The sequence below is a fragment of the Molossus molossus genome, unplaced genomic scaffold, assembly GCF_014108415.1.
Source record: "Molossus molossus isolate mMolMol1 unplaced genomic scaffold, mMolMol1.p scaffold_m16_p_17, whole genome shotgun sequence".
In the NCBI taxonomy this organism is placed as follows: Eukaryota; Metazoa; Chordata; class Mammalia; order Chiroptera; family Molossidae; genus Molossus; species Molossus molossus.
The window spans coordinates 51,252,680-51,496,956 of NW_023425352.1; the positions used below are offsets into that span (position 1 = coordinate 51,252,680).

The window sequence follows — 244,277 nt, forward strand, 5'->3', positions numbered from 1 at the left end:
GTGCACTACACACTTAATTGCTCGCAGAGCAAGCAGGAAAGTGAAAAATATTTCATGAACATCTGTTGTTTGTGAATGACTGGGCTTGGGTCAAGAAAGATTAACCACATAGAATACCAGCCTTATAGTGCTTCCCAAGAAAACACCTCATGCATTCAAAAGATTAGCAAAGGAACTGCAGTGCACTCTTTTAGAAAAAGAATGCCTAGTTTGAGTATTGATTCTTTTAAATTTACAAATGTGAAAGAATGTGGTATGGCCCATGGATGTCATGTGCTCTCACTAACTACAATGCAGAGTTGATTTCACGATAGTGGAATTCAAAAATTGGGATTTTATCTAACTTTGAAGCAATATAAGAAAAATTTAAATGGTTCCAATTGAGTTCAATTGAATCATTAATACATATAACCAGTTTAAGGCGATATAAGTGTGAGCTAAAGGTAATCTGAACACATTCTGCTTGGAAAATAGAAATATGTATATGTGAGGGTTAATCTACAGAGTTTATTTTTTAAAAAATGAGGGCCTCTGAGGGGCGAACATTTGCTTCTTTGGGTTATATACTATAACATCCTGAACATAATTTTCATTACAAATGACCATATGGTTTACTACAGCAAACAAATCTATCACTGCAACACTCTGTAGTAGTATATTCGGTCCCGTAAGCAAACTCTAAGATGGATAATGTAGTGCCGGAATCATTTCCTAGACAGAGGACCACTAGCAACAACCCTTAATAGCCCAGGGTCCCCAGTGGCACATTTCAAGCCGGATTCCCAGAGCCTGCATTTCAGCAGCCACCATGGAAATAAAGAAATACTTCCAGTCGCGCGGGAAGCCCTGCTGTTCACAACTGGCTGGTTCTGAGCCAATGGCTTCTCGTCTCCATGAGCAGCAGCTGTCGTAGCCACTCCGCAGGGACATCGCTTCGAAAGTTCCTAGAGATCTTAATTGTGACCGTCCCTCTGGCTCTAAGCAAGGTTATTCTTGCTCACTTGTCATATTCTTTGAGAACACAATTTTACGATCCTCGGCACAGAACCCAGTGGAGCATACCCTCATCCAGTGAAAGGGACCACCAGAGAGAGAGGCCGGAGGGTGAACCAGAAAGAGAGCTGGGCCTCCTGACAAAACTGGACTCAAAGGGCAGGCTGCTGTGACCTTGGACAGATAATTTCATCAGTAAATGGGCGATGACACCATCTGTCAGTCATAGATCTATGATTATACCTTAAGATTCTAGATAGGTCTATTTAATATGCCTTTTTAAAGAGTATCTTTTTATGAAAATAAATGTGTAAATAAAGAGATTGGCCATTTTTATTTCTCCACACAAAACCAATTCCAGAAATTCTTATAGTGAAATATTTGGGAGTCTATTCTAGCCTATGATATGATATAGTATGTATACACACGCATACATACATACAATGAGGGTAAATGAGACAGACTGGGGCAGTCAGGTGGAATGGGAAGAACCTTAGAATCGTATCACAAAGCCCCAGTTCTCATGCCTGCCAGGCCACTAACTGGTCGTGTGACTTGGGGCCTGTAAGACAAGGCTAGAAGACAAGTCTCTCTGAGGCTGTGAAGTAAGTGTGCCTCTGGCCAGAGGTATTCTCAGGGAAGGCTGGACAAGGAAGGGAGGAAGGTGCCCCAGGTAAATGTCAGTGATTTGTTGTGATGGGCTGTTTTCCATCTTTTCTCATTCAAAATGCTGATTTCAGTGCACATCTTTAGTTTTAAAAATGTGATTAGCTGTCCCGTTGTGCAGTAGGGGAAATGAAAATGCTGTCTGTATAAAGGGAAAAGTGATTCTGTTGCTGAGCACAGCTGAGGGAGGCCTGCTCCAGCAGGTGGGGAGGGGCCCGTCTTTCTGCTCCGGCGTCTCCCCACCAAACCATCTCCCGTGTGAGCAGAGTTGTCAGGGAAATCTCCCAAAAAAACACAGCTCTCAGACTGTCCACTCCCCTATCCATGAGAAGCTCCAAGATCTCACTGCTTACCAAAGTCAGTACCAAGCCCTCCCCCTCATTTCAAGGCTCCCTCATTAGGTCCTCAGCCTAACTGCTAGGATGTTTTGTGGGAGGTTGAGTGGAGTGGCATGTGGGCATCCTCAAGGATCTGTCGAGAGGTAAAGGGAGGATCCTCTTATCTTCAGAGCTGGGATCATGAACTGTCAGCCTGAGAGACAAAATGTATCTCAGTACCAGCCATATCCCTGAGCTTTGACTTATGCCGGGTGAGGATTTGCCCAGATCTGGAGATGGGACCTTTCACTTTGCTCCATCAGCAGGGGATTCTGCATGGATACCTTCATCAACACCTTGCCTTTGAGCCTCTGAGTCCATTCACTGCCTGAGACCTCAGCAGTACAGGAGCCGCCGTACAATCTGCCTCCTTTGGGATTCGAATATTAAGACTCCTCCGGGGTCCCCTGGAGAAGACAAATAAGACCTCTGTCCACAAAGAGAAATGCGGTAAAAAAAAAAAAAAAGTACGTGTTTGGAAGGACATAGAAAAACTTAACTCTGGCTACTGTTCACCTGCGGGACACAGGAAAGAACACTTTCCAGAGGTTCTCAACCTGTGGGTCACGACCCCTTTGGGGGTTGAATGACCCTTTCACAGGGGTCGCCTAAGACATAACAGTAGCAAAATTACAGTTCTGAAGTAGCAACAGAAATAATTTTATGGTTGGGGGTCACCACAATATGAGGAACTGTATTAAAGGGTCACTGCATTAGGAAGGTTGAGAACCACTGAAGTTTAGACATCTGTTTTGTACCTTTTGATTTGTGTCTCATGCTCGAGTATTACCTATATTTTAAATGTTTGAAAAATAAAAATAAATTAAAAGTAAATAAAATAAAATGGGGGTGGGGGCTGGTTAAACTAGTTTTAAGAATGTTTTGGAAAATCAAAAGGTAAGAATCAGTGTTAACTTAAGAAGGGTGTTCAGTGATTACTCCCCATTCTTGTTAACTATTTTTCATTGTTAATTGCCGTGTTCTGAGTTATCAGGTAGATTGCAAGTTTCCTGAGAGAAAACATGCCTCTCTGTACCTGCCATGTGACCTAGTCTGGCTTCTTGATGAGAGTCCATATTAAGAAATATTAGATTCTGCCCTGGCCGGTTTGGCTCAGCGGTTAGAGTGTCGGCCTGCAGACCAAAGAGTCGCAGGTTCGATTCCGGTCAAGGGCACGTACCTCAATTGCAGTTCATCCCCGGCCCTGGTCAGATTGTGCAAGAGGTAACCAGTCGATGTGTCTCTCTCACATCGATGTTCCTCTCTCCCTCCCTCCCACTCTATCTGAGCATAAATGGAAACGTGTCCTTGGGTGAGGATTTAAAAAATAAATAAATATTAGATTCCATTCCAAGATAAATATTAAAAAATAAATACACATTCACTCGAGTGTCTCCTCTGTGCGTAGGGGGATTGGAAGAGGAAGGTGTCCCTTCTCTCCCATTTGTTTCCTCCAGTCTGTTCTTTTTTCTTTTAATATTAACGGTAAGATCTAACTTTTAATAAGGTCATCAATGGTGCCTAGAGATCAAGTGGCCAGGGCCATTAACAGTGATTTGTCCTCTTGTCCCCCAAAAGTGAATTAGGGCTTGTCAGTCCCCACCCATCAGAGCACTGAGCCATCACATGGCCAAAGTTCTCTGAATGCTTGTATTTGGATATTTTTTCCAGAAGAAACATCTCTCTTGTGCAGCAATCTTAATAAATGAAAATGGGCTTTATTTCTTGGCTTTGAGATAATGAAAAATTAATTATCCTACTTTACAAGTAATAGTTTCCACTCACAGCACTCCCTTAGAAGTAAATATATCATAAATAGTTACTATTATACAATGGCTGGTGGACTGGGCAGCCTGTCATCCATAAATCGTTTTTCAACAGACATGGTATTTCTTCTGGGGAACAAACAGATTTGTTTTAGATCAGAGAGTCAACTGACAGATGGCCTTTGTAAAAACACACCATTTGTATAAATAAATTATAGTTTTACTATGCTATTCTGCTTTTGTAGATTTGGAAAATCAATGCCCCCATTCTCTGGAATTGATCTAAATTGTAAAGAGCAATTTTGTTTAGGTGTGAGGCTACATTGCACAGATCCCCCCACACAGATGCGAAGGTCCAAAGTCTGGATGCGAGCTGCCACTTCCCATCAGAACTGCCGCAAAGAACTCTGCCTAGAGGCGGATCTCCCAGAGAGCTCCGCACGGAGCAGAACAAGACACCAACTGGCACACTCCCCTTCGCTCCGGGTTCTGCTTCCATTAAATTTAATGACACCATGTGCCTTATTTTCCAACCACAACTTTGTATAATTGGGGCTGACAATATATTTCTCTTAAAAACCTGAAATATTTCATTTTCCTTTACAAAATAGTTCATCGGTAAACACTAAACATTTGGTAGATTCCTTTAAAATCCAAATCAGCCTTCACTCTGAGCCTACTACAGTCTGAGTCACTACCCATCTTATAACGTACACACATGCAACACACACATCAAATATTTATTTATTCATATACAGATGTATATACAGAAATATGCATCTATATACACACATTCCCACTCATTTAAATCTCCTGTTCTAGAACCAAAGAGACATATTTTGTTGTTGTTTTTAAGAACCAGGACTAGTAAAGTGTTTCTCTCATTAGAGAGGAAGATGTTTATTTTAGCCAGAGATACTAAGAATGGGCTTTGTCGGCATAATGATTGCCTGTGTGTCATTTCTTTAAGAACATATTCCTTTCCACAAATGATTAAGATCCTAAAGCCACCAGTTCTGATCAAGGAAATAAATGTTTACCATTAATCATGTTTACTATTTAAAATATAAAAGCAGAAGCCCTGGCCAGTGTGGCTCAGTTGGTTGGAACATCATCGCACACACTGAAGGGTTGCAGATTTGATTCCTGGTCAGGGAACATACCCAGGTTTTGGGTTTGATCCTGTGCTGAGGTGTGTTTGGGAGGCAGCCCATTGATATTTCTCACTTTCTCTCCCTTCCTCTTTCTCTAAAATCAATAAAAAAATATATCCTCAGGTCCGGCCAGTGTGGCTCAGTGGTTGAGCATCGACCCATGAGCTGGGGAGTCGCAGGTTCGGTTCCCAGTCAGGGCACATAACCCAGGTTGCGGCCGGGTCCCCAGTGGGGGACATGCATATACATGGGGGGGGAGGTGGCCAGTCGATATTCTCTCTCATCGATATTGCTATCTCTCTCTCCCTTCCTCTCTCTCTAAGAAAAAAAAAAAGGCGTATCCTCGGGTTAGAATTTATATATATGTATATATGTATATAAAACAACAGGAAAGATTTTGCATATTTCTAGCTAATAAAACATTTTAGAGTCAGATTGCTTAGCATTTTCCAGGCTATCAGGTACATTTAGAAACTGTATTTATTTTTTAGAATGAAGGGGTACCATTTAGCTTGGTGCTTTGTCTGCATTCATAACCTCGGCCCTCAACTTACTATTTAGAGTTATACCAGTTGCAGCCTTGATTGAATTAATACTGCATCTAGAATTGCCTAACTTACATTCAAAGGAAAGCTTAAACCAATGATTTCCATCTGCTTTTATAATACTCCCAGGGAATCTCAGGTTACTTCAAAGAAGATCAGAAATCTTGAATAAAATTAATCTGGATATATAAATCTTATACAAATATGTCAGATATAAATACATACCTATATGACACATTCCTTCTGGAAGAGGCAAGTGCTGGGAAATTAATAGGGTAATTGCATACCAAGATTTCAAAAGGGTAAAATAATCACAAATTATAATCGGTGTCATAAACTAGATTAGAACTAATGATGGAAAATAAAAACCCACTCAGTTCACACAACATCATAAATTTGGATCATGAGAAAGTAAAAAGGTTTGTGATGAATCTAGTTACATGGTTGATTTTTTTTTTTTTCATATCTAAATCATGCTACATGCCTGTCTCTAAGTAGAGAAGCAGTTCATCCTGCATCCCAATAAAATGTTTACTAGACATCCTTGTCACTAATGGAGTCAATACACAATCAATACATTTATTCATAGTATTATGCACACACATAGGTCAGAGGTTAAGAAATATTTTCAGTGCAATGGTAATCAACCAACCCTCCAGTAATTGGGCTTTTCACGGACTCTTTGAGGATCTGTATTAAGAATGGTCCAAGGCACTTTCAATAATGTGACTAGTCACAAAATTCCTTTGTTTAAACAGAATAACCACATCCGTGCCACCAGACTAAGGCAGGGATTAAGAGCCTGTTTCTACATCTGCAAAAGGAAAAAAACAGTGCCCATTCCACAGAGTTGTTGTGAAGATTAAATGAGTTAGTAAGGGGATAGCTCAGTGCCCAGAGTGAATATGAGTAAGTATTTAATATGTGTAAATTCTTGTTATCACTATTATTCACCTTGTCAGAGGTTCCCTGAGCTGGAAGCCACTGCAGAACTCAAGATTACTGATGAATTTTAGTCATGTTAACTATTTTCAATGTACTTTAATTACACAATATTATCTGTGTTAAATGTTCGATATTAAATACAGTGATACCTCGGTTCTCGAACATAATTCGTTCCAGGAGGACGGTCGAGAACCAAATTGTTCGAGAACCGAAGCAATGAAACCCAATAGGAAATAATGGAAACTGGATTAATTCGTTCCAAGCCCCAGAAAATGCCTATTTACTGGCCTAATTTGTATATAATATGTAGAAAAACATAAGTCTCAACAAGAAATAAAAGTGTACAGTATGTCTAAGGGTTAAATTCAGTAAGGGCTCTCACAAGCGTGACTCTCTCTCTGCACTCACACTGATGACGCGAGCAAGGCGCGCTGGGCCGAATGAACGCCATTCGGCTCAACTCGGCTCATCTCGGAAGTTCGAGTTCCAAATATTTGTTCGGATTCCAAGACAAAAGTTTCTCGAATCTCCTGGTCGAATACCGATTTGGTCGAAATCCGAGGCGTTCGAGAACCGAGGTATCACTGTAGCTATAATTCAACTATATCTGCATGTTAGGGTACATATTTGTCCCCCGTACATACTGAGAAGTAAGAGTTGGTGGAAATTACATTAAGCTAGGTGTATGGAAGTGCACTGGAGTCTCTGCCACTAATTACCACGTGGCCTTGGGTGAGTCACTTCACCCACCTGAATACCAGATTTCTTGCTATTGCATAAAGCGTTTGAACTCTATGATCTCCTCTAAGAACAAGAGTATCATGAAGCTGACTTTCCCCTTGATTCTCTGAGTTGCGACCATATCATCTATTTGAAGAAATCAGCCTGTGGGGAATGGGAGAATCCTGACAAGTTTCTTAGACCCAGTTTTTTTCAGAATAGCTCATAACAAAATGTTAGGATGAAATGACATACATAATATGCACATAAACATGACCACACAGCCCTGGCCAGTTTGCTCAGCAGTTAGAGCATTGGCCCACGAACCAGAGTCCTGGGTTCGGTTTCCGCTAATGGCATGTAGCTCAGTTTGTCCCTGGCCCTGGTTGGGGTTGTGTGGTTGGAGGCCATTTAATGTGTCTCTCTCACATTGATGTTTCTCTTTCTCTCTTCCTCCCTTTCTCCCTTCTGCTCTACCTGAAGATAAATGGGGGGGGGGGGGGGGTCCCGGGTGAGGATAAAAAAAAAAAAATGACCTTACCTATCATTTTTATTGGGAAGTTATAGGAAGAGTGTGAATCTAATATATATTGATAAATTTTTAAACTTATCTCAGATTGGATCACAGGGTAGGAATATTTTTTAGTCATTCCCAGAAGTCTCCAGAACCATTTTGAACGTTGGCCTGGAGGCTAATGCTGATCAAGAATGGACACCAGAAATCGCTGTAAGAAGGGAGACAGGCACTTCCTAAAGGAAGAGGAAATTGAAACCATTATGAGATGCCCCAGGGAATCCTTTGAAACCCTTTAAATACATGTCTTGGGCTAAGAGGACTTTATCTTGACTAGATTTCTGACCTGGAGAGTACCTTCAAAGACAAAGAACAACGAGGTCATATGGAGGGAGGGCAAAAAAGAGTAGAAAGAAGAGTGAAGGAAGCCTCAATAAACTGAGACCACTGAGTCCAGCAGAGTTTGAGAAACCATATGAGATTTAAACAGACAGAGGTTTATTTATACCTTTATGATACATTCATGATCTTTTGGGAAGTCGAATGACTTCTCAAACACTTGTTTAAAATGCACATAGTCTAAAGTGCTATCTGCTAAAGCATGTGTTTAAAATGCACATGGTCTGAAGTGCTATCTAAACACATCAACGGCCCTGATTAACCAGTATAAATCCAGAAGGCAGTGGGCATTTGGGTTTTCCACTCAAGCAATTGGAGGCTCTCAGTCACCCCAAGATTCCCCATTGCCTAAACATTTATAAGTTTACAGGGGCAAATATACACAACGAGAGAAGCTTTGAAACACATACATTTGGCCAATCCTTGGAAAATTGTGGGTTTCTCTTGTGGAAGTATCAAAATTTTGCCTCTCCATCCTTTGAGTCATCAGGAAGAAATCAGAGGAAACATGGAGAGCCCATAGCAAGTTAGCATTTCCCACTGAAATTAAACAAATTCCTTTGACTCACCCTTCCAGCCATAGCGCCCTGGCCAACATCTCTGGTTACAAAGAACAGTGCTGGCTTCCAGTAGGAACAGACCAACTGCTAATCCCATTATCGCACCTGATATTGTCCACCACACTGCCATAAAAATATTTTTTCTAGAAACTAATAAAAATCGGTCCTTAAGACAACAGTCTTGTGTTACTCTTAGTAAGAGCTGAGATGTTACAAATTAACATACTGTAAAGCAACTGAATTAAAAATTATGTCCATGCACAGTCTTAACCACCAAAACATACATCTGCTCCTCCAAATATTACGCAACGCTGGATTCTAAATCGGTCTTATTTTATAAAAAGCCCACAGGCATGGATATAAATTCTCAGTGCTCGTGGCTGTGGCCACCCTATGCTATCTTCTCCGTGGAGGTGACAAACGATAATGTATCTATTATTATTTAAGGACACGAGACCATTTTTAGCTTTCACCGAAGGCTTTCCCCAGAACTGCCCGATGATCGCATTCTTCCACCAAAGGTGGATCCTGCGGACTGTGGATCGCGACCATCGCGCCTCTGTCCCCGGCTCTGGGGAAAGCCTGATCCTAGCAAGTGGCCCGAGAGCATCCAGCAGATCCGCCAGCGACGCGGAGGCCGCGCGGTTTCATCATTAATGCTCCTGAAGGACAATAGCTCATCAAGCCCCACCGAAAGCCCTGGACCCGTCTCGGAGCCTGGGCTGGTGGGGGATGAGGCTGAGCAACTCCTCCTAGAGGTGGTTATGTGGAGAAGGAGCAATCCCTTCTCCCTCCTCCTCCTCCCCCCGCTACTATCCGCGGCCCGGAGAACTGCTGCTTGCCGCCATTGACACGCACAGATAGAACCTAAAGAAAGGCAAAGAGTCCTGCCTGGCACCGGCGCCGCGCGGGCCGAAGCTGCGCGCGGGGAGCGGCGCGCAGAGGGCACCGGGCGCCCGGAGCCGGCGGCGCAGCACCAGGTGAGCCCGCCACGGCGATGGCATTATTGTTCGGGGGTCTTCGGGGTCTGGGAACAAAACCGGCCGCGGGAACAGCGCAGGGGCCGGAGAGAACCCCCTGCCTCGCCCCGCCGCCCGGCCCCTGCGGGTGCCCCCGGGATAGTCGACCCTCCCCGCGAAAAGAAAAAAGAAAAATTAATAAATCAAGCTGCCCAACTTGCTCCTCGGAAGGAAGGGGCGACTAAAGAAGCGGTGAAATTCCTGCGGCCGGTGAGGAGCCGGGGGCGTCTCGGGCGAAGAGGGAGGGAGGAGAAGGGATGCGGGGTCCAGCGGTGGGCCCCGGGCCAGGCTGGACGCGGAGGGAGCAGAGGGCTCCTGGGGATGCAGAGTTTGGGGCGCAGAAGGAGGAGGAGGGAGGCGCCCAGCCGCCGACGGGACCGGTACGGAGGCAGCGGGCTGCGCAGGGGCCGAGGGAGCCCGGCAGGGCCGCTCGGGGGCCTCCGAGGGTGCCGGGCTGGGCGCCGCTGCTCCGGGCTGACAATGAAAGGGGCGCGGGGGCGCCGAGCGGAGGGAAGGGCCGGGGCCCGGGGCGAGGACGCGGGGAGCCGCGAGCCCGGGCCGGCGCGGAGGAGGGCTCGGGGCCGGGCACTCCCCTCCGGTTCCCTTTCCGGGGCGCCCGGTGCCGACGCGCGACGCGCTTTCCCCGGGAAATGGCGGCCCCTGCGCGGCTCGCTTGGGCAGCCCCGGGTCCCGGCTTTGCGCGGGAAAAAAATAACAAAAATAAGGAGACGGGGGTTAAAAGTAAAGTGGCTGCGACGCGAGAAAGGGCTGCGCCGGGCGCCAGTCGCGATGCGAATCGCGTGCGGGGCGCGGCGGGCGGGGCGGCCCTGCCTCCCCGGGCTCCCAGCCCGCTCTCCAGGAGCACCCTAGTTCCAGCCGCGCCCGCCTCCTGAATCGCGCCCGCGGGTGTCTTTCCCCGCCTCTCCTCGTGGGGGCGCCCTCCGCTCCTGCCCTCTTTGTTCCACACAACAATGGCCAAAAGGGCATTGAGCCCCCACAGCCAAATGCGCCTCCCCCAGCAGTTTCCAGTCGCTGACACGGCCCCCACGGGCTTGACTGGGGCCCGCGCACTGCCGGGCTTATTGGGAACAGCTAATAAAAGGGCGGCAGGAAATGGGCTGAGAAACCAGAGCGCGGGTCCACGTGTGTTCGGGGCTGCAGCGGGGCCAGGCAGTTCTGGTGTCCACGGCCCTGGCAAACCGAGGTATCTACCAGCCCAGGGGAGTTCAAAACGGGCCCCAGGCCTACCCCCAGAGCTCAGGAGCCCATCCCCTTAGGGCAGTCAACCCACCAAAGCAACCGGTTCCTCGCTTTTCTCATTTGTGTTTGTGTGGAAATGCAGTGGGCCCTCGCTGGGCTGCACAGTTGGTGAGATTAAAGAAACATTCTTAAGAGCGGAAATGTGTCTTCGTCTATGTTGTCTCTTATCTAGAACCAGTTCCTTTGTAAAACACAAACTAAACTACTCAATTCTCAATTTGTTCATGTTTAACTGAAAGTTACCTCTTACCCCTCTGGAAAACTCTTGCTATTTTCAAACAGTATTCAGAGAGCATGATGTGCAACCACGCTCATTGATTTTTAGAAATGCTTTAGCCCAAGATTACTAAATAAATAAATAAATAAATAAATAAATAAATAAATAAATAAATAAGCTGCCTGGAGGAAAATTATATTGAACCCTGTAATTCACACCTTTAAAAATCTCTCTCTAAACTTCCTTTCAAAATATGCCCAATTCTCCACTCCAGTTTTTCCTACCTTGTCACAGTTCCTCCTCACCTGGATCCATTTATTGCCATTCTTTAGACATTATTAATAGTTTCCTCTACTTCAAAACTCTACAAAAGAATTTATTTTTTGGGATCCAGAATGTTTCAAAGATTCTGACCTTACTGCCTCATCGTTCTATCTTCTGTCGAGTTCCCAGGAATTCTAAGGCGCCTTCAGTCTGCTCTGGCCCAGTGGGTGGGACACCCTGCTAGCTATTGTCTGAGACAGCCAGGTCTGTTTTCACAGCCTCCTGCCAGCAGAGCAGGAGGGAATCCTGTCTTAGGCAGCTTTCAATGAAGGATGTCTGTAACTTGTTCAGGGGGAGGGATGTGCAAAAATCCAACCAACTTTCTTAAGAATGTTTTTCATTTTTAAGAAATAACCTCAAAGTTCGATGCAGTCTTGGTAAACACTTTTTGCAAAGTGATTGCACAGAGATGAGCAAGGAACTTGTGGTTTGAGATCCTTAAACAAGTATTTATTGAACACCAATTATTAAACACCTCTGAATGAGGGAAAATATGCAAATATACGGTTGTCGTGGGTCTGCTCTCAGAGGGTTTTCAACCCTGAACCTGGGAGATAAAATATATATGCAGGTAAAACAAGGTAAAAAGTTATTAATATTGGCAAGCTAGTGAGAAAACGGGTACTTTTATATACTGCCGACAGTTGCGTTCATTGATACAGCTAATTTGAAGGGCAGTTTGGCACTATGAAAATTAATAATGTGCACATTCCGTGACCCAGCAATTTCATTTCTTGGTATGTACCCTAGAGAAGCAGGCACACGTGTGCACAGATTATGTAATTCCCTTTCATTGCAGCATTTTGGTAATTCTGAAGTTGAAAACATCTAATGGTCATCAATAGGGAATGGCTGGGTAAACCGGTACATTTATGTTCTGGAAAATTAGGCAGCAGTTAAAAAGAATGAAGTCAGTCTATCTATATCGAGACAGAAAGATCACCAAGACATGGAGAATTAATGAAAAAACACATTGCTGAACTATATACACTGTATGGTACCATTTTAAAAGCAAAGTAAAACTGCATTTCTGTAGTAAAAATGGACAAGGGAGTGTACAGAGCACCCACTAAGAATCAAGAATCAGAGGCGTTTAGTCCTATCATGATTCACATCCATCCATAACCATGGTTATAATATCTGAAATTTGAGTTAATTTATAAGTTGAGGGGATAACAAAATACAGTTAACAATTTAAGAGTGACTGACAATGTGTAATAAAAGTCACAGGTCAAATGCTCCAACAGTTTTTAAAGGGAGGAGGAGAATTCCGGGCTGCAGGGGAGAGCTTGCACCCTTCCCAGAGAGTGCAGTGGGGTTTGGAGGGAGAAGGGGAAAGGGTAGGTGAAAGGAAGCCTGATGCAGACTCCGAGCTCTGGCTTGTTCCTCTTTCTTCAACCGGTTTATGTAAATTCCCTTGCAAGGCCGATTTCTGATCTGCCAAGGTTCAGACTGAGGCGTGAACTAAATGAGCAGTTCACAATTTCTCTCATTGCTATGATTCTCTGAATGTCTTAAATTAGATTGAGAAGAGGAAAAATGAGCCAGCAGAGGATATGAATTCTAACAATGGTGTTGGAAGGAGGTGATTTTTAAAAAGGGAAGTAGTGAAAATTTGAGGGTGGGAATTTTTTTCTCCTACATGCACACTGAGATGTATATTGGAAATCAAGCTGGAGAGAAAGATCAGTGTTGAGAAGATTGATTCATTTTTCTTTAAAAAAAAATTCAGAAGGAACCTGAAACTGCTTTTGAAACAAATATTTAAGGCTGGTTTCATTTATTCACTCACTCTCTTAAGGAATATTTACTGAATGTTGATTGTATACATAACGCTATGCAGGTGCCGTGGGGGAGTGGAGCCTGCAACAGAGTATAGGAAAAACAGCCCAGACCTGAGGTGCTGGTTCTAGATCCGATCTCACATAGACTGTGTGGCCATTGACAAGTCCTTTAATGACCAGCGCCCCTCCTGTGCCACACGGGCTAAAATTTGGAGGGGGAACTAAACTGACTGATCCCTCAAATTCCTTTCAATATTAGATTATGGTTTTGTGAACTCCTAGCATTCTAACATCTCGATGATTGTGAATTCCCAGGCGATGGAATTTGAGGAATATAGGATTAGATGAGGAAGGGCCCAAAAGTGCTCAGCCTTGGGAAAAACAGAAAGATTTGCTGTCATGAAGGTTCTCAGTAGATTATGTGTCTCTTAGTTATCCCAGGGTTAAAATTTCATTGGTACCCCTTTACCCCACTACCTAATATCGATGGTGTAGAAAGGTGTTGCTGAGTTTTAAGTTTCATGTTATACACACACTGTCAAGCACTGTAGTATCACAGTACAGTTGACCTTTATTTGAACTGCGGGGGTCCACTTATTTGTGGATTTTTTTCAATAAATATGGTCAACGTATTTTCTCTTCTTTTGACATAAGAACGTCCAAATCTGTAGAGAATTTTTTTTCACGTTTATTTGAGCCAGAGGACACGCCTGGAAGCAAGATATCAACTGACTAAATCGCATTCCTTACGATTTTCTTAATAACATTTTCTTTTCTCTAGCTCACTCTATTGTAAGAATATAGTATTACTACATATAGCATACAAAACGTGTTAATTGACTGTTCTTGTTATCAGTAAGGCTTCTGGTCAACAGTAGGCTATTAGTATTTATGCTTTGGGGGAGCAGACATTATAGATGATTTTCTATTGTGCTAGGAGGTCAGCATCCTAACCCTGGAGTTCAAGGGTCAACTGTAGTGGCTTTTGAACCAGAGGGACAATGTTAGCATTCCATAAAAATAATCCTCTAAAACTTTCTTTTGTGGATATAGTCATAATAACCAATGTTTATTAAATGCCTGCTACCTGCCAGGTACTGTTCCAAGCACTTATATGTATTCACCTATTTAATTCTTATTAAATGTATTAATTAAGATACTTATTAAATAATACCTAGTCTATAGGTATATACTATTATACCCATTTTACAGAAAAGAGAATAAGGACATGCCCAAGGTCACCCACCATACAACCGGGGGCTGGGGGGGTAGAGTTAGGACTCCAGCCCAGACAGCCTTACTTCTCAGCCCTGTATCCTTCCTTCCATGTGGTGAGAACAAGAAGCTGCCAACATTCCAGTGACTCTCAGATTCGGTTCATTTTAATATTATGCAAACTTTCCTTTAAAATTCCTTATTTGCATCAGTTTTACCTGACTACGTCAAATGAAAGATAAAGAGCATCAGATTGAGCCACACAGTGCTGTACTTTAAACCATCTTGTCACAAAGTATTAAATAAGATAAATTTGGTGGTTTCTCTGAAGCCTTTAATGTTCATTTATCCATCTCACCATCCATCATACTTTGCCCGATTTATTTGACTGACATTGCCAATTTGGACTTGGAATAGAGTAAGTAATTCAAGTCAGAATTCTCACGCTTTGACAGAAGTGTATGTGCCACATGGGTAGAGCCACCAGGCTCAGCACAGGGACGTTTACTTCAGCTGATTTTGTGATGTCAGAAGAATTAGCTACAGCGACCATATTGTTTAACCCAAAATCACAACACACAGTCTGACCAAAGATTTGGGGGTTGTTTCTGGATGAGAGGCAGTCCTGGTGGTATAGTTTAGGTACATAAATCTGGAGTGTTTCCATGGCTACAGGACAAAAATATACCAAAATAAAATCAAACGTACCCTGGAAAACTCAGGCCCTGTGTTTACTGGCCTGGCATTGCAGATGGTATATACACAGAATTATGTAACTGGGGTTTTGTGCTGCCTTCGCTGTTCAGTAAAACCACTAAAATTAAACAGTGGTGGTAGACAACAAAAAGGTGAATTGCAGCAGCTTATAAAATACACAACATAGCCCTGACCGGTTTGGCTCAGCGGTTGGAGCATCGGCCTGCGGACCAGAGAGTCCAGGGTTCGGTTCCCGCTAAGGGCACATAAAAAAAAAAAAAAATACACAACATAAACTGTTAGATCAGATGATAACTCACTGGGTTCCCCACCAGAGTGCTAAACTTCCAAATTGATCAGTCTTCCAGAAATTCATTGAACTCTCGTGGTGCCCCCTTGCTACTAAAGTGGATTTTCACCCCAGCTGTTTTGTAGCAAACAATGTAGATTCTTGCCTCGGGATGGAGAAGGGCAATCCTATAAACAAAACAAAGCAGAGTTTTCAAGCCCAGATTTTCTTTTCTGTGGTTTTCGTGGGTGATGAAGTAGTGACTTCAGAGGAAAGCCCACCTGGATGTGACTTAATTCTATCTGGGTGTTCCATCTCTATGAATGTATGTAACAGATGGGGGGTCAGAGCAGTGACATTTTGAGCATCTTCATAGAAAAGTCATCTTTCAGTTTGGAAAGGACTTCAGAGTTCAGCTGGTGAGGTGGTTCTCAGGTGGGGCTCCACCGAGCTTGGGGTTCCTCAGGGGCCCGAGGCAGGAAAGGTGGGATAAAGCCACAGAGGTTCCCAGGCACCTCCTGACTTCAGCCACCACAGCCCCCCTTCCTTCCATCTGGTTTATATATTAGAGCTCCTGAAAGGTGTGGTTTGAACAAAATAGAAGTTCTGAAAAACCTGCTGATTTGCTGGTCAATGCAGACTGGACCCGTTCCCCCACAACACACACCCTGTGGTCCACAGCACCTCCCATTCTACCACCATGATGCCCCCTAGTCGTCTGGCCAGTTCCACCCACAGATGAAATGACATGGTATGGCTAGTGGCTGCTTGGTGCAGCTGATAACTGTGCCAGGGCCCAGGGGCTATGGGGGACCCACACAGCCATGACCAGGGAGCAACACTGCCTGTCACTAGCATAAAACCAGTGCAGCTGAAGACACCGTCCCCCAGCCACTTGTCTCCACAGTGCAGCCGCTGCCCGAGGACTGAGGAAGGACAACGGGAGGGAGGCGCAGGCAGCGGGAGGGCTGGAGAAAGGGGCAGCTGCCTCTCTTGGAGCATAGTATGTTCCGGCTCTGAGAGCCCACAGCTGGGCCCGTGTGCGCAGTTGCCTGCAGTCCTAGGTGTCTCTGCTTATAACAATAAACCTCACTACAACTTTGAAACTTAGATTTTGAGGACACAGGAGAGCTTGCTCACTGTTCTATTTGCCAGTTCCCAAAAAGCAAAAGGACAGAGACCAGCCCTGGCCGGTTTGGTTCAGCGGTTAGAGCTTCAGCCTGCGGTCCAGAGAGACCCGGTTCAGTTCCCACTAAGGGCATGTATCTCGGTTGCAGTTTGGGTTGTGCGGGTGGCAGCCACTCGATGTGTCCCTTTCACATCGATGTTTCTCTCTCTCTCTCTCTCTCTTTCTCCCACTCTATCTGAACAAAAAATGTCCTCTGGTGAGGATTAAAAAAAAAAAGACAGAGACCAGGCTGGACCTAGTGAAGGGTTTTGTTGTTATTTTATTTTCCGTGAATAAATAGATTTAGGAAGGCCAACCAGTTCTTCAGGGATGCATTACTATTACTCAGATTCAAGGAGAACTCAAGTTATTTTCACTTCATTTATATTCATTTCTCATCCTGCTAGTACCACAAGTGGCCAAATACATTATAGAATACTATAAGGCTAATAAAAGGGAAGCACAATATATATCAACAACTTGTACTTTGCTCTTTCAAAATAAGAACAACTTGAGCTCGGGTTCAACGAAGAAAAAACGTGTGAAGTCACCGCGAGCTGCAGTAGCACAGAGCCCGAGCCTACCCCAGAGCGCATGCTCCCAGTGCTCTGCCCTCCAGACTGCCCGTCCCCGCGCCCAGGTCGCCACATTCTCGGCCTCTGTACTAGAAAGAATGTGCTGGCAGTTGAGCTTCCTGCTAGATTATTCCAGGACATGACTAGAAATACTTTTTAAAAAGGGAATGATTTGTAATCCAATGGTATAATTTAAATAAATTGGGTTAATGGTTGGTTTTAACGTTCATGGATGGTTAATTTGGTTAATTTGATCCGCGTGTCATTTTGATGAAATTGCATTTGATAGAGCTCTTTACATTATAAATTGTTAATGTGCTTTAACAGATATGACGATAAAATTATTGACTATTCTCATTCACTTAAAGGTGGCCTTGGAAGAAAATGGTTGGGAAAGTATTACTTGTGCAATAATGATTTGCCCTTGGAGTTCATAAATGGAAGTGTAATAGAGCAAGTGATTTAGCTAGTATTACTGAAAATGGTTTTTACAGCTACAAAATAATACCAACAAACTATCATTTTAATACAGCACTTAGGGTAACACACCAAAATATATTAGAATTCTATTCGTTTTAAGGCTAAGAGATTTTTTCATGCCCTTTAAAAATATAGTTCTACATATAGTTAATATATTTATATTGAATTCCCTTATGTCCTACCTAGTTTTATTTCATATCATTTTATTCTCCCCAAGGATAATTTTCAACTGACAGAGTAAAGATGCTTCATTGCAGTGTCTACTTCATTTTTTCATAAATATTTACAATATAAAATATTCTGAAGCACAATGCTATACAGATTAGGGAAATGTCATGGGCACTAACAATGAATAAATTGAATAAATTTCAACAATTTTAGAACAGTACACGAATCCATTAGGGGATGACACTGCACATTTCGTGTTCATATACATTGCAGAAAGCAGTCAAGTTCTCTTTAAATTCATTACATTATTAAAAAGCTATAAGACCTGTTATTTCTAGATTGAAGATAATGTATATATGAATGCCTTTTGATTTGTCTACTTCTAAGAGAATGATCTCAAAGAGAGCTTTAAAATAAGCTGTCTTGTGCCCTGGCTGGTTTGGCTCAGCAATTAGAGCGACCACCCTCGGACTGAAGGGTGGTAGGTTCGATCCTGGTCAAGGGCATGTACCTGTCGATCCTTGGCCCTGGTTGGGGTCGTTGGGGTCATGCTGGAGGCAACCAATTGATGTCTCTCTCTCTCTTCCCTACCCTCCCTCCCTTCCACTCTATCTAAAAATCAATGGAAATATCCTCAAGTGAGGATTTTTTTTTAATTAAATAAATAAAATAAGCTGTCTTGTAATTTCAGATCCTTTGTCAAGGTGGACCATCAGCCCAGCTAAACCTCACCTGTGACTCGCTGGCCTATAGGCATGGCTCCCAGTCTCAATGACTGACTGCTCTGTTTTTTTAAAGCCGCTTTGCAGAAGCTTGACAGCAGAAAAATGATCATTTAAATCAAGATTGCTGGCGGCTTCTAACGAACCATCTTGCTGATTGGCCAGAGTTTGTCAAGTTTCTCATCAGTTAACATAGAATAAAAATTTCAAGAAGTTGTTTGAGGCGGAAAAAAAAATGGGTTACTCTTTATCAGCTCTTTGTGCTTGAAAAAGAATTTATTGAAATCAAAATAAAATATTGGTCTAAAGAAACCAGACTCTTTTGTCTTTCCATGCTGTTTCCCACCAACAGCAATCCATTCAGTCATGGCAAATGCTTAAAATTTTTTCTTACTTTTCTCTCCTCCCTTCCGGGATTACAGTATAATGTTAAATATTGTTTACAGGAATACCATACGCTATAATAATATAAATACAGAGACACTAAATTTGATTCTATTATATTAATGAGTCTTATACAATCTCTTAATACAAAATTTTATATCCCTCAATTATCTCGAGACGAATTAGTTTTCAGTGACTCACCTGGTAATGCAAGTGATCTAAATTTTTTAATATGACATTATTACTCAATTTTAAAACAGTTGAGCTTTTTCTCTTTGCCAGTATACTCATTTATAGGCTAATTCCAAAATGATGTTTGTTAAGATGTTGAATTAAGATGACACTTTTCGTTTAAAGTTCAAAGTGATGGACTGAACACATGTGCTTTCTATCTCTATAGCCCCTCACCCCCAATGGTAAAGAGGCACGAAGAAAATAAGTACTTGAAAAGGGGGGCAGGGGCTGGGGCTGGTGCTGGTCTTCAGCAGATGGGAGATTTCAGCAAACGTCTGGAAGACGGTGCACAGAGCCATGTGGACACTATCACAGGGAAGCCACAACTAAGAATGCAAGCAAGAGGGAGCGGCACTGAGGTGGACAGGGTGGAAAATGGGGAGTCACTGAAGGTCTGTCTCCAGAACAGCTAAGTGAATTGGCCTCTCGCCCTCCCCTACTCCTAGTAGAGACCCTGACAATCTGCCATAGCTGGCATTTATCCCCCAAACTAACAATCTGAGGCTCCTCTCTAAAGAAATCAGACAACAGTAGGGGGTAGGTCTACAATTTTTAGGATGGATATGGCTCCACAAAGTAAAGCTCCCCCATTCTGGCCTTCGAGGGCTCTTGGTTCCTAATGGGATGATGTGTGCTCATTGGCATACCCTACACATGCCTGTCCCAGACAGGACCCATGTCTACCACACAATAGCTGAGGAAGGCTTTCTATCGTCCTATAATAACCTTGTCTTTCATTCTTAAATATGTGTGCATGACCAAAGATCATGTTGTCTAAGGAAAGCCAACATGGAAGAGAGGAGAAGAAATACGTAGGACAACTGACAAGATAAAACAATTTAGAGAACAGAAGACAACATAAACATGGCTAGTTTCAGAGAATGGAAGATATGGTGCATTCGTAAAAGAACAGGATGCTATGAAATGGAACAAAGAACAAGAAGGGGTTCTTAGAAATTAATAGTATGATTGCCAACATTAGATATTTAAAGGACTGAAAAGACAGCAGGAAAAGCGTGACTTTGAGGAACGATCCAGAAGCTTCAGCACCTGGTTTACAGGCATGCCAGTGAGACGCGTAAAGGGAGAGGAGAGAGAAATAAAGATGAGGAAAGTAATCAAATACAAGCACAGAATGTTCCGGAGTTATGAAAGAAGTGAATCTTCAGATTGAACAGGCTTATCGCCAAGTGCTGAGCAGGATGAAAGGGGTGGGGAGGACCCACACCTACACACATCCAGGTGAAGTGATAAACGTAAAGAGAAAATCAAAGCTTGAGGGGTGGGGCCACCAAACTTCTCTGTAATGCAGGATGCTAAAATAGTGGCTTAATCATGTTGAAGCAATATGATATTGATGCTAAAAAATTGTATACCCCACCAAATTACAATCCAAAAATCATTCAATAGAGTCAACTGTCAACATTTTTCACATTTCTGTGCTTTCTTTTGGGGGTCTCACTGTTTCAGAAGCCCCCCTAGTGCAGTGCTGAAGTGCTGTCTAGTGGTCCTGAGCACAAGAAGACTGTGTTGTGGCTTCTGGAGAAAATACGCGTTAGATAAGGTTTGTTCAGGCCTAAATTATAGTGCTGTTTGCCGTGAGTTCAGTGTTAATGGGTGAACGATACATATTAAGTAAGGTGTCTTTAAATGGGAACACACAAAAACAAGCTTATGTATTGATCCATTGGTGAGAAAGTTGTGACCAGAGGCTCACAGCAACCTAACCCTGTTTCCCCTGAGAGCTGTAGTTCGCTGTTCACTGATCCAGTGCTTCTGGCTAATTTGTAAACAGAACTAGAGTAGTTCCCATTCATCCACAGGAGATACATTGTAAGGCCCAGCGGGTGCCTGAAACCACAGACAGTCCTGAACCCTGTAAATACAGTAAGTCCACGTAGCATTGTCCATAGGTTCTTGGAAACTGCAACTTGAAGGGCAATGACAAATAATGAGACCAGTTTCACCACAGGCTACTTGATAAAACAAGAGTTAAGTAAGTTTGTTTGTTAAGTTTGTTACAGCATGTTTCTGGTCACAAAAACACCACCAAACTTATAAAAATCCAAAGCTCTTCTAATAATTGAACACTGAAACAAATGTGAGCTCCGCAGACATTTAAGAAAATTAATGAAAAAAGGAAGGTGGTTTTCCAACCCAAGTGTTCCAGTTCAGGGCGCATGTGGCACCCGTCCCTGCAGCTCAGGGGCACAGGCAGGCACCTCCCATCACAGGGCACTCACACACCCCCCACTGGGGCGACTCAGACATGCACATCTTTGGAATGTGGGAAGAACCCAGAGTCCCCCGAGAAAATCCACGCAGAATGGGGAGAACGTGCACACTCCACACAGACAGTGGCCTGGGGCAGGGAGTTGATTGTTTTCTCATCAGTGTTAACATTGAAACGATGTTGAATGAAACGACATTGTTCGGGGACCTGCTGTGTTCGTCCACACGAGTACCTTTGCTGAAGGCTCCGTGTAAGCTCAGTGCTTTCTGATGGAACACATTGCTGTCACTCGGGACGTGTTTTCTGTCCACGTCTTCCACCCACAAACAATGCCTTTTCCATCCTAACTAAGCACTTACCACACACTGTGGGCACAGCTTTGCAGCTCGAGGCAGAGCAGCAAAACTGGCCCAGATTTCTTTTTCCTTCGCAGTGTCACCAACAGAAGATCCCTTCTTACCATAGATCTTCGCATCTCAGCATATGACTTTATTTTTCTATTCTTAAGTGGGAAATTTTCACCTTTTCATTTAAAAAAAGCACTTTAGCCCTATCCAGTGGCTCAGCTGAGCACCAACAAGTCACCAGTTGATTCCCAGTCAGGGCGCAGGCTCCATCCCAGTAGAGGGTGTGTAGGAAGTAGCCAATGGATGTTTTTCTTTTTTTTTTTAATTCTCACCTGAGGATATTTTTTTTACATTTATCTTCAGACAGAGTTGGGGGAGGAACATTGATGTGAGAGAGAAACATCCATGTGAGAGAGACACATTGATTGGTTGCTACCTGCACAACCCCAACCAGGGCCGGGGACAAACTGCAACTGAGGTACGTGCCCTTGGCTGGAATCGAACCCAGGACTCTTTGGTCCGCAGGCAGATGCTCTAACTGCTGAGCCAAACCGGACAGGGCTGGATGTTTTTCTATATCTTCCTCTTCTTTTCTCTCTCTCTAAAATCAATAAAACATATTTAAAATAATAATAATAGCCCAGTCTACGTGTTTCAGTAGTTGAGCATCGACCCATGCACCAAGAGGTCGCTGGTTCGATTCCTGGTCAGGGCACATACCTAAGTTGTGAGCCCGATCCCCAGTGAGGGGCATGCAGGAGGCGTCCAATTGATGTTTCTATCTCTCTCTCCCTCTCACTTTCTCTCTCTCTAAAATCAATAAACATTTATTTTTAAAAATAATAACAAATGCTCCATAAATATTTTTATTGAATCTCTGATGTCATAGATTGCAAGATGCACACTGATGTCTAGAGATAGTTAAATGTAAAAAAAAAAAAAAAAACAGCATTGTAAAATCAATGAAATATAGTAGATTGCACAGTTCGGCATGAGTTTATTGCCCATGTCCGAGTCAGTGCTGCAGTTGAGTATTTACCCTTGTGATGTCTGTAAAGTCAAGCTCATCGGTGTCTTTATGGGCTTAAAATCAGATCATAGAAATAAATCTAAAATAACAGAGTTCAAATATGCCTTCTTGCCCAGCACACACAAAACCAGTCTTGTCCTCCCGATCGCTGTGCTCATGGAGGTGAAGGGAAGGATCAGTCAGCACTGTCATGTCCTCTGTCTTCCTAAATGTTGAGTTTTATTTCCCTTTCCCCTACTGTTAACATGCTTAAAATTCTCCCATCCACTTTGCAAGTAATTACGAGACTTTTTACCTTGGTATTCTTGGTCTCTCAGATATGAAAGGACAGCTGTATTGCAGATGTAGGTGTGTTTTTCTGGTCTTGTCCCCAATTCCTCTTAAGGACCCCAAAGAAGCCTGGATAATGAAGCCACCCAAGCATGGCCACGTGGCCTCCAGGGGGTGCCCACAAAGTGCTTGTAGTATTCTTTTAAATATATATATATATATATATATATATATATATATATCCGAAAGTATTATAGATGTCCTTTTTTAAATTTTATTTTATTTTATTTTTTTCTTTGTTGATTTTTAGAGAGAGGAAGGGAGAGGGAGAGAGATAGAAACATCGATGAGAGAGAACATTGATTGGCCACCTCCTACACGCCCCCACTGGGGATCTGGCCCACAACCTGGGCAAATGCCTTGACTGGGAATCAAACTGGCAACCTCTTGGAGCCTGGGTCAACACTCAACCATTGAGCCACACCAGCTGGGCCAGATGTCCCCCCTTTTTTCCCCATTGACACCCTCCTCCCCACTCCCAACAGCCCCCCTTGCCTTCACCGCACTGTTTGTGTCGATTGGTTGTGCATATAAATTCTTTGGTTTATCTCTTCCCGCCCCCTACCCTCTTCCCTCTGAGGTTTGTCAATCTGTTCTCTACTTCCTCGTCTCTGGATCTGTTTTGTTCATCAGCTTATTTTGTTCATTATTTTCCACAAATAAGTAGGATCATGTGGTATTTGTCTTTCTCTGACTGGCTAATTCCACTTAGCATAATACTCTCCAGGTCCCTCCATGTCATCTCAAAGGGTAAGAGATCTTTCTTTCTTACGGCTGCATAGTATTCATTGTGTAAATGTACCACAGCTTTTTATCCACTCATCTACTGATGGACACTTGGGTTGTTTCCAGATCTTAGCAGTTATAAATAGTGCTGCTATGAACATAGGGATACATATATTCTTTCTGATTGGTGTTTCAGGCTTCTTAGGATATATTCCTAGGAGTGGGATCACTAGGTCAAATGGCAGTTTCATTTTTAATTATCTGAGGAAGCACCAAATTGTTTTCCATAGTGGCTGCACCAGTCTGCATTCCCACCAGCAGTGTACTAGAGTCCCCTTTTCTCTACACTCTCGCCAACACTTGTTTGATGATTTGTTGATGGCGGCCATTCTGACAGGTGTGAGGTGATACCTCATAGTCATTTTAATCTGCATTTCTCTGATGATTAGTGACGTTGAGCATTTTTTCATATGTCAAAGACCCTATTTTCCAAACATGTAAACAAACATAATGAACTAGAGTCCTTAAGCCTTGCTTAATTAGAGTAAAATTTGTTTTAGAGCAGAAGGTAAATAAATGTAGACATTTAAATATTAATGTTTGGATGGAAGTGTTTGATGGAAAGAAATTTCACATTGCAATAGTTCTTTTCTCTTTAGATGGGTGGCCCTTCACAGATTTTAATTCACAGGAAGCAGAAAAAAACCATTCAAGTTTTTTGTTTGTTTTTTTTATTCCTCACCCAAGGATATCTTTCTGTTTATCATTAGACAGAGTAGGAGGGAGGGAGGGAGAGAGAGACAGAGAGAAACATCGATGTAACAGAGACATATCGACTGGTTGCTTCCCAAACGACCTGACCAGGGCTGGGGATGAACTGCCACCAAGGTATGTGCCCTTGACCAGAATCGAACCCACAACTCATTGGTCCACAGGCCGACACTCTAACCAAAGAGCAAAACCAGCCAGGGCCTCATTCAAGTTTTCATCACCTGACTTCCCAAGAATGGATAGAGTCAGGGGAAAGGGCGGCCTAGAAAAGGAGGAAGTCAGAGGTTATAATTTCTTGCAACTCCAGGCAGAGTCCAGCTCAGGCTGAGGGGCTGGGAGGCTGGGGTGGTCTTTATTTATTTATTTACTTTTTTAATCCGGAGGACATTTATCCATTTTTTGTTCAGATAGAGCAGGAGGGAGAGAGAGGAAGAGAGAGAAACATCGATGTGAAAGGGACACATCAAGTGGCTGCCACCCACACGACCCAACCAGGGCCGCGGACAAACTGAAACCAAGGTACGTGCCCTTAGTGGGAACCGAACCCGGGTCTCTCTGGACTGCAGGCCGATGTTCTAACCCGGTGAGCCAAACCGGCCAGGGCTGGGTGGTCTTTAGAAATCAGGGTCTTCTCTTAAGGAATTCCAGGCGAGAAGACACAGCACTTCCTTCCATCTGTGGGTTCCCACGAGCCTCCTCCCTGCTTCCGTGATGTGGTCCAGTTCTTACAACGCACAGGGACCTCCCCTTTGGGGCCCAGGAGTTAAGTGCCTGGCTGCTTAAATTCAGCACAGTATCTGAAAAGATGGGCTCCCCAGGTACAAATAACGCTCCAGCACTATTAAACTACATACAACACCCTGGCCCGTGTGGCTCATTGTCTCTCACGCACCAAAAGGTCACCTGTTTGATTCCTGCTTAGGACACATGCCCAAATTCGGGCTTGATCCCCAGTAGGGGGTGTGCAGGAAGCAGACAATCGATGTCTCTCTTTCTCCCTAAACCAATACAGAAAAATACATATTAAAAGCATACAACAGTCAGTGTCACACTTGCACGTCAAATGGAGCTGCATCGTCAGCTCTGCCTTAAGGCCCTAACAGAGGGAGGTCTGGAAGCCAAGGAAAGCAAGTCTTAAAGTCTTGTTATAAATGCTGTGTGTGGGGTAAGCCCTACATTTTATTATATTCAGCTGATACGTTTGTCTATTTGATCTAACCCTGGGTTTCTTTACTTGACTGTGTGTGTCCATGTCATACCAATCCCCTGAAGCCACCTGTCTGTCTGCTGCTGCTAATCCTGATTTCCAATTCTTAGGGAAATCGGTGACTTCTCTTGGCTGACATTGAGAAAGTTCCTAGGTAGCTTTATCCTGCACACCTACTTATTCTCTGGCTATTTTTGTTTGAGAAAAATGAAGGAGGGGGTAAGGGGTCCTGCCCTTGTGGCCTTTGTCCTCTGTGCATGGTTCTCTCTGTTGGTAGGAGAGATGTGACCATCCAGCAAGCATCTACCCACAGGGCATGTCCACCCTGGGATGAGCTTTTTAGGTGGTTTCCTTGGCAACCAGACCTACTAATCTTTTCCCTCCCTCCACATACCAGTAACGAAAAAAAAAAAACACAAAATTAGCTTAGTGGAGCACCAATACTAATACCTTTTCATGAATATGCACAGGCTCTTTATGCTCTAGAACTCATTTCTTTGTGCTCTAGAACTCATTTCCAGAACATTTGAAAGTTGAAAAAAATAGGAATGTTTTAGACCAGGAGACCTTCAGGATCTATTAGTCACTGTCCTGTTTTACAGAGGAGGCCCACACCAGTGACACCCAGAGTTCACATAGCCAGCTATGTAGAAGGGGGACCACGCCCTGGGGTCCCTGTGCCTGGCCCTGGGCTCTTCCCACTATACCAGGAGCCACCTCCATCTGGCACTCTGCCACTGCCTAGCAAATGCGCCATGTCACTCTCTGAGGACAAGGACCACTTCACACTGCTTTGTGTCCCCTGTCCCCTGGGACAGTGATGACCAACAACAGGTTCTCAGAACATTTACTGATGCCTGACCTGGGTTTCCTTACTGTAAATCGATGGCTATCATCCTCACAGGCAGTTGCTTGCTTTCTCTGCCACGGGATGTCTGTAAGTGTGTGTGTGAGCGTTAGCAGCCCTGGACAGCAGAAGCTGGGAAAATGTAGAAGTTTTAAAAATGGTGATATTGTTTCATCCCTGCCCCTTACTGTGCAAGAGATACTATTCTAAAGCTATTTGCTCATCTTTGTTTGTACTTAACTTTGATGAATACCTATATTTTTTTTTTATCCTCAGCTGAGGACATGTTTCCATTTTTTTGTTCAGATAGAGTGGGAGGGAGAGAGAGAGAGAGAGAGAGAAAGAAAAAGAAACATCAACATGAAAGGGACACATCGAGTGGCTGCCACCCGCACGAACCATCCAGGGCCGGGGACAAACTGCAACCGAGGTACATGCCCTTAGCGGGAACTGAACCCGGGTCTCTCGGGACCGCAGGCTGACGCCCTAACCGCTGAGCCAAACTGGTCAGGGCAATACCTACATTTTTTAGTGGCAAAATGACACATGAAATGGGAGCATAGTAAATACATATAAGCATTTAAAAGTAATGTATGTGAGGTATGTAATAAAATGCCACAAACTGACATCCTTCACCTCGGGATTAGGAGGGTGCTGAGAATGGGGTTGGCTGCTGATTCCATAGTTGTATATGACACTCCTCAGTCATAATGGCATAATCAGATACTTCAGGAAACTGAACTCTATGTTCATGCTTCCATCCAGATCAAATACATTCTGGTTTGGTATCTTTCAGGTTAGCGATGCGTTCCTTCAGCACTTACTCCCACCATGATTTTAGCCACTTTCTCGGCCTTTCCATTGCCATTTTGGCTGTTGGCAAGCTGATCCTGCCACAATGTGAAATGGCTGCCTCGGCAGGTAGAACCAGTTTCAGCTTATTTTGGACTTTCGTTTTCCATCCCCAAATGAAAAGGCCACGGAGAATGACGGTGCCTTTGGGTCAGAGAGCTTCGATGCATTAACACATTTCCTAGAAGTTCTCTGGTTCCTTCTCTTTGGTCCTGCTTGCTTGTCCTTTGTAATTTGCTTTTATTTGCTCTGAATTCTATTCCATTTTTTGGTCACGGTACTCCCTCACCCAATTAGTTAAGCAACAATTCTCTGAATTAGCTTTAGCCTTACAGAGACTTTTTCAGAAGCATAGAATTATTTTATCTTCACACAAAAGATAGTTCCCTGAAAAATATGTCTCTCGGTGCATTGTGCTGAAGTCACCCCTTTACGCTCACTTTGAAGTTTCTCCCCCAAATCAACCTGGATTCCCCAATCCAAGGAGCAGAAGCCTGCGCTGCATTCTAATTTTTCATTGGCTGTGTTTGTTTATTGTGCATTAGCATATTCAACAAAACTGCCTCTTCTGGCATGTTTCCATTTTTAAGAATTATTGGAAATTTAGAAAAGTGTTTCCGTCTGAGAAATGAGAAATCAGCCGTGAGCTGTAGGTCAAAGCTAATAATAAAGTCCTGTCATAAAACAGGCAGAAACATCAGAGAAAAGAGGAATCGTTAGTTTTCTTGTTGCTACTGCAACAAATTACTCCCAAATTTAGTGGCTTAAACAAGACATTGTGCCCTGGCCAGTTTGGCTCAGCGGTTGGAGCGTCGGCCTGCGGTCCAGAGAGACCCGGGTTCGGTGTCCGCTAAGGGCATGTACCTCGGTTGCAGTTTGTCCCCGGCCCTGGTTAGTGGTGCGGGTGGCAGCCACTCGATGTGTCCCTTTCATGTCGATGTTTCTCTCTCTCTCTCCCTCTCTCTTCCTCCCACTCTATCTGAACAAAAAATGGAAAAATGTCCTTGGGTGAGGATAAAAAAGAAACAAGACATTGTTCTCTCCCAGTCTGGAGGTCAGAAGTCCAGAATCAATTCCACTAGGCTAAAATGAAGGTGTCGGCAGGGCTGGTTCTTTCTGGAAGCTCAGAGGAGAGAATTTATTTCCTTTATTCATATCGCTGCTCACTGATCTCCTGCCTCCCTCTTGTAAGGACCTTTGCAATTACATCAGACCTGCCCAGATAATCCAGGATAATCTCCCCATCACAGCCCCGAACTTAATCACATCTGCAAAGTCCCTTTTGCCATATAAGGTTATACATTCACAAATGATTCTGGGGGTGATGAAGTAGACATATTTGGAAGCCATTATTCAGCTGACTAAAAGACCATGACTTCTCTCTCTAGTGACAGTTTCTTCGGCCTCTGGTATTGAGGTTGGGGTGGGGAGAGGTTTGTGGGTGGGCCTGCCTATGGCCTGCAAAGACCCCAAGCTCAGCTTCCTGCCTGCAGCCCCCTACGGTGGCAGGCAGGCCTCAGCCCCCTCCCGGGACTGTCAGGCATGTCATGTAGTGCTCTAGAGTCACATCGCTGTTCCCAAGATGTGTGCCAGCTGCCCTTCCTCACCCTGTTCTCTTTCCTCTGCAGCACTGTGCTAGTGCCGGGAGGCCACTGTGTCAGCAAGCTGAGAGGGAAACTGAGGCAAGATGTCAGGCCGGAGCGGGAAGAAGAAAATGTCCAAGCTGTCCCGTTCAGCCAGGGCGGGTGTCATCTTCCCCGTGGGGAGGCTGATGCGTTACCTGAAGAAAGGGACATTCAAGTACCGGATCAGCGTGGGTGCTCCGGTGTACATGGCGGCCGTCATCGAGTACCTGGCAGGTAGGACCCCGCGGGCACCCTCCGCTCGGCCCCTCTCGGCCTGGACCGGTGCGTCTCAAGGCTCCTGTGGGTGGTGACTGGCTTTCAGCTTGCCTGCTACGCTGCAGTAGGTTTCTGCAGAATTTAGGGGAGAGGAGAGGGCCTGAGAAGGACAGATGATCAACACGGGAGGAAGAGAACCCACAATAAATTGGCTTTTCCAGACCAGCCCTGAGAAAGGTGTGTCTTGCTTTAGGCAAATGCTATGTGTAAAAATCTAGGTTCCCAAAGAAGAGAAACTACAGGAAGGATGGGGGCGGGGGTGCTATTCTTTTTGTAAAAGGGGGTCTTTATTTTTATTTATTTATTTTTTGTGTGTGTGGTACGTGCCCCTAGCGGGAACCGAATCCGGGACTCTCTGGTCCGCAGGCCGACACTCAGCTGCTGAGCCACACTGGCCAGGGCAAGGGGGTCTTCATTTTACGTAAAATCCTCATTCAATGTCGGTTCTCCTGGTGTATGAAACTAGGACTCAGTGTCCGTCAGTAACATTGACCGGAGCATCAGCAGCACCTTCAGCTGGTTTCGTGAAGCCAATAATGTTCTCCTTTTGCTTCTTTACAGAGGTGGTACATAGGAAATAGTTCCCCATATTGGTTGTTAAATTATCTTTTTACTAAGAGATGAGAGTTTTGCTGTGTGTTCTTTATATAGTTGAGTAGCTTTCTATTTTATTTTTGTTATTGTACTCTTCTGATATAGTTAAACAGAAACCATACTTCACAATTTCAAGGATGCTTTAAAAATATATACAGCCCTGGCTGGTTTGGCTCAGCGGTTGGAGCGTCGTCCAGCGGTCCAGAGAGTCCTGGGTTCGGTTCCCACTAGGGGCACATACCAAAAAAAAAAATTAAAAAATAAAAATATGTACATATAGCCCTGGCCGGTTTGGCTCAGCGGTTGGAGCATCACCCTGCAGACCAGAGAGTCCTGAGTTCGGTTCCCACTAGGGGCACATACCAAAAAAAAAAAAGATTACTTGAAATATATATATATATATATATATATACATATATAAAATATAAATGTAAAAATCTATATAAATAAGTGTGATTTGTTCAGTGAAGGAGTCCTTTTAGGCATTAGAAACAATAGCTCTGATTCTGCCCATGGTTAACAAATTCCCCAAACCCCAGGGTCAAATCCCTTGGGAGTCTACCAGGGAAAAATTGAACCCCCCTAAACTGTCCACCCGGAAGCTGAGCTCCTTGCAGCCACAGATGAAAACCCCCGTCGGGCAGGGCTGGACCCAGTTTCTGTCCCAGGTCCCTTTTCCCTCCTGCTTCTCCTTCAAGAGCAGTCTCTTGCTTTTTCAAGGTCCGGTCCTGTTCTGCCCTCCTGGTCCCCTGCCGCTCACCCAGCTCCTTTACTGATGAAAGGTTTGCTCTGATCCACCCTTGGAAACCTTCTCTCCCTGGGCCCTCCGTCGGGCGACAGACCTTGGCGCCGTGAGCCTGTCCTTCCCTGAGCTGAGTTTTTCAGAAGGATCCTTTAGGAGGGTGGGGAGAGGGGCTGGAAGGCTCTGACAGTCATTGAATCAAGTGTGATAGAGCAGTGCTTCTCCAAGTGGGATCCCCCCGGGACAAGGTGGGGCCTGAGACTCTGCATTTATAACAGGCTCCCAGGCAGTGCTGCTGCTGCTGGTTCAAGGACCACCTCAGAGGAGCAAGATGGTGAGCCAGCCTTAGCAGCAGGCCTGAAGGCTTGGGGAATGTTCGTTTAAAAGGCAAGTTCCTGGCGACCCCTCCCCCAGTGGTCTGATTCACTGGGTCTGGGGTAGAACCCAGAAATCGAATGGGAAAGTCTTCTGGCTCCAAGATGGAGAGGAGGGACTTTGAGAAAGATGAATGAAAACAAGCTGTTAGGCCCTGACTGGTTTGGCTCAACAGACAGTGTGTCAGCCCATGGACCAAAGGGTCTGGGATTCAGTTCCCAGTCAGGGGCACATACCTGGGTTTACAGGTTTGATCCCCAGCCCAGGTCAGGGTCGTGTGGGAGGCAACCAATCGATGTGTCTCTCTCACATCAATGTTTCTCTCTCTCTCTCTCTTTCTCTCTTCCTCCCTCCCTCCCTTAAAAAATCTACTTTATCTAAAAATTAATGGAAAAATATCCTTGAGTAGGGATTAACAAGAACAACAAAAAAACCTGTTAGGCCTGTATCACCCACTGAGCCTGGAAACCACTCGGGTAACCCAGAGACCCACAGCCTCCGAGCAGGGAGCGGAGCCTCCCTGAGGCCTTCAGCCCCAAGCCTGCACTTTCTGCTACACTACACTGCCCCACTGTCACGTTGACACAGTCAGTGTAATTAAATACTTTCCATGTCTCCACTTGACAAAAGTCTACACTTTGTGCATAACAAAACAAAAGTTAGCTTTTGTAATTAAATTTTATTTTATTTTTTGTTCAGGTAGAGTGGGAGGGGGAGAGAAGAACAGAGAGAGAAAGAGAGAAACATCGATGTGAAAGGGACACATCGAGTGGTCGCCACCCGCACAACCAACCAGGGCCGGGGACAAACTGCAACCGAGGTACATGCCCTTAGCGGGAACTGAACCCGGGTCTCTCCGGACCGCAGGTCGATGATCCAACCGCTGAGCCAAACCGGCCAGGGCCAAAAGTTAGCTTTTGAATCACTGGCATCTCTGTTCATCTTTGGTTCAGATAAAAGCTTACATTTTCTTATTTATTCAACAAATATCTGTTAAGCATTTACATGTCAGGGCACACACCAATCCTCAGACTCCTCTCTGGGGATAGAATTGGACCATTCAGAAGATTTTTGGTTTGTTTTGGATCAGTGTCCCCAGCCTCCATAGCAACCCCACCCTTACTAGGAGTGCAGGTCTTTAAAGATTTATGGTATCTCCCAAAGTAGAGCATCCTCCTGTTTCTCAGGTGAGTTCTCATCATCCTCCATCCAGTCAACAGTTATTGAACACCTGCCGTATGCCAGGCGTTCTAGATGCTGAGGGCACAGCACAGACAGGAGCCCCTGCCCTCCGGCAGGGCGCATTCTGGAGGGAGAAGCCAGCAAAGGGGTGGAGGGTGGTCAGACGCTGCTACGTGCTGGGGGGCAGATAAAGCCGAAGGACGGACGGGGTGTTCCAGGAGGGGGTGTAAATAGAGCCTATTCAGGAAGGCCCTGCTGAGGGGTGGCATCGGAAGCAGGCCAGGGAGCGGGCCTGGGGTGTGTGGGGTGTGTGGGGGCAGGCGCCCTAGCCTGAGGGGAGGCAGGTGCTGGGAGTGTTGGGGGAACAGCAGTGGGGCCAGAGGGCTAGAGCTGGGGGGGGGCGGGCTTGGACTGTAAATGAGGCTCAAGAGAGAAGGGGCAGGTGGGGGAATAAGAGCAAGCAATGGGGCTCTGCAGGCCTTTGAGCAGAGGCAGGAGTGATTTGATCGTGGCTGGGGGCGGTGCCGGGAAAGCAGCTGGAAGGCTATTGCAGAGATGCAGTGAGTGGGCAGGGAAGGCACCGAGAAGTGGTCAGAGTACTGATGTATTTTGAAAGCAAAGCCAACGGGATTTGCTAATGGGTTGCACGCGAAATAAGACAGGATGATTGCACACGAAATAAAAGACAGGATGAGCCCTGGCCGGTTTGGCTCAGCGGTTAGAGCGCCGGTCTGCGGTCCAGAGAGACCCGGGTTCGGTTCCCGCTAAGGGCACGTACCTCGGTTGCAATTTGTCCCCGGCCCTGGTTGGTCATGCGGGTGGCAGCCACTCGATGTGTCCCTTTCATGTCGATGTTTCTCTCTCTCTCTCTTCCTCTCTCTCCCTCCCACTCTACCTGAACAAAAAATGGAAAAATGTCCTCGGGTGAGGATAAAAAAAAAAAAAAGACAGGATGAGCACCTGGAAGGATGGCATAGCCATTAATATCCCCCTGGCCAGTCCCAGCATCCAGCACCTTCCTCAGTCAAAGGTCTAGGCCTGTCTTCTCGGTGCCCCTTCCCTTCCTTTTGTGTGTTTTCTCCCCTCCCACCTCCCGCTGGAGTGGAGAGAGCACAGGCTTAGTCAGATGCCAGTTTAAATCTGGTTCATCAGTTTACCAGCTGTTACCTCGCGCTAATTCCTGAGTCTCTGAGCTGCAGGTATGTGAAAATGCCCGGTGCTTAGGATGCACTCAATAAACGGTCATTCTTCTCTCCCTTCTATTAAGAGCTGATGAAATTATTCAGGACAAACTATATGGTGACTAATTTTGTTAAGGTGTTGTCTATTGGAGCTGCATTTGCCTTTTTTTTTTTTTTTTAACCCAAGGACATTTTTTCCATTGATTTTCAGATAGAGTAGAAGGGAGGGAGGGAGAGGGAGAGAGAGAGAAAAACACTGATGCGAGAGAGACACATCAATTGGTTGCCTACTGCACAATCCCAACCAGGCTGGGGATTGAACCTGCAGCCCAGGTACATGCCCTCAACCGGAATCGAACTGGCAACCCTTTGGCCCTCAGGCCGACGCTCTAACTACTGAGCAAAACTGGCTAGGGCTTCATTTGCACTTAAATTAGACAAGAAGTTTTAAGCCAAAGGAGTGAATCACTGTTAGTGGAATTGCAGGCTATTGTTGACTAAGTAAAAGGGGGATTTTGTTAGTTGTTCCTTTTGTTGTTGTTTTGGAGGAGGCATCGATTGATTTTGTTTAGGAAAGGGTGTTCATAGTGTGAAAGCCTCCTGTCACCCTTGAAATGACTTTCAACATTTATGACAAAATATTGACTGAGTTTCTCCAAAGATCAGGCCTTGAAGCTACAAAGGAAAACAGACGTGGCTAGGCTAGCGGGGCGGACGAGCGTTGAACACAGCGCAGTAAGATACATGCATGTTGAGCAGAGAAGTTACAGGAGCTTTGGGAAGGGGGATGGTGCGCAGGGGAGGCTTCCTGGTGTAAAGCAAGCGTTTTAAGACCTAAGCTCTCTTTTTCCTCAAACTGGTTGATTTAAAATCCTGATGCCTGGATCTCACCCCCCAGAGATTGTGGGCATCAGGGTTTTTAGAAGCTCCCCCAAATGATTCTGATGGGCAGCAGAGTGGGGAATTGGTGGGAATTACCAGATTCAGGTTGACCCAGGAAGAGATTGTCAGGTTGGGGGGGAACAAGGGTGAAGACCCGAGTTTAGAGGCAGTTCCATGTGCCTGGAACAAGCTGGGAAATGGCAGGGCCAGGGGTCGGGGGTGGAACAAGATGGGGTGGGGAGCAGGCCCTTGAGGACCATGATAAGAATGTGTACACTTTTGCACACACACACAAGTGCATTAAAGAGAGGACATAGCATTCTACGGGCATCCCTGGGGCTTTAGGTGGACAAAGGTTGACAGGGAGACAGGTAAGATCAGGAAATCAGGGGCTATTTTAGTGTCACTTTTTAAATTTTTTTTTTTAATCCTTACCCAAGGACATTTTTCTATTTTTTGTTTAGATAGAGCGGGAGGGAGGGAGGGGGGAAGAGAGAGAGAGAGAGAGAGAAACATCAACGTGAAAGGGACACATCGAATGGCTGCCACCCACACAATCCAACCAGGGCTGGGGACAAACTGCAACCGACGTACGCGTCCTTAGCAGGAACCGAACCCTGGTCTCTCTGGACCACAGGCCGATGCTCTAACCGTTGAGCCAAACTGGCCAGGGCTTTAGTGTCACCTTGGAGAATGGGCAGCGGCCAGGGTCGGAGGTGCGCAGTGGAGACGGTGAGAGGGCAGAGGCAGCTCTGCTCGGTAACGGATTGGCTAAGCGGGGAGGGGCATCAAGGTCGGCCGAGTCTCTCAAGCCACGCTGGGTGTGTTGAGGTGTAGAGGTGGGACTTGGAGACAGGAGGATGGAGATCTGTGTCGGGAGTCTGGCCAAGAGGAGAAGAAAGGGAAGCGGCTGGTGCGTGGAGAATGTTGCCTGAAGCTGAAGGAGGACACAGGGAGGAGCAGCAGGATGCAGGGTGAGGGGCTCGGGTGGGAGCCGTGGGGTTTGGGTGTCTACAGGATGCCCAGGAAGGCAGAGTGGTGAGGGACGCTGGATTCTGGTTCTGCCCCTTAGGACCGTTAGGCATGTCACTGTACTCGCATGGGGTCACTGTGAGGATCACGTAAGATAATGCATAGAAAGTGCTTAGCACGGCTCCAGGCAACGGTAGCAGCTTAGTCACACAGCTATTGCTGCGACTGAGTGAAGACCTACTAGGCATGTGTGGAACCCAGGAGGGAGCGATAGGCTGGAGCTGTGGATGGGCATCTTGGGCAGACTGCAGTAAAGGCCATGGGAGTGTGTGAGGTCACCCAGAGCACAGTGACAAGACTGGAGAGCCCAGGACCACTCTCAGCAGCACCAGAGTGCCCGAGTTTGTGCACCAGGTAGGGGGAATGGGTATCAAAGAGGCTAAAAGGGCAGCCAGAGGTTAAGGAGAAAGGTGTGAGTCACTGTCCTATAAACCAAGGGAAGGAGAGGGAGTTGCTAACCCTCAGGGCTCACGCCTATGAAACTAGGCAAGGACAACAGATCTAGCCACCTCAAGGTCATGGCAACCTTTTCAAGGACAGTGTGGATCATCAAAGCCAAACTGCATGGGTTGAGGAGTAGGAGGTATGGGAGGGAGACTAGGGAGTGGGGACTCTTCTAGGGAGTTTGGCCTAGAAGAAGGGAAATGAGAGGGGGTGGCAGCTGGTGGGGTGGAGGTGAGAGAGGGTGTGACACAGGAGCCTGGGGTCCTCAGAGTCTACTGCGGTTTTACTAACGGGACCTGACATTTAGCATTTCCTTCCTTTTTTAATGTGGGCAACACTTGGGACTTTTTCACCAATTGAAATCTCTGACATTTTCCTATTATATTCCCATTGTTATAGCTATCGAGAATATCATTTACACTCATCGTTACTTCAGGGGTACAGTAGCTTGTTAGACCTGGCACTAGATCTTATTATGTAATGTGTTAAATAAAGAAGCAAAGAGCCTACTGTATCCCAGATTTTTTAATATTTTGAAAACTATATTTCAGTGTAATCAGTTTCTTTTGACATCCTATGTATTTTACGCATTTAAAACCTTACCCTGTGTTGTCGGGGATGTAGAGAAATTGGACCCCTCGTGCATTGACGGTGGGAATGAAGAATGACACAGTGGCTGTGGAAAACAGTTAGGTGGTTCACCAGAAAGTTAAAGAATGACCATGTGACCCAGCAATTCCACTCCTTGGAATATGCCCCAACAGAATTTAAATCAGAGACCAAAACAGGCGCTTCCACACACATTCCCTACAGCATTAGCACAGTAGCCAAAACACGGGGACACCCGAGTGTGCAGCCCAGCTCCCACCTCCAATGCAGGTGAGGGAGAGTGGACGGAAAGGCAAGCCCCACGTTCTGGGAAAGGGTTTTGAATTCATCAGCAATAGATATAGCGTAAATACGAGACGATTGAGAATGAATACTTTACCATTTTTATGGTGAGAAAATGTCTTGCAAGATATTTTTTTAATTGAGAGGACAAATAGGTCTTAAAACAGGGTTGAATTCCAGGGCACCTCATGAAATCATTGTGTAACATAGAAACCCATTATTTACATATCATTTCCAGACAGTTGGGTCTATCTGTTTAACACCAAGCATTTTTTTATATGATGATTTTTATTTGTGCTTTGAGAAGACCCCGTTGGCAGCCAGGACCACGTGTGTGGTTGGGTAGGTTGTATACACTGCACAAGGACACACATTTAAGGGAGGGAGTACCATTCGCATTGTGTACTGCAAAGAACTGGATGTTTATTGTGAGCATTTCCAGCAGATGGCAGTACAGGGTCTTGTTCTAGTGAAATCAGGGAAGTCAAATGTCTTGAGAAAGGGGCATCTCTGGCCTAGCAGTGGCCTTGTTGGCATGGATCCGGAGGAGGACAAGACAGGGGACAGGGAAACCATTTAGACAGCCACTGCAGTTTCTGGGTTGGAAGAGAAGAGAGCCTTAGCTCAGATAACAGCTACAAGCGTGGAGAAGAGGAGCAAAGGGGTGTGAGATTGATGAGGCTGAGAGGAGGGAAGGAGAGGGAGGAGGCGGGAAGGAGGAGGAGAGAATGACTCCCAGGTCTGTGTGTGGATGGAGCTGCCAGTCCTAAGGCCGATGGGAGGAGCAGGTTTGGGAAGGGGTGATTTGGATTTGGGGTGTTTGATTTACCTGGGGAACACCCAGGTGGGGAGTCCCAGGTGACATCACAGCAGAGCTGGAGGTGCAGATCTGACCACATGGCAGGTAGGTGGAAGCTGGAGCCATGAATGGATGGGCTTCCCCCAAAAGACTGAGCACTGTCGCCTAGTGGGCAAGTGTACAAGCCAGGGGGGCCGGGGAAGGAGACGTCTTGAAGGAGCGGCCACTCCATGCCCTCTGTTCCAGCCCTCCACTTAACATGGTGTTTCCCATCTGCTGGGGCTGGGGTCTCCGGTGTTGGTTCAATTTGCGTAAGAGATGAGGACACAGGCTCTTCCGATATAATGTGCCTGGTAAGCTCTCCAACATCCCTTTGGCTACAGAATTTTTTTTTTCTTCTTTTACTACCAGATACTCAGCTGCATTCCAGATGGTTACTGTTGCTGGAAGTGAGACTTCTAAGAAGTGAGAGGTTTGCTAAGGAAGTCTGTACACTTCATAGAAGTCTCCACCACTTAACGGAATAATGATCTTCCCACAGAATTTCCAGGGAAACAAATGTGTGCTTATAAATCCAGTTTTCCCACTGATTGCCAATAGAAGGGTAATTGGTTTCCTGAGATCGATAAAATCACTCAAGAATGTAGCAACTGGAACATGGGAAAGATGTAGAGTAAATTCGCAGTGATGTAGCACTTTTCATTACGGAAATGCCATATAAATATGTAACTCTAAGGCTTATTTTATAGTTCACATGAATGCATTTGTCAGAACAGCATTTGAAGGTATTAATAGTGATTAATGTTATTTCAAACATTGAGATGGTGACATCTCTGTCCCAAGGAATGGCCAGACGAAACAGAGGAAAGAACTCCTCGGTCTAGATGTTCTGCTGTGTATCATTAAGAAGTGTTCTCTTTGAATAAAAACAGAAACGCTCTACCTCTGCTGTTGCACTAGAGCACATGACCAAGGTCCCCCTTCTAAGTGATTTCGGAAGGGCTGGTCCGGGAGCGGAGCCGCACGCGAGCCTCGCTGACGCCTGCTTCGCGCTGCCCGCTGAACCGCAGCCTTTACCTCCTGTGCTGCCCTTGGTTCCGGCAGACTGTCCACCTGTGACTCTCATGTCTGTGCATCTGTCTGTCCAGCTGAAAACAGCCTGACCTCCAGGGCTCCAAGCATGGAGGGCTTCCCGTTAGCCCTGCTTCTCATGCTGACTGACGGCTGTTAATGAACTTAGGAGGAAGCTTAACTTCTTCCTCTAAATGCAGGTGACAGAGGCAGGGGAGTGATGGTCCAAGATGCTAAATTTAATCTGATTGCTTAGAAGCTTAAAGCTGGGAGGCTCCTTGGCCCCTGCACCCATCTAGAAAAAAGGGTGATGGCGTGCGCCTTCCTCCCAGGCGTGGGGCCCCTGAGATGAGCAAGTGTAGGAAACTCCTTCTGTCACACACAGTGGGAAGCTGCACATTTCAACCTAGAGTCGTACATAAGCCTATTAGGAAAGCTTTATAACTACGTTTCTTTTTGATGGGTACACTTTTTAAGATAAAGAAAGGGTTGGGCAGTAGTCTGAATGCAGCAAATCAGATTTTCCAACATGGCAACAAAGATGCTTCTACTTCTCAAACGATAGTGCCCCCCAATCTTTGGTTCAGAAAACATGACCCCTGTATAAATGCATTGTTGGTAAACACAATATTCATTGCTTAATAACCTGGAAAAGATGTTATGAAATGAATCTGCAGTGATGTAGCACTTTTCATTATGGAAATGCCATATAAATATTTAACGCTAATGCTTATTTTATTCTAATTTTGTGTTAATTACATTTGCTTAGTTAATATGGCATACTTATGCCAAATGTTTATTTTATTGCCATAGATTTTATAAATGATGGCAATTTCATGTGCTATTTTATTTGGAATTAGGTTGATTGTCAAGACATACAGAATCACCTGTTAATTTTAGGGTTTAACATTTATGCCGTGATACCAGCAAAGCCTCAGCACACACACACACACACACGCGCGCGCCTATGAAAACACATCACACAGATTTTGCACACATGCACACATATACTCTTTTTCCCCCCTGTATTAGTGAAACAACTCACTGGCACATTGCCTCTAGCTTTCTTAGGGAAGGAATTTTCCTTTATAGGCTTGTTCCTACTTTTGAAGGCAGATAAGTTTGATTTAGCAGAATATCCTTCTAACATTGAAGAAGAAGGAAAATTAAATAGGAGAAAGAATATAGATGGTATAAAACAATTATATAGATTTTTTTTTTATTTGACTCAGAAATTTGGTAGCATGTGAAGTAGTTTTAGGAAAATTCCTTTCTATCAGTTCTTTCATATTTGCCAAAATGACATAGTTGTTAAACTCAGAGCCATGCTTAGGTTCTGAGGGGTATGTGGAAAACCCTGGCGCCCCAACATACCTGCTTCACACGTCTCATAGGTATCCCCACTAGGAATTCACTTCTCGGGTTAACATTTCCTCATCCCATAGTATAAGTCAGTTCTTCCCATCCATTTTCCTTTAAGACAAGAGGGATCTTGGGCATCAAATGAAGAAGAAGAGATTCTGAATAGAGTCCTAATGGGTACCAAAGACAGACCCTACCTACATCACTGTGCTCTTCAGCGATGGCCCTGCTGTCTGTAGGCTGAAAGAGCTCGAGTCTTCCCTTAGGGTTTTGTTTTGGTCAGGATTAACTTCTGCCAACAGTGGCTTAAACAAGAATTTATTTCTCTCTCATACAAAAGAAGTCTACAGAGCACAGTCCAGGTTGGTAAGGAAGCTCCAGTCATAAGATACCGCAGTTCCTTGTGTCTGGTTACGCTATCATCCACTTCTTTCTCTCAAAGGCGGCTGCTCACATTTCAGCCATCATGCCCTCAGTCCACCAGTAGACAAGGAAGGAGGATCATACAACTCGACTGCTTGCCTTTCATTAGCCAGAACTTAGTCACATGACCACACTTCTCAACAAGGGAGGTTGGGAAAAACTGTCTTCATCCTTCCTAGGATATGGACTCGGCAGGAAAATCAGAGGTCCATACACTAAGGAGGATGGGGAAGAATTAATGACAAGGGACAACTAGAAGACTTTATTATAGGTTCATATATCAGGTCTTGCTAAAATATTTTACAGTAAAACCTCAATATAATGGACTAATTCGGGTGAGGGGGTGTCCATTAAAGCCTAAAGTTCATTATATAATAAAGTAGGTTTTACGAATGCGTATATTAAAAAATTGACAAATTAGTGTACCTGTTTTTACTTATGTAGACACATTTGTGTAATTAAAATTAAGTATATATGAAAAGTTTAGTTTCACAGAAAAGTTTTCTATATGTATTACAGTAATTTTACATTTATACTTAATAGGTCTAGTAAATGGGTGCATTCACTAGTCACCAAGAGTAAACAAATGTACACGTCTGGGACAGGGCTTAGCCAGCGTGGGAATATCAGCCAGCAAAACTGCTGCAGAAAATCACGCCACGAGAGGACAGAACCAGTTACCTCGAGTGATGTGGTGTGATCACGAGCTGTTCATTCAAGAACACTGTTTATGAGCAGTGACCCTTGGATTTAAATATGCAGACCATAGTTGTAGATGTATAATATTTATGTCAGTGAAATTACTAGTGTTTTTTTCAACATGTGGCCTATTCGCTAAAATTTGTTTAAAGTGACAGTGAATTAATAACCATAAATAACCTGTTGATTTAATTATAAGCAAATCTTGGTTAAAAGCATTTTAAAATTAACAGGGTGTTAATTTTCACAGATGACATGGACCAGAAATTTTGTCCATTAAATCAAGGTCTGCAAAATCGAGGGTTTACTGTACTTATTATGACCTGATTCTTTTCAGCTTTCTGGATTTCTTTCCAGGCCCAGACATAAAAATCACAAATGAATAAATGTGTTCAAACTCAAAGACCATTCCCAAAGAAAAGGTTTAGAAAGGTCAGACCCCATTCTGTGATTGCCTATCAACTTCCCTTGTAATTTCAGCGGAAATTCTAGAATTGGCTGGGAATGCGGCGAGGGACAACAAGAAGGCCCGGATAGCCCCAAGACACATCCTGCTGGCAGTTGCCAATGATGAGGAGCTCAATCAGGTACGTCCGCAGCATGGACACATGCCACGAAACGGGTCTACAAACACACTACTGCCTGTGGACGAGGCTGGCTGCCAATCATTCCTGCTACAGTTGCCAGTCACATTTACAAAAAAAATGTAGATCATGTAAGAGAAGAACCAAGTCTGCTAGCCTTGTCATTCAGCTTCAAAGTCAAGTTGCCTCTGGATTAGCTCCTGTTCTGTGTTCTGGGTCTGGCCAGACCTGCTTTTCCTCTTTAAAAGCAGCTCAGTGTGTTGCTGCGGAAGGTACAGGGCACGTACGTTTTTCCCTTCACGGTTTCTTCTCCCAGACTTTGTTGATGATGTATTCTGATGAGGGCAAGAGAGCCCTTCTCCTCATATTAGAACTGACCTTTGATCTGTTAGAACTGACTCCAAAGTGAAGGGAATGTCCCCTGCCCCCCACCCCCAAGGAGGTAAAAGGTTGATGGCACAAGAAATTTTTATTTGTATTTATCTTCTATTCCAATTTTCTCAGACTGTCTGTGGTGAAATGATTCTTATTTCCAATCCATCATGGACTGTTAATTTCCAAATATACAATAAAAAATAATTACTAGAAAAAATATACAAGCTACAAGCCACCATTTTGTTGTTGTTGTTATTAAATCCAATAGATATATAACTCTGTCCATTTACTATAACATTTCTAGACTCTTCCTCGTGATTTCTGTACTTTGTCACAGACATGTGACTATGGCTTGTGCACCGGCCCTGGCCGCAGTGCACACGGAGCAGCGCTGCGTTAGGATGCGCAGGTGTATCCGTGGAGTGGTCCCCCCCATTAGCTAAAGTAAACAGGTATCAGGTGGGAGGTGCCCGCTCAGACAGTGTGTTGATGGACTGCATGATCAAAGGAGTGCGGAGACCACTGGTCTGCTGGGAACGGGGCCTAGCCCCAGCAGTGACCTTTGAACCCCATTTTGTCAAGCTGCACGCCCCATTTGTGAAGCTCTTTATCCTCTGTTATGTCTGGAATTCCAGAGCCCTGGGCAGCATCGCTGGTTTCGACCTCTACACCCTTTCATTTTGCTTTGTTTTGCTTTCTGTGCAAGATCACAGGAGGCCTTGATACCTGCGGAGACGCTCTGCAGGCGAATCAGGGAAAGCCAGTTAGACTGTGTATTTACACAATTTGGGGGGGAAAGCAAAGACCAGATTTAGACCTTGTTTTGACAACAGTTAGAACTGCATAAAATCCAGAGTCAGCAAGCTCTTGGCTGTCTGATGTGTTTCCCTCTTCAGCTGCTAAAAGGAGTGACCATTGCCAGTGGAGGTGTCCTACCCAGAATTCACCCCGAACTGCTGGCCAAAAAGCGAGGGACCAAAGGCAAGTCAGAAACTATCCTCTCCCCTCCCCCAGAGAAGAGAGGAAGGAAGGCCACGTCAGGCAAGAAAGGGGGCAAGAAATCCAAGGCTGCGAAACCACGGACATCCAAAAAGGTGAGCCAGGTTACCTCTGTGAGCCAGGGACTCAGAACAGGAGGAGAGTTGAACGATCAAAAGATGAAGGTGAAGCCACATCTCCAAAGTGCTGGGACCTCTCCACAGCTTGGTGCTAGGAGAAAATGACAAGAATGAGCTCACATCATCAGGTGGGGTCCACTAGGGTTATCCAAACCCAAAGTGTGGGTGGTCTTCATGTTTTCAGATCCCTTCTGTCGCCCCCACGAAGATCTTACGTGAGAGCTGATAGCCTGGACCTCTGCTTTTCATTTCCCCAGTGCTCCATATCGCACACGAAAATATCTCTGCTCTCCCCTGGATAGTCGCCTAAGTCTAGCCAAGGGGATTTCAGGTGTTTCGGAAAACCTGATGTGCTAAGTAGCTATAGCTCAGAGATGCCATTTGCAGTTAATACTTTCATATGCTGCCCAGCACAGTTACCACTATCCACATGTGCTATTTCAATTAGAATTTAACTTAATTAAAACTAAATAAAATTTTAAATTCTTTCCTTAATTACACCAGCTGCGTGCTCAGTCGTACGGAGCAGCACAAACGCAGGACATGTGCATGACCACGGGACCTTCTGTTGGACAGCGCAGCTTTAGAGGCTGTTGGTTTCACTCCACAGACCTCCAGGACACAGAGGTTATATGAGAGCTCACTGCACCGCCACAGTGCCCCAGGGAAATCCCGGGCACAAGGAGGGCTGAGCAATGTTCGAGAACGACCCCCCTTGTTCTGATTATTGTCATCATAAGCGGCAGGCGTTGAAAAGAGTGATAATATACATGTGTCCCGGTTTGAGTGAGGACTGCAGGCGCATGGGACCCTGTAACAAACACACCATATTTGGCAGCACCTTTTCGTCCCCTTATATTGCTGTCCCTGCTTCCCTCCATCGAGAACAGCAGAATGTGACGCCTAACCACCCCCTTTCATATCTGCATTGGTGGTGGCCAGAAGAGCTTTACTGAGTCATTTTGGGCTTCTTCTGAATGATTTCCCATCTGTTCCTCTGATTTCTACCCACAGTCCAAACCAAAAGACAGCGATAAAGAAGGAACTTCAAATTCCACCTCTGAAGATGGGCCAGGGGATGGATTCACCATCTTGTCTTCCAAGAGCCTTGTTCTAGGACAGAAGGTAATCAAAAGAATTATACTGTGCTGTAGTAAAACATGATTGCATTTTTTCAATCCTCACCCGAGGGTATGTTTATTGATTTTTAGAGAGAGAGAAAGCAAGAGAGAAACATCAATCGATTGCTTCCCATACTCTCTCTGACCAGGGATCAAGCCCACAACCTAGGTATAGGCTCTGACCGGGAATCAAACCCGAAACCTTTTGGTGTACAGGATAACACTCCAACCAACTGAGCCACCCGGCCAGGGCCATGATTGCATTTTTATAACCTACTGTTTACAAGCAATGATGCCTCCTCCACCCCTAATCTGACTTTCACCCTGGTCTTGAATTATTCATTTTTAAACTCAAGAACAAACAAGCTCTTCAGTGCTGAGCAGTGTTCATGCTGATGTTGGTCAGCCAAAGATAAAAACGGAGAATCCTTCTGGTCAGTGGATAGGATGGTGTTACTGGTTTGGCTGGAAATGCCCCATGCCCGTTATTCCCATGTTCACCAAAACTCATCTCTAACTTCTCGAACAGGCTTTGGGAAGTCCACCTTACATAGCTCAATGTAATTTATCAAAGACGGAAAATAGAAATATGTTTCCTGAAAACCCCGGGTGTTAGAAATAAATTATTTGCCAATAATTTAATCTGCCTGCCTTTCTCAGCTGCAGGAAGAAACCAACAGGGCTAGACATTTGAACGGTCTCCGCCAGCAAGCAGCCCAGCCAGACATGCAAATAATTCATTCCCACAGCATAAAAGTTTACCACATAGACAATTTATCTATCAAGTCAAATGGGGCTGAAATAAGACCCACAGGGAAACAGTTAATCACAGCTCTGGTAGCTGAATGTTTGCAGGCTTACGGTCGTACGGCGTGAGCCTCTATTGGAGCTGTATAGGAAGAGTGTGAATGTGGCAGGTTCCTAACTCATCACTGATGGGAGCGCGGAAGCAAAGAGGTGGAATTTATGTGCCCACTAGGGGCCGTCCATAGTTACGTGACGATTAGCTTTCTCTCACTTCTCTAGGGGAACGTAAAGTTCTTGCCCACGTGGGGAGACGATGGATAATGCCTCCACTCCACTAAGCTGTGAGCACAGAGGGCAGCATTTCACAAGTGTAGCCCCCAGAATGGGGTCCCCTAAAGGCAAGGGAGCCAGACAGTCGGGTCAGGGTCCTGGAGCCCTTCGTTTCTCTCAAGCAAGGTCATCAGCTTTGCATCCCTGACCCAAAGGCTTGTGCTGCTCTGGGAAGAATGCAGCAAATGGAGGGCAGAGGAGAGAGCAAGCCCGGGCTTCCCTTGCAAGAACTACCCAGAGAATATGTCACCGCACAGCAAGGCCGCCAGGATGGGGAAACGCAGGCACAGGCTGTAGGGAACGAGAAGGGGATTGGTGGCATGCTGCTAACCACAGAGCAAACATCAAATCCACTGAGTCCAAAAGAACCTATTGAAATCAGAACCCCTGGGAAAACGAGACAGTTGCTCCATGCACAGCCCTTTGTGTTGACATTCAGCATTAATAATCGGGAGAATGGCCCGGCCCGTGTGGCTCAGGGGTTGAGCGTCGACCCACGCATCAACAGGTCGCCAGTTCGATTCCCAGTCACCAGCACATGCCCAGGTTGTGGGCCCAATCCCCAGTCAGGGGATGCAGGAGGCGGCCAGTTGATGTTCTCTCTCATCGATGATTCTCTCTCCCTCTCCCTCTCCCTTCCTCTCTCTAAAATCAATAAAAAATAAAAAAATAATAGAATGAACAGATATGATGTAAAATATGAAGATATTAATAGGATTTAATCTTTCCCACCCTCTCCATCTTTTCTTCCTAATGCAGCTGTCCCTGACCCAGAGTGACATCAGCCACATTGGCTCCATGAGAGTGGAGGGCATTGTCCACCCAACCACAGCCGAAATCGACCTCAAGGAAGATATAGGTAAGGTCCTCAGACTTTGGTAGAGGTGCCCCAGCATGGCCCATCTTTAGGATTCGTATCATGAGACACTTATGGGCAAATCACCCCCTAAAAAGGCCCTTTAGTAGTTTGTTAGAATCTAACCCCCGATGGACCGAAGCTAGAGACCCCATGCCAGCGGTGACCACTGATAAACCAGGATTTCAGTTGCAAACTTTTATTCCGACTTTCTGCATATGGTTGGTTTGTTTATTTTTTCTGGCCTAGTAAAAGTATATCCAACAGTAATTAATGACATTGAAGAGAACAACCACAGCGGCTTCCCCTTGTTCTCCGCCACAGGTAAGGCCTTGGAAAAGGCTGGGGGGAAAGAGTTCTTGGAAACCGTGAAGGAGCTCCGCAAATCCCAAGGCCCTTTGGAGGTCGCTGAAGGTAAGTGTGGAGCTGGCCCTATTCCCAGCACAACCCACCACCTCCCTCCCTCCCCAGCATCACATGCTTCTCACATACTCATTTGCAAAGCAAAATAGGCCATAGCTAATCAGAAAGCTGTGTTTTAGTTTGAGCTGCCCCATGTAGATCGAGTCATGTGCTTTGGGGGCTATAAAGTATCTGGAGAGTTCAAGTCAGTTTGGATCAGGTCACCCAAAGTGGTCTGGAGCTACTGGGTAACTTTATTTTAAGTATTCGTCCTCCTCCCTCAGCCCCTGACAACCACCAATCTGCCTGTCCCTATGGATTTGCCTGTTCTGGACATGTCCTGTAAATGGAGTCACACAATGTGTGACCTTTTGTGTCCGACTTCTTTCACATAACAGCTTCTTTGAGGTTCATCATGTTGTAGCACGTATCAGAACTTCGTTCCTTTTTTATGGCTGAATAATATTCCATTTTGTTGATCCATTCCTCACTTGGGTTGTTCTACCTTTAGCTATTGTGAATAGAGCTACTATAAACATTTGTGCACACGTTTTTGTTTGAATGCCTGTTTTTGAGACAATTGGGTACTTTTTTGATGGGCTGGTCCAACTTCAGATCTGTGTCCCCACCCGCACCACCCAGTGACCATGCAGTCAGTGCAGGTGTTGCCCTGATGCTAGGGCTCTAAGATGGTAAATCCCTCTCCTGCCCTCAAGCACTGGCTAGCCTAGGAGGAAAGACAGCCACAGTAGTGGGGCACAGAGAGGTGGGAACAGAACTGCAGAGCTCATCCCCTGCTTGGGCGGGGGCAGTTTCCATGAGGGTACAAGAGCCACATGAGGGCAGGGGCGTCGTGGCCGTAAGGGCGTTGTGTGTGAGAAGGCTCGGGTCATAAGCTAACGGGGAGCAGCAGGTAGAAGGAGACCCTGTATAGACGAGAGGGGCGCCTTTGAAAGTTGAAGCAGGGACTGTCACGATCAGACTAGATTGTTGGAAAGTCAAGAGAGCACGTGAGTCCACACTTCACAGTCTGCACATACCATTTCCCATACATATAGCAATGCTATAATTTTTATTTTATTTTAAAATTAAAATAAAAGAGAGAGCCACACTGAGATGTAAGACAAGGGCATGTGCGGGCAGGGAGGGCAGAGCTGCGTGCGCTGCAGCCGGGGAAGGTCTAAGCTGTGGGTGCTGGGCCCAGGTCTGGAAATATGCACCATCAGGAGGTTGACTCTCACCTGGTAATGAGACTGGAGTCACCTCACCCTTGGAGGGAACCAAAGCCAGACTCAGTGCTGAAAGCAAGGGCTGGTAAAACTCCCGTGGCCTTTCACCCTGACCACCACCCAGGGCTGTGGCTTGTGCGAAATCTGTTTTTTAGGGTAGCCAGTGGGAGCAGGGAGCCCCTCGTCCAGGCCACACTGCCCATGGGCTCAATGTCTGGACCTGCCACACCCCTACACGGTCATGAGACAGAGCCCTGAATCCGCCACGAAAGACTGGATGGATCTGGGCGGGGGAGCGGGGGAGGCACCCAGCAAACTGCCTGTCAGAGTGGGAAGGAGAAGATAGCTGCTCTGCATAGAATGAGAGGCCCCAACACGCTTCCAGAGGTCCGCAGGTGGAAAGTAGGAGGGAGAGAAGCACTATGTGAAAAGGTCATGGCTGAGAAATTTCCAGAATGACACCCATGAGCCCGCAAGTTGAAAATATTGAGTATAGGCAATGAACGATGTGGTGACACTTCAGAAGTTCAAAACTCAAGAGAAACCTGAAAAGCAGCCCAAGAGGAAAGGCACATGGTTTGTAGACAGTCCTGACAGTGGCTTCTCTCAGCAACAAAGGATGCTTGGAGATGGGAACGAAGTGTCTTCAGAGGACTTCTGGTCAAGATGGCAGCGTAGGTAAACGCGGTATCACCTCCACCAACAACCACATCAAAATTACAACTAAACTACAGAACAACCATCATCCAGAACTGCCTGAAATCGAGCTGAGTGGAAGTCCTACAACTACAGAATTAAAGAAGAGGCACGTCAAGACTGATAAGAGGAGCAGAGATGAGGACCGGCTGGTTCCACACCCACGTGTGTCAAATAAAAATCAGGAGGGACACCTTGGCTGTGAAAGTCCTCCCCAAGAAGCAAAGGGTCTTTGTCCTACACCAGGCACCCAGCTCAGGGTTCCAGGGCCAGGAAGAGAAGTCCCCATCACTTCTGGCTGGAAAATCCAGCGGGAACTGAGGCTCAGGGAGGCTGAGGCCGCTGGAGCCCCAGGCAGCTCCTCTTAAGTCCTGCACATGGACTTACTCAGACTTGCTCCCTCCGGGCTCCAGCAAGGGGGTCAGGGTGGGGCGGGTGGCAAGCTTGAAAGACATCAGAGACATACGAGGAAGAACTGAGTAGTTTGGCATTGGGGCAAGAGGTGGAGAGGTAGCTTTCTCCCAGACAGAGGTGCCGGCGGAGGCTACTGTTCCTTTGGTGAGCCCTCCCTCCATGAGGCCGGCTGACACAGCCATATCTGAGACTCCACCAACCTGGTTCACATTGTTTGCCCCGCCCTGGTGATTCCCTGAGGTCCTGCCCCACCCAACTTTCAGGCCCACCCAAGCTGTTTCTAGTGGCTTTACCATAGGATTGGCCTGTCTTGGATCCTGTTTCAGGTTTTCCTAAATTCTCTCAAACAAGCAGCATCTGGCCTCAGCAAGCCCTATATCTCTAGCTAACTGGCCCCAGGCCCGGCACTAGGAGCAGCCAGCCTTGGTTCAAAGCTTGCCTTGCCTGGTCATCTCCAAGTCCAGCAGAAGCAGCAGCCATCATCATACAGCTTTGTAGCTTATTCTGGGTGGCCCCAGGTAGTACACAGGCAGTGGCGACCTTGCCCCAGAGTCAGCACACCCAGTGGAGAGCTTCAGACCACATTGAAGCACTGCCACTCAACCACCTCCACAAGTGACACACTCAAAGAATGGACTCAGTGGGTACCAGAGTCCTGATGAAGTAAGTCTTGCTCTGTGTGGTGGGCCCCTGCACAGCTAATCCTCCAAGGTAGTCAGAGGTTGGTGGATAGTGGGCACAGTCAGCCCTTACAGGCTGATCAGCTTGAGTAAATCCCTCCAATTGATGTGCCAACAGCAATCAAGACTCAATTACAACAGAAGGGTGTACAGTCCACACGAGGGGTGTACCTCGAGGACCCAGCTGAGAGACCAGGAAGGTTGTGCCACTGGACCCTACAGGACACCTACTACAATAGGATACCCTAGGAAGCCTAGGAGACATAGCAACTCTACCTAATACATAGAAACAAACACAGGGAGGCAGCCAAAATGAGGAGACGAAGAAACATGTCCAAATGAAAGAATAGAACAAAACTCCAGGAAAAGAACTAAACAAAATGGAGATAAGCAATCTAACAGATGCAGAGTTCAAAACACTGGTTATAAGGATGCTCAAGGAACTTAATGAGAATTTCAAAGAACTTCATGAGAACTTCAAGGAACTTAGTGAGGACTTCAAGAGCATATAAAAGGACCAGTCAGAAATGAAGGATGCACTAATTGAAATTAAAAAATAATTTACAGAGAATCAATAGTAGAGTAAGTGAAGCCAAGAAGCAAACCATCTATTTGGAATATAAGGAAGCAACACACCCAATCAGAACAGCAAAAAGAAAAAAATGAGGACAGTGTAAAGAGCCTGTGGGACAACTTCAAGCATAGCAACATTCGCATCATGGGGGTGCCAGAAGGAGAAGAAAAAGAGCAAGAAATCGAAAACTTACTGAAAAAATAATGACAGAAAACTACCCTAATTTGGTGAAGGAAACAGACATACAAGTCCAAGAAGCACAGAGAGGTCCAAACAAGATGATCCCAAAGAGGTCCACATCAAGACACATCATCAAAATGCAAAAGGTTAAAGACAAAGAGAGAATCTTAAAAGCAGCAAGAAAAAAGCAATTAGTTACCTACAACGGAGCTCCCATAAGACTGTCAGCTGATTTCTCAAAAGAAACTTTGCAGGCCAGAAGGGAGTGGCAAGAAATATTTAAAGTGATGAAAAGGAAGGACCTACAACCAAGACTACTCTATCCTGCAGAGCTATCATTTAGAATTAGTGACCATATAGAGTTTCCCAGACAAGAAAAAGCTAAAGGAGTTCATTACCACCAAACCAGTTATTTGGAATGTTGACAGGTCTTCCTTAAGAACAAAAATATGAACAATAAAATGGTAATAAATACATACTTGTCAACAGTTGAATCTACAAACAAAATGAGCAAGCAGAACAGAAACAGACTCATAGATACAGAGAACTTTTCTTGGTTGCCAGATTGGTGGGGAGAGGGGTTTGGGGGGATGGGTGAAAAAGGTGAAGGGATTAAGTACAAATTGTTTGTTAGACTGATGAACCTTAAAGAGAAGGGGTGATGAGGGGAGGGAAGAGATAAACCAAGAACTTACATGCATATATGCATAACCAGTGGACACAGACAATAGTGTGGGGAAGGCAGGAAGGGGTCAGGAGCGGGGAGGAGGGGTCAGTGGGGTAAAATGGGGGGACATCTGTAATACATTCAACAATAAAGATAAGTTTAAAAAGAAAAAAGCCCAGCTGGTGTGGCTCAGTGGACTGAGCATTGTCCCATGGACTGAGAGGTCCTGGTTCAATTCCCGGTCAAGGCACATGCCCAAGTTGCAGATTCAATCCCCAGTAGGAGGTGTGCAGCAGGCAGCTGATTGGTGTTTCTCTCTCACATCAATGTTTCAATCTCTCTCTCCCTCTCTCCCTCTCTATAAAATCAGTAAAAAAACATGTTTTTTTAAAAAAGAAGAGAATCCGGCCGGTGTGGCTCAGTGGTTGAGCGTTGACCCATGCACCAAGAGGTCACCAGTTCAATTTTCGGTCAGGGCACATGCCCAGGTTGTGGGCCAAATCCCCAGTGGGGGGCATGCAGGAGGTGGCCAATCAGTGTTCTCTCTCACTGATGTTTCTGTCTCTCTCTCTATCTCTCTTTCTCTCTAAAATCAATAAAGAAAAAAAATTGTTTTTAACACCATCACCTATAAGATATGTCCTGTTGTATATTCCATTAAGAAAGAATAAAGTTCCAAGATGGGGTGTCCAGTAGGAGACCCCACATAAAGCCAGGACACGTTCTGTTTAAGAGCCAGCAAGACAGGAGCCCCCCATGCACAGAGGGCAGCAGGTGTGTGTCTTGACCTTGGCATTGGGTTGACCAAGGGGAGGAAGGCCCCACTCAAGAGTCTGAACCGTAAGCCAGCACTCCCACAGATTTGCAGCCAAATCCAGGGTAGCCCAAAAGCCTGGGCAGGGAAGGGATTGGAACGTGGCCTGGGTTTGGTGGTGTCCCCAGGTGAGAGAAGCGAGTGCTACTTCTCTCTGAGAGAACTCAGCCCAGTCCAGGCTGACAGTGGTTGTAAGGTGCATCCTGGTTTCAGCCAGGAAGCTGGATGGGACGGGCTAGGAGGTGACAGTGGAAATGAAGCAGACAGGCCTGGAATGAGACAATCTGAGGAAACCGGCTAGGGTCCCGGGGACAAAGAGGGAGGGGAAGGGAAGTGGGTTTCCAGAGTGAGTGGTTTCGTTGGGCACATGTGGATGGACCTGGGGCACGTGTCACAAGCCGTGTGAACAGCTGCTCCCTGAGGCTCCTCAGAGATGACCAGAAAGACAGTCACTGGCAGGGGGAGTGTAGAGCCAAGTGCAGTGGCCCTCGAGTGATGGAGGGTCCTACGTCACTAGCACAAGCCCTGTGCCAGACCTGCCGAGTCAGGTCTCGGGCGGTGGCGGGTAGACATGTTTATTTGTTAAAAGTCTGAAAGCCATTGTATTGGTTTCCTATTGCTGCTATAACAAATTACCACACATTCTGTGGCTTCAAACACAGTTATTCTCATGAGTTTGGAGGTCAGAAGCGCAGTGTTTAGAAACTAAAACCAAGGTGCTGGCAGGGCTGGTTTCTCAGAGGAGCTGTGCCTCGCCTCCGGCCCGGGCTGCAGCGGTCCTCGGCTCCTGGACGCATCTCCCCCACCTCTGCTTCATCGTCCCTCATCTCCCGTGACCTCCGACCTCCCTCTTAGGAGGATCATGTCCCCATCTCCAAACCCCCCGACTCACGTCTGCAGCATGCCTTATGCCATGTGAGGGGACATTCCCAGGTCCCAGGGGTTGGGTGTAGACATCTGAGGAGGCCATTCCTCAGCCTCCCACAGCCCCCGGAGGTGATCCTGACACAGACCTGTGATCAGGACCCGTGGTGGACAGGCATCTCATCACGTGGCAGACCACGTGAGGGTCACGTGCTGTCCCATCAGCTGACTGTCCAAAGCAGCTCCGACAAAGCTCCCACCCTGTGAACGTACTGTCCCCATCGAAAGCACCGAACGGTGCCGGTCAACTTCTCTATCGCCTCCTCGTCCCCCACACACCTAACAGGTACATGTGGGGTTCAGCTTCACCCCTGGCTCAAGGTGAAGGCTAGGAGGTAACCTGCAGTGTCTCTCTCCCGTCCCAGCTGCCGTCAGCCAATCCAGTGGCCTTGCAGCCAAATTTGTCATCCACTGTCACATCCCTCAGTGGGGCTCCGACAAGTGTGAAGAGCAGCTGGAAGAGACCATCAAAAACTGCCTGTCGGCGGCAGAGGACAAGAAGCTCAAGTCTGTGGCCTTCCCACCCTTCCCCAGTGGCAGGTAGGCGGTGCTTGTCCAGGTGGGCAGGGGAGGTTCTGGGTCCAGCCTTCCCCGGGGACCAGCGCTCTCCACTTACTCACAGATGACGTGACCAAAGGCTGCCCGAGCATGCCGGCCAGGTGTGGGGCAGGAAACCCAGCCTCCATCCTTCAGAGCCCTCAGAGAGGGGCAGCGCAAGTTCCTTTTTGAGAGTTCAAAGGCCACATTCCCCCAGCTGTCCCTGTCCGGGACCCATGATCAGAAAGCACCAGGCTTTGAAGTCCTGGCTACTCCGAGCGTGGTCCACAGCCCAGCAGCAGTGACCCCCCCTCCCCACCCCCATGTCAGAGGTCAGAATCCTAGACCCACCCAGGCCTGCTGCCTCAGAATCCCTGGGGGATTCCCCTGCTACTCGGCAGGAGGGCCAGGAGGCGAGGCTGTGACATTCACCCCCGAGAAATGAAAGGCTCTCACCTAGGGTTTGCTTTTGGGGGCAGACGTGGTCGTTCTAATTGTCACAGACCCCAACTGTGTGGAGAGCGGCATTCTGGGTAAAGAACGGGGACGTCTGTCCTTCCGTGCCACTGTCCTCTCCCTGCACACTCCTGCTGCCCCGGGGGTACCGGGCCTCGTAGGTATGATACACTCTCTGGAGACATTCTGTTAAAGGAGTTCTGGGACGGCTAAGAGGGAAGTGAGAGGCCCGGCTTCCTGCTGTGATCCTGTCCCAACCTAAGCAAGCGGCGCTGGGTCTCCAAAGGCCAGCCCAGCTCAGAGGCTGCGGGCTGGATTCTCTGCACAGCTGGGACCACTCGCCCTGATGGTCTGGACTGGGGCACTACAGATGAGTCAGAATTCATGCTACACAGACGCACCCTGGACCCGCCCAGTGGGGCTTGGCCCACATGACCATGATGCCACATCCCTGGAGGCTGGTGCTGTGACCCACCTGGCAGGCGGTGCCATCATGGCTTCCCGGCGCCTGGGGCCTTGCCCAGTCATTGCTGAGGACACTCGCACCTCTGTGTGGGTGGACGAGCGGAACCTTACGTGCACGAAAAGGCTTTGTGAAGACAAGCTTCTGAGCACATATTTTTGCCCTTGAATAAACAATCTACCATGTAAACCAGTTTTGAGGGAGCTAATAAAACCTTTATGTGCTTTTTTGAAGGCCAGGTATTTGAAATGCTGAACTGGTAGTGTTTTTAAAGTCAAGTTTGACAAGAGTCAGTCAGGCTACATATTCAAACACAGGGCACCACTCGCTGGCCAGCCTCGTGCCCTTGGCTACCACTGCTGTGCCTGAGTCAGCGTGGCCCCCGACTAGCATCAAAGGGGACCACGCGTGGACCAGCCTGCACATGGTGAGACCTGTGCGGTAGAAACCAGGGCCCAGTGCCAAGATAAGGGCCCACACTGCCCTCACCCCGGCTGAGTTACTCCCTGGGCCCCAGGGACCAAAGTGACACGGGCTCTTCTTTTCCGTTGGCACAGAAACTGCTTCCCCAAACAGACGGCGGCCCAGGTAACCCTCAAAGCCATCTCCGCTCACTTTGACGACTCGAGCGCGTCCTCACTGAAGAACGTCTACTTCCTGCTCTTCGACAGCGAGAGCATCGGCATCTACGTGCAGGAGATGGCCAAGCTCGACACCAAGTAGCCGCCGGCCGCGCCGTCCAGCAGGCGCTGCAGGAGCATCCACGTCACAGGAGCGGGTTTTCTTTTTTGAAAGGAGAGAGGAGGGTGATGCAGGGGAGCGCTGGGCGGCTGAAGGGAGCGGGTGGCAGCGGCTGCAGGAGCAGTCCCGCCCCCGGAAGGAGCCTTCTGCATTTGATATTCCCGTTAAAAAGAGCCTCAGCCCTAAAAACCAGGTCTTCACGAGGGGTTCTTTCCATATGTTTTCTTCCTGTTGTTTTAGAACTTTTTAAAAAAACAGACTTCATTTTAGATTTATAGCATTGACTTTTACACACACACACAAAAAGCAATCCTTTCAAAATTCTTAAGCTTTCTGTTTCCCCTTTTTCAAGGGAGGAGGGCCTCCGAGTGCCCGGGCTTTGCTGGCTGGCTGTGCTCAGTGATGGAGAGGCGAGCGTTAGAAAGGCATCTCCCTGGTGCTTTATCTTCTGGTTTAGTGCCCCTGCCCCACCCCTATACTATCTGTAACTACTCCTCAAAAGGTTTTGCTTCAGGCTTTTTTCTGTTTTTGTTTTGTTTTTTAAAGAAAAAGAAAATGAAAGGAAAAAAAATAAAAGATCCAGTGTCTTTCTTACAACATATTCTTTTATTGCAACATTTTCCTGTTTAGAAAACTGTCCCCATGGGTGTGGACACGTCTAGAATATTATAAATAGCGTAAGGCCCGTCTCTAAGGGCTGAGACTCCCGCCACGGTAGGCGCCGTGTCGGACAGCACAAAAGGGCCTTCGTTTCTCAGGCGTCAGGCTGCTTCCAGAGGGGTGGGGGCTAGTCGGTCTTGGTCCGCGGGAACGCGGCCCTGGGCGAAGCTCTGGGGGGACAGCCACACTTTGGGAGAGAGGCACATGTCTCATTAGGCCCAGGCCACAGCCCAGATGGGCTGTAGTGAGCACCCCAGTGAGGCTGTTGGCCAAGGACTCTGGCCAAGAACCCAGAAGCCACCATCAAAAGTAAGCAGGGTGGGCAGGGGCAGAACCTGTTTATTCAGATGAATTCATCAACCACTTCTGCTGTAGAGTCAACTTATTGGTCCAAAATAGGCTCCTCCAGGTTGGAAGTTCTCTTCCCAATAGAGGAGTCATTTATAATGCAGCTGGCAGGCATTATTGCCACATGGCTGAGTCTCCAGACAAGTGGCATTAGGGTTGGCCAACAAACCAGAAGCACAAAACCACAAAGGGTCCCCAGCATCAGAGTTTTGCCACTTACAAATCTGCCCTTGATGGCAGCCCGGAAGCACACAGGGGTTCATCTACTGAACACCCCCCCCCCCCGGCTGCCTTTCCTTAAACACCTCCAGCGGCTGGCAGGCAAGGTTCCGATCTTGATAGCTTTGTAAAAACCCAGTTAGAACGAACTAACCAAGAGGGAAATTTTTATCTCTTCTTAAATGTAACCTATGATATATGATCAGGGTCTAAAAACGGAAATATAGAAAGTTTCATTAAAATTAAAGAATGTAGGGACTAACGGTTTAAAAACAGGCTCCTATTAACCTGAGTGTTGCAGGACGTGTGGACTTCCCCCCCTCGCAGCGGTGGGAAAGACGGTGCAGATCTCCTTCCTTAGCTGGTCCCACGTGGCAGGCCCTCCATCCTGCCCTTCGGACACTATGCCAGCCATCAGGAGACCCAGCTCTCTCTCCTGTTCTGAGAGCTCTGAATGCCACACCCCATGGGCACATGCACAAACATCCGCCAGGAGCCTGGGGCAGAGAAGGCCGACTTTGCCCTCCCAGGACCAAGTGATGCATTCGGCCAGCACATGGCAAGCAGACCTTTTCAAACCCAGAAAGAATCCTCTAGAGGGGTGTCTTTTTAATTCTCTCTCTCGATTCTCTATAAGTTGTGTTTCCGGTGAGTACATCCCTAGCATCTTACTCCAGAAAGAGTGCCCTTTGGCATTTGTCAGGCAGGTACCACTTGTCAAGCAATCCGTTCACCTGGCGAAGGTGGTACCTCGTCTCCTGCCACCCTCCTCATCAGGGTGGAGACTGCCGCATGGTTTTCCAGCTCGTAGAGATGAACAGGTCCCGGCTCTTGGCCAGCCGAACCATGAACCGCCCCACATAGAAGCCGCTGATCTGGCCCACGCCGTCATTTCGCCCCATGGCCAAGAGGAACGTCAGCGCACCTGTGGAGCAGAGGCACCGACTAGAATCCAGCTCACCCTCTGTGGGCCTGCAATTGCCACATTTATTAATTCCCCACTAGAGAGTGTTTGTCTCCAGCTTTGAAAGTTTGTCCTAGCCCTGGCTGGTGTGGCTCAGTTGACTGGGCACCGTTCCGTGCACCTAAAGGTTGCAGGTTTGATTTCCGGTCAGGATACATGCCCCAGTTGTGGGATCGATCCCCACTAGGGGTGCACAGGAGGTAGCTGATCAATCTTTTGCTCTCACATAGCTCTTTCTCTCTCTCCCTCTCCCTTCCTCTCTCTCTTAAAAAAAACAAAACAATAAAAATATTTTTTTTTAAAAAGGAAGTTTGTGCTAGTCAGTCACCTCAAAGGCTTCCCATGTCTAACCCCAACTCTCCTAAAACTGAAGCACATGGGGCTCCCTTACCGGGCTTGTAGGCCTTGAGAGGCCTCTGCTTCATGGAGTGGATGATGTTGGCCACGGCGACGTTGGCATGGAGGCCCGCGTGATAGGCCATCTTGGGCTCCTTCACGTCGGCACAGTCGCCAATGGCGTAGATGTGACTGCAGCCCTCCACCTGGAGGTACTCGTTCACCCTCAGGGCACCGTTGCTGGCCAGTCGACTCTCTGCCAGGCAAAACCAACAAGAAACCAAGGCCCTACGCTGCCATGTTAAGTGGCCTCCAGGGCGCAGCGAAGAGGAGCAAGCAGCCCTGGGTGGGGGGGTAAGCCTCCCACCTCGTGCATTTCTGCTCGAGCCCCCGCCTTGCACCTTTCTGCCAAGGCAAGGCTACTATTCCAGGGCGGAAACTGGTCCGAGACACAGCAAGTATCATTTTATGTAATGTGCCTAACTCTGCAAATTACCGCGATTAACTCACAGTGCTTAAGTCAAAACTTGGCCACGTCTTGAATTTTCTTTTGAACGTGGACCAGATTTTTAAAATAAATGCAGGGCTTTAATAAATTATGAACTTCTTGTTTTAAGGGACTTAAAAGAGTTTATCTTTGAAATATAACATTAGCACAGTTAGGTGTCAAATTTTGGGATCTCTGTCCATTATAATCCCTCAGATCCACCCCGATGCCTGGCCTGGCCCAGCGTCCTTCCTCTGGGGTTGGGTAAGTCTTTCCTGCAGGGTACATGTAGGAGCTCTGTGTGCAGGAATGGTACTCAGGAATAAATGATGGGGTCCGGGGACACAGCCACCACGGGGCCAGACAAGGAGCCACGGAGTCTCCAGTTCACACATGGAGGCCAGTCAGCTGGACGGTTCAATACTTAGTTTTAAGAACATGAAGCCACGACATTGCCCCCACTCCCCAAATGGTCGCTCCAAGCTCAAGTGGCCAAACGTCTGGGTGGGGGTTTGGAGAGAGCAGTACACCTGTGAATACAGAAAGGCCTGACCCCATAATTCCTTCTGCATCTGTGATCCAAGGAAAGGAACAGAAAACGGATCTCTTTCGGTTCTCTGAAACCTGTTCTCGTCTCTCACCACTAGGGGGCAGGCCCCCAATTTTGGAAAATTCTGGTCACTGGACATCTTGGGCTAAGACATCACTGTCACAGAGGAAGCAAGGACAGCAAGAGTGAACATGAACCTGAATTTAAAGTTGGATGTCCCCATTCAGAAGAGACAGGAGGGGAGAGGTGGGCTGGTGCCGATTCCCGGGGAAAGGCCTGAGGGGCCTTCTTGGACGGCTGGACAGCGAGGAGGTGACCTGGGGAATGGACAATGGCTCCCCTCCTGCTTACCAAATGCACTGTGGTAGGCAGAGCTGTTGATCTTGATACCGTTGCAGACAATGACCAGGTTGGTGGCCACCTCAGTGCCTTTGTCCGTCTGGACACTGATGCGCTCTCGGTACTCGTTGAAAGGCAACTCCGCCAGGTTGCTCACCCGCTCACCTGTCGAGGGATCTCTGTGACCAGGAGGCTGGCAGAAGGTGGACAAGGCTGGGGCCCGAGCCAAGGCTGACCTGGGGAGGTCTGGGGACCCATGAAGACTCCAGGAAAGGCCTGGATGCTGTGGCCCACCTAGGCAATGACTCCACTCCCCCTGCCCTCCCTGCTCCCCTCCGGTCCATCTGCTGCTCCAAGAAGCACAATCTGCACATCGGGCCCAAGGGATATAATGGGAGGGAAGTTCCAAGAAGCAATTGAAGGCTGAGTTTCCCAAGAAGTTCTGGGAAAAGCTGTTGGAGGAAGACCTCCAACATGCCTCCCCGCCTGTCAGCTGCACCGACCTGAGCGGGCAGAACAAGCCCCCCAGACACACTGACAAAGGTGAAACAGAACAGTCAGGAAAGCAGCCTACTCTCCTCACTGCCTAAAAGTAAAAGCGGTCAGTGCTGCAAAGCCAGGTACAAGGAGACCAGGGCCAGGATGGGCTGTCACAGAGCAGATACCTCCCCCTCCCTGAACACAGAGGCTGAGCCCCATGACGTGTGGAGGGCACCACTCTCTAGCATGCTGGGTGGTTCTTTCCCTCTTGCTCTGGACAAAAGCCACACTCCTCACAACCCTCAAAATACAAACCATAAAACCTATTCTCTCCATCACACACATCATAATTCAGGTCAAATCCTTTAGATGATTTTTTTAAATCATTCAACTAATAGGTACCATCTGCACTTTGTCTAAAGCAGTAGCCGGTGTGGCTCAGTGATTGAGCGTTGACCCATGCACCAAGAGGTCACTAGTTCAATTCTCAGTCAGGGCACATGCCCAGGTTGTGGGCCAAATCCCCCGTGGGGGGCATGCAGGAGGTGACCAATCAATGTTCTTTCTCATTGATGTTTCTATCTCTCTCTCCCTCTCCCTTCCTCTCTCTCTAAAAAATCAATAAAGAAAATAAATAAATAAATAAATAATAAAGCAACAGCCAGGGCTGTACTGCCTCCGTGACATGGAAATCCCATCAGTACTAGGGCCTCTGCCCTGCCCAAGGACCGACACAGCCTCCAGCTGGACAACAGGGCTCAAATGGGCTTTGATGCTCAACCCCAGGACTCAGAGAGTACGGCGACCCTCCAGCAGGGGGCAGTGACCACACCTCTGAGTCCGACCTCACTAGGCCAGGGAGGGGCAGGGCGGAGGGGAGCGGGCACGCACTCAGCAGCAGCTGCACGCCTTTCTGGAGCAGGATCTCCTTCGCTTCCTGCCGGACACAAGGCAGGAGCTCCTTGTCAGCCAGGGCCACGTGGGAGTGAATGAGAGTGACCTGGGGACACACAACCAGAGGACAGGGAAGGAGCCATTGAGTCTCCTGCTCACAAGAAGGGACTTAAAAACACATCAGTCTGTCTGCCCCGCCTCCTCCCCTACCCCCAGTCTGCAGATCTGGGAACTGAGGCCCAAGGGAAGCAGGTTGCCCAGCACTGGAACCAGACAGGCAAGCTGGGCCACAGCCCATGTCTCCGAGTCTGGGACTCGTGGGAGGCGCCAGTGCTCCACAGTCCACACGGGGTGCCACATGGGAAATTCTTCTCAAGCCTCCTTGGGCACTTACAGTTACACCGTCTACATATAAGCCACTGACATTCTAACTGTAAATCAACCTGACACTTATATGAACGCTGGTCTGAAACTGGAGCTTCCAGGCATGTCCGCTTGCCGTCTGGGCCAGACAGGGCAGTGGGAGGCAGCCTGGAACGGCGCTCACAGCTTGGACTTCGAAACCAGACCGCCTGGGTTGAAGCCCATCTCAGATACTCACTTGGACCCCTCCTGGCAGCTCCGGAAGGGGAGACCACAGTCCCCTCAGAAATGCAATGATGCCATGAGCACGCGTGTAAAGCGTGTAACACAGCACGGTGGCTCCTGTTACTCGTATCTGTCTACTGATTATAAACATACGGAAGTTGTACGGCGTTACTTCCTACTTCACACTGGTCTTTACCCGATCAATCAAAATTAATGAACTTTACATCAATTACTCATAATAATTTCCAACAATTTGTCAGAGAACAACCATGTAATTAAATTAGCCCAGGTTGATCTCACTTTTCAAACCAACGTGCCTTTCCCTGGGGAGAAGGAACCAGCCCCGGGCTCCACGTGGCTCAGAAGCCGAGATCTGGCACCGGCTGCAATGCTCTTGCCTCCGTGATGACCCGTCACCACTCAGCCTCGCTGAGCCTCCACGGCCTGCCAGGGCGGTTCGTGTCTCTCCAGGTGCCAGGCAGATGCTCTAGGCCTCCATCGTTCAAAAGGGAATAGGGCCACCCTCCCGAGGGCAGAAGGCAGTGCTGGCCAGTCCTTACTGAGGGGCTGCACCACAGGCTCCCCAACGGGACTGTCCAGGGCAAAGGGCTACTGTCTTAAAAACCAAAAAGCCACAGACAAAAAACCACTAAGGGTGCCATTGACAAGCGAGTTGTCAGCCAAAAGAGGCAACCGAGGTCTACATTTGGATCACAAAGCTGGGGCATTGAAGGGGACCCAGGAGTTCTTCTGTAAGGCGTCTCCCTGGGCTTGGTCCTCCTGGGTGAGCCAGAAGGCAGGACCCCTCACTGAACGAGGACACACCCTGGCTCCCCAGAAAAATTCCCAGCAGGAAGGGACGGCAGAGGACCCCTCGGTGCAGAGAGCAGGAGACGGGAAACAGGCTCCCACTGTATGGTGCAGGAGCTCCGCCTCCCAGGCCTTGAGCAATTCCGATTTCCCTGCGAGCACCGAGCCGAGGCGCTTGCCCACCTCCTTGTCGGGGTGTTCTGTTTTAATCTCCGCTGCCATCTCCACTCCCGCGGAGCCTCCGCCCACCACCACGATGGACTGGGAGCGCTGGACCTGGAGCAGAAGCAAATGTAAAAACACCCTCGAATTCACCCTGCCCGTGGGCAGCAAGGGGCAGGGGGAGCGAGGGGTCCTTGCCAAAGGAGTAGAGAACTCTTTCCAAATGTGGGGCCCAAACGTGCTTCCTCAGGGCCTGGCAATTGCTGGGGGTCTCCCTGCATTTCCTCCTTTGATTCTCACAAAAGCCCCAAGAGGCAGGTATCACACTGCCTGCCCCCCTTCTGGTGACCATAGCCCAGGTCTCCTGACCTCCACACGAACGCCTGTTCTCCCCAGCTTCTCCGAAGCTTGAGGAGACCTGGCTAAGTCATGCAGCAGCGCTCACCTGAACGTCCTTCTCTGTGTCCACTCCTCGTGAGCTCCAAGGGGAGAGACTGTCCCCCCATCTCAGCACCGCTGTGGAAGCTGGCTGAGGTCACGGCCCACGCCTGCTCTACCCGTCACAAGGCCCCGTGCAACCAGGGTCCCCGCCAGAGCAGCTGCACCCTGCATTCTCAGCACTGCTGTGGAAGCTGGCTGAGGTCACGGCCCACGCCTGCTCTACCTGTGACAAGGCCCCGTGCAACCAGGGTCCCCGCCAGAGCAGCTGCACCCCCCATCTCAGCACTGCTGTGGAAGCTGGCTGAGGTCATGGCCACGCCTGCTCTACCCGTCACAAGGCCCCGTGCAACCAGGGTCCCCGCCAGAGCAGCTGCACCCCCCATCTCAGCACTGCTGTGGAAGCTGGCTGAGGTCATGGCCACCCCTGCTCTACCCGTCACAAGGCCCCATGCAACCAGGGTCCCCGCCAGAGCAGCTGGGCCCACCCATCGCTGCGTGAGCAGGTCTGGTGCTCATGTCCAGACCTTGAAGACAGAGCCAGAGGTCTCCTCCCAGGAGTCTCTCCAGGTCTCCGTCTTTGCAGCCACTGTCACAGCCCGAACACCTTCTAGGGTCTCCCTGCTGCAGCCCCAACTGTCCCCACAGCTGTTCTGCTCTCCTGGGGGCCGCCCCGTCTGCCCTCACTGCCCTGCCCCCGGTCAGGGGTAGCTCACCTGCTTCACCAAGTCCTCGTAGGCCTGAATGGCTTCCTGCTGGCTGCAGACTTGGTTCAACTTGCCAGGGAAGAACCCAGTGCTGCCCGTGGCCAGGATAAGATGTGAGAAGGGCAGCACCTGCGAGGGGCAAGGCGAAGAAAGGCGAGGACAGGCCTGAGTTCTCCATCCAACCCCAGGCCCGCGGGGCCAGGAGCACCAGGCGGTGCGGCTTTGGGGCATTCTTTTTTTAATCCTCACCAGAGGACATTTCTGCATTTATCCTTCAGACAGAGCAGGAAGGAGAAAGAGTGAAATATCGATGTCAGAGAGACACATCGGGTGGCTGCCACCCACATGACCCCACCCAGGGCCGGGGACAAACTGCAGCTGAGATACGTGCCCTTAGCGGGAACCGAACCCAGGACTCTCTGGTCCGCGGGCCGACGCTCTAACCGCTGAGCCAAACCGGCCAGGGCCCTCGGGGCGTGCTGAGGCAGCCCTCTTCGGAGGGGAGTAAAACCATCACATGATTGGGCCAAGGGGTGGCACTAGAATCCAGGGGTACCTAAGGAAGCAGACTTGACCTCCGTCCAGAGCCACCTGACATGGAAATGAGAGGGGTGAGCTCCCCGCCGTGGGGGAAGGCAAGCAGGCGACAGGAAACCACTTTGGGGGAACAGGACTCCAGCTCCCAGTGTGGAATTAGTTCAGACTGCCCTGGGTGTTTTAGAGGAAACTACCCCCTGCACCCACAGAAGCAGAAAGGAGAGGAGGGAAGGAGGGGAAAGGGAGACCCTGTTTGGAGCCTAAATATAAAAGTTGGAAAACCAGTGCTGCTCTGCCGGGCGGAGGACCAGGAGGTCTGCGCCCGCTCAGCCCGCACTGGCCAGGGAGGCCGAGCTGCCCTCATGGACCCTTCCGGGGCTCTGAAAAGCCTGGCCTGCAACCGCAGAACAAGGAGACTCTCAGCAATCTTTCCAACCGAGAGACCTGGCCCTAAAATTAATTCGAGGAGGATTAATTCCAGGACCCTGGCTTTCAGAGCATGGGCTCTGGGGTAAAACTGTCTGAGCTCAAATGCTGGCCGAGCCTCTCCCCAGCTATGGGGTCCTGGGCAAGCCACTACGCTCACGTGAAGTGAGGCTACACCACCTCCCTCGGCGTCGCGGCGGGCATTCAGCGGGACTGCGCAAGGCTTCCGACAGTGCCCAGCGCACAGCAAAGGCTCAGGAAGTGCCTGCCACCACACTGTGGCTGCTGTCGCCAGGCCTCTGCTCAAGAGGAGGCTGCTACCAGCACCAGGCGGGCTCGGGCCAGAGGCCTCTCCCCACCCTGAGACCTGCCCAGGTCCTCCCAGCAGCGGCCCGGCCCTCGATCACCTCGCCGTCCTCCAGCAGCACCCTCTGATTCTTCAGGTCGATCTCAACCACCAGGCCCTGCCGGAAGCTGTCCTTGAAGCTCTTCGCGTAGGAAATGAATGTCTTTTTGGCAAACCCTGGGGAATGGACACAGAGGAGGGCACAATGTAAAACTGAGCTGCCCACAGGCCAGAATAACAGACCCTTTCCCGAGCTGCATCCTAAAAGCAATGTCCTTGGCCAAACAGCTGGACCAGCGGTGCTTCCGAGGCACCCACCACCCCTCCGGGGCCAGTCTGGGCTTCGGGCCCTCAGGGAAGCTGAAGCCCTTACGTCTGAGGCTGATATGGTAGCTGCTTACGAACAATGATCTTAAGATTCTCCACAATGTGTCTAGTCGTAGAATTTAGGCACCATGCCCTACGTGAGAAAACCACCCTAGACCCACAGCGTCAGGCCACTCCCACCAAGAAAGCCCAGAAAGGAGCCCGTTACCACTCTCCACGGAGGCCCGGAGCGCGGCCACATTGTGGTGGAAGGAATCCTTCATGTCCACCAGTGTGAAGGAGACGTTCAGTGCCTGCAGCTGGCTGGCGGCCGCTATCCCACCGAAGCCCCCACCCACGATCACCACGTGCACACCGCGCACGTCCACGGACACCTGCGACCCCATCGCAAACCAGGCCTGCAGGGATAGAGGGAGAGACCACATCAGAGTTGGGGCTCGAGGAGAGGAGGGCAGGGTGAGCCCGCAGCAAGAAAGGCCCCAAGTGCCAAGACTTGGTCTTTTTCATTTGCGCCATTATCACTAAGATTTTTTTTCCTTTATTGAATTTTAGAGAGAGACAGAAACATCGATGAGAGAACATCAACTGGCCACCTCCTGCCTGCCCCCCCACTGGGAATCAGACCCACAACCTGGGCATGTGCCCTGACCAGGAATCAAACCAGTGACCTCTTGGTGCATGGGTCGACTTTCAACCACTGAGCCACACTGGCCAGGCTATCATTAAGATCTTAATTGTAGGCCTGGCCAGTTTGGCTCAGCAGTTAGAGCGTCAGACCTTGGACCAAAGGGTCTCAGGTTTGATTCAATCATAATTATTTTTGCACACATTAAACTGTTCTGCACTTTTTTCCCCCACTCGATGTACTTGCTCACTCATCAACACAACTTAAATGAGCTCCTGCTCTTTGCCCTGTGCCATGGGTCGAGGTCAGAGACAGACAGACATGGCCCCCGCCCTTGTAAAGGAGGCTCACAGCCCAGAGGCAGGACAGGGTGTGCACATGGACGCTGGCCAGGCAGTAACAGGAAGGGCGGGCAGGCCTGTGGGCAAGTGTAGGCACAGGCCACATCCAAGGGACTGAACAAGTCCTCCAGCCCCACGCTGAGCAAACACTATGACCAGATCCTGCTCACTCACAGGTCACTAGCTTGAGCCCGGGGTCTAAGGAGATCAATGGATAGGTTATGATGATCAACCTGCAAAAGAGGATGCTGTGTGGCCAAGGCAATGACAGTGGGGTGGAGGAGAGGCCTAGAGTGGGCAGCTCATTCCCCTGGGCGTTCCTGGGGCAGCGGATATGTACCTGGACTACTGGGTGACACCCCCAGGAGACACGGAACAAGAAGAAACAGTGCTGGTTAAAGACCGAGAAGGAATGCCGGCGGTGAAGACGAGGGAAGCAGTGCTGATCGTGCAGGCTCCAGGGAGGGGCAGGGGAGCAAGTTCCTGCTTGATGCCAGGGACAGGGGAGCGGCCATCGATGGCAGTGTCTGCGGAGGGTGGCAGGCCAGGACTACAGGCCAAGCGTGCCCAGGCTCACTCACATGGACGGGTGCAGCCAGACCAGTGCCAAACCCTGGTTGAGTTCCTGAGGAGCTGAAATTCAAAAACCCTTGACCCAGAGCTGGACACTGGAGGACATCTGAGGCAGAGGACGGTGTTGGGCTGCTGAGCACAGAGGGAAAGGAGGAGGCTGCAAAGTTTGCCTGGGCTCCCCCAGCCAGCCTGAGAAGCTCCTGCCAGGCTTGCCCTACAAAGAGCCCAGTCACCCGGCAGTCCAGTCTGTCCCTTTGGAGGGCTGAGAGGCTGGCCTGGGGCTGCGGTCAGAGGCCTTGTCCCCACCCAGCTTAACCCCAGAGAAGGATGCCCGTGGTGCAGAGCCTCAGGGCTCTCCTGCGTGGGAGTCTAGCCATCTGAGGAGTAATCTTGATTGCAGCTGAGATCCTGAGAGATGGAAGTGTTGTTGGGAAATGCTGACTAGAGGCGACAGGCAATCAAAACTCCTCCTTGCCTGTGCAGCGATCTAAGGAGAGGGAGAAATAGGCCAGGCTGCCAAAGAAGGACACTAAAGGACGAAGCGAAGCTCACACTGCAAAGAAAGCAGTAAGAGAGGCCCAACAGCTGTGGGCTTCAGGGACTGGAGGTTCACAGTGGGGGGTGGCAGGGGTGGCAAGGAAGGAGCAAGTGGACTCAGCTCAGCCTTGGAGGAGGCGTGGTCCAGCCCACCTGGGGCCCTTGCAGGCAGCTTCACAGCAGCTGGAAGACCACCACTCCTCCGGCCCCCCGTGTGGCCTGGGGCACAGCCTCTCCCCTCTCTGGACCTCCATTTACCCCCTGTAATGGGAGGGGACACCCTAAGATGTCCTTGCACACAGTTTCCAACACATGGTGGCCCCCAAGATAGTCCCCTCATTTATGGGGGCAGTTTATGGTTGGAACTCCAGGCTGTTCTAGTTGGTATTCAAATGCCCACTGCCTAATTTCTCCCCTGGGGGAGGGAGAACCTGGTGAGGGAGGGAACTTTTTTTAAACTTTTTTTTCTCACTGGTTAAATGGTCCCCAACTCACTGGGCCGTGTGCATCTACCCATTTACAGATGAGGAAAAGCCCTCCGCAGGGCTAGGAACAGAACAAGTCCCAACAGGCAGTGCCACCTTCACAGCCCCAGGCCCTCTGAAAGACTGTCCAGAGCCGGCTGAATCTGCCAACTGGGCCAGAAGGAGAATGTCTCCTGGGAGCCAAAATCCAAGAGGGCCCAGAGGCCCAGCCAGAGGTCCGGAGTAAACACCAGGAGCTGAGCAGAGGCTGGGCACGTAGCAGGTGATGAGGCAGGCTATGGGAGGGGTACGTTTCACCTGCCCCCTTCAGCATGGCTCCCTCTGTGCCAACCTGCCTTTGGGTCCAGCAGCCAGCAAGGAGGTCAGGGAAACATTAGAGAGCTCTATTTCCAAGCTAGCTGGGCACAGGACCAAGAGAAGCTACACAGCTTGTTGGGGAGAGAGGGCCCACCATGGGTCAGGTCACCTCGGGCCACCCAGGGAAGGTCAAGGAGGAGCCTTAGAAACGCCTGGGCCAGGCAGTCCAGTGGCAGAAAGGAAGGCTCAAGATGAGTTCAGGGAACAAGGTGGACTGGCCAGGAGGGCAGGTGACAGGGGCCAGCACACACAAGGAGCCTGTCACGCCAGGGCAGTGTTCTGGCCTACACATTCACCAGTTCTAACCCCCAGGCCTGCCCTGGGCCCCTCACAGGGTCCCCTTCCCGGGGAGGAGGGTAGACCCAGTAACCCCAGCACAGGCCTGAGGTGCAGTGAACTGGCCCAGGATCAACTGGTTTCCCCAAAGGGCAAAGCCTGGCCTACCCGACCAGGCACACCCTCAAGGAAGGCAAACTGCTTCTCTGGAGTTCCAGCGGGGGGTCTGGGGCTGCGGGCACACCGGGCCCGTGAGGACTCCGTGCCTGAAGCCTCTCCTGGAATCTGCTCTTCTCTCCTCTGCTGACCTCTGACACTGCCATGTGGGGGGTGGGGGGCGGGCAGCTCTCCAGCCGATCCCTTCCTCCTCAGCAGCCTCCCTTACCCAACACTCTTGCACACGCAGATGCTTCCAGTGCCAATTCTTTTCTTTTCTTTATCTTCACCCGAGAATGTGTTTGCTGATTTGAGAGAAAGAGAGAGAGAGAGAGAAACATCAATGTGAGAGAGAAACATGGATCAGTTGCCTCCCGTATATGCCCTGACTAGGGATCAAATCCACAACCTAGGTATGCGCCCTGAACGGGAATCAAACCCACAACCCAAGTATGTGCCCTGTCTGGGATGAACCTGCAGCCTTTTGATGTACAGGACAATGCTCCAACTAGGCCAGAGGGTCAGGGCCCGGTGCTCATTCTTTTTTATTCTCACTCAAGGACATTTTTTTTTGTTCAGATAGAGTGGGAGGAAGAGCGAGGAAGAGAGAGAAACATCGATGTGAAAGGGACACATGGAGTGGTTGCCACCCGCAGGACCCAACCAGGGCCGGGGACAAATTGCAACTGAGGTACGTGCCCTGAGAGGGAACCAAACCCGGGTCTCTCTGGACCGCAGGCCGACGCTCCAACCGCTGAGCCAAACTGACCAGGGCCCAGTGCTCATTCTTGCTTGGCCCCTGAGGACAGTTGGACTCCCCTCTGCTCAGCCTTGACCCACTTTGCCATATAGCTAAACCCCGACCTTAAGCCATACAGCTGCTCCCCAACCACACACTCCGTAGGTGCTCAAAAAGAACATGCGTCCAGCCAGTGTGGCTCAGTGGATTGAGCATCGTCCCATGGACTGAGAGGTGCTGGTTCAATTCCCGGTCAGGGCACATGCCGGGTTGCAGGCTCGACCCCCACTAGGAGACGTGCAGGAGGCAGCCGATAGATGTTTCTCTCTCACATCAACGTTTCTATCTCTCCCTTCCTTCCTCTCTCTATTAAAAAAAAAAAAAATCAATAAAAAAAGCACACGTGCAACTGGTGATGTTTCATTACTTTTGTTTGGTGTTTTTGTTTAGTGTTTGTTAATCCTAACCTGAGAATATTTTTCCATTGATTTTTACATAGAGAGGAAGGGAGGGAGGGAGGGAGGGAGGGAGAAACATCTTTGTGAGAGAGACACATCGATTGGCTGCCTCCTGCACCACCCTGACTGGGGCCAGGGATCCAACCTGCAGCCCAGGTACGTGCCCTTGACCAGAAATCATACCCTCTGTCCAAGGGCTGATGCTCTAACCACTGAACCAAACTGGCCAGGGCTTGAATTAAAATGTTGTTGCTTTTTTTAATCCTCACCTAAGGATATTTTTTTTCCATTTATCGTCAGAGGGAAGGGGAGAGAGAGAGCAAGAGAAACATCAATGTGAGAGAGTAGCATCCACCGGCTGCCTCCTGCACAACCCCGAGCAGGTCTGGGGACCGAATGGCAACCAAGGTACATGACCTTGATGGGAATCGAACCCACAACTCCGGTTAGGGCTGGCGCTCTAACCGCTAAGCAAAACCAGCCAGGGCTTGAATTAATATGTTTTAATGTAGCTGTAGTGATGGCAAAAGAGCCTCAATCACTGGAAGACTGTAGGACATACTGTTATACACCCATACACTAGAATACTCTGGAGCCATTCATTTTTAGAGTGGGTGACTTTTACATGAAAAGTTTGTCCATGATTTGTCCACACCCATAGAATGTACAAGACCAAAAGCGAATCTTAATGTAAATTATGGTTTTGGGCCCTGGCCGGTTTGGCTCAGCAGTTAGAGCGTCAGCCTGCGGTCCAGGGAGAGCCGGGTTCGGTTCCCACTAAGGGCACGTACCTCAGTTGCAGTTTGTCCCCGACCCTGGTTGGTCATGCGGGTGGCAGTCACTCGATGTGTCCCTTTCACATTGATGTTTCTCTCTCTCTCTCTCCCCCTCCCAATCTATCTGAACAAAAAAATGGAAAAATGTCCTCGGGTGAGGATAAATAAATAATAAAATTAAATTAAAATTAAAAATAAAGAATACAAAAACACATCCATTAGCAGTCACTCCCCATTCCCTCCTTCCTGCATCCCCTGGCAACCACTAATCTTTTTGTCTACAGATTTGCCCATTCCATACCTTTTGTCTGGTTTCTTTCACTTAGCATAATGTTTTTAAGATTCATCCAAGCCCAGCTGGTGTGCCTCAGTGGTTGAGTGTCAACCCATGCACCAAGAGGTCACTGGACCAATTCTCTGTCAGGGCACATGCCCAGGTTATGGGCCAAATCCCCAGTGGGGGGAATGCAGGAGGCAGCCAGTTGATGTTCTCTCTCATCGATGTTTCTATCTCTCTCTCCCTCTCCCTTCCTCTCTCTCTAAAATCAATAAAGGAAAAATAAAAATAAAAGATTCATCCAAGCTGTGGCATATATCAGTATTTCATTTCTTTTTATGACTCGGGAATATTCCATTTATAGAGATACCACATTTTGTTTATTTATCCATCAGTTGACGCACATTTGGGTTGTTTCCACCTTTTGGCTATAATAAATAATGGTATGAACATTCATGCACAAGTTTTTCTGTGGCCATATGTTTTTAATTCCCTTAAGATTATACCTAGGAGTGGAATTGCTGGGACCTATGGTAACCCTGGATTTAACTTCTTAAGGAACTGTCACACCCACCATCTGATTTTGAACTGAACACCAAGCAAGCACAGAGAATCTTAACTAAATCTGCCCAGATTCAGGAAGGTTAGCATATGAGAAGGTCCAAGAAAACAAATCCGAATTGTCCAGCAACTCCTAAGGAAATTTACCTTTGCCCTTCCCCCAACACATACCCACACACGTATACCTACACACATACACACACACACACACATGCACACACGCACACACACACAAATCTGGTTCACACTGGAATTTTCTCAGTAAATCCTGTTTTCTCTACCAAGGGCACCCAGCATGGCCCCAGGGGAACTCTTCTCTAATAATACAAAGAGGTTTTTAGGAATCTACTGAAAAACAAGCAAGTTACATCTGTGCCAAAGTTGTAGAGAGGTCACATCTCAGAAGACAGACAGCGGGAAGCATGTGGGTGCTAATCAATGCAAGGACATAGTCCAGGATTGCTTCACAGGAATTACAAAGAAAACACTTAGCTTCTTGAGTCCTACTAGTTATGCCCGGGGTGGATTTCTACCGCCATGTTTCCAGAGGGGCCATCCAGGTCGAGAGGGTCACTAGGGTGTGACTCCAAGCACCATGAATGTCCCCTATCTATCTGGAGGAGAGAGAAAGACCCTTGGCCTCACTCACTGGATGGGGTGGGGGTGGGGTTGAGAGTAAGCATTCCATGGCCATTTCCCCAGAGAAGACATGCTGAATACAATCCAAAAAAAGACCAATTTCTGAAAGGGACTCAAAGTCTGACAAAGGGGCTGTCCTTTCATGCCCCAGGAGAGGTCAGCACTGGGCAGACAGGCTCATTCCAGTGTCATATACACTCTTTTGTACCAAAACCCTGGCGACCAAACTTGTAGTTCCCATACCACCATGGTCTCTGCTCACCACCTGTGTCTGATCCTGGCTTTCTTATTTCACCACCAGCCAAAGACCAGTCTGGCCCCGGAGCACATCAGCTCTGGTCAGCTCTACCACTTAACTGCTGGGGGTCCTGAACAAGGCCAGGCCCAACTGGGCACAGTCTTCCCCCTAAAATGGAGGTCTCCAGATTTGGGGTTACACACAGTACCGTTCAAGGGCTCCTCTGGGTGCTGGGGTGAGCGTGGGTGGAGTCACGTACATCCAGGGGGCAAAGAGATGCGCGCTGGAGCGGACTGGCCAGGTGTGTACAGTGGGTGGTGTTGGAAGGAAAGCGCCCACCCTCACCCACTAAAAGCAGCTCCTAGTGGACTTCAGGCGCCCTGGGCTCCGCAGCCCCGTCAGGTCGGCGCCCTCTGGCCTTTGTCCCCGCGGAACCTGGGCTTCGTGGGGAAGGAGCTCCTAGCAACCCAGAGCTCTGTGCACTGAGACCCGGGTATTTCCCTCCTAGAGACGACACCAGCGTCCAGCCAGCAGCCATCCTCCGGCCGGTGGGTGGGGAGTGCCTGGGGGAACACTTACCTGGGAAGTCTTAGCAGTAATTTCAGGGGTCGGACTGGGAGGGGCGAGTTTGCCTTTTCCTCGCCGAGGGTTTGTTTTGGGGGAACTGGGGTGTGCAGGCCCCCCTGTCCCAGAGGACCGCCCCCTCCTGCCAAGGCCACAACTTCGGCACACTGACCTCCGACCTCCGACGCGGTCCGCTGCGTTTCCAGGCGGGCGGTCCTTGTTCGGGGAGTCTGGGGCCCTGCGGGTGCGGGGAACCCCGAGAGCACGCCGCCGCGCCGCTCACCAGCGGGACACCTCCCCCGCGCCGCTCTGGCCGGCCACCCGGGTCGCCGCCGGCCGTCCGGAAGACCCTCCCCGCCCCGTGACTCGGCGCCACTCTGGCCACGCCCCGGCCACGCCCCGCGGCACCCGGGGACGACTGGGGCTGGCGCGCCCCACCCGCCGCTGGAGGCTGGGACTGGCCCCAACGGTGGAACAGAAGACCCGCTGTCGCCTGGCCCTGCGCCAGCCCCTCGGACTCCAAAGTTTGGCCTGACTTTCTGCCAGAAGCCACCAGGACTTGAGAGGGGGGCTTTGGGGCACTGGCAGTGCCACCTGCGGCGGGTTACCAGCCTCCTGCCTTTACGCACATAATAATCCGGCAAACCCAGTAGGGCACCTCTGTACGCCTGGCCCTGTGCGAGGAGCTGGGAGCTACATGGAGAACGAAACAGGCCGCGTTTCTGCTTTCCTTCCAACGAGGTGACCGTCTGGGAAAGACAGTGTGTCAGACACGTGCTGCTCACTGAAGAAAAACGGGAGGCACAGGAAGAGTGCCGAGCCTTCCTCCGAGGCCAGGAGCTGGCCCTGGGTCGCGCGAGGCAAGCGCGCTCTGGGTGTGCAGACCCAGAGGCAGTGCAAATTGCTGAGAGCCGGGGCAGTGCGGAGGCCAGCGGCCCTGCTGAAGGCTGTCCTGTCATCCCAAGGGCAATGGGATTTGCCATTGCAGGATTTTAAGCAGAAGAGTGACAGGTCTGGGTTATGTTCTGTGGTGAAAGGATGGGGGAGTAGGAGGGCTGCCTGAAATTGGGGGAACTACTTGGGGTGGGGGCCGGGCTTGGACTAAGTAGATATGTAAAGAAATGGACTAATACAAGCTACAACCTGGCAGTAGGATCAATCTAAGCCATCTTCTATGTAATGCAAATATTAGCACCTGAGAGTTTGGGGAAAAGGTGCGGAGATCATTTCTGTGAACTGTTTTAGTGTGGTGTCTGGCTCACAGCAGCAAGAATTCGCAGCAGCCTGCTTGCACAAGGCTCCACAGTGCCTTACCAGCTTCCTGACTGCCGCCCCAAAGTACCCCCCCCCCTTTAATATGTTTGTATTGATTTTTTTTTTAAGGGTGAGAAAGAAACATCGGTGTGACACAGAAACACTGACTGGCCTCCTCCTGCACACCCCCACTGGGGATGGAGCCCACAACCCAGGCATGTGATCGGGAATTGAAGTGGGACCTCTCAGCCCATGGGAGGACGTTCAATCCACTAAGCCACACTGTCCTGGCCACCCCAATGCTCTTTTGAATACTGCCCTTCACCTTCTTGGTTTTCACAAATGTTTACACTAAAGTGGCCCTTTCTGTACCTCTTGCAAAAGCTGTGGTCAAAGACCTTGTATCCAATACCCCTGGCACAGGGAGTGTTGTGATCAACTCAATCTGGAAGTTGGTTCCCAGAATCATCTTGCCCTGGGAGAAGCCCTGTGAGCACCACAATTTCACTGTTCGCCTGTGAAGCCCAGGCTGCATCTCCCACTTCTCTGGAATCCTTGTCTCTCCTCCTATCCCAGCTGACACTCTGCCCCATGAATGTAGGCTGAAGAACAAAACATAGTGAGAGCTGTGGGAGTTTCCATCTCCTCCTCTTAGCCCCGGGGGACTCAGAAGAGCCATGATGCCAGAGTGTGGGTACAGAGAGCCCATGGCACCCCATCCTAAACCATCTCATAGGGAACCATCAGAGAGCCATGCGTTGGATTTGATGCTTCAAGCACAGCAAACCTTGCATTTGTCCTGGACTTTGCAAACTTTCAAATAGTTTTTATCCCTTTTTTTCCTCCTGAAACCCCTACAGGAAAGTAGGATGGAGATTAAACTGACACCAATAACAACCACCACCCTTGACCAGCCCTTTGGGGCAGAGATCTCATTCAGCTGGATTTTGGGTCTCTAGTATCTGCCACTGACCCAGCACCTGGGTCCCCAGGAGTTCACTAATGTTTGCTCACCATAAAATGCACTGTTCTAAAGTGTACAATTCAGTAATGCAAAGGTTGTGCAACCATCACCAATGTCTAACTCCGACATCACTCCCCATTCTTCCCATTTCTGATGAAACAATCATACCAGCAGTCTAGAAAAATAGTAGCTAATATTGACAACAAACTAAGTGTTTTGGATAATTTCTCAAATTTACTTTTCACATGGGTCCTCTGAGGTAAGTTTTACTAATCTCCATTTCACAGATTAGCAAAGTGAGGCTATAGGCTAAGAACTTTCACAAATTCACACAGCTAGTAAAGCCCCGGAGCTGGGCCTCGACCCTAAATCCAGGAAACTCCTCAGTAGGGCATCATTCCTAAGGGGGCCAGAGGTCACTGAGCAGGCAAAGGAGGGTCTCAACTGTGAGTCAAGCATCAGAAATGTACTGGGCACATGCCCTGGCCCTGTGGGAGACAGAGCTTAAACAGAGTGCTACAGCCTGTCTTGGAGCTTGGGAAGGTCAAGAAAGATGTCTTGGAAGCTCTGGGCCCCGACAGATGAAGATTCTAATAGGCAGGGTGCAAAGGCAGGATTCTCAAACTCACAGCACAAACCTAGAGCCAGGAGAGAGGTGAGGTGTGCAGTGGCCCCAGCCGGGGCTTGGGGCATGACATATCAGAGCTGGTGGCCCATCTCCAAAGACCTACTCTAAACCATGAAAATCAGAGATGTCTCTCATTGGACACTTTGGCAACCAGAGCACACCTTGATCCAAGACAGGAAAGAGGGTCTCGGTGCAACCCGTCTTGTGCCCTTTCCAAGGCAGTTCACCCTACATCATGCCTCTCTTCCCACTCAACAGTGCCCAGAGCTTTGGAACTGAACTTCGGGGCTCTTTGCCTAACAAAGGACTTTTGTCTGAATTTCCAGGGGCCAGAGGTAGTGGAAGGACCAGTTTGGCATAAGAATATGCTGTGGGATCAAACCCCACTGGGAAAGCAGGACAGAAACGATGCTTGCTTATTCCCAATTCATCTCTCAAAAGGGGAACAAGAATCTGATTTATACAAGTTTAGAGTTCCTCCCATAGGTCCTGTTTATTCCAAAACCCCAACCAGACACATTCTAAACCCCCGCACCCCACCCTGCCAAGATCCCTGAGACCCATTGTATGCACTGGAAAATTAAGGCACTGTGTCAGAGCGCCCCTGTGGGTCAGTGACACCTGATGTGTGAAGACCCAGGAGTCCTGACTCTCAGGGACTCTGTCTCCCCATGGGTCTGGCAGAACAGGGAGATGTTCCTTTCCCTTCTCTCTGGTCTTCAGACAGGGACTCTCTGCCGAGGTTTTCTAAGGATGGGCCAGGGCTGCCAGCCGCTAATTCTGACAGAGAGCAGAGAGGAGCCAAGGCCCTGGGGAAGCGGCGGCTGCAGGTGGCCAGTGGCCATCAGGAGACAGGGAACAGACTTGAACCCAGGGCTGGGCCTGCCTTCCAGCTGATGTGTCTGTCAGGACTGGGCCTGTTGTGCTGGGCTCCCCAGATGGGGAATAACAGCTGAGTCTACTGCCAGGGGGCAGAGAGAGGTGGGGGCTGATCACACCCCAAAGGGGCTACCGGCTTGGAGGCTCATGGGGCTGAAGAGAAATTTGACCTAGATTCCAGAGCCAAACACGCGGGTGGTGATGGGGGAGGCTGCCCAGCTGGGGCGTGTGGTGTCAGGATCCTGAGGCTGCCGTCACCCTGGCACGTCCCATGGCGGAAAATGGTCAATGTTCCCTCGAGTGGGTGACGGACTCAGAGCTTGCTCCGCGGAGCCTCCGCCAGGGGCCGCTGCAGCCGCCATACCACCCGCACTGGCTCAGCCGCGTGGTCCAGGTCTCGCAGGCCGCCCACGTCGCCCGTCTGGCTGTACCGCTGCAGGGCCGGCTGGAGCACGGTGATGGGGATGCTGAAGTTCAGGTGCGGGTAGGTGGCCCCTGTGTTATTGTCCCGCGTGTTGCTGGCGACGATCCCTGTAGAGGAGACAGAGAGGAAAGTGTGTGTGCCAGGACACAGGCGGACGGGAAGGGAGGCCCTAGGCCTCCTGGGGGCTTGAAGACCTCTCACAGCGACAGATGCCAGGCTTTCTTTCATGGTCACCAGCTCCCCGAGTCCCAGTCCCGGTCCTGCCTCAACTTTCTCCCTAACACTGTCAGTATCCAACACACTATATGTTTCACTTGTTTTGTTACCTTTCTCTCCAACTGGTGTCAGGACTTGCGTGTTTTGTTCAAGCAGCCTCCCCAGACCCAGAACAGTGCCCCGCTCCGAGGAGGCACTCATAAATACTTGCTGAATGGATGGATAAAATGAAACACACAGACACATTTTGTTTGGCCTGCTTAGTGTGCATATGTGTGTGCATGTGTACGCATGCGTTTTTTCAGTTTTAGACTTGCAGAAGCCTTGCCAAAATAGCAGCGTTCCTGTATATCCTTCATCCAGCCTTTCCTTCTGTTAGTATCTTATGTCACCATAAAACATTGATCATAAGCAACAAATTAACCAATGCTATTAACTGAAGCAAAGAACTCATTTGGATTTCACCAGTGTTTTCATTAATGCTCTTTTTCTGTCCTAGGATGCAATCCAGGATCCCACACAGCATCTGGTTGTCACCTCTCCTCAGTCTCCTCCAATCTGGGCCAGTTCCAGTCTTCCCTTACCTTTCATGGCCTTGACACCTTGAAGAGTACAGGTCAGTTATTTTGTAGAATGTCTCTCAATTTGGGTTTACCTAATGTTTTCTCAGGATAAGATTGAGGCTCCATGTTGCTGAGAATACTGTAGAAGCAACGTGTGCTCAGTGCTTCCTATTAGGAGGTGTACGATGTCAATATGAATGACTTGTGATGTTAACACTTGGCCAAGGGTTATCGCCCAGGTTTCTTACTATTTCCCTGTGTAAAGTACTAAATATTTTAGGGTTAGGCACATAGCCTGTTTCTATTTAAACCATTGCCCACTGACTTTAGCATCCACCAGTGGATCTGTCTGCAGCATTTCCTACTGTGGTGACCCAACAGTGATTTCCTATTTCCCTCATTTCCTCTGCATTTATTCATTGCAAATCTTCTGCAAGAAAGAGTTGTTGCTTGTCTCCATTTAAAAATGTATTTGGTTATGTATTTATAGCAGTGCGGACACATGGATATTCATTTATTTCCTTGGGCTATAATGCAATACTATTGCTATTTGTTGTTGCTCCAGTTGTTCCCATGGGAGTTTCTTCAAGTCGGCTCTTGGTTCTTTCAACATTTGACATGCCCCATTATATGGTTGTTTTGCTAGAATTTCCTTCCCTTCCAGCACCACACGTTGCTCCAGGCGCATCTTAGATTTTCCCTGTCCCAGTCCTCGTATCAACCAGTTTCCAGTTCCTTTTATTAGAGAATGGCTCTTAGAAACCAAGTTCTAGGCTCTCAGTGTGCTCATTGCAACTGGGCTGTCACCGCAGACAGAGCTGGGACACACACATATATATATTAACTCACGCATACATACACATATATATTTATTTCTGTATGCACTTATCTGTATATATATTTTTTTAAGTCACGGTTGCTTGACTTTATTTGTATACTAAGGCTGAAGAAATAAGTAAATCTATTATTGTAGCTAGTAAGAGCAAGTCTCTCACTATGGCAGAAAGCAGTCAGAAATACGAGAAGGGGAGGCACACATGAACCCTGTGTGCTGGACTACAGTTGGGCCGTTGGAGGTAACCTTTTTTAAAAAACCTGAATTAGTTACCAAAATTTTTTAATTGAAAGGTTTAACAGCCATATATTTAAAAGTAAAAATAAAAAATGGTTCACAACTTCTTATGAAAAATTGGAGGTTGTCCAGTATTTGCCCATTCCTTCATAATGTGGCAACGATTGTTGGAGCTGAGTGGTGTTTACCCCAGTTCACCCCTGACCTTCCACTCCATATTGTCCTCACTCACTTATTCACTTCCTTTACCTGCCCAGCCTCTGAAAGCTTTGGAGTCTCTGACCCTTACACTCGTGACCCAACTCCTGAGTCTCACAGATTGAATGAGATTAGGTGATTTACCTAAAGTTGCACTGTGGCTTAGTGGCAGAGAAAGAACCAGAACCCACTTGTATTCTCTCACAGCTCAGCCTTTCTTTCTTTCTTTCTTTCTTTCATTAAATTTTTTTTAAGAGAATTTTTTTTTTTTTTTTTGTGGTACCTGCCCCTAGCGGGAACCAAACCCAGGACTCTCTGGTCCACAGGCCAACGCTCAACCGCTGAGCCAAACTGGCCAGGGTGCATCTATCTCTTTCTACCCTCAGGAGCAGAACAGCCTGAAAACCTTGGCTAACTACTTCCCAGGCAAAATGACGCAATCTTCTCAGACAGGTGGTGAACAACAAGCATTCACGAGATGGGACTGAGGCTCTGGCAAGGGGGAGGCTGGGAGAGGGCCAAGGAGCTGCTTACCCAGGAGGTCTCCTGAACAGGTAGAGAAGAGGGGACCCCCACTGGAGCCGCCATGCACCGCACACGTGGTCTGCAGCATCACTGGTGTGTCATCCACCTGCACCACCGCTGACAGGATGCCCGAGGTCACCGAGGGCCCACAAGCCTGGCCAAAAACACCGAAGCCCACCACACTGACAGCCTCGCCTGCCAGACAGGAAAAGAGGATGAAAATGGAAAGCCTCCTCCTCTGTCTGGCAGAACTACCCTCCCCAATCCCATCTCTGCACTCCCCAGAGTTCCCAACACTGCCCTTGGAGTTTCTGCCTTCAGAGAGCCTCCCCTAGGTTCCTACAGGAAGAGGCTGGGACCTCCACTGAGTTCCCAGCACTGCACCTGCTCGACCACTTCTCATCATTAGGCTGTTCCCGAACCCTCCGTCCCCTGCTAGACTAGGTAGTCACTCTTTGGAGTTCCTAGAACCTAGCTAGGGGCTCAATAAATGCGTGTAGAATTAACATCCATCTCCTCCTGGAACTAAGACGTCTCTTGGTGAAAAAAAAAAATGGTGATGATGACTACATAACCCTCCTTTACCAAGTGTTTGCATGCACAGGGCATGAAGCTGAGCGCTTTACAGGGAACACCTCACCCAGGCCTCACGACACCCAGGAATAGGCATCTGTCCCCATTTACAGATGTGGAAACTGAGGCAGAGAACATTACGTTGCCTGTCCAAGGATACAGGGCTAGCAAGTGGCAAAAGAGATGCCAGCTCAGAGAGCTTGTGCTCTTTGTCATCACATCATACTGCATGCACAAAGTGAGACCTCTGGTGCTTCTGTGGCAGCATCACACAGCCTTTTACTCAAATCGTGGCACGGCAGCCTTGAAAGAGCAACACCTCTCTGACCAGCCTGCAGTGCTATAAGGAGCCTCCAAGGCTCAGCACCTCCATGCTACACTGCCACAGGGTCACAGGAGAGAGGCATGCCTTATCCTTCACTGGGGATTCCACTTGCCTCCCAGCACCTGGGGCATGCTGGGCACAAGAAGGGAAGCCTCCAAGAGCATCCTTGGCCAAAGCACTGTAACCAGAATGATTTCATGCCAGCTTGATGCCACCCTGACTTATTAGTCCAGCAGGAGTGGGAAGGGAGTTGGCCTGGGGGACTGGCTCCCTGATCTGCAGGGTTTGAGTGTCCAACAATGACTTTCCTTCCTAAGGTCCATCCCAGATCAGAGGGCCCCTTTGTCCTTTACCTTCGTGGAAATGCTCTGTGGGCACAGGCATGTGGACACCCTCTAGTTCTTCCTCCAGGCTCACCACTGCTATGTCATATGGAGATGTCTCCTGAGTGGCAAACACCACATGTCCCCAGATCTTGGCACTCCTGGGAGCAAGGGAAACAAAATGACAGGTTAGCTTTCTGACCCTTTAGTGCTGGGAGGAAGTAAGGGGATGAGTGATAGTAAAAGCCATGGACTTGAGAATCAAAAGATCTGGCATCAGCCCTGAAACCTACCAGGCCGGCAACTCTGGCATGTCATGTAACCGTTCTGTGGTATTTCCAAACATGCTTTACCAATTGCAAAGCTTCCTGCACGTCACCATGATCGTAAACACCTGACACCCAGTGAGCACTGTGGGCCAGGCCTAGTGTTAACACTCTATGGACATCATTCATTTAGTCCTCACAGCATCCCTACAAACAAGGCACTATTATTAGCTCCATTTTAGTTGGTGCATTTGAGACCCAGAAAGGCCGAATAACGTTCCCAAGATCACATAAGTGGTAGGAGCCAGAGCAAACATGCTCAATGTTTTCCTTCCCTGCTTCATCTGATATGGATAATCCTGTCAGTTGGTGGGAGAGGTGACATGATTTCAACCCTCTGGGTCCTTTTACATAAATGCTAGCACTTCTGTAGCACTTACTATGTGCCAGGCTCTGTTCCAAGACTATACATGTCAACTCAAAGCAAGGCAGTTTAGACAGATTAAGTGACTGGCCCAAGATCACACAAGGGCTTCCTGCTGCACATTCTATAGGGGTTGTTTCCAGCAGACCTGGTGGTTTTCTTAGGAGCAAGAGTGGGGTGGGTTGGTGTAGCTGGAACCACACAAACAGGGAAATTCTCATCAGTCATGGCTGTCTTGTTGGTCACCAGGGGGTACCTCTATGGCAAAGCTAGGCTGGATAAACCTCAGAGATTCAGCAGAAGGATTTTGAAAGGCCTGGGCTGCCAGGCTGCATTGAGCCAGGTGCAGGAGAACATCTGGCATTAACACCAAGGTGCTATCCTGCTTTGTTTGGGCCTAAGTTAAGTACCTGAAACTACAGAGGAATAGAACATGTACTAGAAAATCTAGCCAGGAAGCCAAGGCCACTGTCCCCACTGCCAGAGCAAGTGGAAGGAGGACGAGAGTGCTTTTCCCTGCACAGAGGGAACAAATGACTGTCTGAAGTCCCAACCTGGCTGGCCACCAGGATCACCCAAAGATTGTTCAAAATCTACCTGTCTGGGCCCCACTCCCACATTCTAATTAGGTGGAACTCCACATCTATAAAGATGGGAAGCTCTGATTCAGATCTACAAGATACATAAGATGAACAGGCCCCACTCATTATTCTGGGAGAACAGCATCTTTGGCCCCTAGGACTTCACTACTCCTATCAAGGGAATAGAGGAGGGCCTAGTGGTGTGCGAGCACAGACAAGTTGCCCCGAATGAAATCAGACTGGGAGAGGAAGGTCAAAGATGCCCAGGCAAAGATGCAGGTGTGCCCCATAGTTCCCAAATCCAGAGTTGCTTGACATCTTGCCCAAGCCCCACTCAGCCCCTGCCAGGAGGCCCAGATTCCCCTACCCAGGAGTCCTGGGTGCCAAGGATGAGAGGAGGGTCCTAAATCATCAACGTGATGCCAAAATGCTTCCATAATCCTGAGGATTAAGACCTGAGCATAAGATCCAGACCTCAGACCTGGTGAGGGGGTAGAGTGAGAGCACCCTTGAGGGTCTTACTTGGGGGTGGTGGGGCGCACCAGGACTTTGGCCATCTCTCGAGGGGCCACATGCCGGCAGGTCACCACAAGGCGGGGCGCCATGACCACTCCAGAGCCCCAGACAGTGCCACACTCTACCAGCACGGCCGCAGCTGCCCACGGGGGCCCAGGGTCTCGGAGGGGCAGGCCCCACGGGGCGCCCACCTCGGGCGGCAGGAGGGCGGCCAGGGAACCGGTACCGGGACACAGGCGGCCAAGTGCGGCTCCGGCAGCACGGAGGAGAGGTGCGGCAGCGCAGAGCAGCGTGAGGCCCACCCACTCGCGGGCTTTCCAGCAGAGGGGCGCCGCCACCAGCGCCACCAGTGTCCCCGCGGGCCGCACCGCGAACACGCCGCCGCCCTCGGTGCCAGGCAGGCAGCGCGCATCGGTGAGCAGTAGTGGGCCCGCCGCGTTGCTGAGCACGCCGCGGCTCAGCGTATTGAGAAAGATGTCCGGGCAGAAAGACCCAAACGGGGAGCCACAGGCCAACAGCGGCGCGCCCTTGGGCACGGCCCCGAGCGGCGCCACGGCCACAGCCGTCCCGCGCTCGTCCGCCTCCTCCTCCGAATCGTGCTTCACACGCAGCAGCGCGAACCAGCCCAGCGCTCTCAGCTGATCCTCCTCCTCGTCCTCCGACACTTCGTCGTCCGGCGCCGCGCTCGCGAAGCGCCACTGCTCGGCCGGCTCTCTCCCGAAGAGGCGCGCGAAGTGGGCCCGGAAGGCCGGGCAGCTCAGCAGCAGCAGCAGCTCGGCAGGGTACGGGGGCTGCAGGGGCCGCCCGCGGTGCCGGGCCGGAGGGCTGGGCTCCAGGCCGGCGCACTGGGGAGTGCACAACCCGGGGCGGCCTCGCTCCGCGCGGCCTGCGGGACTCGCGGCCGTTGGGCTCCACTGCACGTGCAGGCGCAGGTCATCGTCGCAACTGTCGCCAGGCAGGAAGGCCGCGTCGGCTGCGGTCAGCGCCCCGCTGCCGGCCCGCAGAAAGGGGGTGAAGATGCCCCCGTGGCACAGCACCAGGCCCTGGCTGCGGCTCAGGATCACCCCGCTGCAGCTCCACGAGCCCGCCTCGGGCTGCCCGGCCCGAGAGGCACTCACCACGCAACCCGCCTGCTCGGCTACCCTCATGGCGGGCCCCCACTGTCGCCCCATGTCTCCGGGATCGTGCTGCCCAGCTCCCCCGGAGAGCCAGGGAACTAGCGAGAACCCGGACTGGCCACTGAGGACTCCACACAGCGCCACCCTGAGCTGGAAGCGAAAGGCGCAATCTCGGTTCTTCCTGGTCCGGCCCGATTGGCCAAGCCCCCCGGCGCGATTGGTTGGGCCTGGGGTCAAGCTCTGATTGGCTGCTGAGGCTGACCCACCTACTTTCTCCTCCCCTGTTGGTCATGCCACCGGTGAAACATAGAGGGCGCCGCAGTCCGGGAGGATGAGCCCCGGGAGTGACAGGCGTGAGGCTTTACGGGAAGACTGAAGGGAATGACAGTGGGCGGATCCTTCGGAACCTTAGTCTGGTCTCTGTTCGTTTGGCTGCAGGAAACGGAATAGAAATGAGCGCCGATGTGGCAATACTTACCTAGGCCATGACAGCACTCGTCAGCATCTGCCTAGGTCAAGGTGACATTCGACCTCTGACGGGATAATACGGCAAAGAAATCCTTGGCCATTTCAGTATTTTTTAATTTTGTTAAGTAAACCCTACAGCAATCCACTAAGGGGCACGGAGCTCACAAGATTACACCTCGGCTTTTGATGCCAAAACCCAACACTACAAATCCCGTGAAAACTGAATTTGCTACAAATAAAATTGCCCTTATAGTATGGACTATGAACAGTGATTGAAGTCTAAGTTTTTAATTATACAAGTTTATATTTTGCAGTATGCACATTTCACATAATAACCCCCCAAGTTTTGTCTAGGTTGGGGCCAAACGCTTTTTGTGCAAAGCGTGAGAGTGTAGTTCAGTTTTTGCAGGCCAGACATTGTCTCAAATACTCAACTCTGCAGTGGTAGCATGCAAAAGCCAACGCAATAGGGTGGCTGTGTTCCAACAAAACTTTATGGACACTAAAATTTAAATTTCATATAATTTTCATGTCACAAAATAACCTTTTTCCCCCCTCATAGACCATAAACAGGCAGCACGCCAGATTTAGCCCAGGAGCTGTAGTTTGCCATCCTTGATCTAGGCAAACATAAAATACCCCTACTTTTCCAAAGAAGTGTCCTTGAGGATATAAGAGTATGAATATGTTTTGGGGGATTTCAGGATATACCCAAAGCAGTCACCACAAGCTAGACATTTCACTAAAATACACATTTTTAATCTATATCACTAAATACACTTTTTTTTTCATCTCTTTTTTTTTTTTATTCCTCACCCAAGGATACTTTTCCATTTATTATTAGATAGAATGGGAGGGAGGGAGAGACAGAGAAACATCAATGTGATAGAGCCACATCAACTGGTTGCCTCCGGGAGGACCTGACCAGGGCCAGGGACAAACCACAGCCAAAGTACTATGTGCCCTTGGCCGGAATCAAACCCACGACTCATTGGTCCTCAGGCTGATGCCTTGCCCGCTGAGCCAAACTGGCCAGGGCTGCCTTGAATTCTTGAATAAATTAATGCTGTTTGGTTGGTTTATCCCCAGCACAACAGAGGGTAATGCTCACAGTGTTCCCAGTAGCAAAGCTATCTGAAAAGGGAAATGATGATCCATTTTAGTATGAAGCAGGACTGAAATTAGCAGTCAGTCTTCCCATAGCAACCATTAGGTGTTTTTTTGTTTGTTTGTTTGTTTGTATTTTGTTTTTTGGTTCTGTGACTCACTGGCTTGAGCACAGTAAAATCACTCAACTATCCCAACTTCCTAGCAATTAAGAGTTTTTTTCTCTCTAGAGTTGCGATTCTCCCTTAATGACATCCAAGCCTCCAGCATGTTATATGTCAGGTTTTTCTTATGTTTATGGCACATCACAGTATAGAGACCCAAGTCACAGCCAATAGCCAAGATGAGACCCCCTTGAGTATTGGGCTGATTAACTCAGCCTTTAATTCTCATGTTCCACTCCAACTCAAACAACACAAATGCATATGAACATAGAACCCATGGTCTCTGGTCATAGTAACATGGACATTAGTTTAAATCACAGAATGCCTCCAATAATTTTAATACTCAGTCAAAAAGAAACTGTTGCATTTTGCTTCCCATTCTCTTCATCCCGGTACTTTAGTTTTGTTTTTTATTTATTATTTTTTTAACTTATCTTTATTGTTGAATGTATTACAGATATTCCTCCTTTTTCCCCTACTGACGCCCTCCTTCCTGCTCCCGCCCCCCTCCTGCCTTTCCCCACACTATTGTCTGTGTCCATTGGTTATGCATAAATGCATATAAGTTCTTTGGTTTATTTCTTCCCACCCACCCCCCTTCCCTTTGAGATTTGTCAGTCTAACAACCAATTTGTACTTATTAATCCCTTCATCTTTCACCCATTCCCCCAACCCCCCTCCCATCTGGCAACCAACAAAATGTTCTCTGTATCTATGAGAATGTTTCTGTTCTGCTTGTTCATTTTGTTTGTAAATTCAATTGTCCATAGGTATGTATTTATTGCCACTTTGTTCATATTTTTTATCTTCTTTTTCTTCAAGAAGACCCTTCAACATTTCATATAATATTGGTTTGGTGGCAATAAACTCCTTTAGCTATTTTTTTGTCTGGGAAACTGTATATGTCCATCGATTCTAAATGATAGCTTTGCAGGATAGAGTAATCTTCTTTGTAGGTTCTTGCTTTTCATCACTTTGAATATTTCTTGCCACTCCCTTCTGGCCTGCAAAGTTTCTTTTGAGAATTCAGCTGACAGTCTTATGGAAGCTCCCTTGTAGATAACTAACTGCTTTTCTCTGGCTGCTTTTAAGATTCTCTCTTTAACCTTTTGTATTTTGATTATGATGTGTCTTGGTGTGGGCCTCTTGGAGTTCATCTTGTTTGGGACTCCCTGTGCTTCCTGGACTTGTATGTATGTTTCCCTCACCAAGTTAGGGAAGTTTTCTGTCATTATTGTTTCAAATAAATTTTCAATTTCTTGTTCTCTCTCGTCTCCTTCTGGCAGCCCCATGATGCGAATGTTGGTACACTTGAAGTTGTCCCAGAGGCTCCTTACACTATCCTCATTTTGTTGGATTATTTTTTCTTTTTGCTGTTCTCATTGGGTGTTTTTTGCTTCCTTATATTCCAAATCGATGGTTTGCTTCTTGACTTTACCTACTCTACTATTGAATCTCTGTTAATTATTCTTTATTTCAGTCAGTGCCTCCTGACTGGTCCTTTTTTATGCTCTTGAGGCCCTCACTAAGTTCATTGAAGTTCTCACTAAGTTCACTGGGCATCCTTATAAGCAGTGTTTTGAACTCTGCATCTGATTGATTGCTTATCTCCATTTCGTTTAGTTCTTTTTCTAGAGTTCTGTTCTGTTCTTTCATTTGAGACATGTTTCTTTGTCTCCTCATTTTGGCTGCCTCCCTGTGTTTGTTTCTATGTATTAGGTAGAGTTGCTATGTCTCCTGAGCTTCCTAGGGTGGCCTACTGTAGTAGGTATCCTGTAGGGTCCAGTGGCACAGCCTCCTTGGTCTCCCAGCTGGACCCTTGAGGTGTACCCCTCATATGGACTTTACACCCTTCTGTTATAATTGAGTCTTCATCGCTGTTGCACATCAATGAGAGGGTTTTACTCAGGCTGATCAGCTGTAGGGACTGGCTGTGCCCACTGACCACTGACCTCTGACTACTTTGAAGGATCAGCTGTGCAGGGGCCCACCACACAGAGCAAGACTTACTTCAGCAGGGCTCTGGTACCCACTGAGTCCATTCCTTGAGTGTGTCACTTGAGGTGGTTGGGTGTTGGTGCTTCGACGTGGTCTGAAGCTGTCCACTGGGTGTGCTGGCTCTGGAGCAAGGTGTTCTACCTGGGGCCACCAAGCATAAGCTATAAAGTGATCTGCAGATGGCTTCTTCTTGTGCTGGGCTTGGAGATGCCCAGGCAAAGCCAAGCTGTGAACCAAGACTGGCTGCTTCTGGTGCCAGGCCTGGGCCACTTAACAAGAGGTATGAGGCTGAGACCAGATGCTGCTTGTTTGAGAGAATTCAGGAAAATCTGGAGCAGGATGCAAGACAGGCCAATTCTATGTTAAAGCCACTGGGAACAGCTTGGGTGGGCCAGGGCTCAGGGAATCACTAGGGAGAGGCGGGGGTGGGGGTGGGGGGGACAGTGTGAGCCAGGTTGCTGGAGTCCCAGATACTGCAGGTCATCTGCCAGCCTCCTGGGGGAAGGGCTCATCAAAGGAACAAAGACCTCTGACAGCATGTCTGTCCAGAAGACAGCTGCCTCTCCAGCCCTCACCCCAATGCCAAACAACTCAGTTCTTCCCCACATGTCTCTGGTGCCTTTCGAGCTGCCTGCCCCACACTGGAGCTCAGAGGCAGCAAGTCAGAGTAAGTCCCTGAGCAGGCCTTTTAAGAGCTGCCTGGGGCTTCAGCAGCCTCAGTTCCCTCTGGTTTTTACAGCCAGGAGTTATGAGGACTTCTCTTCCTGGCACTGGAACCCTAAGAGGGTGGCCTGGTGTGGGACGGGGGCCCCTCCCTCCTCAGGGAGGATCTTCACAGCCAAGGTATCCTCCTGGTTTTTATCCGCCACAAGTGGGTGTTCAGTTTAATTTTAGAATCTGTTATGATTTTCTAAAAGCAAGTCTTCCTGTAAGCCTAGTAAACACACAGCACAAGTTTCATGTCTTCTATTTTGCCAAATGTAGCATTCAACTGGATCTCTCCAATTTTGTATAAAATGATGAAGCAGCTAAAGATGGATCCAGTCCTTGCTACCACATTAATGTAAGATTTTGTTCAAAAGTCTGCCCTACCCTGTTGCAGAGGTGACCACCAACCCTGGGACCACCGGATGCTCCAAGGCTCTCAAACAGTACCAACTTTATTATTTCTAGTGGAATGTGTAATTGGCTTAGCGTTTTTCCCCCTAGTAGAAAAATTGTATGTATTTCTTCCCCAAAGTAGGAAAGAACTTTTGCTTTCCCCAGCACAACAAATGTCATATGTTCAAACTCAGAACCAATGCAAAAATAAAAGAAAGTAAAAGCGAGACAAGAAGTTTGTTTTAACTTTTTATTAAAATGTTTAGGATACAGATTGACTTTCTTTTGTAAATGACTGTTTCACTTTCCCTGAAACAGGACATATATGCACTCTGATAAAACAGAATGAGAAGTCTCCATTCGTGGGAGTTCCTGAACTAAGCTCTGATCCAGCTGTCAGGAGCCAAGCTCCTCACAGCTGATTCTTTCCTCTATTATTACAGGAACAGTGTTTTATGTGGGGCAAGAAACGACTGGTACCTCTTGACTTTTTAATCCCCTTTCTCCAGTGGCCAAAATAAACCACTTTCACAAAGAGCTGTTCTGCGTAGAATCCATAGTTTTCTAGCCTGCTACAAAGTGATTAGGGAAAAAGGAAAACAAGAAAACTAACACTGAAGCAATCATACTTCTCATGTCTCTGGATAGAGAAGTATGGATTACCTGTAGCCAAAGTAAATTAAAAGTATACAAGTTAACTCATTCACCATTCACTAGGTTTGTTCACTTTTAAGGCTTTAACCCCTTTCCAAACCAACAACCGTCTTAATCCAGCTATGCTTGCTCATAAACCAAAATCATGCTCATCCCAGACTTATACTCCACTGGGCCTCTGCATTTGGTACCTGGCAGTGAAAGTATGCTTTCCTAATAGTACGGAGGACATTATTAACAATGGGAAATCCAACTAAAGATCAATGCTCTCACCCCAAAAATAGGTTACCCACAGTTCCTTACCCTCACATTAGAAGAATCCACTGAATTCAATCCTCTGCATATCAGCATCATCACAATTTTCAACTTGGAGGAAACTACCTCTAATTTTTCATTAGAAGAAAAATGAAGATATTCTCTCATCTTAACACCACCTCCTATCCCATCATCTTTTACTGCAAGGGTAGACAATTGGTTAGGATCATAAAAATCCAATTTCACAGATGACATTAAGAAAATGGAAAGCTATAAAAATAATCCTCATCACACTGCTGGGGCTGTGGCAGCTTTTGTACTGAGTGCTTAATGACAAAGTGACACAGGCTCGAAATGGACAGCTCTACACAAAGTTCTTGGATTAGTTTCCCCAGCTTATTTGTGGAATGGAGAAAGGCAATTTCATACCAAAAAAAAATTCTGGAAAAGATACAGATGTTAACCTTCAAACACCAAAAAAATTGGTAACTGATAAAATAAAAACCTCATTAACAGTCCAGTCAGAGAAACCAAATTCTACAAGTAGAAAATTTCAAGTACACTGAGTAAACCGTTTCCAAATTCAACCAAATACTACAATACCAGATTTTTAAGTTCCCCAATCACAGAACTAAGAGCCCTTGAGCTGTTAACTTTGTCCTGTGTGATGCTCCTATGCAGAAAAATGCCCCCTAAAATCTGTGCAAAGGTAACTGACACGCCTGCAGTCTATGACAACATGAGAAATGTTCTTAACTCTTATGAGGCAAAAGTCACTTTTTATAACTGAAAATGAAAAAGGTGCTACAAAGACAAATGAAGCTCCACAACAGTTCAAAGCAAAGGCTGAAATCTGTAACTTTATAAGCAATAATAATACTACAATGACCCACTCTATAATGAACTCCTCTGCAGTGGACAGCCTGCTGTCCCTCCGGGATGAGGAACAGCCCTAGCTTGCCACAGTGGAAACCTGCTGCAACTGTGAGGCCAGGTTCTGCCCTTTCCGAGTTCTCTGGGCACAGGTGATGCCACCACTACAAGGCGGTTAGACAAGGGGGCTTCTCTCACCAACCTGCTAACTCAACAGGACTAAGTTCATTTGACTGAGCTCTGGCCTCCAACATGTATCTGTGCATAATTTTGTGAAGTATCTAAATGCCATTCACTAGATTAAAAAAAAAAAAAAAAAAAAAGGAATAGAAAACTCTGGACCAAGTAAATTGTAAACTCAAAAAGTTAGAAGGGAAACCAATTACATAAACAACCCTTTCTTTAAAAAATAGAATCACTTTTTTTTTTAAATCAACCACAGTGGTGAGACGTGTTTTTCTGTTCAGGTGCCCCATGATGGCACACAGCTTTACCCGGCAAATCCTGCCAGCTTCCAAGTCCTGGGATGCTGACCTGCACCAGCACATGGGGCAGTGTTACCTCCCGACAGTGTGGAGAAGAGCACATGTCACCACTGGGCGAGGAGAGCTGACAGAGACTCTTGGCTTCTCAACGCCAGACATGGTTGTGGAGAGCTTTCCTTGTTCTATTAGAAAAGTTCATGAGGAAGCTGTGAATAGGATCAGTCCAGAGAAGTAAAACTCTTTTATTTTCACTGTCCGAACATCAGTCAATATACTGGGAGAGCCAGCGGAAGCCCTCGCCATAGCCTTGCCTCTTGAGCACGCTGCACATGAACACTTCCATGGGGCGGGCGTTCAGCTCCTTCAGAGTCACATTCCCCTGGGGAGACAATCAGGAAAGGCTGTTAGCTCCTCCTCGGCGGAAAGGTTTGAACGAGTGTTCACAAAAACCACTTTCTCCATTCCTCAAAAGCAAATCTAAGGAGGAATTAATTATAAAAATGTGGTCAAGGCCAGCAAATCTTCCCCAAGGCTTCATACTTCCGGGATAGAGTAAGCAGCACAGGCTTATTCCCAGCCTCTCTCTGTGAAGAGCATTTGCTTTGAACACATCAACATTCACCGGCCAGTTATGGCAGCAAACCAAGACAAAGGCCACTGGGATCCACAGAACCAGCATGCTCTTATTTTTATTTTCTAAATATGTTTTTATTAATTTTAGAGAGAGAAGGAAGGAGAGAGAAACACTGATGAGGAAAAAAACATCACTGGCTGCCTCCTGCACACCCCCTACTGGCATGTGCCCTGACCAGGAATCGAACCAGCGATCTCTTGGTGCATGGGACAGCACTCAATCAACTGAGCCACACCGGCTGGGTGTCAGCATGCTCTCTGATGGACAAAAGAAGTCTGGAACTTTTTAGAAATAAAGATATTCTCATTAATGCAAACATTCAGAAATATACACCAATAACAGGTTACACTGAAGAAATTAAGAATTCATGCATGTGTAACACTCAAGGAGAGGGGAAACTAAACAAATTAAAGAAACATTACTGGAGATAAATACATAACCAAGAGGCAAGACTAAGGTACCATGTAAAAAAGTTATTATAGATCCCAGAAAGGGAAAGAATTTTTAATTAAATATGCCAAAACCCCAAGCTGGAAAAAAAACAAGATTCCTGCTTAATTATAGTTGATTTCAATTTTCTCTCTCAAGCACGCTTTTCCCTTTAAACTGGAGAAAACATAACCTATTGACCTAGAAGACTTGGATTCTACTCCTGGTTTTAGTACTGACTTGCTATGCAGACCTGAACAAATCACTATCAGAGTTTCCCCATCTTCAAAATGGGGATAACAGTCCAAGATTCCTCAGCAAGGAGCACTGAATTATCCAGTGCTTTGATTTCAATGCTTGGAAAGTAATGTATGTATATATATATATATATATATATATATATATATATATATATATATATATATATAACCACTCTGCTTTATAACCTGAAATCTCCAGTCAAAAAAATTGATTTCTGCCTAAAGAAAGTTCTTTCAAAAGAGATTTCTCAGCCCTGGCTGGTTTGGCTCCGCGGTTAGAGCGTCAGACTGTGGACCAATGAGCTGCAGGTTTGATTCTGGTCAAGGGCATACACCTTGGTTGCAGTTCGGCCCCGGCCCTGGTTGGGGTCATGTGGGAAGCAACCAGTCGATATGTCCCTCTCACATCGATGTTTCTCTCTCTCTCTCTCTCTCTCCCTCCCTCCCACTCTATCTGAAGATAAATAGAAAACTATCCTCAGGTGAGGATTAAAAAAAAAGGGAGAGAGATTTCTCACAGTTGAATTTGAAAGATAGTAAAAAAATTCTTAAAATGATGTTTGCCTTTTGTACCATTCCCTTCATCCTCACGTATCATACACATCAGAAAACAGTGAAAGAAAGAACATGTTCTGGCCTTCAGAGAGTCTACAAATTACCTGTAATGAAACAAATCCTAAGCCCAGTTAAACTTTAGAAAAACAAGTAAAATCTAGAGAGCAAAACATGAATGTTTTAAAAACTGTGAATTTCCTTTATAATATATCCTCTGATAATTTTTCTCTTACCTTCCCTGTGGTCTGTCCATAAAGCCCAAATATCTCACGGAGTTTTTCTTCACTGATTGCATCTGCTCTGTCAATTTTGTTACCCAAGATAAGGATTGGCACATTGGATATTGTTTCATCAGTCATTAAAGCCTGAAGACAAGATATAAAAAGAGTAAGTGAGGCATCTATAAAAGCCCATCAGATAATGAAAATCTCCTTGACTTTCACTTGTCTCTAAGGGATCAAATACAAAGTGAAAATCTAATCATCTTTATACCTGAGTGATTAACTCAAAGTTTACTCTGGACATTATATATAACACTCTTAATATTAGGTAAAAATCCCCTTAAAATACTCTCACATTAGGCAAAAATCCCCCAATGGCTTCAAAACAATGGCAACTTAAGGCTGTGTCTATTTACAAGTAGAACTGCCCCAACCTTAACTCCGAGCTGAGTCACTCACTCACAGCCCGTCCTTGGGCTACCCACTGAGCACAACCCTAGAAGCATGAGTGCTCTGGCTACAGAGCCTTGAAAATGACTCTGGAAGTCTCCGAGTATGCACCGAGTGCCCAATGTGTACCAAATGTTATCTCAGGCACTGACAGGGATACGAAAGGAAGGGTAAGACACATCCCTAGCCCCAAGAAATCCTCACTCTATGTTCATACATATGTCAGCAAAGTAAGATAAGTGCATGATTAAGTGTCACACTGAATGGGGGACAGAATATAAATACTAAAAGGCAATTAGGGAAATCAAATGCCACTGTGGGCTTGAGGAAAAGTCTTAGCAAAGTTATAGAACCTAAACTAGGCTCTGAAGGAGGGATTTGGATAGGTGGAAAAGAAGAAGAATATAAGCAATGGCTTAACAGTAGGAAAAGAATTCAGGAAGCTGCATGGAGTATCATCTGGCTGGACTAACACATTTATGATGACATGCAATGACAGAGTAAATGGGATGGCAAGGGATGACCAACATTACAAAAGCCTGAGAGGTTAGCTGCAACAGACCCTAAAGACCCCAAATCCAGAAGTTACCGAAGAGAATCTACATAATCTCAGTACAATGAATTCACAATATCTATCTGTAGTGCTCAAGTAACAAACGGTGACCTACCATAAGACAGGAGCTTATCATGAATAGTTCAGCAGGCATTTTGGAGTAAAGAGACTAAAGTTTAAATTATAAAACAGACAAAAGAGGAGTCAAAGCTGGCAGAGATTTCAAGCCGGGGTGAATTGGTTCTGGTACCAATTCCAATGTGGGGAGGTACCCAGCTAACAAGCAATTCACAGGACGCCAGATGAGTGTCCTGTAATTCAACTCAATTCTGACATTATCTACCTGTAGATAAACACCCGATTCCACAGGTTAAGGCTTCCGTCCTACAAGACTCCTGCTCCTCTTCAGACTCCAGTAGCAAGTCCAGGTTATCACCTGTACTTCTGAGCAACAGGGTATAAGTCAGCGGTTCTCATAACCCCCTCCATGGGGTTTAATTTGTCAGAATGACTCACAGAACTCAGAACCATTTTACTTACTAGATTATTGGTTTACTATAAAAGAATATAACTCAGGCAACAGATAGATGGAAGAGATGCATAGGGCAACGTATGGGGAAAGGGCATGGAGCGTCCACGCCCTCTCCAGGTGCATCACTCTCCCCAAATCTCCATGTGTTCACCAATCCCGAAGCTCTCTAAATGCTGTCACTGGTTTTTTAGAGAGGCTTTATTACATAGTCCTAATTGAGGTAATCCTTGGCCACTGGCAACTGATTCAACTTCCAGCCCCTTTCTCCTCCCTGGGGGCCAGGATATGGGGCTGAAAGTTCAACCTCTAAGTGGCTGGGTCTCCTGGCAACTACCTCCTGTCCTTAGATGAGGTCTAAAAGCTACCTCATTAACGTAACAAAAGACACCTATGTGGCTCCCCTCACTTAGGATATTCCAGGAACTGTGCATGAAGACCAAATACATATATAGATATGAAATATATTTTGATCATCTGAATGACCGAATATTGCACTGGGAAGCTAGTTCTCACGGACAGGAAAAGCTAGGAAAGGAGACTAAAATTGAATGGACAAAGGGGAACAGGTTTTGACCATCTTAAGTTCCAAGAAATGACAAAATCAGAGTAAGGAAGTCATTCATTCATACTAACAAAGTGCCTCTGTGTCCAATGTTTTGCTAGGTGTAGGGTTTTCGCAAAGAAGGAAGACAAGGTCCCTCCTATTTAAGTTTACAGTCTGGTGGGAGAGACCTATAAAAACAAACCAGTAAAGACAACAGACACTGATGAGGTGGAGAGTCTAACAACCTGAGAAGGATTCCTAGAAGTGTTCATGCTCGAACTCTGAGTTCTCTTAAAGGACATTTTGAAATTTATCAGCAAAAGCGGTTGGAGGTCAGAAGAAAAGTCCAGGCAAGGATAGCCACATCTGCATACTCAAGGAAGGGTAAATTGTTCTCTATGTTTGAAATGTAGTTCGAGGTAAGCAACAGAAAAGAAGCTGGAGAAATAAAAAGAGGTACTCTTGAAAGAGTTTATGTGCTATGCAGATTTGTGGACTTTTTTGTTATTGACAATCCTCACCTGAGGTTATTTTTCCACTGATTTTACAGAGAGTAGAAGGAAGGGAAGGAGAGAGACAGAAATATTGATCTGAGAGAGACACATCGACCAGCTGCCTCCTGCACGACCCTGACCAGGGCCAGGGATTGAACCTGTAACCCAGGTACGTGCCCTTGACAAAAACTGAACCCAAGACCCTTCAGTCCATGGGCTGACACTCTAACCATCGAGCCAAACCAGGCAGGGCAGATTTGTGGATTTTATCCTGAAGATGACAGAGATCTGTTAGTGGATATTAAGTAAGGCAATGACAAGCCTGAGTAAGTTCTCACATTATTAGTGTGTTGCAAGGTAGTGGTGGAATCGACAGTAATCCAAAGGGTTCTGGACTGCATGTCCAGGTAGATGGTGGGGAAGATCAACAGTTCCACTTCAGGAGAACAGAACCAGTAGGTGGAACTGTCTAGTAGGCAGCATTATGTATAAGGCTGGAGCTCAAGAGAGGTATAGATAAGGGAAATCCACTTGGGAGTCACTGACTTGTAGGTGGCAGATGAAGGAATGGGAGTAGCGTGGACCAGCCTAGGAGAAACTATAGACCCTGAGGAAAAAACAAGATTGAAGGGCTAAGCAGAGGAACAGGAAGAGTCTGAGAAGTATCAGCCAGAGAGAGAACACCAAAACCAAGAATGTAAAGAGGAGTTTAGAAAAGAAAGACTTGCCATACCCAAGGGGTCAAGAAAGGGAAGGACTGCCCTACAGGCGACTCTACATAAGACAAAAGTATAATTCGAGAAATATACTTACAAATAAACTTGAGATGTGTTCAAATTGCCAGGAATAAGAATGCAAAGAGACAGTTATAAATCAGAGAAAGACGAGGCACAGGGCAAAGCAGTAAAGATAACAAAGGCAACATTGTAGAAATTGTCAAGCCAAGGAAATGCAATGTTGAAAAAGGAGAAAACCTAAAGTGAGCCAGTCCTTGATAGTATGCAACCCCAAAAGTGAAGACTAAGACCAGACTCTTAAGGTCTGGCAAATCATCAGTGCAAGAGTGGACAGGCACAAACTGAGAAGGCAGATTAAAAATGTCAAGAACTCTAATCTCTTTTAAGGTTTCACTACACCAACACATCATAAAGAGTGACCATATGTGATATTTAAAAGACAAAGACATTAATTATGTTGAGACAACAGGCATAAACTGGGGAGTGTTCTGAGCAAACTGGACATAGAGTCGTCCTATGATAGATATAAACAAAGTTAATTTATTCAAGTTCAAGCTGAGTTTTTTTTTTTTTTCCTTTATTGATTTTAGAGAGAGAGGAAGGGAGAGGGAGAGATAGAAATATTAATGAGAGAGAACATCAATTGGCCGCCTCTTGCATGCCCCCCACTGGGGATCAGGCCTGGAAGTTGGGTATGTGCCCTGACCAGAAATCGAACCGGTGACCTCTTGGTGCATGGGTTGATGCTCAACCACTGTGCCACATCGGCCGGGTAAGCTGAGTTATAGCATTAAAAAGCAATGCTGTAACTTCTGGTCAAGATGTCAATGTAGGTAACCACAGTACTCACCTCCTCCCACAATCACATCAAAATTACAAGTACAGAGCAACCATCATTCAGAACTGCCTGAAATCAAACTGAATGAACGTCCTACAACTACCAAATTAAAGAAGAAGCCACATCGAGACAGGGAAGAACTGAGTTGTTTGGCATTGAAGCGAGAGCTGGAGGGCAGCTTTCTCCTGGACGGACTTGCTGTTGGAGGCTGTTACTCCTTTGGTGAGCCCTTCCCCAGGGCAGCAAATGGCCGCCATTATCTGGGACTCCAGCAACCTGGCTCACACTGCTCTACCCACCCCCCCCCCCACAATTCCCTGAGGCCCTGCCCCACGCAACTTTTGGGCCCACCCAAGCTGGTTCCCGTGCCTTTACCATAGGATTGACCTGTCTTGCTTTCTGCTTCAGATTTTCCTGAATTCTCTCAAACAAGCAGCATCTGGTCTCAGGGAGCCCCATCTCTCTCGTTAAGTGGCCCCAGGCCTGGCACCAGAAGCAGCCAGCCTTGGTTCACAACCTGGCTTTGCCTGGGCACCTCCAAGCCCAGCACAAGCAGCAGCCACCTGAAGATCACTTTGTAGCTTATGCCAGGTAGCCCTGGGTAGAACACAGGCAGTAGCTGACCTTGCCCCAGAGCCAGCACTCCCAGTGGACAGCTTCAGACCAATCGAAGCACCACCACAAGTGACACACTCAAGGAGTAGACTCAGTGGGTACCAGAGCCCTGCTGAAGTAAGTCTTGCTCTGTGTGGTGGGCCCCTGCACAGCTGATCCTCCAAGGTAGTCAGAGGTCAGTGGTCAGTGGGCACAGCCAGTCCCTACAGCTGATCAGCCTGAGTAAATCCCTTCCATTGATGTGCCAACAGAAATCAAGACTCAATTACAACAGAAGGGTGTACAGTCCACACTAGGGGTGCACCTCAAGGCCCCAGCTGGGTAATCAGGGAGGCTATGTCACTGGACCCTACAGGACACCTACTATAATAGGATACTCTAGGAAGCCTAGGAGACATAGCAACTCTTCCTAATACATAGAAACAAACACAGAGAAGCAGTCAAAAATGAGGAGACAGTCCTGACCAGTTTAACTCGGCGGTTGGAGCGTCGGCCTGTGGTCCAGAGAGACCCGGGTTTGGCTCCTGCTAAAGGCATGTACCTCGGTTGCAGTTTGTCCCCGGCCCTGGTTGGGTTGCATGGGTGGCAGCCACTCGATTTGTCCCTTTCACATAGATGTTCCTCTCTCTCTCTCTCTTCCTCCCACTCTATCTGAACAAACAATGGAAAAAGAAGTGTCCTCGGGTGAGGATTAAAAAAAAAAAAAAATGAGACAAAGAAAGATGTCCCAAATGAAAGAACAGAAGAAGACTCCAAGAAAAGAACTAAACAAAATGAAGATAATCAATCAATCAGATGCAGAGTTAAGAACACTGGTTATAAGGATGCTCAAGGAACTTAGTGAGAACTCGAAGGAATTTAGTGAGAACATTAAAATATAAAAAAGGACCAGTCAGAAATGAAGAAGGCACTAACTGAAATAAAGAATTATTTAGAGATTCAATAGTAGAATTGGTGAAGCCAAGAAGCATACCATTGATTTGGAAGATAAGGAAGCAAAACATACCCAATCAGAACAGCAAAAAGAGAAAAGAATCCGACAAAATGAGGATAGCATAAGGAGACTCTAGGACAACTTCAAGTGTGCCAATATTCACATCATGGGGTGCCAGAAGAAGATAAAGAACAAGAAATTTAAAACGTATTTTAAAAAATGACAGAAAACTTCCCTACCTTGGTGAAAGAAACAGACGTATACAAGTCCAGGAAGCACAGAGTCCCAGACAAGATGAGCCCAAAGAGGCCCAAACCAAGACACATCATAATCAAAATGCAAAAGGTTAAAAAGAGAATCTTAAAAGCAGCAAGAGAAAAGCAGTTAGTTACCTACCAGGGAGTTCCCATAAGACTGTCAGCTGATTTCTCAAAAGAAACTTTATAGGCCAGAAGGGAGTGGCAAGAAATATTCAGAGTGATGAAAAGCAAGGACCTACAACCAAGATTATTCTATCCTGCAAAGTTATAATTTAGAATCGATGAACATATACAGAGTTTCCCAAACAAGAAAAAGCTAAAGGAATTCATCACCAGCAAACCAGTATTACATGAAATGTTGAAGGGTCTTCTTGAAGCAGAAGATCAAAAATATAAACAATAAAATGGCAATAAATACATATCTGTCAACAACTAAATCTACAAACTAAATGAACAAGCAGAACAGAAACAGACTCATAGGTACAAATAACTTTTTGTTGGTTGCCAGATGGGAGGGAGTTTGGGGAGATGGGTGGAAAAGGTGAAGGGGTTAAGAAGTACAAACTGGCTGTTAGACTGACAAACCTCAAAGGGGGGGGGGAATAAACCAAAGAACTTATATGCATATATGCATAACCAATGGACACAGACAACAGTGTGGGGAAAGAGAGGAGTGGGAATGGGGAGGAGGGGGTCAATGGGGGCAAAAATGGGGGACATCTGTAATACATTCAGCAATATAGATAAGTTTAAAAAAAAAGAAAAGAAATGTTGTAGATTTTAAAACACTTTCTTCCCATAACTAGGACTTTTATCAAATGTTAACTGGAATGAATAAGTATTCGCACTATTGAGCTGTATCCCTTAGAAGAAATACAGGTCAAGAAAGGAAAAAAATATAAACATACATTAAGCTCAACTTTGGATTCCATGAGGCGAGGATGATCTGCACAATCCACCAGAAAGACAATTCCATTAATTGCTGGGAGGTAATTTTTCCAAACCCGACGTGCTAAAAAGACAAAGTTTATAGTTGCATCAATTAAAAAAATATGTTTTGAAAATGAATAACCTGATGGTCTATGAAATGGTCCTATCTTGGCCAGATTTCAATAGTATTAAACTCCATATGATTTTCCAACTTCTAGCCGTTATTAAGTCAAAACAGAAGGTATAAACTGATAGTCCAAACCAGGGGTTTTTGCCAGATTTTCTCTGGCAATCCCATGCCTACCTACCCACATGCCCCCTTGCATGAGGTCTGGGCTGTCTGATTTGTCAAAGTTTCCACCACTCCATACAATCTTACACCCAGTCAATTTCATCACTTAAATCACTTCCTTGCCCTGGAGTCATTTTAGTTTGCAACCTCGGAGTTAAAATATCATGATGCCAATTACTTGTCCATATAACTTTAGTGTCAAGTTAATTCCTAACTAACTGATGTGTAAGTGTACTGACACACTCATCAGCTCAGCCCTCAAGGAAACTGGGCTGACAGGTGGTTTAAGTTCCCAGGCCAATCACCTTGGTCTCTGGTATTCAACTCAGTGTGCCCTATAGATCTTATTTTTTTGTTTATGACATGAAATGACAATGGTTTAAGAGCAGTGCTTTAACTGTATTATCATTTCTAAGCCATTCATTTTTAGTTCTTTCAATAGGATGATTAAAGAAGCATCTCTACGTCAAATAGTTAATAGTGGTTACATCTGAAGAGTGGGACTGGGAAGAAAAGGTTAGGGAAACTTTCACTTTTACCTTCCATATTTGTACACTGATTGTGTACTGAATTTATTACACTGAGTCTAGACTACTTTTATAATAGTTAGATTTATAAAGTTATATATATAAAGGAAACTTCCAAATGTACAGTACTTTAGTAACTTCTGTATAATAGTGGCTAGGTTATTATGAAAAACTGTTTCTGTTAAGTAAGTTTTCCTCAGTCAAAACAAACCTATATTGCCCTGGCCAGTTTTGCTCAATGGTTAGAGCATCAGCCCACGGACCGGAGATTCCCGGGTTCAGTTCCCACAAAGGACATGTACCTCGGTTGCAGTTTGTCCCCGGCCCGGGTTGGGGTTGTGTGGGTGGCAGCCACTCAATGTGTCTCTCTCACATTGATGTTTCTCTCTCTCTCTTTCTCCCTCTTTCCGTCCCGCTCTGTCTGAAGATAAATGCAAAAGTGTCCTCGGGTGAGGATTAAAAAACAAAACAAAACAAAAAAAACAAACCTATATTCATGAACACATTTCCCTTTTTACTCTATCAAAACCTAAAAGCTAAATTATCACACCAAATAATACACAATTCCCAGTTCAGGTGTCTAAAATCACCTACTTGTCCAGCCAGTGTGGCTCAGTGGATAGAGCATCGTCCCATGGACTGAGAGGTCCCAGTTCGATTCCCAGTCAGGGTACATGGCCGGGTTGTGGGCTCGATCCCCATTTGGGGATGTACAGGAGGCAGCCAATCAATGTTTCTATCTCACATTGATGTTTCTATCTTTCTCTCCTTTCCTCTCTCTCTCTAAAATATCAATAAAAACATATTTTAAAAAGTAAATAAATAAAAACACCCACAGCTCTGCATTCTCAGCTTATAACTGTTTTACTTCAGAATTTCAATTGGTAAGCAGTTATAAATTTTTTTGAAAGAAGCAGAAAAGACAATATGTACCCTTTCCTACCCAAAGGAAAATAATACAAGCTCATTATAAAAAACAACAAGATAATAATCTATAATCCTCCATCAAAACACACACACTATTGTGTTTATATATTTTCTTTAAATGTTTTTTCTGTACAGGTATTTTATATGATTGTGATCATACTACATATATGATTTTATAGCAGATAAATATTAAATAAATAAAATAAATGTAATTATACGCTAATAAAATCACTGACTATAAAATTATTTGGATCGCTTCCCAGTCTCTTGGCTAAAATTTTTTGGCTGGACAATTAAGTTACCAATTTTTTATTTTTTATTTTTTTTTATGATATATTTTATTTTATTTTATTATTATTATTTTTTTTTATCCTCACCCGAGGATATTTTTCCATTTTTTGTACAGATAGAGTGGGAGGGAGAGAGAGGAAGGGAGAGAGAGAGAGAGAAACATCGACGTGAAGGGACACATCGAGTGGCTGCCACCCGCACGACCAACCAGGGCCGGGGACAAACTGCAACCGAAGTACGTGCCCTTAGCGGGAACCGAACCCGGGTCTCTCCAGACCGCAGGCCGACGCTCTAACCGCTGAGCCAAACCGGCCAGGGCCAATTTTTTATTTTTTAACTAAACTTTTAAAAAGTTATATTAGAGTCTACCTAACCTAATGTTCCAAAAGGAAACTTCTCAACTCAATGTAATAACAAATGAGTAAATCTAAAAGAATCTCAATAGGTTCTTTTTCCTACCTTCCCAGAATATTTACTCCCACATCTAAAACATTTTACTCATAAGCCTAGAGGTTTGGCAAATGTAAAGCGAGTGTGCATCAGATAAAGATGCTCCCTTCCATATATCTCTAAAATACATACAAGATACCTGATAGGAATCTGGGAACTAAAGAGAGACAGCCCAAGTAATACAAAATGTACTGAGAACAAGAAGGTAGAAAAAAATGTTCCACAAACTGACCCAAATGGGGAAGAGTATACAAAAATATCAATTTAGATCAGAGTGATCACAAGTAGTCATTGTATTATTTCTACAACTTTTGACAAGCTTGAAATTACTTACAAATAATAACTTAATTTCCTATATACTTACACTCCATTGGAAAAAGAATACAAAAAAGACATGATTAAATACAATGTAATACTCTATTGGTGCATGTTTAAAAGGAAAAATGCTATAAGGAGATTACTGGGACAATTGACCAAAAATAAAAGGAAAATACACTATGGTAGATAGAAATAAAACTTCCTGGGCTTGATAATTAATAAGATCATATAAGGGAATATTCTTGTTCTTAGAAAATATACATTAAATATTAATGAATAAAAGCTGGACTCACAAATGGTTTGGGAAAAATAAGTATTAATATGTATTATACACAGAGAGAAACTAATAAATCTGGACATAAGTGGAGTTCTCTGTTACTTAGGAAACTTCTCACAATTTGGAAATAAGTGAATAAACCAACTTCATTAAAGTAATAAGATCTCAATCCTAGATGCAAGCAATTTAAAAGGTAAAAATGGCCCTGGCCGGTTTGGCTCAGCGGTTGGAGCGTCCGCCTGCGGTCCGGAGAGACCCGGGTTCGGTTCCCGCTAAGGGCACGTACCTCGGTTGCAGTTTGTCCCCGGCCCTGGTTGGGTCGTGCGGGTGGCAGCCACTTGGTGTGTCCCTTTCACATCGATGTTTCCCTCTCTCTCTCTTCCTCTCTCTCCCTCCCACTCTATCTGTACAAAAAATGGAGAAATGTCCTCGGGTGAGGATAAAAAAAATAAATAAATAAAAGGTAAAAATGACAAACTGCTTTAAAAAAATAGTACAAAATGAACCATGAGTCAATACCATCTTTCCACTGAATCGGTCCTTACCTTGCTCATGCCCACCAAGATCAAAAGTTGTAAAAGTCATTCCGGCAATCGTCAGCTCTTCTGATGCTGAAAAATTATCAAAATGGAAGAAAGAAATAAACTTCTCCATACAAACAAGGCCCAGCTATGAGTATTATAAGCCAATACAAATGCAAAATTTAATAAAGCTTTCATCTTGTAAAGAAAACAATACAAATGTGAAAAAATTCTTAAAATTATTTTAAAAGCCAAGTTTCTTTTTCTCCAATGTGTCTGCTGCTTCTTAGAAGTAGACATGAGAGGCATGTCCAGTTACAGGACTAGTGAGAACAGAGAGTGACCAAGTTCCAGAGGTTCAGATTTGTGGGTATGTGACCTGAGTGTGTCCCATAGGGAATTCTTTTTCAAATGAGCTGTCTTTTGGGACCCCAGTTAAGAAAAGAACTACAGCAATTGGGGATTCATCCTCCAACTCTGACAATGACCTTTAAATATCAAAAGGTCACCTGGTATTTTAAAACCTACTCGGATGTAATGTTGGAACATGTTGGCCCAATCTGTCATCTTTGAGCATGTGTAGAAGAGTAGTTTTGCCTGCATTGTCCAAACCCAAAAATACAAGTTTCCCAGACTTCTTGTAGAGTCCTAAAAGAGAAAAAATGTGTTAACATAATTTTACCCTTTACATATCAAAGGCTACTTGTATTTAAATTACTGGAGGAAATACAGAAAATTTGAAACCTGTGATATATTTCAAGGAAATTGGCTTTACCTAGGAACTGGAGCACACTGCTGAAGCCATTGTAGATCCACTCAAAGATGAAAGACATTATTAATGTTTACTACCTGTATAAAATAGAAAAGCAGCAAATATTAGCTTTCTGAATGTTATATAGTTCTGGAGAAGTTAACTCTTATTTCCTGGCCCTGATGTATATTTACAGTCCCATGTTTTGGGGCACAAGAAAACAAAGGATTTTGCACCCTGGAGGGAAGTCTCTGGGGTCTTCAGACCTGCACAAACTCCTGATTTTCTAAGAGTTTTCAACCTACAATACTCAGAGGACTAAAAGTGTAAGATACACTTTCCCCTTTTACTGTTACTCACTCCTCCAGGAAGTTGCTGACTAAATACACCACTGCTATCTACCAGTTAACAAAACCTCTAGGAAATCAGTCCCATCAATGATCTGTATAAAAATTTCACATCAATTCATTAAGTAGAAAATAATGGGGGGAAGGGCATATTAACCAGAACGAAAAGCATATTATTAACCCAGCCTTATAAACTGTTCTAAAAAAACAGTCACAAATTGCCCCTGCTGCATTTATCAATGTTATCGTTTCTTTTTGTTTGTTTGGGGTTTTTTTCCATCGTGTTTTCATTGTCTTTTTGCTGTCTCTTACTAAACAATATTTATTTAGCCACCTCTTGCAGATATGTGTCTCAACTTATAAAAGAGGTGGTACCACTATTCTGGAGAGTCATGAAGCAGCTAAGATGAGAATCCTTTCATAATGTGAATAATTAAGAGCTAACCACTGTACAAACACAAATTTCTTAAAATAAGAATACTCATTCAGGACATTATGGTACCTTTCCAGCCAAGTACATACCTTAATTAGTACTGATATTAACATCACTTTTTCTATCGTTTCCCATTGGCCTACACAAAACAAAAGATGACCCACAACTACAAAAAGGTCTACTACATTGATAATAAGCAAGAGGACCTCTGAATGAAGTTGAGTGAGGAGGATCTAGAGCCAATGGTAGTTGTTAAGGTTTCTAATTCAGACAGCATTTCCTGGTCACACTAAACTTTTGCCTCAATACTATAGATTTGGTGAACAGAAAGACCCCCATTTTCACTCCTGTCCATCATCAAGAGCATCTGAACACAAGGCTTTACACTAGATGTGACCAAATGCTTTCAAATAAAACTTTCAGGAAGTTCTGTTTTTCCAAAAAAAGTAAACAAAAGTTCAGTTGCATTACTTTTAGTAGTAACTTGTAAAAGGGTTATCCATAAAAACCTATCTATATTCTTCATTCAAAGAATGCTAGATAAACAAATTGGAAAATGGAAGCAATGCAGGTTTTCTTTTTCATCCAACTACTGGTTTTTCTGTTTGTTTGTTGTTGTTTTTTTTAAATCAGGCCTGTGGCCTCACCTATAAACTTTACGGTCTGCTTAATGCTTGTTTTCTATGGCTCTTACGAGGGAGGGCAAAATGAAGGGTGGGAGTTTGAGTGAGGGTGGAGACTGAAGGCAAAAACTTTTATAAGAAGATACTAAATAAGGTTTTTTTCCCTTTCAGTAACATCAAAATATATTTTGGCAGAAAGAACAAATTTAGCATGTGAAATAACAGTTTGTCTGGAAACCTGTCCTGCAGTTTAAGAAGTCCAGTGACTTAACACACTTACAAAGTTCCTATGCTTAGCTTTCCCCTGTAGGTAAGTAACACAGCAGTGTACCACTCCTCTGCAATCCCCACGAACCAGTCATCCTTCCCTACTTTCCTCAGTCTACCAATTGGAGAAGTGCAGGTCTCCTTTAGAAAGCACCTCTCATTTAGGTCACTTTCACTCTGATCACTCCTTTAAAACCCGACACACGCATTCACTTGCACTACAATGGTTTGTAGTCAGTACTTTACAGACTCTTTGTCCAGTTTTACCACATCATTTTAGAAGTACTCCCAACTAGATGAATTCTCAGAAGGTGAGAAGGGGGAAACCCCATTTTAAGAAATTTTTCATTTTAGTGAATGGGACAATACTCCAACCAACTGAGCCACTGGGCCAGGGCTTAGAATTTTTCATTTTAAATGAACTACTTTGATTTTCCAATTTACTTTCCCTTGACAAAACCTTCTTTAAAGGTCCTATCATTCTGATGGGAAGAATTATAGGACCTTTAAAGAAGGTCCTATAATTCTTCCCATCAGAATGATCTATGGAGAGTGCTTGAAGAAACTCTGCAGGTGACGTTGAAAAAATAATAAAAACGCTTACCAGACACAGAGTGTTGCATTGCTACCCTAATTTCACGGCGCCTCCATCCTTGAGATCTCAGGGTTGCCCCTTTGTGAGTAGTTCTGCAGTTTATGCAGTGCTTGCATGTACATCTCATTTCAATCTCGCACCAATCCTGCTGGGCATGGATCCTTGGCCTCTCTTAACATAACGAGGATGCTGAAACTCCTAGGTTAGCTGGCTTAACTGTTCAACTAAAAAAGTAACAGCGCCAGAATGTAAACCTTCCTCTAACGGCCAAAGTCACAGCTCTTCCTGTTAATATCACTTAAAATTCTAATTAAAATCACAAAACTGCTTTTAAAAAACCATCAAACTTGTGCCCTGGCCAGTTTGGCTCAGCGGTTAGAGCATTGGCCTGCGGTCCTGAGAGACCCGGGTTCGGTTCCCGCTAAGGGCGCGTACCTCGGTTGCAGTTTGTCCCCGGCCCTGGTCGGTAGTGCAGGCGGCAGCCACTCGATGTGTTCCTTTCACATCGAGGTTTCTCTCTCTCTCTCTGTTCCTCTCTCTCCCTCCCACTCTACCTGAACAAAAAAATGGGAAAATGTCCTCGGGTGAGGATAAAAAAATAAAAAATAAATAAATAAAAAACCATCAAACTCGCCCGGCCGGTGTGGCTCAGTGGATTGTCACCCAATGGACTGAGAGGTCCTGGTTCGGTTCCTGGTCGGGGCACATGCCTAGGTTGTGGGAGGCAGCCGACTGATGGGTCTCTGTCACATCAATGTTTCTATCTCATCTCTCTCTCTCTCCCTTCCTCTCTCTAAAAAGAAAATCAATAAAATTATTATTATTTTTTAAATCTTCCTTAACCTACCAACTACACTCATGATAATCTTCTAAAGTTTTCTTCCTTGCCCTGGCTGGTTTGGCTCAGCAGTTAGGGCATCAGCCTGCGGTCTGGAGAGACCCAGGTTCGGTTCCCAATAAGGGCACGTACCTCAGTTGCAGTTTGTCCCCTGCCCTGGTTGGGTCGTGTGGGTGGTGACCACTCGACGTGTCCTTTTCACGTCAATGTTTCTCTCTCTCTCTCTCCCTCCCACTCTATCTGAACAAAATATCAAAAAATGTCCTCAGGTGAGGATTTAAAAAAATAAATAATAAAGTTTTCTTCCTTACAAATGTATCACACCTTTTGAATGGTATGTTAACTAGCATTTTATTTATTTTCTATCCTTCATCCACTCTATCACCTATGATATCTTATACCAAATTAAGAATATTCTACAATTTAAGGGCTCCGAACTACCAACCAAAGCACTGCTTGAGAACCCCAAACTGATTTCAAGACTGACTGATCAAATAAATAAAAAGGAAAAGCACTAGGCTAACCATTAGCCAATAAAAGCCTATGCATCACTTCCTGTACATACTCATTGCTTCTACTCAGAGCAACTTTTAGACACCATTCCGGACAGGTCTGGCATAGCAAGCAGCTGGCTGCTCGCTAAGAAACTGCTTAGCTGCAGGACGTAAAGGCCAGACCCATTGCGAAGCTCCATAACCCCTGTCACAACCTAAGCAGATGGATCAGGTAAAGGAGAAAAGACTGGAGCAAGACAGAATACTAACAAGACAATGTGCTGTCGACGCTCACCAGAATGCCTGGCTGCTCGTCTAGAATCGTGAACTAAACATTAACCTACACCAAACATGAAGAAATGTTGCCATGAAGGCAGAGGGGAGATAAAAGAGGGAGATGGAAGGAGAAACTAGGAGGTTCGACCAAGGACATCAGATGATAACAGCTGAAGTGTGGGGGTTGGGGGTGGGGAGACGGGGACTAGGAGGCAGGAGAACTGGTTCCCGTGCTCACACTTGCTATCTCCGGGGCCTTGGCCAGTGCACTGTGCCTTGGCGAGCCTTAGTCCCCGGGTCTGCAAAACAAGGGTAATCAAGGTCTCTCGTCGCCTCACCGAGGCTGAACGCAAGGCTCCTCTGCGACAGGGGACGAGAAACCGTTTCGGAAACCAGAGCGCACAGTACAGACAAGAAAACTCTTATCCCGCCCAGCAGCTGCAAGACCCCCGAACGTAATGCAGATCGACCCGATACCCCAGAGACAGGCACGGACGGAGCGGACCCGGCCGAGTCGGTCCCTCCCCGCCCAGAACCAGTCCCGCGGCCCCACAGAACCGCCTGCGTGTCACTTCCCCCCCCACCCCGCCTGCGCCTGCCCCCACCCCGACTCCTCTGTCGTCCGTCCCAGCCGGTCCCGCCCCGGCTCCCTCCCTCGCCGCGGCCACCCGACTTACGACCCAAACGACTCCTCGGGCGGCGGCGGCGGTGGCGGCGGGTGGCTTCGACCCTCTTCTGAGCACACAGCCCAGTAGCACCCGGACCGCCAGCTACTCGCCGGATATACGTAACACCCCTCCCCCGGGACTTCCGGGCACGTGCTAGTCCCGCCCCTTCGTAGCGTCAAGGAGCACCGCAACCGCGGGGCGCCCTACTAGCGACTCCGGCGGCTCAGGGGCGGGCCTCAGGCGTGACGAGGCGCGCTCGGGGGCGGGCCCGACCTGGCCACGCCCCCTCGCGTACGGCTTGCAGGGCGCGCGAGACGTGGCAGCGCGGCGCCCAGAGAGTGGGGGGGGCACCCTGGAGATTGGCGGTGCACCTGGTGGCTCGAAGTCGCCGTCGAGTTCCCACCGCTGTCCCCGGCGGAAGGGGGACATTGGAAGGGGCGACCGGAGGTTAGGTAGGTTCTGGGAAAGAAGAATTGGCCTGAGAGCCCTCGACCTAAGGTGCATCTCTGAAAGGTTTTGCTTTAAGTCCCATTGCCCTGCGATAGCCTGTGTTGTAGAAGAACAACTAACATTCTTTGAGAAGTTATGTTCCAGGCAGTGCACTGAGTTCTTGGCATGCCTCGTGTCATTTGGCCCTCATTGCAGTCCTGTGCAGCAGATACCGTTACTACCCCCGCTTTACAAATGAGAGCCGAAGTAACCAGCCCAAGCATGGGCTAGGAAACGGTGAGCACCGCGATGAACCTATTGTCTCGCCCTCCACATGCATTTTCTCATTTATTTACGAGATTGGTATTATTACTCCCATTTTACAAATAAGAAAATTGAGTCAAAGGAAAAGATGAATGATATTTTTGGATAGGAAGACTCAATGTCATAAAGATCTCAGTTCTCTAAGTAAAATTATAAACAACGTAACTCAGCCCTGGCCGGTTTGGCTCAGCGGTTAGAGCGTCCGCCTGCGGTCCGGAGAGACCCGGGTTCAGTTCCCGCTAAGGGCATGTACCTCGGTTGCAGTTTGTCCCCGGCCCTGGTTGGTCGTGCGGGTGGCAGCCACTCGATGTGTCCCTTTCACATCGATGTTTCCCTCTCTCTCTCTTCCACTCTCTCCCTCCCACTCTGTCTGTACAAAAAATGGAAGGGTGTCCTCGGATGAGGATTAAAAATAATAATAATAATAAACAACAACAACGTGATTCATATAAAAGTACTAATAGGATTAATAGGTTATGTGTGTTTTTTAAACCACCCTGTTTGTTCCAAAAATTTAAACGGAGAACTAAAAACACTAGCCAGGAAACAAGCTCTGAAAAAGAAGAACGAGGAGGGAGGAACTAGCACTCTTAGATAGTAAACCATATTATAGATCCTCAGTAGTTAAAACAGTTTGGTACTACAGCACAAAACGGCAAACAAACCGATGAAACAAAGCACAGAAATAGACCCAAACATATGCAGAAATAAAATTAAAGTAGCACCTGGCAACTCCAGCAATACTCAGAGAGGGCTGGATCGGCAAGCTCACCACCTCCTCTCCTTTTATCCTGAGGTTGAATCCTCCCTGACAGAGTCTGTGTTCTGGGACTTCTCACCATCTGTGGCTAAACCAGGAGAACTGTGTCCATAGGGCTTAGAAACCCAATGTGTACATCTCAAGGCGTGGAACTGCCTCAGTGCAAGCCAATGCATCGGATTACTAGCCCTGAAAGAAGTCTGGCTGCAAGAGGTGAGGGATTCCCAAACCACAGGGACCATTGGGGCCGCTCAGGGGAAAGGAGGCACACAGGCAGATTCTCAGGAGATCTGCAAACCACTTACAGCTGGACAGCCTTGGGCAAGTTGACAAGTGTCCCAGGCCTCAGTGTACCCACCTCTGTGATAGGTGAAAGAGGCACTGTTGTGCATGTTGGCAATTTTTCTAGAATATGTTTTCAATTATGTGCTTAAAAATAAATAATAAAAGGGTTGGGATAATTGGGTCTCAAAAAATTTTAAAGGCAAATTTATAAATCACATATTACACCAAGTAAGTTCAAAGTGATTCAAAGATTTGTATGTTTTGAAATGACACCATAAAAGTACTAGAAAAATAGAAGAAAGCATGGATGGATGCCCTGGCCAGTTTAGCTCAGCGGTTAGAGCATTGGCCTGCGGACCAATGAGTCTCAGGTTCAATTCCAGCCAAGGGCACATACCTGGGTTGCAGTTCGTCCCCAGTCCTGGTTGGGTCTTGGGGCAGGCGATCAGTCTATGTGGCTCTATCACATAGATGTTTCTCTCTGTGTCTCTCTCTCTCCCTGCCTCCCACTCTATCTGATGATAAATAAAAAAGTATCCTCAGGTGAGGAAAAAAAATAAAAAAGAAGAACAAGAAGAAAGCATGGATGAATTCCTTATAATCTTGGAATGGAGAAGACCTTTCTGGTTTTGACTGAAAATCCAGAAGTCATAAAAGACTCATAAATGTAACTACAGAAAAGTAGAAATATGTTATATTAAAACAACAATGATGCTGCTATACACTCAACAAATAACAAGTTGAGAAAAATATATGTAATCACATCCAAGGCAAGTGAAAAATTACTGTGGAAAAGATTAACTGCTGTTAGAAAAATAGGCAAAGGTTAGAACCAGACAATTCACAGGAAAGGAAAAATAAATGGCTCTTAAACACAATAAACTAATAATAGAAATGTAGTAGATATTATAGATTATGGGGTGAGGGGCAAAAGTAGATTTATAGTTGTGAGTATGGGGAAAAGGTTTATTCCCTTATTTATTAATCTCATTATTTTTCATAGGAATAACTGTAAACCTACTTTTGCTCCATCCTGTATATAGATATAGAAAATAATAAAAGATAAATTTAAAACTCACTGAGATACCATTTTCATTCATCAGGCAAAAGTTCACCTGTTTACTGGTGGCAAGGCTATTTTATTTTTATTATTATTTTGAAATGTTTTTAATTATTTTAGAGAAAAAAGAAGGGACAGTGAGGGAAACATCGATTGACTGCCTCCTGCATGCCCCCACTGGGGAAGGCCTGAGAACCAAGGACCCTGATGTCCAGGGGCAAGAAAGGTGGATGTCTCAGCTCAAGAAAGAGAGAATTTGCCCTTTTATGTTTTTGTTCCATTTAGGCCCTCAACAGATTGGATGATGCCCACCCATTGGCGGAGGCTGATCTCTTTACTCCGTCTACTGAGTCAAATACTGATCTCTTCCAGAAACACTCTCACAGAATACTCAGAAATAATGTTTTGCCAGTGTGTCCAACATCTTTGCTATAAGCATCTTTGTTGTAGACATCTTTGCTGTAAGCATTTTGCCACATTTTCGCTGCATAACTAATTGGCCATAAAGCAGTTTTGCCATAAGAAAGATAAAATCACAGAAATATAAGAAGGACATTAGAAAGGACAGAGCAAAATTAAAAAGACTTTATTATAAAGTAAAAATTATTTAAATTCATTTAAAATATATGTAGATTTGTGGCAATTCTACACAAATAGCTGATTTTATTTTGTGGATTGTAACTAAGCACTTGTCTTCATTCTATGGGAAGTATGATTTCAACTCTATGCCCTCAAAGAGGGCCCTCGGCCTCTCTTCCTACTCCAATGGAATGTTTCAAAATAAGACAATTCTTGGGGCAAATCATCATCTGGAAGAATTGCTAACTATTTTAAGACTACCACATGTGTACTTGTCACTGTGTAGACCATTATGAGGACTAGCTAAGGTTTATATGTAATATAAAAATGAGAGTAACTGTGAGTTCATCAATAGAGAAATGAAACCTAACTGAAAACTGGTTCCATTAAATACATTACATCTGCTAAAGGCAGTTAATGAGTCAGTGGAGAAATGAAACCATATGAAAGACAAGAGATAGCAAGTGTTGGCGTGGATGTGGAGAAAAGGAAACCCTTGAGAACTATTGGTAGGAAAGTAAAGTCGGAGCAGCCACTGTGGAAAACAGTATGGAGGGGTCTCAAATAAATAAAAAATAGAGCTACCATATAATCCAGCAATTCCACTTCTAGATATATATCCACAGGAAATTAAACAGGACATTGAAGAGACATCTGCACTCCCATATTCATTGCAGCATTATTTGCAATAGCCAAAATATGGAAACAACCTCAATGTCCATCAGTGGATGAATGGATAAAAAAGATGCAGTATGTACAATGAAATATTCACCCATGAGAAAGAAGGAAATCCTGTCATTTGCAACAACATGGGTGAATTTGGAGGAATTTATGTTAAGTGAAATAAGCCAGACAGAGAAAGAAAAATACTATAAGATAGCATTTATACAACAGTGCCTTCCTTATCCACAGTTTTGCTTTCTGTAGTTTCAGTTACCTGTGGTCAACTGTGGTTTGAAAATATTAAGTGGAAAATTCCAAAAGTAAACAGTTTTGTTTTTGTTTTGTTTTTTTCAGAATCATTTGCTATTTCTGCTTTATTTTTATTTTTATTTTATTTATTTTAAATTATGTTTATTAATTTGCTTTTGTTACAGATGTTTCTCCTTTTTCCCCCATTGACACCCTCCTCCCCATCCCCCCGCCCCATCCCCAGCTTTGTTGTCTATGTCCGTTGGTTATGCATACATGCATATAAGTTCTGTGGTTTATCTATTCTCCCCAACACCCCCTCTTCTGTTTTTCAGTCTGTACCCTACCTCTCTGTCACTGGGTCAATTATGTTCATCAGTTTCTTTAGTTCATTATATTCCACAAATAAGTGAGATCATGTGATATTTGTCTTTCTCTGCTTGGCTTGTTTTGCTTAGCATAATACTCTCCAGGTACCTCCATGTCATCTCAAAGGATAAGAGATCTTTCTTTCTTACAGCTGCATAGTATTCCATTGTGTACATATACCACAGCTTTTTTATCCACTCATCTACTGATGGACACCAGGGCTGTTTCCAGATCTAGGTGTGGAGAAAAGGGGACTCTAGTACACTGCTGGTGGGAAAACAGACTGATGCAGCCACTATGGAAAACAATATTGTGTTTCTTCAAAAAGTTAAAAATTGAACTGCCATTTGACCCAGTGATCCCACTTCTAGGAATATACCCTAAGAAGCTCAAAACACCAATCAGAAAGAATATATGTACCATATATTCATAGCAGCACTATTTACAATAGCTAAGATATATAAACAGTTCTTTTTAAATTTTTCAATTATAGTATACATTCAATATTATTTTGTATTAGCAGAAGTAAACATTTCTTAAGTTTTAAATTGCACACTGTCCTGCCCTGGCTGGTTTGGCTCAGCGGTTAGAGCGTTGGCCTGCGGTCCAGAGAGACCTGGGTTCGGTTCCTGCTAAGGGCACATACCTCGGTTGCAGTTTGTCCCCGGCCCTGGTTGGGTCGTGCGGGTGGCAACCACTCGATGTGTCCCTTTCACGTCACTGTTTCTCTCTCTCTCTCTCCCCCTTCCACTCTATCTGAACAAAATATGGAAAAATGTCCTCGGGTGAGGATAAAAAATAAATAAATAAATTGCACACTGTTGAGTACTATGATGAAATCTCAGATCATACTGGTCTGTCCCACTCGAGACGTGAATCATCCCTTTGTCCAGTGCCTCCACATTATATGTTGTACCTGCCCACTAGACACTTAGTAGCTAACTCTGTTATCAAATCAACTGTGGTGGTATTGCCATGCTTGTGTTCAAATAACTTATTTTACTTTGTAATGGCCCCAAAGTGCAAGAGTAGAGATGCCAGTGATACTGATGTGCCAAGAGTACCATAAAGTACTTCTTTTGAGTGAAAAGGTGAAAGTTCTCAACCTAAGGAAAGAAAAAATAAAGTCATATGCTGAGCTTGCTAAGATCTATGGTAAGAATTCATCTTTTAGCCATGGAATTGTAAAGAAGGAAAAAGAAATCTGTGCTAGTTTTGCTATTGCACTTTAAACTGCAAGTTACAGCCATAGTGCATGAAACGTGCTTAGTTAAGAGGGAAAAGGCTTTAATTTGTGGGTGGCTTATAGCATTCATCATTTCAGCCGTAGTCATTGCTGCTACTGCAGCTGTTTCAGTCACAGCCTTGGCAGAATCAGTCCAAACGACACATACAGTGGCTGAAGTGATGACCATTGTCACTAAAGATATGGCTTCCCAGTGATTGACCAAGGGATTCTAGCTCGATCAGATGCCTTAGAGGCAGTATTATGGCTGGGAGAGCGTGAAGAGGCCTTGGCCACTCGCTCTACGTTACACTGTGATTGGAATTTAGTCATAGTATGTGTGTAACTGCATTGCCTTGGAATGCCACCTCCCACAACTGGACAGTCGTCAAGCAACACCTAGGAGCATTTGCTGGCAACCTGGGAGGGCAAGTAGCTAATTTAAAAAAGGCTCCGGAAACACAGCAGATACACAACAACTTGCTCAACAGAATGTTGTTATTTTTAATCCTCACCCAAGGACATTTTTTGATATTTTGTTCAGATAGAGTTGGAGGGAGAGAGAGAGAAACATCAAAGTGAAAGAGACACATCAAGTGGTTGCTACCCACACCACCCAACCAGGGCCAGGGACAAACTGCAACAGAGGTATGTGCCCTTAGCGGAAACCGGACCTGGGTCTCTCCAGACCACAGGCCAACTCTCTAACTGCTGAGCCAAACCAGCTAGGGCTCAACAGAATGTTTTAAAGGCAATCTCAGAGAATGTCCAGGGGCTCAATTCAAAGCATTGGTTTGATAGGTTCAATCTTAGAATCTGGGTTTTTACCACTGTTGGTTGTTTTCTTATTTGTGTTGGCCTCATAGTACTCCGAGGACTCTGGTGAATGGTGTCCTCTATGCAGAAGCCTGAAAAGCTAGTGATGAAGCTCCTGGCGATCGCAGCCATGGCAATTCCTCAATTACAATACAACAAAAGGGGGGAGATGTAGGGATGGAGGTTTGGTGGATGTACAAAATGTAACCTTGTGATATGCACTCTCGTGACCTGGCCAGCCAAGGATCAAAGTGTGTGTGGACAGATAGGTTTGCCTGGAGGGCAGGAAGACTGCCCCTTTTGGAACTGAATGTTTTGTTTGCATGTGAATAGATTAGGTTTGCATGTCAAAGGATTGGAAGTCGCCCTGAGAGGATAATGGATGAGGAAGCCCAGGCAAGGATGGGTTTATTATTTTATTTTATTTTTTTATGTTTCTTCTTGTAAAAAGCGAGAGACAGGGCTTGGCTGTATGGTCAGCAGAGACACCATCTGAAGGAAATAATTACCTAGAACAACATGTAACCTGGGGAACCACTTTGCAAATAAATTGGGCTGCATCCAGAGATCTGGAGTATTTGCTCTCGAAATGCTCCCATTCACTCCAACCAGTGTGTGCTTGTAGTTCATTGTGTTGGGCCGAACCCCTGGCAGGCAGAGAGAGATGGCAGCCTGCAGCATGTCCCTCACAGCATGAGACCTTTCCTGGGCCATGGCACAGGACTGCCCTCCCCGCCCAGGCCTAGTGCCCCAGAGGCCTAGAGGGAGGAATCTGCATCGTGGAGGGGTGGGACAAGGCTCAGGTGTCTAAGTGACATCCCTCAGCAGCATGGCAGAGCATCTTGTCAGAGTGCCAATGGGCAGTATGACCAAAGTGGTTTATAGAGCTCATCCAGTCTATGGCTCTGGAGAGGAGCCGGTCAGGGAAAGGGGGCAGGAGGAGTCACAGGAGGGCAGAGGAAGGGAAGGAGGAAAGGCCACTTTGCAGCAGTACAGAGACTGCGAGGGTGGGTGAGGGGCCGGGAGAGCCACCCTACAGCCCACAATCCCCTGGCAGCCTAAACCAGGGCCTGGTCCCCATGGGCCTTGGGGACACACAGGAGCACAGGGACAGCGAGGCTGGGCAAGGAACTTAAGAGGGGGTTAAAAATCACATTCTCTTTATTTCAACCATTTTATAAGGAACAAGACAGAAAAGATCCCTCTCTCTGAAATGTGAAACAAGGCTGTGGACACTCTTCGGTCTCGGCAGGGAGAGCACACCTCCATGCAGGGCCCCACGTCAGTCCACACTGTCCAGGTCCTGCCGTCCCTCCTCCAGCTGGAGGACCTAGCGGGAGAGGCCAGTGAGAACGCAGCGTGGCCTCTCAGGCTTCCACATTTTCCCATCTCCTGATCCACACCCTCCAAACCCCATTCCTGATCTGGGGGGTCCATGGCTGGGCCTATCCAGGTGAGGACCATGCCCAGCCTCTCACCAACTCGGTGCAGGGGGAGGGGCGTCCTGTACACTCACTGTTGGACCTTTAGGGGATCCCTGGGCCCGCCCACCAGGTGCCTGGCAGCACACAGCCTCCCCTGGGCCAGGTCCTCAAAAACAGATCCAGAGGTGGTCTCACATCCCCCAGGGGCAGCACACCCTCCTGAGAGGCACTGCCCAGAGCACAGTGTTACCTGCTTCCAGTCTCAGTTTATCCATCACCCCTCAGAAGGCCTCCAGTCACCAGGCATAAAGTGGGCTCCCCAGCCCCGCACTCTCCAGCTCAGTGGTGCACTCCCCACAGCTTATCATGTTCGAGGTCCCCTGTGCTCACTCTTGGCTGGCTGTCTCCTCCTATCAGATTATCACATGCACTGGGGGGTCTAACTGCAATCTGTGTTGGGGAAGGGAAGGAGGGATGACCTACAGCAGATTTTCATGATCCTCATTTGAGGCTATGATATTTTTAATCTTACAGGAGGGGAGAGAGAAAGAAACATCAACATGTTGCCTCTAGTACACGCCCTGACAGGGTGTTGAACCCACATCCTGGGTATGTGCCCTGACTAGGTGTTGAACCCACAACCTGTGTATGTGCCCGGACTGCGAACTGAACCCACATCCTGGGTATGTGCCCTGACTGGGTGTTGAACCCACAACCTGTGTATGTGCCCGGACTGTGAACTGAACCCACAACCTGTGTATGTGCCCGGACTGCGAACTGAACCCACATCCTGTGTATGTGCCCTGACTGGGTGTTGAACCCACAACCTGTGTATGTGCCCGGACTGCGAACTGAACCCACAACCTGTGTATGTGCCCGGACTGGGGATTGGGACCTGCCACTTTCTGGTGTATGGGAGCATGCTCCAGCTAACTGAGCCCCCAGCCAGGGCCTATATTTCACTGCCCGCTTTCTCTGACCGGCTCCTCTCCGTGGCCATAGACGGGACCAGCCCTATAACCAGCTCGGTCATGCTGCCCTTTGGCTCTCTGACCCAGACGCTCCACCATGCTGCTGAGGGACATCACCTTGACACCTGAGACCCTGTCTGACCCCCTCCGCCTGGCTGATCCTTCCCTCTAGCCCCCCCAGGGGCAGCCCTGTGCCATACCTCAGGAAAGATCTGCTGTGAAGGACATGCCACCCTGAGAAAGGTCTCCATGTGCTGCCCCCTCACAGTCACATCTTTTCCTTATCCTGCCCCCACAACCCTTCATACCTCTACATCTTGGTCAGGTCACCTCACATCTCTGACATGACGTCCTCACCTGCAAAGACCTTCACCGGCCTGGTGGGAGAACTCAATGGCTTCACTTCGTGTAAATCACATGACATACATATGAGTCTGGAACCCGGGACACAGACCCACGGAAGCCTCGGTGGCCTCTCCTGACCCGGATCCTCAGAGTGCTCCCTTCCCACGTCCCTTTCTGCTGTCCCATCCTTCCCTGCACCAGACCTGGGCCACAGGCCCGGCTAGGCGTGCCTTTGATGGACGCCTAGACCCTGGGTTCTGGAAACATCTCAGGCTTGGGGTCCAGAGGGACATGGTCCTCACTTTCAGGTGTGAGGGTCCGGGGTGTCCTGTGGGTGTTGGGGAGGCCACAGCATCAAGAGCAGCCTGTCCTGGAACAGGAACTCCACCTGGCATCGCAGCAGGCACACGATGGCAGGCGGGCTCCTCCGTCCTGGGCACCATGACGCAGGGAAGGTGGGAGAAGAGAGGCCCGCCATGTGGGTGCCCGGCGGCCCAAGAACTCTCCTGCAGGAAGTTCCTTCCCTCTGAAAACCTCAGGGCACCTGCAGGATCCTGTGAGGCCTCCTCCTGTGTCAGACACGGAGTGCTGCCCCCTGGAGGCCGCAGGGGACCTGGAGCCCCCACAGCACAGCCCCACCCACCGTCGGGGCATGACTCTGGGCCTTCCCCTTCCTCTCATATGGGAGTATGACGAGTAAAATACACCCCCTGCCCTGGCCAGTTGGGCTCAGTGGTTAGAGTGTCAGCTGGTGGACTGGAGGGTCGCGAGTTCGACTTCCGGTCAGAGCACAGACCTAGGATTTAGGTTCCATCCCTGGTCGGGGTGCACGCAGAAGGCAATGGGTCAATGTTTCTCTCTCCCTTTCCCTTCCTCCCTCTCTATAATAAAAGAAATGAAGTATAACACAAAATAAAATAGCAGCGCAGGAACTGCTGATGAGGGGAATGTCACAGATAATACACATAGATTTCGGGGGCCCCTAGCAGAACAACAGCCGCAACCGAACACCACGGCCCTGAGAGCATCCTGTCCCCGGCCCTGTGCTTCCCCTACAGGGCCTCTTCTCCTGACCCAACGCCTGGGCTCCAGTCTGACCCAGACCAACCAGATATCCCCTCGTTCCCGACCTGCTCCAGACCCAGAGGCCAGCCTCCAGCACATAACCAGCTCTGCAAGGCTCTAGGGGACCCCTCTCTGCCATGTCCGGATGCCCTGTGAGTGGCTCCACCATTCAGGCCGGGCTTTGCCACCCTCCTGCCCAGGGCCTCACCCCTGTGGTCCCCGTCTCCCCTCATGGGCTCTGCTGGTCTTCGGGTGGCTGGCAGGGTGTGCTGAGGGGTGGGCTGCGAGAAGTGTGCTCCTCTCCTGTGTGGAAGTCGGGTGTGTCATCCCCTGGGTTGGAGGAGGACAGGGATGGGAGTGAGCGGGGGTGTATTTTACTCGTCATACTCTCATATCCAGAAAGAGGAGCCAGAGGAAGGGGAAGGCCCAGAGTCCTGCCGGGGACGGTGGGTGGGGGCTGTGTTGTGGGGGCTCCAGCGCCGGGCTAGCGACCAGGTCAGACCACACGCAGCTGCCATCTCTCAGGTCAGAAACTTTCAGCTACCAGGAGCTTTTCATGGTCCAACCCATACCGTCTCCAACTCCAGGCCCCTGGGGCACCATTTCCAGCTACAGAGACCCCCACGTGCTGTCCCTGCTCAGTCCACACCGCCTCCTTCCTCCTAGTTTCCAAAGACAGACCTGCCTGGGTCCTTTTATACTGCCAAGCTGCCCACAAGCTGAAGGTCTTAGCATTATTGATTCATTCTGCTAAGCTGTTGAATCTTCGGCCGTCTCCAGGTAGCCGACTTCTGCGAAGGCACATATTGGCATGTCCTGGCATGCCACCGATGCCTGCAGGTTGGTGACCCGTCTCTGTGAGCCCTGTGACACAGCCCTGTGGGTGACTGGCAGGGACAGGGTGACGAGGGCTCCATAGAGAACTGACCTGGCCAAACAGGCAAAGGTGGGCACATGGGCAGATGCTACTGGCCCCCCATAGGGCACCCCTGTATCGCTGGGCTTTGAATGTTCTTTCCATTTTCTGGAGCCTGAATGATCTCACCTGTATGAACTCACCCATCCCTCGGCATTTGGAAGAGAGGACAAAGGACCTGTGTGACATCGAGCAGGCATTTAGTGAGGACCTGGAACCCTGTGATGCACTTGAAAGATATGATGGCAAACGGGATAGACCAGGCCTGGCCGCCGCAGGACTTGCCATTTGACCAGGGAGGAGGGGTGAGCATGTACATGGAGCGACAAGGCCAGACTCGGAGGGTGACAGAGCTTCTCGGGGCGCTGACTTCAGAGCTGAGCACCATGGTCGGGAGGAGACAGCAAAGTAAAGTGCAGGGTGCTGGGGAGGGGGGCTTCAGGCAGAAGGACAGCCTCGGGAGAAGCCACAGTGACAGCTCGGCCCAGGCCTTTACCTGCGCAAAGACCACATGTCATTCAGTCACACACCCTCAGCCATTCTCCATTCAGGACAACGTATGGGGCCACACATGCTGACCCAGCACCAAGGCCCCTCACACGCAGGACAGACAACTTTTTATTTTTTAGATTATTACTCAATATTGTATTATTTATTTGTTTACTTATTTTCTACTACAGCTGAATTACAACAGTACATGAGTTTCAGGTGTACAACACAGTGATTAAATAATTATTACAAAGTGATCCCATGATAAATGTGGCCCCATCAGACACCATGGCCAGTAACCTTAGGGACACTGACTACATCCCCTGTGTGGACTTCACATCCAGTGACTACCTGATAACTGGCAATGTGCACCTCTGAGTCCCTCCCCATTTCTTACCATCCCCCTCCCCTCTGGCGATCATCAGTCTGTTCTCCGCATCTGTGAGCTTGTTTCTCTTTTATCTGTTTATTTATTTAGTATTTTCACAGATTCCCCATATAAGTGAAATTATACCATTTAGTTAAAAAATGGGCAGAGGACCTGAATAGACATTTCCCCATACAAATTTCCCATATTCATGCTCAATGTCACTAACCATCAGAGATGAAATTTAAACCACAGTGAGCTGTGACCTCACACCTGTCAGAACGACTGTCATCCATAAATCAACAGACAACAAGTGCTGGGGAGGACATGGAGAGAGGGGAACCCTTGTGGAATGTCGGGGGATGCAGGCTGGTGCAGCCACTGTGGAAAACAGTGTCAAGGTTCCTCGAAAAATTAAAGATACAACCACCACATGACCCAGCAATTCCCCTTCTGGGCATTTCTCTGAAGAAATACAAACACTAATTTGGAAAGACATATGCACCTATATGTTCTTTGCACGTTATTTACAGTAACCAAGATACAGGAGCAACCTAGGTGCCCATCCACAGGCAATGGATAAAGGCGAGCTGGTCCATACATACAGTGGAATATTACTCAGCCACAGAAAAGAATGAAATCTTACCATTTGCAACAACATAGATGGACCGAGAGGGTAGCTAAGTGCAATAAGTCAGTCAAAGAAAGACAAATACGTGCCCTGGCTGGTTTGGCTCAGCAGTTAGAGCGTTGACTTGCGGTCCAGAGAGACCCGGGTTTGGTTCCTGCTAAGGGCACATACCTCGGTTGCAGTTTGTCCCCGGCCCTGGTTGGGTCGTGCGGGTGGCAACCACTCGATGTGTCCCTTTCACACCTCTCTCTCTCTCTCTCCCCCTCACACTCTATCTGAACAAAAAATGGAAAAATGTTCTCAAAAATGTCCTCAGGTGAGGATAAAAAAAATACCAACACCTTTCTGATGCTCGATTGACCACGGTATCTCACCATCACTGCAGGGCTTGTACCTGTGTCAGGGAGGGTCCTGGCTGTGAGTCTCTTACCTCTGAGGTTGCGGACGAGGAGCGCTGGGAAGAGTCTATCCTGCCTTCCTCTCCCTTCTCAATAGTCAGAATTCACTTCACCAACGCTGACACCAGGGTCCCCTGTGGTAGGCACTCGTGATATGCAGATGAATCAATCAATCCAGGAAACCAATAACGAGGCTCAACACAGGACCCGTGTGTCTGTTCCTTGTGCATTGGACACTGATCTGCTGTTGGGCCCAGTCTCAGGGACACCAGATGCTCCCCTGCAACCATCACACAAGGACATGTTAATTGTGATGAGAAGACAGATTTCTATTCCAGCTGGCAACAGGGTGCCACACCCCTTACAGTGTTTCATGTGGTTTAAGGGAATCGATGCCCTTGATACTTAGAACTGCCTCGGGGTGGCCGCTCTTGTTAGGATCACTCTGTGGGTGTGGATTTCGGGCTAAGTGAGATTCTGTGACTGGCTCAGAACTAGCCTCCTAACCAGAGGTGTCCTAAGTCTTGAATGGGATTCCGGCTCCCGACTTTAGCCCATGTATCACTTCTGCACTGAGTCCCACAGCCTCAGCTGCAAGTGTGAGCACACATACAAATACACATGCAAACTCACACACACACATGCACGCACACAATGCCTAGATGCATGCACACATGTGTGCAAACGTGTACACATGCCCACAAACACACACCTACATGCATGCATGTGCATGCAGCATGCATATTCATACACACGTGCTTACAACTGTGCGTACACGTTCCATGAAGAGAAAAATAACTTTCCTCTTGGAGTGGGTAAATAAAACCTTCACTCCTGTATGAAATAAAGAGTGAGAGCCATTGTTGTAGCAGGAGCAGGAATGTTACCTGATACATAAACAGAGGAGGAGAGTAAAATCAAAGGCAACACTATGCAGAGAGGCCCAGGCTCCACGTAATGCTCCATGTAAGGACACAGCTGCAGTGAATGTTAGGAGGCAAAGCAGAGAGACAGACACTGGGCACTGGGGTCTCAGGACAGATACATTCCTGCCTTGTGCCAACCTCTCCCTGTGGACGCTGGAGAAACACAGTGAGGGGAGGAGGGTCCTTGTTGGAACATACAAGGAGCAGGAAATGAGCTCACAGAAGCCTATGTGTGAATCTCAGGGCACAGTGTGGACACCACACACATGTTCACTTCTCATAACACATTCATGCCATTGGTGGGCAGTTATGAAGGGCATTACACAATGGAATAGTATGCAGTAGGAAAAAGAAGGTTCTCTCACCCTTTGCAACAGCATGGAGGAACCTGGACAGTGCTATGTAAGCAAAATAAGGCGGTCAGAGAAAGACAAGTATCACATGATCTCACTTATATGTGCAACCTAATGAACAAGATAAACTGATGAATGAAATAGAACCAGAGGCATGGAAGCATGGGCCAGACTGACGATCTCAGAGGGAATATGGGTGGGGAGAGATTAACCAAAGAACTTGCATGCACATAGGTGTGGCCCATGGACACAGACGGTAGCGTGGTGAAGGTGGAGAGACAGGAACCTGGAGGAGGGGGGCTATGGTAGGTATAGAGGGGGACATCTGTAATACGCTGGACAATAAAATTTTAAAAATAAATAAACTACAGATCCAGATGGGTGGCCCTTTTGCAGAGTCAGATTGCCAGGTCCCAGCCCAGCTGCCCCTCCCCGTGCCCAGGTGGACAGCATGTTTGTCTCAGGACAGGGACTCCCACCTGCTCAGCTACGCGTCCTCCGTCAGCGCGCTCTGGAGCGCGTCTCTGAGGGACTTTGGCCTGGCCGCTGGCTCTGCCTCCCAACAAAGAAGATGACGGGTTGACCCCACTGTTCAGGATGGAGAAGATGGAGAAGATGGGCATGTAGAGGTCAGAATCGAACAACGAGGGGCTGAACAGGCTGATCAGAAAGCCTAGGCTGAGAGGCAGCCCGAGCACCAGGAAGGCAGCGCAGAGAGGGGCGACCCTGTGGAGCCTGCTGGTCTGTCTCTGCCAGGAGCAGCAGCTGACGCGGATGCGCAGGGTCAGGCTGGACACACGGAGCACGAGCAGCGTGAGGAAGGACGTCGCAATGTAGGTCAGCAACACGGGGTAACATGAGAAGTGCTCATAAATGACACACAGAAGGAATGTTATCTGAAGACAGAGTGACAGTCCCCAAACCACAGCGCACACGATGGCCGAGAGGTGCTCCGGGCGGCGGCATCGGTACCAGGTTGGGAAGATGCAGAGACACAGCGCTCCGTGCTGAGGGCCCGCAGCAGACTCAGCCCAGCCAGGTAGGACATGGAGGGGACAGGTACCAGGAACACATCAACAGAACCAGGGTAATTAACTGAAAGCAACACTATGACTGTGATGCATAAGAGGAAGAGGAAGTCTGCGACGGCCAAGTTGAGGGTATAGCCCGAGAAGAAGTACCTATATGAATAGTATTACACTATTATATTGTTTATTATATATACTATGTATGACTTTCTTCTGAACCAATTACTGTCTGCTTCACCAGGTCAAAATAAAGCAAATGAAGAGCCCTGGCCAGTTTGACTCAGCGGTTAGAGCATCAGCCCACGGACCAGAGAGTCTCAGGTTCGGTTCCCGCTAAGGGCATGTACCTTGGTTGCAGTTTGTCCCCGGCCCTGGTTGGGGTTGTGTGGGTGGCAACGAGTTGGATGTTCTCTTCCCCCCTCTCTCTGAAGTTAAATGCAAAAAAATGTCCTCAGGTGAGGATTTAAAAAACAGCAAATGAAGAGAAATGGACACAAGTAATTCCTTCCTGCGTGGGGAGGTCAGGCTTGCTCTATTAAGGTCTCTGACTGGATGAGGACGTCCACTGAGCCGTCCGATTAGGGAGGGTGGCCTGCGATCTGCTTCCCTCAAAGCCACTGATTTAAACGCCAACCTCCTCTAAAACATCCCTGCAGGGACAGGGACCCTGTGCACTGCTGTGGGAACGAAGGGGGTGCAGCCCCGATGGAGATAGTGTGCAGGTCACTCAGGAAATTAACCAGGACTCCCCGAGCATCCGGCGACCCCACGTCTGGGAATTTCCCCAAAGGAAGCAAAATCACCATGGTGAGGAATATCTGCACCCCGATATTCTCAGCCACTAAGACATGGGAACAACCTGAGTGTCCATCGACCTGTGTGTGTGTGTGTGTAATGGAATGTGATTTGGACAAAAGGAAGTCCTGTCATTTGTGACAACAGGATGAACCGAGAGGGCGTCATGCTCAGTGGGACCAGGCACAAGGACACACGCAGGATCTCCGTGGATGTGAGACCTGAGAGAGCTGCACTCATGGAACCAGGGGTAGAGCGTGGTCCCGGGGACACGCAGGTCAAAGGGCACAGACTCCGGTGGAAGAGGGTTAGTGCTGGGGTCTCCTGTCCAGCAGGGCCAGACTGAGAACCTGCATCACCTTCTAAAGTGGCCAAGATCTGGGGCTCAACGGTTCTCACCTCCGAAGAAAGGAGGAAGGAGGAACCTATGTGAGGTGACAGGTGTAATTAGCTTGATTATGGTGATTGTGTCACAATGTCCATATACATCGAAGCACCACGTTACACACCTTCAATATTTACACTTTTAAACGGTCCAGTATAACTCCATAAAGGTGGAATAAACAGGAAATGTTAGAAACCACCTTCTCAGAGACCTGTCGCCCCTCAGCAGCTAAATAAGCTGCAGCAGTCACCCCACCTGTGACTACGAGAGATTCCTCCCAGGCCTGTCTGTCTGTCCTGCTGTCTAGTGTGGTAGTGCAGGGACACAGGCAGACAGGAGGGTTCATTGTGAGATGAGACCCTTTCCACACGCCAGATCCACGTGCCCACAGGGGCGGCTGCGCCCCGGCCTGGACAGCGTCACCTTCTGAGAAGGCAGCGTCTCCTCGGAAAGTCCAAAGCTAGGACGCCCCCACAGTCCTCTGGACATATTTCTCGGGGTCACTTCCCCTTGGGGTGATGCGGTCTGATCAGGTGCAGGTCTAGTGTGGACTCGGAGCCCGGCCACCGCCAGACCTGAGCTTGGGACCCCGCAGTCCGGCTCCCTCTTCCTCCCACCCTGATCTGAATGTACTGGGTTTAAAGTGTGACCCCTAGGGGTGGGCGTCATTCTCTTCGGTCCCCCAAATTGTGCTTTTTCTCGGGGGCAGCTGCCCCTCAGAAGCCACATGCTCCCATACCCTCCCCAGGCTTACTGAGGAGTAAGCTTGCTCCTCTCAGACACAAACTGGTCCCCAGTGGGGAGCAGAGATGCTCAGAGCCTTCCAGAAGGAGGCAGCAAGGCCTGATCAGGGATGGGGAAACAGGCATTTCTCCTCACCCGCGTCTCCCCGGAGAGGCTGGGCACCCTGATGTCTGGGGGCCGCTGGAGGTCCTGGGGAGCAGCGGAGGCCGGAGGTTTCGGCCCCCTGTGAAGTGTGGACAGAGTCTGACTGCAGGCCAAGGTCAGGTCTGGGATCCTGGTGACGCCCTCCCGCCTCCCGCTCCCCCTCAGCCACATGGTCCCACCAGGGAGAGGCTGCGGGCGCCCCTGCGTGCTGCTCCGGAGAAGCAGTCTCCACCCAGACTGGTATCCTTTGCATCATAATTGCCAAGTACTCAGAACAGAGCTCTGGTCGAGGGAAGATGAGTCTTCATTTTTGCCTAAACACACAGTTCAATATGTGACCAAGGAAATATCCTGACCTAGCCCTGGTGTGATTCCGTGCTGCGCGTCTGTGCTGCGGACACAAGTCGTTTCTCTCCGTCCGCCTTCTCTCGCCTGAGTGCGTGCTACCACCCTGTGGAAGATTCAGTGGACATGGACGTGAGCCCTCTGAGGCCCCAGAACTATCTTCTCGGTTATGAACTAAAGGCCGACAAAGATTATCACTTTAAGGTGGATAATGATGAAAATGAGCACCAATTATCTTTACGAACGGTCAGTTTAGGGGCTGGTGCAAAGGATGAACTGCACATTGTTGAAGCAGAGCAATGAATTATGAAGGCAGGCCAATTAAAGTAACACTGGCAACTCTGAAAATGTCTGTACAGCCCACAGTTTCCTTTGGTGGCTTTGAAATAACACCACCTGTGGTCTTCCGGTTGAAGTGTGGTTCAGGGCCTGTGCATGTTAGTGGACAGCACTTAGTGGCTGTGGAGGAAGATGCGGAGTCAGGAGATGAAGAGGAGGATGTGAAACTCCTAAGTATGTCGGGAAAGCGTTCTGCCCCTGGAGGTGGTAGCCAGTTTCCACAGAAAAAAGTAAAACTTGCTGCTGATGAAGATGAGGATGAGGATGATGACGACGACAACGATGATGATGATGATGATTTTGACGATGAGGAAGCCGAAGAAAAAGCTCCAGTAAAGAAATCTATACGAGATACTCCAGGCAAAAATGCACAAAAATCAAACCAGAATGGAAAAGACTCAAAACCATCAACGCCCAGATCAAAAGGTCAAGAATCCTTCAAAATACAGGAAAAATTTCCTAAAACACCGAAGGGACCTCGTTCTGTAGAAGACAGTAAAGCAAACATCCAAGCAAGTATAGAAAAGGCGCATTGAACACCCCTGGGCACTACTGGTGAATTAGGCCCAGAGATGGGGAAAGAGGGAAGGAGAGACAAGTGTAGTCCATGCTGAGCACCGTCAACAATCCAGACTGAAGGCTTCTGTTTTAATCTCAATCCCCTCTCCTGACTGAACACTCACTCTTAATCTCCTAAAGCGCTTTCTTGACTGCTGCGATTCAGTGAACTTTTCTTTCTACGTGTTCATTTATCTCAACTCTTTACCATGTTTTAAACACCTTTGTACCTCCCTAGCTGCTCAATAAATATTTGAATGAATCAAAAAAAAAAAAAAAAGAAAGAAATATCCTGACCTACCCACAGGCTTGCTGAACTATCTGGAAATCTTATTTTCCTTACCAGTGTGAGTTCCTTCTGGTCATCGTGGGACATGCCAGTGACCTCAGGACGAGGAGAGTCCAACCGACCTGCCCACCGCTCTCCTGTTCCCACTGCTGGGGCCACCGTGGCCCCAAAGCCCCCGATATCCCTGCCCTGGGGCTTTGCACTTGCTGTCCCTTCAGGCTTGGTACTTGCTGGGGCTTGTCACTCAGCTGGCTCCTGCCGTCCTGGTCTGCACACAGGTCGGCCTTTTGGGGAAGGTCTGGGGTTTCTCGGGAGCCTCTCCTGGAGCTGCCTCCTCCCCCAGGGCGATCACCATGGGCCCTCACACAGTTTACTAGTGTGTTTCTTCTCGTCTCCTGCCCAGCAGAGGGACCCACCCGAGACACAGATAACTAGAGGAGAGGGGACCGAGCTGTGTCTCTCTCACACCTGTGTCTTGTTTACGTCTCCCTTCCTTCGATCCACAGTCTCTAAAAAAAATCAATGAAAAAAATCTTCGGGGGAGGATTCACACACACACACGAAAGATGAAGAAAAGGCAAACAGACCTGGATGGATGCAGCCCACTGATTCAGGGAAAGGTGTGGAAACCACAGTCCCAGGCTCTGCAATAAAAGGTCACCCATGTGGAAAACAACAACCAAACCTTGATTTCAGATGAATCATGGACCCAGACAGAAAACCACCAATATTCTAGAGGAAACACAGGAGAACCTCCTCCTGGTCTGGGGGAAGCTAAGTTCCCTAGATGGATCCTAAACAGCAATGACCAGAGCAGATCTAAAGTGACCACCCGGGCTGTGTGGAATCACAGGCCTGAGCCCACCGCGCACGCAGGAGGCGTCCGAGGCCGGCCGCAGACGGGAGGTGCATCTGGAAGCACAGGTCCGAGGACCGCCCTGCGGTCAGGGGATGAGGGGCTTCTCTGCCCCGACAGCCCAGGACAAAGGGCACGGTGGCAGCGATCACAGCATTTGAAAGAAGCCCCAGGAACGGCCAGCAGGCACGTGAGAAGTTTCCCAACGTGGTCTGCAGCCAGGGCAAAGCGAACAAAGCTCGTCAGACGCCAGCCGGCTCCCACCAGGACGGCACAAACCCACCAGACTCTCCACACCAAGGACTGGAGAAACACACAGTGGCCAGGACTCGGCCCCCTTCGACCCCGGCTCTGCACTCAGGGGACACCAGGGCATCCATTCCCCTCCTGCCAGACCCTTCTCCCCCAGGTCAGGCGACCCCAAATTGCCAGGGTTGACCGAAAGTGGAGGGGAAGGCAAATGCCAATTAGGGTTTGGACCAGATCACCCACGCCTGCTGCTGACAGAGGTTGGCGGGCCTGGCCTGCGATGGGTGCACCTCCCTGGTGGTGGGTGGGATTCTGGCCAAGGCGTGCCCTGTGGGGACAGCATAACAATGTTAGGGCAACGTGGGTGCAGAATCTGTCCACAGAGGGTCCGCTGGCCGTGTTCATCCATCCGGAGGTCCGAGCTGCGGGAGGACGGCCAGTGAGAGCAGCTGCGGGAGCCCAGAGCAGCCACGCCACCCTAAGTGGTGCGGTGGGCACTTTCACACCAGAAACAAGTCCCAGAGGCGCTTACCTCCCTCCAGAACCTGCCACAGGGGAGCGGCCTGGGTGCACTGGGCACAGCGGGCACCGCCATCCCCTGAATGCTCAAGACCAGCCTCTCTCCTGCCCCCGCATGAGCCCATCAGCACCTGCCCCTGGCTTCCCTCTGGCCGGGCTGGGCAGGAAATGGGCACCTTCTGGGGAGGACCTGAAGCCTTCTCCAGGTTGGAGAAGTTTACTGGAAACGTCCACACACTGCTCTTGGGACACCCCGCGGTCGGGACTTCCAGTCCCTCTCGGCTCACGGGGCGTGGTCTTCCGAAGCTGGAGGCCGTGATCGCCATCTCTACTTTGGGGGGGTTGTTAGGTACCCTGGTTCCTGTAGGGGAGCTTCACAGGGTCCCCCAGTTACGTGAAATACTTTTTGTCTGCTAACTATTCCTGTTACAAGTAGCCCTTTTGGGGACTCTCATGTCCCCGTCTCACAGGTGTCTGGATTTGTTACATTTATTCCCACATTAGTAACTAAGTCTCATATTTGTAAAGTTTTGAAATGTATGGACACCTGTTCCTGGGTGCTTCCCGCCTGTGAGCAGGACCCTACCAGGAAATAGGGTCTCTGCAGGCGATCGAGGTGAAGTGAGGTCACGTCATCCAATGTGGCTGGTGTCCTTGGAAGAAGAGGGCAGGACGCAGGCACACCCAGAGGGACCACCCTGTGGTGACACAGGGAGAGGATGGCAGTGTAAACGCCAAGGACAGAGGCCTGGGGAGAGCCAGCCTCTGACATCTGGATTGCGCATGTGCAGCCCCGAGGGCTGTGAGAAGTAAATGTCTGTGGTGGTTATTTTGACCTCCCTGCAGACCCCAACGGAGAGTCACTACACTGAGCTCAGAGGAAGAAGCGCACAGCTGAGGTTGGCCCAGGGGGTGAGTGAGGAAGTCCTGAGGTCTCCTGTGATGTGGTCCTTCATGGACCCTCACCATCCAGAGAACAGATGTCCCACAGCTTCCAGTCCCTGCCCCATCACCATCCTCCTTGTTCACAAACCCAGTGGGATTCAGCGCAAAGACAATCACAGCCAGGGCTGATAGCATCGTTCTGTCACAGGGAGTATTTGAGATGCTGTGTCCCAAGGTTTGATCTTTGACGTCTGGGGCTAGCTCCTTGGTCCTTCTGGGCTAACGGCCTAACTTGTATATTTCTGTGTATTTTTCATCTAAGACATTTCCCCTACAGTCTGAGCTCCTATTTTGGGGGACAGTTTTTAAATTAGTGAGATGGGTTTAGGGGTGGGGAAACCCCACCCACTGGTGAAGAGGGCACTCCTCCCAGACTGGCCACAGCCATCCCGTCACCCCTGGAGGAGCCCGGGAAGCTGGGGCTTCCGCTACTCAGACCACTCTCGGTCTTAGGCAGCCCAGAGAAGGTTCGGTGACGTGGGCCGTACCTCTCAGTAGTGCCTGCAGTAGAAACTTCAGCTCAAAAATGTTTACCTTTTTCCCTGGGTTGGCTTTCTAAATACATTATGGGAGAACCCCCTGTGAATCAACTTTGTCTGGCAATCTATACCCTTAATTTTTTTTTTATCCTCACCCGAGGACATTTTTACATTTATCTTCAGATAGAGCAGGAGGGAGAGAGGGAGGGAGAGAGAGAGAAAAACATCAATGCGAGAGAGACACATCGACTGGCTGTCACCCACACGACCCCAACTGGGCCGGGGACAAACTGCAACGGAGGTACGTGCCCTTAGCGAGAACCGGACCAGGGACTCTCTGGTCTGTGGGCCGACGCTCTAACCGCTGAGCCAAACCGGCCAGGGCTGTACCCTTAATTCTTTAAATCGAGATCACTTTGGCACTACACCTGTGGAGCGACGTCTTCAACAAGAAGCTTTGGCCACAGGGCCCGAGCCTTTCGTCCAGGACCGAGGTCCACCGCAGGGGCCCGAATGACAAGGTCCTGCAGAGTTATTGGCATGGGGCGTGGGTGTGCTTGTGTTTTGTCTCCTACAGGTCCCGAGTGGCTGGCGGCTCGGTGGATAAGACCTCACCGTGAGCACGAAGGACCTGCCCTTCAACCCAGTTCCTCAGATGGCACAGCTGACCTTGGACGCTAACCCTAACACTCACTCTCAGTCTCGGGGCCCCTCTCGACCCTTTCCTGGGGTTCCCTGGGGAAGCCTTAAGCAGCTGCAGCAATGTTCTGAGGAAGTTCTAGCTAGAGTGGGGGCTCCTCTACCCTGGAGAATACTTTCTTGGCTTACTTATCTGCAATCTCCACACAATCCAAGGTAGGCATTTTTTGCCGCTTGCTTATATTATTGAGCCCTGCAGCAGCAGAACAACACTTCTACTGGGCTCATATTATGGATCCCCCCTTTATTCCACCCTGTCACTGGTGGGATTCGGAGGCCCCGTTATCTAGCAAAGGCACTTGCCGGACAGGAGGAACTTGGCTGCCCCCAGATGGACCACTACAAGAGAATGAGGACTGGTTCCAGGCCAAGGCCACTGTTTCATGACCGGAGCAACCCCCCATTTGATCGTCCACTCGTGAACCCCCTGGCTGTGTTCCTATACAATGACAGTGGCATTTGTACTATAAGCCGGCCACATCGGGCCAGGCTGCTGACTTGACCTTGATCACAGGCATTGGGGTTAGAGCACAGACTGTCTCTCATGATTCCAAACCCCCGGGTCTACGCCCCCACCCCCGCACTACGCTTCACGGAACCGCCCTGGAGTCCCTGGCCCCATATTGGGAGCCTTGCCGCGTGACAGGAGGACGGTCCACAGCTAGCCCTAATGTGAGCCTTATTATTGAGGGCTGGGGTCCTCAGGGACATTTGTCCAGCAATCATCATGAGTTAAACTTTTTTGCACCCTCCAGTGCCCCTATTTCATGGACCAATGGAGGTCTCTAGGGACCTGTTCTCAGGGCTATGTACAAAAATCATTCTGGCCCCTGGCACACAGGAATTTGGAGACTGGGTTTGCCTCTTTATGAGAAGAAATAATTTCTCATGGAAATCATACCACAGTAGCAATTTTGCTCTGACGTTGATCACTAATCATACTGATTCTGTAATGATTTGCACCTCTCAATCATATATGTTCTTGGCTGTCTCTTCTACGACTATCTCTGAAAGTAATAATAGATTTAACATTCTGTTAATCAATCTTATTATCGAAGCTGCATTACTTATGAAAATACTACAACGCTTAATATTACTAGTATTCTTCCCGTGCGCTGCAGAGCAGAAGCATGGATACCAGTAGACCTTACTCGGCCATGGGAAGGTGAATCTGGCCTAGCTCAATTAGCTAAAGCATTTGGACACCCCCGTAAAAGGAGGTTTGTTGGGTGGCTCATAGCATTCATCATTTCAGCCGTAGTCGTTGCTGCTACTGCCGCTGTTTCAGTCACAGACTTGGCAGAATCAGTCCAAACGGCACATACAGTGGCTGAAGTGATGACCAATGTTACTCAAGATATGGCTTCCCAGCGATTGACCAAGGGATTCTAGCTCGATCAGATGCCTTAGAGGCAGTATTATGGCTGGGAGAGCGTGAAGAGGCCTTGGCCACTCGCTCTATGTTACACTGTGATTGGAATTTAGTCACAGTATGTGTGTAACTGCATTGCCTTGGAATGCCACCTCCCACAACTGGACAGTCGTCAAGCAACACCTACAAGGAGCATTTGCTGGCAACCTGGGAGGGCAAGTAGCTCATCTAAAAAGGGCTCTGGAAGCACAGTTAGCAGACATACAACAGCTTGCTCAACAGAATATTTTAAAGGCAATCTCAGAGAATGTCCAGGGGCTCAATCCAAAGCATTGGTTTGAGGGTTTCAATTTTAGAATCTGGATTTTTACCACTATACGTTGTTTTCTTATTTGTGTTGGCCTCGTAGTACTCCGAGGACTCTGGTGAATGGTGTCCTCTATGCAGAAGCCTGAAAAACGAGTGGTGACACTCCTGCGACCACTGCAGCCGTGGCGATTCCTCAATTACAAGAAAACAAAAAATGTAGGGTTGGGGGTTTGGTGGATAAACAAAATGTAACCCCGAGGTGTGTATTCTCCCGGCCTGGCCAGCCAAGGGTCAAAGTGTGCATGAGAATAGACCAGGTCTGCATGATGGGCTGGGACGCTGGCCTGAAGTGCCGATTGGGTTGAAGGCCCAAGCGGGAATGTGTTTGTTGTGGGTCGCTGCTGAAATCAGCGAGACAGCTGGAACAGGAAGAATGCTGGGCTTGGCTGAAAGGTCAGCAGAGACGCGAGCTCCAGGGCTTAATTACCTGAAACACTGTGTAACCTAATGAACTGCTTTGCAAATAAATTGGGCTGCATTCAGAGATGGGGAGCATTTGCTTCCTTGCAATGCTCCCCCTCACTCCAAGCCGTATCTGCTTGTAGTTCATTGCATTGCGACGACCCCTGGCAGGCTGAGAGCCGGTAATACATGAAGGTCCACAGTGAACCCCTCGGTGGAGCAGGCTGTGGGTGTTGCACCCCAGGAAGGGATTCACAGTGTCAGGACTCAGCTACTCCAATCTGCCAGAGGCTGCTCCCAAGTCCCAGCATCTTCGCTGTGAGGCCTCCTGCCCCCAGGAGGGGGCGCTGGAGCACTGCAGTGCTCAGGCCAGGCTGAGGGTGGGAGCCCTGGGAAGAGGACCTTGTGTGGGTGTGCCCCTTGTTTGCTGTCTGGATGCTGCTGCAGCCATCTGCAGGTGAAGCCAGGTAATTCCAACACGCTGTGAAGCAGGTCCTGTTGTGACCCTGCTGGAGCCTAAACCCAAAGGCCTCTGGGTCGTCCAAGCTGGTGGTGCTCCCGCTACTCCAGCCAGGACCACGGCTCCACACCTCGGGGACGAATCATGTGGGGACCGACGTGGGTCTGTTTCTGGGCCTCCTCTTGTCCCATCGATGTGTCTACCTTTGGACAATGTGGTCACTACGTCCTCGTGACACATGGGATCCTAGCACAAGTATAACGTGTACATGCCCACGACGATGCCCAGTAAACTGAACTTCTTACCTCGGTTGCTTTCCGTATCTTAGGTGACCAGGTACAGAGAAAAAGGGAACTAGGCACAGGAGACCTGGCCATAGGCACCACAGATTTCTGTGACTTCCTTCCGTGCCCCACCCCCCCCAAACCATGAGCACTACCCAGCTGCCTCAGGCATCCTGACCCCAATGCCAAGGGCACTGGTATGTTCACGCCGCTTTATCTGGAGTCTTTGTTGTTTTAATAACAGTAACACTCAGCCCTGGACAGTTTCGCTCAGGGTTAGAGCATTGGCCCGAGGAACAAAGAGTCTTGGGTTTGATTCCCAGTCAGGGCACATACTTGGGTTGAAGATTCATCCCCAGCCCTGGCTGGGATCCTGCAGAAGCAACCAATCAATGTGTCTCTCTCACATTGATTTCTCTCTCTCTCTCTGTCCCTTCATCCTACTATATCTAAAAAAAAAAAAAAATCCTCAGGTGAGGATTAAAACAAAATGATAACAGTAACAGTAACATTGAACTTGTCCCTGCACTGGCCCTTTGCCTGTATTAGTTCCTTACGCTTCCTGACACCACTGTGGTTTTATTGGTTTCCTAAGCCCGGGTGACCTCAGTCTTCATATTAATCTATTACAGATAATGTTGATGATTAATATTAAACATAAGGTTATTATAATAATAAATCATTATTACAAATGGACTTTTATATAATTATAACAGAATTTAAGATAATTATATTAAATATAACATAAGGTTACAATGAATAATTACTACATAATCATAAATTATTAATTAATATTAATAAGTAATATATAATTATATTTAAATAACATTTTTAGAAATTATTTTAAAATATTTTAAACAATTATAAATTCAAGTATTAATAAATTACAAGTATAATTAGTATTATTATTATATTGATATTAGCCAATATCGGTAGTAAACTAGTATAAACCAGTGGGTCTCAAACGTCGCCGTGGGACCCTTCCTTCTGTTGCTGACCCTTTTTCTTGTTTCATGTCACCCTGACCCCAGGCGGGTCTCAGACAGGGTCCAGGCCCCGGAGCCCTGGCAGCCTCTCTCCCTGGGCACATCAGTGCAACACCTCAGGCCAGCTAAGACCCTGGACCTCGTCATTCCCCAAACCAGACTGGTGTCCTCCTCCAGGGCTCCCCATGTCAGAGCCAGGAGACCCAGCCTTCCCCCAGACCCACCTGACAGACACTGCGGACCGCGAGGGTCCCCTCCTAACCTGAGTCCATTGCGGAAGGCTTGGAGGGTCCCAGCCGCTGTAGAAGACAGATTGGTGGCCCTCAGAAGACATGTGCTGGTCCTAAGCTCCCCCATTGGTGACTGTGACCTTATTTGGCAAGAAGGTCTTTGCAGATGTGATGAAATTAAGGATCCCAAATGAGATCATCTTGAATTATCTGGTTGGGCCAAATCCAACAACAAGTGTCCTAAGAGACAGGAGATAGATACAGCGCAGAATTAATTAATTAATTAATTAATTAATACTTACTTGTAATTTATAATTATTTGAACTATTTAAAAAAATAATTTCTAAAATTATTTCAATATAATCATTTTGCTTATTAATTATGACTTCCTCCGGTGCCCCCCCAAACCATGAGCACTACCCAGTATTATTAATTAATTAATTAATTAACTATTATTAATTAATAGTTTAGGATTATGTGGTAATTATTCATTATAACCTTATATTATATTAATTTTAATATAATTATCTTTAAGTGTTATAATTATATAGAAGTCCATTTATAATGATGATTTATTTGATGGTAATCTTACAATTACTGTTAATTGTCAACATTGTTTATTGCAGACATCATCACTGTAATGGATTACTATGAAGATGTGTCACTCGGGTGTGTTCTGTCCCCATCCCACCAGGTGCACACAGAGGGTGACACTCGGCACAAGGGGACGAGGGAGAAGCTGTTGCAGCCACAGGCACCTGGCCTGGGACCGTCCCGTCCTGGCATCCGGTTCCCCTCACAGACCGGAAGGTGCGGCCCAGGGCACTGCATTTACAGCAGTGTTCAGGTGGTCTTGGTGAGGGTCCTGTGGACTAGATGTGACGTCCATTAACCCTCCCATCTGACAGGGCTGGAGGCTCACAGGAGCTGACACCCAGAGAGTGGGGAACAGGTTTCCCCGATGAGCACAGGGAGCAGCCTGCGCGCTGAGGACCCCACAGGACCCAGCTGCCCAGCAGACCTTCCCCACCTCCCCAGGAAGGCGCCCAGGCCCGCAGGGGAAGCAGAGCCAGGGGGAAGCAGGTGTGGGGACAGGGCATGTCCCCACAGATGTCCCACTGCAGAGGACAGCGCCCGGTTCCCCGGGAGGGTCCATCATCCTGTCTCCCAGACCGTCAGGACGGGTCAGCAAGGACCGAGTCTTCATCGGGTGAGAGGGCAGGGTTCCTGTCTCACCCCGGACACCCGGGAGACAGGGCCTGCTGGTCTGGAGGCGTGGAGGACGCTTTTCGACCCCTGGAAGTGAAGGGCAGAGACATGGAAAGGAGGCTGCTTCTCATAAAACTGGAGTCCCAGGGCGAGGCTGGGGTGGGGGTCCCTTTTTCCACACATACTTTTGTACTGACACATGGAAGTTAAGTCAGTTTCAATGGTGATACCTTTGTCTGCAGACAGATCGATACAAAGTATTCCAGTCCAAAGACAGAGAGGGGTGTCTGGAGACAGGGCTCACACAGGACTTTCCCCCAGACCCTGCGCCCCGTGGGGCCGAGCAGGGAGGAGCTCCAGAGGGCTGAGTGGCCACAGCCTTTTGTCTGGGTTTTGAGGATTCCGGGCATTTTCCAGGTAAAAGATGTAAGAGGTGAGTGATGGGATGGAACATATGGTCATTCCCACGAGGTCTCATTTCCTGGGCAGGCCGTGAACTTGAAATGGTATTGAGGTGGCAAGTGACTGTGAAGGAAATGACTTCCACTCATTTCCGCCCTTTTGGCAGGGAGAGGTCTCTGACCCCCAGGAACAGGCTCTGCATCCCCAGGGCCTCTCACCAAATCGGTCCCATGGCTTTGTCTGTTGGAAACATCCTGTAAATGGAGCCCTATGGCATGTGCTTCTTTTGGTTACAATGTGATGACATTGTCAAAATACTTTGTTGTATGATGACCCCACCAATCAAAACCCAGAGGAGTTCCAGCAGGTTCCAGATCCCCTCCTGCTGCCTCTTGCTGGTGGCCCTCCCCCACCCCAAGCCCTGGCACCAGATGATAGTGGGCTGGGGATCCGGGCTGTGTGAGCTCAGCCCTTTGGACTCACCTTTCTGTGCCTCGGTTTACCTATCTGTAACATAAGAACAGGAAGGCCATGGTCTGGGTTGGACGGTGTCCCTCAGAGAGAGGGTTCAGGTCCCAACTTCCTCTGCCTTTGAGTGTGACCTTGTTTGAACAGCTGTAATTACGTAAGATGAGGTCACACTGGACTAGGGTGAGCCCCATGCAGGGGCTATGTCCTTACAAGAAGACGAGAGACAGAGACACCCGGAGGGAGGACAGAGGCAGACACTGGAGTGATGTCAACACAAACCGAGAAACAGCTGGAGCTCCCGAAGCCGAAGAGGAGGGAAGGACCCTCCCGGAGAGCCTCCAGGGGGAGCTGGGTCCCACATCACCCGATTTCCGACATCTCCTGACTGAGAGAGAAGAGATTCCTGCTGTTTGAGCTGCAGCCTGGGGTCCTCTGATGGGGCCGCTCATAAGGTGAAGGGCCAATGCAGGTACCCATCCATGGCACTGACTTTCCTGTTTATTTGTATTTTTAATCCTTACCTGAGGATATATTTCCATTGATTTTTTGTTTGTTTATTTCTTTTTTAGATATACTGGAAGGGAAGGAGGGACAGAGAGAGAGAAACAACAATGTGAGAGAGACTCATCAATTGGTTTCCTCCCACATGACTCCAACCAGGGCTGGGATGGAGCCTGCAACCCAGGTACGTGCCCCTGACCAAGAATCGAACCTGTGACTCTGGTCCTCAGGCTGATGCTCTAATCACTGAGTGAACTGGCCAGGGTTGACTGTTACTATTATTAACAGGGCTGGCTCCTCCCGGCTGTCCAGGAGACAAGAAGAAATACACTAGTAAAATGTGAGAGGACTGTGGAGATCACACCTAGAGGGGAAGGAAGACAGCTCCAGGAGAGGCTCCCGAGACCCCAGATATTCCTCACCATGGTGATTTTGCTTCCTTTGGGGAAATTCCCAGACCTGGGGTCGCCGGATGCTCGGGGAGTCCTGGTTAATTTCCTGAGTGACCTGCACACTATCTCCATCGGGGCTGCACCCCCTTCGTTCCCACAGCAGTGCACAGGGTCCCTGTCCCTGCAGGGATGTTTTAGAGGAGGTTGGCGTTTAAATCAGTGGCTTTGAGGGAAGCAGATCGCAGGCCACCCTCCCTAATCGGATGGCTCAGTGGGCGGCCTCATCCAGTCAGAGACCTTAATAGAGCAAGCCTGACCTCCCCACGCAGGAAGGAATTACTTGTGTCCATTTCTCTTCATTTGCTTTATTTAGACCTGGTAAAGCAGACAGTCTTTTGCTTCTGAAGAAAATTATGTGTAGAATATACAATAAACAATATAATAGTGTAATACTATTCAATAGGTAGTGCATAGGTTTCTTCCCCGTTTCCCTGCCCTCCCCGAGGTGACTGTGTCTCACCCACCCTCTCATCCTCACGGGGACCTCACTCACCACACTCCCTGTGGCCGGTTGTCTCCGTGGCCAATGAACCGATTGCATCAGAAGAGCCAGCGGCCACCTGTACACGACCCTGCGAAATCGTCACATGCCCGGGCTCACACGTGCTCTGTGTCCCATTCCAGGTGGATGACTGTCTGAGATAAGCCTGGGAGACTGTGAAGACGGTGAACCCGGAACAGGGACAGAACCCGAGTCCCTGCAGTTCTGCGTAGGGGAGGGGACCGCACACCCCGCCCACTCAGGGCAGCAGTGGTGGAGTGTGGTGAGCGGTCTGCTCCCTCCCCCTGCAGCCTTCCTACGTTTTGTAGCTGTGGGTGGATCCTGGTCTAGCCACAGTGTCATCCTGGGTATTGACTAAAGCCAAGGGCTCATGGGAGAGAAACAGGTGGGCGGCATATCTGGAGGTCCCCGTGGGGCCATCGCAGAGTCCTCGGTAAGACTGGAGCTCCTGCCCTGGCCAGTTTGGCTCAGCGGTTAGAGTGTCGGCCTGCGGTCCGGAGAGACCCGGGTTCGGTTCCCGCTAAGGGCACGTAATTCGGTTGCAGTTTGTCCCCGGCCCTGGTTGGGTCGTGCGGGTGGCAGCCACTCGATGTGACCCTTCACATCGATGTTTCTCTCTCTCTCTCTCTCTCTCTCTCTCTCTCTTCCTCTCCCTCCCGCTGTATCTGTACAAAAAATGGAAAAATATCCTCGGGTGAGGATAAAAAAAAAAAAGACTGGAGCTTCTGTGGGTTCAGGGGGACACCACGGTCACAGAGCCCAGCCCACCTGGGGACAGGGAGGACGTGGACGGAGCCCTGCCCATAGGCCCTGCAGGAGTGGCTTTGTCCTGTCAGCATCGCAAGGAAGAGATGCGCCCGGGAAAGTAGCTGTCGGGTTTGCACACAGACATGACACTGCGTAGCCGCATCCACACATGTTGGTCCACGGAGCACTGGGTAAGGGAGTGTTTCCTGGACCCCAAAGGCTAAGCGATGTCGTGGGGTGACTTGGGGAGCAGAGGCCTGGTGAGACTGCTGGCAAGGAACAGTCAGGCCGGGTTCGCCAACCTCGCCTACGGGAGATGCTTCCACGTGTCTTCCTTCTACTGCAGGAGAGAGGAAGATAGAGACAGGAGCGGGGAGACGCATGAACAGATGAGGACAAGAGAGTAAAGAGATTTGAGAATCATGTTTGGAAAGAACTCTGCTGAGTTTATGGGAACAAATATTCAATATTACCATCAACCTCAGGCTCCCAGATTTCTCTAGAAGGAAGTGAACTGAGAATTGGAAACAACCCCCAAGGGCAGCACCTGGCTGACAGTCCCTTTGGGAGCAGCCACCAGAAACATGGACAGGAGGGCCTTTGAGAGCCCAGAGCCAGGAGCCTGGGGAGCCGTGGGGGTCGCTCTGGAGAAGGCGCCCTGCACACACCCCTGTCCTCTTGTCTCTGCGGGAACAGGTCCCTGCAGTTCATCGGCCCGAGTGTCGGAGCCCAGCCATCCCAGCCAGCTCCGGAGTCCCCGTGCTCACGTCCTGGGAGGGTCTGAAGCTGGAGTCTGCGGAGTGACAGAGCATCCCCGACCCAGAGGCACTGGCCCTGTGCCATCGCCATCTTCCCAGGGGTACCCACTGCAGCAGCGCTGGCCGATGGCTCAGGAGCCCAGTGGTGATGCCAGGGGCTTCTCTCCCAGACCAGGGCCCTGCAGTCAGACCTAAGAAATGAGTCTATGGTAACAGCAGAGGTGAATGCCACTGGGAACCCCGCACAGAGTGTGCACGGTTATTACCCGTTGTCTTCCGATCACATGATTATAATTGGATTATGATTGGATTATAATTGTAAGTTAACCTCGTGGCTGTGATGTTTGGCTTCTGTGCGTTGGTGGGGAACGGACAGTCATCTGGCTGCTTGGTTTCCGCGTGAAGAGGAACTTCTTCTCGGGCTATACCCTCAACTTGGCCATCACAGACTTCCTCTTCCTTTTATCCATGGTAATGATACTATTTATTTCAATTACTTACAATCTTCACGGTGGTTTCGTCACTATAACTTCTGACTCCAGGTCCTATGTATCGGGGCTGCCTCTGCTGCTGGCCGTCAGCACGGAGCGCCCGTCTCTGCGCTCTTCCTGATCGGGCACCGATGCGCCCCCAGGCACACCTCTCGGAAATCTTGTGCTGTGGTGTGGGGACTGGCACTTAGTTTTCAGATACTGTGGCTTTTCTATGTGCATCCTGGTGTACGCTGTGTTGCTGACCTACATTGCGACGCCCTTCCTCACGCTGCTCGTGCTCTGTGTGTCCAGCCTGACCCTGCGCATCCGCGTCAGCTGCTGCTCCTGGCGGAGACAGACCAGCAGGCTCCACAGGGTCGCCCCTCTCTGCGCTGCCTTGCTGGTGCTCGGGCTGCCTCTCAGCCTAGGCTTTCTGATCAGCCTGTTCTGCCCCTCGTTGTTCGATTCTGACCTCTACGTGCCCATCTTCTCCATCCTGAACAGTGGGGTCAACCCGTCATCTTCTTTGTTGGGAGGCAGAGCCAGCGGCCAGGCCAAAGTCCCTCAGAGACGCGCTCCAGAGCGCTGACGGAGGACGCGTAGCTGAGCAGGTGGGAGTCCCTGTCCTGAGACAAACATGCTGTCCACCTGGGCACGGGGAGGGGCAGCTGGGCTGGGACCTGGCAATCTGACCCTGCAAAAGGGCCACCCATCTGGGATCTGTAGTTTCTTTCTTTTAAAAATATCTTTCTTGTTGAGAGTTTTACAATGTCCCCCCATTTCCTCCCATAGCCCCTCCTCCACCAGGTTCCTGTCTCTCCACCTTCACCACCCAACTCTCTGTGTCCATGGGCCATGCCTATGTGCATGTAAGTTCTTTGGTTAATCTCTCCCCACCCTCACTTCCCTCTGAGATTGTCAGTCTGGCCCAGTTTTCCATGCCTCTGGTTCTATTTCATTCATCAGTTCATTTTGTTCACGCCTAAGTGAGATCACGTGATATTTGTCTTCTCTGACCGCCTTATTTTGCTTACATAACACTCTCCAGGTCTCTCCATGCTGTTGCAAAGGATGAGAGAGCCTTCTTTTCCCAGCTGCATAATATTCCACGGTGTAACGACCATCATAACTGTCCACCGATAGCATGAGTATGTTATGAGCAGTGAACATGTGGGTGGTGTCCACACTGTACTCTGAGATTCACACATGGGCTTCTGTGAGCTCATTTCCTGCTCCTTGTATGTTCCAACAAGGACCCTCCTCCCCTCACTGTTTCTCCAGTGTCCACAGCTCGGCGCCCTGGGAGAGGTCGGCACAAGGCAGGAATGCATCTGCCCTGAGACCCCAGTGCCCAGTGTCTGCCTCTCTACTCTGCCTCCTAACATTCACCACAGCTGTTTCCTTACACAGAGCATCATGTGGAGCCTGGGCCTCTCTGCATAGTGTTGCCTATGATTTTACTCTCCTCCTCTGTTTATGTATCAGGTAACATTCCTGCTCCTGCTACAACGATGGCTCTCACTCTTTATTTCATACAGGAGTGAAGATTTTATTTACCCACTTCAAAAGGAAAATTATTTTTCTCTTCATGGAATATGTGTGAGCATGTGCGTGTGTGTGTGTCTGTGCATGCATGTAGACATTTGCAAATGCATCATGTAGGTGTATATGCACCTGGGATTGCATGTTTGCGTGCATGTAGGTGCATGCTTGTGTACATGGTTGCCATGTATGTGCTATGCCTCCTGCGTGGCTCCTTCCTGATAGTCTAACTTCCACACCGCATATTGGGCAGGGGTCAGCACTGTTTTTATGAGTACAGCCCAATCCCACGGAGTCACCTGATAACTACTAGCTACTCCCTCCAATATTCCTATAGTAAAGGAAATTTGCAAACCATTTTTCATTATGTTTCACCTGAATTTTTTAAAAACTTGATAGGGCAGCCCTGGCCAGTTTGTCTCAGCAGTTAGAGTGTCAGCCTGCGGTCCAGAGAGACCCCGGTTCAGTTCCCACTAAGGGCACGTACCTTGGTTGCAGTTTGTCCCCAGCCCTGGTTGGGTCATGTGGGAGGCAACCACTTGGTGTGTCCCTTTCACATCCATGTTTCTCTCTCTCTCTCTCTCTCTCTCTCTCTCTCCTTTCTCTCCCTCCCACTCTACCTGAACAAAAGGTGGAAAAATGTCCTCGGATGAGGATTAAAAAAAAAAAAACTTGTAGGGCAAAGACTCATGCACAGGTTGTTGACCTGGCCGAATAATAGCTGGAAAACTCCCAAATCTCCAGCTTTCCTAGCTTCTCTAGGACAGCCCTCCATACCTGGGCATGGACAGGCTGAGGAATCCTCCACAGAAGGTGGAGGAGGGGGAGGGGAATTTTCTTCCTTTGATGACCATGGCGGGGGGCGGGGCGGGGGCGGGGGGAACGCTGATTCTGGAGTCTCCTCCAAAAGGGGAGATTGGAGCTGCTCTGCTAGGACTTGTTTCCTTAGCTAGCGGCTGCAATGCTGTACACACCAGTCACCATAAAAGAAGGGCCAAGGTGGAAAGATTATACCCTAAATTCTGCACACCCTAACAGTTTCCCCCTCTTTGAACCACACGTCAGAATCAAACGTGCCCTCCTTAGGGAGCCATGGGCAGTGCTCCTGCACGTCCTTCCAAAGCTGTCAGAGCTTCTGCTCCCAGATGCGGAGCATTGAGCTGCTTTCAGCAGCGGTTGTAAAACTTGAACATAAAGTTGCTGACCTTTAGAAATCCTGACCCCATGCTATCTCACTCTCTCACCAGAAAGCCCCTCATAGTCCCTAGGATGCTGGCAGCTATCCCAAGCCAGGATAACCCAAGGGTACTTTTACTTTTGATCCGGATCGCTAATTCCATTTTGCATACCGTCACATTGCTGGTCACTGTCACTGCATATTCAAGTCACATTACCACTGCATATTCAAGTCATGTCAGGGTCACCACGTGCTGTCAGCCAGAGGTCGTCACAAAGCAATGAACTACAAGCAGACACTGCTTGGAGTGAGGGGGAGCATCGCAAGGGAGCAAATGCTCCTGATCTCTGGATGTAGCCCAATTTATTTGCGGAGCAGTTCCCTAGGTTACACAGTATTTTAGGTAATTAAGTCCTTGAAATCCCTCCTCTGCTGACCTTTCAGCCAAGCCCAGCATTCTTCCTGTTCCAGCTCTCTCGCTAATTTTTGCGAAGATACGTAACAAACCACATCCAAGCTTGGGCCATAAATCCAACTTGCGCTTTCAGGGCGGTTTTCCAACCCATCACGCATACCTTACCCATTCTCATGCATACTTTGATCCTTGGCTGGCCAGGCCACAAGAATGCATACCTCAAGGTTACATTCTGTTCATCCACCAAACCCTCAACCCTACACTGGCCAGTGTGGTTCAGCAGTTAAGAGTGTCAGCCTCAGACCAAAGGGCTGGATGTTTGATTTCCGGTCAAGGGCACATACCTGGGTTGCAGGTTTGATCCCTGGCCCCTGTCAGGGTTGTGTGGAAGGCAACCAACTGATGTTTCTCTCTCTCTCTCTCTCTCCCTTCCACTCTATCCAAAAAATAAAAAAAGATTAAAGAGTGGATAAAACAACACAACTCAACTCTATGATACTTACAAGAAATTTATTTCAAATTCAACAACATATGTAGGTTGAAAGTAAAAGAATAGAAAAAGATATACCTTGCAAACGTTAACTTAAAAAGTGATACCCTGCATATAGACCAGTGGAACAGAACTGAAAACCCAGAAATGGACCCAAGGCAATACGCTCAATTAATATTTGACAAAGGTGGCAAGAGCATACAGTGGAGTAAAGACAGCCTCTTTAATAAATGGTGTTGGGAAAATTGCACAGCTACATGCAAAAAAATGAAACTAGACCATCAACTTACACCATACACAAAAATAAACTCAAAATGGATAAAAGATTTAAATGTGACCCGTGAATCCATAAAAATTCTAGAAGAAAATGTAGGCAACAAAATTTCGGACATCATACGGAGCAGAATTTTCACTGATACATCACCTAAGGCAACATAAATAAAGGAGAAAATGAACACATGGGACTACATCAAACTAAAAAGCTTCTGCACAGCAAAAGAAACAATCATCAAAATGGAAAGGCAACCCACTGTATGGGAGAACATCATTGCCAATGATGTATCAGATAAGGGGTTAATTTCCAATATATATAGAGTGCTCATACAACTCAACAAAAGGAAGACAAAGAACCCAATTAAAAAATGGGCAGAGAAGCTGAATAGACACCTCTCCAAACAGGACATACAAATGGCCAAAAGACATATGAAGAAATGCTCAACATCACTAATCATCAGAGAGATGCAAATTAAAACAACAATGAGGCATCACCTCACACCTGTCAGAATGGCCGCCATCAGCAAATCATCAAACAAGAGTTGGCGAGGGTGTGGAGAAAAAGGGACTCTAATACACCGCTGGTGGGAATGCAGACTGGTGCAGCCGCTATGGAAAACAATATGGTGCTACCTCAAAAAATTAAAAATTGAACTTCCATTTGACCCAGTGATCCCACTGCTGGGAATATACCCTAAGAAGCCTGAAACACCAATCAGGAAGAATATATGTACCCCCATGTTCATAGCAGCACTATTTACAATAGCTAAGATCTGGAAACAGCCCAAGTGTCCACCAGTAGACGAATGGATAAAAAAGCAGTGGTACATATACACCATGGAGTACTATGCAGCGGTAAGAAAGATCTCTTATCCTTTGAGACGACATGGAGGGACCTGGAAAGTATTATCCTAAGTGAAAGAAGCCAAGCAGAAAAAGAAAAATACCACATGATCTCACTTATATACGGAATATAATGAACATAACAGTCTGAGGAATACAGTAGACCCAGAAACATGGAAGTAGGGCACAGACTGACATCCCTCAGAAGAGGGGGTGGGGGGGGTGGGAAGAGATAAACCACAGAACTTATATGCATGTATGCATGACCAATGGACATGGACAACTAAGCCGGGGATGGGGCGGAGGTGGGGTGGGGTGGGGGGGTGCCAATGGGGTAAAAAGGTAAAATATCTGTAACAAAAAAATAAATAAAAAATTCATTAAAAAAAAAAAAAAGTGATGCCCTGGCCAGTTTGGCTCACCGGCTGGACATTGACCTGCAGACCACAGAGTCCCAGGTTCGGTTCCCGCTAGGGGCATGTACCAAAAAAAAAAAAAAAAGTGGCTAAAAAATTTTAAATGGCTATATTAATATCTGATAAAGTAGACTACAGAGCAAAGAAAATTACTAAAGACAAAAAGGAACATTACATAATGATACAAAGATCAACCCACCAGGAAGACATAAAGATGTGTGCATAGCAAACAACAGAGCCTCAAATACATGAAAACAAAACCAAAAAAAGACCTGACAGAGCTGCAAAGTGAAATAGATGAATCCAAAATAATAAAAATCAAGAAAGATGCAGAAGAGCTGAACACACGGCTAATCAACAGGAGTTAACATAAACGTAGTACCCCATCGAATACCACTAAAATACACATTTTTTTTCTAAGCACCTGTGGAATACTCCTCAAGTCAGACCACATTCTGGGCCACAAAACAACTTTAACATAAAAAGTACTGAAATTAGCCCTGGCCGGTTTGGCTCAGCGGTTGGAGCATCGGCCTGCGGTACAGAGAGACCCGGGTTCGGTTCCCACTAGGGGCACGTACCTCGGTTGCAGTTTGTCCCCGGCCCCGGTTGGTCGTGCGGGTGGCAGCCACTCAATGTGTCCCTTCACGTCGATGTTTCTCTCTCTCTCTCCCTCCCTCCTGCTCTATCTGAACAAAAAATGGAAAAATGTCCTCGGGTGAGGATTAAAAAAAAAAAAAAGTATTGAAATTAGATAGAGCTTGTTTTCTTTCTTTCTTCCTTTCTTTATTTTTTATCCTCATCCGAGGACATTTTTTCATTTTTTGTTCAGATAGAGTGGGAGGGACGGGGGGGGGGGGGGGGAGAGAGAGAGAGAGAAAGAAACATCAACGTGAAAGGGACACATCCAGTGGCTGCCACCCACACGACCCAGCCAGGGCCGGGGACAAACTGCAACCGAGGTACATGCCCTTAGCGGGAACTGAACCCGGGTCTCTCTGGACCGCAGGCCAACGCTCTAACCGCGGAGCCAAACCCGCCAGGGTAGATAGAGTGTGTTTTCTGACCTTAATGGAATCAGACTAGAAATCACTAACAGAAACGCATTAGGAAAGTAAACACATGGCTAAAATTGATCTGTAGGTTTACTGCCATGTCTATTAAAATCTCAGTAAGACTTGCTATAGGCACAGACAAGAGACATAGAAAAAATTTACTTATTTTTATTTTTTCCATTACCATTTATCCACTCCATGCTCCTTCCACCTCCACCCAAACCCTCCCCCTATTTAAAAAATTTTTTTTCTTTATTTTTTTGAGAGAGAGAGAAAGGGAAAGGGAAAGATAGAAACATCAATGAGAGAGAACATCTACTGGCTGCTTCCTGCATGCCCCCATACCCCACTGGGAATTGGGCCTACAACCTGGGCATGTACCCTGACCAGGAATAGAATTGGCGACCTCCTGATGCATGGGTCCAACACTCAACCACTGAGTCACACTGGTCAGGCAAAAATAAAAAAAAATTTTTCGTGACATAAATATTTTAATTTTATTTTTTAAATCCTCACCTGAGGATATCCCCCCCCCCCCATTTATCTTCAGATAGAGTGGGAGGAGGATAGAGGGGGGGGAGAGAGAAAGACAGAGACAGAGCAGTACATGCCCTTGACCATAATCGAACCCGTGGCTCTTTGGTCCGAGGGCCATCGCTCTCACCGCTGAGCCAAACCGGCCAGGGCAAGGATCTCAGGTTTGTCCCAGTCAAGGGCATGCACCTGGGTTGCAGGTTCAATCCCTGGCCCCAGTCTGGGCATGTGCAGGAGGCAACCAATTGATGTATTTCTCACATTGATGTATGTTTCTTTCTTTGTCTCTCTCCCTCCCTTCCACTCTCTCTAGAAATTAATGGAAAAATATCCTCGGATGAGGATTAAAGATAGAAAAAAAGGAATTTCGTTCTCAGATTCCTAAAAATAAAGTCAGTTTTAGTCTAACAATTATAAAATATAACTGTGAGATCATTGACAGAAAACACAACCAACAGCACCCATGCCTGCTTGGTAATGTCTGGCTTCAGATTAAAATAAAAAGATATGCCAAGTTTCAGCAAAATAATTTTATTTCCTAACACAAAGTAAACATATACATCCAATATCTTGCACATTTATTCACAAATGACTCCCAAATTCCAATAACTGTTTTGATATTTAAACATGTATTAAAATTTTCTCAGCTGAGATATGAAATATGCTTTTATATGGATAACACACTAAATATATTGTATTGGTCACAGGAGAATTTATTTTGTTAGTTAGATTAGTTCTATAAATTTAAAGCTTGAAAAGCCACTACTTTTGCATCTAATACTTCCAGATGAATAGGATGAAGCAATATCAGCTTGTATTCCAGAGAAATGTCCTTAGTTTTTCTGGTGATGGAACCATTTATCTACTATATTCAGAGAAAAGAAAAACAAATTAGAACCCTCATTAAAAAGCAAAATATACCCAACATATAACAAAGGAAAATGTACTTGCTTTAATGTTTCCTGTTACGGATTATCTTAAACTTTCATATGTGCAAATTTTCACTATGGCAAAAACAGGTAATTTATCAGTGTTTTCTTTTGGGCGTCCTTACTCTTCATACTAATCATATAGACATGATTCTCACCAGAAGAACCTTACAGCAAGTTCTAAACCTATAGGGGGAGAGAACTGGTGTCCGGATGAAGCAGCCTATGGCCAGATGGGGACTGAGCCTACCCTGCTCGTGTCCATGAAGCACCCTCCCAGAACCCAGAGAAGAGCAGGCCATGGCTTGGAAATGGCCGATTGGGGTTGGCACCAATGGTGGTTGTGTAGAGTCACTTTTCTTCCCACACACACTATGAAACTCTACAAACGTTTCTTCTCCCCTTCCTTCTCTTTCTCTGTACAGATGTGGTAGGTAAGATCTGTCTATGGATATACCCGCCCCCCCGACACACACACATCACACTTAACGTCATTTCACTGGAGTACGGATCTTACCATCTGCTGGTGGTGTGCATGCAGACTCACATGGCGGGGGTAACTAAAATAAAATATTAAAACATTAGTCTAATCCCATTTTTTAAAGCTAAAAAGTGTAGACACAAAAATTAAAATGAATCTGAACAGAAGATGACTATCCTAATTTTTAGGTTCTAAAAATAATTTATAGGAACAGTGCAAGCTTTGCTCTACTGCTCAGAAATGCCAACAAATTCAAGCCTCTTTTAATGACACACACAAGAATAATAAACATAAATGTATTTTGAAATAAAGAATAAAAATTGATTTATACACATATGATTTTACAGATTCGATATATATAAAATGTAGGCAGAGTGTTCTCATTGAAAAGTTATGATTGCTAATCAATGGTTTTCCCTTCCAATTTTTCTTATTTGTCTCAACTTCGTCAGGATTCATACAAAAAGATAAATCTACAAGTATTGGCTTCATTGCTAAATTGTTATTTTTCCTTTTATTCAATTACTAAGCAGTAAAAAGTCAGATGTCATTTTCTTTTGTTTTCCTTATTTAATAATGTAAATGAGAACAAATTAAGATGACATAGTTCAGTATTTCGGTTAATTCAAATCAAATAAAAAACTGTACAGAAACGAACTTATTTCTTTGATAGTTTGCTACCTTACATGAAAGTCTTTTCTAGGATTATGAACACCTCTGCAACAGAACCTGAAATGTGATCACTTTCTCAGACCTTGCTACAACCAAGTTGAGTAAGTTCCCATGGATTCTTCTGTGAAAAATGGCTTTAACAGGTACACAAGCACTTGGGTTAGTAGTACAAATTGCACTACTTCGCTACCTGCCCAATTTAGGGTTGACGAGACCCTACTCAGCTTTTACATGCAGTCAAATGTCTGCCTACATATGTTCATGGTTTGTAATTTCAAGACCTCACACAGTGAGATGCATATGGAGGTATGCAAATATTTGTTGAAAGAAGTACTTTCCCTCCCCATTTAGCACCATATTTTGTAGCCACCACTTATGTTCCTTTCCAAGGAAACTTTTACGTACAGCATCCACAATGGCTTTGGCAGCATCGGGATCACATCTGAAGGGGCTCTCAGACACTGTGGTATTCATGCTATTAAATAAAACAAAAGCAGTCGTAAGTTGCAGTAATAAAAACTCCTCTCAAGAGTTAAAAAACAAGTGAAGATGGTAGGTCAGATGACATTCTAGTTCAGTTTACTTGAACCTCAAGTTTATTCAAGCTGTAGGATACAAAATCAATATTATAATTTGTTGCACTTCTATACATTAATAACAAACTATCAGAAAAAGAAATTGAGAAAATAATCCCATCGCCCCAGCCAGGTGGCTCAGTTGGTTGGAGCACCGTTCTGTACACCAAGAAGGTTGCAGGTTTGATTCCAGGACAGGGCACAGGACAGGGCACATACCTAGGTTGCGGGTTCAATCCCCGGTCAGGGAACATATGGGAGGCAACCAATTGATGTTTCTCTTTCTTTTCTCTCTCTCTCTCTATTTATCTATCTCCCCCTTCCTCTCTCTCTAGAATCAACAAAAACATATACTTAGGTGAGGATTTAAAAAAAAAAGGAAAAGAAAATAATCCCACTCACAACTACATCAAAAAGAATTAAATACCTAGAAATAAATTTAACCGAGAAGGTAAACGATCTATACAGTGAAAACTATAAGACATTAACAACAACAAAAAAAGAAAAAACCAAAATATCTTCTAAATAATATATATTATTTATAGATATAAATGTATATTATAAAATAATATAACAGTGTCCACTAGGTGGAAATATATTACATGCTTATGAATTGGAAGAACTGATGTTGTTAAAATGTCCATACTGCCCAACACAATACAGATTCAATGCAATCCCTATCAAAATTCCAATGGCATTTTCCACAAAAATAGAATGAATAATCCTAAAATTTGTTTGGAACCACAAAAGACCCCAAATAGCCAAAGCAATCTTAAGAAAGAAGTACAAAGCTGGATATACCACACTCTCTGATTTCAAACTATATTACAAAGCTATAGTAATCAGAACAATATGGTAATGGCATAAAAACAGTAATTGACCAATGGAGCCAAATAGAGAGCCCAGAAATTAAACCCACACATATATAGTCAACTAACTTATGACAAAGGAGCCAAGAACATGGAGAAAGGATAGTCTCTTCAATAAATGGTGGTGGGAAAACTGGACAGCCACTTGCAAAAGAATGAAACTGGGCCACTATGTTGCACCATACACAAAAGTCAACTCAAATGAATATAAATTACATTTAACACCTGAAACCATAAAACTAGAAGAAACATAGACAGTAAGGTCCTTGACATTAGTCTTGGTGATACGTTTTTGGATTTGACACCAAAAGCAAAGGCAATAAAGCAAAAATAAACAAATGGGCACATTGAACTAAAAAGTTTCAATAAAAGGAAACTTTAAAAAACTTTAAAAAAGAAAACAATAAAAAAATGAAAAGGCAACCTATGGAATGGGAGAAAATATTTGCAAATCATAATCTAATATGGAGTTAATATCCAAAATACATAAAGAATTCATACAACTAAATAGCAAAAAAATAAACTCCAACAATCTGACTAAAAAACAGGCAGAGACCCTGAACAGACATTTTTCCAAAGAAGATATCCAGATGGCCAACAGGTACATGAAAGTATGTTCAATATCAATAACCATCAGGGAAATGCAAATCAAACCCACAATGAGAAATCACCTCACACCTGTTAAAATTACTGTCATCAAAAAGATAAGAGATAAGTGTTGGCAAGGATGTGGAAAAAAAGGGAATCCTTATGCACTGTTGGTGGGAAATGTACATAGTCACTACGGAAAACAGTGTGGAGTTCCTTAAAAAACTAAAAATAGAATTACCACATGATCTAAAATTCTACTTCTGGGTATTTTCCTGATGAAAATGAAAACATTGATTCAAAACATATATGCACCCCCATGTTCATTGCAGCATTATGTATAATATCCAAGATATGAAACAACCTAAACGTCCATTGATGAATGAATGGGTAAAGAAATATCATACATCTACACAATGTGATATCATTCAGCTATATTAAAAAAAAAAAAGAATAAAATCTTGCCATTTACAACATGGATGGACCTTGAGGGCATTATGTTAAGTTAAATAAGTCAGATAGAAAAAGATAAACACCGTATGATCTCACTTATACAGTTGACCCTTGAACAACACGGCTTAAGGGCACCGATCCCACCCCACCCAGTCAAAACTGCATATAACTTTTGACTCCCCCAAAACTTAATAGCCTACTGTTGACCAGAAGCCTTACTGATAACATAAAGTTTATTAACACATATTTTGTATATGTATTATATACTGTATTCTTACAATAAAGCTAGAGAAAAGAAAGTGTTATTAAGAAAATCACAATGAATTTATTGAAAAAAATCCACATGTAAATGCACCCATGCAGTTCAAAGCCATTTTGTTCAAGGGTCAACTGTACATACATACTCATTTTGTAATTGGCCACCTTGCTGAATTCTTATTTTTTCTAGGGTTTTCTGGGTACCCAATCATATCATCTGCCACAATATGCTCGTCCTTTTCTAATACTCCTCCATCAAAACACATAATTTCTTCATTGGCTACTATTTCCAGAACAATATTAGTTAAAAAATGCTAGTGGACAATCTCTTATAAATCTTTAAACACCTCAGAGGAAGTATATTGTCCTGAACATTGGTTGGGGACCAGACAGACTTGGATACAAGTCCTGACTCTGAAACACTTATTGTAGGATGACTCTGGTTAAGTTTAATCTGCCTATATCTCTGTTACATGCTTGGCAAACATTTACTGCTCAATAAATATTAGCTATTATTAGTGGCAGTAAAGTTTGTGTGCATAATATATACTGGTTTAGTTGTGATGAATCTTACACATTTACATCAGAAAATACTAACCCTTGTACTCAACCTTATTTTACCTATTACATTCTGACACCCTAATGCTAGGAGCCTTCCCAGTTACCCTCACAAAGCTATGATGATCTTCTTACAGTTTCAGTTTATCCTTGTTCAGGTATCTTACGGGTACTTTTCAGATGTTTACCTACCTTCCCACTCATTTGAACACTGAATAACAAAACCAATGACCTCTTTTCTTTTCTTTTTTTTTAAATCCCCACCTGAGGATATTTTCCCATTTATCTTCAGACAGAGTGGAAGGGAGGGAGAGAGAGAGACATCAATGTGAGAGACACATTGACTGGCTGCCTCCTGCACAACCTCGACCAGGGCCAGGGACCAAACTGCAACTGAGGTACACGCCCTTGACCAGCATCGAACCCGTGACTCTGGTCCGCGGGCTGATGCTCCAACCGTTGAGCCAAACTGTCCAGGGCTGATGATCTCTTTTCTAAGTGAAAGTGACGGCAGAGTGTCATGGTTGTTAAGACCTCTGGAGCAAGCTGGTCTGCGGTGTGTGTTAAAAGTGAAGAGTCAGTGCTTACCAACTGATTCCTTTCCCATCGGTTTTCTTTGTCACTAATGCTCTCCAATAGTCATGAGTGCTTTTAATAGTATCAATTGCAAAGTCCTATAATTTGAAGAGATATGCATTACAATGACAGAAAAGTACTCTTTTCTTACTATCATCATTTTCCCAAAGCTTGGTATCGTTCTTTCTTTTGAATCATTTCCTTGGGTAAAAAATGAAAGAAAACATTTAAATGAATAAATCAACATCAAGACTATCATGTCTGCACATTTCTTAAATGATCATATAGTATTTAAATGACAGTAGGTTAAATTATAAGTTTCAATACAAACAGACTTAAAGCTACTGTTCTGAATGGCATATTACCTTATCTTTAAATTCTGCATTGAAAGAAAACTGGTTCTCTGGTTTTCCATCAGGAACCTTGTACCTTCTGAACCAGTCCACAGTAGCTTCTAGGTAGCCAGGTTTCAGCCGCTTGACATCATTAATACCTTAGAAGAAAATAAGATTGCAAGGTGTACATGTAATTATTTATGTGATAAAAATCAAGTACGTCTTTTCTTTGAAAGAGCTGTGGGATGGTGGTGAAAAAAGTTCAAGATAATGTTAGAGAGGGGAACATGTACACGTACACACACATTAAAGGAAACTGTCTTAGAATAGCTCTGACATTGAGTAGTAAGAAAACAATCAGTATAATATAACTTCTGTTAGAGAAGAGGGAGAGATGATTGGGGCTACATAATGAAAGAACAGTTTGGCAAGTGTGGATAATGTCTATGAGAAGGATAGACGATACTAAAAAAGATAGATTGAGGCTCTATTCACAGAGGATTAGAGCCTCATTACATACTAAAGACAAGAAACATGGATTACACTGATGTCCATGGATGCCTTACATATTAAACGTGACCAGACTCTTCTAACTGCAGTGTCGGCATTCTATGTCACAATGCTTTAGTTCTGGCCCATAGCAAAGTGTTCTGTTTAAAAGAACTTTTCCAAGTTTCTGTACAGCCATCAACATTGGCTGGCCTCAATGTCATCAAACTCAACTTTAAATGACCAAGCTGCTGCTCAATGCAATCAAATAGAAGCTACAAGTGCTTAAAAAAAATCAATTAGGAAAAGTATTTTTGGAAGGAGGAATATATTCAACAACAGAAGCTTATTGATATTTGTATAAAAAAACTTTAAGTCTAATTTATAATCTATATGGTTAAAGACTATTATACATTGTTTCATAGTACCACTAAAAGTATGAAAAGTTTACAAAGTGAACTGGGAACTGTTTAAATACTGATAAATTTCAAGGAACTTATAATTTCCATAAAATGTGTCACCTAATACAGAACTAACCTGAAAATTCAGAAATCCAAAATGCAAGTGTTGGGTATTTTAACAAATTTTCTGACCAATTATCCTATTCTTCAGGCACCAAGTAAGTGAGTGTCCAACAACTTAATCGAATAATGACACTACCGGAATTAGCATCAGATCCCACAAGTTAAAGGGCTCAGTCCCAAAAGACTTACCCCATTTCAGGCGGATCCCAGGCCACTCATACTTCTGACAAACCACTACAAATCAGGGTTTCCTACAGTTCTCTCTTCAGGTTTGATAATCTGCTAGAATGACTAACGAACTCAGGAAAACACTTTAGTTATGTTAAGTTAAATAGTTTATTATAAAGAATATAACTCAGGAGCAGCCAAATGGAAGAGATGCACAGGACAAGGCATGGAAGAAGGCAGGGTGCAGAGCTTCCACACCTTCTGGGGGGGGGGGGTGCCACCCTCCCAGAACTTTAGCGTGTTCACCAACTCAGAAGGGCTCCAAATGTTATTATCCAGTTTTTATAGAGCTCAATATATAGCCCTCCCCAACAAGCTGGTGGATGGGATTGAAAGTTCCTACCCTCTAATCACTTGTCTTTTCTGCTGACCAGTCCCAGTCATCTTATTATCATAACCTAAGCCACTGTATTATCATACACTCAAATTTGAAGAAAGGGGCTCACCCTGATTAAAAAAAAACACTCATCACTCAGGAAATTCCAAGGGTTTCAGGAACTTTTTTGCCAGGAACTGGAGACAAAGATCAAATCTGTTTTTTGTATTATACCATAGCAAGAAAAAAACATGCAAGCTGATTAACTCTGACTGTGAACCAGACATGGAAAAGTATGCTGGAGCCAGACCGAGGAGCACTGACTACTAGACTCAGAAAATAAAAAATAGGGAAAAAAGAACTCAGTCCACTTTTGTTCGTAGTGTTGTCCATTGTGTAAACGGAGACAAAGCCCGTGGCCTGCAGCACTACCAGGACTGCCTCCTTACGCCACATCAAGATCCTACCAAAGGGCACCAATTCCGCGCTGTTCCTTCTTGGGGCTGGCTTCTAACCAGCCAGGCAATGCTGTCTCCCACACCATGAGCAGGAAATGCTCACTTTCACTGACTCCCACACTGAGGTGGGAGGGGATCTGGTAATCGTGGGTCCCACAATGGCAATACAGCCAACCCCGCTGCTTTAGTAGGTAGGCTGTCCTCTTCCATGGCTCTGTGTGTCCCTCCCAAAGTTGTGACCAGTCAAGAGTTCTAACTAGAAACTCCAATACACTCTTCAGATAATGACTGATGACAAACAGACACTGCCTTAGGTTGACATTTGGGGAAAGCTACACAATACCTGTACCATGGGGTCAGAAGTTTCAGGGTTCTACAACCTCTACTGCAGGAAAATGGCACCCTAGCAGAATGGTGTTGACATAATGCCAGGCACGACGTCACTGTGACCAGAGCATGTCCTTTAGCATGTGTGCTCTTGTGTAAGTAGCACATGTCAAAACGTATACACGGATCAGCAGAATCACAGTTGTACTATCAAGGGGTTAACAAATGGTATGAATGCATTCTTGCTGCACTAAAATTTAAAAAATACAGAATCATCTGAGACAAAATATGTCTCTTCATCCTTCTTCCCATTGCACTATTAAAGGACTGGTGTTATTCCAGTCCTTTTTAAATGAATTTGTATACATATGCAAATATACATATATTTAAACATATATGAGCTCATACCCTGCGAGGCAAAAATAACAGCAGAAAGGAATAATACCATTTTGCCTTAGTGATTTTTCCACATCTGTACATGTAGGTCTTCCTCGTCTTTTATAAGGGCCACACAGTACTCTGCTGTCTGGACAGACCATAATCATTTCTATCTAACTGTCGATGGCTATTTAAGCTCTTTCCAGGTTTTTACTATGATAAACAATACCACAATGAATATCCTTGTACATACATCTTTGTATATATTTATGAGAACTTCCATGGAATAGACACTCAGAAGTACAATTGCCGGATCAATGTTATATTGATCATAATATCAATTTTCTATAATGTTCTAAAAAATAATCTTATTTGGGATTTTGAAAAATATTTCTTGTGTAGAAGGTGAATGTGGCAGTTTACCTTCCTTCATATGATGCTTTTTATTTTACAAAACCTGTTCACCTATGGTCTCTCATTTGATTGTCCCCACAAAATCATGGTAATTTATAGATAATTATGGTTAATAAGTTAATAAATTAATTATGGTTAATAAGTCCAAGAATCCAGATCTCAGCACCTGCTCCAATGTTCTTTCCAATAAGACAAATCTTTCTTATTAATCTTAACAAGACAAATCTTAACAAAATTGACAGAATAACAACGCTGTGAGATCTCCTAGCTCACACAACTATGACTAAGAAAATACAATGCCTAGGAAAAAGAATGGATCACTGCCACGATGTCTGACATCAAGTGCAAACTCTACCACTAGATGGCTGTAGGCTGGTTGCTGTAATCTCATTAAATATCTATAATCATCAATAATCCTCTCGTAATGAATGTAAGAATGTTGACTCATGCATAAGTAATTTCAAATTATAATTTGGTTATTAGAATTGAATGCCTTAATTAAACCTAAGAACCCAACAAATAAGTCGCAACCAAATAGAAAAATCAGTGCTGTGCTTTGCAGTTCTGAGGCACAGAAATCTTGTGATTTTCTGAAGAAACACTCAAATCTTTGAGATGTACACCTTTAATGCGTCTGATAACAGATGTTTTGTAGACTCCAAAGACTCAACTAGTGCAAAGTAACTTTATACTAGGGCCCTGATAAGCTTTGAGGCCACATTTACCCCTAACTTCAAGTTCAGTGTCATCACATTTTAGAGAGAGAGGAAGGGAGAGAGAAACATCGACTTGTTATTTCACTTATTTATGCATTCATATGCATCTACTGGTTCTTATTTTTTTATTTTTAGAGAGAGAGGAAGGAAGAGGGACAGAGAGATAGAAATATCAATGAGAAAGAACATTGACTGGCCACCTCCTGCACACCCCCACTGACCAGGTGCCCTGACCAGAATTGAACCAGCGACCTCTTGGTGCATGGGTCGATGCTCAACCACTGAGCCACACCGGCTGGGCTACTTACTGGTTGATTCTTGTATGTGTCCTGACCAGGGATCAAACCCATAACCTTGATGTAGCAGGATGATGCTCTAACCAAATGAGTTACCTGGCCACGGCTTGGGATTTGTCTTATCTTTTTCTCAAGATTAGACTAGGAGTATGAGTTTCTGGGAGGAAGACCACAGAGGAAAAATGCCATTCAAAAATATCATTTTAAGAGTACATGTTCTTAAGATGACTCATCACCCTTGATGCTGACCTTGATAACCTGGCTAAGTAATGTTTGTTAGGTTTTAGCTGTCAAGTTCTTCTTTCCGGCTCCCCTTTCCATAGTGGACTCCTTTGAAGGGAGTCACTGTGCACAGCTCATACTTCAGGAATGGGGAAGTATGCTCTACTTCTTGAGGGTGGAAGTATTTAGATAAATTATTTGGAATTCTTCTGTATGGGAGATTTATTTTACTATTTGTATATTTATACAATCATTTATTTCTGTAATATGGACTCATGAATATTCATTTTATACTTTGGGGTTATAATCCAATAATACTTTATTTTGTTGCACAAATTGTTTCAAATTGGCCACTGGAAGCATGCTCAATTGTGTGTTCCTTTGACATACCCCCATCATTTTTTTTAAAAAAGCACTTCTTTACTTTCGCACACTACGGGATGCTCCTGACTCATTTTATATATTCCTTGCTCCAGCCCTAGAACCAGCTATTTCTCCAAGGAGCCCTGGTTTCTTTCATTGAAGAATGGCATAGAAACCAAGATCTGGGTGCTAGGTGTGCTCACTGCTTATGAAAGGGTCTTTTAGGCCCTCTCAGCTAATAGAACCAAGAAACAGAAGTGTGTATCCTAGCCCAGTATATACACCTATCTAAACATATTTCTATGTGTATCCACCTGTGTCTCTATTAAGTCAAGCAGTTCTTACTGATGTCCCCAACTCTAATCCATTACTGCATGGATCATTCTAATTCCCTCCCTTGCTCATCTATAACCTCCCACTCCAACAGTGAGAAACCTGGCTCCCACCATCTCCTGTCCATTCCTCAATTCTTCAATTCAGAGTAAATATAAATATATAAATATAAATATAGTGATTATAGAACTGTTAAACTGTACTCCATTGAGAAATTTACCAACTAGGGTACAGTGCTTATGAGCAGTTCCTTTTGCCTTTAGTCTTACCATCTCTACTCATTCCAAAACTACTTGGTCAGCACCTTTTGTCCTACCCCTTCAATGAGGTTATTTCACACATTTGTAATGGACTCTTTTGTCACAGTCTGCACTCCATCCAGGAAGTAACCCCATAAATGATTTTTTAAATTTTGCATATATTTATATATACAGGTTCACTCCTTGTTCTGTGTGTAAGTTATCTATTACCACAAACTTCGTGGTTCAAAAAAAACCCCACAAAATATTTTTACCTTATAATTCCGTGGACCACAAGTTCCACATGATCTCGTCAGCCTAAAACTAAGGGGCTGGCAGGGCTGTGTCCTGTCCGTTCTGAAGGCTCTAGGGGAGAATGTGTTTCCTTGCCTTTTCCCGCCTTTACGGGCTACCCACATTCTTTGGCATCTGTGCCCCGTCCCTTCCTGATCCACTATCTTTAAAGCCAACTATGTTGCCTCTCTCTGGCCTTTCTTCTGCCATCGCATCTCCCTCTAACCACAGCTGGAAAAGGTTCTCTGCCTTCAAGGACTCATGTGATTAGATGGGGTCCACCTGGATAATTCAGGCTTCTCTCCCCATCTCAAGGTCCTGACCTTAATCTGAAATTCCATCTGCCATATAAAGAGAACATTCACAGTTCTGGGGATTAGGAGTTGAACCTCTTTGGAAGGAGGAGGCATTATTTTGACACTGTAAAATTCTACGGATTTTGACAACTGCACAGTATCATGCATCCACCATTATCATATGGAACAGTTTCACCACTTGTGGTGGGCAGAATATTGCTCTCCCACCGAATGTCCACATCCCAATTCCTAGAACCTATGAATATATTATGTTACCTGGCAAGGAGAAATGAGGGCTTCAGATGGGATTAAGGTTACTAATCGGCAGATTATAAAATTGGGAGATTATCCTGGGTTATCTGGGTAGGCCCAATGTAATCATAAAGGTCCTTATGAAGTGGAAGGGGAAGGCAGAAAAGTCAAAGTCAGAGATGTGACATGGACTCGACCTGCCACTGCTGGCTTCAGAAACTGACAGGTGACATGAAACACAGATGTGGGCAGCCTTTACAAGCTGGAAAAGGATCTTCCCTTAGAGCCCCCAGAAGGAATGCAATCCTGCTGACACCTCCATCTTAACCCCGTGAGACCCATTTCAGACATACAAGAGAAAACTGATTCAATAACTAAATAAATGGATTAGATCATTAACTAGAGGCAAGTTTATATAAAAATAGTCGAGATAAATTACACAAAGAGTTACAGGGTATAAACATATTTTTCAAAAAGGACTTTAGACAATCAACTTACACCACTAACTCATACATTTATAGTCATCTGATTTTCAACAATGGTGCCACTGAACCATATACTTCAAAACAGTTAAAATGGTGAATGGATTTTGTGTTGTTAGTTATACTACCAATAAAGGGGAATGAAGTACTGAACATATTACATATTACAATATAGATGAACCCTGAAAACATCATACTAAGTGAAAGAAACCAGACATATCATATGAACCTATTTATCTGAACCATTCCGAATAGGCAAATCCATAGAGACAGACAATAGATTAGTGCCTGCCAGGAACTGAGGGAAATGGGAATAGGGTGTAACTGCTAATGGATATGGGGTTTCCTCTTGGAGTGGTGAAATGTTCTGGAATTAATAGTGTTGATGGTTGTACATAGTAGTGAATATTTTTATTAAAAACCATAGGATCGCCCAGTTGGTGTGGCTCAGTTAGTTGAGCATTGTCCCATGCACCAAAAGATAACAGGTTCTATCCCCAGTAGGAGATATGCAGGAGGTAGCCAAACAATATTTCTTTCTCATCAATGTTTCTCTCTCTCTCTCCCTCTCCCTTCCTCTCTCTCTAAAATCGATAAAAATGTATACATTTTTAAAAACCAACAGGATTGTACACTTTTAAATGGTGACTTTTGAGTTCTAGTCAAGATGGCGGAGTAAAGGCAGTGTTTGCATCCTCCCATGACCACATCAAAATAATAACTAAAATACAGAACAACCATCACTGAGACCTTCCTGAAGTCTAGCTAAACAGAACTCCTATAACTAAGGAGGGGCAGAGATGTGGAACAGACTGGTCCCACACCCACATGTGGCAGTTAAAAATAAAATGCCAAAGGTTAGAGACAAAGAATAAAATCTTAAAAGCAGCAAGAGAAAAACAGTTAGTTACCTATAAAAGAGCTCCCATAAGACTGTCAGCTGATTTCTCAACAGAAACTATGCAGGCCAGAGGGACTGGCAAGAAATATTCAAAGTGATGAAGAGCAAGAACCCACAACTAAGATTACTCTACCCAGCAAAGCTTTCATTTCGAATTGAAGGACAGATAAAGAGCTTCTCACATAAGAAAAGAAAAAGAGCCCTGGCCTGGTTTTCTCAATGGTTAGAGCATCGGCCTGCGGACCAGAGAGTCCCGGGTTTGGTTCCTGCTAAGGGCACATACCTCAGTTGCAGTTTGTCCCCAGCCCCAATTGGGGTTGTGTGGGTGGCAACCAGTCGATGTGTCTCACATCGATGTTTCTCTCTCTCTTCCCCCCTCTCTCCCTCCTGCTCTATCTAAAGATAAATGCAAAAACGTCCTCGGGTGAAGATTAAAAAAGAAAAAGAAAAGGAGTTCATCACCACCAAACCAGTGTTACAAGAAACAATAAAGAGTCAAGAAGGAGAAAAAGGAGGAAGATGAAGGAGGAGAAAGAAGGGGGGGGGGAATAAAAATATGAATAATAAAATAGCAATAGTACATATCTTACAACAATTACTTTAAATGCAAATAAATTAAATGCTGCAATCAAAAGACACACAGTGGCTAAATGGATAACAAAACACGACCCTTACATATGCTATCTACAAAAGACTCACTTCAGATGGAAAGACAAACAAAGATTGAAAGTAAAGTGATGGAAAAAGATATTTTGGAAACAACAACAAAACAAAGCTGGAGTAGCAATACTTACACCAGACAAAATAGACTTTAAAACAAAGGCTATATAAGAGACAAAGAAGAAACCAGTAATTCTACTTCTGGGTATTTATCCAAAGAACCTCAAAATACCAATTCAAAAAGACATATGCATCCATATGTTTATTGTAGCATTATTTACAGTAGCCAAAATATGGAAGAAACTTAAGTGTCCATCAATAGATGAATGAATAAAGAAGTAGTGCATATATACAGTGGAATATGACTCGGCCATAAAAAAGAATGAAATCTTGCCATCTGCCACCACATGGATGGACCTAGAGGGCATTGTGCTGAGGGAAATAGAGTAGAGAAAGACAAATGCCATACGATTTCATGTATATGTGGAATCTAACAAACAAACAAACAGAATAGAAACAGACTCGTAGATATATAGAGAGCATTTTGATGGTTGCCAGATGGGAAGGGGTTGATGGGATATATGAAAAAAGTGAAGGGATTAAGAATTACAATTTGGGCCCTGGCCAGTTTGGCTCAGGGGTTGAGTGTTGGCCTGTGGACCAGAGAGTCCCAGGTTCGGTTCCTGCTAGGGGCACGTACCACAAAAAAAAAAGAATTACAATTTGGTAGTTAGAGAAAAGTCATGGACATGTAAAGTACAGCATAGGGAATACAGTAAATAATATTGTAACAACTATGTACAGTGTCAGATGGGTACTAGATTTATCAGGGTGGTCACTTTGTTAAGTTATATAAATGTCTAATCATTGGATTGTATACCTGAAACTAATATAATATTGAATGTCAACTGTAATTGAAAGGAAAAAATGTATTTAAAAAAATAAGTCCTTAGGGACTGGACTCTCTACCATGCTGTCCATAAACCTTTCTGTGATGATGTAAATATTTTAAAAATATGACTTTTATGGTATGTGGATTACATTTCAATTAAAACAAAAATTTAAAAAGGAATAGAGCAGCTGAGTGCAAGTATATGAGGAAGGAAAGGAGAAACAGTAAACACAAACTATCAGATTTTTTTCTTTCCTGGAATGAAGAAGAAAGTTTACTTAGTTAATTATAGAAGTTCAGCATTAGAAATAGTAATTCTTTTTTTTGTTGTTGGTACGTGCCCCTAGCGGGAACCAAACCCGGGACTCTGGTCCACAGGCTGACACTCCGACTGCTGAGCCAAACTAGCCAGGGTGAAATAGCAATTCTTTGTCAGCTGTTTTGCTCCTCCATTCTTTAACAGTTTGAAGGCATGAGCTTACAATTCTGTCATAGGTTAAGTGGTGCATCAGATGTAGGCACAAAGTCTTCAGATTTTTAAATTTTCTTACCATTATAATTGGCTGCATCAGGATCATCCACATTAATGGCAATCACTTTCCAGTCGGTTTCCCCTTCGTCAATCATAGCCAATATGCCCAGAACTTTCACCTTGATTACTTCACCTCTTGCACATACCTGAGAGTCAATAACCATAGTCAGGACAATACTACAAAATGAAACTTTGGAAGAAAAGCTTTACTTGGTGGACAGTAGGGAAGATGCCAAGTTTCTGCAAACTTACCTTAAGATTGTTCCTTTAAGCAGTTTTTAAAAAGCTAAACAAGTAAATGCCTATCAGTCTATCCAAGTTGAAAATGTACCTTTACTACGTATAGATCTAAGGAAGTCAGTAACATGGTTCAAGATAATTAATACTTTTTTAAACTGTCATTGATTGTGCCAAAGAATAAACCCTACTAATTTATTTCAAATATATATTTTAATGTGCTTTCTCTACTTTTATTTTATAGAAGCCACTGAATTAGACATCATACAATATGACTGAACTTTATGACTTAAGAAACTGAATGACAACTTTCTTTTCAGTTGTTTATATTTCTCTGAGCCTGAGAAAGATTATAAAGACATATAACTACAGTTAAAGTCTTAAAGAAAGTCTACTTGATAGAGGAACCCCTATCATAAATCTCCAACTCATAAGGTTACTTGGCTTGGGTCAATTCCAAGGTTTGTCTTGTACTGAGATGACATTTGACACACATCAACACACATTTTTTCTATGCTAGGTTTAAATATACAAATTATAATTATGCAAGTAATAATATACAAATGCTTTCAATGAAATGGAAGCTTCTAATCACCCAAAGTGACACCATTATTCATAATATTTTTAAAGTATGAACTTTATATATTTCATTAATGTAATATAAGCACTAAAGAAAAACATTTCAGATTCCATTACCTTGCTTCCAATTTCACAGACATCAATTGGGTCATTGTCACCACAACAGCCAGTGTGTTTGTCATTGTGTCCTGGGTCTTCCCAAGTCTGAGGGGAAAAATAGGCTTAGAGTATATTGTTCCTCTACATGGTACTGACAGAATAAATAATGCTGACACTAAAAAATAACACCACATGAGTCTTTCTGCAAAAATATTAATCTTCAGCTATTTTTCTCATTTAAAAAACTTTTTCATTCACATCTAAGAATCTTAACAACACACAATAATTTTAACTAAATGCCAGGGCTCCTATTATACATGGATTGCTAAACTAAATTTAAGCTTGAAAACAGGTAATAATCCTATTTAAAACAAACAAAAATCAACCACCTGCCCTGGCCGAGTGGCTCAGTTGGTTAGCGTATCATCCTGTACATCAAAAAGATTTTGGGCTCCATTCTCAGTCAGGGAACAAACCTAGGTTTGAGGTTCAATTCCCTGTCAGGGCATGTATAGGAAGCAACCAATTGATGTTTCTCTCTCACATCGATATTTCTCTTCTCTTTCCTTTCCTCTCTCTAAAAAATAAAAAAAAAATTCAATAAAAACAGAAAACAAAACAAACAAAAACCATATCCTTGAGTGAGGATCAAAGAAAAATAAAAAATCAACCACCTAATAACTGATATGAATGTAACACAGATATAGGCCCAAATATTTACTTTCAAAATATATTAAAAGAAAAGTGCTTTGAGGAAGTCTTGGTAATTACTACCTTCTACCAACTAGATTTTCTTTAAGATAAATTTCTAAAGCAGAGGTAGGTAGGCAGTAATACTAGAACAGAAACTCTGTGTTCTTATGGTAAAAGTGTCACTGCTGACAGGGAACCAAGGCTGAAAAGTTTAGTTAGAATTTTCTGAAGCTGTAAACTGCTGGCTTTCTTTCCTGGTAAGTTGCAAGGCAGTCCCTGCAGAGCATCTCATAAAAGAACAGATGGCCTATGTTTGCCAAGAAGTCAAGTTTCAAATGTAGCTGTTGTTTTGGTTCTTTTCTTCCCCGATTCAGAACATGTTTCTTGCATTTGTGTGCCTACTCAGCTGGAGTAAAGGCAAAAAGATAAAAATGAAGGGTGATGAAGACTGGATCCAACAAAGCCAAATCCAGCCTCCAGAAGAATAAGAATTTCAGCAATGTTTTCCCAGAGGGATGACATTTCAAGACTAAACATCAAATCAATTAAAGTACAAGGTGAGCCCTGGCCACTTTGGCTCAGCGGTGAGAGCATCAGCCTGCAGACTAGAGAGACCCAGGTTCAGTTCCAGCTAAGGGCATGTACTCTCAAAAAAATAAAAATAAAAAATAAAATGTGACAAAGTACAAGGTGAAGTGCTATGATTAAGGCAGACAAATGACTTTGTAATTACCTAACAAGCTAGATGAGTTTGACCTATGGTAACTTATAGACTGTTTCACAGTAGATTCCACTTAATAGACTAAGTGGTAATAAAAACACTATCAACAGGAAAAAATAAATTGAATATTTTATGTAAAAATCCTAAGTGTCACAGTGTTAGCCTAGCCAAACCAGAATTAAATTTGTCATGTACTCATAATAGACATGACTCTAGTGATTTTTCATTCAAATGTTACATAAGGAACTACTATACACTGGCATTGTGCTGGGGATAAATTTGTAAACCATGCATATCTCCCCTCCTGTTTTTACTTTACCACTGAGAGCTTGGCTTAAAGAAGGAATCAAGACTCTAAACATAAAGGTCAACAGCTATGTGAACTATGTGTTTTTTATTCCTCACAATAGCCATATGAGCTAAGTACTATTAATATCTCAGGGGAGATATTCATGTCTCAGGGAGGAAGAAACAGAAACAAATTAGGTAACTTAGGAAGTGGCAGTCTTGGTATTTGAACCCTACCCTGGTACCAAAAATTGGTGCTTTTACCACCATTAGTCTACACTGTCTCTCTCTTTTTTTTAATCCTCACCCAAGGACATTTTTCCATTTTTTGTTCAGATAGAGTGGGAGGGAGAAAGAGAGAAACATCGACGTGAAAGGGACACATCGAGCGGCTACCTCCCACACGACCCAACCAGGGTCTGGGACAAACTGCAACCAAGGTACGTGCCCTTAGCGGGAACCAAACCCAGGTCTCTCTGGGCCGCAGGCCGACGCTCTAACCGCTGAGCCAAATCGGCCAGGGCTACACTGTCTCTCTTAATCAATTGCCACTCATTGTGTAAAGAAAGAATTTGTACAGTTTATAACTAGTCCATGTAAAAGGATAAATATTTCAAAAAAGAAGAAACTTTCAAATATGAACTTTTTTTTTATCCTCACCCGAGGACATTTTTCCATTTTTTGTTCAGATAGAGTGGGAGGTAGAAAGAGAGAGAAAGAGAAACATCGATGTGAAAGGGACACATCGAGTGGTTGCCACCCACATGACCCAACCAGGGCCAGGGACAAACTATAACCGAGGTACGTGCCCTTAGCAGGAACCGAACCCAGGTCTCTCTAACCGCTCTAACCGCTGAGCCGAACCGGCCAGGGCTCAAATATGAACTTGAACACTAAATATTTACCTTTCAGATGATCTTGTAAAGTTATTCAAGGAAGTATTAAAATGAGTTAATTACCCCTTGTGTTTTAAAAATCTATTATAGCAAAAACTTTCTGAAGGTGTTTAAATCTATTTTTTTACTAAGAGCAATAAGTTAAATATTTTTGTAAGCTGAGAAGTAAGTACATTTCTAACGATTGCACAGAGATGTACCTGAGGAATGGCACCATAGTTCCAGATGTATCCTTTATAAGGAAACAAATTTGCAACATAACGGAGTTTTCCTTTTTTCACATCTTGTTTAATTGGGTTTAAAGGGTCCTTTGTAGCAATCTGAAATAAAAAATTTCAAATCATTGCATATTTGGATGTGAAATACTATTCAAATAAGGCGTTGAGGAAATTAATTATGTAATGTACATCCCCTAGTTCCACTGTAATGACATATTTTTACCCCTAACATTGTTATAGTTTGAAATAAGTTTCTCCATAGTCAGCCTTTAAGTGGAAAATATTTGAGGTATACAGGACCTATCAAGAAGGGAAAAAGAACATTTACTAATTACAGAAAGCAAAACTAAACTTACCTGGAATAAATCCTGACATTTGAGACAGAAAAGATTTTTATTAAAAGGGCAAAATAAATATTATCAAATTCAGCTTTCCTTTAAAGCATTTACAATTATTGAAATATCTGAGTGTCTATTACATGCAAAGTGTGGTTACACTCAAAAGCTTAATTCAGTGATACAAAACACATAATAAATATCCTTAACAAAATGCCAAATATCTTAGGTGTCATCAGAAGGAAATTAACAAAATGCAACAGAAATTCCAATAAGATCATTTGTGGCTGGGGTGACCAAGGAAAGCCTGTTGACTCTGTGAAGTCAACGATGGACTTAAAAAGAACAAGACAGAAGAGAAAAAGATAATTCCAGGCTTTGGGAACTCCAGAAGCAAAGGTATAAGGGACGGTAAGGCTGCAGCAAACTGGTAAACTGTAAATAGCTGAGTTTAGTTGGAGCACAGGCAATGAGTGATAGATTGGGATTAGAAAGAGGTAAACCTTGGGCTTCAGGTGTTCAACCCTTGAGCAAATCAGTGTGGCTAGATCAAAACTAATATCCTACATCTGACTGTCAATCTAAGCTGAAACATACCTCCATTTTTGCATTAGACCAGCGCGGCACTTCAACTACCATGTTGAACACATCCTGAAAAACAGAAAGTCAGATGGTCACAAGAGCTAATCTATTCTCTTCAATGAACATGCCTTAGTTCCTCCAAGGTTAAACTGCTCATTGTATCAGGTCTTCGAAATCAAAGGACTTTCCATAAAATGCATCAAAAATAAGACAGACTAACAGATGAAGAGACAAAGCAAACTAGAGAAAAATATTATTTTTGAAAAATATTATTCTTGCAAAATGCTATTCTGCTAAAATATTGCAGAATCAAGATGGTGTTTTAAATTTTTCATAATAAAGCCCTGGCCGGTTTGGCTCAGTGGTTGGAGCGTCGGTCTGCGCAACAGAGAGTCCTGGGTTCAGTTCCCGCTAGGGGCACGTAACCAAAAAAAAAAAATTTTTTTCATAATAAAATAGTCAGAGGTGTGGGTGTATGGAAAGAATGTTTCTATAACCAAAAGAAACAATTTCTAAACATGATAGAACTTGTATCTCTGAGGAAGTCCATCTTCAAAGCAATCATCTCCAATGCCTCCTATTCATCATTTCAATAATGATGAAATCATTATTGCACGTCCAGTGGGGGACGTGGAGGAGGTGGCCACTGTGACGCTTCAATTACTAAAAATGTCTTGGGATTGCCTATTTCAGAGGTGGTTTATAAGACAAATCCAAAATCAGTTTAATTACTTTGTCACAGTTTAGTTTTAGCCTCAAACAAAATTAATCAGCTCGATTACCCACCTTTTTCTCCCAACCTGGCTGTGTTTAAAAATCAAGTACTCCTCAAAAGGACAAGAAGTTTGACACTGAAATAAAATAATGTGCTCCAAATATATTTTAACCAATAGCATTTCTAGTGTAATTAGTTTACAGCCTTAAATCAACTAATGCAAAATGAGTAATATATTTTTTAAATTCTCAAGTACTTATTATTTAAAAACACAATGAAAGAAAATCACAATCGCCTCATTTTGCACACCTAAGTCAAATATCAACTTGACATAAGGTCTCTAATTAAAACTGAGCTTCGGCCCTGGCTGATGTGGCCCAGTGGTTGAGCACTGACCCATATACCAAGAGGTCACCAGTTCGATTCCCAGTCAGGGCACATGCCCAGGTTGTGGGCCAAATCCCCAGTGGGGGGCGTGCAGGAGGTGGCCAACTGATGTTCTCTCTCATCCATGTTTCTATCTTTCCCTCCCTCTCCCTTCCTCTCTAAAATCTATTTTTTTAAAAAAAACCCTGAACTTTAAGGAGTCAGAAAATTATTTTTACCAAGGAATAAAACAGGAACTTATAGAATTATACACCTGCAACCTATATAACTTTACTAACCAATGTCACCCCAATAAATTCAATTAAAGAAACAAAAAACAGGGTCTGATGAGCTACAAGGGATTAAGTCAAAGATTTCAAGCCAATAATTACCTTGCTGCTACTTTAAACCAAGCAGAAAAGCTACACTGATTTATATTCAGAAGTGTAAATCTTGGTCAAACCAAGGGAAACTAAAACATTCCTTAGGTTTCTGTTCTAAACCTCCTGACTCCTACTTGCTAACAACATAAAAACCACAAGGAATGGAGATACTTAAATCCAGGATTGTATAAACTGCTCTATCCTTATAAAGTATTAATGGGTGGTTTTAGGAAAAGTAACACTAATTTTTCAGGGTAATTTTCAAGAACAGCATCTATCTAATACCACTACTCGGGTGTTAAAATGTAGGATCTGTAAAGTTACGACACTAGAACAAAGTAAGGGCTTTTCAAGTTTTCAGCAGCAATATCCTAAAGGTTCACACGATGAAGCTGTTACTTCATGAAAAATTAAACTGAGATGAGAAAATCAAAGAGATTGACTGTTAATTTTTTAAAAGAAAATATTACAGCCCTGGCCGGTTTGGCTCAGCAGTAGAGCATCGGCCCGAGGACCAATGAGTCCCGGGTTCAATTCTTGTTAAGGGCACGTACCTCGGTTGAGGTCCGTCCCGGCCCCAGTCGTGGTTGTGGGGGAGGCAGCCAGTTGATGTGTCCCTCTCATGTGGATGTCTCTCTCTCTCTCTCTCTCTTCCTTTCTCTCCCTCTCTCCCACCCACTCAATTCAAAGATAAATGTAGGAATATCCTCAGGTGAGGATTAAAAAAAGAATATATATATATATATATATATATATATATATTACAAAATGATATATATTTTTTAATGAATATACTGCCTCGAGAAAACAAAGTAGCAAACAGAACTGAAATTACTAATTCAAAGTTTGAAAACAATATCAAATACTTCAATGGAACTAAATGATAAATACATATAGATCTCAAAACCCTATTACCTAATAGTACAAACCTGCATAACTAATGGAAACAAAAAACAGGGTGGGGGGCGGTATTGGGAAGAGGGGTATCAAAGGGGGGAAAAGGAGAAACATTTGTAACAAAAATAAACTAATAATAAAAAGAAACAAAAAACAAAGCAAACAAACAAAAAACATTAACTGGGTCAAAATTAGCAAGGAGTATCCTGCAAGGACCATATATCCAATTGATTTATGTTGTTTTTGTTTTTAAGCGGGAGGGAGAAATATCGATGTAAGAGAGACACATCGAGTGGCCGCCACCCACAGGACCCCAACTGGGGCCGAAGACAAACTGCAACCGAGGTATGTGCCCTTAGCGGAAACCCAACCTGGGACTCTCTGGTCTGCGGGCCGATGCTCTTAACAATTGAGCCAAACCAGCCAGGTCTGATTCATGTTTTAATAAATATTTACTAAGCATCACCCACCATTATGTGCCACAGACACTTTTCTAGGCACTGGAGATTGGCAGTGAACAGAAGAAAACTTTTAACTCCCTAAAGTTTGGGTCTCTAAACCTGGTCCTTCTAGCTTGTAGGCCTAAGCTACAGCTTGGGGTCATGAACCTAGATGAGGGACTTGCCTGTAAAATAACTGTTTAGCACATTTTCAAGTGTATGTAGATACTGTAGTGATTAACATTTTTTTTATTGTTTAAAGTATTACAGATGTCCTCGTTTTTTCCCCATTGACCCCCTTCTTCCCATTCCCACCCCCTTCCTTCCTTCCCCAGCCTAGTGTCCGTGTCAATTGGTTGTACATATATGCATATAAGTTCTTTGGTTTATCTCTTCCCACCCTCCATCCCTCTGAGGTTTGCCAGTCTGTTTCCTACTTCCATGATTCTGGATCACTCTTGGTCGACAGCTTATTTTGTTCATTATGTTCCACACATAAGATCATGTGGTACTTGTCTGTGATTGGCTTATTTCGCTTAGCATAATACTCTCCAGATCGTCCATGTCGTCTCAAAAGGTAAGAGATCTCTCTTTCTTATAGCTGCATAGTATCTCATTGTGTAAATGTACAACAGCTTTTTTATCCATCCATCTGCTGATGGGCACTTGGGCTGTTTCTAGATCTTACCTATTGTAAACAGTGCTGCTATAAACATAGGGGTGTATATATTCTTTCTGATTGGTGTATCAGGCTTTTTAGGGTATATGCCTAGAAGTGGAATCATTGGGTCCATTGGCAGTTCCATTTTTGATTTTTTGAGGAAGCACCAAGTTGTTTTCTATAGTGGCTGTACCAGTCTGCATGCCCACCCTTGCCAGCACTTGAGGATTTGTTGATGGCAGCCATTCTGGCAGGTGTGAGATGATATCTCATAGTCATTTTAGTTTGCACCTCTCTGATGATTAATGATATGGAGCACTTTTTCACATGTCTCTGGAACTTTTGTATGTCCTGTTTGGGGAAGTGTCTATTCAGGTCCTCTATCCATTTTTTTTTCTTTTCTGAATGATGGTTGTTCTATAGTTTAGCTGTAATTTTGATGTGTCCTCTGCTTATTTTTAATTGGATTGTTTGTCTTCATTTTGCTGAGTTGTATGAGTACTCTATATATTTTGGAAATTAACCCCTTATCCGATATATCGTTGGCAAATATGTTCTCCCAGAGTGGGTTCCCTTTTCATTTTGATGTTGGTTTCTTTTGCTGTGCAGAGGCTTTTAAGTTTGAAGTAGTCCCATTTATTAATTTTTTTCTTTTGTTTCTCTTGCCCTAGATGATGTAGCAGTAAAAATTCCACTAAATAAGATGTCTGAGATTTTTCTGCCTACATTTTCTTCTAGGGTTTTTATGGTTACCATATTTATTTTTTAAAAGCAAAGCAATGAATGTGTAGTAGTTTTTATTATCACAAGGAAAAGTGTTTTTAAATATTTTGATATAAAAAGGGGGGTTCTCATTCTTTAGCAGGAACTACTACTAAAGACCAGTTAATTTCTCCTAGACAACATAACTGCAATTCAGGGGGCTGCCACTAGGTGAAAGTGATACTTATTTTCAGGGCACTGGATGTGAGAAATTCAACCAATTACTCCATTGCTAGAAAAGCTTTTATGTTAAAACTTGCATTCTCACTGGAACTCTTGTGCACTGTTGGTAGGAAAGTTAAATGGCACAGCCTCTGTGAAAAACAGTATTGGGGGCACCTCAAAAAATTAAAAATAGAATTGCCATATTGTATATTGTGGACAGAATTGACTCAGTCTTGAAGCTAATCTGCCATATTGACTCCTGTCCCCTAACCCCCATTTGGGAATGTACACAAAAACTCTGTAGTGAGCTGCCCTTTACCTTATCTGTCTCTTAACCAGCTCTGACAGCAAAGCCTCTGGGCACCTGGCAGTCCCCCGTCCCTTATATTAAACACACATTCCTGCCCCAGCACCTAAACTCAGTGCTTTTAACTAGAAAACGGGCAGTCTGGGGGGTGGAAGGTGCAGAAGATAGCCATGTCACCTTGTCACCTCCAAGACGCACCTCATATGTAAGCTCTCTTAAACTCTTGTGTAATGATGGACTTGTCAGCCTCTCACTCTAGTCTCTCAGCCCTGGGAAATTTTAAGTAACAAGTTGTGAGCCAGCCAGGAGACCTAAGAAATGGGCCTTAGGAAAGAGACATCCATGGGGAAACCCCAGGATGACCATCTACTTCCAACTGGAGAAGGGTGGCCCATATGCTAGATTCCTGTGGACTGCCATGTGCGTACAAGGACACCCCAAAACATTGGCTGATCTTATGCATTTGTTTGAAGAGTACACATTACACACTGTGACAAGAAAGGTAAGTACATGGTCACAGCTGTGAGCTGGCCCCCCCTTATGGGTGGTTCAGCTGGACACTGACAACCAGCTAGAGGCAGGAGTCAGGGCTAGAAAATTAGACAATTAGAAGAACTGAAACTAGAAAAAGATATCTACAGCTCTGCTAGCATGGGGACTGGCTGACAGAGGGGGCGGGGAGGAAAGATCCTTGAACAGATCCCACTTCTTTTTTTTTTTTTTTTTTTTAATCCTCATCCGAGGACATTTTTCCATTTTTTGTACAGACAGAGTGGGAGGGAGAGAGAGGAAGAGAGAGAGAGGGAAACATCGATGTGAAAGGGACACATCGAGTGGCTGCCACCCGCACGACCAACCAGGGCCGGGGACAAACTGCAACCGAGGTACATGCCCTTAGCGGGAACCGAACCCGGGCCTCTCCGGACCGCAGGCGGACGCTCTAACCGCTGAGCCAAACCGGCCAGGGCCAGATCCCACTTCTTTATGGTAGTCGTGATGTCTCTATTTGCATCTGTTTGTATGTTCACGTGTATCTATACATATATGTGTTGTAGACGTGTGGTCTTTTCTACCTCCAAATGGTATTGTTTTAAAAAAACACAAAAACTCTACTTGATTGGTTTAAGAAATAAACAAGCACTTATAAAAACAGGCTATTCTAAAATTCTCAAAAATAGAGAAACTAACCCAAATGCTTTTCAAGTTCATGTGATCTAAGACAAGATTTTATAAAATTTAGTACCACCCAGAAATTCATGCCTTTTTCCTTGAATCCTAACTGGTTTCAACTATTACTTAGCTCATTCTGAAATTAGGTTTTATTATCCCCATTGTCAGGACTTCTCAGAACTCTGTTCTCCACTTCTGCTATATTTTGAATTCTAAATTCCTGCTCATATCAAAGCTCTCAAATCCCTGTTAATAGTTACAGAGAAAGGAAGACAGAGGTTAGTAACCTTAGTGGGGTGATTTTTGACAAGCCTGTAGAAGGTGGAGGAAGGACAAACTATAGCTTTAGCTCTGACTTACCAAAGTCAGAAATCTAGCAGTCATTTCATCAATAAGACAAGAGTGTTAATGTTAAAGGTGTCTAGAGTCTAAGGAAATCAGAAACTGAACAAGTCTAAATTATATCATTCCAATAGCCAAAAACATTTACAATAAATTTTTTTAGGGATAGAAGAAATGTAACCTGTATCTTTTCCAGCTTTATTGAGGTATAATTGACAAATAAATTATAAGCTATTTAAATTATAAGCTATTTAAAGTGTACATCGTGATGATCTGACATACCTATACACATCCGTCACCTTACATATTTACCTTTTATTCTTTCTTTTTTTGAGGGAGAGATAATTTAAGTTCTATTCTCTTAGCAAATTTCAGTTACACAATACAGTGCTATTAACTATAGTCACCACGTTTTCCATTAGATCCTCAGACCTTATTCATTTTACAGCTCAATGGATGTACCCTTTACCAACTTCTCCTTACTTCCCCCACCCCCCAGTCACTGATAACCACAATTCTCCTTTCTGTTTCTATGACTTCGTGTTCTTTTTAACCCTCACTCAAGGACATTTTTCTATTTATCTTCAGATAGAGTGGGAGAGAGAGAAAAGAAGAGAAAGGGAGAGAGACATTGACATGAGAGGGACACATCGACTGGTTGCCTTCCACAGGACCCCAAACAGGGCCGGGACGAGCTACAACTGAGGTACATGCCCTTGGCTGGAATTGAACCCGCAACTCATTGGCCGAGGTAGGTGCCCTTGGCCAGAGTCAAACCCAAGTCTCATTGGTCTGCAGGTTGACACTCTACCGCTGAGCCAAACTGGCCAGGCCCACTTCAACTTTTTTTTAAGATTCCATATACAAGTGATGCTATAGCAGTGTTTGTCTTTCTGAGTCTAGTTTACTCCACTTAGCATAATGCCTTCAAGGTATATCCATGTTGTTGTACTTTTTATTTTTATCCTCATCTGAGGAGATTTTTGCATTTTTCTTCAGATAGAGCGGGAGGGAGAAAGGGAGGAAAAGAAAGAGAAACATCGACGTGAGAGAGATACATCAAGTGGCTGCCACCCACACAACCCCAACCGGGGTTGGGGACAAACTGCAACCGAGGTACATGCCCTTAGCGGGAACTGAGACTCTCTGGTCAGCGGGATGACGCTCTAACCGCTGAGCCAGGCTGGCCAGGGCCATGTTGTTGTACTTTTATTTATAAAAGTATATGTATGTGTATATACATACATTATGTATATATATATATATATGTGTGTGTGTGTGTACGCACATATATACATGCATGTGTGTGTATATATGTATATATATAAAAACATGTAACATTTTTCTTATCTATGCATCCATCAAAGGACACAGGTTGTTTCCACACCTTGCTATGGTGACTAATGCTGTAGTATACAGTGGAGTGCAGGTATCTCTTCAATATCCTGCTTTCAGTTCCCTTGGACTATACCCGAAAGTGGACAGCTGGATCATATGGTATATACCCAGGAAGAAACCTGTATCTTGATTAGTCCAATAATTTCATTGATTAAACAGGAATATTACAGTAGTATGGTTGATCATAGGTGTTTATCTCCAAACTAGTTTTCTTGTGAATCAAGTCAGTATTCTGATAAGTCATTTACTAATGAATAGACACTATGGCTATTGGGTAGGTTATTATTAGTAATGCAGTTAAGTATGTATATACACAACATGATCTTAATTTAATTACACCCATGTCTGAATCTTAGCAGTAAAGTTAAATGTATCTCTACTGAGAAACTCATGCATGCCTCATGATGTATGATCTGTTTCCAACACTGAATCTGCAGCCTAGTGGACATGACATGATGTACTGAAAAATTACGTAATTACATAAATGCCTTAAATTAGTATTTATAAGTTGACCCATTATGCATTCCTCTAGATAACTTCATCATCAAGTAAATGTCAGATTTGGGAAGAAATGCAAAAATCATGGTTCTACCACCCTTTCTTTTATTTTTGTTTTGCAATAAAATTTGGAGAACAGTGGTGGTAGAGAGAATTTTCTTTTAAATGTATCTAGAGATTATATATAAAGTAAGAGGCAAATAAAAAACAAGGGCATCTTGCCTTTTTAAAAACCTCCTAGAGCCCTGGTCGCTTTGGCTCAGTGATCAGAGCATTGGCCCACAGACCAAAGAGTCGCAGATTTGATCACAGTCAAAGGCATGTACCTTGGTTGCATTTTGGTCCCTGCCCCTGGTTGGGGTTGTTCAGGGGCAACCAGTCAATGTGTCCCTCTCACATCGATGTTTCTCTCTCTCTCTCTCTCTCTCTCTCCCTCCCTCCCACTCTATCTGAAGGTGGACAGAAAAATATCCTTGGGTAAGGATTGAAAAAAATAAAAAACCTATCGTGTAGTTGATAAGGAAATGTTCTATTCCCATAAAATTTTGAAAAGGTGTACACATTTCATTATTTCCAATATTTTACTTTATTAGTTGCTCACCAAGTGACAATGGCTCTTAACCCTTAGTTTTAAGTTTTGCCTTCAAAGTTGGTTTTGTGATTATAGAATATACTCTAAGTTGCTAAAAGTAAATGCACTGTTGGTGGGATTGTAAATTGGTACGGTATGGAAAACAGTACGGAGGTCCCTTAGAACACTAAAATAGAACTACTATATGGTCCAGCAATCCCACTGATGGGTAAATACAAAGGAAATAAATCAGGATCTCCAAGAGATATTCATACTCCCCTGTTAATTGTAGCATTATTCACAATAGTCAAGATGTGTAAACAGCCTAAGTGTTGGCAAACAAATGAACGGATATATACACAAAGGAATATTATTCAGCCTTAAAAAAAAAAAAAAAAGGAAATCCTGCCATTTATAACATGAATGAACCTGGAGGGCTAAGTGAAATAAGCCAGATACAGGAAGACAAATACTGTATAAGCTCACTTATATACGGAATCTAACAAAGTTGAACTCATAGAAATAGAGAGTAGAATGGTCTAGGAAGTAGGGAAAAGGGGAAAGTGTTGGTCAAACGGTACAAAGTTTCAGTTTTAAGATGAGTAAGTTTTGGGGATCTAATGTACAGCATGGTTCTATAAAATTTACTAGGAGAGTAGAATTTAAATATTCTCTCACCACCCAAGAAAAGTAAATATGTGAAATCGTACATAGGTTAATAAGCTTGACTAAGAGCATCATTTGATTGGGAACATCATTTTACAAAATGTACACATACATCAAAACATCACATTGTATACCTTAACATTGTATATACTTAAATAAGTACAACGATTATTTGACAATCATACCTCAATAAAGCCGAAAAAATTTTAATTAAAAAAGAAAGAAGTCCAGCCGGTGTGGTCAGTGGTTGAGCATCGACCCATGGACTGAGAGGTTGCGGGTCAGGGCACATGCCTAGGTTGTGAGCCCAATCCCTAGTGTGGGGCATGCAGGAGGCGGCCAATCGATGTTCTCTCTCATTGATGTTTCTGTCTCTCGCTCTCTCCCTTCCTCTCTCTAAAATCAATAAAGAAAAAAAAAAAAAAGAAAAAGTAAATGGGTTCCTAAATTATTTCATTGACAAGGGACAAAAGTCTATTTGAGAAGCTGACAAAAAAGAAATTATGATGGAACACTTTTTGAACTTATTCCGGCTGCAAACTATTTAGATATCAAAGGTTAGCATGATGTTACATGCAAGACTGTTGCTAATGTGATCAAGAGGAAAAATCCTGAAGAGATTCACAAGACCTTCAGTATCAAAAATGACTTTACTGCCCTGGACTATCTGGCTCAGCAGTTGGAGCGCTGGCCTAAGGACCAAAGACCAAAGGGTTGCAGGGGGCACGTACCTGGGTTGCAGGTTTCCCCAGCCCCAGTCAGAGCCATCTGGGAGAGGCAACCAGTAGGTATGTCTCTCTCATTGATGTTTCTCTCTCCCTCCCTCCCTCCTTCTCTCTCTCTCCCCCTTCCTACCTCCTTCTGTGTCCCTCCCCCTTCCTCCCTCCCTTCCCAGTCTATCTGAAAAAAAAAAAAAAAATCAATGGAGCCTAGCTAATGTGGCTCAGTGGATTCGGCCTCATCCCATGGACCGAGAGGTCCCGATTCGATTCCTGGTCAGGGTACATGCCTGAGTGGCATGTTCGATCCCCAGTAGGGGGCGTGCGGGAGGTGGCCAATCGATGTTTCTGACTCTCCCTTCCTCTCCCCCCCTTTCTCGCTTCCTCCCACCCTATCTGATGATAAATGAAAAAATATCCTTGGATGAGGATAAAAATAAATTAAAAATAAAAACATTTAAAAAAATTAATGGAACAATATCCTTGGGTGAAGATTAACCAAAAAAAAAAAAAATGACTTTACTGAAGAAGAGGAAGAACCAGTGGTGTGAAGAGAAGTGAAATGTTGAGCCTAACACATTGTAAGGATTGCACTGCTCTGTCATAACCGTTAATATTAGACAGACAGACAAGTGCAGCAGCAAGTCACTTGTATTAGCAGGATACTGTCCTCACATACACAGTCCACGTACAGATATCAAACCTATATAGGACTGACTTTCTTCTAGTATGATCAAAAGTTTCTTTTTTCTCTTCTCTAAATAAAACGGAATTGTGGGTTCTCCATAGAAAATGGTATTTTGAGCTTTCCCTCTTTTGGTAAAGCATTTTCTGCCTAGTTTATTGCCCAGCTAACTTTAGTTTAGTGGCCTTTTAAAAGTTGGCATTGTAAATAAAACAGCTTGCAAAGGCTTTCTGAAACAGAATTAGCAACATATTATCCTTATTTGTGAGTTGGAAGCTGGAAAAAAACTACTTGAGGTAAATGTTCTCAGAGTGGTTATTAGGATGTCTTCCAGCTTCCTGGAGTTAAGGAGTACCACTGGTATTGATTAGCCCGTATGTAGCAGGGCTCCCTTAACTGGATCTGAGGACTTGTTTTTGCATTTTAATCCTCTCAGCTTTGAATATTTGGCTAGAGACTCAGTTGCTTAGTTTGTGGTTCTGAGGAAAATATAACTAGACAGTTTTTAGCTTTTCAATTAAAAAAAGACAACCCTTGTGGTATGTCCTAATTGTCAGTGATTCCATACAGGGAAAACTATTCACACTATGTACTTGCATGTAAAAAAATTTAACCTTTAACACTAAAATGTGTGGCAAAACCTAAATTAAATTAAATTAAAAGAAAAGAAATACGATGACTAATGTTCACACTGTGTATCCCGTATTCATTAGAAGTGTAACTCTGCAAAGGAAAACATGGTTTATATTAATCAAACATTTGCTCAACAAATTGTGATGAGTCCAGGGAAGATAGTTACTCCATTAAAATTTAAAAACAACCTTTCAGTAATACTCATTTGTTTTCCATTTACACAGATTTTCTACTCATAGCAGTTCCAACAAACTTATATTTGGTAATACCCACTGCCATATGTACCTATAGAAAGTGCAAAATTAACTGACATGTCATAACTAAGAATAAGTTCCTGTTTTGTCCCCTCAGATGAGCTTTAAAATGACTATATTTTGAAAACAGATATTTTAACCATAATCAGTTTACTTTCTTCTCCTTATAAAAAGCAAAGAGTCTACATTTCCAGTTGTCAAACTTTTCTATGATTTTCAACACCTAAAAATTCTGACCCTAGAACTTTTCTCAAGAAAAATGCATATTGCCCTGGCCGGTTTGGCTCAGCGGTTAGAGCGTCGGCCTGTGGTCCCGAGAGACCCGGGTTCGGTTCCCGCTAAGGGCATGTACCTCGGTTGCAGTTTGTCCCCGGCCCTGGTTGGTCGTGCGGGTGGCAGCCACTCGATGTGTCCCTTTCACATCGATGTTTCTCTCTCTCTCTTCCTCTCTCCCCCTCCCACTCTACCTGAACAAAAAATAGAAAAATGTCCTCAGGTGAGGATAAAAAAAAAAAAAAGAAAGAAAAATGCATATTTATAGCAAATTGCAATTTCAGAGAATTCACAGAACCTCAGAAAGCTTCCAATGGGCATTCCAGGGCCCCATGGCGACTAAGAATCCCTAGACTACAAAATTTGATAGCCTTCCCAAAGAAAAGTTCTTATTCATTTCCTTTGAATTCTACACTAAAACAAAACAAATTAATCAAGTCTTTCTTTCCTGCATTGTCAAAGAGCTAGTTACTGTAGAAAATATGGAAAATACAAAAAGGCATCAAGTAAAAACCACCCCACATACATGCCTCATGGGAGGCAGTGTAGTTCAGTGGTTAAGATCACAGATTCCGAGCCAGAATGCCCGGCTATTGCTTATGAGTTCTAGCTGGTGATCCCAAATAATGAAGTTAATAAAAGAACCTAGCTCAGAGAATGATGTGATGGTTAAATGAGATAATCCATGTAAGGGCTTTAGCATAGTGCTAAGGTATACAAAACATTGAATAAATATTAACAATATTATTTGAAATTTTTAAATAAAAATCTTTAATGAGACTTCATCAGTAAGTTAAATATACAGAAAATACAGAAGCTGGCCGGTGTGGCTCAGTGGACTGAGTGCCAGCCCATGGACTGAGATGTCCCAGATCGATTCCTGGTCAGGGCATATGCCTAAGGTTGTGGGCTCAATCCTCAGTGGGGGGCGTGCAGGAGGCAGCCGATAGATGTTTCTCACATCGCTCTTACTATCTCTCTCTCTCTCTAAAAAATCTATAAAAACATATTAAAAATATATTTATATATACAGAAGCATGAGCTGTCAGTACAGAATGTAACATAAAATTTCACTAAGATCAACAGTGCTCAGAAATAAAGTAACTTGCTCAATATCACAAAACCAGTCAGTTAAACCAGGACTAAAATCAAGATTTGTTCCATAAAATAGAGAGAGCTCTCAAAGGCTTCAGAAATAACCAGTCATTGTAATCAACATAATCATCCTATTTTTATTTGTTTGGGTATTGTGTTTTGAAACTTTGTCATAAGCACATTATATGCATATTTAATCATCACAATTTAATTTTTTGAGAAAGTTGATAAACCAGACATTATGGCTAGAATAGCTGTTTTCAAGTTTTAGTAATCTTATTTTTTTTTTATCCTCACCTGAGGACATTTTTCCATTTTTTGTTCAGATAGAGTGGGAGGGAGAGAGGAAGAGAGAGAGAGAGAAACATCAACATGAAAGGGACACATCGAGTGGTTGCCACCCACACGACCACAACCAGGGCTGGGGACAAACTGCAACCAAGGTACGTGCCCTTAGCAGGAACCGAACCCAGGTCTCTCTGGACCGCAGGCTGATGCTCTAACCGCTGAGCCAAACCAGCCAGGGCAAATTTTAGTAATCTTAAAACTCATCTGAGAGGAAAAAATAGGAGCTTATTCTTAGTTATGACATGTCAATTAAGTTTAATTTGTTATCAATTTTCATCCATGTTTCCAGTTCAAACTTTGGTTTGGAAAATGCAAAACCAAAAGATAAACAAAACAACCCAGGAAACCCAACCATTCTACATAAGCAACAGGTTGGATAAGACAAACAGTTGTTTATATTATTAATTCTGGGATATTTTTAAAACTTTAATTTATGGAACCATCTGTAAAAACAGAAGATTCACAAGAAAGCAAACCCTGTAAGAAAGTAAGTAATGTAATCTAAAAAGCATCCACTTGAGTAGTACAGAGGTGTCTAAAAATGTGGGGTACTACAGTGAGGTAGTATCTTTAAAAAGTTAAGAATGATTAAACTGCAAAAAATATTCTATTTCTCAAGCATCAATCTATTTGATTAGAAACCTGACTTTTTTTTAGGAGAGAAAAGAAACATAGTTACATTTTTATATATGTTCTCCACAGTCACGGAATAACAAACAGAAGCATATATTGTTAGAACTAGTATTTAACATCAAAGTTTAAGATGAAATTACTAAAAATATCAAACTTCTAAAACTAAACATCAAATCATAATATTTGAACACTTTCATATATAGGTAAAATTTAATTTACCCAATATTTCACACTATTTATGCTATCTTTTGGAGTTTAAAAATTTCTGGTATCTTAGAAATGTTATGCCAGAAGACAGTATGAACTACAGGTGCTTTTATATTTGATTCCCAAATAAACCCAGAGCAAAGGACACTCTTACAAACAAACAAACAAACAAACAAAACAACAAAAATCCAGTGAGTGTTTGCCCTTTGCCTTCTTCTATCCAATGGATTTGGAAATAATCCAAGCAAGATATCCAAGTTATAAGAATTCCCATAATTGATGGCATATATACCAAATCGAATGCTCTCCACATTGAAAGGTCCTGACTTGGAATAGGATAAGCCTTTGGGCATTTTTCCTTAGTAGAGCTGAGTTATGCTAAAGGTACCTTCCCTCATTATCATCTGTCAAATGGATGACCACATTAGGGATAAAGTCTATGGCCACACACAGATAAAATGTACATATGTAAATTTAATTATATCAGAATATTTTAAAAATCAGATTCTTCTGTAACCAGTTGAATCAATCTGATCTTCTATTTAGGCTATAATCCAAATTAAATTCTGTGTATCACACTCTTATTTGTTTTGTACATATTGAACTTCCTTAAAAACAAAAGAACTTTTTCCTGCTTCTCAGGCAGGAATCTGAAGTGCTGAAGTTCACTGAGGTCTGCATCACTAGTGAAACAGAGCTGTTGCAAGAGCGTCTGCTTTTGAGCTACCTTTGGGTGGTACAAAAGAATAGGATTTTTTAAAAATGTTTTTATTGACTTTCAGAGAGACAGGAAGAGAGAGGGAGAGAGAAACCTCAATTGGCGGCCTCCTGCATGCCCCCTATTGGGGATCAAGCCTGCAACCTGGGTATGTGCCCTCACCAGGAATAGCCAGGAATGGAACCCGCAACCTCTCGGTGCATAAAACGATGCTCAACCAACTGAGCCACACCAGCCAAGGCCAAAAGAAGTCTTCATTTGAGTAATCCAAGATTACAGACACAATCAAACCCATACGAGAATTCAAGAAGTCACAGAATAACTTGAGTGAAGTTGTTTTACATGACACCAATGTAGTCCTCAGTTTCCTATTTTGAGGACACTTGAAGCAGCTATGATCATTTCTGGTTCTTGGCTAGAATAGTCTAGTCACTTACCGCTATGGTCTGAATGTTTGTGTTCCCCTAAAATTGGTATGTCGAAATCTTAATCCTCAAAGATGATGGTATGTTAGGTGGGACCTTTGGTAAGTGGTTAAGACATGAGGATAGACCCATCATGAATGGGATTAGTGCCTTATAAAAGAGGCTCTGCAGAGCTGCCTAAACTCTTCTGCCATGTGAGGATACACCGAGAAGTCTGCAACCAGAAAAGGGACCTCACCTGACCAAGCTGGCAACCTATTTCAGATTTTCAGCCTCCAGAACTGTGGGCAATACATTTCTGCTGTTCATAAGCTACCCAGTTTGTGATATTTTGTTACAGCAGCCCAAATGGACTAAAGCATGAACATACATGTGTGTGTGCATGTGTGTGTGTGTGTATATATATATATATATTTATTTTTCTTTTTTTTTTTAAAAACCATAGCTATATATCAAGAAAATGTTTTCCTTCCTTAGTACATCTGCATGCCAAGGCACCATCAATAAACTTAGGGTCAATCATATTATACCTCTTCATTATTCAAAATGGTCTAAGGTGTTACTGTAAGGTACTTTGCTATACATACTAATTATACAAAAAAAAATTCAAGCCAACCAAATGATGCCAATTCAAGAGGAAGAAAGGATCCTGCAGTTCATATCAACTCGTAGGAAATTAGATGTAACAAAGTAGAGTTTCTGAGTAAATACAACTTTGAGGATCCCACAGGAGAATACATGCCAATGAGAGGTCCCTCCTGTAACTTCTTAGCCTGGGGCTGTTTGCTCCACTGCCTCCAGCTGGAACCCAGCTCGGATAGGCTCCTTGGAAGCAACACACAGGTTGGATTTTCTGCCAATGGCCAAATGTCAATACAAACCTGCAGCAAACGTCCGTCCTGGTAGAGATAAAATGAATTTTTCTATTTCTCTCTGATAGCCAAGCACAGAAAAATAGTAAGATAGCACACACAAGGATAACATTTCATCTTTACTAGTATTCTATATATGCAAAGAAATATGATGTTCTTAGACATCTAGCTAAGGAAGACCAATAACTTATGTAGCTTTTACAATTCAAAAAGATTTGCACTCACTGTAATCAAGCTTCCTGACTAAATGGAAAAAAAAAAAAAAGAGTTTTAAGGTAGATAAAGAATCAAACATTTGTCCCTGTGTCAGTTTCTAAATACAGTACAAAGTTCTTCCTATTGGGAAGGAGGCTTAAAAGCTGTGTTTCTTTCTTTTTAAATAGCTATTTAAATCTGTACAAATAATGTACGCTCTTTATAAAAAGGTTAGAAAATATAAAAAGGCAAAAATGAAAGTAAAAACATAAAGAGTCACTAGCAATTAATTCTACCTCCCAAGGATCATGAATACTTTAGCATTTGTACTTAGTTGTAGACTTTTTTCCCTAGGAAAGTAAAGATTCTTACCATTTTGTGGTTAACCTATCAATTTGTGCTAAAGTTAGATTTCTTTGGCTCACTGGTATATACAGGAACAGACATCTCTTTTTAGAAGTCTGTGGACTTACTTTATTAACACTATTTGTAGATCTTAATTCTACCAGTCCATTAAAAGCACTGAATTTTTCTGTATTCACTGAATAATCTAGTTTATTTTTACTGTTTAGTAAATATTCCACAGCCCAAATTTAGGGCTGGCTACTTAAATTTAAAACTTCTAATGGAGCACTAAATTTTAGTTCCAAAACACGTACAGAAAAGACCAATGTAATTTTTTGTTGTTGTTCATCGAGGCAGTTTTAAAACATTTGCTTCTATTCCTCTACTTCTTCCCCAAGTTATAGTTGCTTCTTTAACTGAACATCTGAATTTAAGACTGACTTCTTATTTAGTCAATGCCCCTTTAACTCACAGCACAATGAGGCATTTTAAGCACTTGTTAAGACATAAGAAAAACCATGTGGAACTATCTGACCTCAGAAAAGAAACTGGGATCAAACGATAAGAACACCTTACCTTATCTGCATAAATTGGAATGTCATGAAATGGAGATATATATTGTCCTTTCTCATTTTCTGCAAAATAAATTTTAAAAAGTTATAACTTTTTTGGTTAATTATATTTCCAGATATATGAAGTATACTTTAAAAAAAAACCAACTTCCTTCTCCCCTATTGTCAACACCATTCACTACAATGGTACTGTACACATTTTTTTTTTTTATCTGCAACCTGAGGATATTTTTTTCCATTTTTTGTTCAGATAGAGTGGGAGAAAGAGCAAGGAACAGAGAGAGAGAGAAGAGAAACAAGGATGTGAAGAGAGAGAGAGAAACATCGATGTGAAAGGGACACCTCGGGTGGCTGCCACCAGCACGACCCAACCAGGGCTGGGGACAAACTGCAACGGAGGTACGTGCCCTTAGCGGGAATTGAATCCGGGTCTCTCTGGACTGCAGGCCAACACTCTAACTACTGAGCCAAATCGGCCAGGGCAGTACTGTACACATTTTTATACCAAGATTTTATTCCTCAAAAAACTGGTTGTATTCTTCACCTTTCCTAACTCCTCCAAAACTGGGTTAGTTTTCACCTTATGTATTCCTTAGGCATTTAAGAGGTACTAACCTCACCCTGGCCGGTTTTGCTCAGTGGTTAGAGTGTCAGCCTGGAGTCCACAGACCTGGATTTGGTTACCGCTAAGGGCCCATACCTTGGTTGCAGTTTGTCCCCGGCCCTGGTTGGGTCATGCGGGTGGCAGCCATTCGATGTGTCCCTTTCACGTCGATGTTTCTCTCTCCCTCCCACTCTATCTGAACAAAAAAATGTCCTCGGGTGAGGATAAAAAGAAAAAAAAAAGAGGCACTAACCTCTATAATGAGGGCAGGGACTGCTTTATATATACCTTTGTATCCCCCAAATCTAGCAGTGCCTAGTATACAAAAGGTGATCAAATTGTTTTGGGTTGATCTTACATCAGTCAGCAGTTTACAAAACTAATGAAATACCTGGGCTCAGAGAGAAGGGGGGTATCAATTTGCTGAATTATAGACTATGTTGCCTTAAATGATGCTCCAGGAAGACAAAGCCATCTTAGATTATGTTTTTTCTTTAGGATAATCAAGTTGCAACAACACTTTCACAGGTAATTTCTATATTCTAGAGACCAAACTACCACATCTAAAAAGTAATTCAAAACTTTCCTTATTATTCTTCAGAAAACCTAAGGTTCAGTCCACACTGCATCCCTTCAGGTTTAGAAACCAACAGTGACCACTCCCAATCCCATGAAATCAATTGTGACTTTGCAGTCCAACCCCGCTCACAGCTTTAAAGAGATTGGCAAATGTAAAATTACACAGTTTTAAAAAAATTTTTTTTGCCTATTAAGGAAGGAATCTAAGAAATCTATGATTAAAAAATTTTTTAATTATATAGTCAGATCTAATTACTGGTATTTTTTAAGTTCCAGTGAGTTCCATCTGATAAAAAGCTACCTTAGCAGTGCCAAAGTCAAGGAGTGGCTTTGGTCTTCCATAATGGCTGTCAAATATTCGCTACCAATATATAATCTAAAAACTGTGTTAGCTCTACAAACATAGCTTAAATGTTACCCAAACCATGCCCTCCTCTTCAAACCTCTAAACCTCTCCTATTGAGAAATTCTGGTGCCAACACTAACTCCGGAAAAATGGCTCAGTTTCTTATTTGTCAAAAGTTCCTGCACTGCCCTTGCTGTTATTTCCAAAATTATATCAAATGAGGAGTCTCGTCCTTCCTGGATTTTACACGGCAGTCTAATATTAGTTCAACTGGATTTGTCAACTTGCACCTACCTTTTCCTCCTACCTCCAGCTACTTTTTGATAGGAGCTTTGTTCCTTCAGGATTCCTATTTGTTCCCTCTACACCCACTCTTTCCTGCTCTTCACACACAGGAGAACTCACAGAATCCAGTGCACCTGCCCATTTCCTTCCCAATAAAACTGTAATGAAGTTAAAACAATCGCCTCTGGTGACACATTTCCGAAACTCCTTTATCATTTCCCATCTAGTCCTAAAGTGTGGGGAGTAGTAGAAAGTAAAGGTAAACCCGAGGTAGCTTTCCACCACCTACCAGGCAAAAGGGGGTGCATCAAGGCAAGCGAGCACCGCCCGCCTGCCGCTCCCCCGCTCTAAGTGCGAGCTTGGGGTAAGTACCCCTTGGACTCCTAGTTCTGGAACAAGGGTAAACACCCGGCACTCCGTCATCCCGCTTGCCAGACTGATGTCCCCTGCTTGCCTTGGAGGGAATCGCTTTCTGTTTCCCAGGCCAGTTCCCAGCATCTGTGCCATGGGGAAAACGCGCGGAGGAGAGGCAGGAACGCCCCAGGACCCCCGCCCCACCCCGCCCCCGCCCCCGCCGGCGCGAGGGGTCGGGCCAGGCCCCTGCCCACTGCTCCTGATCCGGGTCTGTTGCCCTGTCTGTAGAACAAGGGGCTGCCCTTAACCCGCTTGGTGCAGCCAAGTCTGAGCTACAGTGAAGGAACTGAGGTTTCAGAAAGTCTTCCCCCCTCCGCACCCCTCCTCCTCCACCTCCAAACTGAGCAATCCTCTTAAGAAGATTAGTTTACCTCTGGGCACCTTTCTAGGGTGACTCAGAGGTTTCCCTTTCCCATCACACACTACCGAACACCTGCGAAACTGGCCTGTCTCAGGTTAGGGTCCAACCGTGAAATGGGACGACCGGGTGGGCCAGGCCCCAGGGACCTGCCGAAGGAGCCCATCCCGCCCCCAGGCCGCGGGGCTGAGCGCGGGCCGCAGGAGCCCAGGCAGGACGCGAGGGGCCCGGGAATGAATGGACGGGCGGGCGCGGAGCGGCCGCGGGGCCGCCGACACTCACTGAAGAAGATTCGGTACTCGAGGGTGAAGGGCGCGGCGCGCTCCTCGCTGCTGAAGCCGTTCATGGTGCCGGAGACGAGCCGCTGCCACAGAGCAAGCAGCCCGCACGCGGTGCCGACTGACAAGGAGAGACCAGCGCGCCTGCGCACCGCTGGGACCGGCCTGGGGAGCGGCGGTGGGAGCCGCCTTTAACGCAGCTCTGGCTCGCGTGCCTCCTCCACCCAGCCCGGCCCACCTCGTGCGCAGGCGCACTCCGCTCGGTCCCCGCGTCCTTGAGTCCCAGCCCCGCCCCTCGCGCTCCGCCTCCACAGACCGGCCTCCCGGCTCCCTCGCTGGCCACGTGGCTGGTAGCCGGTTTTGGCCCTATTCTTTGCGCTGCGGACTTTGGGGCTGACAGAGGAGAGTAAAAGCTCAAGTTCTCGGTTTGGACCAGCTAGGAATTGGCCATGGACTTCTCCCCAACCACGCACACTGGGATTCACCTTTGATTCTCACACACTTTTCCCTACAGAGTAATTCCTTATCTCAATAGTCGTTTATAAATCACCCATCCCTTTACCCGACAGGCTCTGCCTGCGATTGGTCGGTGTGTTACTTTTTTCTAATCCCGTTAAGCAAAACTGAGGCATATTACTGACACCTGTAATAGTTACCAGCTAAACACTAGTCTCGCCACTTTATAAGTGTGTGACATCGGGCAAATTGGTATTAACTTCTCTGACTCAGTTTCTCATTTGGGAAATGGAGATCAGTCACAGCACATTTTTCATGGGTTGAGATGATTAACTGAGTTGATAGACGTCAGGAGTTGGAGGAAGAGCCTGGCTCCTTGTAAGCACTTGTTATAGGAAATATAACTTGTTATTCTCACCCTCCCCAGTGGAGGAGGATTTACTCTGACCCCCTCTTTGCCTGACCCACCCCAGATCCTCCCCAACTTTAGATGGAAGCATTGGAAAAGTTCAAGCTTGAGCTCAGAGTCCCTTGAGGACATTTCTCTCAATCGGAAGCTCTCTGAGCTTATTTTTCTACTTCTGTTCCAATTTATCAGGCCAGACTTCAAAAGCTCGTCTGATTGAGGTTGTGGGCAGATATTTGCATCATGTACATACCCAATCCTCTATGGTTTTTTTTTTTTAAGTATATTTCAAAATCCTAATTTTAAATTAAAAAATGATTATTCACATTTCAAAGAATGCCTAATTTTATTTTAAAATGTTGATGGCCCAGGTTTCTCATAATATGCCTTAAAACATTTTGATTTAAACTTTATTTTTGCACAACAATGTCTATTATGTAAAATAAAATGCTCCCTTTATTAAATGCAAATCTAGTAAGATAATTCTAATTAGTTAGAAAGTGTCCCTCCCTTGTCTCCATCCAGACTCCCATTCATTTTCAGAAGGCCATGCCTCACTGACCTTTTTTGAACACTACACCACACTGTTTTTACCAGTAGTTAGAACGCAGGGTAGAAAAAAGAGAGAGAGAGAGAGCAGTAGTTTAGTAAGTGACACAGTGTATTGTTGAAAGTGAAAGGAATTTCTGCAGAGCGAATACTAAATAGCATCAACTTCAGAGAGTTTTATGAGAAGTTCTTTTAATTGAACTGCTCTGTTTTCTGCCTTTGAGCAAATGAAACTAGTTTTCTTGGAAAAACTCAAATTCCCATCTGTGACTGACTTATGAGCAGACAGAAATGATGCAATAGTGTGCCACACATACTTTCCCTTTTGCCTCCTGCCAGCTCAGAGCAAGATAGCAACGGTTTGCTGACCTCTGGACTTATGCACCAACTTTTGTATCATTGAATGTGTTCTGAGACCAATCAGTACCAACTCCAGTGAAATGCCAAGCCTTCGCTTAACTGGGGCATGAGTCAGTGCTTTGTAACTTTCCTTTGCAGGCAAGGATGGTGTGCCCCACAGGCCCAAGTGGACCTTGTTCTCCTTCTCATAGGCACCGTGCCTGGCCTAGAGTAAGTGTTTGATGAATCTTTGCTGGACCAATGGATAGAGGAATCTAGAGGAGGTGGGAAACACCTTCTTCAGTATATTAGTTTAACAAAGGATGAACTCAACTGTTCTCAAACATTCTCTCTCTTGCTCTGTAATAAAATCCAATGCCACTTTCAGTCCACATCTTGTCCACAGAAATTTGGGAGCCCAAAAGTTGTTCTCTAGCAATTGTGATCTTTTAACCCAAGCTGGTGTATCTTAGCTATACAACTCTCTAAAGCTTGGAAAGTATTTTACCTATCTGATTCTAGGTAGCTCCATGTGCCTATCTCCACACCTGTAATTTTTTTTTATATAATTTTCTTTTTTGATTTTTAGAGAGAGAAGAAGCGAGAGGGAGAAAGAGAAACATTGATGATAGAGAACATCCATTGGCTGCCTCCTGCATGTTCCCCACTGGGGATTGGACCCACAACCTGGGCATGTGCCATGACCGGGAATCGAACCAGCAACCTCTTGGTGCATGGGTCAATGCTCAGCCACTGAGCCACACCAGCCGGGCCACATCTATAATTCTTTCAAGGCATAATTGCTAAGGTAACTTGAATGTATCAAGCCTCCATTGGAGAGCATGCCCTTAGTTTATTTTCCCGGAACCATTTTATCCAGCAGAGAACTTACTGGGAGCCGCTGTTCATGCCCTTGATCCTGTCTGTTTTAGTATGAAACTTAATCAGCCTTGTTACTCAAAGCATTTCTCCATGTTTACCTTTATCGGTTGGAGATGAACAACAGTTGCATCGTTCAACCCTGTCAGTCCTGGGATTTCTTATTCTCTATTTTCTCTTTCATCCCTGCTTACAAAAGAGTCCATTTTTTTCTAAGCTTATCTCTTTCTTATAGTGTCCTATCAAATGCAGCTAAAAGCAGCCAAGGCATACTAGTAACAATCTGCTTCCCAACTTCTTTGCTTAAAATCACAAGCTGCTTGATACATTATTTGCCTTCCAAGTGATCAAATAATGGAGAGAATCTTGTAGAAATCATGGGAGTGGGAAGAGACTAAAGTCTAAATTGAGATTCCCAGTGTGTGGTTAGATAGGAGGCCTGGAACTTAGAAGAGAAAAGAAGTTTGGCTGAAGTCATTGATTTGCACAATTTAAGTCATTGGAGAAGAAATATACTAATAATTTTTAGAAGCAGAGTGCCTAGAACAGAACCCTGAGGAACCTCAATGTTCCAGGGAAGGATGGCAGAAGAAGCACCCACAAAAGGAATGCCATAGAGGTAGGAGATAAAACAGGACACTGTGGTGTCTTGGAAGCCAGGGGAAGAGGGGATTTTAGGAAGAGAGGGTGGTCAACCTTTATGTGCAGCTACCTTCTGGACTTCTCTGCTTGGCTGGCATCTCATATTCACCAGGTCAAAAAATGAGCTCACCTTTTTTCCCCTTGAGTCTTCTATCTCAGTTATTGGTGTCACAGCTGCCCAGTCAGCCAACCTGGAAGTTCCTCCAAGCTCCTTCTGGTTAACCTCTGCAGCGGCCACTGATGGGTGCCCACCCAACACACGTTTACACCCCTTTTCTCCTTCTCAACAGGACTCTGTTGTTGTTCAGATGCACCTACCCTCCACTGCATGACCATGTGCTTCAGGGAATTTGGTGCTATCTCAGCCCCAGGGGAGGGTCCGATAAATCTAAGTTAATCACGGTGGTTCCATTCCCCTTGCCAATAACTAACTGGTTTGGTTGTGGGCATGTGACACAATTCTGGCCAAGGTTATGTAAGGGGAGGTGTGATAGACACTTCTGGGAAATGTTCTCTTGCTTCTATGAGATATACACTGGAAGAGGCCATGTTCTTCCTTTTTAGGACATTATCACGGCATTTGCCAACCCCAGCTGTCGTACAACCTGGAAGAGAAGTAGCCTGTAAGTAATAGCAATAAGCCTATTGTTAAGATGCCAAGTGGAAAATTATATAAAATTATTATCTCACATGACTGAGTTGTGTTTAAACCAGTTTGATTCAGAGTATTCTGCTTCTTGAAGCTGAAAAACATTCTAATGGACACAACTTCCCAACAGTTTTCACCCTCTCCTCCAGATTAATTTGATTGGAGATGGACTCTAGTTCCAGGGATGGGTCTTGCTTAATCTAAGTTAATCATTGAAATCCCAGCCTATTAACTGTTCCAGATCCCCATTGAAAAACATGGGATTTCCCTAGCCACAGGGTTTGGTTTAGAAATGGACACCTAACCCAATTTGAACCAATGAGTTTGCTGACTCCTGAGAAGTTATTTTGTTCTCTTAGGAGAAAGTCATGGGAAGAGATATTTCCTCTCACTTTCTCTCTCTCTTTCAGTGTAAACAAGAAAGCTCGTAGCTCTGATTGCTGATAGCTGCATTCTGCACCATGAAGGAAACCAGCCTGAAGACTGGTTCACACTGAGATGGCAGAGTAGAGGAATAGAGAAAACCTGGGTCCTTGATGACACTGCTGAACCACTGGATCCACCAATCCTTTGCACTTATTATTCTATGAGCCAAGACATCCCTTTAGAAGCTGGTTTGAGTCAGATTTCTGTTAATGGCAACTAAAAGTATCTTAGATGATGACCCGTTTTCCAACAACCTACCAGTTACCAGGTAATTTTACAAGGATCTCTCAAACATCTCATGAACTTGTGGCCTCTTCTTCATCTCGACAGCCTTAACCAATTCTGGGATTTCTCTCCTAGATTCCCACAAATAACACCTTCCTCACTGGTCTCCAGTTCCATTTCCCTCCATGTCATTCCCTACCTGCTGCCAGGGTGAGCTTTCACAGAAGATCTGAGAGCATCACTTCCTGCTTCAAACCCTCCTCTTCAGCTGGCTGTCTCTAGCTCAGTCTTTCAGACGAATTTCCAGGTTTTATGGAAACTCTTTTCTGACACCTCTCAGGCTGTTTCATTGGTTATTTGGCCAACCATGATACCTCATCAAGAAAGTACTATTTCACATTATGATTTTCTTCTTTTCTATCTCTGCTCATTGGGCTATGGGAAATTCCCCCATGTTCTTAGACTCAACAGACACTAAGTTTGTTGAGTGTACACATGCCAGAATTAAGTTTTGTCTAACTTGTCACACTCCAAAGGGGGGGGGGGCTAACCAACTAGGTAATTTGGTTCAGTGTCAAGAACACTGGACTGCAACCCACAAAGCCTGTTTTAATTTCACCACTTACAAGCTTTGGGGATGTCAAGGGAATGCCTTGCTTGAATTGTCCACAACCCAGTTTCCCATCTGTAAAATGGGAATACTGTAGTTATGTCAGTGGTAACAGCCTACTATCCACTTTTTCTGGAAGAGGATGGTTGTTTTTCCTGGAAACTTTTCCTTCAGAGTAAAGATGCAAAAGGGGGAAAATAACTAATGTGACAGAAAGTAAAACGTAATCACCAAGTTATTTCCCAGTGAGTTTATTTCCATCATTGATAGCATAGGTAACAGAATCATTTTCCAAAGACATGGACTAGAGAAGACTAAAGGGGGTGATTATGATCATTAGTGGTGGCTTCAAAAGACCACTGGATAACACTCTGAACCAACAAAATACACTATGCAAAATGCTCTTCCTTGGGGGCTGTCAAGTAGAACCAGAGGCATGGGTACATGGAACAGACTGACAGACCTCAGAGGGGAGGGGATGAGGGGCCTGGATAACAGAAGGTGAAGAGAGTAGCTAAAGAACATATATGCATAACCCACGGACACAGACCACAGTGTGGTGAAGGCCAGGGGAGGGGGTGGGCGCTGGGTGGACGTAGGCAAAGGGGAGGAAATGGCGGAAATCTGTAGTAGTGTCAATAATTTAAAAAAACAACAAAATACATAAATGTAGGTCACTCAGTCACTGAAACAGCTTGGCTCTGGCTGTTCTAAGCTCCCTGCAGAGAGGGAGACAGAGCGGGGTGGGGAATGATTACTCCTCAAACAGAGAGTGATTTAACACCACCGCTGGCTATGTGACAAACTAATTTGCCCAAATCACTAAACTTGGGTTTTTCCATCCACATTAATTTGTTTGCTTGCACATGACAACAGCAGCATTTGTTGGTGACAGGATTCAAAGGTCTGGGCATTGCGACTAGCAGGAGAACACAACCCAAGGCAGGGCACCGCAGCCAGTTCGGTGGCCTGCACCCCGTCAGCGGCCGCATGCACAGGGTCGAAAGGATCTCTTTCAGCCCGTGGCTGTCTTGAAGGCTTGGTTCAGTGTTGGGCTCAAACTAAATTTACACCTTTTACTTAAACTTCTGGTATTCATTCCATCTCAAACCCTTGGAAGCCACTGAATGCGATGGAAATGTGGTCTTGTGGCCAAAACAGTAGTCTGGAGCCTGTGGTTGTCTGGTTTTATTTTTAGGATTAAAGGAGACCTCCATCAAGCCAGCCTCTTTTTTTTATTCTGAACCTCAGTTTCCCAAATGTAGGAAGGAGAATCCATAGCAGCTTGGGGGAGAAGCAAAAACCTGGCTTCCTAGTTAGGTGAACCGAGATTTGAATCTCACCTTCAGCATCTCCTAGTTATATGACCTTCAGTAAGTTATTTAACTTCTTTGAGCCTTGGTTTTTCCATCTATAATATGGGAATAATAATAAATACCTGCTTATCTCATTTATTCAACAGACATTTATTGAGTGCCTCCTATGTAGCAGGTAGTGTCCTAGGTCCGAGTCCACAGAAGTGAGTGACATAGACACAGCTCTTGTCTTCATGGAGCTTATGATCTGTTGTGAGAAACAAATAACAAAAGCTCTTAGGACTGCACCTGGATTTTAACTGGAACTCAGTAAATGTTTTGAGTTGACCAAAAACATAATTATTGAAATTCAGCACCATATCGATAGGCATTAATTCCTTTTTCATTGATCCTCCTACTATCTTAAGGCCTTTGCATATGATGTTCTCTCTGGATTGTTCTTTCCTCAGCAGTTCATATGGCTTCCTCTTTCACTTCATTCATACCTGCATGCAAATGTCACCTCCTCAGAGGGGCCATTCCTAACCACCTATTAAAATATCCTCCCACATGCCCAGCCGGTGTGGCTCAGTGGATTGAGCATCATCCCATGGACTGAGAGGTCCTGGTTTGATTCCCAGTCAGGGCACATGCCTGAGTTGTGGGCTTGATCCCCAGTGGGGAGCATGCAGGAGGCAGCTGATCAATGTTTGTCTCTCACATCAATGTTTCTATCTCTCTCTCCCTAAAAAAAATCAATAAAAATATATTTAAAAAATAAAATATCCTCTCACGTCCATCACATTCTATCCTGTTACCTTACCTTAAACCCATTCTTGATGGGTTTAAAAATCATCTATAGTGATAAGTTCCTCTCAGATTTAGGGCAATTCTTCTGTACTCAAGTGTCTGCAATATAATCCTAATTTTCAAAGATAGATTTGAAAATACTTTACAACAAAATATATAGAATGACCAATAAGCATATGCCGAACATCACTAGTGATCATGAAAAAAATTTTAAAGACTGATCCTACTAAATGTTGGCAAGAACAACTAGCACTCCCATACACTGCTGATGGGAATGAAAAATGATACCACAATTTTGGAAAACACTTTAGAAGTTTCTCACAATTAAACTACACACTACTATACAGTCAGTAAAACCCACTCTTAGGTATTTTCCCAAGAGAATTGAAAACAAAACAAACAAACAAAAATACACACACACATACACACACACACCTATAAGGACTTGTATATGAGTGCTCATAGCAGCATTATTTATAATTCATAAATTTACAAATACCAGTAACAACCCAAATGTCTATCAACTAATGAATGGACAAGCAAAATACAATATATCCATACAATGGAATACTATCCAGCAATAAAAACAAACTCCTGATACATGCTATAACATGATGAGTCTCACAAACGTCAAGCTAAGTGAAATAAGACAGACTCAAGGCTACACACTGTATGGATCTATGTATGTGACATTCCAAAATCAGATGGGTAGTTACCTGGGACCAGGAGTAGGGGAATCAGGTTGACTACAGATTGGCACAGGGAATTTGGGAAGGGGGTGCTGAAAATATCTTGAGTGTGATGGTAGTTACACAACTGTATCCAGTAGCTAAGACTTACCAAAATATACATAAAGATGGGTGAATTTTATTATATGCAAATTATGCCTTAATAAAGCTGTTACAAACATTTTAAACATATATAGATAGATGTGCATAAAGAATAACTCTATACTATTATCTCTTGTGGTGAGATTTGGGTGCTTTTCATTTTTCTTTCTTTGCTTATCTAAATTTTGTAAAATTTCCACAGCGATTATCTACTGCTTTTGTAGAGAGAGAAAAAATAACAATAAAATACCATGGACATAAATAAGTGGGTTCTTCAACAAGGAATCTATTGTTGAATCAACATTGTTTGCTTGTAATGAAGCCCATTTGGTTCACCTCCTTCTCATCTATCTTTCCTCAGTGGCACTTCTGAGGGGTGAGCTGAGGAAATGGATGCAAAAAGGTACAGAGCTTAATAGCAATGCTTTTGTCTGTCCAGTTCTCGGTTTGGCTCTCACCTTGATTTTTGGATGAATACACAGTAGACTAATGATAGGGGGCTCTCATCCTACTTTGCCAACTCCGCCCTCTATTCCAACCCAAATCAACTCGTGCGTCCTCCTGGGCCCAAAAGAAAGTCCTCAGCACAGGGCTGGGCAGATTGTGGTTTGTGGGGTCTAGGCCGGGCGCCCGCCTCCAGCTCGCGTTGGTCTGTTGAGTGTTGCGTGGTCCTGGTGAAGTCAAGAGGCCATTCATCAGCGGAGACCCATGTTTAGCACGACCTCTCAAACCGTACGTGGCAGGACAGAACACGGAGTCCCTCCAAGAGCCCCTCTGGGGTGGGGGGACTCAGTGTCAACAGGCCTCTGGTCCTTTTCCTCTATCATACATTCAATCCATCTTCTAACTTTCCTCCTCTGAAAGGGCAGTCACCTTAGGAGACCTGACCAGCCCGCAGGCGGAGGTGGCAAGCCCAGAGAAGTCCTCATTGCTTGCCCTCGCGTGCCTTGGGGAGCTGGACAAGGCCCCTGACAGGGCCCAGCTATCAGGACACAGGACTCTGGTGAAGCTAAGGAAGCTATACTTATAAAAAATAACTTCATAAAATATCATCCTGTGGAGAGAACATAACAATTTTCCAGCCACTTTAGTTAAGAAGCAAAGCCCAGCAGGAGCTCAGAGCAGCTGGGGTGGGCATGGGGGAGGGAGACCATCAGCTTCCCTCAGAGACTCTGCTTTCTCTCCAGAAATCCTGGTTCCCGACCCGGGGTCTCTGTCCTCAGGGTTCACACAAGCGCTATTTTCAGGAACTTAAAACTCCAGCATCTAACTCCACACATTATTCATAATAGTCAAAAGGTGGAAACAACCCAAGTGTCCATTGACGGATGAGTGTGTTAGTGGCCGAAAAAATGGCGCCAGGCGTTAGCCTCGGTTCAGCAACCTCAGTTCTTGAGTCCTGGCTAAGGGAAGAATTCAGAGCCAAGACTCAAATTATATGAGAAAGTTTATTTAGAAAGTCACAGAGGTAGAAGTGAGCTGAGAAGAAATGGGCTCAGGAAAGAAGTTACAGCAAAAGAAGGGCCTTTGGAGCTTAGGGGAGAGAGGGGGGGGTAGAAGGAGGAGGGAGGAGGGAGAAGAGAGAGCGAGAGAGAGAGAGAGAGAGATGCTTTGAGGGAGGAAAGGGAGGAGAGGTTTTGGTGTGCTGGGAGGGGGGTGGGGGTGCAGAGAGAGAAAGAAGGGTGTGTGCTCCATAGCGACAGCCTGAGTGCTGGGTCCTCCATCCTGAGGGCTTTTATCTGAGGCCTCAAGAGAGTATTTATCAGTGTTCCTGGTGTTTCCTCAGTGTCATGGTCCCATTGACCGGTCAGCCACAGGCAGGGAGTCATCAGCCATTGCAGCTGGTCCTGATGGCAGTCATGACGTCGCTCCTGCTCTGCCTAGCTTTGCTGATTTTCTGGGCCTGGAGCTGAAACACAGCTGAGGCCTAGACGTTATCACCAGGGACTAATGCTTAAGGGAGTGGTTGTGCAAGGGCTTGTAGTTTTTGCCTGTTGCTAAGCACCCGGGGCTCTATGCTCCAGTGACCCTCTGCGCCTGGCCCATTGTTCCTGCTGTGTTCATGCCTGTCTAACAGCCTACTACAAGTGGAAAAACAAAATGTGGAATATGCATCTTCAATGGAATATACTCAGCCTTAAAAAGAGCAGAGTAGCCCAGCCGATGTGGCTCAGTGGTTGAGCGTGGCATGCACCAGGAGGTCACCCGTTCGATTCCTGGTCAGGGCACATGCTCAGGGCCCAATCCTCAGTGGAGGGCATGCAGGAGGTGGCCAGTCGATGTTCTCTCTCATTGATGTTTCTCTTTCTCTCTCTCTTTTCCTCTCTCCAAAATCAATAAAGAAAAAAAATTTTTTTTAAAAAAGAGCAAAGTGTCCTGGCCAGTTTGGCTCAGCAGTTAGAGCATCAGCCTGCGGTCCCGAGAGACCCGGGTTCGGTTCCCGGTAAGTAAGGGCATGTACCTCGGTTGCAGTTTGTCCCCGGCCCTGGTTGGTTGTGCAGGTGGCAGCCACTTGATGTGTCCCTTTCACGTTGATGTTTCTGTCTCTCTCTTCCTCTCTCCCCCTCCTACTCTATCTGAACAAAGTATGGAAAAATGTCCTTGGGTGAGGATAAAAAAAAAAAGAGCAAAGTAATGTTACATGCTTCAGCATGGATGAACCTTGAAGACATATGCTAAGTGAAAGAGGTCAGTCCTAAAGGACAAATACTATATGGCTCCTTTTGTACGTGGTGCCTAGAGTGGTCAGATTCTTAGAGACAGAAAGTAAAGTGGTGGTTGCCAGGGGCTGGGAGGAATGGGGAGTTGTTGAATGGGTACAGAGTTTCAGTTGGGGATGGAAACAGTGGTGATGGTTCCACAACAATGTGAAGGCATTTAATGCCCCTGAACTGTACACTTCAAAATCATTACGATGGTAAATTTTATGTTGTGTGCATTTTACAACATACACACAAAAACACAAACATTCCAAAGGTATCCACAAGGCCTCACCCCCTTATAAAGGCACCAAGTCATGCCTGTTGCTATTGAGATCAAATCTCTAAATGGGCAGGCATAGCCTTTGATTTAAAAAAATAAAAATAAAAAATAACAGCAAAATGTATCAGTTATGACCTAGTGCAGTTTTCTTGGCAGGTGCTATCTTTCAAAGCATGGCATCTTTGGGGGGCAATGAAACAAAGGGGCCTTGATGGAAAGGTTGGCGTGGGTGAGTGTCCTGGTCTCCCCCCATGTAGAGGCTGTGAGCCTGTGGTAGGAAGGCCATGCTAAAGGAGAAACACGCTCCACAAGAGTGACCAGACAGTGTCTCTGAACAGATCCCACCCACCAGACAGGCATTTGGGTTTGAGATGACCCTTCCTCTGGCCTATTTTTAGAACTGGAGTCAGAGTTCTTCACAATAAGTAGCCGGGAGCTCTCTGGCCTATGTGACACATAACACTGATACAGCGCCAAAAAGGGGGCCCATCCATACATGTGAGGGACAGGATGGTACCTCCTCTCCTGAGACCCTCATCCATCACCCCCAGACATCTGGACCGGGTCGGGTTGTGAGGACCTCAGAATCTTGGCACCCTGCTCGACACATGGGTTTAGAGTTATTGTACACAGAGCAGTTCAGACCGGATATTAAAAGAGTCAACACAATAGATTCATTTTCCTGGCCAAGAGCTCGAGGGTGGGGATGCTGGTTCCACAAGCATCTGGTTCACCGGGAGGCAGAAGGCCTGTGGGGGAATTTCCAGGTCCCTCCCCACTTTCCCCAGTCCACCCTCCTTGAGAGGCAGGATGCAGCGTGGGGAGAAGCCACCAGAAGACAGATTGTGATCCAAACTCTGCCCCTCGGTGACCTGTGTCCTTGGCCGCTTTGAGCCTCGGTTACTTTGTGAAATGGCAAAAACATCTCCTTCTACTTCATTTGTTTAAATCAAACGACTCAGTGTCTGGGGACTTGCTTGAGAAGAGATTACACAATTATTTAGGAATTTTCTTCTGCTCCTACATTTGGCATAAACAAGGTTAAGTCATTGTGTGTAGATTAAGAAAACAATAGAAGCCTCAGAGTCCAATTCTCTGCCCTGGAAATGTTTCTTTTCTTTTTTTAATTTTTTTTCTTTATTTATTTTAGAGGGAGAGAGAGAGAAACATTATGAGAGAGAACATCACTTGGCCGCCTCCTGCATGCCCCCCACCGTGGATCGGGCCCACAACCTGGTCATCGGCCCTGACTGGGAATCGAACCGATAACTTGGTGCGTGGGTCGTTGCTCAAACACTGAGCCACACCGGCCAGGCAAAATGTTTCTTTTTTATTCCCTAAAATTCCTGCAACACTGTGGTCTCTACAGAAATGAGGAGACGTGTCCAGTGAACTGTGGGTTACTGGGGTCATGCGAGGATCGCCGAGGCCACCCCATTTTCTCCTATTTCCTAGAAAGAAGCCTCATTTCTCCAAAGTGACACAAGCATGCTGGGTGAGAGTTAGAGGATACAAGGGGGCCTCCTGCTCCCCAGCCTTTTTTAGGGCACCAGTTATCCATGTTGGGGAGGGATTTAGTGTTCGTTCTCCAGGAGGCCCCAAAGGGCACACCAGCTGTGGCCTGCCAACTTCTGACCATTCCCAGATGGGACCGGGGGGAAGGCCTTCGGACAGCTTTGTGCTCGCAGCCTCAGTGAGCAGGTGTGCTTGCCAAGCCAGAAAGGGGTACTGTGCCTTCCCTTCCTCCTGTCCGTGAATAAACAAACCGACACCTCCACATCGCCTTGTAGCAGCTGCCTGTCGCACCGTAAGTTCTTGCCCGGGCCTGGGTGATGGTGGTGGCTCCCCTATGAGGAGAGGAGGGAAGACAGAGTCCCCCACCCATTCCTACCCCCAGAGGGCTCAGACCCAGAGGATGAAACCCCGAGTGCCTGCAGGTACTGACGCAGGCCCTTCGGGACATGTTCCACAGCCGCTCAGGCACGAAGTCCTGTTGTAGAACTTTGGGGAGAAAGAAGTGAATGGCCCTGGACACCAGCAAGACACCTACACAGAGCTGGCAGGAGGGGTACCACGTTCTCCTCAGAAGGAGTCAGGGGAGTGTCTTTGGTAACACATGAGGGACTCCAGGACATGAACTAAGCATCAAAAAGTACAGATAGCTTTGCTTTCTGCTTCTTTGCAGCAGCCTAATTATACCCATTGCACCATGCTCTGCCTGAAGGGGCCCTTCTGGAGACAGCTGGAGATGGTAACGCAGAGGCATGCCCTGGAGCAGCCAGGCTCCTGTGACAGTTCCAGCTGAGCCTGGGCCCTCCGGCCTCAGTTTCTCCTCTGTAGAGGGGAGATGGGAAAGCCTATGCCCAAAGTGTTGTGAGGATGCAACGAGATGATGTGTGTGGCGTCTACCACACAGAAAGGTTTGGGGGAAACTTAACTCCTCTTCGCTTGCTCTCCTTTGCCTCTCTCTGGGGGGTGGGGGGCAGAGAAGATATCACTGGCAGCTGCCACTGCCTTGTATTTGAGAGGGGGGCACCTCTTCAAAGCCAGGCTGCTATCACATCCGTCTCGCACGTCCAGTCCTGGCCGTCAGATTCAGGATCTGCCCTCCCTATACCACTCAAATACCCCAGGCTGGCATGGTGAGGGGCAGATGGGAGCTGCCAGCGCCATCCCAGGCCACGCCATGGTGAGTCGCTTGGCCTTTGGGCAGCAGGAGGCAGCCAGGCTTGGGGCTCCTGCTGCCGGGCCCTGACTGAGGGTAGGCTGGAGTTGCTGGGCCGCCCCTCCACCAAGGCCCAGTGTGCAGGAACCCTCAGGACTGCTCTGAGTAGGCCTTTTTGTGGTTCCCCTACTGTGGTGGGTGGGCAGAGCTGGGCATAGAGGCAGCTTGCAAGCCGCCATGGAAGTTCTCGTTGAAGCAACCACAGAGTATGGGGTTGGTGCTGCGGTGCAGAGGGCCAGCCAGCGGGCGAGGGGAAGGAGTAGACAGGTGAGCTGCGGCTCACTGAGCTGCCCATAGTCAAAGCGCACAGAGCGGCAGCCAGACAGTGTGAAGAGTCCACCACGACCAGCCTGGGCTCCACCCTGGCCTTGCGCTAGGGCCCCATCAGCCCTGAGCAGCTGCCTTCTCACCTGCTTCGCTGCGGTGGAGGCCTCGACAAGCATGTGGGTGATGCAGGCGTTCATGACCACGAGGAGCCTCCGCAGTGCCAGGCAGGTTTCGAGAAGAGCAGGGCGGTGTAGACCTGGCCCACGCCTTCCTCAGGCCGGGCCTCCCAGCACGAGAGAGCAGGTAGGAGCGACTGTGGGCGTCCATCATGAAGTGGAGTGTGACAGTCACTGTGACAGCTGAGGGCACGTGACGAGCAGGGCCAGGGCCCGGATGACTACGAGGGTGACGAGCGCCTTCCACAGGGTCAGCTTCTTGTGGAAAGGGTGCGCAAGGCGAGGGACTCTGCAGCAGGGAGAAAGGAGAGGCAGAGGGCTAGGTGGGGCCCAGTCATGCCCAGGGGAGTGCACCCTGTCTAAGGGCCGGCAGGTGCGAGCACTTTATCCATCATCGTACCCTAGTGTCACAGAACATCTCTGAGGTTAATTGGGTTAGTTTGCAATCAGATGGATTTCTCACTTGTGAGGTGTCAGCTCCTGGTCTCTGCCAGGAACAAGGGAAAGGGGGATTTACAGGAGGGCGAGGAGGAGGCACCAAGGGGTAACCCGACTGGCTGGCTCGCAGAGCAGTCTGTGCATTCTGCCCTAGAGCAGGCCGCTTAAGTAGGTGTGTCAAAGAAAACAATTTTTAGCTATTTGTGGATTCTCCAGAACACCTTGGGAACCCACACAACAGGCTGTCCCTACAGTGTCCTTCCAACAGTGCCTCCAATATTAGGACGAGTCTGTACCATTTCCTCAGTTGAACATCTCAGCTGTGATCATTGTTACACCCTTAATTTACGTTGAGGAAACTGGGATTCAGAGGTGTCAAGCAACCAGCCCAAGGTCACATAGCTAGCAGGTAGCAAGGACCAGCCTGGAAACCAGATTTGTCTTGTTCCATTAAGCCATATAAACCAGCAGCTATAAACCCTCACTGTGCATTAAAATCTCCTGAAGAATTTTAAGAAATACCTGTGCCGAGTTCTCCTGGCCAAAGACTCTAATATAATTAATCTGGGAAAGTCACAGGGCAATTTAGGCACTAAACCTGCCACTGGAACACAGGTCTAGAGCTGATTGCCAGCCAAGTGCTCTTTCTGCTTCACCAAACTGTGACATGCCCTCCTGCCTGCCACCCTCTCCCCTGCCGGGCAGCACCTTCTACCTGTCTCATGGCCTGTCTCAAGCCATGTTGTCTCTATCTGTATGCCTTTGAACTACTGGTTTCATAGCATCGCACACTTAAGATATTGCCAGAGAACAACTAATTCTTACAGCGTGTGTACCAGCTATAGTAAAATATCAGTTTGTGGATGGAGGAGAATCCTGGGGCAGACCAGAAAGGTTTCCCGGAGGAGATAAGAAACAAGACTCTTGCAAACGCTGCTGGAAGAGGTTGCACGTTCACATATCATTAACAGTGATAACAGCATGAAGACCAGTGAAGGGGAGGGGCTTCCCCCAGTTACCCAGCTAGTGAGTGGCCTTGCAGAGACAGGAACCCAGTTCTATCACCCCAGCTGCCCACATCATTGGGTCACAAAAGACTGTGCTTGATAAAAGCAGAGGCACAACAAGATAAGATGAAGACATTAGATTCTGGAAAGGGCAGGACGGACTCAGCATGGTGGCAGAGTGAGGATACCCCTTGACTTCTCCTCTTAAAGTTACAACGAGTCAGATAACTATAATTCAGCAGAGGCTTCCTTGCACAACACAGAAAGATGTCTGAGAGATCCACGCATCGAGACATCTGAAGGTGGACGTATCAGAACAAGGAGGGGAAGGACAGCAGTGGAGGCCACAGATGCAGTCTGGCTCCCACCATGCCCCAGCTGACATGGTAGGGAGCGAGGAGCTGGGTTACAGCTCACACTCAGCATCCTGGAAGGCCAGAAGCAACATTTCTGCCTGAAAAGCCAGTGTTAATTGTGGCTAAACTTGGACGGAGACACGGCACAGCATTGTGGCGGCAGCAGACTAGTGGTCACCATTACTAGTAGGTAGGCAAAGCTGCAGACTTCTGAACCCCTCCCTCTGCGCACTGCACCCCCACCCATTGTGGTAGAACCCAGAGATACCTGGAATAGCACAGCGTGGCTGGCAGCTTCTGGTTACAGAGGCAGAATCAAGAACTCACAGTCCCAGAGCTCAGGGTGATCCCTGAGACTGAGGCCACCCAAACACAAAAGGGATGCCCACCTCGTTGGAGAATATGGGGCATTTCCCACAACTGAGGCAACACTGCCCCACCAAGATCCTGGAGCTGCCAATAGTGCAGGAAAGAAAAAAACAAAACCGTGTGCAGCATCTAGTGGAAAACACAAGAAAGACCTCTACTTAACCTGCTGGATTGTTAAAAGCAAAACAGTACCTAAACAAGAAGAGGAAATTGCAACTCTGTTTCAGAATAGGACATGAAACAATTATAACGAGGGTTAAAGGGGAAAAAATCATTTTTAAAAAAGGACACACCTCTGCAATTTGGAAATGAACACAGCATGAAAGGGTGGTTTGGACACCAAAATGTAAAAGTGGAGAGGGAAAAGACTGAACTTGCTCAGGCGAATGAAGATAAGATGCAATCAGGGAAAAAGGGACTATTATATGTATGAAAATTTTTTTTACATAAACCTAATGGTAACCACAGAAAAAGACTATATAGAGCTGAGACACATAACATAAAAAAGAAGAAACAGAAAAAAAAAATTATAGAAAACTACCAAGCTAAAACAGCAGTCAGAAACACACACAAAAAGAAACAATGGACATACAGAACAACCGAAAAACAAAGATAACATGGCTTCATAAATCCTGATACATCAATAGTCACCCTAAAATGGACGGAAGTCACCAATCAAAAGGCACAGAGTAGCGAGATGAATTTAAAAACAAGACCCAACTACGAGTTACCTTCAGGAGACCCATCTCAGCTACAGAGACAAACATAGGCTCACAGTGAAGGGGTGAAAGATGATACGCCAAGCAAAAGGTCCAGAAAAAAGTGGGTGTAGTTGTACTTATATGAGACAAAATAGATTTTAAGATAAAAAAGGTAACAAGAGACAAAGATGGACATCTTATAATGATAAAGGGGACAATTCATCAATAAGACATAACACGGCAATATATACAGGGGTGAGCAAAAGTAGGTTTACAATTGTTTATATGGAAAATAATACAATTATATTAAATAATAATACAAGAATATACTTACAGTTGTGAGTACAAGTTATACTCACAACTATAAACCTATTTTTGCTAACCCTTGTATGCACCTAACCTGGGAGAACCAAAATATATAAAGCAATTACAGACCTAAAGGGACAAACTGACAAAAGTATTGTTACCCAGCTGGTGTGGCTCACTGGACTGGGTGTCATCCCATGGACTGAGAGGTTCTGGTCTGATTCCTGGTCAGGGCACATGCCTGAGTTGTGGGCTTGATTCCCAGTAGGGGGCGTGCAGGAGGCAGCCAATGGATGTTTTCCTCTCACATCGAAGTTTCTATCTCTCTCATTCTCTCTTCCTCTTCTCTCTGAAAAAGCAATAAAAACATATTTTAAAAAATACAATTTTTGTAGGAGACCTGAATACCCCATTGATGGTAATGGATAGATCATCCAGACAAAAAGTCATTAAGGAAATATTAGTCTTAAATGACACATGGACTTAATCAATATTTACAGACCTTTCTATCCTGAAATGACAGAATATACAGGGTGGGGCAAAAGCAGGCTAACTGTTGTTTGTATGGAAAATAATACAATAATTAATAAATAATAATACAAGTATAAATTCTGTGTTTCATGAACTCACAACTGTAAACCTACTTTTGTCCCATCCTAAACATTCTTCTCAAGTGTACACAGAACATTCTCGAGGATAGACCATATGTTGAGACACAAAAATAATCTAAATAAATTTTAAAAGATTGAAATCATACCAAGCATATTTTCTGACCACAACAGTATGAAACTGGAAATTAGCTACAAGAAGAATGCTGGAAAAACCACAACTATGTGGAGATTAAACGTGCTACTGAATAACTATTGGATTAAAAAAGAAATAAAGAAAAGTTAAAAAGATACATAGAGACAAATGAAAATGACAACACTGCATACCACAATTTTGGGGATGCAGCAAAAGCAGTACTAAGAGAGAAGTTTTAGCATTACAGTTATACCTCAAGAAACAAGAAAAATCTCAGAAATGAAAGAGAGGTTTCAATGGAACCTACAGAAATACAAAGGATTATACAAGAATATTATGAAAGGCTATAAGCCACCAAACTTGATAACCTAGAAGAAATGGATAAATTCTTAGAAATATATAACCCTCCTAGACTGAACCATGAAGAACTTAAAAACTGAAATAAATCTTTCACTACTAAGGACATTAAAGCAGTCAGCAAAAACGCTCCAAAATACAAAAGTCCAGGACCAGTTGGCTTCACTGGTGAATTCTACCAAACATTCAAAGAAGATTTAATACCTTTCCTTCTCAACTTCTTCCAAAAAGAGGAATAAGAGGGAATACTTATTAACTCATTTTATGAGGCCAACATTACCCTGATACCAAAACCAGGTAAGGACAACACACACACACACACACACAAATTACAGGCTGATATCTCTGATGAACATAGATACAAAAATCCTAAACAAAACACTAGCAAATTAAATATAATAATACATTAAAAGGATAATACATCATGCTCAAGTGGGGTTCATTCCAGGATGCAAGCATGATTCAGTATATACAAATCAATCAATGTGATTACCACATTAGCAAAATAAAAGATAAAAATCACATAATCCTATCAATAGATGCAGAAAAAGCATTTGACAAGATACAACATCCATTTATGATTAAAACACTCAAAATAGGTATAGAAGGAAAATACCTCAACAGGATGAAGGCCACATATGACAAACCCTCAGCTAATGTCACACTCAATGGTGAAAACTGAAAGCTTGTCCTCTAAGATCAGAAACACAACAAGGACGTGCACTCTCATCACTGTGGTTCATCGTAGCACTGAAGTCCTAGCCATAGACCTCAGGCAAGATGAAGAAATAAAAAGCATCCTAATTGGGGATGAAGAAGTAAAACTGTCACTATTTGCAGATGACATGATCCTATACATAGAATCCGAAAGATTCCACCAAGAGACTATTAGAAACAATAAACAAATATAGTAAAGTTGCAGGATACAAAATCAATATACAAAAATCCATTGCATCCCTATATACTAACAGTGAAATATCAGGTAAAGAAATGAAAACAATCTCATTTACAATTGCAACAAAACACATAAAGTATCTAGGAATAAATGTAAAGGAAGTGAAGGACCTATACACTGAAGACTATAAGATATTGTTGGAAAAAAATTGAAGAAACACAAAGAAATGGAAAGATATTCTATGTTTATGAATTAGAAGAATTAACACTGTTAATATGGACCATATTACCTAAAGCAATATACAGATTTAATGCAATCCCTATCAAAATCCCAATGGCATTTTTCACAGAAATAAAACAAACAAAAAAAACCTTCAATGGCATTTTTCACAGAAATAAAACAAAAAAACCCTTCAAATTTCTATGGAACCATAAAAGACTCCAAATAGCCAAAGCAATCCCAAGGAAAAAGACCAAAGGTGGAGGTATCACACTCCCTGACTTACACAGTTATAAAGTTACAATAATCAAAACAATATGATATTGGCAGAAAAACAGATACACAGACCAATGGAACAAAATTGAGAGCTCAGAAATAAACTCACACATATATGTACAACTAATTTTTGACAAAGGAGCCAAAAACATACACCGAAGAAGAAAGGCCTCTTCAATAAATGGTGGGAAAACTGGAAAGCCACATGCAAAAGAATGAAACTAGACTGCTATCTGAAACCATTTACAAAAAATTAACTGAAAATGGATCAAAAACATTAATGTAAGACCTAAAACAATAGAATACTTAAAAGAAATGTAAGCATGCCCTGGCCAGTTTGGCTCAGCAGTTAGAGTGTTGGCCCATGGACCAAAGAGTCACGGATTTGATTCCAGTCAAGGGCACTACCTCAGTCATTCTTGGCCCTGATCAGGGTCAGTCGGGAGACAACCAGTCGATGTGTCTCTCTCACATCGATGTTTCTCTCTCTCCCTCTCTTTTCCTCTCTCTCCCTCCTTCCCACTCTATCTGGAGATAAATAGAAAAATATCCTCAGTAAGGATAAAAAAAGAAGAAAGAAAGAAACGTAGGCACTAAACTTAATAGACCTTACTCTTAGAGGGGGTTTTGTAAATTTGACCTCAAAGCAAGGGAGGAAAAGCAAAAATAAATAAATGGGACTACATCAAACTAAAAACTTCTGCACAGCAAAAGAAACTATCATCAAAACAAAAAGGCAACCAACCAAATGGGAGAAGATACTTGCAAAAGATACCTTGGATAATTTTTGCTTAAAAAAGAGACTGGTTAAATAGATTGTAACACATCCATACAATGAAATTCTAAGCAATTGTAAAAAGAATGAAAAATTATTTAATGTATTAATATAGAATAACTTCATGTAAATTAATTTTAATTAATCCTATTTACAATACACGGTATATTTTTAAGCAGAGAAAAGGTAAAGGTAAAGGTGCAGAAATGACTTGAAAGTTAGTATTTCCTTAATTTGCTTGTACTTGTATGTATGAAATATTTTTGGAAAGAGACAGAGAAATTGACAACATTGTCTTCCAGGAGAGGGCAGAGTGGAGGGGAGATTTTTCACTGGATACCTTTGGGAGATTTTGACTATTGAACCATGGAGATGTGTTGTCTATTCAAACAATTAAAAAATTTTAGGCTTGCAAAAGTGATTGGCAAAACCACTTTAACCAACCAGTGATCTTGCCGCATCATTGTTGACTGATGTGTGTGTGTGTGTACGCACACATGCACACATATGTGTATGTGTTGGTGTGTTGGGAAGAAACAGCAGCCCCGCAAGAACCAGCAGTGAGTAGTGAAGGTCCCATCAGGCACAGCCCGTCTGCCTGAGGAGGCTGACTGCCCTGGCTCCACTTTCCTGGGTTCTAGAACCTATAGAAACTAAGACTGTGACTCGCCCCAAGTCAGGTAAGTCACTCTGAGTGGGATATGAGGTCAGCACCTGCAGCCTCAAACCTCTAGGGGTCTCCATGGCTCTGGAAATCCTGAGTCCCAGGGTCTATTCTGAAATGGGGGAGGGTGGATGACAGAGGGATCTTTCAGACATTTGCAGATGAATAGGCAGGAAGTTAGTGGTCAGGTGGTCTAATTCTGTTTGCAATCTTCTATCAAATCCCTGCTAAATGGTCAGCCAGTCTCTACTTAGACATTCCCAGTGACAGGGAGCTCACTACCTGTAGGATAGAACTGTCTTTGTTGGTGAACAGCTCATATAAGTGGATTTTTAGGTTCTTATTCAGAAATAATCTGCCTCTTTACCACTTCTTCTCACTGGTTCTGGTTCTGCCCATGGGAGCTACCTGGCAGAGTACAACTGAATGGTGTAGTTGTCAGAAACACGGATGTGGGATTGTGGAACTTGACACTTAGCTGTGTAACTACAGGCCTGTCCTTTAATCACTCTGAGCATCAGTTTCCTCATCGATAAAATGGGGATAATAATAATGCATACTTCACTGGATTATTATGAGGATTAATTAAGGTAATGCAGGAAGAGTAAGTCACACAATGCCTAGGAAAATAAAATGATTAATTCACTGTATCTATTAGTCTAGTCTAATCCCTTAGCCACAAGACTGTCTTGAGAGTCTGAGACAATGGCATCCTGACCCAGAGACCAGGTGAGCAATGATTTCAGGGGAGGATATTCCCACTACCTCCATCACCCCCACTCACCAGTGATGAGGTTGTCCACAAGGGTGGTAGAAATGCAGGAGATGCCCACCAGCAGGTCGCTGCTGGCCAGGTCGAGGATGAACTTGTTGGTGACAGTGCTCATGTGTTGGTTCTTGAGCACAATGAAGCCAACCAGGACATTGCCCACCATGCAGAAGAGGAAGATGAGCCCAGAGGCCACAGTGAGCATGGCCGCCCCTGGGGAGGAGTGCTGGCAGTAGGAGAAGGCGAGGTTTGCAGCTGCAGTGGCCTCAGTGTGACAACCATCCTGGCATGGGGGCCAGCTGCTGTTGGAAGGCTGGAAGGGCTCCCCTGGGAGCCAAGGAGCATATGGGTCAGGATCCTAGGCAAAGAAGAGGTGACTGACCTCTCACCACCAGTGAGAACCTTCTGTGCTCCAAACCCTGACCATGCCCTGGTACTCTGATCATGTGCTCAACTCCAATTCTAAATAGATCCAAGACTTCCAACCCACAGCCACTCAAACCCTGATCTCACACCTCCCACCTGTCTTTTCCACTACTCATTTCCCAGTTCCGCTGTTCTTCGTTTGCAAACAACCCCCTTGGTCCCCTCCTTCTCAGCCCTGCTCTCTGCCCCAGAGGCTGACCTGTAAGGACTACAGCACCCAGGTTCCCTTGCTCTGATTTCTCATGGGGCTCAGCCAACATGAGACACTGAAGGACTGGAGAAGAAAAAAGTCAAAGTATTCATCTCCTGACTCCCTCCCTGCCTGGCCCATTTCTGCCTGTGGGGTTGTCTTTGTGGACACACCTCCTGTTAGTGACTCATCTTTCATGACTCAGCTTTTGAGTGGCCCCGGTGACACTGTTCCCTTCTGCACTGACAACTCCCTGTGATTGCCAGTCCCAGGGCTACTTCATCATCCCTTGCTGGTTCCCTTGCTTTCTCTTCCCGGTTTGAAGTCCCTCTGTTAAACTCTCGTCAGTTAAACCCTTTCTGAGTGCACCACCTGTTTTCTCCTGGACCTTGGCTGTTACACCCTCAGCATCTTTGATGCCCTTCCTCACTGTCTCCTCCATAGAACTTTAGTTGGGAAAAGCAAGAAGGCAGTAGAGGAAGGGGGAATGAAAGGAGCTATGGAATTCACCAGAAGGCCATCCAAGGCCCAGGCCGCCACCCACCTTTCACCGTCTCCCATCATGGTGATCAGCTGCTTTATTTGCACAGCATTTAACAAAGCACTTCCATGTCTATTATTTACCTCCCACTATTACAGGAGTTAAACAGGTTAGGTGTTAGCCCCATTTGAATGGGAGAACTGGGATCAGAAGGGTTCCATGACTTCCTCAGGTGGCACAGGATGACGCAGCAGAGTTGGCCCTGCTCTGTGTGTCTCTGAATCAGTCCCAAGCTTCAGTCTGTGTTTTTCCAGCCACGTTCCTAAGAGTCCAGTGTCCAACCGCAGCTCTGCTGGGAAATCATTAGATATAGTGATTCACAATGTTGTCTCATAAACTCCCCTCCTGCCTTCCCCTGGGGTTGAATGTGGCCTGATCTTGGGGATGAAGTCTTTGGGGAGTCTTCTGTCTAACCCAGAGTTCAGCCACTGGCCTGGAGGCCCACTGGAGGCTTGGGACCTAACAGCGAGACCGAGGAGGAGCAGGCCCAGTGAGCTGGCATAGTCGAGGCTGCAGGGACCAGCAGGTGCCACAGGGGCACTCTGTGGGGGCAGAGGGCCTGCTGGTAGAGGGGAGGGGAGGAGATAACACTCCCCTGCATAGGCCCTTCCAGGGGCATCTAATTGCACCCAAGCATCTTAATTTTCATATGGAAAATGTCAAACATGTACAAAAGAGAGTGTTATAGTGAACATATACAAGAGTATGTAGTTTAATGAACATTACAAGAAAGAAGAATATGAAGAACTCCATGTATAAATCATCCACTTTCTTTTTATTTATTTATTTATTTTTATTTTTTTGTTACAGATGATTCTCCTTTTTTACCCCATTGGCACCCCCCTCCCCACCCCACCCCCGCTCCATCTTTGTTGTCCATGTCCATTGGTCATGCATACATGCATATAAGTTCTGTGGTTTATCTCTTCCCATCCCCCCAACCCCCTCTTCTGAGGGATGTCAGTCTGTGCCCTACTTCCATGTTTCTGGGTCTAAAGTATTCCTCAGACTGTTATGTTCATTATATTCCGTATATAAGTGAGATCATGTGGTATTTGTCTTTTTCTGCTTGGCTTATTTCACTTAGGATAATACTTTCCAGGTCCCTCCATGTCGTCTCAAAGGATAAGAGATCTTTCTTTCTTACAGCTACATAGTACTCCATTGCGTATATGTACCACTGCTTTTTTATCCATTCGTCTACTGATGGACACTTGGGCTGTTTCCAGATCTTAGCTATTGTAAATAGTGCTGCTATGAACATGGGGGTACATATATTCTTCCTGATTGGTGTTTCAGGCTTCTTAGGGTATATTCCTAGAAGCGGGATCACTGGGTCGAATGGAAGTTCGATTTTTAATTTTTTGAGGTAACACCATATTGTTTTCCATAGTGGCTGCACCAGTCTGCATTCCCACCAGCAGTGTATTAGAGTCCCCTTTTCTCCACACCCTCGCCAACGCTTGTTGTTTGATGATTTGTTGATGGCGGCCATTCTGACAGGTGTGAGGTGATACCTCATAGTTGTTTTAATTTGCATCTCTCTGATGATTAGTGATGTTGAGCATTTCTTCATATGTCTCTTGGCCATTTGTATGTCCTGTTTGGAGAGGTGTCTGTTCAGCTCCTCTGCCCATTTTTTAATTGGTTCTTTGTCTTCCTTTTGTTGAGTTGTATGAGTACTCTATATATATTGGAAATTAACCCCCTATCTGATATATCATTGGCAATGATGCTCTCCCATACAGTGGGTTGCCTTTCCATTTTGATGATTGTTTCTTTTGCTGTGCAGAAGCTTTTTAGTTTGATGTAATCCAGTGTGTTTATTTTTTCCTTTGTTTCTGTTGCCTTAGGTGATGTATCAGTGAAAATTCTGCTCCGTATGATGTCTGAAATTTTGTTGCCTACATTTTTTTCTAGAATTTTTATGGATTCACGGGTCACATTTAAGTCTTTTATCCATTTTGAGTTTATTTTTGTGTATGGTGTAAGTTGATGGTCTAGTTTCATTTTTTTGCATGTAGCTGTCCAATTTTCCCAACACCATTTATTAAAGAGGCTGTCTTTACTCCACTGTATGCTCTTGCCACCTTTGTCAAATATTAATTGAGCATATTGCCTTGGGTCCATTTCTGATATCTGGTATTGTGATCCCACCTACTCTGTCCTTCTTTTTCAAAATTGCTGTGGCTATTCGGGGACTTTTTTGGTTCCATATGAACTTTTGAAGTATTTGTTCTAATTCTGTGAAATATGTCGTTGGTATTTTGATGGGGATTGCATTGAATCTATAGATTGCTTTGGGTAGTATGGACATTTTAATGATGTTAATTCCTCCAATCCATGAACAAGGTATGTGCTTCCACTTTTTTATGTCTTCCTCTATTTCTTTTTTCAATGGCCTGTAGTTTTCTGTAAATAGGTGCTTTACTTCTTTGGTTAAGTTTATTCCTAGGTATCTTAATTTTTTTGCTGTGATAGTAAATGGGGTTGTTTTTTCAGTTTCTCTTTCTGTGAGTTCATCATTGGTGTATAAGAATGCCGTCAATTTCTTGACGTTAATTTTGTATCCTGCTACTTTGCCAAATTCATTTATTAAGTCTAGTAGATTTTTGATGGAGTCTTTAGGGTTTTCTATGTATATCATGTCATCTGCAAATAATGACAGTTTCACTTCCTCCTTTCCAATTTGGATCCCTTTTATTTTTTCCTCATGTCTGATTGCTGTGGCTAAGACTTTCAGTACTATGTTAAATAAGAGTGGCGAAAGTCGACATCCCTGTCTTGTTCCTGTTCTTAATGGAAATGTTTTTAGTTTCTGCCCATTGAGTATGATGTTAGCTGTAGGTCTTTCATATTTGGCCTTTATTATGTTGAGATAGCATCCCTCTATTCCCACATTGCTGAGCGTTTTTATCAGAAATGGATGCTGGATTTTGTCGAATGCTTTTTCAGCATATATTGATATGATCATGTGGTTTTTATTCTTCATTTTGTTTATGTGGTGTATCACATTTATTGATTTGCGAATATTGTACCAGCCTTGCATCCCTGGAATGAATCCCACTTGGTAATGGTGAATAATTTTTTTGATGTATTGCTGGATCCGATTTGCTAGTATTTTATTCAGGATTTTGGCATCTATGTTAATCAGGGATATTGGCCTGTAGTTTTCTTTCTTTGTAGTCTCTTTTTCTGGTTTTGGAATTAGAATTATGCTGGCATCATAGAACGTGTTTGGAAGTCTTCCTTTTTCTTGAATTTTTTGAAATAGTTGGTGGAGAATGGGTGTGTTGTAGCTCACTGTCCTTAGAATCCAACTTGTCTTTAAGCTGCCCTAATTAACAACCTCAGAGACAGCAAGATGAACAATGGGGAATGCTATAGAGGGCTTTCGCCCCATAAAAATTAACCAAGGTTTGACCTTCACTGGAAATTTGAAAAGCAACATCCTTCAAGAAAAGGGAGGACAAAAACGGCCCCAAGGCCAGAGTGTCCTGCATGCTCTGTAAAGAAACTGATAGGGAGAAACTGAAGCTCCCTTTACCCCATAAAACTGTAACTGTTCAACATGTGTGCATTGCACCTGACTGACCGCTGATAATCCGTCTCGAATTTGTTAGTTTTTAAAACTTGGATAATGAAATAAATAGCAGAATAGATGTATGCTGACCCAGTTCACCCAGTTCCCTTTCGCCTCAGCTCCCTCCCACCTCCGTTCCCTCCTGCTTATCGCTAACTGCCTCCGCTTCTGTACACGCAGCTTGCTTGCTCTGCTAAACTCTTGAATGACCCCTGCCCTGTATAAGCAACCCTCCCCCTGAGCTCGGGGCTGCAGTTCTCCTCTGTGTAGGTTGGCTGCAGTCCCTGCGCAGGTAATAAAACATCCCCCAAAACTGAAAAATGGAGTCTGAGTGTGGTCGATCTCCTGGGTTACAACATTTGGAGGCCCCAGCGAGATGAGCCGCGAGGTCCCCCTTTTCCGTGGGGTCGACCTCCTCAGACTACGTGGAGGGCTGCCTCCTCGCCCTCCGCACCTACATTCATTCTGGCTTTGATTCGGCTAATTTGGACTAAGACTTCAGCCTCGAGGACTTGAGTAAGGGATTTCCCCTTCCATCTGTTTTCTGTTCGGTAGCTCCGGAGCGTTCTGGGATTGTTGCGGGCGGGACGCTGCTCAACCGCACTTCCCCCTCAGGGTCGGGACGCTGACTCCTGACCTGGGAAACCCGGTGGGTTTCCATCTGTTCTGAAATTGGTACCAATCTGTTTTAATCTGGCACTTTCGGGTGCAGGAAACCCGGTGGGTTTCCATCTGGCATTTTCGGGTGCGTCTGTTCTGAAATTAGTATTTTGTGTTTTGACCGCGGTTGTCTGTCTATTTGTGTTCCGTGTTCTCTGCTGCTCTAACTGTTTTGCTTTCCGTAGGATGAGACAAGAACCGTCAATGCCCCGTACCCCCCTTGAATGCATTCTTGCTAACTTTTCTGACTTTTCCAGGAGATCCCAAGGCTACAGAACACCAGCCGATCCTGGGGTCCTCCGGACCCTCTGTGAGTTGGAGTGGCCAACATTCCGAGTTAATTAGCCATCCAAAGGGTCTTTTGACTTGAGTCTTTTGTTTGCTGTGAGGTCCGTTATGTACGGGGTTCCCCACCCTGATCAAAGGTATACATTAATATTTGGATTAGAAATGTCAGTGTCCGGAGGTTCAAATGAAAGGAAAAAAGTTTTGTTAACAATGCTTCCGCCTGTCCTGAAGGACAGTTAACTCCTCCCAGCCCCCGAGGAAATTCTATCCCATCCTTCAGGACCCCCTTGAGGTATACAAAAATGTCAATTAAACTGAGTTTGCCTACTTTGGGTTCTTATTACAGAAAAGCTAGAAGATGAATTTAGTTAATAATCTATTGATTAAAAAATGTCTATTGAGCCCTGGCCGGTTTGGCTCAGCGGTTAGAGCGTCGGCCTGCGGTCCGGAGAGACCCGGGTTCGGTTCCCGCTAAGGGCACGTACTTCGGTTGCAGTTTGTCCCCGGCCCTGGTTGGTCGTGCGGGTAGCAGCCACTCGATGTGTCCCTTTACGTCGATGTTTCTCTCTCTCTCCCTTCCTCTCTCTCCCTTCCACTCTATCTGTACAAAAAATGGAAAAATATCCTCGGGCGAGGATTAAAAATAAATAAATAAATAAATAAATAAAAAATGTCTATTGAAAATATGAATATATTTGCTAATCAGAGGAATGTTAATTACTTGTATTTGTCAAAAAAAGAAAAAATAGTCAACGTTTCTAAAAAGTTAAAAGTTCAGATTAGGTTAAAAAATTATATAATTTTAATAAAGGAAAATATAAGATATAGAAATATATATATTTTTAAAATTGTTCTAAAACTGGTTATTTCTGACTGGATAAAAAGGTTTATGAAAATTAAAAAATTTGTTAAGAAAAATCTTAGAAAGAAATTATAAATAAAATAAATTAATATAGAATTTATTTGGTTCTTTTTCAGCCTGTTAAAGGGGGAAAACATTTTTTTCCCAATATTTGCCTGGAAAGCAAAAGTTATATATATGTTATTGAAATGGTTTTATGTTATGTTAATCAAGTACTTGATTCCTTAAAGAGCCATTTTTTAAATCATAAGAACTGAAGTTTCACTGACCTATGTTTATGTTTAACATTTGTCATTGTCACTTTAAATAAATAATTGAATACTATTTAATTATATATATAATACTATATAATCTTTTGGTCAAATATGTTTGACAACCTTTCCAGGATTCGAATTTTAAGAAACTTTTTCTTGACCTGGAATTAGTTTTGAGTCATTCCAATAAGACCTGGAATTCCTCAAAGATTTATGTTCTCTCCTTATAAAAGGAAATCAAATCAGTGCAGATGGCTTAACACAGTCTGTTTCCTCACTGAAATATAGATAAGAGGACAACACACTCCAAATGCAAGAGCATACACACTACTAAGAGTGATTATTTGTTCACTTAGCAGATGCACAGATGCCTCTTATACGTGGGTCTCTGCTAACGCTGTGGGTTATGCGAACAGTCCTCACTTTAAAGGGGCTTATAATATATTTTGTAAAGTCATGCTTAAATTATTTAAAGAAAGAACATAATTAAGCCCCAGAGGCCTAAAGATCAGGCTCTTTTTAGTTTAACTAAAAAAAAAAAGTTTTTTCTTTCATGGTGCGATAATGTACTCACATATAAATAGAAAAAATAAATAAATAAATCTGAACGATAGTTACTATAGCATGAATAAAATGATATCTCTAATGTATTTGGGTCTCCACCTGAGAAGGGCTTTATGAAAAGAAAATTATAAAAATAATAAAGATTTAAGATTTATGAATAATGGAAAATAAAAATTGACATAAAGGAATAAAAAAAAAAGAATGATGATACTTTGCCGCTTTCTCCTGCCGTGTCGGCAGGGCAGGCTTTTCTCAGAGCCTCAGTTGCTGTGTCCCCTGTGTATAGGGGGACCCAATGTCTGAATGGATATAGACGTGTTCGGATGTACTAGCTTCTTTATGATGAGGTCTCAATGCCTCTTTGCAAGGCTTAATAATATTCTCACAGGCAAACTGTTTAACCATTGAAATGCCAGCCCGGGCTGCTCGTCCACAGCGGGTTTGACAGCAACTAGTTTCCAACAGGCTTCTCTGAACTTTAGGGATCCCAGGCATGGATACGAAATTCTCTTAGAGAGTTAAAAAAACACTCTGCCCCGTGTAAACAATGTTAAGACATTGCTCCCCTTTCCTGTGTCCTTTTGTAAACCTGGGGTCAGAGGAAATGTTCCCATTCCTCTGCCCACAGTAGGACCCAAATACTGTCGGAGGAAGGGCTTCCTTAGAACACTTTTCACCGTGTTCCCCTGTTAGGCCTATTGGCCCAATTGGCTGAATTAGCAAAGGTAGTAATAGCAGCCTTAAGAGAAACAGGGCACATAGAATAGGGTCACCCTAGGAAGGGAAATATGAGAAAGGGTCAGGACCACAGGCCTAGGTCCCAGTTAGGAATAGAAAAGACAAAGACAAAGTCAGGTATAGAAAAACAAAATAAAATGCTGTACTTAATTTAGGAAAATGACAGGGCTAGGGCTCCTTCCAACTGAGCCCTCTGGAACCCAGAATAATACTAAATAATAGGGGATAAACTAGTTAGTTTCCTAATAGACACTGGTGCAGCAGACTCAGTCTTGACCGAGCCAATGGGGCCCTAACTTACCCCTGGACTTCAAAGAGGACTATAGACCTTGGGGAAAATACTGTAACTCATTTGTTTTTGTTCCTGCCGGAGTGTCCATACCCCCTACTCTGACGTGATCTCCTCCAGAGATCATTTAATTGCTGGCCACTGCCACTCCAGGCCAGCCCCCGCATCAAGTTCCCCAAGACGTTGGCGGTCAATCCTGCCAGCCTGCCTCCAGATGATGACCCGGAGTAACCTCTGCAGGACGGCCTGGAGGCAATCGACACTGCAGATGGCCGCCCAGACCTCAGGGATGACCCACTGCCATCATCAGATGAGGTATTGTTCACGGACGGGAGCAACTATGTCCAGGAAGATATCAGATATGCCGGGGCAGCAATAGTAACTCTGGACCATGTCATTAAGTAGGGGAACTTCAGCCCGATGGACTGAACTCATAGCCCTAATCCAGGCTCTCTGATGAGACAAGGGGAACCATGCTGCATGTAAGGAAGATCGACATGTGGCCCTAAAACTAGTGGGGACCTCTCCAGATATCAGTTACCACACCAAACCCAAGTTCACCTCTGACTCCTACTTACACTGGGTCAGAAAATGACTTAACTGAGCAGAAACAAGTCATAAAGAAAATCAACGAATAATAGACACTGCCTGCTGGGAGATTGTTGGTCCCCGAGGCTCTAGGTCGGACTTTAGTCAACCAGTTGCACCAGCCTACCCTCTTAGGTTACACCAAGCTTACTGAACTCCTGAGAGGCAGATAATGTCCAATAAGGTCACAGGGAAAAGGAAAAGATAGAAGGAAGCAGGAATATATAGGTCTAAATGGGGAGGAAAAGAAAAAGGCTAGGGGATATGCAGACAGCAGATAGATTGAGCAACCTCTCAGGTTCATGTCAGGGGAGGGACTAGAAAAGTCACAGAGAGTCTATGTAAATTGAAGAAGGATTATGCAGAGAAAATAAAAAGATAGGAAGAAGAAAGATAGGGGCATACATATTACAGGAAGACAGGACAATAGAGGATTACTCAGGAAGGGAAGAAGATAAGACACTGAGAGGGGAGAACTTGCCCCTACTAATAGAATTACAGTCTAGGATGTAATAAAGGGAGTAACAGGTTTAGGCTACTCCTGACCCTTAGATCAGACAATGACCCCGCCTTGATAGCAAAGATATCACAGGATATCTCTAAGGGATTAAATATAAGTTAGAAGCTCCATTGTGCTTACCGCCCACAGAGTTCCAGGCAGGTAGAGCTCATGAACAGGACCTTAAAGGAAACCTTAACCAAATTTACTTTAGAAACCAGTGAAAACTGGACCACTCTGCTCCCCTCGCCCTCTTACAGTTCTTACAGGCCCTGCAGTCTTCCCAGAAGGCCGTCCATAAACACATCTGCGATGCCCTGCCTGTGCCCACCTCAGACTCTGTGCACCCTTTCCAGCCAGGGACTCGATGCAAATAAAGAAATTCACCATCCAAGGACTAACTCTGGCCTGGAAGGGACCATACACTGTCATCCTGCCTTCACCAACGGCTATCAAGGTCAACGGCATCCTGGTCTAGCTGCATCATTTCTGGTTGAAGGCAGAAAAAGCAGAATGAACGGTGCAGACCTCTCCAGATCCCTTAAAATGAGACTCTTACGTTTATCAGGACTCTAATTTTTCTGATTATAACTGTACAGGGGAATCTTTATAGATCTAGACCCCAGTAGAACTGGGTACTTAGAAATAAAACATTTTTTAAAAATCTTAAAAAATGTCAACCAGAAGAGGGTCTATATGCAGCCTTAGGTGAAACCTGCTATTCCTATGTCAACCATTCAGGTATAATCAGACAGAGCATCCAAATTCTAAGACAAAGAAACTAAGAAAAGGAGAACAGGTCTCCCATAATTAATATGAAAACTTATTTAATTAGTCACCATAGCTAACATCCCTGATTTCAGCTATAGCAGGGCCCCTACTGTTATTATTAATCGGAATAACTTATAAACCCATCCGAATTAATAGACTCCTAGCCTTCAGCAGAGAGAGAGTCTAATCCATAAAATTTAGGGTCTTAGCACAATCCTACTAGAGATTGTCTCCCCATGACAATTGTGAATCAATGGTTTGATCCACTCTCAAGAAAAGGGGGGAATGTTGTAGCTCACTGTCCTTAGAATCCAACTTGTCTTTAAGCTGCCCTAATTAACAACCTCAGAGACAGCAAGATGAACAATGGGGAATGTTATAGAGGGCTTTCGCCCCATAAAAATTAACCAAGGTTTGACCTTCACTGGGAATTTGAAAAGCAACATCCTTCAGGAAAAGGGAGGACAAAAACGGCCCCAAGGCCAGAGTGTCCTGCATGCTCTGTAAAGAAACTGATAGGGAGAAACTGAAGCTCCCTTTACCCCATAAAACTGTAACTGTTCAACATGTGTGCATTGCACCTGACTGACCGCTGATAATCCGTCTCGAATTTGTTAGTTTTTAAAACTTGGATAATGGAATGAATAGCAGGACAGATGTATGCTGACCCAGTTCACCCAGTTCCCTTTCGCCTCAGCTCCCTCCCACCTCCGTTCCCTCCTGCTTATCGCTAACTGCCTCCGCTTCTGTACAAGCAGCTTGCTTGCTCTGCTAAACTCTTGAATGACCCCTGCCCTATATAAGCAACCCTCCCCCTGAGCTCGGGGCTGCAGTTCTCCTCTGTGTAGGTTGGCTGCAGTCCCTGCACAGGTAATAAAACATCCCCAAAAACTGAAAAATGGAGTCTGAGTGTGGTCGATCTCCTGGGTTACAACAGGTGTTAGTTCTTTTTTGAATGTTCGGTAAAACTCCCCTGGGAAGCCATCTGGGCCTGGGCTTTTGTGCGCTGGGAGAGTCTTGATTACCTCTTCAATTTCCTTAGTTGTTATTGGTCTGTTCAAGTTTTCTATCTCTTCCCGGTCAAGTTTTGGGGGACTGTGTGTTTCTAGAAATTTGTCCATTTCGCTTAGATTATCGAATTTGTTGCCATATAGTTGTTCATAGTAGCTATTAACGATCTTTTGTATTTCTGTGGTGTCGGTTGTTACTTCTCCTCTTTCATTTCTGATTTTGTGTATTTGGGTTCTCTCTGTTTCTTGGTGAGTCTAGCTAAGGGTCCATCAATCTTGTTTATCTTTTCAAAAAACCAGCTCTTTGTTTCATTGATCCTTTGAATTGTTTTTTGTTTTTTTTTTGGTCTCTATGTCATTTATTTCTGCTCTGATCTTTACTATTTCCTTCCTTCTACTTGCTCTGGGGTTTTCTTTTTGTTTGCTTTCTAATTCTTTAAGTTGTGAGGTTAGACAATCAATTCGAAATTTTTCTTGTTTCTTGAGGTAGGCCTGTAGTGCTATGAACTTCCCTCTCAGAACTGCTTTTGCTGCATCCCATAGATTTTGTGTTGTTGTGTGTTCATTTTCATTGGTTTCCAGGAAGTTTTTAATTTCTTCCTTGATCTCCTCGGTAACCCATTCATTGTTTAATAACATGCTATTTAGCCTCCATATGTTGAAATGTCTTTGCATGTTCTTGTTGCAATTGGTTTCTAGTTTCATGCCATTGTGACCTGAGAGGATGCTTGATATGATTTCAATCTTCTTGAACTTGTAGAGATTTAGTTTGTGTCCTATCATGTGGTCTATCTTTGAGAATGTCCCATGTGCACTTGAGAAGAATGTATATTCTGTAGTTTTGGGGTATAATTCTCTGTAGATAGCTATTAAATCCATTTGGTCTAGTGCTTCATTTAGAGTCTCTGTTTCCTTGCTAATTTTTTGTTTACAGGATCTATCCAGTGCTGTCAACAGGGTGTTGAAGTCCCCTGCTATGATTGTATTGCTGTCAATTACTCCTTGGAAGTCCTCCAGAAGATTTTTAATATATTTTGATGCTCCTATATTGGGTGCATATATGTTTATCAAGGTTATATCTTCCTGTTGGATAGATCCTTTCAATATTATGTAGTGGCCTTCTTTGTCTCTAGTTATGGCCTTCATTTCGAAATCTATTTTGTCAGATATGAGTATTGCTACCCCAGCTTTTTTTTGCTTTCCATTTGCTTGAAAAATTTTTTTCCATCCCTTTACTTTCAATTTATGTGAGTCTTTTGTTGTGAGGTGAGTCTCTTGTAAACAGCATATATATGAGTCATGCTTTCTTATCGAATCAGCTACTCTGTGTCTTTTTTTTTTTATCCTCACCCGAGGTCATTTTTCCATTTTTTGTTCAGATAGAGCAGGAGGGAGAGAGAGGAAGAGAGAGAGAGAGAAACATCGATGTGAAGGGACACATTGAGTGGCTGCCACCTGCACGACCAACCAGGGCCAGGGACAAACTGCAACCAAAGTACATGCCCTTAGTGGGAACCAATCCAGGGTCTCTCTGGACCGCAGGCCGACGCTCCAACCGCTGAGCCAAACCGGCCAGGGCTACTCTGTGTCTTTTTATGGGAGCATTCAATCCATTTACATTTAAGGTGATTATTGATATATACTTATTTATTGCCATTTTTGTTTAGTGTGGTTCTATTTTTCTTCCCATTTCTCCTGCTAATTACAACAGTCCTTTTAACATTTCTTGCAGTGCTGGTTTGGTGCTAATGTATTCCCTTAGCCTTTTTTTGTCTGGGAAGCTCTTTATTTGACCTTATATTTTGAATGGTAGCCTTGCTGGGTAGAGTAGTCTTGGATTCCGATCCTTGTTTTTTATGACCTTGACTACTTCATGCCATTCCCTTCTGGCCTGTAGTGTTTCTTGTGAGAAGGCAGCTGAGAGCCTTATGAGGTTTCCTTTGTAGGTAACCTGTTGCTTCTCTCTTGCTGCTTTTAGGATTCTCTCTGTCTTTAATTTTTGGCATTTTAATTACTATGTGTCTTGGTGTGGGCCTGTTTGGGTTCTTCTTACTTGGGACTCTCTGTGCTTCTTGAACTTGAATGCCTTCTTCCTTCACCAAATTAGGGAAATTTTCTGTCACTATTTTTTTGAATATATTCTCTATCCCTTGCTCATTTTCTTCTTCTTCGGGGACTCCTATGATGCGAATATTATTACGTTTCCAGTTGTCCCACAGTTCTCTTAAGCTGTCTTCCTGTTTTTTAATCGTTTTTTCCTTTTGGTTTTCTGATTGGTTGATTTTTTCTACCCTGTCTTCTAAATCACTGATCCGGTCCTCAGCTTCCTCTACTCTGCTTTTTAAACCTTCCAATGTGTTTTTCATTTCTGATATGTCATTTTTTACCTCTTCTTGATGGTTTTTAATTTCCAATTGGCTTATTTTCAGCATCTCTATGTCCTTAGTCATGCTTTTGAGCTTCCTCAAGATCATGGCTCTGAATTCTAGCTCTGTTGCTTGCCTAACTGGTCCACATTGATCTCATCTTCGGTGGAGGTCTCTTGCTCTTTCATTTGGCTTCTGTTTCTGTGTTTCACCATTTTGGCTATCACAGTGGGCTTTGGAGCCTGTCAAGTTTTCCCTGTGAGTGTTGGTGTTCTGCTGTTTGTGGCTCCCTCTCCTGGGTTTAGATGAGCGAGGGAGGACCCACATTAAACACCACTGTCAAGTCTTACTTTCCTGGTTAAAGTTGCTAGCGCAGGAAAGGTACGGTTATCTTCTAGCTTTTTGCCTGGAGGCTAGCAGTCGAGGTTACTTGATGAGTTTTGGGTTGTCAGTTGATTAAAAAACTCCCTCAGGTGCTCAGCATAAGGGGATTTCTCAAGGGTGGGGCAGATGCTGGTTGTTAATGAGTTTCAATTAGCACTTCAATGGCCCACAGGGTGGGGTTGGATCTCCGAGGGAGGGGCCGCTGCCTCTCCCCAGAGCCCTGGGAAGGAGCAAGATGGCCACCGTCCTGCGTGGCTGCACTCAGCCAAAGCTCTGAGTGCCCTCCAAATCCCGAGTGTCCCCACACAGTTCCAGTCCTGTCTGCCCTCCCTCTGCCGGAGCCCAAGGTGAGTGGCTGTGGCTGTTTTAGCCTCTGTCCTGGCTGCGCTGTGGAGCCGCCTGGGAGTGTAACCCGCGGGCGCTGCTCCCAGCTAAGGCCGCTGCCGAGCTGCCGACCGTGGGCTCCCAGCCCCTGTCTCGCGCCTTCGCAATCCTACCAGGGTCGAGTCAGTGTCCCTGCTTATATGGTCCTCGCAAGCTGCTTTTCTGTTGGTTTTTCCCGTCAATTTGTCTGTGTTATAGTTGTAATTCCAGTTTGGTTCTGGGAGACGGTCTGTGTAGCTCCGTTCACTCCGCTGCCATTTTGGAATCACCTAAATCATCCACTTTCAACACCTAGCAACTCGGCCACTCTTGTTTCACCGTGTTCCCGCCTCTCTTTGCATTATTTTGAAGCGAATATCACATGACCTCTTTTCACCCATAAATATTTCAGTTTGTATCTCTAAAAAAATAGGACTCAACAAAACACCACAACCACCATTATCACACCTAACAGTTATGTCATAATATTATCAATATCCAGCATCCAGCATTCAAAATTCCTTGACCTTAACATCATTTTAACATAATTGGTTTGTTTGAGTGAGGATCCACATGAGATTTCTGTTTGTATTATCTATTAGCATATGGCAAACCGCTCCAAAATTTAGTGGTGTAGCACTGTGGCTTGGCAATCTGGGTGGTCCTTCTGCCGGTTCCTCTTGAGATGACTCATACAGCTGTGGTCCTCTAGATGGCTCAGCTGGGCTGGGAGGCTGCTTCATGTGGCTGGTGTTTAGTGCTAGATACTGGCTGGGGTGTCTTGGTTGCCTCCACGTGGCCTCTCATCCCCCAGGAGGCTAGACTGGGCTTTTTCCCAGCTTGGTGGCCCCAGGGTTCCAAGACAGCAAGAGGAGAAGCTCCAGGCTTCCTAAGACATAGGCTCCAGAATTTTCACATCATCACCATGCCACATTCTATTGGCCAAGGCAGGTCATGAAGTCAGCCTAGATTCAAGCCAGAAGAGAGAGAGTTGCCATATCTTGATGGGAGAAATAACAACATTACATTGCAAAAGGTATGTGGACACAAGGCCTATGATTTGTTAAGGTTCATTATAACAAAATCTACCACCGTGTTCACATTGAATTTGGTTGATGTGGTTCTTAGGTCTTTCAGTGTCTGGGTTCTCCTTCTGTCTCTTTCCCCCTCTACACAATTTATTTGTCATGTAAACGACTGGGTCATTCATAGTTTCTCACAGATTGGATTTTGTTGATTGCTTCCTAGTGATGTCACTTTACATGTTCTACCTTCTGTCCCCTGTATTTCCTGCAATTGATGGTTAGATCTGGAGGCTGTTAAAGTGTCTGGTGGTCTCCTTTTTGATGCTCAGCTTAATCAGTGGGCTCAAGGGATGTCAGCCTGATTCCTCCACTGTCAAGTTCCCCCGTCAGCTTTTCATCAGTGTTTTCAGCAGCAGCCACTGATGTTTATTGCTTAGACCCCTCACTGCATCTCAGATACAATCCAGACTCTTGACTGCATGGTCTAATTCCTGTTATGTTCTGTACCTTGTGATGGCTCTTACACACTCTCGCTTTTCCAGCCCCAACATCTCTGCCCTTCCTACTCTTCTGCTGTTCCCCTCTTTCAGCTTCTGGCTTAAATGTTGTCTTCTCAGAGAAGCCTGACCTGAGCATTCCATTTAAAGTAGCCCCACTATCATCTCTCAGAGCATCTTGTTTATTTTCTTCAGTCTGTCAACATTTTATTTGTTTTCAGGTCTGTTGTTTCCCTGCCACCCTTGAAAGTCAGTTCCTGGGGAGCAGGATTGTCCCTGTCTTGTTGGCAGCCACATCCCCAGCATCTCATCAGTGCCTGCCTGTAGTAAATGGTTCAGGAGATGACTGTTGACTCACTACTTGTTTGAAGGCAACAGGAAGAAAAGGTGAATCCTGATACCAGGTGACAGGATCCCGCTCAGCGCTGGCGTTGCTGGTGTTGCTGGTGTTGGAAGGCCTTCTCTGGGGTCCTCCAGAACGAACCCTCGTTACAGGGCCTGTTGGGAGCCTCCCCAGGCAGCTCGGCCCTGCTCGGCCTCAACATCAACTCTGAATCAGTGTTCATGACCCGGGGAATCTGTGGGTGTGATGAGTAGGGGGACTTGCCAGAAATTGCCTGGCTGGACTCCAGTCTGTCTGTTTCCTCACCTCACTCGGCCTCAGGAACATGTGAGCTCATGTTCCAAATGATGGGAAAGATGCTGCCCACCTCCAAACCCCGGCCGAGCCTGGGTATCATTCTCCAGTTTCCAGAACTTGTAGAACTTAGGCCAGTGTCCACCATTGTAGACGGATCTTTTCTTGAGGAGAAAAACTTCCTATTCCTGGCAACTCCCCCGGGCCAGGGGTGAAGACGGAAGGGAGGGAAACAGGGCTCCGGCCCTACCTAGGCTCCATGCCAGCAGCCAGAGACCTCATTCACACCCTTGACTTGTCCTTTCTGGGATCTTCCTGGTGCCCTTGTGGATACAGTATAGCCTGTGAAAATGTGACCCACTGAACCCCATTAAGCCATTTCCCTACTGGGGGAGCTCCCTGGAGGTCTCAGGGTGTAATGATGTTTGTCTCCAGGGCACTCTGACGATCTCAGAGACCAAGGCCTGGGGCACTGAAAGCTGAAGCCAGAGAGGAGATGGATGTGGAGGGGCGCACAGGTTCTCAGTGTGCGTCCCCGACCAACAACGTCACCTGGAACTTGTCACAGATGGAAATTCGTAGGCCTCACCCCTGGTCTAGGGAATCAGAAGCCCAGCTGACTCTGTTTTAATGCATTTTCTGGGTGATTCTGATACATGGTCCAGTTTGAGAATCACAGCACTAGAGGACTTGGACCAAAGCCCCTGGAGGCAGTGAACACACAGACTGGGAAGTCCCAGCCCTCCTTTCTGCCTCCTTCCCGATGTCTTCAGGTAATAGACTGAAAGTTTGGGTCCCCTCAAAATTCACATGTTGAAACCTAATCCCCAATGTGATGATATTTGAAGATGGGGTCTTTGGGAGGTAATCAAGTCTTGAGGGCAGAGCTCTCATGCATATCGGTGCCTTAAGAAAGAGACCCCAGAGACCCCCTCATCCCTCCCGCCACGTAGAACGCGGAGAAAAGACAGTGTGTGTGAACCATGAAGAGGGCCCTCGCCAATCTGCCGGTGCCTTGACCTGGGACTTCCCAGCCTCCGGAACTGTGGCAGGAGGTTTCTGTTCCTCACAACCCCCCAGTCTGTGGTTTTCTGTTGGAGCAGGCTGAGCAGCCTGGACACCACCTCGCCTCCGTGGGAACTCAGAGTTCTCATCTTTAAAATGGAAACACCACTCCTGGCTGCGACCTCGGGTAGCTCATGTCGCCTCTCTGCAAACCAGAGTCCCCTCCGATAAAACGAAGACAAGTTCGTGCTTACGGAAAAGGGGCTGTGGTGAGGAGTCGAGGAGACAATGTATGAAAATGTGGAGAATGCCGAGGACATGACATGTAAGAGGGTTAGTTAGCCCAACAGCAGCAGTACTGACTATCATAAGCTACACACTGGACGTGAGGATAATACTTTTATTATAATCTTGGTCTGGGCCTTCCTATAATGCCTACTGTGTGCGAGAGAAAACACCAAAGCGGAAAGCCCTGAGCACAGAGTCAGTCTGGGGATCTCCTGGAGCTCACAGCCCTCACACTAGTAACTTCATCGTTATCGCCACCTGCTGGCGTGTCCTGGTACAGCAGCTCAGCCCCACACTGGAGACCTGGGGTTCACCATACAACACCCACCTCCTGAGAGCCTCCTGGGTGAACACAGCCTGGGCCCAGAAGCACTGGAGACCTGCTGAAGAACACAACAGAAGGGGCTGCTGAGAGCACAAAGCAGTGAACAGTACGAATGGCTCGAGAACTCACAAAACCAGAAGTTCACGTTCATTTGTAATCAAATGTGATTTGAAAAGAACAGGGTAATCTTTTCATCAGATTGCCAGAGATAGGAAGTGCTCAGGGAGGGCCACGTGTGGCTGTGCACTGTTGGAGGACAGTGGGGCACAAGGCAGCTCAGCCTTCAAAACGGGAACAAGTCCATCCTGACAAGGGACCTGTTCTCACAGCCACACCTTCTACTTCTAGGGACTTTCCTGAGGAGCAGAGAGCGAATGGTGTGGGGAGGACACTGACCACGGGTGGTAATGGTTACAAAATAGCATGTATGTGTGTTATAGAAAGAATGTGTGTGGGTATGAACACAAATGACAAAAATAAATGTTTGTTCACGGGGTGTTTCAAGTGACTTTCATTTTCCTTTTCACTAACTTGCATTTTGACCTTTCTAATCAGAAGGGAGTTCTGATAAATGTGATTTAAAAGCTGACAACATGGGTGGTTCTAAACCCTGACTCACATCAAAATCACGTGGCTTTTGCCCTGGCTGGTGTTGCTCAGTGTTTAGAGCGTCAGTCCAAACACCGAAGGGTTGCAGGTTCGATCTGCGGCCCTGGTCAGGGAGAGTACAGGAGGCAACCAATCCATGTGTCTCTCTAACATTGATGCCTCCCCCGATTCCAATCTGTCTAAAAATCAGTGGAAAAAAATAAAAATAATAATTTTTAAAAATCACATGGGTTTTAATAATACTGAACACCCCCCATCCCACACTATATCAGAATCTCTTGGGGTGGGGTCCAGGCACTGATATTTCTCTTAAAAGCTCCCCTGGTGATTTCCAAATGTAGCCAGAGTTGAGAACCACTCAATTACACAGCCCCTGACCTCTAGCAACTTACAGTTGGGTTGAGTGAGGCTAAACATTTGGGGAAGGTCACCAAACTCTTTGAGACCCTAATGTATTTGAATTCATTTCACAGATGCTTTCCAAGGCTTTGTCCTGATATACCAAGGAATGGTCTCTTTCTACATGGAATTTACAGTCTTTGAAAGCTTCAGATCCTCTCTCAAAAAGTGCACTCGATGTTTTTCTCACACTTTCAGGGAAACAGTGGGGAGTTTTTAGGGTCATGGCCCATCTTTCACCCATGACCCCTTCTTCTAGCACTGTGATTTTCCCCTTGGGGAATCAGCTCTTCTCCTTACACACAACTTTCCAGGGATTGTCAATCAGGGGTCTACACCCATCCCTGCCCAAAAGATGGCCAATCTGATCTCTTTTGCTTCCGGTTTCACTGTATGTCCTACTAACACCGCTTCCCTTCCACAGATGACTTACCCCTGCTCTTTCACAAATCCCCATTGTTGATCAAGTTAGCCAGAGCCAGTTTCTGCTAGTTGTAACCAGTGTCTTGACTAAAACAAGACTAATGTAGACTCTCCTTGGGCCTCTGGGGGGTCTGCAGAGTCCAGGTTCAGAACCCCAGGAACAGTTAGTAGGGGTAGGGACAGAACCATAGACCCCAGCGTTCCTGCTCCCAGATTAGATATCTGCCCTCTTTCTGCTGCCTCTAAGGAACACTGTCTTCTACAGAGATTGTGCTGGTGTGCGGATATAGACCGGAAAGGACACTGACCTAGGAGTCAGAGGACAGCCTTAAGAGCTGGCCCAATAGGGTCACTCCAGAACTTGCATAGAAGATGGTCTTGGGCAGGCAACTTAATTCGAAGGAGATGCTTGGGAACCTATTTTAGAGCTGTTTTTGCAGAGTGTTTTAGTTTGGGGTGGCTTGGGGACTGATGACGGTAATCCTATGTGAACTGGGGAGACCCATGTCATCTCTGTGTCCTCCTTGGTTTTCACAGGTGGGTGGCTTGGGATTCTTCACCTCCCCACCACATGGAGTTGTTACAGGCTCAGCGGATATCAGAGAAAGTTACAAAGAGCCTCGCAGACATAAGAAGTGCTTCTTGGCAGAATTAGCATCTGCTAGGCAGCCACGGAGAACAGAAGGGTCCCAGCGAGGTTCCGGTGCATCAGGGTTTGTTCCCAAGGAAACCAGTCTGGGAAAAGGCCTGTGCTGGCCACTCAGCAGAGTGAAAGGTGGGTGCGCAGGAGGATCACTGCTGAGGGAGGCGCCCTGAGACTCGCGGCCTCTCTTCTGCCCCTTCTGAGCATAAGCTACAGCCCACGCCACTGCAGGCACCTACCACACCACATGGATTTTGCAAGCCCAGTTGCTTCTCCGTGAGTAAGAGCAGGCGGGCCTTCCCACAGTCATTTGGGTTGGCAAAGGCAAAGGCTGAGGGCTGAGTTCTTGGAGCAGCCACCAGGAGCTCCTAACAGGCCTCTTCTTGCACCTTCCCTTCCCCTGCTCTGAAGTCTTTCCACTTCTCTTCACTCCCTCCAGGAGGTCTCCAATTCACCCACCAGAAGCCGTGTCCTGCTGCAAGTCATTTACCTCGCCGGGAAACCGAAGCTGCCCAATCGCTCTCCACTCACATATCAAGCCTGCACCTCCGCACCCTTAAAGGGATCCCGGCCTTTAGAAAGCAGAGGAGAAGAGATTTAAAGGGGCAGGGGAAAGAGGAAGGGACTTTTCTCTCTCTGGCTCTAGGTGAGGCTAAACATCCTGCTTGGGGATCCCTCTCTGGGCTCTATGACTGTCTACTTCCTTGGTCTGCCCACAACACTGGTCATGGTGTTTCCTACTTTGGCTATGTGTAGAACACTGTTTTCTTCCACTAAGCTAGAAATGTCTTAGTGGCTGAAGCCATGCCTGGCTCAGCTCAGAATATGCCCTACCATCTGCACAGGGCCTAGAACATATAGATTAGATGATTAATGAACGTTGGCAATTAATATAGTTCCTGAAGGTGATGAATTTTCCTACAACACTGCTTTAGTTATATTCCATAGGCTCTGATATATACTGTTTTCATTATTTTTGAATTGCTTTTTACATAGCCTCAAGCTATCGAGAAGTACAGATTGGTAGACACAAAATAGTCACGGGGATGTACAGTACAGCACGGGAAACACAGCCAGTGACATTGTAATGGCTGTGTGTGGTGCCAGGTGGGGACTGGAAATACCGGGGGGAACCCTTTGTAAAGTATGTGACTATCTAACCACTATGCTGTACACCTGAAACTAATACAAATAATATTGACTGTAAACTGTAACTGAAAACATTTTTTAAATTAAAAAAAAAGTACAATTAAAATAAAGAAAAAAGCTATCTCTGACAAGGAAAGGAGAATTGTTTTCATTTCACAGGTAGTAAAATCAAAGCCCGAAGACAAAGAGACTTGCTATTAGAACACAACGGGCAGTTTCACTCGGCTCCACGATTCAGGGTCCGTCACGTAGGCCACGAGACTTGGTCTGAGTTTGAGCCCCTGCTCAGGGCCTACCACTTCCACCCACTTTCTCTTCTCTGGCTATCATCAAGTCACCCATAAAAGCCTCCAGTGTCCGTGAGCAGTGACTGGGGATCCTTGATGGGAGGGACCTTGCCTGTCCGAGGCTCCAGCTACACGTCGACAGCATGCACACCGCGTGGTCATCCAAAACCTTTCCTGCGGAAGCAGCACACAGTGACCAGAGGCAGAGCCAGGCTCCTCTGAGCTCAACCAAGAAATAACGGAATGAACACCTAACCCCTTTGGGCTCCATTCTGCCCCTACCTACTGCTTCCGGACTGGGCATCACACCTGGAGCCTCCGTGTCCCTGTTCCAAGCGACTCGTGTTTTCTCTCCCCCTTCCCAGCAGGATCTTCTTTTATGGAAGATTCTGATAAACTTGTTCCTGCGGTAATAACTCATAACAACTTAAAGTGCTGTGTCTGTTGTGGGCATTTGCATTTCAAAGGGAGTCAAACCTTAAATCAGAAAAGGCAAAACTCGAAGGGTGCGAGTTCAGTTATTGATGAGAGAGTAACGAAGGGTATTGGAGGAGAGACTACATTTAGTCATTTTATATTCGTCTCTTAAGTAGATCTGGTAAAAATGAGCCACGTTATCAGTTCTACTCTCTGTGCCTCGGTTTCCTCATTTGTAAAATCAGGGTTTAGCAGCTGCTTACTCAGGCCCTTCCTGGCTCTGATAACCTGGGGTCTTCACAACAGAACGGGCCATCCAACGATGGCAGCAGAAATACTGACGGTAACCACTGCCTCAGCTCACCGCTGGCAGCAGGAGAGATTGCCATTGGACGTATCATGACCTCAGTGGGAACCAGACTGGCACCTACCTGGCCTCTGCCTCCCCTCCCATTCCCTACTCCCAGCCAGGCAGGAGGGGCTTCGGGACAAAGCCGGATAGCTGGACTCCATGGAGGCTGCAGCCCCAAGTGTTCCCAGAATCCAGGTTGTTTGTCCCCAGGCCTGCTATAGCTCAAGACTGGGCAAGCTGTACCTCCAAAGCTCAGTTTTATCATCTGTTAAATGGCAGTGAGGATGATGCTGTCTCCCTGCCCACCTCCTAGACTGGGTGGGCAGCTTCCGGGGGATGAAATGCTTTATGAAAAGCACAGGGCACAATGCCTCTGAAAGCGTTTGACAGAACCCACCTGAACTTCTAAGACGCTCCTGTGTCCTGGGCTGGAGGGAGACCAGCTGGCTCACTTCTCTCCCCTCCTCTTTCCAGTGACCTCCTTCCCCCACCTGGGCCCTTCCCGCAGCACCACCTCCAGCCAGTGCAGCGGGCATCCTATGGACCTCCCTCCTCCACAGAGCTCTGGAGGCTGTCAGGGACCCCAAGGAGCCACTAGACTGGGGTAGGCTGGGACTGGGCTGGGGAGTGGATCGGATTTCCTGTCCTCTGCCACGTGTCACATAGCACACACCACAGCCAAGGCCCAGAGGGAAAGCCTGATGAAGGTGGCTGCCTGGCTGGTCCCGGCAACCCCGCAGGTGGCAGCGTCTGTCCACAGGTATCAGAGGAGGCTCCTGGACCACCAGAAACCATCCAGGCCAGAGTTTTGCTCCAGCCACCCAAGAATTTCCCCTTCTGCTCCAGCCAGTGCTCCTGCTCAAGTCTTCTAGGCCAGCCCTGAGAGGCAGGAAGTTCTTCCTGAGGTTGAGTTACATTTTCTTGCTGTAACTTCCCCCACCTGTCCCATTTCTGCTCCCTGGAGCCACTCAGAACAAGAATGAGCCCCTGTCCCCAGGGTCATCCCCTCGGCTCACCTTCTTCCCACCAGAACATCCCCTGGCCTCTTCAGGGAGAGGACTTCTAGTTCTCTGTCAGTCCATGTGGTTCACCCTGTAATTTCCCTCAAGAACACGAGCCAGATCTCTCCCGTTTGTGCCCTGACCTGGAATCGAACTGGACACCTCCGGGAGCACGGGCTGACGCTCAGTCACTGAGCCACACTGGCCAGGGCTCAGATCTCTCCCGTTTGTGCCCTGACCTGGAATCGAACTGGACACCTCCGGGAGCACGGGCTGACGCTCAGTCACTGAGCCACACTGGCCAGGGCTCAGATCTCTCCCATTTGAAATGTATGCAGTTGATGTTTTGGACCTAAATCCAGGGCTTCGACTTTTACTTACACTTACATTTCATTTTCTTGGTTTCCATCCAGCATTCCAGCATGTCGAGATAACCCCACATCTTGGATCTGTTGCCATGTGAGTGTTACGGCTTTTGCCGCAGATTTGATAAGCATGACTTTTATTTTCCTGTGAAATGATTTAATGCCACATCAAGGTCAGAGCCGCAGGGACCTCGAGGCTTCATTCAAGCCTTTAATGAAAGTCTGTGGTCAGTCCTCCAGCCCCCATTTTTGCACCTCTCCACCGGATCACTGGGCTTCCGTGGAAGGTCCCTATAGCGTCCTGCTGAAATGTCCTAATTCATCTTTCTACCTCTCAGAAACTCAGTCTGAAAGAGGAAATTTGGGAGATTTAGCATGATTTGTTGTTAGTGAGCACTAATATTAACTTCTATTGAGCACTGCATTATTTCCTTCCTTTTTGAGAAATTTTGTTTTTATAAAAAGTGATGTGCTTATTAAAAAGTAATACCCGTGGGCAATGCATGTGTGATGCTTCCTGCCACATCTTCTCAGCCCAAAGGTTCTAGCTGGGGCGGACAGTGCCTTGGACTTCCAGCGCCCCATCACGCCAGCACCCGGGGTTCTCTCTGCTTTGCTTCCTTAGAAGTCATGAAGAGGAGCCACCTCCAAGTGCAGGAGAGGGGCAACCTTCAACCAAGGGCGAGGGGCAAACAGCAGTCAGCTCCGCACCTCATGTGGGGCAAATCTCGGGTGCGTTCTTCATTTTTCTCACGTCCCCAGGGAGACAGAACCCCAGTTGCTCACAGCGAAGCCCAGTTCATAAATGCACCCATCTCTTTCCTTACTCCCTCTCCCATCTCACTCCCCTGATTTCTGCTTCCACACATCACCTCCCAAATCTACTCATTGTACCCAAGCCCCGGCTCTAGGGTGTGCTTTCAGAAGCAAGAGAGTCCAAACACAGATGTTAGTAACATCTCTCTGCATATGGTTTACATATATAAACAGTAATAAGCCTACGTAATTTTGCATAAAGGAGATCATACGACACGTGTTCTAAAACCTGCTCTTTTTGATCACTCACAGTAGACAGTGAACATATTTTCATACCAGTAAGTAAGCATCCTAAGCACAGTTCTTAATCTCTGCATAGTATGCCATTGCAGGTGTGTCTGATCTTTAATTTACTTCGCTAGTGGAAATCTAGACGGTTTCCAGTTTTGCACCATGAAGAAAACGTCCCTGTGCACGTGTACAGATGTCCTCTGACAAACACTGAGACGCGCGATTGCTTTATTGTCTCCTACGTGCTTGATCATTTATTCTGGAACTTTAATGGAGACTGATATTAATCTTAGCAGTTCAGAGTTTTTGCTTCTGTTTTTTTTTTTAAGCTATCTTTCCCTCCTTTTTGAAAACCAGGACATTTTCCCATCTTCAGTTTTCTAGCTCGTCCTTCATTCTCTATAATTTCCTTTAAGGCAATGATTACATCTGCAAATGCCTCCCGGTCCCTGGGATGTCATTTATCTGGGCTTCAGTTATTTGTGGCTTTTTGCTCTTCTTATCACTTATTTTGGGGTTTCAATTTCCTCCTGAAGCTCTTTATTCCACCATTTGAAGTGAAATGGGCTGTGCCCTGCTCTGCCTCCCCTTATGCGTTAGGGTCACACCACACCCCCTGAGGCCGAGCAGATTCCTTCTCGGTCTCCTTACTGAGAACCCTTTGCTCGGCCTCTGCCACTGTCCCAGCTTCTGGTCACTCGGGCTTCAGTGCTTTGCTATTTTTACACAACCTGCCAATCTTCCAGATTCATCTTGGGTTATGCATTCCTCACTGCATCTCTTGTGTGTGATTTTTCAAATCCTAGCTCACCTCAAAGCTACGGTGCAGCCACACAAGACGTTCTGAAACACTCCGTTTTCTTTCGTGCCCGCAGTGTTCACAATTAGTTGCCTGGAATTTTAGGAGTTTATTACCTCCTGCCTTCTCTTACTGGTAGGAATTTGTTCCACACATCTTGGCGTATTTTACCCTCACAGCCTCACTATGAAGTCAGCTGAGTGTAAGTTTCTAGTGTCACAGAGAGGTTTAGTCACTACCCCAAAGACAGCCAGCAAGCCAGTGTACCAGCCCTCAGTAGTCCAGTTTCTTAGCCTAAATAATGTTTCCCTTGTTCATGTTGGCTGCAGGAGGGGTCTGGACCCCGACTTGGCAAGGTTGGAGCAAACAGCCTCATGCCTGGGGTCACTGTCCCTTAATGTCCTGGAGGTCAGAACCACAGTTCCTTCTTCCCCCAAGGAGAGCCATTCCCTCCTACGGAGGAGATCTGGTCTAGAATTCCATCTCCCCCACACTCCTCCTCCTTCAGGTAGGCAAAGTTGGAGACAACTCCTCTGAAGGAATGGCCAAGCTGTCCTCACCTGGTTTCAGGTAATCCCCACTCAGGCACAAGGGACTGTGCTCTGCGCACCGGACACAGGGCACCGGCATCTTTCACTGCCTCTATGTCGCTGCCTGTCTCTCACACACATTCGCACAGCACACTATGCGTCACCCTGGGCCTTTCTCCCTCTCTCAGTGGCTCTCTGTCGGTCTCACACACATAATCACAGTCCTCTGGCTCTGGACAGCCCTCAGTGATCAGACGCCCCTTACCTCCCGAGTCATTACCCCCACTCCCACCCCGCCCGCTCAGCCTCCGTGCTGCCTTCTCCGGCCTGCTCCGGGACAGTGTCCAGTGGAGGACAGTGGGTGCAGGTGGGGTGCAGGTGGGGCCTGCTCCCAGCCGCCTGAGTCCGCTGGCTGGAGGAGTTGGGCAGGGGGCGAGCGCTCACAGTCCCAGCGCTTCGCCGGTCTCCCTCCCCACGGGGACCAGCCTGCCAGGGACCCGGGCTGAGGGCTCTGCACGCTGGATTCTGCCGCCTGGGGCCCTGGGGCCCGCTGTCCCTGCGCCTCCCCTCCAGAGGCTGACTGGAGGGAGGGGTCCCCGCGGCATCGTTGCCATGACACCCTGCGCACCTGTGCCTGCCGCAGCACTCCCTGCCCGCCTTGCCCCCCAAAGGATGCAGCTTCTTCAGCAGAGACCGATCACCCTTATAAAGTGGGGGACACACCCCACTGCCCACTAAAGTCCTGGTAGCGACTTTCAATAACTGTACCCCCCTCGTGCCCCACATCCCACTCTAGACTGACGCCCAGTCCCCCAGCCTGGTGTCCAGTCCCCGGGGCCTCTCCTGAGAAGGGGATGAGAGGCAGATGTGAACACATGGGAGGGCTACAGGAGGGAGCTGGGGGTGCCCCATCAGCCCTGAGCCCTGTGAGGGGAGTGGGGACAATGTGTCCTGTAGAAGACCACTGACTCTGGAATTAACCCACTCAGGCGCTCACCGGATGTTTATCCTGGGCAAGGGTCTTACCAGCATCCCTCTCACTTTCTATATTTGTTCAATGGTTTTGAGAGTAGATAAGATGATGTCAGTTTCTGCCCAGCACATAGTAGGTGCTCAACAAACGGTCCATTAAGCTAGATGGGAAGCCACCTTCCTCCTACCCTTCCAGCCCCTGTCGGGCACCCAACAGCCACCACCACCCCCACAGACTTTTACCATAGGATGAAGATCTCAGGTTCCAGGCAGATGGAAGAGAGTGAATGGACCGTTCCTTCCTTTACTGGGAGCTAGGGGGTTATTTCAGGGGCATTCTGGGGAAACGGGTGACATCAGGCTTCTTCCGAGTCTCCTTCTCTCTAGCTTCCCCTCTGTCCTGAGCGCCTGGCAGGGCAGCAGTGCTGGAAGGGCCTTCGAGGCCACTGAGTCCGAAACTACCCTGGGGCAGGTGTCCCAATCCCAATGCCCAGCAGTGGGCACGCCTGCCCTCAAATCACTCTCTCTTCCCCCAAGACAGCCCTTCAGAGGCAGGAGGGAGGCAGGGTGCCCTCAAGTCTGCCCTTCTGAAGGGCGTTTTCCTTCCTGTGACTTGCCTCCGCTTGGTCTGTAAAATGGGGATAATAGTACCTATCCCCCAGAGTAGTTTGTGAGGACGGAAGGAGTTCCTCTGTGTAAAGCACGTGGATGGTGAGTCTCAATAAATGTCAGTTCCTTATATTATTACTACACTGAGTCCACCTTCCCATGGAAGTGCTCGCGGTTCCTGAAGTCCTTCTGATAGTCAGGACCCAGAACTGTGACAGGTCACAGCAAGCCCCTTGACGGAAGCAGAGCTCAGGACACTGCTGTAAATTCTGTATAGCCCAGCACTGCCATTTATGGTATGTGTGACTATGGGCGAGTTGTATAAATAACCTCTTTGTGCCTCAGTTTCCGCTGATCTACAACATAGGGATAATAATACCTTACAAAAGTACTTGGCACACAGTAGTTGCTCCATAAATATGAGCTATCTTTGTTTGGACACTGGGCTTTGAAGACCACTTCCTTACTTTGTTTTTTCTCCGTCCATCCCCCTCTCTTTCTCTAGCGGGCACATTATTCTAGTGCATCAACTTACGCTTGTGGTCCATTCCCCCCACTTCCCATCTTTTTTATTCGAATAGTTCTGGATCCAGAGCCTCTTTTCCTTTCTTCTGCCTTCTCTTCTACTGACTTCTTTCCTCTACCACTGGAGCCAGCGACAGGTGGTATCGTACAGACTCCGGGGGTCCAGGCTCTGAGGGGCAGCCAGCGCAGTGCCATGGCCGGGAAGCCTGGGTGTGAACCCTTCCTCCACCATTTATTACCTGTGTGACACAGGGTGCGTCACTTAAGTCCTCTAACCTTGTTTTCTCCATCTGTAAAATGGGGTGTATCGTCCTTCCCACTCAAGACTGCAGTGAGGATTTAAAGTTAAGTGCCACTAATACAATGCCTTTCTTATCCCCAAAGTTATGGGTAAGGGCAAACATATAGCTTGGGTAAAGGTCTTTCCGTGCAGATTTTTAAAAGTGCCTCGTCTCACTCCCCTCTGTACTCCACCAGGGTCCCAGGAAACCCGAGGCACCGCAATGCTGTTTCAGATCATGCCTTCTTCCAAGATCACCTGATCGGGAGGTACCGGAGGCTGAGGTCCTTCCCAGTCCTGAACCCCAGGTCCAGAGCCTTTCAGACAAACAGGAAATCATGGCTCCTGTTCTGAGGTGAAGCCACTGAGGCTAATGCCTTACCCAATACTGCACAGCTGGACACTGGAGGAAAGGGGGGGACATTCCTCTGGACGCCTTGAGGATAGGCCCTGCTGGCCCCACCCCAGCCTGTCGTCAAGGTTCTTAGCCCTCTGAGAGCATCTGAGAAACAGTGGGTGCTGTCACCCAGGGCACAGCAGCAATCCCTGTCCTTGAAGAGCCCCGCCACTTCCTCGCCCTTAGGGCTTCCTGCGCTGCCCCATCTGATCAAGGCCTTGGCCTGGCCCCTTTCCTTAGGGGAGGTACTCCCCATCCCACCCCACCCCCAGTTGCTGCAGCCTAGGGAGTCTTTTAACAGAAAGCCCGTTATCCTGGAAACTGGTTCCACCTGAAGCTGAGCACCAGCAGGTGATAGGAGGCCAGTGGGTTCGAGAAGGTCCTTGAAGGAAGAGCCTCCTGTGCCAACTGGAATCAGTGGACATCTGCCTGGAGAAGGGTCCACTGGGAGAGAGGGAGGAAGCGGAGGGCACTCTTCTTAGAATCAAACTTGGCGGGGCAGCGAGGGAGGTCAAAGGGGACAACAGCATGACTGAAGGTCTGCCTGCCTCGTTGGAGGGTAATGCCCCGCACCCTTCCTGGTCACAGGCCCTCGTTGGAGGGTAATGCCCCGCACCCTTCCTGGTCACAGGCCCTCGTTGGAGGGTAATGCCCCGGCACCCTTCCTGGTCACAGGCCCTCGTTGGAGGGTAATGCCCCGGCACCCTTCCTGGTCACAGGCCCTCGTTGGAGGGTAATGCCCCGGCACCCTTCCTGGTCACAGGCCCTCGTTGGAGGGTAATGTCCCGGCACCCTTCCTGGTCACAGGCCCTCGTTGGAGGGTAATGCCCCGGCACCCTTCCTGGTCACAGGCCCTCGTTGGAGGGTAATAGCCCCGGCACCCTTCCTGGTCACAGGCCCTCGTTGGAGGGTAATGTCCCGGCAACCCTTCCTGGTCACAGGCCCTCGTTGGAGGGTAATGCCCCGGCACCCTTCCTGGTCACAGGCCCTCGTTGGAGGGTAATGTCCCGGCACCCTTCCTGGTCACAGGCCCTCGTTGGAGGGTAATGCCCCGGCACCCTTCCTGGTCACAGGCCCTCGTTGGAGGGTAATGCCCCGGCACCCTTCCTGGTCACAGGCCCTCGTTGGAGGGTAATGCCCCGGCACCCTTCCTGGTCACAGGCCCTCGTTGGAGGGTAATGCCCGGCACCCTTCCTGGTCACAGGCCCTCGTTGGAGGGTAATATCCCGGCATCCTTCCTGGTCACAGGCCCTCGTTGGAGGGTAATAGCCCGGCACCCTTCCTGGTCACAGGCCCTCGTTGGAGGGTAATGCCCCGGCACCTTCCTGGTCACAGGCCCTCGTTGGAGGGTAATGCCCCGGCACCCTTCCTGGTCACAGGCCCTCGTTGGAGGGTAATATCCCGGCATCCTTCCTGGTCACAGGCCCTCGTTGGAGGGTAATGCCCCGGCATCCTTCCTGGTCACAGGCCCTCGTTGGAGGGTAATGCCCGGCACCTTCCTGGTCACAGGCCCTCGTTGGAGGTAATGCCCGTGGTAATGCCCCGCACCCTTCCTGGTCACAGGCCCTCGTTGGAGGGTAATATCCCGGCACCCTTCCTGGTCACAGGCCCTCGTTGGAGGGTAATATCCCGGCATCCTTCCTGGTCACAGGCCCTCGTTGGAGGGTAATGCCCCGGCATCCTTCCTGGTCACAGGCCCTCGTTGGAGGGTAATGCCCCGCACCCTTCCTGGTCACAGGCCCTCGTTGGAGGGTAATGCCCGGCATCCTTCCTGGTCACAGGCCCTCGTTGGAGGGTAATGTCCCGGCATCCTTCCTGGTCACAGGCCCTCGTTGGAGGGTAATGCCCCGGCACCCTTCCTGGTCACAGGCCCTCGTTGGAGGGTAATGCCCCGGCATCCTTCCTGGTCACAGGCCCTCGTTGGAGGGTAATGTCCCGGCACCCTTCCTGGTCACAGGCCCTCGTTGGAGGGTAATGCCCGGCACCCTTCCTGGTCACAGGCCCTCGTTGGAGGGTAATGCCCCGGCACCCTTCCTGTCACAGGCCCTCGTTGAGGGTAATGCCCCGGCATCCTTCCTGGTCACAGGCCCTCGTTGGAGGTAATATCCCGGCACCCTTCCTGGTCACAGGCCCTCAGTGGAGGGTAATGCCCGGCACCCTTCCTGGTCACAGGCCCTCGTTGGAGGGTAATGCCCCGGCACCCTTCCTGGTCACAGGCCCTCGTTGGAGGTAATGCCCCGGCACCCTTCTGGTCACAGGCCCTCGTTGGAGGGTAATGCCCGGCATCCTTCCTGGTCACAGGCCCTCGTTGGGAGGGTAATGTCCCGGCATCCTTCCTGGTCACGGCCCTCGTGGAGGGTAATGCCCCGGCACCCTTCCTGGTCACAGGCCCTCGTTGGAGGGTAATGCCCCGGCACCCCTTCCTGGTCACAGGCCCGTTGGGAGGGTAATGCCCCGGTCACCCTCCTGGTCAACAGGCCCTCGTTGGAGGGTAATGCCCCGGCATCCCTTCCTGGTCACAGGCCCTCGTTGGAGGGTAATGCCCCGGCACCCTTCCTGGTCACAGGCCCTCATTGGAGGGTAATGCCCCGGCCACCTTCCTGGTCACAGGCCCTCGTTGGAGGGTAATGCCCCGGCACCCTTCCTGGTCACAGGCCCCGTTGGAGGGTAATGCCCCGGCACCCTTCCTGGTCACAGGCCCTCGTTGGAGGGTAATGCCCCGGCACCCTTCCTGGTCACAGGCCCTCGTTGGAGGGTAATGCCCCGGCACCCTTCCTGGTCACAGGCCCTCGTTGGAGGGTAATGCCCGGCACCCTTCCTGGTCACAGGCCCTCGTTGGAGGGTAATATCCCGGCACCCTTCCTGGTCACAGGCCCTCGTTGGAGGGTAATGCCCCGGCACCCTTCTGGTCACAGGCCCTCGTTGGAGGGTAATGCCCCGGCACCTTCCTGGTCACAGGCCCTCGTTGGAGGGTAATGCCCCGGCATCCTTCCTGGTCACAGGCCCTCGTTGGAGGGTAATGCCCGGCACCCTTCCTGGTCACAGGCCCTCGTTGGAGGGTAATGCCCCGGCACCCTTCCTGGTCACAGGCCCTCGTTGGAGGGTAATGCCCCGGCACCCTTCCTGGTCACAGGCCCTCGTTGGAGGGTAATGCCCCGGCACCCTTCCTGGTCACAGGTCCTCAGTGAGTGTGATGGGTGCAGTGGAGCTTGTTCTGAGATGCCTGAGCAAAGGACGGGCCTGAGGCTGCAGAGTGCCCTGTGGGTGCCTGCCTGCGGGTGGACAAGCCAAGCATCTCGGGGGGAGATCCAGCCTCTCTCTCAAGCTGGAAGTACATGTGGGTCTCTGGGGTGAGGAAGGCCACTGGCATAGCCACCATTTAGAAAGGTGTAAGGCCGGTTTGGCTCAGCGGTTAGAGCGTCTGCCTGCGGTCCTGAGAGACCCGGGTTCGGTTCCCGCTAAGGGCATGTACCTCGGTTGCAGTGTGTCCCCGGCCCTGGTTGGTTGTGCGGGTGGCAGCCACTCGATGTGTTCCTTTCACATCAATGTTTCTCTCTCTCTCTGTTCCTCTCTCTCCCTCCCACTACCTGAACAAAAAATGGAAAAATGTCCTCGGGTGAGGATTAAATAAATAAATAAATAAATAAATAAATAAATAAATAAATAGAAAGGTGTAAGGTGGTCTCAGCCTGGTGGCAACATGGCCCCTGGAAAGCAGACCCCCAGCACACAGCTAGAGTTTACAGCATTTGTTGGGGGGGGGGGGCTGTTCCCTTGAAGAGTAAGGTCAGGGGGGCTGCAGAGAGGCTGAGGTCTAGACCAAGGTAGAGTCCCTGCCTGGGAGCCAGCAGGTGCCCCTCCCTCTCCTCAGCCAGCCTCTGAGGACCACTGCCTTCAAATGGTTTCCAACGGTCATTAGTGAGCTCTCCCCAGGGAAGGGGAGCCTGGTTATCTGCACTTATAAACCACAGCGCGGGTTCTAATGGCTGATTTATGCCCACAGAGCAAGTAGGGAGCTCGGTCAAGGAGAGGCCAGGAGCACTAAGCAGACAAGCTCCAAACACCGACACGCATCCAGGGTCCCAGCAGGACCCCAGGGCAGACGCCGGGACAGCCGGGCATTGGTGTGGGCTCTTGCCAGGAGCTCCCTGCACGTTCTTGGGCAGGTCGCTCCACCCATCTAAAGTCCGGGGGAGGTTAGGACCAGAACTCTCTCACTCCGATGGTTTACATTTCCCGCCAGAGACCCAAGCTAAGGAGTTTCTTTCGAGGAGGGGCTGGGCACCCTGGGGAGCTGCAGCTCCGGCCTGGGTCCCGCACCCTGGGTGGTGGTGAGGGCTTCTAGCTCAAGGTGGGCTCAGGTCCATTTCCACAGTGTCAGGAAGAACATGGCTTCGGGACGGTGTGGAAGCCTCCGGAGAAAAGTGGGCAGCTCTCCGGGGGTGGCCGACCACGTTTGAGCCTGGCCAGGTTCTCCCTGTGCGGCCCTTTACTTCACAGACAGGACCCAGGCCAGAGAGAGGGGTCTGTCCAGCTCGCAGAGCTAGCTCGGGGCGGTACAGGGATTAAACGCGTCCTTCCCTCTCACGTGCTCAGACACCGCCTGATGGCACTGAGCTCTACGGTGTTTGCTGAACAAAAACAGTGGGAGGCAACCAGCCGATGTGTCTCTCTCACATGGATGTTTCTCCCTCTCCCTCTCCCTCTCCCTGAAGATAAATGGAAACATATCCTCAGGTGAGGATTAAAAAAACTAATAAAAAATAATAATAATGATGGCATGTCTGGCCTAAAATCAAGGCAAACTCAGGTTGGCCTTTCAGGTTTAGAGAACAAAAACTGGCTTAAACCTTGAACCCAGGGGCGTTTCTAACTTGCATCAGGACACCTGGAGTGCTGGAGGGAACGTCCGATTCTGTGGACCTGGGGTAGACTGACAGTCTGCATGTTTTACCAGCTCGCTGGCGATGTCGGTGCTGCTGGTCCAGAGACCCCGCTTTGAGAGC

At 46.1% G+C, this 244,277-nt stretch overlaps 6 protein-coding genes and 1 pseudogene across 14 annotated transcripts; 2 read left to right on the forward strand and 5 right to left on the reverse strand.

Moving 5' to 3' along the window:
- Positions 1-9,465: 9,465 nt before the first annotated feature.
- Positions 9,466-55,597, forward strand: LOC118632310 (core histone macro-H2A.2). Of its 2 annotated transcripts, none has more exons than XM_036265317.1 (9): positions 9,466-9,619; positions 29,146-29,376; positions 41,576-41,682; positions 42,951-43,148; positions 44,187-44,297; positions 46,130-46,229; positions 46,551-46,640; positions 53,172-53,346; positions 54,820-55,597. In XM_036265317.1, exons 2-9 carry the CDS (start codon positions 29,205-29,207, stop codon positions 54,983-54,985), a joined length of 1,119 nt encoding a protein of 372 aa, XP_036121210.1. In that variant the 5' UTR covers positions 9,466-9,619; positions 29,146-29,204; the 3' UTR covers positions 54,986-55,597. The 2 variants fall into 2 exon arrangements, with proteins under 2 accessions (XP_036121210.1, XP_036121211.1); XM_036265318.1 differs by lacking the exon at positions 9,466-9,619 and adding an exon at positions 28,881-28,926 and having other exon boundaries at positions 54,820-54,985.
- On the reverse strand, positions 55,146-72,526 carry AIFM2 (apoptosis inducing factor mitochondria associated 2). 5 transcript variants are annotated; one of them, XM_036265314.1, is made up of 11 exons: positions 72,396-72,526; positions 68,201-68,276; positions 64,830-65,019; positions 64,356-64,471; positions 62,995-63,114; positions 61,862-61,954; positions 60,278-60,386; positions 58,919-59,071; positions 57,586-57,786; positions 56,981-57,155; positions 55,146-55,245 (listed from the first exon to the last, which is right to left on the reverse strand). In XM_036265314.1, the coding sequence occupies exons 3-10, from the start codon at positions 65,005-65,007 to the stop codon at positions 57,004-57,006; spliced, it is 1,122 nt and encodes a 373-aa protein (XP_036121207.1). In that variant the 5' UTR covers positions 65,008-65,019; positions 68,201-68,276; positions 72,396-72,526; the 3' UTR covers positions 55,146-55,245; positions 56,981-57,003. The 5 variants fall into 5 exon arrangements, with proteins under 5 accessions (XP_036121207.1, XP_036121206.1, XP_036121208.1 ...); XM_036265313.1 differs by having other exon boundaries at positions 55,166-55,245; positions 56,965-57,155; XM_036265315.1 differs by lacking the exon at positions 55,146-55,245 and adding an exon at positions 55,631-55,850 and having other exon boundaries at positions 56,965-57,155.
- A 2,168-nt stretch (positions 72,527-74,694) lies between these two features.
- TYSND1 (trypsin like peroxisomal matrix peptidase 1) lies at positions 74,695-83,206 on the reverse strand. Of its 3 annotated transcripts, none has more exons than XM_036265839.1 (4): positions 81,961-83,206; positions 80,198-80,328; positions 78,956-79,141; positions 74,695-76,479 (listed from the first exon to the last, which is right to left on the reverse strand). In XM_036265839.1, exons 1-4 carry the CDS (start codon positions 83,124-83,126, stop codon positions 76,262-76,264), a joined length of 1,701 nt encoding a protein of 566 aa, XP_036121732.1. In that variant the 5' UTR covers positions 83,127-83,206; the 3' UTR covers positions 74,695-76,261. The 3 variants fall into 3 exon arrangements, 2 of the variants coding, with proteins under 2 accessions (XP_036121732.1, XP_036121733.1); XR_004960049.1 differs by having other exon boundaries at positions 76,376-76,479; positions 78,956-79,100; XM_036265840.1 differs by lacking the exon at positions 78,956-79,141.
- Positions 83,207-90,074: 6,868 nt separating this feature from the next.
- On the reverse strand, positions 90,075-108,167 carry SAR1A (secretion associated Ras related GTPase 1A). Of its 2 annotated transcripts, none has more exons than XM_036265145.1 (7): positions 108,068-108,167; positions 103,542-103,615; positions 103,295-103,414; positions 102,791-102,856; positions 99,142-99,245; positions 92,289-92,420; positions 90,075-90,556 (listed from the first exon to the last, which is right to left on the reverse strand). In XM_036265145.1, exons 2-7 carry the CDS (start codon positions 103,597-103,599, stop codon positions 90,440-90,442), a joined length of 597 nt encoding a protein of 198 aa, XP_036121038.1. In that variant the 5' UTR covers positions 103,600-103,615; positions 108,068-108,167; the 3' UTR covers positions 90,075-90,439. The 2 variants fall into 2 exon arrangements, with proteins under 2 accessions (XP_036121038.1, XP_036121039.1); XM_036265146.1 differs by lacking the exon at positions 108,068-108,167 and adding an exon at positions 105,792-106,140.
- A 15,471-nt stretch (positions 108,168-123,638) lies between these two features.
- LOC118632085 lies at positions 123,639-127,018 on the forward strand (annotated as a pseudogene).
- A 20,931-nt stretch (positions 127,019-147,949) lies between these two features.
- Positions 147,950-188,331, reverse strand: PPA1 (inorganic pyrophosphatase 1). The gene is made up of 11 exons (XM_036265714.1): positions 188,177-188,331; positions 185,313-185,371; positions 168,009-168,062; positions 167,059-167,178; positions 164,279-164,365; positions 163,365-163,491; positions 153,764-153,891; positions 153,411-153,496; positions 149,927-149,996; positions 148,886-148,928; positions 147,950-148,304 (listed from the first exon to the last, which is right to left on the reverse strand). The coding sequence occupies exons 1-11, from the start codon at positions 188,238-188,240 to the stop codon at positions 148,273-148,275; spliced, it is 870 nt and encodes a 289-aa protein (XP_036121607.1). The 5' UTR covers positions 188,241-188,331; the 3' UTR covers positions 147,950-148,272.
- Positions 188,332-202,609: 14,278 nt separating this feature from the next.
- NPFFR1 (neuropeptide FF receptor 1) lies at positions 202,610-211,494 on the reverse strand. Its single transcript, XM_036264845.1, has 7 exons — positions 211,475-211,494; positions 211,319-211,376; positions 210,330-210,672; positions 205,340-205,359; positions 204,508-204,536; positions 202,902-202,925; positions 202,610-202,727 (listed from the first exon to the last, which is right to left on the reverse strand). The coding sequence occupies exons 1-7, from the start codon at positions 211,492-211,494 to the stop codon at positions 202,610-202,612; spliced, it is 612 nt and encodes a 203-aa protein (XP_036120738.1).
- Positions 211,495-244,277: the final 32,783 nt, after the last annotated feature.

What these genes read in the sequence shown, in the direction of transcription:
- SAR1A (XM_036265145.1), bottom strand. Translation starts at nt 103,599, where the DNA reads ATGTCTTTCATCTTTGAGTGGATCTACAATGGCTTCAGCAGTGTGCTC. An exon ending in CAGTGTGCTCCAGTTCCTAG is followed by an intron (nt 103,415 to 103,541) that starts GTAAAGCCAATT and finishes TTTCTCTTTTAG; the next exon opens with GACTCTACAAGAAGTCTGGG. An exon ending in TGTTCCAACATTACATCCGA is followed by an intron (nt 102,857 to 103,294) that starts GTAGGTTTTAAA and finishes ATAATTTTTCAG; the next exon opens with CATCAGAAGAGCTGACGATT.
- LOC118632310 (XM_036265317.1), top strand. Translation starts at nt 29,205, where the DNA reads ATGTCAGGCCGGAGCGGGAAGAAGAAAATGTCCAAGCTGTCCCGTTCA. An exon ending in AACCACGGACATCCAAAAAG is followed by an intron (nt 43,149 to 44,186) that starts GTGAGCCAGGTT and finishes TTCTACCCACAG; the next exon opens with TCCAAACCAAAAGACAGCGA. An exon ending in GCCTTGTTCTAGGACAGAAG is followed by an intron (nt 44,298 to 46,129) that starts GTAATCAAAAGA and finishes TTCCTAATGCAG; the next exon opens with CTGTCCCTGACCCAGAGTGA.
- AIFM2 (XM_036265314.1), bottom strand. Translation starts at nt 65,007, where the DNA reads ATGGGGTCGCAGGTGTCCGTGGACGTGCGCGGTGTGCACGTGGTGATC. An exon ending in TGCTGCTGGAGGACGGCGAG is followed by an intron (nt 63,115 to 64,355) that starts GTGATCGAGGGC and finishes TGCCCCTCGCAG; the next exon opens with GTGCTGCCCTTCTCACATCT. An exon ending in TGCCTACCACAGTGCATTTG is followed by an intron (nt 57,787 to 58,918) that starts GTAAGCAGGAGG and finishes TTTGCCTGGCAG; the next exon opens with AGAGTCGACTGGCCAGCAAC.
- NPFFR1 (XM_036264845.1), bottom strand. Translation starts at nt 211,494, where the DNA reads ATGATGGGAGACGGTGAAAG. An exon ending in CTGAGGGTGTAACAGCCAAG is followed by an intron (nt 210,673 to 211,318) that starts GTCCAGGAGAAA and finishes TTCTTTGCCTAG; the next exon opens with GATCCTGACCCATATGCTCC. An exon ending in CAGGAGCTGACACCTCACAA is followed by an intron (nt 202,728 to 202,901) that starts GTGAGAAATCCA and finishes TCCCTGCTGCAG; the next exon opens with AGTCCCTCGCCTTGCGCACC.
- PPA1 (XM_036265714.1), bottom strand. Translation starts at nt 188,240, where the DNA reads ATGAACGGCTTCAGCAGCGAGGAGCGCGCCGCGCCCTTCACCCTCGAG. An exon ending in GATGGGAAAGGAATCAGTTG is followed by an intron (nt 149,997 to 153,410) that starts GTAAGCACTGAC and finishes TTTATTTAATAG; the next exon opens with CATGAATACCACAGTGTCTG. An exon ending in CCAAAGCCATTGTGGATGCT is followed by an intron (nt 148,929 to 149,926) that starts GTACGTAAAAGT and finishes ATTTTATTTTAG; the next exon opens with TTACCCCCGCCATGTGAGTC.
- TYSND1 (XM_036265839.1), bottom strand. Translation starts at nt 83,126, where the DNA reads ATGGGGCGACAGTGGGGGCCCGCCATGAGGGTAGCCGAGCAGGCGGGT. An exon ending in GTGCGCCCCACCACCCCCAA is followed by an intron (nt 80,329 to 81,960) that starts GTAAGACCCTCA and finishes CCTTGCTCCCAG; the next exon opens with GAGTGCCAAGATCTGGGGAC. An exon ending in CACAGAGCATTTCCACGAAG is followed by an intron (nt 79,142 to 80,197) that starts GTAAAGGACAAA and finishes CCTGTCTGGCAG; the next exon opens with GCGAGGCTGTCAGTGTGGTG.